Below are 288,358 nucleotides of genomic sequence, written 5' to 3'. Positions count from 1 at the left end.
GTGATTTTACATCACTAACCATGTAGTAATGCATTTTAAGGTTCGTGTCACTCTGTGTTAAACAACAGTATATATTTCTTAGCAGCATTTCTTCCCCCACGCATATCAAATACATAGCAGGTATTTATTGCTTGCCTACACAACAATTTACATCTTAACCAACTTTACTACACAAAGTTATACCTAAATATACTAGTTGCGGTAACAAATTTGTTGCAATTTGTACAGGTAATGTAATGGAATCACGTGTCATAAAATACGACCAGTTAAGGCATAAAATTAAGTTTACTACCTCTTACGCGTGAGTCCAAGAACGGTGGATCCCATTTTAGAACGGGGGACTATGACCAAGATTTCTCGAAGTTTTTCCTTTGTGAAGTCAAAGGCAAACTTAACAGCAACGGACAGTGATGTACGTATAGGGGCGCTATCAAAAGTATGGGCAGTTGCATGGGAGGGGAGAATCATAACCAGTTACCAGTTTGGGTATTGTTGCTAGCAAGGGCGGCGGAAGCACTTTTAATCTGAAGGGGGGGGGGGCTCCGACATCAAAGGGCACTTTGCAGAAACTCGATTGGACTGATGCAGCCTTATATTTAGTACCCTTTATAACTCTTATTGTATTATCTTATTTGCGTATACACATCACTCCATCAACGCCTCCCCCCACCCCTTCAAGGGAAATATTCATATATACTAGCACTGCAATATCCAATGTGCAAATTGGGAAACAAGGATTATGTTAATATCTTAACAAATTTGTCCCATTCGAAATAGCTTTGAGTTTGACCCACAGAAATTCATTAAAAGTCAGGGGCGTAGCCAGGATTTGCAAAGTTATATGCACGACTATCTGAGCGGAGCGCCACCATCGGTTGGCGCGGAGCGTACAAGAAAATTTTTGGTTTTACAAACCCCTCAGATGGCCGGAAACGCCCTTCTCGAGTGTTCATTCTGGTTCCCTGGCCTCTTGCTAACTTGAGACACCTCAATTTTTATGTAGAAAAAGGTCACATTTTTAACCTGAGGAAAAGTGGGGGGCACGTGCCCCCTGTGCCCCCCCCCGGTTCCGCCGCCCTTGGTTGCTAGACTAAGTTTACTTTTGTTGATGCTTCGTTAGGCCACTTCAGATGGTATACTTCAACATTTTATCTTTAAATTGTGACTGCTTCACCCCTAAACTTCGCCTTTGTTCATATAATTTCAGCTTTTTTCACGGAAGTCTAAGTTGTAATACCCAACATTTCTGTTTTTCATCTCAAAATGACGATCTCATTGAATTTTTTTACCTCTTGTTTGATTTCTTACCAAAGTTATATCCAAAATTTCGACTATTTTACATCAAACTTCTATATTCTCAAACTTTTGACTGTTTATTTTTCTGCAAATTTAAACGACTTTACCTCAAACTTTCAAAAATTTTCTCAAAATTACGTCCCTTAATCTCAAAACGTCGACTTTAAAGAACGACAATTGGTTATTTCAAAATATGTTCTATCTCCGCCAATATTATGATTACATATTTCGATTCATCCCAACTATACCTCGACGGCTTGTGTAACAAGCAAATAAGTAAGGTTTAAAGTTACGTACACTAAGGCAGGTATTAAGTATGACAGTGTAGGCATGTCCGGTAACGAAAAGTATACATAGAAATTTTGACAAAATGATATTTTATCAAGTATGCATTTGTAACATAATGAGATCATTCGACGATAATTTTTACTTTAATTATTTATTTTTATTTATTTAATTATTTTTAATTAAGTCCGGTTTTAAAACGGGCATTTATTTTACGGCAGTACCGATGTGTAATGAAGCTATGCTCGTTGTGAAAGTATAAGCCTGATCAAGTATTGACTGGTTAAAATTGTTTTTAGTTTCTGAAGATTATTTTTGCTCCATAATATTTTTACAAAACGTCTTTTAGCAGGGCCAAGAGGATGGAGGGGGGGGGGACTAACGCCCGTCAGAACAGCCCACCAGTCAACTGCCATCCCTGGAGTCTTTTGAGATCACATCAATTTGTGGAAAGGAAAAACGAGAGAGCGGCAGAAGTGTAGTGATTTATACACTAAAAACCCATATCTCGTCCAACCCAAATATTATGGATCACATAATTGAATAGAAGAAAGTGGCATACACATTTCAAATTGTAAACACATGTACAAATCCTTACATTTAAGTCTGACGTACAATCTTTTCTTTGATATTTTTACCAATTTTACCACAACATCTACAGAATAATTCCCTGTTTGTAGAATAATTGGAAAAATTAATCTGATGAAAGTTACATGCATGATTTCCACTTATAATGAGATAATAAATCTACCCTTTCACTTACCATTTCTTCATTTGCCCTCTCTACCTGCAATACAAGTGTAGGACATGAAGTTCAATATTATCACCCAAATACACAGATCATGCAAACCTAACACGGAGAGAAAACGTGCATGCAATTTTTTCTCCTGAAAATGGAAATGAACTTATTTCTGTGTATTTATTTACTAACACAGTTCGTATATTGTGCAGTATATGCTCGCCAACGGCAATCACACAAAAGTTTAATACAGAACTTAAACGTTATGTCTTTATATTGCTGTTCTCTCTTAAAAGCCGTGATGCAACCGCCCTCCCCTTTTCCAGATGTAAAACATGATTGGGCCAAACTTGAAAAATGTGAGAGTCGTTGTATGGAATCTAGTGTTGTTGACTTCTACTGTTCACATTCTTGTTTGCACTGGGTTGAAAGATATTTTATTAAGTAATGTTTACTTACGATCTTTTCATATTCTTCATATTTCAGAGGACGTGGTCCAATACTCTGTGTGAATAAACAAATAACTTATGATGAGTTAATATTATTTAGCTTTATATGTATGCAAGAAGACCTTCGTAAGAACATGAAGGGTGTTGTTAAGGTGAAAACCAATGGATTTGACCATGTTATTTTTCTTCTACTATGTAAAAGTGTGTTTAAAAATGAAATCTTCATATAACATAATGTTACCAGGACATACCTCCCACCGTTCATTTTCGTAACTCATTCTCAGTACTGCAGATATAACACCAGTGTGCCACTCGACTGAAAGAGACCGTAAAAAGAGTTTCTTTAGTCTGTATCTATGAAAACTTGAACATGTAAAACATTTAGTAAAAGACCGTTTTGTCTATACTGCATTCGGACATGTATCATTTATTTACTTTTTGAGGATGACAATTGATGAACTTAGTAATTATCGATTAAAGAGATGAATTGTGCCATCTGTATTTGTAGCACAAGTAATATTCTGTATATTGAAGTATATTAAAATTTACTGGCGTCCTGTTCACAACTCATATTTGTTAAACCTCCCTTTCACATGGGACTGTGCATGTCGTCAACTGTAGGTGTACTGCCTATATGCTAACAATAGGAAGAGAAGAAGCCAATGGAAGATGCATTGTTCTTTGGAGAACATAGTTTTTAAATTTGTTAATGATCTGATATCCATCCGAGTTGCACCCAGGTTTACATAACAATCCAAGCTTATTTTAAAAGCCTTGAAATAAACAAAAGTTTAACCCATAACTAGAACCTGAAAACATATATGACGAAAATATCAACTGAACAAAAATGAAAGCAATTTGCTTGGTTGCGGCCCTTTAGGATTAAACAATGGACTGGGACTGTGTTTTTTCAGTCATGAGGTCAATAGAAATGTTAATATAATCTGTTCAACTGATTGTTAAGCTCAACTGACTCGCTCCTCTACCAGTCGTTAAGTTAGTGGCTTTTAGGAATTTAGATAAAGTCGTGAACAAATCTCCATTTTCTCAAACCTGTTGAACACAGGATATTGATAAACGCATTAGTCGTTGTTCTTAATCGTGTAGTTCCAATCATTTACACAACTACATTTCACCTCATCGACAGTTTCTTGTAAAGATCAATTTATTTGTAAAGATTAATTTGTTAAACTGCATTCTTACCGCGTGGCTTCTTTTTTAACGTGCTCAACTTGTTCTCAAAGTCATACGGCAGCAGAATGAGTTCAATCCTGTGAGAAGTAATTGTAGTAATTCGTCAGTTTGTTGTAATTAGATACACTAAAAGGGTCCATTAATCTTATTATTAGGTCCCCAAAGAAGTTTTTCAAGTATTCTTGTTTTTAATATCATTTTTTGTTTCCATTTCACATCTGATTCAGCCTGCTCAAACCAAGGAGCACACCACCGTATTTCTTTGGTAGATAAATCAATCAATTCGCTAAATATATATATTATGTGTAAGTAAGCACGATATGGTGCGACATGTTGCTGAAACGTCTTCACATATAGATATACTCTAACAGGAATCATTTCAATAAGTTGGTAAATTAAATAAATGTAATTCTTTCGCAGACAATCTGAATAATAGTCGACTGATCATTATAGCTATGCTTACTTGATCTTGGTTGGTTTACGTCCGTGACAGGCATATTTCAGGATATTTATCCATTCGGTAATGTCCAATTGCTGCCATGTCTTGTTTACAATTTCCAAGTTTTTTAAATTGTTAAGCGGAGGTAAAACTGCTCCAGAGCTTAGATTAACAGCTTCACCGTTATCTTCAACTGACTTGAAGCTGTCTTGCAGTTTAATCCATTCAATGTCAACCTATTCAAGAAATTAACTACATAATAACTTTGAGAATAATGAATGAGGAACCTCAAAAAATTATCAGCATTAGTTATCTGGATGGGTTACAAAGTAATTCAAGGATTGACCAACAGGAATATTCTTTACAATTTCTATAGCAATCTAAGGTGTGTCTTATCGTGTAAAATAAATCCTAACATGAAACCAGAAAATTGCAATATGACAGTTGTCTCAAATTAGCTAAGTAAGTGATATTGATATTAGTGTAGCTGGTGTTCTTGGCTCGATGGTTCTATTTAATTACGTAATGCCTGTAGGTTTAGTTTTGGATAAGTAAGCCCCAAACATGTTGTGGATTGGGAAGTAATAGGTTTATTGGCCAATGGAGATGAACGGTAACCAAAGAAAAATGGCCCACCTCTGTGCCACAAAAAAAGTTTTCTTTCATTTAACACATTTGTTTGACATGTAATTCACATCTTAACCGCCTTAAACTTTAGCATTTGAATGTTACAAATTATATTCACAAGTATGCAACAAATTTACATATTTCATGATAGTTATTCAACATCACGTTTGCGTTTACGAAGCCCATTATTTTACCCAATGTATCGAAACATCAGGAATTAAGACGACATGTTGAAACGGTTTAATATATTGGACAATCACTTGTTAGATGTACACATTAACCTATTCGATAGTGTAGCTAATGTTTTTTTTGAAATTATAACAAGATAAAATGAAATAATGAATGCAACTATAAGTATCGGTCACATTTATTCTCAATGCCTCATATTTTCAGATCCTGCCATCACCTATCATGGTTTGACAAAAGCACATCAAGCTTAGCCACATCATTTCTATATTGCTTTTTCACACTTTATCGAAAGTAAGGTAAGTCTTTGAAAAAAAAAATTCACCTGTTTATCAGATGCTTCCTTCAACCTCTCCACTATCCCATCATGTGTATCTCGAGTATCGTCTTTCCAAATTATAACTTTCTTACACCACTCTTTAAAATGAAAAAATAACCAGAATGCAAAAATGAATAATGGTTTCTATGATGTAACATTCAGCTATTTTCTGCATGGATCTGACGTAATGTATAGTGAGGGTGTACAACATACTTGATATTAGTAATACAGTGAAAAGCAGTGCGATGTGACAAACAATACATTCACAATGACACATGCTGTCCTGAAATGACCATTGACCTAAACAACAAGCTTCTTGCACTTAATGTGATAGATACATCAACATACTAAATATAACATCTTTCTTTGTTGAAATATTTTGTAAAACGTGAGTTCACAATCTGACCCTGGTGAACTCAAACGACCATTGACCTCCACCCACAACATGAAGGCTTCTTGTACTCAATGTGGTACAATTACATACCAAATATGCGATCTATCCAAGCTTCCCTTACGATATTATGTTTAGGAAGATGTGTTAGTGTGGAAAGACAGGTAAGAGGGTAGTGAAGTAAATGTTTGGCATTTGCTGACTTCAAATGACCTTTGACCTCCACCAAAAAATATAATAGGCTCCTTAAATTTACTATGGTACATCTAAAAACCAAATATGAGATCTGTCCTTTCTTGCAATATCATTTTTACAAGGTTGTCACGATTTGACCTGTTGTCCCCAAATGACCTTTGACCTACACCAAAAACCTTAGGCTTTTTGTACTCAATGTGGTACGTCTGCACACTAAATATGAATTGGTCCGACCTTCTCTTCTTGAGATATTGTGTTTACAAGGTTTTGACAATTTGACCCCTAGCGACCCTAAATGACCTTTGACCTCCAAAGAAAACAATAGGCTTCCTGTACTGAATGTGGTACTTCTACACATTAAATATGAGGTTTGCCCAATCTTCCTTTCATGAGCTATGGCGTTAACAAGGTTTTCACAATTTGACCCTTAGTAACCCTAATCAACTTTGACCTCCACAGAAAACAATAAGCTTCTTGTGCTCCATGTGGTACGTTTACACACCAAATATGAGGTCTGCCCAAGCTTCCCTTCTTGAGATATTGTGTTTACAAGGTTTCCACATTTTGACCCCTGGTTACCCCAAATGACACAGAAAACAATAGGCTTCTTGTACTCAATGTGGCGCATCTACAACATGAAGTTGGTCCAACTTCCCTTCTTGAGATATCCTGTTTACAAGCTGGGCGTCACAAACGCATACATAGGCATACATACACACATACGCCATCATGAATGCAAAGGTTACGATATTTATCGAAACCAAAAATCGATTTATGAGTAGCAACATTATACTTGTTACTATTTCATTCTGGGTCACTTTAAGTTAAACTTATATGCAGGTGCATTACAGGAAAAGTTGTTAATCCAAACTGAGAAAGCATCGCTTCTTACATCAAAATTAAATACACAGTTATTGAAAGTTGTAAATAATCCATGAATTAATCAACTAAATATAGATAGCTTACACACCTTTTAATTTTTCTTCTGTCACCTTTTCCCCCGGATTGAGTAGTTGCTGTTGTGATATTTTCCATACTTGTCTGGAATTACGCTCTACTGTAGATAAGATATAAACTGTATTACTTATCTGAGTAATGCAAGCTGTAGTTCTGACAGCGAAAATAAAAGTATTAATAATTAAGACACAAGTTTCAAACGGCATACGTTAGGTAAGATAATATATAGTTATGTACATAACTTGACGCCTGAGATCTGTGGGATGTGAGTCATTCGTTTTCACAGAAACTGCATTGAAACTTGAACTCTGATCTAAAGAAATGACCTGCACCACTCTTTATGTGAAGGTAATGATGCATACATATACAAAGTTATCATCTCATTGTTATAGTGCTGATGATAGGAACACACCCAAAGCATGACTTGTTCTTAGTCCGTGAGACTTAAAATACTCTGTAAAAGAATCTGCTCTGTTAATTGCCTAGTTTTATGTCAGCATGTTCATGTATAGTAACGTTTAAATAGCACAATCAATTTAATCTTATCAATATACCTAATATTTCTAATCTCTCTATAACTAACCTATCAAATCTGTCCAATTTATCGGATCTATTTCATATATTTAATCTATTCGATCTATTTCATCTTTCTGATCTATTTCATCTATTTTATCTAGTTCATCTACTTCACCTATTGCATCTGTTTAATCTATTTCATATATTTCATATATTAATCATTCATTTCACCTGTTTTATCCGTTTAATTTTACGTTTAATCATCCGTTTAATCTATTGCATCTGTTCATCTATATATGCTATCTTTACTTCTTAATGTTTTTTGGCTATTTCATCGATTTATGCTATTTCATATTTAAATCGTTCATATTGATAACATATACCTCGTTGACTAAAGTCTGATTTTGGGCTGTGTGTCTTAACGAATAAGTTATGCAGTCATTTTTTTCTGGTCAGTAGCTTAAAAAAAATATATCTATGCTATTCCATCTATTTATGTTATTTTATATATTAATGCTATTTAATGTGTTGATCTTACATGCTGATAACGTATCTCGTTGACTAAAGTCTTGACTAAAGTATGATTTTGGATTGTGTGTCTTAACGAATAAGTTATGCAGCCATTTTTTTCTGGTCAATAGTTTAAAAAATTGTATATGCTATTTCATCTATTTATCTCGTGATAGAACATGAATCACAGGAAAACATTTCCAGAATTCTATACCAGGAAAGGTTAAGAGGTCATAAAGAACATCTGGGAGAGGCTAAGTCAAATGAATATGGGGGATGTAATATGTGAGAGATGCCCTATTATTGCTTTGGAAGACCCTCATCCCACCCCTCAAGCTAGTGTACGGGGATGTAATTTGCATGGTCTTCCCTATTATTGCAATGGAATACCTTCCTCATTAAAGTTTACGTGGGGAGGGGGTGTAATCTGCATGGGATGCCCTATTATTGCAATGGGAGGGCCCCATCCCACCCTCAAGCTAGTGTACGGGGATGTAATTTGCATGGTCTGCCCTATTATTGCAATGGAATACCCTCATCCCACACCTCATGCTACTGTACGCGTTTGCAATCTGACCCCCTCGTTATAGTGGGGAGGGGGTGTAATCTGCATGGGATGCCCTATTATTGCAATGGGAGGCCCAATCCCACCCTCAAGCTAGTGTACGGGGATGTAATTTGCATGGTCTGCCCTATTATTGCAATGGAAGACCCCCACCCCACCCCTCATGCTACAAGTCGGAGTTTACACAATGTCTTACCAATGATGGGAACATGGAATAGCCGTTAGTGGGGCAAGGAAAGGCTAAACGAGTTATTCAGGTATCACATATTTCAATGGCTTCGAAGTATTTAAGTATAAATTGATTAAGCAGAGATACCTGATCGGGAAAACTGATTTCACAGTCTAGAGTTATCTAAGTAAGCCTCGACAACAGTCTGATTGCAAAAGAAACCATAACCGAAAATCAATCAGTCAATTAAACAGGAGTTTATTAGATACTTCAGAGTAAGCTTGATATTTACTGATTAATCAGTCAATTACCTTTACGTCGATAGAAGAAGACTCCGATGAAAATCAAAAACAAGAACACAAAGAACACAACAACACCAATCCTACCAGTTCGTCCTTCCTCCTCTGAAATGCCAAGAGAAATGGTCAAACATGAACATCAACAATTCCAAATACAAGTTGACATCATCTGCAGATAACATATCAACACAGCTATGTTTAATAGGTTCATGGTAGCCCAAACATGCATGTGAATGATATATAGGGGTATATCAAATCGGTATCCAAAACTATACACCGTATAAAAGAAAAGTACATATTAGTTATTTTTGTAGTACTATGTCACTTCACCAGCAACCCTTGTCCTTCAGTTCCAATTAAAACAAGAAAAGCATTCTTTAAGTTCAGGTTTTCTAAGTAAACTGGCACACCACAAACAATTTAACCTGCAAATAAATAGTAATTGGGAAGTTCTCGTACTTTAACTTAGTTCTTACCTTGAAGAGTTACATCAGTTGATGCAAATTTCGTTGTAACACCGTCAGTGCTATAAACACACGTGTACGTGCCAAGGGTAGGTTTTCCAGCCGTGTTAATGACAAGAGAGCTATTTTGCAATGTGAACCCATCAGGGATCATAACTTCACTCATACTTTTAGTTCCAAATGCTATGATTTCTTCCGTCTGACCCACTTTTTTCCATACAAAGAATGACACATCTTCCCCGCAGTTCATAACCACTCTTTCATTAGGAGTTACAAGTAGAGGTTGGCTAAATGCTTCCAGTGTCCCGCTTTCAACCAGTATCGTAATTTCAGTGTTACCTACCTCACACACATTGCTCCTCGCTGCACAGACGAATACACGTAATGAGAGAGAGGTTTGTAACGAAATATTCACAACAGTATAGTAAGATTGTAATTCATTGACACTGGTTGTTACAGCTTTCGACTGAGCAGAGATCTGTCCATCCCCAGTGTTAGTTCTTAACGTCCATGACAAATCATCTAATACTTCACCTACTCGTAAAACATTACAACTTAAACTTGAAGCAGCGTTTAATTCTAAAAAGCATAATGATTTCTGGTAACATCCAGTAGCATCAATGGTTGGGTACGGTTCAGGTGGTTTGTCTGCAAAAGAAAGACGTATGAAAAGAAAGACGTATTTAAATCATATTGTCCAGCAAGAAAGTATTAGGCATGTTTATTTGGTCTTTTATTAATTGTGTTGGGTTTACTAACAATTAAAGGGCGCAGGGAAGTCGGTATTCTTTGTTAAATATTTCAATAGGAAATGTCAGATTTAGCTTGTTACTCACAAAGATATTATAGTTAGATGATTAACTGAAAACACTATGTTACTGACTGTAATTACCAAATGACATCCAGTTGTCAGGTGGACACTGCATGTTATTTATATTTATTCATAGCTTTATTATAGGGTCTTAATGTGATGCAGTGTAGTTAGACCGATAAGATATATATACTCACAATGAAAGTGGCTTCAGTGCTAATGGTATTTCAGTAATGTAACTTTTTACACTGTTGAACCTTTGCAACTCTATTATAGTAGGCTAATAATCACATGAGAATATTTGATCTTGTGTATGGTTCTCACTTGATCTTGTGTATGGAGTCTCACTTTTCTCTTTTTTTTTCATCGTTTGTATTATAAACATATGAGTGAGTGAGTAAATGAATAAATGGATAGATTGATGAATGAACAAACCCCCGATTGACTTCTTTTATTGTCAGCTAAAAGAAGGCAATGTCTGAAACATGATAACGAGATATGATAGGAGAATGTGATGATCATCGAGGAATCCTTTAACAAGCTTTTATTCGTGATAAACGCGAACGATTTCTGAGAAGATATCTCTAAATAGTAGGCGTAAAATTGGTCATTGGCTCGTTTGTTCTCTTATTGGAGGATGACTTGAGGTTGAATATTTACATGAGCTAGAGAAATGTACAGAAAAGGGTTCGGAGATCTAACGAACAGGCGCATATAAGAAACTTATGGGAGGGATTTACATGAGTTATGCTTATGACGTGTTTCGTCGGGCTCTATCAAGCGCCAGTCGAAATGTTGAACCTCTTATTGTTTCTTTTTCTGTGGATTCCACGTTGCATTGTGCTCTACCGCTTCGCTCCAAACTCTGAACTCGGTCCAGTGTTTCAAAAGATATGCATGTTGTTATCAAAGAAATCGACTTACCGTAGACAACTAGACGGACATATTCAACGATTGGATCATCTTCTGTATTCGCCAATGTCAATACACCGAAATAAGTATTATGTTGGGTGGAAACTTTGTTGATTACAAGAGATCCATCAGGTTGAACACCGTATTCTCCGGACTCGTATCCGGGTCCAGATACAATACCTTCTCTTTGGGAAATTAGTTGTCGATATTCGCTAGTCAAATTGGACGAGTTGTACCAAAATGTTCCATATAAACCACCAGGAAAGTTGCAGGATATCATACCTTTCTTTCCCAATTGCAGATATTGCGGAGTTTGGCACTTATCTGACGAGACAACCGTGCCTGTTATTGAAGAAAAAAGACGTTTACCTTGTTTCATATCAAATGAAAGTTGTAGTATATTTATCCCCTTAGATCGTGTTCCATTTTCCAGTCCAAAATGTATAAATTGATAAGTCTAAGGAACATAGAATCATCATATGAAATTGTAATGAATTTTGCCTTGCATTCAACTACAATTTAAAAATACCATTCAATTGACATCCTAACCCGAACAGAATAGCATCCTCCATATTGCATTTCCATCAGTTTGCCAGACACATTCACCACATTTACAAAGGTCACCACCCCAACCCTTTCCTGACAATTCGTCCCTCCCAATGCTGGGCATATGCATGTGATGTGATTGAGTAAGTACTTCCCCAGACATAGGAAGTCTTAATACCGGAATGCAGGTCTTTCATTTCACTTCTTGTATCGTCATGTAAACATGTAACCCTTCTTTCTCCCTTACATATATAACCCACCGCAGTCCCCCAGTCTCTTTTTTTCATCGTTTGCATTATAAACATATGAGTGAGTGAGTAGATGAATAAATGGATGCATTGATGAATGAACAAACCCCCGATTGACTTCTTTTATTGTCAGCTAAAGGGAGACAATGTCTGAAACATGATAACGGGATAAGATAGGAGAATGTGATGATCATCGAGGAATCCTTTACCAAGCTTTTATTCGTGATAAACGCGAACGATTTCTGAGAAGAAATCTCCAAACAGTAGGCGTAAAATTGGTCATTGGCTCGATTGTTTTCTTATTGGAGGATGACTTGAGGTTGAATATTTACATGAGCTAGACAAATGTACAGAAAAGGGTTCGGAGATCTAACGAACAGGCGCGTATCTAAAACTTATGGGAGGGATTTATCTGAGTTATGCTTATGACGTGTTTCGTCGGGCTCTATCAAGCGCCAGTCGAAATGTTGAACCTCTTATTGTTTCTTTTTCTGTGGATTCCACGTTTGCATTGTGCTCTACCTCTTCGCTCCAAACTCTGAACTCGGTCCAGTGTTTCGACAGATATGCATGTTGTTATCAAAGAAATCGACTTACCGTAGACAACTACACGGACATATTCAACAATTGGATCATCTTCTGTAGTCGCCAATGTCGATACACCGAAATAAGTATTATGTTGGTTGGAAACTTTGTTGATTACAAGAGATCCATCAGGTTGAACACCGTATTCTCCGGACTCGTATCCTGGTCCAGATACAATACCTTCTCTTTGGGAAATTAGTTGTCGATCTTCGCTAGTCAAATTGGACGAGTTGTACCAAAATGTTCCATATAAACCACCAGGAAAGTTGCAGGATATCATACCTTTTTTTCCCAATTGCAGATATTGCGGAGTTTGACACTTATCTGACGAGACAACCGTGCCTGTTATTGAAGAAAAAAGACGTTTACCTTGTTTCATATCAAATGAAAGTTGTAGTATATTTTTCCCTCAGACCAAGTTCCATTCTCCAGTCCAAAATGTATAAATTGATAAGTCTAAGGAACATAGAACCATCATATGAAATTGTAATGAATTTTGCCTTGCATTCAACTACAATTTAAAAATACCATTCAATTGACATCCTACCCCAAACAGAATAGCATCCTCCACATTGCTTTTCCATCAGTTTGCCAGACACATTCACCCCATTTACAAAGGTCACCACCCCAACCCTTTCCTGACAATTCGTCCCTCCCAATGCTGGGCATATGCATGTGATGTGATTGAGTAAGTACTTCCCCCGACATAGGAAGTCTTAATACCGGAATGCAGGTATTTCATTTCACTTCTTGTATCGTCATTTGAATATGTTACCCTTCCTTCTCCCTTACATATATAACCCACCGCAGCCCCCCCCCCCTACTCTCCGAGATAAATCCGGTACCCGGTACTGGATCTTACCACTTAAAATGCACCAAAGGATAGCAGGGATCACAAAAAGGTTTGTTGTAGACATCTAAGAAAGAAATAAAAAAGACATTTAATTGTACTCCTGACATAAATTGAACGTGGGACATCATCAAAGAATGGAAATCAGGCCTGGTATTCAGAATGGCCCTTCATAGACCTGTGGGCACGGATTGCTTTGGAATAATATAAGATGATTTCCAATCTATAATCTACGGATGAGATGAGATTACTGTTAGTTTTTATGGCAAAAATTAATGATAAAACAAACCCATTTATGTTATACTTGCAATGTAACGCTACATAGACGTACACCTTAAAAGGATATACTAAAGGACATGCAGATGTATAGAACAGAGACACGCAGAAGACTAAGAAATGATGGTTAGGTTGGGGATCCTTCGACTTTTCGTGTAGGGGAGTGTAACCTTATAGTCCATAAGTTAGGTCTAAAGGCAATGCTGTGCTTTATAATACTTTACTCGTATGCTGTAGAAAGATATGCTACTCTGGTTTACATGTTTAGTGTAACGTTCGTCAGCATATATTTTAGAGGGCAAACCTTCACATTAAGATATGCACATTGCACATTGCATACCATAGAACTAGAAGTAGGACGAATGAAGTACTGAAGCCACTTATCCAACTGGTGGCGCTTTGCTGGTACGTCAAGAAAGTACGGGCGCGCAATCTAAATACTACGCATTTAGGTGCCAAAATCGTCAAAAATATGCCAGTGGACTGCAGTTTCACATGTAATTCTTACGAAGCGATATAAGAAGCAATTAAATGAATACAATTACAGATACTGATGTATTGTTATATACTGGATATAGTTATCCTAGGCCCCTAAACCGACTGCGGTTGCCCTTTCAGTTGCGATATGACTAAAGCCTAATAAAAAACTTATCACCAATTAATTTTGCTTAAAACTGTATCCTTAACGATAGATCCACATCCCAGAATAACATTGGATGAAGGTTTTGATGTACTGAGCTTATAACTAACAATTCAGTTATAGGAAAATAAGCTTAGACTAACTTAAGCCTTTGCACGTAGCTTTGACCTTGGTCTAAATTAGGGAACCTAGGTCATAATTTCGGCCTAGAACTTTTTAGTCTATTAACATATCTAGAATTGTTCAAATCTTCAAAGTCATCTTCCATTTGCAACATCTTCCCAACACTGCAATTTGACAAAAGGACATAAGCAGTATACGACTAGCCAGTAAGCTGAGTTTTGAGATAGACCAAATTCTGAACTCTATAGTCTATTTGCAAGCGACACTCTCAAGCCACTACTTGTACTCACATCTCATCCTTATGACTGTGACTGACTGTAGACATGCATCAAACTTTTTGCACCCTCAATATGAAGTTGTTTTTTTTTTATTATGGAGGCATAATTGCAGAGGCATGAGAAACTTGCTACAGAATGTCTTGTGTTTAAGGTGGTAGGGACTTGCCCTACCTGGAAGCATGTTGTGGGTTACTTCATTATTAACAAACTCTCAGCTCAAGCTCAAGCCCAGTTGATTAACCAATGTATTGGAATTCTAACTGAATATAGAAGGAGCGTCTATTGTCTCACATTTGAAGGCCGTTACACCAATCAATCAACAGCAAAGATTCTTGGAGCTAAACTTTCATTCCCTGATCGGCAGTCAAGCTTTCCTCATCCTACCCTCCCAAAATAAAATGTGTCAATAATGTTTGATGCATGTCACATGCTTAAATTGATGAGAAATTCATTTGCAGATATGAAAATCATTCAGTTTACAATAGAGTATGGGGAAGATAAGAAAGTTGTGTGGCAATTCATTGAAAAACTAGTTGAGGTACAGGAAAAGGACACAATGTTCTTAGCAAACAAAGTTACTGCAAAGTTCATTTAATGGAGAAATCTCAAATTTAATGTAAGCTTGGCTGCACAGACATTGAGTTCCTCTGTTTCGGATGCCATTGACTTTCTGCGAGAAGATATGAAGATCCTATCATTTGATGGTAGTCAAGGGACTAATGAATTCATTCGAAACATTGAAAACTATTTGATAAACTCAACTCCAGGGTACCATCAGAAAAATGTGTAAAGGCCCCTTTGAGGAAACATTCTATGGCAGAATGGACTGACTGGTTCATTAGCTGCTGCAAAGTTCTTTAAAGTCTCAAATATGTTAGTGGATGCCCTCTTCATTCCACAAGAATGAAAACAACAGTGGTTGGATTCATCATAACTATTATGTCAACTCAAAGTATCAACAAGACTTTGATAACCAGGTCGACAAACCAGCTTCATTATATTTAACGCACAGTTTTCACAACATCACAATAAACTTAGGCAACGTGGTGGATGGAACAATAATCCAAAAACACGACAACTTTCTTGGTCATTGAGAAGTGTTATGATAAAACATTGATTTCAAAAAGTTCTTCTAGAAAACAGTTTCATGTTTGATAGCCTTCAAGAATTCATTTTTCAACGGAAGACTAGAAGGAGACGAGCACCACTGGTGAGAAATGGCACCACATTACCAAGACTACCAGGTAACATAACATTACTGAGTCTTCAGTTCATGAACTATCCAACTGATATTCAAGAAAACTGCCTCTACCATATTGCTGGTTATGTCTCTCGAAGAATGAGACAAGATATTGAATGCATGGACTGTGCAAAATCAATATTTGAATCCATCTCCGAGGGTGCTAAATACCAAAGGTATTCACTGATTCTAAGACGCAAGGACAGAGGAGGATTAAAAGTGCCATCATCGAACGTTGCCAAAGTTTTCCAAATTTGCTAATTAGTTGTTCAGGTACAGTACCAACATACATAGCATTTCTTCATCAAAGTGAAGTCATTTCGAACATGACTTGCATCTATAATAATTTTACAAGGTATGAAGCCTATATCATTTTATATATTTTCTTTAAGTCAGTCATGATTGCAAATTCTCTTGTTCAATCATCTTCTAGTTGAAGAGGTGAAAATTTAGTATTCACATTCAGATTTTAGTTTCACCATTCAAGGGTAAACTCATGTAGAGATACAAAAAAATGCTATGAGGCCCTAATGAGGCCCTCTTACAAAATTTACAATAGAAGAAAACAGAAATTACAAACATATAAACGTATATAGAACATAGTAAAAATAATAATAAAACACAAAATAAAATGATAAAAAACTTTGAAATAGAAGTAAAGCGAGTAGAAAAAAACATATCAAGGTCTGTTAAATACAACATTACAAAGCATTAGAAATGTTTTATTTAGGCTCCCTCCTGAACAGCATAACAGGTAGCCTATTAACATTCCACAACTATGATAGAATATCAAATAAACCATGAAACATGCAAATTGCCATAAGGAATGAAATTCATGTCTTGAAAATATCTCAAACATATAGAAATTTTCTTCCTGGTATACACCACTGCACTAAGAACTGGGCAAATGACAAAGTAATCTTATTGACACGTAAGCACCTAATGTAATACCCATATCACACTGGCCAAGTTTTTTACATTTTACATTAGCCCTAATGTTAGTCTATATGAATACAAAAATGCATACAGTATTAGTACTGTACTACTAAAAAGCTATGCTGTAAGATTTTTAGGCTTATACCTAAAATGTCAATGGTATTGCTGCATTATTGGCTAGGCCTTACGTTACTACATAGTAACTTCGATTGTCGCCCCACTTGCTTGAGTCATTAGAGGCGAAAAAACGTTCAAAGTTGTTTCTTAATGCAGGAGTATAGTTCTTACCACTTTGGTAGCCATAACATGTCTCTGTTGTAAAAATTACACCGACTCTTTCGAGAAAAAAAAAACGGATAAAGTCAAATTTAATATTAGAGTCGAATGCACAATGTATGTATGAAGACGTACAAATGATATGGCTTTATGCCGTACAACGCAAACGTCATTCACTCTTTTCAAGGCTTGACTGCTTTAACGCAACAAATTCTACTTGGTATCATGAGCCTCGTTACTGCAGCTATATATATATATAATAGCCTCTTCATTGTCCAAGCAATGTGAATAGGCTATGACTAATTGTTATGGAATTCATGATAATACAAGCATAGCTACTGTACACCTTGCCGCATGCTGAGTCATATAAAGTAAAATACACATTCTTGTAAACTAGGCTATGTCTCTTCGTGTTCTAGGCCTAGATAGAATCGGCATTACAAACTTCAACGAAGCGTTGGCATTATTCTATCAGAATGCCAAAACAAAAAAGGTTAATAACGTCAAATCCCAAAAATCAACACAACGATACGCGTTGCACAGATCATTCGTATGACACGCAGAAATGACAAAGGAAGTATGCGTTACAGGTGGCATACTCCTATTAGCGTATATATCAAAGTGCCAATAAGGAGCAGAAGAACAATTTTTTGGCTATGTTATCAATCAGGATCTGCTTTTTTGTGGCTTGGATGTTAAAGATCATGAATGGAAGCACATGTGGTTCAAACATTAAGAAAATAAAGGCACTTTTTGACCATTTTAGCCCTCACAGAAGCAGCGTACAAAAAATGTTTACGACTGGGCAAAGAAGTTTGTTTACAGGAAACTTCATGGCTCTCGTAGCAAAGAATCTGCATGACCATGATACGGAAAATTGATGGTACCATCAAAGGCCAACTTGTCAGCTAACCAGTGATAGGTAGCGCTCAGTTTGTTAGACCTTTTTTCAAGACTTAAAGACCACATCACTTAGTGTTTCCGTACAGGCAGTTTCGAATGTGAATTGTATAGTGTAAGACTTTCCTCACCAATAACATGAAGGAATATAGACGTTTGAGATTTCGTTGAGTTTTCTGTCCCCCCGGAGGCCTCAAGATATAGCAAGAATCTTTCATTAAAATTCTTCCAGTTCTCTGACACGTACCGGTGAACTGTAGTCCTGTTGGTGGCGATAATCATAGTGCCATGTATTACTAATCTGAATTTACACTGTTCATGTAAACCACATGTCAATACGATGGTTACCTATTCTAACGTTGTCCTCGTATGCTCGTTATACTATACTGTAGTTGACTGTAGCAGGTGTGTCATGTCGGCCTAGTCTACCTGATCACTATACCACATAACGTTAGGTATCGCCGAGTAACACTGAACAGTATGTGTATTGTACACTTGCGAAATGTGCAAAGTCGCACCTCCGCTACCTATAAATATTTCTTGAATTCGTCCAAATATATACATAATTGCCCCCAAAAAATGTTACAATGTAAGAATTAATAGATAACCTTGACAAAATTATTCAACCCCCCCCTCCCGCCAAATAAAAATTAAGAATAAAATAATCATTGGCCTTAAAAAAAAAGTATAGCTTACTAATGTTTGACATGCTGTTTCTAAGTTTTTACAATGTTTGAAGTTAAAGTCTCAATATGTGTTTGCTGATGAATTTCGGAAATTAAACTTCCGAGGCAGTTCAGTGTTTCTTATTCTAAATGCACCTCGGACAGGTGGGTTTAATTGAGAAAAGCTTTCGCAATCAAAACAAGAAATATATGCTCTGATATATATATTTATATATATATATATATATATACATATATATATATATATATATATATATATATATATATATATATATATATATATATATATATATATATATATATATATATATATATATATAAATATATATATATATATAGAAGCGGCACGATAAATAAAGCTGTTACTAACACACGAAACCCTTTGGTAACAAATTCCTGTACTTGCACTCTTGAAATAAGTATTGGCTGCTAGAAAATTAAGACAAACTTCACATTTGTTCCAATACCCTTGTAGTTGTACCAGCCTAAACCTGGTTAAATGTACTAAAGTTATTCTTATGAGTAGGTTTTGGATGCTCCTTTAAACATTTAAGTCTTCTGTAAACCGTAGAGATGGAATTCTGGAGGTAGGTGAGTGAAGGGAGAGGAAGGGGTTGTTCTGTTTTTTTGTTGTTCTCCTTTCTGATTGTAAAGTTCTGTATTTTTTCAGGGGGAGTCACTACCCGACAAGCCCTATAAGTTTTCTTAGTACGTTTCCTTTCAGAATTTTTGTTTCTTATCTCCTTCTATGTTATATGTTAACTTATGTTGTGATAGAACAAAAATATATGAAAAGAAAATGTAAGCTTGTTTTCAACATATTCAACCATCGTTGTTTACCATCTTTTTTACGAAATAAAGAATATTTACAATCATACAAAAGATAAGAGAGATCCATCTATCCATGTTTAGACCATTGTGATATTGTCTTTACACGAATTTCAAACTTTGACCTCTGTTAACCTGCAAGACATTTGACCCTTACCAGTGATCTACATAACATATCTGACGTCCCCACTTCTTGTGTTCCAGTTCTTGTACAACCTGTACTCACTATAGGGAATCAGCATCATAGGCCTACCGAGTATGATATTTAATCAAGCTCTTTCTCTTTTTCTCTTACATGCCATCATAATCGCAAAGATTCCTTTCGCTTCCGGTGTAGAATCAAATTAGAGATCCGGTTGGATTAGTGATTTTCTGCCGTGTTTCGTTTGAAAACGTTACGCAATTTACAGCATTGAACACCGTAGCGTAAATGTTTGCCTTTTATTATTCGAATGCTCAGCAAGGTTCTTGCACAAATGCAAACCTGCCTATCAAATACAAATCTTGCATTTTGCAGTTTTATGTAAATGTCTCTAAAGGGCTTCAGTTTTACCGATATTAATATCGACAAATAACCTTTGATCTCTACCAATTTCAAAATAATTCTTGTGCTCACGAGGGAGAATTTAAATACCAGAGTATGATGTTTTGAATAATCATATCATAACTTCAAAAATTCAGACTTTAATAACTGTTGACCTCAAGTGAGATATGACTTCTATATACTTTACTGAGATTTACATATCAAAATAAATCAACTGTGAATATGACTTACAGTGTAAAGAAGGCTTTTGATTTGACCTACGTCGACCTCGAATAAACTCTGACCTCCACTAATTTTAACAGAACTCTTGTACTGACCAATGGAGTACTTACACACCAGATATGAACTTAAAGCAGCGTGTACCTTTTGATCGAGTTATTTTGTTAATAAAATTTACAGACTTTGATTTGTTGCCTTCAAATGGCCTTTGACGAATAACATTTTCGATTAGGTCGTTTTACTCAAGAAGCTCTATTGACATACCAAGTATGTAACTCAAGCAAAACGTATTGTTTACTTATCGTATTTTCAATACATTCAGACTCTGACCTATGTCGACCTCAAATGAAAATTCATTTCCAACAATTCAATTGTACTCATCAATATATGACTTACATAGAATGATGAACGTCAAGCAAGACGTACATTTTTACACTGGGTGTTTACACTTTGGACGTCAAATGACCTTTGCCTTCAAAAGGAATATGCTTCGCTTAGACGTTTACTCAAATATCAACGCAAAAAATGCGTTAAGCTTTCGATGCTTTAATAAGCTACATCTTTGGAAAATGTTATATATGGAACCTTCCTTCTAAAGATAACATATTTACAATACCTCTGATTCCTACTCGAAATTAATGACAAACCAGAAGCTAGTTGGCTTTGTTATCGTGTTTACAAGGTTTTCAGACTTTGTCTTTAATGTTGTTGGCATATGACCTTGGGCCTTGGACCTCAACCAATATCAATATGGTTTTTATACTGAAAAAGTTGGATCTACATACCAAGAGTGATGTTCAACAAACATGTATCTGTTGAGTTATAGTGTTGACAAAGGTTTCGACTTTGACCCTGTGATCTCAAATGAATATTGAACGTTTACTGATCAATTTGGATCTACATGCCAAGTATGAAGTTCAACAAAGATTTATGTTTAAAATATCGTGTTTACAAAGTTTACAGACATTGACCACTTTAACTCATTACGTTAGATCTACATTCTAAGTGTGAAGTTCAACCACGATTGACCTTTTGAGTTATCGTGCTAACAAAGTCATCAGACTTTGACTTCTGTTGACCTAAACTGACCATTGAACTTGCACTCATCAAGTTGGATCTGCATACCAAGTGTGAAGTGCAGCAAAGACGTATCTCTTGAGATACCGTGTTTACAAAAGTTTTCAGACTTTGACATCTTATGACATCATATAACCATTCACCTTCACGGAAATGAATAGGGTTTGTAATTTTAATGAGACAGGTACACATGCCAAGTATGGATTAAATCCACCATGAACGTTTAGAGTTACCAAATTTCCAATCAGATTTCACCCGACTCCGTTACCATCGCATATATTCCATTCACCTTCTGAAGATATTGTTTTTACGAAGTTCTGCTTTTAATTTTGTAAGATGTTGGATAAAGCTTCCTTTCCCTTCAGAAAATAACAGACACCTTCTACTCAATATGATACATCCACATGCTAAGTATGAGATCTGTTGAAGATTACCTGATATTGTGTTTATTATGAATATACATTTTGACCTCCAGTGACCTCAAATGACCTTTAAAATTCTCAAAAACAATAGCCTCTTTGTACTCAATATGGGGTAATAAATTAATTGAAGATTCCTTGCGTGTTTACGTGCAAAGCTGCATTCGTCCTGATATTTCTTAGTCCTATCTGTTAAAACGAGAGATGATTCAGCTGCATCATGTGGACTTCGTCCTCCTGCCTTTCAAATTTCAAACTTTCACATCGGATGGAGATTGTTCATAATCCGAGTCTTCCAAAAGCTATGCTCTAATAAAATGAAATTTTCAAATATGTGAATAAATACGACCATAGTAAATGCATGCTACACGCATTAACAATTGTATCATCTCTCAGTGATTAGCATTTACTCTAAACACTATACATTAGCTTAGTGAATGTGCACAAAGAACGACATGTGTAGTGCAGTTTACTGATCGTAAATAAATGACGACAATTGTACTGTATAGCTTACTGATTGTTCACAGACGACAATTGTATTGTAGCCAACTGATTGTACACACATAGCGACATTAGTACTGTATAGCTTACTGACTGTACACAGACGACAATTGAATTGTAGCTAAATGATTGTACGCACATAATGAGATTAGTACTGTTTAGCTTACTGATTGTACACAGACGACAATTGTATTGTAGCTAACTGATTGTACACAAATAACGACATTAGTACTGTCTAGCTTACTGATTGTACACAGACGACAATTGTATTGTAGCTAACTGATTGTACACACATAACGACATTAGTACTGTATAGCTTACTGATTGTACACAGACGACAATTGTATTGTAGCTAACTGATTGTACACAAATAACGGCAAGTACTATATAGCTTACTGATTGTACATAGACGACAATTGTATTGTAGCTAGATGATTGTACACAAATAACGACATTAGTACTGTTTAGCTTACTGATTGTACATAGACGACAATTGTATTGTAGCTACCTGATTCAACACAACAGACGCCATTAGTACTGTATAGCTTACTGATTGTACATAGACGACAATTGTATTGTAGCTAATTGTTTGTGAACAGATGACGACAGTTGTATTGAGGTATACTTGTAGTTGTTAGAAATTTTTTACAACACATAATATATGATGTTGTGACCTCTGAATCTATATAGAACATGGTTTATCAGTTCGGATAAGGTACATAATTGAACCGCAGTTTAAAGACTTACTTTTCTGTTTGGTCGGTCTGAAAAGCAACAAATGGGTAAGAATATTATCACAGACAACATTAAAATATGGAATATGATCAACATGAACAAAGAAAATTAGCTTGCTTTATGTAGCAAAACACAACATTATAAACATTGAAACCGTGCGTTACAAGCTGATTTGAGTTATTCTATAATTCACATTGCATTTAAAGTCAACACATGCAATGAATTATAAAATGATCTAACTTAAATGTCTTTCAGCTTAGCAATGTTGTAATCGCATGAGTTTAGGATCGGTGTTCTACCATGTTATCATATAAATTTCACCATGGTAACCACACTACCTTGTTGTGAACATATCTACCATTTAAAGTCATAACCGCAGTGGCAGCATCAAAGGGACGGGGAGGGCATGAGGGTTGGGGAGGGCAATGAGGGCATCCCCAATCATGTTTGCACCCAGGCCTCAGTCGGCTCCCCTCCCGTCTACGTTTCTAGTTAATACAAATCAGTTGTTAAAGTCATAATTTGTAACCACCCCCACCCCCACCCTCCCACACACACTATTTGTTTGTACTTCGACTTTCTGGAAATTAGGATTGATACAGCATTTATTTATATCTACATATAATTTGTGAATCCCTCCAACATTAAGAATACTTTCTGCCAATTTTCTCAACACAATTTATTCTACAGATTGAAAGAGAATTCACTCATTGATCAGACTGTCTAGACATATCAGAGGATTTATATCACTATTTGCAATGAGCAACGTCGTTCCTCTCTAACTCTAAAACCTATATGTGGTTCAACTCCTTGATCAGGAAATGCGGATGTGTTATTTCTGAGACAAAGGATTCCTAACACATCTTATAAAGTCTACACCAATCGAGAATCCCAAATAATATTACAGGTGTGTAGGCAATGCTTCATAGTGTATATATTCTAGCACTTAATATTTCCAATTGCTTTTCTTTCTATAAAGTTACCTCTGACTCCTGTGATTTTAATCACTAACCATGTAGTAATGCATTTTAAGGTTCGTGTCACTCTGTGTTAAACAACAGTATATATTTCTTAGGAGCAATTATTTCCTACGCATAGCAAATACATAGCAGGTATGTATTGCTTGCTTACACAGCAATTTACATCTTAACCAACTTTACTACACAAAGTTATACCTAAAAATACTAGTTGCGGTAAAAAATTAATTTGTTGCAATTTGTACAGGTAATGGAATGGAATCACGTGTCATAGAATACAACCAGTTAAGGCATCAAATTAAGTTTACTACCTCTTACGCGTGAGTCCAAAAACGGTGGATCCCATTTTAGAACGGGGACTATGACCGAGATTTCTCGAAGTTTTTCCTTTGTGAAGTCAAAGGCAAACTTAACAGCAACGGACAGTGAGGTAAGTATAGGGGCGCTATCAAAAGAACGGGCAGTTGGATGGGAGGGGAGAATCATAACCAGTTGCCAGTTTGGGTATCGTTGCTAGACTAAGTTTACTTTTGTTGATGCTTCGTTAGGCCACTTCAGATGGTATACTTCAACATTTTATCTTTTAAATTGTGACTTCTTCACCCCCTAAACTTCGCTTTTGTTCATATCATTTCAGCATTTTTTCTCGGAAGTCTAAGTTGTAATACCCAACATTTCTGTTTTTTCATCTCCAAATGACGATCTCATCGACTTTTTTTTTACCCCCTGTTTGATTTCTTACCAAAGAATAAGAAATTATGTCTCTAGTTATATTTAAAAATTTCGACTATTTTATATCAAACTTCTATATTCTAAAACTGTTGACTGTTTTTTTCCTGCAAATTTAAACGACTATACCTGAAACTTTCAAACATTTCCTCAAAAGTACGTCCTATAATTTTCAAAACGTCGACTTTATTGTACGACATTTGGTTATTTCAAAATATCTACTCTCTCCTCCAACATTATGACTTATGGGGTATGTGTAACAAGCAAATAATCGCTTGACTATGGGTAAGGTTTTAAATTTAACGTACAGTAGTCTGGCGTTAAGTATGACAGGGTGGTACTAAGTGTAGTAGTGTAGCCGTGTAATTTTGACGAAATAATATATTTTGGAGTATGCGTGTGTAACAAAACAGATCATTCGAAGATTATTTTTAATTCCAAGTACGGTTTTAAAATGGGTATTTATTTGAAGACAGTACCGATGTTTGATGCAGCTATGCTCCTTGTGTAAATATAAGCCTGATCAAATATTGACTGGTTAAAGCCAATTTTTTCTGAAGGTTTTTTGCTCGATTATTATTTTGCGAAACCGTATTTTAGCAGTGCCAAAAGGGGGGGGGGGGGAGGGGGCTGACGCCCCGCCAGCCCACCATGCAACTGCTATCCCTATGGTCATTAAGGTAAATATTTGTCCTAACCTATTGTGGTGGAAAGGAAAAACGAGAGGGCGGCAAGAGTGTATTGATTTTACACTAAAAAACCATATCTCGTCCCACCAAAATATTATGGATCACATTATTGAATAGCAGAAAGTGGTATACACATTTCCAATTGTATAAACATATACAAATCCTTACATTTAACTCTGACGTTCAATCTTTTGGTTGATAATTAAGCAAATTTACCACAAAATCTATTGAATCATTACCTTTTCGTAAAGAAACTGATGGAAGATATAATGGAATAATAAATCTACCGTTTTACTTACCATGTCTTTATTTGCCCTCTCTTTCTGTAATACAAGTGTAAGACATGAACTTCAATATTATCACCCACATACACAGATCATGCAAAACTAACACGGGAGAGCAAACGAGAATTAAATGTTTTCTCTTGAAATTGGAAGTGAACTTATTCTTGTGTATTTATCTACTTTATTACAGTTCGTTTCTTGTGAAGTAGCTAATTTTACAGTATCTTTTGCCAACGGCAATCACACAAACGTTTAATACAGAAAAGTAAACTTAATGTCTTTATAAGGGTACTCTATACTTTGGGGTTTTAAGTGGCGTACTAGTAGTAATTCAATCTGCAAGAGGTAATAACTCATTCATATTAAATCTCCAACCACCATTTTAACTTTGATTGGACAGAAGATGTCTATAAGTTAGGAGTTAGGAAACCATGGCTTTAAGGAGAGTTATTACAGCATGATAAATAAACCACTTACCTCAAACCTCTTTAAATGAAAATTAAGATGTGAAACAACAGTTTAATATTGTCATATATATATATATATATATATATATATATATATATATATATATATATATATATATATTTATATATATATATACATATAAATATACATATATATATTAATATATATAAATATATATATAAATATATATATATATTTGTATATATATATATATATATATAAATGAAAATCGAAATGAGTTGGAAAATCAAGAACAGTGAACAAACTTCCAGCCTCCACCGGGATTCTAACCCGGGCCTCCCGTTCTGTAGGCGGACACCCTAACCATTAGGCTATAGACGCTGATTGTATGTCCAGAGGTTTGAAACCGGTAAGGAAGGTCGTAATTCCACTGTAGGCGTTTGTCACCTGTATCGAACAATACTAGTTCTGTTTTTGGTGACATATTTTGCCTTACTCTAGAGATCAAACATGATGCTAACCAACTCGAAATCAATTGTGATTCCTATCGAATCCCGGTGGAGGCTGGAAGTTTTTTCACTGTTCTTGATTTTCCAACTCATTACGATTACAATTACGATTTTGCATATGAATATTCAGTGTAATTCACTGATCTTCTTGTTCTTGGCACAAGGTAATTCTAACACTTCATTGTTGTTACTTTGGTTGACTTTGTTCTAAAGGTAAGATATCAATATACAGTTTATCAAAATCTACACACATTTGAAGCCGTCTCATTGATAAAAACGAAAGAATGGGCTATTAAATCTACTTCTTAACAATTTCTGTTACATCCAGGTCACTGCTTTTCTGTCTATCATATCTTCTGAAAAGCCGTGGCGCAACTGCCCTCCTCAGAGGTAACACGTAATTGCGTCTCTCCTGAAAAACGTGAGAGTCGTTGGATGGATAGATTGTTGTTGACTTCAACTGTTCTTATTCTTTATTTAACGGGCATATATATTTTACTAAGTTATGTTTACTTACAAGCTCTTTATATTGATAATATTTCAAAGGACCGTTTGCAGTACTCTGTGTGAAAAAAAACAAATAACAATGTGATTAGTACACATCACTTCCATTGGTATTTATGCAAGAAGACCTTAGCAGCAACTTGAAGGTTGTTACTAAGACGAACCCAAATGAATTTGACCATGTTAGTTTTCTTCTACTGCGTAAAAGAGTCTCTTTAGAAAGTAGTATATTTAAAATGATATCTTCAAATAACATTTTGTTACCAAGACATACCTCCCACTGTTCAGTATCGTAATTCAAACGCAGTACTCCTGCAGGTGCATAACCAGTTTGCCACTCGACTGAAAGAGACCGTAAAAGGAGTTTTTCATAGTATCTATGGAAACTTGAATGTGTCAAACATTTAGTACAAGCCCGTTTTGTCAGCTACATCCGGACATATAACATTTATTTAAGTTTTGAAGACTTTAATTGATAAACCTAGTAATTCCCGACTCTACAGATAAATTGTGCCATCTGTATTTGTGGCACAAGTAATAGTCTTCTTGACATTCCTTTATTACTCCCTCACTAGTTATACTGGCGTCCTGTTCACAACTCATATTTGCTAAAAACACCCTTCCACATGGGACTGTGCATGTCGTCAACTCTCGGTGTTCTGCCTAATGCTAACAATAGGAAGAAAAGAGGCCGATGGCAAATGCATTGATTATTGGAGAACGTAATTTGAAAATCTGTTAATGATCTGATATCTATCCGAGTTGCTATTCTATAGAATTTTTAACTCGGTTTTCCCACTCGGCCTTCTCCAAGCACAAACAACTTTCTTCGGATATGTGGACCGTTCGTATTCCCTTTCGTGAGATATCGCACATGTACGTATGTCCCACCATGACTGCAAAGGTGAACACTCACTACCTCCCTTCCGCCCTCCCCTTTCAGGAAAAAAAGTGATTAATGCACCCATGATTAGATGACAATCCAACCTTATCTACATAGTACTACTGGAGCTTAAAACAAATATAATTTTCTTCAAACCATAAATAGATGCTGAAACATTATACGACGAAAATATCAATTGAACAAACATGAAAGCAATGTACCTAATTGAGACCCCTTATGGATTATACACTGGTCTGGTACTGTGTTTGTACAGTCCAGAGGTCAATTACAATGTAAATATACTCTTATCAACTGAGTGTTTACCTCAAATACCCCCACCCGCCTCGCCCAAAAAAATAAGTAAATAAATAGATAAATAAATAAAAAGAAAGAAAGAAGAATAACAAAAAATATAGAATTCTTGTATTCATTACGTTATATCAGCTACCACCTATAAATTTCATCCAAACTGTACTTTTTAACGCATTGTGTTTAAAAAGATTTTAAAGCTTTGGCCTTCGTTTACTTCATTTCACTTTTGAAGCAAAGAATTTTTCTTCTGTTTACTAAATTGGATCAATATCCCAAGTATGACATTAAACCATCATGTTCTTTTAGACTTGAAGTGTTTATACAAAGCGTGTCGCACATGCCCACAACATACCAAAATGCACGTACAATTACCATCGCATTAATCTATTTGGCTTCGATAAGAAATGCGCTATGCTACTGGCATTATGCCCGACGAAAGCAAATATGAGCCCAGTAGGTAAAAATGTAGCTTTAGGGTTTTAGATAAAGACGTGAAGAAATCTCCTTTTTGCGTGTTTTACTAATTTTTCTCAAACCAGTTGAACACAGGATAATCATAAACGCATAAGTCATTTGCTCTTAATCGTGCAGATGCAATCAGTTACACAACTTCATTTCACCTCATCAACAATTACATGTAAAGATCAATATATTTGTAACAGTAATTTGTTAAACTGCATTCTTACCACGCGGCTTCTGTTGTACCGTGCTCAACTTGTTCTCAAATTTAGAGGGCAGCAGAATTCTTTCAATCCTTTGAGAAAAAAATTGTATTACTTCGTCAATGTTTTGCTATTAGATAAACTGAAAGGTGTGCAATATTATACTTTTATTGTTAAGTCCACAAATGCGGGTTCGAGTATTTTTATCATTTTGGTTTCATTTCATATCTGATGCAGCCTGCTCAAACGAAGGAGCATACCACCGAATTTCTTTGGTAGATAAATCAATCAATTATCTAAATGAGGTATATTTTGTACGTGTTATTGTGTGTGAGTAAGCACGAGACGGTTCGACATGCTGCTAAAATGTCTTCACATATAGTTGTTACAGTAATTATTCCAACAAATAGGTAAATTGAATAAATGTAACTCTTTCTCAGACATTATGAACAGTAGTCGACTGTTCAAAGTAACAACGCATACTTGATATCGGTCGGTGAACTGCTGTGACAAGCATATTGCAGGATACTTATCAATTTGGTTAAGTCCCATTGTTGCCATTTTTCGTTTTCAAAGCTCAATCCTTTCAAAGTGTTAAGCGGAGGTAAAACTGCCCCAGAGCTTAGATTAACAGCTCCACCGTTTTCTTCAACTGAAGTAAAGCTTTCTCGCAGTATAATCCTTTGAATGTCAACCTATTCAAGAAATTAACTACATAATATAAGTTTGAGCAAACATGAATGAGGAACCTCGAATCGTTATCAACATTGTTTATATCATTGACTAACTAAGATAGATCACAAAGTAATTCAAAGATTGGCCAACAAAAATGCAGTTTATACTTGCTTTAGCAATCTAAGTATGGTGTTTCTTTACATATCGTGTAACAAAAGAAACCTTATATGAAAATTGAAACATGACAGTTGTCTCAAATTAGCTCAGGTATTGTTTATTTATAATATTGATATGACGATGCCTGGAGCTTTTGGCTCCATGATTCTTTTTAATGAATTTATGCCTGCAGGTTTAATTTAAGATAGGTAAGCCCCACACATGATGTGAATCGGTAAGAAAAAGGCTAATTGACAATGGAGATGACCAACAATCAAAGGAACATTGCTCACCTCTGTACCAACAAAAACTTTTTTTCATTTAATATATATCAACTTTACACATAGTTATGTAATATTCATATCTTAATCGCCGTAACTTGAAGCATTTAAAGTTTAAAAATTATTCTTCACAAAAACACAACAAATTGACATATTTCATGATAGTTATTACAACATCACGTGTATGATTACGAAGTCCATTATTTTACCTAATTATTAATCAGTTAAATCGTATATATATTACAACGTGCTAATCCACTTTGCAGTTTTCTTCGATAGAGTTTGAAAATTACTAAAATCAAGTGGACACTATATTCAGGCAATTTTGTTTTAACATTTCACATATCATTGCTTCAACAGAAACAAGTATTAAGAGAAGTAAACAAGAGTTTTAACTCACTGAAAGTAAAAAATACGTGAAGTCGCTTTTTGAAATATCGAAACATCATGAATTAAGACATGACTGAACGGTTAACATATTAGGCAAGCACTTGTTAGATGTATATATGAACTTAGTGGATATTGTGGCTAATGTTTTAGTTTGAAAGTTTAAACAAAATAGAATGAAATAATAAAGATAACTATTTACGGATCGGTCACCTATATTCTCAATGTATAATATTTTCAGATCCTTCCACCACTTGTCATGGTTTGACAAAAGAACATCAAGCTTAGTTGCATTATTTTTGTATTTCCTCTTCACACTGAATCGAAATTAAAGTAATAATAGAAATCCTTATAAAAAGTTTTTCACCTGTCTTTCAAACGCTTCCTTCAACCTCATTACTATCCCATCGTGTACATCTCGAGTTTGGTCTTTCAAAATTATAACTTGCTTACAGAAGGCTTTCAATGAAAGAACAAGGTCGATTTATGAGTAACAGTCTTACAATCTTATTTAATTTGATTCTGCGTCAATAACTTAAACTTAAATGCAAGTGCAGTACAAGAAACTTTATAATACAAATTGTGAACGAATAGCTTCTTACATCAAAATGAAATGCACAGTGATTGAAATTGTAAATATCCATGAATTAATCAACTAAATATAGATAGCTTAGATACCTTTTAATTCTTCTTCTGTCACCTTTATAGTCGGTTCGAGTAGATGCTGTTGTTTCTGTTGTGTTGCTTTTGTTGTTCTCTGTCGATCTTTGGAATTATTCTCTGTTGCTGATAAGATATAAACTGTATTACTCATCTAAGTATTGCAAGCTGTAGTTCTAACAGCGAAAATATAAATATTAATAATTAAAGACACACGCTTCAAACGGCATATCAGGCAGTCTAAATACGTTAGGTAAGATCGTATATAGTTATATAGCCTACATAACTTGACGCCTGAGATCTGTGGCATGTGAGTCACTCGTTTTCACGGGAACTGCATTGACAACTTGAACTAAAGAAATGACCCGCACCACTCTTTATGTGAATGTAATGATGCATACATGTACAAAGTGATCATCTCATTGTCATAGTGCTGATAATAGGAATACAGTCAAAGCGTGACTGTGGCTAAATGGGCGTGTCTAAAAAATGTTTAGAAGGAAAAGAAATGTAGTTGCCTATCTTATGTCAGGATGATCATGTATATATACATTCAAATACCACTTTAATCTTGTTAATGTTTTAATCTGCTTCATCTATTTAATCTGTTTAATCTATTGTATCTACTTTATAAATTTCATCTATTTGATCTATTTAATCTGTTTAAGCTGATTAATCTGTTGACCGTGTTTCATCTATTTCACCTGTTTCATATGTTTAATCTGCTTAGTCTGTTTAATCTATTTAATTCAGTTCATCTATTTCCTCTATTTCATGTATTTTATCTATTTCATCTGTTTCATCTGATTGATCGGTTTAATCTATATCATATATTTCATCTGTTTAATCTGTTAAATCTGTTTAATCTGTTTGATTTGTTGAAGCTGATAAATCTGTTTTACCTGTTTCATCTATTTCCTCTATTTCACATGTTTCTTTTTTATATCTGTTTAATCTGCCTACTTTTTAAAAAATCTATTTCACATATTTTCTCTATTTCATCTATTTTTCTGTTTAATGTGTTTAATCTGTTTCATCTATTTCATTTGTTCATATGTTTAATTTGTTTAATCTGATGAATCTGAATGATCTGTTTTCATCTCAATAACGTACGTCGTTGGCTAAAGTCTGACATTGAACGGTGTGTTTCAAAGAATAAGTTATGATGACATGTTGGCTAGTCAATAGCTTTAACAAATCCATGATAGGTACCAAAGTCTAAATACATACTATTATCAAGTTATATTCATCCAATGATTTCAATCTCATCAAAGTTTCTTAGCCTATCCATGTTTTCTCCCTAGACTATAATTCCGGAAGTGAAATCACCCGATTGTAACAAAAATAATGCCCTGGTTATTTACATTAGTGTATTGCTATAACTGCTATATTGCCATATATTGTTATGAAGTGCGGAAAGTGACGAACACGTTAAATCAGCATAAATAGGTTAGAGTGCTCACATTTTGATCAGAACAATATGAAACTAATTTGAAATTTGTAGTTCTTGTAACAGTTTGTTTTCACCAAAATCTCTAATAACATTCTGGACCCGTTTGGCTTACATCATTATATTTACGTGGTTTTAGTCTGAAAGTGGTTATCATCATCAAGGCAACACCGCAAACTGCTCTAATTTGTAGTGAAACAATGAAATATAGTACTGAGTTCCAAATACCATTAATTGAAACACTACGTGCACTAGGCTTTAACATGAAAGAACAATGTCGATTCATGAGTAACAGTCTTACAATCGTATTAAATTTCATTATGGGTCAATAAATTAAATTTATATGCAAGTGCAGTACAGGAAGCTTACTAATCCAAACTGAGAACGCATTGCTTCTTACGTCAAAATTAAATGCACAGTTATTGAAAGTTGTAAATAATCCATGCAGTAATCAAGTCAATATAGATATCTTAAATACCTTTTAATTCTTCTTCTGTCACCTTTTTCGTTGGTTTGGGTAGTTGCTGTTGTTGCTGCTGTTGCTGTTGTGTTGATGCTGTTGTACTCTGTCGATCTTTGGAATTATTCTCTGTTGCTGATAAGATATAAACTGCATTACTCATCTGAGTATTGTAAGCTGTAGTTCTAACAGCGAAAATAAAAGTATTAATAATTAAAGACGCAAGCTTCAACGGACATTCTGGATACGTTAGGTAAGATAATATATAGTTATATACATAACTTGACACCTGAGATCTGTGAAATATGAGTCACACGTTTTCATGGGAACTGCATGGACAACTTGAATTCTGATCTAAAGAAATGACCTGCATCACTCTTTATGTGAAGCTTATGATGCATAAATATACTAAGTGATCATCTCATTGTCATAGTGCTGATAATACGAATACAGCCAAAGCGTAACTTTTTCTCAATCAGTGGGATTTTACATACTTTTAGAAGTAAACGGATCTGATCTTTAATTACCTATTTTATGTCAGGATGACCATGTATGTTAACGTTCAAATAACACTTTTATCTATTTAATCCATTTACGTACATTGTTGACAAAAGTCTGAATTTGAACGGTGTGTTTCAACAAATAAGTTATGCTGACATTTTCTTCTGGATATTATAATCAAGTTACATTCATCTAATGATTCGGTTTCGTAGCATATCCTTACTTTCTCACATACTACTTGCGGAAAGCCAAGTCACTTGATTTTAACAAGAATAGTGTCCTGGTAATTTACATCAGTATATTGCTGTAACTCAGATATTGCCATATATTGTTCATAAGTGTGGGGAGTGACAAACATTTTAATCAGCATAAAAAGGTTAGAGTGGTCACATATTGATGAGAAATATGTAGTTCTTGTAACAGTTTGCTTTCACCATGACCCTAAACGTATTCTGGGTCCGTTTGGCTTACATCATTACATTTATGTGGTTTTAGTCTGATTGTGGTAATTTTCACCAAGGCTACTCCAAAAACTGCTCTATTTTGTAGTGATACAATGAAATTTAGTAACAGATACAGTTAATTGAGAAACGAGAAAATAAAAGCACCAGAAAGTAAGGGGCAACCAGGTTTGTAGCTAGGATTCCACACACATGGTGGAACAGGAATCACAGGAAAGCATTTCAAGAATTTTATACCAGGAAGGGTTGAGAAGTCGTAAAGAGCATCTGGGTGAGGCTCAACCAAAAGTGACCGGGCATGTAATCTGCAGGTTATGCCCTATAATTGCAATGGAATACCCTCATCCCACACTCATGCTAGTGTACGGGATGTAATCTGTATGGGATGCCCTATTATTGCAATGGAAGACCACCGTCTCACACCTCATGCTACAAGTTGGAGTTAGCACAATGTCATATCAATAATGGGAACATGGAAAATCCATTGGTGGGGCAAGGAAAGACTGAACCAGATATCCAGGTGTCACAGATTGCAATGGCTTCGAAGTTTTTTCAGTATAAATAAAGTAAACAGAGATTCCTGATAGGGAATACTGATTTCACCGTCTAGAGTTTTCTAAGAAAGCCTCGACAACAGTTTGATTCCAAAAAGAAATTTGAACCGAGTCAATTAAACAGAAATCAATTAAATACTTCAGAGTTAGATTGATATTTGTGATAAATCAATAAATTACCTTTACATCGGTAGAGGACGACTCCGATGATAATCAAATGAATCACAAAAATCACTACAACAACGATCCAACCAGTTTGTTGTTCCTCCTCTGAAATGCCAAGAGAAATAGTCAAAATATGAACATCAACAACTCCAGATACAAGTTGACATCATCTCCATATAAAAAATCAACACAGCTATCTTAAATTGGTTCATGATAGGGTCAAACATGCATGTGAATGATATACAACGGTATGTCAAATCGGTATCAAGAACTATACACCGCATACCGCGTACGGTATGCGGTTGCAACGCTTCTCCTTCAATTCCAAATCAAAACAACAAATGCATTCGATTAGTTTAGGTTTACTACGCCAATTGGCATACCACATACAATTTAACCTGCACATAAAATACTTATGGGGAAGTTCTTGCATTTTAACGTAGTTCTTACCCTGAAAAGTTACATCAGTTGATGTACATTTCGTTGCGACACCGTCAGTGCTATAAACACACGTGTACGTGCCCAAGGTAGGGTTTTCAACCGTGTTTATGACCAGAGAACTATTTTGTAATGTGAATCCATCAGGGATCATAACTTCACTTATGTTTCCAAATGCAATAATTTCTTCCGTTTGTCCCTTTTTTTTCCATACAAAGGATGACACATCTTTCCCGCAGTTCATAACCACTCTTTCATTAGGTGTTACAATCAGAGGTTCGCTAGATGCTTCCAGTATTCCGCTTTCAACCAGTATCGTAGATTCAGTGTTACCTACCTCATACACATTGCTTCTCGCTGCGCAGACGAATACACTTAATGAGAGAGAGGTTTGTAACGAAATATTCAAAACACTATGGTAAGATTTTAATTCATCGACACCAGTTCTTACAGATTCGACTGAGAAGAGATCTGTTCATCCCCACTTTTAGTTCTTAACTTCCATGACAAATCATCTAATACTTCACCTACTCGTGAAACACTACAACTTAACCTTGAAGCAGCCTTTAATTCTAAAAAGCATGATTTCTGGTCACATCCAGCAGCATCAATGGTTGGGTACGGTTCATGTGGTTTGTCTGCAAATTGTAAAAAGAAAGACGGATTAAAAACAATATTAGCCAACCAGAATACATTGGGCATATTTTAATGGTTTTATATTAAATTAGTTGGATTCGCCAACAATAAAGATCTCAGAGAAGCAATTATTCACTCATAGCTATGACGTGTTTCACCGAGCTATATCAAGCCGAAGTTAAAAAGTTGGACCACTTATATTGCTTTTTCTGTGGATTCTACCTTGCATTTCGCTCTACCTCTTTACGTCAAAATATGAACTCCTTGTGTTCGGTCCAGTGATTCGATGGATAATGCAGATATGGTTTGTGTTGATGTAAGACGTTATCTTTTCATATCCATCATTACTATCACATCATATACAATCTTATGTTGTTCAACTGTGTTTATTTGCCTTTCATTCGAAAGCATGATATGCATATTTATTTTATTCAAGAAAATTATAGCACGAAGCGAAACCCATCTAAGGCGGCAGACTATAACCTGGAGGTTGGAATCCCACTATCACCCTCTTCACTAAGTTCACTTGCTTTCTTATTGTCACCTTTTGGCCAAGGTTACTGTCCAATCATTCCCTGGTTAATATCGATATTGGTGGAAAGTCGACAAAGAGAGGTCAGGATCAAAATAAAAGCTTACTTCTGATGTATTTGTTACAGAAAACTTAAACACTACTCTTAAATATGGGAACTATGAATTATGGAATAATGATTCCACCTGCTCAAGAATCACTTATAGATCATTGCTTACTCGTAGTTACTCGCCATGCTACTACCATTGCAAATGCGAATCAACTGTTTTACTGAAATCAATTTTCGACACATTAGTAGCAGTTTCTGTGTCGTTTCATTAAAAACATTCTGCTTTTTGTTCTTTATGCGGAAGATTTGATGACACATCAGAAACATGTTTTGGTGGATTGATAATAACTTCAAATGTTCTTGTAAGGTGTTACAAGAAAATCGCTGAAGATCGACCAGCTGCTAAGCTAATGAATTTTTGCAAAAACTCAGACATATGCACGCTATAACTCAGAGAAAGACTCATATAAAGTATGAGGAGTCAGGACGTTCCTTTTATTATTGCACAATGCTATTTGAAGGTTGATTTGAATACTGTTATGTTTTATTTGCTTGCTCTTAATGAAGGACTATAAATAATATATTGTCTTCTCCTTTATTATATTTTGTAAATACAACCACCAACAATAAACTCATGCAAAAGAAATAATGAATAACTTTATCAAAGAAAACGACTTACCATAGACAACTACATGAACATATTCAACGATTGGATCATCATCTGTAGTTGCCAATGTCGATACTGCGAAAACATGATTATGTTGGGTGGAAACTTTCTTGATCATAAGAGATCCATCATAGTGAACCCCGTATTCTCCGGAATCATGTCCGGTACCATATATCATGCCTTCTCTGAGGCATATAAATGATCGCTCATGGCTAAACAAATAGCTGGAGTTGTACCAACATGCACCATAGAAACCACCAGGATAGTTGCAGGATATCACTCCTTTCTTTCCCAATTGCAAATATTGCGGTGACTGACACTTATCCAACGCGACAATCGTGCCTGTAATTGAAGAGGAAAGACGTAAACCTTGAACCTGTTTTCAAATCACATAAAAGTTGCAGGGTATCCATTTCCCTCTCAAGCTGTGTTCCATTCTCCAGTTCAAAATGTATTAATGGGTGAGTCTAAGGAACATACAGCCTCATATGAAGTCGCAATAAATGGTGACTTGCATTCACTACAGTTTGAAAAGGACTCCATTCAATTGACCTCCTGCCCCAATCAGAATAGGAATCCATCAGAACTTTCACCACATTTTCGAATGTCAGCACTCCTCCACCCCAATCCCCGAAGCCCCCCCCCCCCCCTTCGTCCCCTACATTACAAATTGGTATTGCGCGTGTGCAAGTGATGCGATTGAGTAAGTATTACTCCAAACATAAGAAGTCATATTACCTCAGTGCAGGTCTTTCATACCGCTTCTTATATCTTCATATGAACATGTTACCCTTCCCCTGCTCTAACATCTATAAACAACCACAGTCCCCACCTCTTCTCCCCTCTCCAAGATAAAGCCGGTATTGGATCTTACCACTCAATATGGACCAAACGATAGCAGGGAAAAGGTTTGTGAGAGACATCTGAAAAAGGAACCAAATTGACACTTAATTGAGCTGACATAAATTGAATATACATAGGATGATTTCCAATCTATGACCTACGGTGGCTGATAAAGCCACCGTCGCTTAATATAGGTCAGCCATTACTAACAGTTACTCACGAGCAAGGTAGCATGAAAACCTGTTTTCAATAGAGTTTGAAGTTCATATCCTGTATATCACTGACATTCACTGTAATCACTTGTTTTCATAACAGTTTTCTTTGGTGCTGTTTTTTCACTAACTTGCAGTTAAGTTACAAGGAATTATAATAAAATCAAATAAGCTGTTGGGCCATCACTCATCAGTGAGGTTATATCCGGTACTTTATGGTCAAAGAAAGTGTGAGATGTGGATGGCCACTTCTAGACGTGGTTAGCCAAAGAATGGGTATAAAAGCAGGATTGTAAAGTAATTAGCATATATCATTTGTATCAAAGTGAAATCAATAGTTCTGACATATTGAACAGGAGGGTCATTTCATGTCAAATGAACAGATTGTTGGAGAAGTTTGTAATTGAATCTTTTCCTAAAATAACATCCTCCTTGCATGATTAGAGCAAATAAGGAGAAATAAGAAAAATTTCAGTTACATTGCTTCAAAACTGTTTGTACAATACATTCAGGAGGTATTGTCAATGACCGTGAAACATGCTATGAACTTAAACTATAATAGTATGGCCTCAAAAAGCCTGTGCAATGGCGAACTAGCAGGAGAAACAGTACTGTGAAAATGACAAACTTTGATTGAGTTTTGAGTGATTTCCCTTTAAATAATTACATGCTTGGCAAAAAAAACTTCCTGATTTGTTTGAAGTTGGTCGAGCAACATTAGTGATTTGACATGGAATGACAGAGAAATAAAACAAGCTTATTTAGTGAATTGATGCTCATTGATGCCCTTACTTAACTAGGTGTAACAATTAACGTGTTTCTTTAACCTAAGCCAGCGCTACCATTCCATGGTAAGGGTCACCATTTACAATGAAACTTGCCATTCACCAAACTTCCTATGTTTCTCTTACTTTGGTTTCTTTGCAAATGGGCTAACCATTCAAAGATTTCACAATAACATTTAGCTCAGTGACATAATGTTCACTCAATGTTGTGGATTCACGGTATAGGCTAATCCAGTAAGACCCTGTTGCAATAGTAACAGTTACAGTATAGTAGTACATTCAGTTGATTCTGTACATACTTTAGGATTAGTCAAGTTCATATATTAATTTAAACTTCCGGAAAGAGCCCTGTGAACCAATTGTATGCTACATAACTTAATGCTTCTCTGGTTTAAATGTATAATGTAACGTTCGTCGTTTATATTTTAGATGGAACCTTTCAGAATGAGATATGTAGGCTTACATCACCTAGTGCTACACATACATTCGGGAAATTCCACATGGTCTCTTTAGCACTGCCTCGTGACTGCAGCTATATTTATACAGTTTGGCTGTCGTTCAGTTTGATCCGATATGCAAAATCTACTGTAAAAAAACACTGTTGAAAATCAAAATTTCAGCATTGGCTATTTATTTGAATGCGAAAAGTCTTTGGTACCAAACCAAAACTTGAACTAGCCTCTTCATTTAACAAAGCAAAGTACAGGAAGTAGTAGCTAGAAGCAATGTGACTAGGCTATGAGGAATTGCATATGAAATTAATGCTAATGCAAGCAGCTACTGTACACCTGGCACATTCTTAGTCATATAAATGAAATTAACATACCATATCAAAACTGCACAAGGATTACCAAATTACAACATACCGTAGTGCACAACGGGCCTTTTATCGTGAAAAGGAACCTTCACGCAGTTAATCTATAGTCGTGTACACAAGCTTACTTTGACTTTGAAACAAACGTGCTACAGAATACACCCATGCTGTCTTGTGACACTAACATACAAATTATTACCAAAAAACAATGAAATAAAAACTGCGTGTTTAACTTATGGATGTAAAACAAATGACACTTAATAGTAACGTCAATTCCATACCTGAAATAAAAATATTATGGTGTACACTACGTTTCTTTCTGTACTAGGCCTAGGTCTACTCGCCTTCACAAACAACCACAAAGCCTCAGTATCACTGATCTACACTAACTGGATAGGCTGCGCGTACGGTGATTGTATAGCGAGCCGTGAAGTCACCGGAAGTTGTTCAGCGGCCATGTTGGGATATTCAAAACATCACCGCGCATATGACAACGACACGTCCATATATTACTATATGTATGTACTAGGCCTAGGGCATTACTTACATGTAAGTCACTGCGGGAACCAACCTGTAAATAGCTGAGGAATATGAAGATTTTAACTAAAATTGTGGAGAACTGCTAAATAAATTGCTGTTGCAGCAAAGATATAACTGTTCATATGAAATATAAAAAGTTGTCTGTCTGCATTTACTTGAAAAAAAAAACTGAATACATGTACAAAAATAATGACCTGTAGATGGGTTCTAGGACAAAATGCCCCAAGCCAAAAGGGTAGATAGATAGATAGATAGATATTTATTCAGCCAATCATATAAAAATACAATGGAAATTGGTTGATAACAAGAGCTCAAAACATTAAAAATTGTAAACAACAAATGGGACGTATAATATTGCACAAAGATATGAAAACGTTCCTATAAAATATTAAGATGAACAAAATATAAAATGTACCTACAAAATATAAAAGAGTACAAATATATATAAATGCCCTCAAATCCAATATAAAGTCTACAAAGTTTAAAATTGTTTAACGGTTTTGGTGCGTATTGAATATCTTCACAGCAGAAGGATAAAAACTGTCAGTAAATCTTTTAGAACCCTTAAAAGTACGCATTCTTTTGCCTGAAGGCAGGAACTTGAAATAATCAGTTGCTGGGTGGTAATCATCAATCAATATATTTTCAACACGTTTTAACGTTCGCTCCTGGTAGAGTGAGTGAAGGGACGGTAGGCCTGTGCCAATGAGGCGCTCCGCGTTTTTTATGACAGATTCTAGTTTCCTTAGATCATGCTTACTTACGGGACTAAACCAGACTAAAATGTTTAAAGTTAAAATACTTTCAATAATAGCACGATAAAAGTTAATTAAAATATTCTGACTGACACCATACGATTTTAGAGCTCGCAAAAAGAATAGTCTCTGTCGTCCCTTTTTCAGTATCTCATCAGTATTTGTGTTCCATGATAAGTTGTCCATAATAAACGTGCCTAGCAACTTAAATGTATTTACTTGTTCCACAACAGATCCATTAATAATGATAGGGTCCTTTGTATTTTTGTTTCGTCTAAAGTCCACAATTAATTCCTTAGTTTTGTTTACATTCAGAATCAGGTTGTTATCGGTGCACCATTTCGCCAAGAGATCCACTTCGTCACGGTAGCCACTCTCATCTTCGTTGATAATCAAACCAGTCACTGTAGTGTCGTCTGCAAATTTGATGATTCGTGAGTTCTGATCGGCGGCTCTGCAATCGTTCGTTAACAGAGAGTACAATAGCGGTGATAAAACACAACCCTGAGGAGTACCAGTGTTTAAAACAATAGATGCTGAATGAATGTTGCCTACTCTTACAGTTTGTCTGCGACATAAAAGGAAATCTAAAATCCAATCACAAATAGACGCAGGGAAGTTGAGGTGTTCTAATAATTTAAAATGTAACCGCGAAGGAATAATAGTATTAAAGGCAGAACTGTAATCGATAAAAAGTACTCGGGCGTAGGAACATTTCTTTTCCAAATGGGCAAAGATTTCATGTAACCATACGGAAATAGCATCTTCAACTGATCTGTTTGCGCGATATGCAAATTGGGATGGATCGAAATCAGCAGGTAAAAGAGTTTTAAGATAAGCTAAAATAAAGCCTTCGAACGTTTTCATTGGTACAGATGTTAGTGCAACTGGGCGATAGTCATTTAAACATGATATGTTTCCCTTCTTTGGAACTGGAACTATTATTGCGTCTTTGAATGACCTAGGAACTTCACATGAGCATAGTGACCAATTAAAAATGTCCGTATAAACGTCAGCGAGTTGCTCGGCACACATCTTTAGCAGCTTGGGGGTGATACCGTCAGGTCCAGCAGCTTTACGTTCATTTAGCCGCTTAAATTTATATTTTACCGAATTTACGTCGATATTGAATGGCGCAGTGGCATGTCCGTTGTTCACTGGGATCGGCTGGTTACTATTCCCTCTGTCGAACCGTGCGTAAAACTCGTTGAGCTTATCCGGCAATGCTGCATCATCAGTGTTTACTGACCTCTTTACCCCTTTATATTGAGTAATTGCCTCGATGTTGGCCCATACCTCTCTCGAGTTAGCGGTCTGAAACTTTTGCTCAATGCGATCCTTCTGGGCTCTCTTAGCGTTCTTAATGGCTTTCCGGAGGTCAGACTTAGCTCGGTGGTAAAGATCCGGATCGGTGGTTTTGGTCCGATACGCTTCATCCTTGGCCTTAATTTTGGCTTTGATCACCTTGTCACACCACGGCTTGTTGTTTGGGTATTGCGTAACAGTCTTAGTTGGTATGCAGACGTCATGGCAGAAGTTAATGTAAGCAGTCACAGTATCAGTGAATGAATGCAGGTCGTTATCCTCTTTAAACAGATTCCAATCCGTGTCAGCAAAACAGTCTTGCAACTCTTCAGTTGTCTCTTGAGACCATACTTTAATAGTCCTTTTCACAGGCTTTTGTTGTTTAAACCTTTGTTTGTAAACAGGGATAAGAAGTATCGTGGAATGATCAGAGTTTCCAATACTAGCTCGCGAGATGGATTTGTACACATTTTTCACTTTACAATAGCAGTGATCTAGGGTCTTATTTTCACGAGTAGGACAAGTCACATATTGCTTGAATTCGGGCATTGAGCTCCTAAGATTAGCTCGATTAAAATCCCCTGCAACAATAGACAAGGTATTAGGATCGGAATTCTCACAATTAGAAATAATCTCACGTAGGCTTTCCACTGCTAAATTTGTGTCTGCACGGGGATGTATGTAAACTGCTGTCAAAGTCACTGATGAAAAATCCCGTGGAAGATAGAACGGCCTACACTTAATCATAATATGTTCCATGTCCTGGGTGGTTCCTTGGGAAATTACCCTTACATCGGTACACCACTTCTTGTTGATAAGGAAACAAACTCCACCGCCCTGAGACTTCCCCGTAATCTGACGATCACGATCATGCCGATAGATCGTAAACCCAGGTGGTTGTAGTATACAATCAGGATGATCTGAAGTCAGCCATGTTTCAGTTAGGCAAAACACATTGCAATCGCTATAGTCACGAAAATTTGCAATTCTAGAAAATAACTCACCGGTTTTGTTGTAAAGACTCTGAACATTAGCCAGAATAAGACTGGGCACTGGGGCATTATATTGTCTACGACGTAGTTTAACTAGTTTACCTCCTCTCCTACCCCGCTTACGCTTAGGCTTAGGCTCATTCCATTTGGCTTCGTTGAACCAATCCACAGAAAATCGACTCTCATTGAGTTGTAAACTACCGAAATCTGAATTGATCTCTTGTCGTATTCGTAACAACTCCTCTTTAGTATATTGCACAAATGTAGACGACACAGATGATGAAAAGACATAAAACAACAAGAAAAACACAAGAGCTCGAGTAATCGTGTCGCTATCAGTCAGCGCCATCTTATACATATATACAGGGGGTACTGGTCAGGGAGCCATTGAGAGTACCAGTGGGGGTACCACTGAGAGTACCAGTGGGGGTACCGGTGGAGGTACCTGTGGGGTACCGGTGGGGGTAACTGTCAGGCTAACTATTAGGGTACCGGTTGGGGTATGGTCGGGGTTCTGGTCGGGGTACTGGTCCGGGAACCACTGAGAGTACCACTGAGAGTACCAGTGGGGGTACCGGTGGGGGAACTGGTGGAGGTACCGGATGACGGTACCAGATGACTGTACCGGATGAAGGTAGCGGGGACCGGGGATGCCGGGGGACCAGGGGGACCGGGGGACCGGGATGACGCATTTTTGTAAAGAATTGATTTTTTATAGCATGGGGGGATTTTGTCCTGGGGGGATTTTGGCTTGGGGGGATTTTGTCCAGGGGGATTTTGGCTCGGGGGGATTTTAACTGGGGGGTTTGTCCTGTCACCCTGTAGATGATTGTGTTAATTCCATATCCCCAAAATGGACACTAAAGTTTCCTGAAAGGAATTCCACATCTGCCAGTGGACACTGCCTTAAGACCCCGTCCTCATGCACAAACCCTATGCGACAAGTTTTTCCTGAGAACACATGGAATTTTTCCCTCTTAGTTTTTTTATTTATCATGGAACTCGCATTTTTAGTTTCTAGATTGAAATTAACTCAATTTTTGTAACCTTGCGAGCCACCTAAAAATTTAATATTTGCCCTCCCCGATACTAGATACCGATAGCCTACATGTAGTTTGTTGCATGGATGGTGAAGCCTCGTCCAGTTATGAAATTCTTTCCCCCAATTTGAAGTGAATTTAGAAGAAATGCTTAACATTTTTCTTGAAATTAAAAGGCCCTAACCATGGAGGAAGGGATGCCCCTCACGTTCCTAGTCCGACGTATCCCATAGACTTTGTATTGCATTGCGGTTGCAGCGTCTGTCTCTGTACATACGACCCATTTCATATCTTTTCCTGCAAGGAAAATAGGCATATTTACCATTTTAGTCTGGCATAACACATATTTCTCAGGGGTTCAAATGTTCAACTTCACTTCCTTGAACAATAAGGATTGTTTCTGCGACATTCACTTCCCTTCCTTGGCCTCTCTTCGCATCACCTTCTCGACCACCGACCGACATAGCAACGTACAGTATGCACTGTATGTGCGCGCGGTGATATTTTGAATATCCCAACATGGCCGCTGAGTCACTTCCGGCTGCTTCACACACGGAGCCGCGCGGCCTATCCAGTTAGTGTAGATCAGTGGTCAGTATACTACCTGAAAAAATACAGCTATATGACACCAGAGTATCGGGCTGAAGTTGGCGAACAATAACAGCGACCAATAGCAGCGAACGTTAAGCATTACCAGCGACCATTACCAGCGAACAATAAGAGCGAACACTAAGGAAAAATGATACTACGGAAAAGTTTAATGACCATTCCAATGTTACATGAGGGGAAAAAATGTTTTAAAACAAAACTAATTGACACACTTATTTAACAGCAACATGGGTGTGTAATCAGACAATATAAAGTTTCAAAATCTGTAACTCAGTATCATTGGGGTCCCCAAAGTAGCTGACGTCACCCTCTATCACCCCATCAAAACCACCTTGAGAGAAGATGTCAGAGAGGGTGTTAATAACGCCAAAACTCGACGCAAAGTCTTATCTACCGTTTATATATGGTTTTTCAACCAGACTTTTGGCTAACAAATCAAATCTGTAACTCAGTATCATTGGGGTCCCCAAAGTAGCTGACGTCACCCTCTATCACCCCATCAAAACCACCTTGAGAGAAGATGTCAGAGAGGGTGTTAATAACGCCAAAACTCGACGCAAAGTCTTATCTACCGTTTATATATGGTTTTTCAACCAGACTTTTGGCTAACAAATCAAATCTGTAACTCAGTATCATTGGGGTCCCCAAAGTAGCTGACGTCACCAGCTATCACCCCATACCAACAAACCTCGGGGGACGGTATCATTTACGCTGTTATTAACACCCAAATTCGACGCAGAGTCTCATCTACAATTTAAATACGGTTTTTCAACACGAATTTTTGCTAACAAATCAAATCTGTAACTCAGTATCATTGGGGTCTCCAAAGTAGCTGACGTCACCCTCTATCACCCCATACCAACAAACCTCGTTGGACGGTATCATTGAGGGTGTTATTAACACCCAAACTCGACGCAAAGTCTCATCTACAATTTAAATACGGTTTTTCAAGACGACTTTTGGCTAACAAATCATATCTGTAACTCGGTATCATTGAGGTCCCCAACGTAGCTGACGTCACCCTCTATCACCCCATACCAACAAACCTCGGGGGACGGTATCATTGACGGTGTTATTAACACCCAAAGTCGACGCAAAGTCTCATGTACAGTTTAAGTACGGTTTTTCAACACGATTTTTGGCTAACAAATCAAATCTGTAACTCAGTATCATTGAGGAGCAAAAACGTAGCTGACTTCACCAGCTATCACCCCACACCAACAAACCTTGGGGGACTGTATCATTTACGGTGTTATTAACACCCAAATTCGACGCAAAGTCTCATGTATAGTTTAAATACGGTTTTTCAACACGATTTTTGGCTAACAAATCAAATCTGTAACTCAGTATCATTGGGGTCTCCAAAGTAGCTGACGTCACCAGCTCTCACCCCATACCAACAAACCTTAGGGGTCTGTATCATTGAGGGTGTTATTAACACCCAAATTCGACGCAAAGTCTCATGTATAGTTTAAATACGGTTTTTCAACACGATTTTTGGCTAACAAATCAAATCTGTAACTCAGTATCATTGGGGTCCCCAAAGTAGCTGACGTCACCCTCTATCACACAATACCAACAAACCTCGGGGGACGGTATCGTTTACGGTGTTATTAACACCCAAATTCGACGCAAAGTCTCATCTACAATTTAAATACGGTTTTTCAACACGATTTTTGGCTAACAAATCAAATCTGTAACTCAGTATCATTGGGGAGCAAAAACGTAGCTGACGTCACCAGCTATCACCCCATACCAACAAACCTTAGAGGTCTGTATCATTTACGGTGTTATTAACACCCAAACTCGCTGCAAAGTCTCATGTATAGTTTAAATACGGTTTTTCAACACGATTTTTGGCTAACAAATCAAATCTGTAACTCAGTATCATTGGGGTCCCCAAAGTAGCTGACGTCACCCTCTATCACACCATACCAACAAACCTCGGGGGACGGTATCATTTACGGTGTTATTAACACCCAAATTCGACGCAAAGTCTCATCTACAATTTAAATACGGTTTTTCAACACGATTTTTGGCTAACAAATCAAATCTGTAACTCAGTATCATTGGAGTCCCCAAAGTAGCTGACGTCACCTTCTATCATTCCATACCAACAAACCTCGGGGGACGGTATCATTGAGGGTGTTATTAACACCCAAACTCGACGCAAAGTCTCATCTACAATTTAAATACGGTTTTTCAACACGATTTTTGGCTAACAAATCAAATCTGTAACTCAGTATCATTGGGGTCCCCAAAGAAGCTGACGTCACACGCTATCACCCCATACCAGCAAACCTCGGGGGACGGTATCATTGAGGGTGTTATTAACACCCAAACTCGACGCAAAGTCTTATCTACCGTCTATATACGGTTTTTCAAATGTTTAAATATTTTTCAATACTGCCAAAACTCCCGAATAATAAACACAGTTGGTTAACGGTATATTACGGATTAAACCGATAGTGACTGAAACAAAAAAAAACTTGAGGTTCCATCGGTTGCTGATTACACAGACTTGTGTAGGTACGTTTTGTTGACCTTGATTCAGGTCACTCTAAATGATACACCAATAGTTAAAATTCGAAAGAGCTATTTTCAATTTTCATTCCAGTGAAGTTAGTGCATGTGTACACATCAATGAAAGATGACCAAACTTGATCATATAGTGTCCTTGAGTAGTGGGTCATATGGGTGTTTAGTAAGTTTATGCCAAAGGTTATACAGAGGTCATCTGGGGTCATTGTGTGAACACACTCAGTCAAAATGATTCTCCTATATGGGTGATCACCATGCTGGGTCATAGTGTTCACTTAATATGGAGACATAATTATGGTGTGTTCAAAATATGGATGTCAAAGATCATCTACTTATCTTTTGGAGTTAGTTGTATGTAACTACCAAAGGTTCTTCTCGTGCAGTTTGCATTGGATTATGAAGAATGTTGGTCATAGTGTTACTTGAACAGTAGTCTATATAGGGGTAAGAATTTGATGCCAACGGTCATCCGGGCCCAAATTTGCTATTTTGTGTAAAACACTGTGCTTTTCATCAGCAATAAAAGTTTTTTTTAAAGAAATATGACTAAATTTTTCAATAAACTTTCAATTTTTTATAGTTCAAGAAGGTAATCCATTAATTTCATTACTTGTCGTTTGTTGCATGTCTGTTAAAGAATTAGGTTCTTACCAGCTTACTGCTGAATGCCAGAAGATCTATGAAGATTCATGTGGAGTTTGCCTTCGTTTGTTTGTTGTTTGTTGTGTACGTGTATGTGTAAGATAACTAAAAAAGTCAATGCAACTTAAAACTTCATGAAATGTACGTATAACTTAGAAAAGATATCAACCCAGCTGCTTTTCATGTATAGTTTTGGCCGTTATGCGTTTGACTGGTACACAATCAAATCATCATCTTAACATTGTTGAAAATATGAAAATATCTCAACTACTTATACAGTAAGTAAACCTTGATTGAAAGCCATACTTGATATATACATTCCCTTAGTATATGCAAGAAACATATTGTATATGTATTGGCAATGTAAAATGCCAGATATCGAGTCAATATATTAGGTCAATTTATGTATTTCGAATCATGAGCCGTTTATTCTTTTTAATTCACTTTAACCAGTCATTTATAAAATAAGTTTTTTTCGGCACATTTTGAACAAGGAGGTCAGATACGTTATATCCTGTGATGGAATTGACGCTTAAAAGCAAACCTATTTGAGAGAAATAACCAAACACAGGGGCGGATGCAGTATTTGTGAGGGGGGGGGGGTCTGACTGGTCCAGCCGCGCCTGAACGTAAGACTATCTAAGCGGAGCGCCACCATCGTTGGCGCGGAGCGTACCAGAAAATTTTTGGCTTTACAATTCCCCAGATGGCCGGAAACGGCACTTCCCGAGTATTCTAAGCTGCATGTACCTAGCCTGAAAATATGGATCTCATGTCAACATAATATATCTGTCATATTCAAGTCGAATCAGTCATGACTGTTAAATATGCACATTAAAAAATGCATGTACTGTATAACAAGCGACGATCTGTTGATGGCGCTATGCAGCTTTTGAAATTACTGTCTCATGAAGAATTCGTTGGCGCATCCTATGGAGCCTACCGCTCTGCCACCTCACCGCCCCAAAAAAATTCGAACAACACCTCACTTTTGAAACTTTTCGGTCTGAAAATTGATATTTTTAGGCATTTTTGGCACGTGTAGCACGCGTGCATACTATAGTTCATTTGACGGAAAAGACACACCTGGCTGACATGTAAGGATAAACGCTTTTCTGACGTCCTACATGTTTAAGATTGGCGTTTAATTTAATTATTTTTTCTCTCCCTTTTTCTCTCTCTTTTTTCTCTCATTTTTCCTCTTTTTTTGGGCCAAGAGCAGGGGGGCGGACCCCCTGGACCTCCCCCTCTGGATCCGCGCCTGCAAACACCATGAATTTCATCATCGTGTTTGCAACTCGGTGGTCCAACGTCTTAAAACAATTTACATGCTTATATGCAATTAGGTTGATTGAAGACAATTTGAGAAAAATGCCATGATAACATTTATCGCTAACAAATTTAAATGATATGTTTTGTCTAAACCAAATTTACAAGGTCATTAGACTACCCATCACATGTTATCTCAAATTGGTTGTATGAATCCCATTTTAGGAAAAATCGGGCCTGAACTTTCACAATTTACTTATACTGTCGACATAATTTTGTTGTCTGTCAAATAAATCCATCTTTAGTTCACGGCGATTAATTCCTTTGGTATTTAAAAGGAATACAACATCGCTAAGCCTTCTATTCTCCATTGCGGTTGCATATCGATAAACTTCTACAAACATACTGAATTAAGTTTGGAGACATGAACTATATTTTGTCTAACTCTTGTAATACGATGTAATTTGACTGTACACTGACACTACAATCTATTCCGAATTGGTCCGGATATACATGAGATCGGGGAATTTTCTTATTTCATGTCAACGATACTATATGAGTACGGTCATTTTATGTTTACTTATGTATCTTTGTATATAATATTCCGCATTCCGTAAAAAAATCATAGCTTTCCTCATAGCTCCATTTTAATTTACGGCTTTCTCGATTAATTTCTCTTCTTTCTTTAATGTGAGACACATTCTCTCTACACTGAGAATATAAATCGGATAGCTTGCGTCGAGTTTAGGTGTTAATAACACCCTCAATGATACCGTCCCCCGAGGTTTGTTGGTATGGGGTGATAGCTGGTCACGTCAGCTACTTTTTTGCTCCCCAATGATACTGAGTTACAGATTTGATTTGTTAGCCAAAAATCGTGTTGTAAAACCGTATGTAAAATGTAGATAAGACTTTGCGTCGAGTTTGGGTGTTAATAACACCCTCAATGACACCGTCCCCCGAGGTTTGTTGGTATGGGGTAATAGAGGGTGACGTCAGCTACGTGTTTGCTCCCCAATGATACTGAGTTACAGATTTGACTTGTTAGCCAAAAATCGTCTTGAAAGACCGTATATAAACTGTAGATGATACTTTGCGTCGAGTTTGGGTGTTAATAACACCCTCAATGATACCGTCCCCCGAGGTTTGTTGGTATGGGGTGATAGCTGGTGACGTCAGCTTCTTTGGGGACCCCAATGATACTGAGTTACAGATTTGATTTGGTAGCCAAAAATCGTGTTGTAAAACCGTATGTAAACTGTAGATGAGACTTTGCGTCGAGTTTTGGTGTTAATAACACCCTCAATGACACCGTCCCCTGAGGTTTGTTGGTATGGGGTGATAGAGGGTGACGTCAGCTACATTTTTGCTCCCCAATGATACTGAGTTACAGATTTGATTTGTTAGCCAAAAATCGTGTTGTAAAACCGTATGTAAACTGTAGATAAGACTTTGCGTCGAGTTTGGGTGTTAATAACACCCTCAATGACACCGTCCCCCGAGGTTTGTTGGTATGGGGTAATAGAGGGTGACGTCAGCTACGTGTTTGCTCCCCAATGATACTGAGTTACAGATTTGACTTGTTAGCCAAAAATCGTCTTGAAAGACCGTATATAAACTGTAGATGAGACTTTGCGTCGAGTTTTGGTGTTAATAACACCCTCAATGATACCGTCCCCCAAGGTTTGTTGGTATGGGGTGATAGCTGGTGACGTCAGCTACGTGTTTGCTCCCCAATGATACTGAGTTACAGATTTGATTTGGTAGCCAAAAATCGTGTTGTAAAACCGTATGTAAACTGTAGATGAGACTTTGCGTCGAGTTTTGGTGTTAATAACACCCTCAATGACACCGTCCCCCGAGGTTTGTTGGTATGGGGTGATAGAGGGTGACGTCAGCTACGTTGTTGCTCCCCAATGATACTGAGTTACAGATTTGATTTGTTATCCAAAAATCGTGTTGAAAAACCGTATAAAAACTGTAGATGAGACTTTGCGTCGAGTTTGGGTGTTAATAACACCGTAAATGATACCGTCCCCCAAGGTTTGTTGGTATGGGGTGATAGCTGGTGACGTCAGCTACGTGTTTGCTCCCCAATGATACTGAGTTACAGATTTGATTTGGTAGCCAAAAATCGTGTTGTAAAACCGTATGTAAACTGTAGATGAGACTTTGCGTCGAGTTTTGGTGTTAAAAACACCCTCAATGACACCGTCCCCCGAGGTTTGTTGGTATGGGGTGATAGAGGGTGACGTCAGCTACGTTGTTGCTCCCCAATGATACTGAGTTACAGATTTGATTTGTTATCCAAAAATCGTGTTGAAAAACCGTATAAAAACTGTAGATGAGACTTTGCGTCGAGTTTGGGTGTTAATAACACCGTAAATGATACCGTCCCCCGAGGTTTGTTGGTATGGGGTGATAGAGGGTGACGTCAGCTACGTGTTTGCTCCCCAATGATACTGAGTTACAGATTTGATTTGTTAGCCAGATGTGGTTTTGAATAACAGTATATATATGCTACGTTTGACTTCAGTTGCCGAGATAATTGTTAATAACCCCCTGCCCGACATCGTCCCTCACGGTTATTGGCATACTTTGGTAGAGTGTAATGTCAGCTTTAACGTTCACCCCACCCTTCTGCATGTTCCCATTAAGCTTTGTTTCCAAATATGTTATCTTTTACCCTAAACTTACGCTTTTCGCTGATATTCGGGGCAGGTCTGATATTTTAAGAGCTATAATTTTGCTTTACCATGATAATGTGTTAGGCCATACCCTGACTTTGGGGATATTTTATACCCCCTTCCATAATTACGAGTTTGTCGGGTTTGAATCACTTATAATAAATTATTTAATGCATGGAACGTCCAAAAGCCTGTCTTTCCCTCCTAATTGCAATCGATTGAAAGCATTCGATCATTCAATTTGCTTTAAACACATCATTTTTGCCACATGGCCCATTACGAAGGCCACTACACAACTCCGTAGTATCATTTGCACTTTCTAGCATTTTTCTGTCGCCCTTATTGGTCGCTCATATTGTTCGCTGGAAAATATTATTGTTCGCTACTATTGGTCGCTCTTATTGTTCGCCAACTTCAGCCAGATCACTAGAGTCAAGTGAGCCGCACATTCAGCCGTACATTCGTGATTTAACCGTTAATAAACCCAATTGAAGTTAGCAAGCACGTTCAGCACCAACTTGCTGAACGTTAATGTTAACTGTACCTGCCATAGCGTGAATTTACGGAACTGTTTAATGAACATAATTGTCTAAACGGTTAGGTTAATTCCTTACCGTTGAATCCCACGTTGAGAAAGACGATGTAAGCAGCTTATCATTGTGACTTCAAAGGTTGTCTATGTGTCACAAGGGAGTTGTTATGGAACTCCCTGCTTTACAAAGCCAATTAATATTACATCAGCGTTAATTTGTATTAACAAATGATACATTTGAGTTAACTATATACAAAGGCCGGTCAAGGAGGTTCTGGGGAAATTATTTACCAATTTTAATTACTCAAAATCCAGTCACGTTTTGCAATAGGAACATATGCATTGTTGGGAAGGTATTGAAGTGAGGTTTCTTAAAAAGTTTATAGTCCATTTGAAATTATTTGGATGAAATCTTGATAGCTCGATGAGTTCAAGACGTATTATTTTTTTTTCGGTAAAGTATAATTTTATGTTTAATTTAATGTATAATTTAATGTGTAATTTAATGTACATAATTTGATGTATAATTTGTTTGACATTCTGTTAAATTTTCATTCGTGAATAATTAGAATATATTACAGGCTACCAAACATCTCGAGTGATAAGTGCTGATGTGCATCCACATCATCTCTGACACCTCAATTGTTGTAACTGGAACAAGGGTCTCATGAAAGGCTAATTTATATGGGCATAATTTAATACTTGTACAAACAAATACACACAAATGAGAAACTAATTGCTTTGACTTCATAATTCACAAATCAATTCGTTCCCCTCCCATCAATCATAACCACTGCCCGGTTGTCAACCTCCCTCCTAATACCCTTTTCTCATCAACTGAATCTCTCCCCATAGCAACATCAATATTCAATGATAAATCATATGCTTATTGTAAATAGATTTTTTACTAATAGTCACAATACGACAGTGAAGTAGGAACATTTTCAACCAAACTTACCCTTCTGTAGTACTCTGTACAATGCACCCATTCACGACCCAGCATATACACAGTAAATATAATCACCTGTCCCTCCATCAAAGCTGCGACGTGTCCTGGCCATACTTAAAGCCCCCTCACCCCACTCACTCTCCTTCTACTCCTGAAATGGTAAGCCTTGCAGTATACAATGATATATAGCTTTCAGATCATATTCGACCCTTTAATGTTTGGCGATATCTCAAATTTATTAAAAATGAATTTTAGATATCAGAAAAAATTAAACATATCAAGTATTGAAAACATTTCTGAGAGATCTTAAATTAATTCAGACATAACGTAGGGCTCCCGTTAGTTTGCTGACCCATTAGTTTCCTCCCCTTAAAACATTAATTTCCTCCTCCTCGAAATCATAGGGAAGAAAAGTAACGCTTGTAGGGGAGGAAACTTACGTTTCTCATGAGGCAAAAGAGAGAAGGCTAATTGGCTACGGTTTTTTGAAAGAGTTAAATTTAGGTAGTGAAGCAACTGTAGTAAATGTAATTTATGATTTTAATCAAAGAGATTTTAGTGAAAAAAATATTTCATATTTCACGGGACTCAGAAGCTGTGTGGGAAGAGATATTTGCAGTACTTGACGAAACTGTGTACTAAAACGACTAAGTGAGGAAAGAAATCGCTTTTAGGGGATAAACCAAGGAAGGCATATAGGCTAGGCTATTTCGAAAGAGTAAAATCTGGTAGGTGTGGAAAGCATTGTTGAAGTCATTGGGAAGTTTTCTTTTATACCAGTGTCGGCAGGCCTCCATGTTATTGTATTTTTGCTCTGTAATTAGAACATGGCATAGATAGGAAGGATTTGGTGGGAAGGCTGTCAATAGATGTTTTAGTATATTCAAGATGGGTGAGTTTAATAAAAGTTTCTTTTCTCTTGAACAATGGTACAAGAATACAGTTTAGGATTCTTGTAGACAAGACTTTAAAAGGTGAGTTTCCTTTTTAACTTGCTTTCTTTTACTTGTTTAAGACTTAGGGAGAAAAACATGGAACGCATTAACAAGGGAACGTACCTTTTACATACTTCATGTACAGTAACGCTCGTCACCAGTTCAGTCTGTTTCATGTTTTTTGTGTGAAAATGTTAGTTTTTTTGTTAGATATATAACATGGTTGAGCGCACTTGGGAACTACAACCAAGGCCCTGCCCATGCCCTCTTTTCCCCGTGGGGACAGGCGAGGAGTTAGTTCCTGAAAAATGCCAAATCTGTCCAGCTGATTATGGCTATCTATTGTTGTTTTGTGTCCATGGTTCTTAACAGTAGCGAACATGACTTGAGGAGTCTCGCAGTCGTTTGGTCTCCTGTCTCAAACTCTTCCCAGAACTGCTGCACTCGAGACTGCAGTGTCCTGTGTGCCCGTTTTTTTTTTTGGACCCTCCTCAGTGTTCCTTCCGACCTCAGCAACACTTGTACATTGTAACAAAGGTTTCAGCCTCTATGTGTAGAGTTGTAACAATATCATAGAACGGTACTTCCTTTCCAGCGATTTGGTTCAGGTAGCGACGCCATCCTAGAAAACAATGTGTAAATATAATTTCATGTGTAAATAAAAACAAACGAGGAACTTCAATCATGACCAGTAATACAAGTGATATAGTATTTAATACAAACAAGGATTGTTGAGATATACCTTCAATATCGTGTGAATGGCTCTCTTAATACACACGTCCAGGTGGATTCCATTTAGTAAGACCACTCCTTTATTTGCTCCCCTTTGAGAATATCGAACTGAGGCCAAACTTGTTGTAGTGGTAGCATAGGTAATGCAATCATCAGTTTTCCAATATACGTTTGCACAGCTTCTGACGATGAATAAGCTTTCCTCAATCTCAAATCTTGTACCGCGATATAGAAAAATATATAATATATTACGACGGATGTATAGATTAATTTTCATTATGTATAAATAAAATGCATTCTACTTTTTCTCTTGACTTGCCAAAACATATAAAAACAATTCACCGTTCCCCATACCACTTGACGCCAGTGAAACAGACAGCCTTCGATGGTGCCATCTGGAAAGACGGATTCAACTGCTCTCATACTTCGCAGCATCACAGGTCAAGACGAAACGGTTAACTCTGGGGTTAGAAGGAAGGGCTTCTTTTATACTACCCTGAGAACAGCCCAATGGTCGTCCTATCTCTTCCTCCTTCACACCATAACAAATGCCAACGGCACCGGTTTTGCATAACTTGCGCTTCCATAAAACAGTGTGTACGGAGAACATTTGTGAATACGGCTTTCTGCAAACTTTGAATGTGCAATTTGCTACCCTGTAGAAAAATATAGGGATGAACCGGTTAATGTTTTCTGCCTCTGTCCAAACTAAGATTTAAATTTCATTCAAATGAAAGAATGGTACCTGGTGAAATAACTATGATAGTGATGATTTCATAACTTAGCAACATTTTGCCAAAGAGGGAATATGCATCTGTTCTGGCGTGGCAAACACCCTTCCTCGAACAATTGCCTTATCCCTTCACAGCATGACGATCGCAATCATTTTATTTTTGTTGAGCAAGTTTCTGTCTTTCTTTTACTCTTTTTTATTTCAAATGATTGCAAGATCTATTACTTCTACTTTAGTTGCTTAACACGGCCATGGTCGTTACTTATTTAGACTACTGACAAAGTTCAAACAGACTTAGTGTATAAAGTAAAAGTGAAGTTGTCATGCGCCGATCGTGAGAGATTTACTGGAATGCGTCGGTATATATACAGGAGCGATGGAATCTGTATGGAAACATTGAAAGCCATTAATTATCAAAGAACCCGATTAAATATTTCCTTTGGCTTCAAGTATTGCTCCCATTGTCTGTAAGAATTACTTCAGTACAAAGGACATGGCACAAAAAAATTCTAGTAGCAACAAGACGATTATTTCTTTCGTTCTGTTACTCTTTATAGTTCCAAATGATTGCAAGATGTAATCATGCTACTTTATTTGCTTAACACGAGAAAGGAGAATGGTTGTTGCTCATTTATTCTTACTGACTAGTTAAACATACTTACTGTAGGAAGTTAGTCAAGTTAGTTAGTTAGTTAGTCAAGTTGTCATACGCCGATCTTGAAAGATAAACTGGAATGCGTCGGTGAAGAAGCGAGGAAATCTGTATGGAAAACGTTAGAAGACAACGTTTTGCACATTTACCAAGCCATAAACTATCAAAGAACCCCGTGAAATACTTCTTTTGGTAACTAGCAAACGGAAGTCTGAAAAGGCTTTTATAAGCAATTATAAGTGGCAAGTATAAGTGGCAATTATAAGCAACATTAGCAGATCATTGATCTGAAATATGTGATAATATTTTGGTTACAAGTCTATGTGATCATATTTTGGTTAACAAATCTATGCTTTGCAGAATATTTTTACTTTCATCGATAACACATCATATATACCCACGGGTTGGAAAGATGACACTCACCCCCAAAACTGGTGGATGGTATAGTTGGATGTCTGCCAAACTCGTACGTAGAAAAGCATGATAAGTCCCAATGAATTCATATAGGTCCGGAAACATGTGCAAAGCGCCGCTAAGCTCGTCGTTAAGGATAATAAATGTTTTCCATACTGAAAGCGACAGTGTTTTAATCTCGTCATTGGTATAATATCCCTCACATTAACAATTTGGCACCAAGTCTGAATTTTTACAGTTCAGTGTTTCTTGGCAGTAAATAGTATCTCGCGGAACATGTATACATGAAACTTTAAAACCGCTTCATATCGTAATTGTGAAGTGTTTCGTAGATTGAATTCCGTTCTGCTTGAATGTCAGTGTTACTTTGCATTTCCTTCTCCAACAACAAAGTTCTGGCGTAAAGAAGGATATACAGACCACAGTCGTTTGGGGTTGGTTGGAGTGGCAATTTAAAAGAAGAAGTTGTTTCAACCGACCATCTCGTACAACGCCATGAATGTCCTTCCAACGCTGACCTCTCGTCAAGGAAACGAATGAAGCACTTCATTTCTCCACCAAGATGGCGCTTCCAAGGGGGTCGAGATAATAAAGTGTTTGCGTAATTGCATTTGCAGCTAGTAGTACCCAGTGTACGCCGTTGCGATTAACGGGAAGGAGAATCCATCTACTTCCGATGAGTTTTTGTGCTCTGTACCATTTTCTAGCGATTTGGGAAATTGAAATTCGTGAACTCATTTGGAATGAATTGCAAAGGAACACGTTGAAATTCGTCACCTGTGTTTGCAGCAAATCTATATAGTCATTGACTACGTTGTCATCTAACCAAGAATTACGCAATAGTGTCAACGAAAGGTTCATGTTGCAAGGTCAGTCACATACAATCAAAACAACGATACGAGTCGTGTCACAGAGATCATTCATATGGAACGCCGAAATGACACCGGATGTGATAAAACCATAACACAGGATCCTTCTTGCTATAACCTTAAACAGGTCGTGCTACTACTCGTAAGTGGCGATGTTAGTCTAATAAGGTGGCTCTACTACTATTCTGAACAGGTGACGCTACTACCACTTCAGGCGGCGATGTTACTGTAAATTAGTGGCGCTACTACCCTTAACGAAAAGTGCTACATTTCCAAGTTGGAACCAAACCAGGTCATAAATTACACTAGACTTGGTTGCGAAAATAAATGCGAACAAATAGTAAAGTCATATCCATACATTAGGTAATCCCATTCTTTTGTACACTGGGCTTCGTCTCTTTGTGTACTAGGTCTAGATAGTATCGCCTTCACTTATTACAACCAGCATTGCGAATGTAACAACGTAAGGTTCATGGTGCTTAGGTCACAGAAAATCAACAAAACAAACTCATTCGTATGGAACGCCGAAATAAGAAAGGATTTGCTACTACCCTAAACAGGATGTGGTACAACCAAGGAGGTACTACAAGGAACCTCCTTGCTGCAACATTTAACAGGTCGTGCTACTACTCGTAAGTGACGTTGCTACTCTTAAAAGGTGGCTCTACTCTCATTCTAAACAGGCGACGCTACTACAACTTCAGGCGGCGCTACTACTACCCTAAATGGAATGTGTTACTATTCCAAGTTGGAGTCCCTACTACCTCAAATAGGAGTCGCTTATACCCTGTAACTACGACCTGCTTCCAAAATAAGCCTCTTCGAATGATAATTCCATAAAAGCTTCGTTATTACTTTTGGGGATATGGTCTCCCACCGGTTATCCGAATTTAATTAATAAAAAAATACAAATTTTGCCGCACTGATATGTCACTGATGGGTAAATATCTTTGCTAAATGTTTGTCAAGCTTTGGCAAAAGTAAGTACATTGATCATTAATCTGCCTTACGGGGATTAGTGTATATGGTTTGATTTCGTAGCAACGGGTATGTTGGTTAGGTGACCTTCTGCTGAGGTCACTAAATTAGCAATTTTTCTTATCAAGATCTACTCTAGAGAAATGCCATATGGGGTAGTTGTGACAATCTGCATTCGTGGAAATATTCGATAAAATGAAGTGGTAATATATGAGTATGGTTTGTGTAATGTAGCATAAGTTTATATCCCCTATACCTTCCTCTCTGTCTTGTAACTATGTACTTCCTGCTCCCCAGTTTATTCACCCCTCGCCCACATCAAAGCCGTACGCCCCACGTTGGGCGCCATGTTATGTTAGGGCTCAGTTAGTTCAAGGCTCAATTATTAAATAGGTAGAACAGCAGATAACGAGAAACTCCAGACATAGATATAATTGTAGAATATAAACTGTTTTTCTTCCCCCAACCCTCACCCTTACAAATACAGTATCATTAAGTCATAACTTCCTGAGAAGGGGCGAGAAACTCTCTGTGACATGTGGAATATTTACTTGTTGTTACTAAGGCACATAGAAGAGAGCTATGACTAACCACATCTGTATACACATGAGGTGCAATAGGTTGCCATATGTAGTTAAGCATGATGATTTCACAGAATTAAGACAAAGGACGACTATAACGTGCGTAACGGGTGAATAAACTCGGGAACAGGAAGTAACCTAAGTAGTTACTCTTAAGACAAAGAGCCAAGAAGTGTAAGCTCTCTTGCTCCTATAGTTTACATTAGTTTTTATTTGGTTACAAATTACATGCAGCTTTTATGAAGCGTTAATCATTTTCTTCTTTGTTAACCCCCCCCCCCCTAGCTAATGATGGTAAGCAGAATTTTACCCTGTTTTGTTTACTAGGGCCAGCTAGATTGATATGAGCCGCACATGTGTTTTGGTGTTTAGCGCCCTCATATTTTGCTTCCCGATAACATCAATTGTGGAGGTTGACGGTGTAGCCAAGTCTCGTAAATAATATACCATAGTTAACTGTATCGGTGTGTAAGGTCGGCCTAGTCTACCTGATCAATATACAACAAATCGTTAGGCTTCGCCGAGTAACACTGAACAGTATGTGTATTGTACAAGTGCGAAACGTGCACAATCGCAGCTCCGCAACCCTTAAATTTTCTCTTGAATTCGTCCAAATATATACATAATTGCAAAGTAAAAATCAACAAAAAAGGAGAAATAGATAACTTCCCCAAACATATAACAACCCCACTCCCCTCAATAAAATGATTAAAACAACAGATATTTCACTTAAAATAATTGACATGCTGTTTCTATTTTTTTTACAATGTGAATGCTTTACTAAAGAATATTGAAGTTCATATGGAACAAGACACTATCATAGATGTAGGCCTATAAACATGTATTGCAGCAATTTGAGAAGTCTGTCACAGTACAGTGTTGCCTACTTACAAGTAGTCTGGTTTTTCTCGATAATATTATATTGTTTTCATTTTGTAAAGGACTCTCCATTTTGTAACTCTCAGATGCCTTCGGTAATGTATGATGACTCACATGTGCATACTTTAAGTTTGTCATGAAATACAATTTATCACTTCATAACCTCAACAACGATACATACAATTACCACAAACATTTAATCTCATCGTCATTTGCAAAAAGGCCTCTGTCGTATTGCATCTCAATCCTCTTAATTAGCGGTTAGGCCTATATAGCAAACAGCAAGAGCAGACTGTCATATCAGTCTCAACAATTTTTTATCACCGTTACTTGAGTTGAATTCTACTTCCTATTTATCAATAGGATATAACCTAGGCCTAGGTACTAGTGATGCTATATAAAATACGATATGATACTAATATGAAATCCTGGCTACGCGCTCGATTTTCTCTATAACATATAAAGTTAATATGTTTAGTGGGACTATCCCTTCGACAACTTAGCGGATGGAACTCAGGAATAAACTGTGTTGGGTAAAGAAACATCTATAACGGTACTGTTACCATGGCTTCGAGAGTTAGGAAATGTGTCATATTTGCAAAAGTACCTAAAATGACCAAACTGGTTGAGGGCGAAGCTTGCCCCCCCCCTCCCCACATTCGAACTCTTTGCTCCCGCTCCCCACTCAGCCCCCAGATGAAAAAGTGTGGTTACGCTAGTGCCAAAAAGTTAGCAGCAACACATACTGTACAAACGTACAGACAGTAAAAGTGACTATGAAGGTGTTATTTATAAATGCACTTATTTGTCAAGTGACGAAATACCATTGGAAAGATTGTGGTTAGACGTTTTTCATGTATGTTAGTCAAAAGAGGTTAACAAATACAACAGAGATTAGTAGTGCCAATGCGATCTAGCCAACATATCCATACACAGGCATGGAATTATAGGGCTAATACTAACATTGAGGATTTACTTACCTAGTGTTTGTGGCCTTTGAGGTGTGTTCCTCGGCAGTTCGTTACGTCTGCTAGATGAGGAGATTCCTGTCAAACTAGGAAGTCTTAATTAGTCTGTAGCGTTCTCATCATTCCTCTGCTCAGGCTAACCAATCGCAGTCATCAAGTTATAGTATAAAATTTATGTAGAAATTATTTTTAAATACATATATTTTACGTAGTATTCCTTGATCTTTGGAGGGTTTCTTATCAAGTCCAATTTGAAATGGAGAACACTCTGTCAAAAGTTACAAAACAGTGACAAAGCCTAAAATAGAATTTATACATAGGCGCTTTAATCATTAGCAACGAGTCCCGCGATGATTTGGGGGTAGTTTAAGGCCGTTATGAAAAATTCAATTGGTTTCCCTTTTTTCAATGCAATGTACATGCGACACGTTTTTTCAAGCTCGAATAATATTTTCTTGATTTATTAGCACTATAAATACATACATATTTACACACACACATATATATATATATATATATATATATATATATATATATATATATATATATAAATACATACATACATATAGTGGAAAGTGGAACACAGCTACATAATGAATAACGACAAGGTTCAACACTTTTTCTGAAAACAAAGAATGAAACTTTAATGGAGTCGAAAATATGAGGCGCAATAATTATTAAAGATTAAATTAGTCTCAATGTTGTGTTTGAACACAATTTATTAAATTGTTAAAAAGTTAAACGACTTTTAATAAATTATGTTTGAAGTGTAATAGCCTACTAGTTCACATCAAGCTGTATCATGAATACAATTTAATTTGTGGGGTTTCTAAAACTTTAAAAGGTATGGACTAAGATTATGCGTACTACATATTCCATTTAAAATAAGCGGCACGATAAACAAAACTGTTACTATCACACGAAACCCTTTGGTAACAAATTCCTGTACTTGCACTCTTGAAATAAGTATTGGCTGCTAGAAATATTAAGACAAACATCACATTTGATTCATTACACTTGTACCAGCCTAAATCGTCCTGATTAAATGTACTAAAGTTATTCTTATAAGTAGGTCGTAGATGTTCCTTTAAATATTTAAGCCTTCTGTAAATCGTAGAGATGGAATTCTGGAGGTATTTAGCCTCTAAAATGGGGAGCTATGCAATAGTTGGATGTTCTTGCGGATAATCTTATTCCAGTGATATATATTACTAGAAGGGGTTATTTATGTTGAATTTGTAATTTCTTGCCAGGTGTTTTCTATTTTTTAAATGTGCCATTTGAACTGATATGAACACCGAATCATAACCTCTACTGAAGAAATACGTTTTGTATTTTGTTAGACGGTTATTGATTAATTATGTTATCGGCAATTATTGCTTGCACTTATTATAACTGGGGTGGGAGGGGGGGGGGCTGGTGAGTGAAGGTAAAGGAAGGTGAGGAAGGGGTGGTTCCATTGTTTCTTGGGTCTCTTTTCTAAATGTAAAGTTTTGTATTTTGTCAGGGAGTGTCACTACCTGACAAGCGCTATAGGTTGTTTTAGTACACTTCCTTTCACAAGTTTTGTTTTCTATCTCTTTCTATTTTATATGTCATACTTATCATGCGATAGAACAAAAATTATTGAAAAAAAGAAGGAAAATGTAAGCTTGTTTTTAATTCAGCCATCGTTGTTTATCATCTTCTGTAGGATACGAAAATAAAGAATATAAACAATTATACAAAAGAATAGAATGATCCATCAATCCATCTGTAGACTATGGTGATATTTGTCTTTACAAGGATTTCAAACTTTGACCTCTTTTAGCCTCAAATGACATTTGACCCTTACTTAGGGTAATCTATATTACATATCTAACATTCCTACTCATTGTGTTCCAGTTTTGCCGCATCTTGTACTCACTATAGGGAATCAACATCCTAAGCCTACCGAGTATGATATTTAATCAAGCTCTTTCTCCCTCACATGCTATCATAATCGCAAATATTACTTTTGCTTCCGGTGAAGAATCAAATCAGAGAGCCGGTTGGATTAGTGCTTTCCTGCCGTGTTTCGTTTGAGAACTTTATGCAATTACAGCAGTGCACACCGTATCGTAAATGTTTGCCATTATTGATTTCGAATGATCAGCAAGGTTCTTGCACTAATGCAAACCTGCCTATCAAATACAAATCTTGCATTTTGCAGTTTTATATAAATGTCTCAAAAGGGCTTCAGTTTTACCGATATTAATATCAACAAATAACCTTTGATCTTTACCAATTTCAAAATAATTCTTGTGCTCACGATTACCATCGCATATATTCCATTCACCATCTGAAGATATTGTTTTTACGAAGTTCTGCTCTTAATTTTGTAAGATGTTGGATAAAGCTTCCTTTCCCTTCAGAAAATAACAGACACCTTCTACTCAATATGATACATCCACATGCTAAGTATAAGATCTGTTGAAGATTACCTGATATTGTGTTTATTATGAATATACATTTTGACCTCCAGTGACCCCAAATGACCTTTAAAATTCTCAAAAACCTCTTTGTACTCAATATGGGGTATTAAATTTATTGAAGATTCCTTGCGTGTTTACGAGCAAAGCTACATTCTTCTTGATATTTCTTAGTCCTATCTGTTAAAACGAGAGATGATTCAGCTGAATCATGTGGACTTCGTCCTCCTGCCTTTCAATTTTCAAACTTTCACATCGGATGGAAATTTTTCATAGTCCGAGTCTTCCAAAAGCTTTGCTCTAATAAAATGAAATATACAAATATGTGAATAAATACGACATAGTAAATGCATGCTTCAACACGCATTAAAACATTGTATCATAGCTCAGTGATTAGCAATTACTCTAAACAATATACATAGGCTAAGTGAGTGTGCACAAAGAACGACATGTGAAGTACAGTTCACTGATCGTAAATAAACGACGACAATTGTACTGTATAGCTTACTGACTGTACACAGACGAAAATTGTATTGCAGCTAACTGATTGTACACACATAACGACATTAGTACTGTATAGCTTACTGATTGTACACAGACGACAATTGTATTGTAGCTAACTGAGTGTACACACATAACGTCATTAGTACCGTATAGCTTACTGATTGCGCACATACGAAAATTGTATTGTAGCTAAATGATTGTACACAAATGACACCATTAGTACCGTATAGCTTACTGATTGTACACAGACGACAATTGTATTGTAGCTAACTGATTGTACACAAATGACGCCATTAGTACCGTATAGCTTACTGATTGTACACAGACGACAATTCGTCCCCGTTTTGGCGTAGTGACGAATATGCACTTTTGGCGAAATTTAGTTAAATATTGTTGTTACCTTTTTCGAGGGTGAAGAATCGATTGAGCCGGGTAGGAAGTTCAAAAAATGTCTAGTTTCTTATTTATTTCTGACTGGTTTTTGACGAATGTCCATCTAAGGCGCATTCTCGTTTTCACATACTGACGAATACTACATTCGTCATTATGACCACTCAGTAACACAATTTGTCAAAGTTTCTGCGTTTTTGCATAACGACGAATATTACCCCTTGGGACAAGTCGTACATAAAACCATGTCATACTGATTTTAGAACCAACATACATCCATTTGAAAGCACCCCGGACTATGGGAAGGTAATATCTTTATTATTTCCACCTCATCTATTAATTAATTAATGCAGTATCTCCTACACGATAGCCTCAATCGTGAAAACGGATTGACCTGTGGGTCAACAATAGTAAACCTAAATAGCAGCCTAGTGTTATGATTGCAATACATTCGATGCTTATACCTGTTGCGTGAGTAGCTATAGACTACAGTAACGCTATTTCTGTACTGAATCAGTGTAACAACAGTGTCGGTACATTTAATTAGAGTTATGTAAATGAGGAAACCCATGGTGTAAGTCAGGACCATGATGACCATGGATGTAACTTGTATACAAATTATGAAAAACCACTCAAATTGTAATTGTGACCGCCAAGACTACAATACTTAGACCAAGGTTAATTAATTTAAGCCAGTCTTAGTGTCAGCCTAACAATACCTTAGGATTAAATAGAAGGAATCCAAACCATCGTATACGAACTTATAACGGAGATCCTTGTGATGAACTTATCCCGAACATATCTAAGACCTTTATCTTGCACGGTACGGGAGTAAATTGGCATGGAGCTACCTTTTTGCCAATGTTTGATGTCATAGTGAGACTTGGGATGGAGTGGGGAGGGGGGGGGGGTGTTATACATTAATTCTCTTGGTTTTCTGTCACAGTCTCAATGTAAATGTTAACAGTCCAATACACAAATAGCAGTATTATGACAAGTTAAAACATCAAAACACCTGCTCATTTCCACTTTAGACTTCCTCCAGTCTTCAGTTTCATATAGCTATTGGCAGCTTTGCTCTTCATAAAAATTAGTCTAGCTTAATTTATAACTACCTTTATCTGGCTAAGTAATACCTAGTGACATAGATATAGGTCACACACTTTTACATGAAACTTTGGAAGGTAGTAGCATAGTTTTTCTACTAAGTATAGAAACTATGCTACAAAGGACGGGGAGGTCGGGTTGTGGGGGGGGGGTGGTGGCGTTAGACAGAATTAGTAGAAAATCTGTATAGCACCCTTTAGAATGAGAGAATCTTGGATGTTTTCTTCCACAGGCTGAGAAGTCCAGGGTCATAAGGGGAAGTTATATCAGACTTTTTGAAAAAAAAACAAGTCAAAACATGGACACAGAAACCAAATGAACTTCGCCAAACTGATACACCCTCAGCCCTGGTTTCCATACATTGGGATTGTTAACCCTTAAGGTTCTCTACATAAGAAAGACGAAGGCACTTGCTGTTCCAGAACGGATGTTATAAGCCAATCGAAGAACCCATGTCCTGCAGACATCAGACATTTTATTAATCCATGATTCTGTGTCTCAGTTAGATTGTAAGGAAACAACTATAAAAAGGGTCTTTTCTTGACTATTCAAGTGCGTTTTATATGTTTTGCCAAATCAATTGATTGATCTTTCACGATTAATGAAAGAAACATGGCTTATTCATTGGCTGGCACAATTTCCTCAAGATGTTGGATAAAGGGTTATCGGGAATGTCGGAAATAAGGGTTGATGTGCCTGGGGGGGCACTATCTGCTATATTATTTACTATGTATACTATTGAAATTAGGTCAAACTCACACATTTCTGGTACAAAATATGCCCATGATACTGCTTTATCATGCAAAATACCAAAAGCTCCATTGAAACTGACCAATCAAATTATCAGTGTTCTGTAAATGACATAGTCCAACATGTGTCCGCAACAATTTATTGCTTAACCTCCAAATATCAAAGGAAATGTGTTTTGAAAATTAAAAAAGACATAAAACATGAAGGTCTCATTCTATCAGGTCGCTAGAACCTCCAAAAAGGCTACGTACTTGGAATATACATCTATGGCAGTTTGACCTTTTCTTGCCATGTATCAAAGGTATTAAGCATATTATATAGTATCCAGTGTGGCTTACGCTGTGCCTTTCTTTAATGAAAATGCAAAGGACAATGTTTTCAATACTACCTGTGATATATTCAGTGCCTGTCTGGTACCATTTTATATTGCAAAAAAACAAAGAAAGAATATTGAAGCTATATTTATAATATACCAGATAAATTATCACACTAATACCATACCAACGATGCAGGACTTGTGATACATCATTTAAGGCACGGCACCTGCCAATATAATTGTTACTGAGCTTTATAAGGATCCACACCGTTATACCAAAGAGTATCTGTCCCATCATGCCATGGAAATTGACTTCCGAAACAATTTCATAAACAATGTTGTTAAGACCTAGGTTTTGCCCAAAGCTGGAACAGATCCGGTCGATGTGGGGAATGGGGTCGGGATAACGATTACATAACACCATTGAGCCTCATTCGGATATGTTAATTAATTTCGTAATGCATAATTTGAACCTAGATAAGTCATTATACGTATTCCTGTATAGTTCTTTTCAATGATACAGTACTGAAGTTCTTTTTAAGATGTTAGAGGATGGTTGAAATAAGTATAGCCCTAACTGAATTTCACAACGACATTAAATTAACACGAACAACATGATATCTAAATTAAATCCATGTTATTCAACTTCATTTATTTGTCAGCATCAGGCACTCCTTGCACTCTCTAACCTCTCCCCTCACCCTATCCAACCCCCTCCATGCCACCCAAGTAAAACATACTAAGACACATATGTTGATATATCTTGGTAACCTATGCAAATCCCTTGTATATTTTATAGATTGTAGAAAATCTTGGGGGTTCTTCTTAAGATAAATAAGACCAATGTACTACCCCTTTCAGCAGCCGGCTCTCCATGCCCTCCCTACCCCACTATCCCCCTTTCCGACGCAACATACTAAAAAACTTATATCCGCGCATTACCCATACAAATTCCTTGTATATTTTATACATTGTAACAAAACGTGGGCGTTCTTTTAATAATTAATACGACCCATATACCACCCTTTCAGCAGCCGGCTCTCCTTGACCTGTCTACCCCTCCCCTCACCCTATCCGACCCCATCCATGTCACCCAAGAGAAACATACTAAAATACGTATGTTGATACCTGCGTATAAACATTCCGTGTTTATGTAATACATTGTAGTAAACCTTGGGCGTTCTTTTTAATATAAATAAGACCAAAGTACCACCCCTTTGATTATTTTCTTCTATCTTAGGTTATTCCACCATACCCCCTCCCCCACCTCTCCCCACGTCACAGTGCAAATTAACGGTGTACCCTATGGCTACAACACACTATAGTGATGAATATGAGTATGTGACAGGACGAAACTTTAAAAACAAAATTTAGTTCTAGCATAGTGACGAATGTGTGACGAATGTGTGACGAATGTGTGACGAATGTGTGACGAATGTGTGACGAATGTCATACATTAACTGAAAAATGACATGACATAACGACGAATATGTTTGCAATAAAATTATTACTTTGTAAGAAAGTTTCCGATCAGCAATTAATATGAGAACTCAAAGTTCTATTTGTTATATTAAATACATTGACAACTTTTATTACAAAAGATCCCTTATTAATTACGATATACTAAAGTCAAAATGTTGAAATCTTTAGAGCGCGTTTACTCAAAACTCACTTTTTGCACATTCGTCACTACGCCAAAACGGGGACGAATTGTATTGTAGCTAACTGATTGTACACAAATGACGCCATTAGTACCATAAAGCTTACTGATTGTACACAGACGACAATTGTATTGTAGCTAAATGATTGTACACTCATAACCACATTAGTACTGTTTAGCTCACTGATTGCACACAGACGACAATTGTATTGTAGCTAAATGATTGTACACAAATAACGACATTAGTACTGTATAGCTTACTGATTGTACACATACGACAATTGTACTGTAGCTTATTGTTTGTGAACAGATGACGACAGTTGTATTGAGGTATACTTGTAATTGTTAGAAATTGTTTACAACACATAATAAATGATGTTGTGACCTCTGAATCTAGAGCACGGTTCATTAGTTCAGATAAGGTACATAATTGAACCTCAGTTTAAAGACTTACCCTTCCGTTTGGTCGGTCTGAAAGCAACAAATGGGTAAGAATATTATTACAAACAACATTAAAATATGGAATATGATCAACATGAATAAAGACACTTAGCTTGGTTCATGTAGCAAAACACAACATTATAAACATTGAAACCGTGTGTAACGATCTGATTTGAGTTATTCTATAATTCACACTGCATTTAAAGTCAACACATACAATGAATTATAAAATTATCTTACTTAACTTTCAACTTAACAATGTTGTAATCGAATGAGTTTAGGATCGGTGTTCTACCATGTTATCATATAAAATTCACCGTGGTAACCACACTACCTTGTTGTGAACATATCTACCATTTAAAGTCATAACCGCGGTGGCGGCATCAAGGGGGGGCATGGGGGTTGGGGAGGGCAATGAGGGCATTCCCAATCATGTTTGCACCCAGGCCTCAGTCGGCTCCCATCTCGTCTACGTGTATAGTCAATACAAATCAGTTGTTAAAGTCATAATTTGTAACCACCCCCACCCCCACATAGCAAATACATAGCAGGTATTTATTGCTTGCCTACACAGCAATTTACATCTTAACCAACTTTACCAAGTCAAAGGCAAACGTAAGAGCAACGGACAGTGAGGTACGTATAGGGGCGCTATCAAAAGGACGGGCAGTTGGAGGGGAGAATCATAATCAGTTGCCAGTTTGGGTATCGTTGCTAGACTAAGTTTACTTTTGTTGATGCTTCGTTAGGCCACTTCAGATGGTATACTTCAACATTTTATCTTTTAAATTGTGACTGCTTTACCCCCTAAATTTCGCTTTTGTTCATATCATTTCAGCTTTTTTCTCGGGAGTTCAGTTGTAATACCCAACATTTCTGTTTTTCTCAAAATGACGATCTCATCGACTTTTTTTACCTCCTGTTTGATTTCTTACCAAAGAATAAGAAATTATGTCTCAAGTTATATTTAAAAATTTCGACTATTTTATATCAAACTTCTATATTCTAAAACTTTTGACTGTTTTTTTCCCTGTAAATTTAAACGACTTTACCTGAAACTATCAAACATTTCCTCAAAAGTACGTCCTATAATTTTCAAACCGTCGACTTTATAGTACGACGTTTGGTTATTTCAAAATATCTACTATCTCCTCCAACATTATGACTTATGGGGTATGTGTAACAAGCAAATAATCGCTTGACTATGGTTAAGGTTTTAAAAAAAAAATTCTCGGAAGTCTATTAGTTAAGGTTTTAAATTTAACGTACAATAAGGCTGGCATTAAGTATGACAGGGTGGTACTAAGTGTAGTAGTGTAGCCGTGTAATTTTGAAAAAAATAATATATTTTGGAGTACGCGTGTGTAACAAAACAGATCATTCGAAGATTATTTTTCATTTCCAAGTACGGTTTTAAAACGGGTATTTATTTTAAGACAATACCGATGCAGCTATGCTTCTTGAGTAAATATAAGCCTGATCAAATATTGATTGGTTTAAGCCAATTTTTTCTGAAGATTTTTGCTCGATTATTATTTTTTCGAACCGTATTTTAGCAGTGCCGAAAGGGGGGGGGGGGAGGAGGACTACATCCCGCCAGCCCACCATGCAACTGCTATCCCTATGGTCATTAAGGTAAATATTTGTCCTAACCTATTGTGGTGGAAAGGAAAAACGAGAGGGCGGCAAGAGTGTTTTGATTTTACACTAAAAACCCATATCTCGTCCCACCAAAATATTATGGATCACATTATTGAATAGCAGAAAGTGGTATACACATTTCCAATTGTATAAACATATCCAAATCTTTACATTTAACTCTTACGTTCAATCTTTTGTTTGATAATAAGCAAGTTTACCACAACATATATTGAATCATTGCCTTATCCTTATATAAAATGATGGAAGATATAATGGAATAATAAATCTACCTTTTTCCTTTTTACTTACCACTTCTTTATTTGCCCTCTCTTTCTGTAATACAAGTGTAAGGCATGAAGTTCAATATTATAACCCAAATACACACATCGTGCAAACCTAGCACGGAGAGAAAACGTGAATGATTTTTTTTCTCCCGAAATTGGAAATGAACTTACTTTTTACATCTCGTATTTTGTGAATAAGCTAATTGTACAGTATCTGTTAGTCAACGGCAATCACACAAAAGTTTAATACAGAACGTAACGTTATGTCTTCATATTGCTGTTCTGTATAATATATCTTCTGAAAAGCTGTGATGCAACCGCCCTCACCTTTCCCAGAGGTAAAACAAGATTTGACCAATCCTGAAAAATGTGAGATTTGTTGAATGTAATATGTTGTTGTTGACTTCTACTGTTCACATTCTTTTTTGCACTGGGTTGAAAGATATTCGATTAAGTAATGTTTACTTACGATCTTTTCATATTCATCATATTTCAGTGGACGTGATCCAGTACTCTGTGTGAATAAACAAATAACTTATGATTAGTCCATATTATTTAGCTTGATATGTATGCAAGAAGACCTTCGTAAGAACTTGAATTTGACCATGTTATTTTTCTTCCACTATGTAAAAGTGTGTTTAAAATTGATATCTTCATATAACATAATGTTACCAGGACATACCTCCCACCGTTCATTTTCGTAAATCATTCTCAGTACTGCAGATATAACACCAGTTTGCCACTCAACTGAAAGAGACCGTAAAAAGAGTTTCTTTAGTCTGGTATCTATGAAAACTTGAACATGTAAAACATTTAGTAAAAGATCGTTTTGTCTATACTGCATTCGGACTCCTTTATTACCCCCTAAATTTACTGGCGTCCTGTTCACAACTCATATTTGTTAAAACTCCCTTTCACATGGGACTGTGCATGTCGTCAACTGTAGGTGTACTGCCTATATGCTAACAACAGGAAGAGAAGAAGCCAATAGAAGATGCATTGATCTTGGGAGAACTTATCTTAAAAGTACTACTAGAGCTTGAATTTTTTTTTTTAACGCATAACTAACACCTGAAAAATTGTATGACGAAAATATCAACTGAACAAATATGATAGCAATTTGCTTGGTTGCGACATATAGGATTAAACAATGGACTGGGACACTATTTGTCCAGTTATGAGGTCAATAGAAATGTTAATACAATCTGTTAAACTGATTGTTAATCTCAAATGACTCGCTCCTCTACCAGTCGTTAAATAAGTAGCTTTTAGGATTTTCGATAAAGTCGTGAACAAATCTCCATTTTTCTCGAACCTGTTGAACACACGATAGCGATAATCGCATTAGTCTTTGTACTTAATCGTGTAGTTCCAATCATTAACACCATAGTATTTCACCTCATCAACAGTTATTTGTAAAGATAAATTTATTTGTAAAGATTAATTTGTTAAACTGCATTCTTACCACGTGGCTTCTTTTGTAACGTGCTCAACTTGTTCTCAAAGTTAAAGGGCAGCAGAATTCTTTCAATCCTGTGAGAAGTAATGGTAGTAGTTCGTCAGTTTGTTGTAATTAGATACACTAAAAAGGTCCATTAATCTTATTATAAGCCCCCCAAAGAGGTTTTTCAAGTATTCTTGTTTTTAATATCATTTTTGTTTCCATTTCACACATTCAGCCTGCTCAAATGGAGGAGCACACCACTGTAATTTCTTTGGTAGATAAATCAATCAATTCGCTAAATATATATATTATGTGTAAGTCAGCACGATATGGTGCGACATGTTGCTGAAACGTCTTCACATATAAATATACTCTAACAGGAATCATTTCAATAAGTTGGTAAATTAAATAAATGTAATTCTTTCTCAGACCATCTGAATAATAGTCGACTGTTCAATATAACATGCTTACTTGATCTTGGTTGGTTTATGTCCGTGACAGGCATATTTCAGGATATTTATCCATTCGGTTAAGTCCAATTGCTGCCATTTCTTGTTTACAATGTCCAATGTTTTCAAAGTGTTAAGCGGAGGTAAAACTGCTCCAGAGCTAAGATTGATAGCGTCACCTTGTTCTTGAACTGACGTAAAGCTGTCTTGCAGTATAATCCATTCAATGTCAACCTATTCAAGAAATTAACTACATAATAACTTTGAGAATCATGAATGAGGAACCTCAAAAAAACTATCAGCATTAGTTATCAGAATGGTTTACAAAGTAATTCAAGGACTGACCAACAGGAATATAGTTTACAATTGCTATAGCAATCTAAGGTGTATCTTATCGTGTAAAATGAATCCTAACATGAAAATTAAAAATTGCAACAAGACAGTTGTCTTAAATTAGATGTTTTTTATGTTTATGATATTGATATTACAATCCTGGTGTTCTTGGCTCCATGGTTCTCTTTAATTAAGTAATGCCTGTACGTTTAGTTCTAGATAAGTATGCCCCAAACAACTTGTGGATCGGAAAGTAACAGGCTAAATGGCAATGGAGATGAACGGCAACCAAAGGAAAATGGCTCACCTCTGTGCCACAAAAAAAGTTTCTTTTATTTAACACATTTGTTCTATATACATCTTATTCACATCTTAACCGCTTTAAACTTTAGCATTTGAATGTTACAAATTATTATTCACAAATATGCAAAAAATTTACATATTTCATGAGTTATTCAACATCACGTGTGCGTTTACGAAGTCCATCATTTTACCCAATGTATCGAAACATCATGAATTAAGACGACATGTTAAAACGGTTAACATATTGGACAATCACTTGTTAGGTGTACATATGAACTTAGTGTATAGTGTGGCTAATGTTTTATTTTGAAATCATAACAAGATAAAATGAAATAATGAATGTAACTCTCTACGTATCGGTCACCTTTATTTTCAAAGCCTCTTATTTTCAGACCCTTCCATCACACCTATCATGGTTTGAAAAAAAGAACATCAAGCATAGACACATCATTTCTATATTGCTTTTTCAAACTGAATCGAAAGTAAGGTAATTACTCAGTAATTCTTTTATAATGTTTTTCACCTGTTCATTGGATGTTTTCTTCAACCTCTCCACTATACCATCATGTGTATCTTGAGTTTCGTCTTTCGAAATTAGAACTTTCTTACACCACTCTTTAAAATGAAAGAATAACCAGAATGCGAAAATGCGTAGTGGTTTCGATGATGTTACATTCAGCTATTTTCTGCATGAATCTGATGTAATGACGTATAGTGAGGGTGTACAACATACTTGATATTAGTAATACAGTGAAAAGCAGTGTGGTGTGACAAACAATACATTCACAATGACACAGGCTGTCCTGAAATGACCATTGAGCTAAACAACAAGCTTCTTGTAGTGAATGTAATAGATACATCAACATACTAAATATGACATCAGTCCTTGTTGAAATATTGTATAAAATGTGGGTTCACAATATGACCCTGGTGAACTCAAACGACCATTGACCTCCGCCCACAACATGAAGGCTTCTTGTACTCAATGTGGTACAATTACATACCAAATATGCGATCTGTCCAAGCTTCCCTACGATATTATGTTTAGGAAGATGTGTTAGTGTGGAAAGAGAGGTAAGAGGGTAGTGAAGTAAATGTTTGGCATTTGCTGACTTCAAATGACCTCCACCAATAGCCATAAAAGGCTCCTTAAATTTACTATGGTACATCTACAAACCAAATATGAAATCTGTCCTTTCTTGCAATATCATGTTTACAAGGTTGTCACGATTTGACCTGTTGTCCCCAAATGACCTTTGATCTACACCAAAAACTTTAGGCTTTTCGAACTCAATGTGGTACGTCTGCACACCAAATATGAATTGGTCCGACCTTCTCTTCTTGAGATATCGTGTTTACAAGTTTTTGACAATTTGACCCCTAGCGACCCTAAATGACCTTTGACCTCCACAGAAAACAATAGGCTTCCTGTACTGAATGTGGTACTTCTACATATTAAATATGAGGTCTGCCCAAGCTTCCTTTCTTGAGCTAGTGTGTTTACAATGTATTCACAATTTGACCTCGGTGACCCGAAATGACCTTTGACGTCCACATAAAACGAAAGGCTTCTTGTGCTCAATGTGGTACTTCTACACATTGAATATGAGGTTTGCCCAATCTTTCTTTCATGAGCTATGGTGTTAACAATGTTTTTACAATTTGACCCCTAGTGACCCTAATCAACTTTGACCTCCACAGAAAACAATAGGCTTCTTGTGCTCCATGTGGTACGTTTACACACCAAATATGAGGTCTGCCCAAGCTTCCCTTCTTGAGATATTGTGTTTACAAGGTTTCCCCGTTTTGACCCCTGGTTACCCCAAATGACCTTGACCTGCACAGAAAACAATAGGCTTCTTGTACTCAATGTGGTACATCTACACACCAAACATGAAGTTGGTCCAACTTTCCCTTCGTGAGATATCATGTTTACAAGCTGGGCGTCGCAAACGCATACATACGCACGCCATCATGACTGCAAAGGTTACGATATTTATCGAAACCAAAAATCGATTTATGAGTAGCAACATAATGCTCGTATTCTATGTCATTCTGGGTAACTTTAAATTAAACTTATATGCAGGTGCAGTACAGAAAACCTTGTGAATCCAAACTGAGAAAGCATCGCTATTTTACATCAAAATTAAATACACAGTTATTGAAAGTTTTAAATAATCTATGAATTAATCAACTAAATATAGATAGCTTAGATACCTTTTAATTCTTCTTCTGTCACCTTTTCCCTAGGATTGAGTTTTTGCTTGTGTGTTATACTCAGTAGTCGTCTGCAATAATGCTCTAGTGCAGATAAGATATAAACTGTATTACTCATCTGAGTAATGCAAGCTGTAGTTCTAACAGCGAAAATAAAAGTATTAATACTAAAGGACACAAGCTTCAAACGTCATACGTTAGGTAAGATAATATATAGTTATGTACATAACTTGACGCCTGAGATTTGTGGGATGTGAGTCACTCGTTTTCACGGAAACTGCATTGACAACTTGAACTCTGATCTAAAGAAATGACGTGTACCACTCTATATGTGAATCTAGTGATGCATAAATATACAAAGTGATCATCTCATTGTTATAGTGCTGATGATAGGAACACACCCAAAGCACGACTTGTTCTCAGTCGGTGAGACTTAAAATACTCTGTAAACGAATCTGCTCTGTTAATTGCCTAGTTTTATGTCAGCATGTTCATGTATAGTAACGTTTAAATAGCACAATCAATTTAATCTTTTCAATATACCTAATATTTCTAATCTCTCTATATTTTTATAATTTCTCTAATCAAACTAACCTATCAAATCTATCCAATCTATCCAATTTATCGGATCTATTTCATATATTTAATCTATTCGATCTATTTCATCTTTCTGATCTATTTCATCTATTTTATCTAGTTCATCTTTTTCACCTATTGCATTTTTTCTCCTATTGCATCTTTTTCACCTATTGCATCTTTTTCATCTATTTAATATCTATTTCATTCATTTCATCTGTTTATCCGTTTAATTTTCCGTTTAATCATCCGTTTAATCTATTTCATCTGTTCATCTATATATGCTATATATATTATTTCATCTTTTTGGCTATTTCATCTATTTATGCTATTTCACCAATTTAGGCTATTTCATATTTAAATCGTTCATGTTGATATCGTATACCTCGTTGACTAAACTCTGATTTTGGACTGTGTGTCTTAACGAATAAGTTATGCATGCATTTTTCTAGTCAACAGCTTAAAAAAAAATGATGCTATTACATCTAATTATCACGTGATAAACATGAATCGCAGGAAAACATTTCCAGAATTCTATACCAGGAAGGATTAAGAGGTCATAAAGAACATCTGGGAGGGTATTAATCAAACGTATATGGGGGATGTAATATGTGAGAGATGCCCTATTATTGCTTTGGAAGACCCTCATCCCACCCCTCAAGCTAGTGTACGGGGGGGGGGGATACAATCTGCAGGGGATGCCCTAGCAATGGAAGACCTTCCTCATTATAGTTTACGGGGGGAGGGGGTGTAATCTGCATGGGATGCCCTTTTATTGCAATGGAAGGCCCCCATCCCACCCCTCAAGCTACAAGTCGGAGTTAACACAATGCCGTATCAATGATGGGAACATGGAATAGCTGTTAGAGGGGCAAGGAAAGGCTGAACCAGATATACAGGAATCACATATTGCAATGGCTTCGAAGTATGTAAATATAAATTAATTAAGCAGAGATACCTGATCGGGGAAAACTGATTTCACAGTCTAGAGTTATCTAAGTAAGCCTCGACAACAGTCTGATTGCAAAAGAAATCATAACCGAAAATCAATCAGTCAATTAAACAGGAGTCTATTAGATACTTCAGAGTAAGCTTGATATTTACTGATTAATCAGTCAATTACCTTTACGTCGATAGAAGACTCCGATGAAATTCAATAACAAGAACACAAAGAGCACAAAGAACACAACAACACCAATCCTACCAGTTCGTCCTTCCTCCTCTGAAATGCCAAGAGAAATGGTCAAACATGAACATCAACAATTCCAAATACAAGTTGACATCATCTCCAGATAACATATCAACACAGCTATGTTTAATAGGTTCATGGTAGCCCAAACATGCATGTGAATGATTTATAGGGGTATATCAAATCGGTATCATGAACTAAAGTTTATAGTTTAAGGTTTACAGTCTTACAGTCTTGTATGAGGCTAATGCCTCCTCACACGACTTTACAACTATACACCGTATAAAAGTTAAAGTACATATTAGTTATTTTTTTAACACTATAACACTTTCTCAGCAACACTTCTCCTTCAATTCCAAATCAAAACAAGAAAAACATTCTATAAGTTCAGGTTTACTAAGTGAACTGGCACACCACTTATAATTTAACCTGCAAATAAATAGTAATTGGGAAGGTTTGCACTTTACCTTAGATCTTACCTTGAAAAGTTACATCAGTTGATGTAAATTTTGTTGTAACACCGTCAGTGCTGTAAACACACGTGTACGTGCCCAAGGTAGGATTTTTAACCGTGTTTATGACCAGAGAGCTACTTTGCAATGTGAATCCATCAGGCATCATAACTTCACTCCTAATTTTAGTTCCAAATGCAATAATTTCTTCCGTTTGACCCACTTTTTTCCATACAAAGAATAACACATCTTCCCCGCAGTTCATAACCACTCTTTCATTAAGAGTTACAAGCAGAGGTTCGCTAGATGCTTCCAGTGTCCCGCTTTCAACCAGTATCGTAGATTCATTGTTACCTACTTCAGACACATTGCTTCTCGCTGCGCAGACGAATAAACGTAATGAGAGAGAGGTTGGTAACGAAATATCTACAACAGTATAGTAAGATTGTAATTCATTGACACTGGTTGTTACAGCTTTCGACTGAGAAGAGATCTGTCCATCCCCAGTGTAAGTTCTTAACTTCCATGACAAATCATCTAATACTTCACCTACTCGTAAAACATTACAACTTAAACTTGAAGCAGCGTTTAGTTCTAAAAAGCATAATGATTTCTGGTAACATCCAGTAGCATCAATGGTTGGGTACGGTTCAGGTGGTTTATCTGCAAATTGTGAAAAGAAAGACGTATTACAATAATAGTGTCCAGCCAAAAAGTATTAGGCATGTTTATATGGTCTACTATTAATTGTGTTGGGTTTACTAACAATTAAAGGGCGCAAGGAAGTCGGTACTCTTTGTTAAATATTTCAATAGGAAATGTAAGCTTTAGCTTGTTCCTCACAAAGATATTATAGTTAGATGATTAACTGAAAACAGTATGTTAACGACTGTAATTACCAAATGACATCCAGTTGTCAGGTGGACACTGCATGTTATTTATATTTATTCGTAGCTTCATTATAGGGTCTTAATGTGATGCAGTGTAGTTAGACGGTTAGATATATATTCTCACTATGAAAGTGGCTTCAGTGCTAATGGTATTTCAGTAATGTAACTTTTTACACTGTTGAACCATTGCAACTCTATTAAAGTAAGCTACTAATCACATGAGAATATTTGATCTTGTGTATGGTTTTTATGCGGACAGAGTCTCACTTTTCTCTTTTTTTCATCGTTTGTTTAATAACATATGAGTGAGTGAGTAGATGAATAAAGGGATGGATTGATGAATGAAAAAAAAACACCGATGACTTCTTTTATTGTCAGCTAAAGGGAGACATGTCTGAAACATGATAACGAGATATGATAGGAGAATGTGATGATCATCGAGGAATCCTTTACCAAGCTTTTATTCGTTATAAACGCAAACGATTTCTGAGAAGAAATCTCCAAATAGTAGGCGTAAAATTGGTCATTGGCTGGATTGTTCTCTTATCGGAGGATGACTTGAGGTTGAATATTTACATGAGCTAGAGAAGTTAACAGAAAAGGGTTCGGAGATCAAACGAACAGGCGTGTATCTAAAACTTATGCGAGGGATTTACCTGAGTTATGCTTATGACATGTTTCGTTGGGCTCTATCAAGCGCCAGTCGAAATGCTGAACCTGTTATTGTTTTTTTTTTTCTGTGGATTCCACGTTGCATTGTGCTCTATCTCTTCGCTCCAAACTCTGAACTCGGTTCAGTGTTTCGACAGATATGCATGTTGCTGTCAAAGAAAACGACTTACCGTAGACAACTACACGGACATATTCAACGATTGGATCATCTTCTGTAGTCGCCAATGTTGATACAACGAAATAAGTATTATGTTTGGTGGAAACTTTGTTGATAACAAGAGATCCATCAGGTTGAACACTGTATTCTCCGGACTCGTATCCGGGTTCAAATACAAAACTTTCTCTGTTGGAAATTAGTTGTCGATCTTCGCTAGTCAAATTGGACGAGTTGTACCAAACTGTTCCATATAAACCACCAGGAAAGTTGCATGATATTATACCTTTCTTTCCCAATTGCAGATATTGCGGAGTCTGGCACTTACAGTATCTGATGAGACAACCGTGTCTGTAATTGAAGAAAAAAAGACATTTACCTTGTTCCATGTCAAATGAAAGTTGTAGTATATTTTTCCCTCAGACCAAGTTCCATTCTCCAGTCCAAAATGTATAAATTGTTAAGTCTAAGGAACATAGAACCATCATATTAAATTGTAATGAATTTTGCCTTGCATTCAACTACAGTTAAAACAATACCATGCAATTGACATCCTTACCCAAACAGAATAGCATCTCCACATTGCATTTCCATCAGTTTGCCAGACACATTCACCACATTTACAAAGGTCACCACCCCCAACCCTTACCTGACAATTAGTCCCTCCCAATGCTGGGCATATGCATGTGATTTACCAAGCTTTTATTCGTTATAAACGCAAACGATTTCTGAGAAGAAATCTCCAAATAGTAGGGGTAAAATTGGTCATTGGCTGGATTGTTCTCTTATCAGAGGATGACTTGAGGTTGAATATTTGCATGAGCTAGAGAGATGTACAGAAAAGGGTTCGGAGATCTAACGAACAGGCGCGTATCTAAAACTTATGGAAGGAATCTACCTGAGTTATGCTTATGACGTGTTTCGTCGGGCTCTATCAAGCGCCAGTCGAAATGTTGAACCTCTTATTTTTTTTTTCTGTGTATTCAACGTTGCATTGTGCTCTACCTCTTCGTTCCAAACTCTGAACTCGGTTCAGTGTTTCGACAGATATGCATGTTGTTATCAAAGAAACGACTTACCGTAGACAACTACACGGACATATTCAACGATTGGATCATCTTCTGTAGTCGCCAATGTTGATACAACGAAATAAGTATTATGTTTGGTGGAAACTTTGTTGATAACAAGAGATCCATCAGGTTGAACACTGTATTCTCCGGACTCGTATCCGGGTTCAAATACAAAACTTTCTCTGTTGGAAATTAGTTGTCGATCTTCGCTAGTCAAATTGGACGAGTTGTACCAAACTGTTCCATATAAACCACCAGGAAAGTTGCATGATATTAAACCTTTCTTTCCCAATTGCAGATATTGCGGAGTCTGGCACTTATCTGATGAGACAACCGTATCTGTAATTGAAGAAAAAAAGACATTTACCTTGTTCCATGTCAAATGAAAGTTGTAGTATATTTTTCCCTCAGACCAAGTTCCATTCTCCAGTCCAAAATGTATAAATTGTTAAGTCTAAGGAACATAGAACCATCATATGAAATTGTAATGAATTTTGCCTTGCATTCAACTACAGTTAAAACAACATCCTTACCCAAACAGAATAGCATCTCCACATTGCATTTCCATCAGTTTGCCAGACACATTCACCACATTTACAAAGGTCACCACCCCCAACCCTTACCTGACAATTAGTCCCTCCCAATGCTGGGCATATGCATGTGATTTACCAAGCTTTTATTCGTTATAAACGCAAACGATTTCTGAGAAGAAATCTCCAAATAGTAGGGGTAAAATTGGTCATTGGCTGGATTGTTCTCTTATCGGAGGATGACTTGAGGTTGAATATTTACATGAGCTAGAGAGATGTACAGAAAAGGGTTCGGAGATCTAACGAACAGGCGCGTATCTAAAACTTATGGAAGGAATCTACCTGAGTTATGCTGATGACGTGTTTCGTCGGGCTCTATCAAGCGCCAGTCGAAATGTTGAACCGCTTATTTTTTTTTCTGTGTATTCAACGTTGCATTGTGCTCTACCTCTTCGTTCCAAACTCTGAACTCGGTTCAGTGTTTCGACAGATATGCATGTTGTTATCAAAGAAAACGACTTACCGTAGACAACTACACGGACATATTCAACGATTGGATCATCTTCTGTAGTCGCCAATGTCGATACACTGAAAGAAGTATTATGTTTGGTGGAAACTTTGTTGATTATAAGAGATCCATCAGGTTGAACACGGTATTCTCCGGACTCGTATCCGGGTCCAAATACAAAACTTTCTATGTTGGAAATTAATTGTCGATCTTCACTAGTCAAATTGGACGAGTTGTACCAAACTGTTCCATATAAATCACCAGGAAAGTTGCATGATATTATACCTTTCTTTCCCAATTGCAGATATTGCGGAGTCTGGCACTTATCTGATGAGACAACCGTGCCTGTAATTGAAGAAAAAAGACGTTTATCTTGTTTCATATCAAATGAAAGTTGTAGTATATTTTTCCCTTAGACCGAGTTCCATTCTCCAGTCCAAAATGTATAAATTGTTAAGTCTAAGGGACATAGAACCATCATATGAAATTGTAATGAATTTTGCCTTGCATTCAACTACAATTTAAAAATACCATTCCATTGGCATCCTTACCCAAACAGAATAGCATCCTCCACATTGCATTTCCATCAGTTTGCCAGACACATTCACCCCATTTACAAAGGTCACCACCCCTAACCCATACCTTACAATTCTTCCCTCCCAATGCTGGGCGTATGCATGTGATGTGATTGAGTAAGTACTTCACCAGACATATAGGAAGTCTTAATACCGGAAGGCAGGTCTTTCATTTTACTTCTTGTATCTTTATGTAAACCTGTAACCCTTCCTTCTCCCTTACATATACTGTATAACCCACCGCAGTCCCCGGTCTCTTTTTTCATCGTTTGCATTATAAACATATGAGTGAGTGAGTAGATGAATAAATGGATAGATTGATGAATGAACAAATCCCCGATTGACTTCTTTTATTGTCAGCTAAACTAGGAAGGCAATGTCTGAAACATGATAACGAGATATGATAGGAGAATGTGATGATCATCAAGGAATCCTTTACCAAGCTTTTATTCGTGATAAACGCGAACGATTTCTGAGAAGAAATCTCCAAACAATAGGCGTAAAATTGGTCATTGGCTCGATTGTTCTCTTATTGGAGGATAACTTGAGGTTGAAAATATTTACATGAGCTAGAGAAATGTACAGAAAAGGGTTCGGAGATCTAACGAACAGGCGCGTATCTAAAACTTATGGAAGGAATCTACCTGAGTTATGCTTATGACGTGTTTCGTCGGGCTCTATCAAGTGCCAGTCGAAATGTTGAACCTCTTATTTTTTTTTTTCTGTGGATTCCACGTTGCATTGTGCTCTATCTCTTCGCTCCAATGTTTCGACAGATATGCATGTTGTTATCAAAGAAATCGACTTACCGTAGACAACTACTGTACACGGACATATTCAATGATTGGATCTTCTTCTGTAGTCGCCAATGTCAATACACCGAAAGAAGTATTATGTTTGGTGGAAACTTTGTTGATAACAAGAGATCCATCAGGTTGAACACTGTATTCTCCGGACTCGTATCCGGGTCCAAATACAATACCTTCTCTGTGGCAAATTAATTGTCGATCTTCGCTAGTCAAATTGGACGAGTTGTACCAACATGTTCCATATGAACCACCAGGAAAGTTGCAGGATATCCTACCTTTCTTTCCCAATTGCAGATATTGCGGAGTCTGGCACTTATCTGATGAGACAACCGTGCCTGTAATTTAAGAAAAAAGACGTTTATCTTGTTTCTTATCAAATGAAAGTTGTAGTATATTTTTCCCTTAGACCGAGTTCCATTCTCCAGTCCAAAATGTATTTAAATTGTTAATTCTAAGGAACATAGAACCATCATATGAAATTGTAATGAATTTTGCCTTGCATTCAACTACAATTTTAAAAATACCATTCCATTGGCATCCTTACCCAAACAGAATAGCATCCTCCACATTGCATTTTCATCAGTTTGCCAGACACATTCACCACATTTACAAAGGTCACCACCCCCAACCCTTACCTGACAATTCCATCCTCCCAATGCTGGGCGTATGCATGTGATGTGATTGAGTTAGTACTTCTCCAGACAGAGGAAGTCTTAATACTGGAGTGCAGGTATTTTATTTCACTTCTTGTATCTTTATGATAACATGTAATCTTCCTTCTCCCATACATATATAACCCACCGCAGTCCCCCCCCCCCCCAGTCTCCAAGATAAATCCGGTACCCGGTACTGGATCTTACCACTTAAAATGCACCAAAGGATAGCAGGGATCACAAAAAGGTTTGTTGTAGACATCTGAGAAAGAAAAAAACCAGAATGAAAACATTTCATGGTTCCTTGCTGCTGTTCATTAGTTCCATTCATAGGGAAATTTCTAACAAAGCCCTAATACAACAACAGTAATTTATGCTCACAAACTTTTGTTGCCAAAGTAATGCTAAGCCCTGATATCAATTGCAACATACATCAGTGTGTGAAGACTATCTACTATTATCATCATACCAAGTTTGACGAAATTCCGACTAGTAATAGTAGCCAAGTAATTGCAATTTGGAGTATTTCACGTTTGACCCCATGACCTCATTAATATTCATGAAATGAGCACCAACATCAACAGGGATAATCTACTTACTATGGGCCACCCACTCACCAAGTATGGTAATGATTGGTCATTCCCTTGTTGAGTTATTGTGCATACAAACTTTTCATAACGAAATAATGCTACCCCCCCCCCCCCCCCTTATAAACATGCATGATATCAATTGCAACACACATCAGTGTGTGGAGACTATCGACCAATATCATCATACCAAGTTTGACGAAATTCCAATAAATAGTAGCTAAGTTATTGCAACTTGGGAGTTTTTCACGTTTGACCTGTGACCTCATTAATGGGTCATTCCGTGTCAAATCACGGATGGCTGTTGCTGCACCCTTTCCAAAAATTCCCAAATTTATTGTATGATTGGACCACCATAAAATAAGCATATTCTGAAAATTTCAGTTGCATTGCTTTACAATTGGCCGATTTATCACACTTTGAAATTCCGCAATTTGTCGCCACCATGACATTTTGGCATTTTCTTGACTTTTGAGGTCTCATTTCTCAGTAATTGAACATTCTACTACCTTTCTATTACAGATGCCTAAAGAGTCTAACCCATAGAACAGGGAAATAAAAAATTAGGCTACAAAAATATTGTCTTGTGGAGTTAGGTCAACTTAAAAGTGTCAAAATATTTGATTTTTGTACTTTTCACTAAAAAATGTGCTATTTTTAGTGATGAATTGTTCCTAAACCATTGCTTCAGGGTATTTGATTCTTTCAGAGGTTATTATGTCTACTACGAATATTACAAAATAATGATTACAATGCTTTCCTAGAATATTTTTGCAAGTTGTGCAACTCTAAAGTTGCTATTTCATGCTGCGATTCAGCATGAGGTAGGGGTTTTGATGCCAATTTTTTACCAAAGTAACCATGTTAGAGGTGTCAGGGTTTATACTTTATTAATAAGTATAAAGTTCTTACACATTAACAAATTTCAGGGTTCTAGCTGTTCTCAATATTAATTTATGAAGTTGTTAAGTTGCTCCGATGTACAAAAGAGGTCGTTTTTGATGGCCAATAACTCAAAACGCGTCAAATTAAAAAAAATTGATAATTTTTTCTGGAAGAGATACAGTACCACCCTGTTTGTACAAAAAAATTCAGGAGGGTGTTTTGCCTTATTTTGAAATGAAAAATCCTCAAAGTTTGGGATTTTTACAAAAAACGTTTTTGCCTGTACAGTACATACACTCTACTGAGTGTATATGTACGGAGTGCCATGAGTGCCAGAAGACTATGTTTAAACTAACACTAATATACACACTGCACATATACAATTGGTTGAATTAGAAGACTTTACTATAAAATTAATTCCAACCAGTACATAGATGTATGTACAGTACAAAACTGTACTGGGTGTACATGTACAGTGTGTTAGTGTTGTTTTAACAAAGTCTTCTGGCACTCATGGCACTCCGTACATATACACTCAGTACAGTGTATGTACTATGCACACTGTATATACATATGTGTGTACTGGTTGAAATTCATTTTATAAGTCTTCTAATTAAATGAATTCAACCAGGAGCAGACAAGTACATTGCAAATAGTATTTTGTTATATGAAATTAAAAACTGCACAGCATTGAACTGAATGACCTTGAAGTACAGTACAATACCCAGGCTCAAAACTCATGGAACATCAAAACAGGCAAAAACGTTTTTTTGTAAAAATCCCAAACTTTGAGGATTTTTCATTTCAAAATAAGGCAAAACACCCTCCTGAAATTTTTTGTACAAACAGGGTGGTACTGTATCTCTTCCAGAAAAAATTATCAATTTTTTTTTAATTTGACGCGTTTTGAGTTATTGGCCGTCAAAAACGACCTCTTTTGTACATCGGAGCAACTTAACAACTTCATAAATTAATATTGAGAACAGCTAGAACCCTGAAATTTGTTAATGTGTAAGAACTTTATACTTATTAATAAAGTATAAACCCTGACACCTCTAACATGGTTACTTTGGTAAAAAATTGGCATCAAAACCCCTACCTCATGCTGAATCGCAGCATGAAATAGCAACTTTAGAGTTGCACAACTTGCAAAAATATTCTAGGAAAGCATTGTAATCATTATTTTGTAATGTTTGTACTAGACATAATAACCTCTGAAAGAATCAAGTACCCTGAAGCAATGGTTTAGGAGCAATTCATCACTCAAAATAGCACATTTTTTAGTGAAAAGTACAAAAATTAAATATTTTGACACTTTTAAGTTGACCTAACTCCACAAGACAATATTTTTGTAGCCTAATTTTTTATTTTCCTGTTCTATGGGTTAGACTCTATAGGCATCTGTAATAGAAAGGTAGTAGAATGTTTAATTGCTGAGAAATGAGACCTCAAAAGTCAAGAAAATGCCAAAATGCCATGGAGGTGATAAATTGCGGAATTTCAAAGTGTGATAAATCGGCCAATTATAAAGCAATGCAACTGAAATTTTCAGAATATGCTTATGTCATGGTGGTCCAATCATACAAAAAATTTGGGAATTTTTGGAGAGGGTGCAGCAACAGCCATCCGTGATTTGACACGGAATGGCCCAACAAGCTTTTAGTCCTTACTAAGTCAACAGATATGCACTGATGCCCATCTTACTTACTAGGTATAGCAACGTGTCTCTTTAACGTAAACCCGCGCTATTGTTTGGTAGGAGACACCATTTACAATGAAACTTGTCATTTTCCAAACTTCCTATGTTGATCATACTTTGGTTCCTTCACAAATGGGCTAACCATTCCAAGATTTCACAATAAATTTAACTCAGTTATATAATGTTCCCTCAATGTTATCCATTTAAACGGCGTTTGCAATAGTTATTTATAGTGCAATAGTTGGAGTACATCCAGTTAATTCTATATATACTTAATAGGCATAGGCTAGTTCATGAACTTTGAGGAAGAGTTTGTGAAGCGATCGTATGCTGAATGTAAGCTGATTGTATGCTGTAAAACGATATGCTACTCGGGTTTGCATGCATAGTGTAACGTTCGTCACCGTACTTTTTAGAGGTACTGTAACCTTTCACAATAAGATATGTACATGACATAGTGCTACACATACATTCGAGCAATTTCACATATTCCGCTTGGTAGCGTTAGCACTTCCTTCTTACTACAGTTAAATATATACTGTTTTAGGGTTGCTGTTCAACTCGATCTGACATTAACAATTTTTAGAGACCGAGTGGGAAAACTCAAAGATTAAAAAAGACACCTACACACTCTGGAGTTTTGTGCAACTCTGCTTTATATTCTAAAACACTATTTACAAGAACCTGATGACCAGTCTGACCCTGGCTGGTCATCAGTGTTTCAACCAATCAAAATGATAATACAAAACAGTATCCAATCAAGACATAGTATTTCTTTAAATGCAGGAAGGTCCACCCCAGAAACAACTATAAAGAAAACAGTACCTAAAACGGTACTAATTTAGAATCCGTACCATCCGATATCCGACAGGCTAAAAGAGGGCGCTCTTTTTGATGGGGTGAGCGTTTTAAAATGGGGCTTGGATATTTTTGGGGGACTAAAAGAGTTTGGCGGTTTTCATGAACATAGTAAACTCGCTTCAGCGCTTATGTCCCTTCATTGTACCCATTTCACATCCCCCATACCTTCAACCGTAGTTCTCTCTATTCTTTCTGTCTTCCTCAATCGTTTTCTCGGATGAGACCTACATATCTATGAAGAGAAGAGAGGAGAAAACATAATTAATAACATGAGTAACACATAGCAGTAATCGAACCCAGGATGTTAGTATGCGAATTAATAATAGCGCATACTCCTAACCGATCAGGCTGTGAGCCGGATGAAGATTTGGCGTTTGGAAGAAAAATAGTAACCTTAACTTTTCCTTTATTACCATATTTGAATATTCATTACCATATAACAAAAGCAAAATAATGAATATGCAAGCTGTTTAAAGACACACCTTAGTGTTAAATGTGTAGCTAAGTTCCTAACTAATAAAATGGGTTAAGTTCCATGCCCTCTTGGAATCCAAGTTATAGTCGTTCAATAGCAAATACTGTACAACCAAGCCAATGAGATATGACAGACTCCACGAAGGAGAAGCTGACGACTTTAGCTTGGTAAATGTCCAAGGGAGTGTTTATGAAAGGCTACATTTAATAACAATTTGTCTTCACTACGTTCTTATTATCTTAATTCCAGCGAGATAATGTCACCCTAGATAGTTATTTCTGTTAATCCATAGCCAGCTTACTATTTCTCTCCCACATTCATGTCAACACTCCGTATCTCCACCTCCCGTTCTTCTATCTCCTAACACTATTCCCTACTTCATACCCCTAATTCCAAGCCCTATTTCCTAACCCTATTTCCTAACCCCTAACCCTATTCCCTACTTCCTAACCCTATTTCCTAACCCTATTTCCTAACCATATTTCCTAACCCTCTTCACGTATCTCTCGTCACGTACATCGATGGATTTAACTATTCCCTATTTCCCTATTTCCTAACCCTATACCGCTTTAACTCATTCAAGTGAATCATTCACGCGACGCACCTATTCACCGACTGTTATTCTATTGAACCAAGCCGGTGCGAGCACACACGTTCAGCCGGATTATACAGTTGTTCTTCGGCCGATTCGAAGTAAGCTTGCACATTCAGATGGTACAGATTCTAAAGTCAGGCCCCTAAAACACTTACATAAGACTTTTTAGGTATTTACTAACAGGTAAGTAACAATGACACTATATACTAAAAATAGAATATATATGCAAGGTATGTGTCTACTGGTAAGTACTGCACATGTCACTAATTAATTACTATGACATGAATGTACTGGTATGCAACACACTTCAAAGGGTTGAATGGTGGAAACTAGAGAGAAATGGACTTAATCTCTACAAATTTACTATAAAGCAAAACACTGTTGAACATCAAATTTCAGTACGGTCATTCATTTGAGTGCAAAAAAAAGCTAGAATCAATATTACTAAAGGCCCAGTCACATCTCACCGGATTGCACGAACGGACAAGAGTACGCGCGAAAAACAGTCATCCGGTTATTTCCGTTGGTAAAAGTTGTCGCGCATGCATCTGGGGGTTGCAACGTACCGGACGTTCAACGGTGAAAACGGATTACAAACGTACGAGGGACGGACAGCAACGGACGAACAACGGATGAACAACGGAATAACAACGAACGAACTAACGAACACCAACGGATAGTAACGAATTTACAACGGACAATTAACGGATAAAGAACATACAAAACGTAGGAGTACCGGAAAAGTAACGGACATACCGGACTAGCAACGGAGAAGAAACGGTCTAAAACCTGGGCCTCCGGAGTGCCTCAAAATCAGGGGGCATCCTCATGAAGTTGATGAAAGATTTTGGTCTTCCATTCGCAACTCCTGCATTAGTTGGCCATAAAGACTAAACTGCCGTCTTCTCTGTGAACCTAGCAAGGCCCTAGACCAGCATTTAAGCCGAGCACGTCTCTTAATTCCTTCTCTTCTTGACTTATTCATTGGTCTTGATGTTGGCTTCAATGATAAGCATCTGTGTTTATAAAGCTGACAGTGTGTTCTGAAGCTTGAATCTTTCTGAAGGGTCCATGATGTAGGTGTTGACGGTAGAGGTTATAGGAGCAGAATGAGGCGTGGGACGCTTGGAGTGGACAAGGTGGAGGTACGCTGCATCTCCGTTCTATGTCCGTCTGTTATACTTTCCTGGCCTGAGTTCTTCCGTTTCTTCCGTGTAACGTCCGTTACCTATCCGTTCATTGTCAGTTCTATTCCTTTGCACTTCCGTTATTTCTACGTTAGCGTCCGTCGAATATACGGTATTGGTATTGTACTTCTACGTTTCATCCGTTCTTTGTCCGTTAATGATCCGGTGAGCAATAGCAATAACCAGAGACGAACGGAGATATACAGTATGCCAAACGCATACAGAACGAACAAAACGCATGAGAAACTGATTAAACGGAAGCTTAACGGATTAGTAACGAATAAATAACGGAGACATTTTTCGGTGGATGTCCGTTCCAAGTTTTATGCATGTTCAAAATCGACACCGGACAAACCGGACTCTCCCGGTAATGAAACGTAGACGGACGGAGAAGAACAGCATACTAAACGGACACTAACGTACATCAACGGAGTGCCATTTTTTGTCTTCGTTCCCTCTCCGTTATTGCAATCCGGTGAGATGTGACTGGGCTTTAAGCTATGAGGAATTACATATGAAATTCACGATAATACAACCATAGCTACTGTTCATATTGCCAATTTATGAGCCATATAAATGAAATAAACATACCATATCAAAGCTGCACAAGGATTACCAAATTACACGTAGCACACAACAGACCTTTACTCCAGTCGTAGATCGGTTAGACTAGCGAGTACACAAGCTTACTGTACTATGACTTCGTTACAACCTAATGCAGCATACGCCTAGGCTATGTAAAAACGAAACTTAGAGCTAGCCTACTGACACTAACCTACAACTTACCATCTATTTCCAAAAGCGACAGCGTTTAACACAAGGTTGCCAAATGTGAATCCATAGTAACTTCAATTCCGTACTTTAAAAAATCCAATTCTGTTGTAAGCTAGGCTACGTCTCTTTGTGTACTGGGTCTAGACAGTATCGCCCTCACAAACTAGAACCAGCATTACCGGATAGAAATCACGAGATAGTTATGGACTAGGTACCGTACAAAGTCTAAACAATGATACAGTACGCGTTGCACAGATCATTCGTATGGAACGCCGAAATATCACAGGATCTGAAGCTACCCAAAACAAGATGTGCTATACAACCAAGGAGATTCTGCCAGGAACCTCCTTGCTACAACCCTTAACAGATCGTGCTACTACTCCTGACTGAAGATGATTCTGTAAAAAGGTGGCTCTGCTACTATTTTCAACAGACGACGCTACTTCAACTTCAGGCGGCGATGCTACTATAACTTTGCGGCGTTACTACTACTACCCTAACCGGAAGGTGCTACTATTCCAAATTGGAGTCACTACTACCCAAAACAAGAGTTGCTAATAAGCTGTAACTACGAAATGATTCCAAAACAAGTTTCTTTGAACTATAATCATTAAACGCTTCGTTATTCCTTTTTGGGATATATGCGCTTACCGTTTAGCTGAATTAAATTTAAAATGTTGCCGCCCTAATATGTCACTTGATGGGTAAATATCTTTGTTAAAAGTTATGTCAAGCTTTGGCAAAATTTAGAACATTGATCATTAATCTACCTTACGGTCATTGGTGTATCTATGTTATGTATTTGTGCTATGCAACAGGTAAACTGTTTACTTGAACATCTGGGTCAAGTCTGAACCCGATGTCTGTGCGACTGAACTTAAACAGCAGAGTCCATTCTTTGAGATATCGTCAATAAAGAATGCTTCTTTGTCATGGGTGCTGATATCCACTAAGTTGTCATTTGTTTTCTTTGATTACAACACGTTGCATAATGGTACATCTTGTCGCAATTGTTGCACTGGTTTACCATATGCTGGACATTTATCGTAGTTGTGGTGTCCTCCAAAGTTACCACACAGCTTTTAGGAGCCTTTGAGTAAGAGAGTTCAGAGTTTGCATTGCGCAATGGAGGTCAAGAGGTCAAATAAGAATACTCTCGTTGCGACGAGAGTTATAGCCTATGCTCGCGTACCCACGTTAACTTAACGAGCACTTACAGTAAACATTAGAAATCGCATAATTTACGTCTAAATTTACACTGTTTTTTTCGCTTTGGGATGGATATTCCTACAAGTTTGGAAGAGTTTAAACTTTGGAAAGTTGACAGACTGAAGGAATTTTTAAAGAAACGAAAGTTGAAGATGAATGGCCGGAAAGAAGAGTTGGTTGCTTTAGCGTATGCTGCCGTTCAGATGAACATTGCTGAAGTTAATAAAGCAGATGCGCGAAATGAAAAGGCAGATGACTACGCATCGGTACTTCAGGTTGAAGGAAAGACCATGCCCGATCCTCTTTCGGATTTACCACTTGCATGGGAAGGCGAAATTGAAATGAAAAAATTGCCGCCTTGCATGTACATTGATATTGCGCATTATTTTACCAGTATTGATAAAATTGAACTGAAGCAAAGACTGATGACGGACTATAAAGATGGTAAAGTCTTCAGCTATTTAGAGTCTGGGTGGCTCAGGGAAATATTTTACAATGCCATTTCTGCCGAGTCAAGGTTGTGCTTTCTAAAGGCAGAGTGTACACCATCGCAGCGTATTAATAATATTCCTTGGAATAACCCCTGGAAATCCCCCACCCACTATTATTTTTTATAATGTTCTTCTCCAAATAAAATAAATATTTTTATTTATTCTTTTCGAACAAATTGAACCCACCCTATAAGAGGACAAACAAAAACGAATGACAGCGAATGACCGAATGACAATTGACTTTGTACAGGGTTAATTATCATTCGCAAATGACAGCGAATGACAACGAATAACAACGAAGGACGGTGGTGAGTGGATATAAGAGGGATAAGAGAGAAGAGGTCCCACCTTTATGATCAGTCTGGGAAAAGAACCTCCGCCAGGGAGGCGACCGTCCCCTTGCCCTGGGGGGGGGGGTAATAAAAACAATAATGTTTATACAGCAACAATTTTTTTTTTCAATTCCCCTAAGTTCACGGGGTAAAATCCCACAGGACAAGTCAAACATCTTGCTCAAGAATTTACCGAAAACACCGGTCACAGTCGCAAAATGTCAACTCAAATTTTTGCGATTTAAACCCCAATTTTCCGATTTTTTTGCGTGGCTTTAATATACCCGCAAAGTCTGAACTGTGATATCCAGTTGAAGCAAATGTCTGTGCTGTCATTTACTTTCATTCGTTTTAGTCAACGCAATTTTTTAGTGTGTACAACATATTGTCATTCGTTATGTGTAACGCAATTGTCATTCGTTTCAGTAACATCCCCCTATAAGTAGTAGGAATATGCCAAGAATAAGACTAAGCTTATTTTAAATCACGCATAAAAATGAAGAGAACTAATATTTCTTAACATGAAAAACCATGTAGTTGCAACTACAATATACCAATGCCTCTACTATGCAGTGTTCGTTGATGGACGTAAAAGCAACGAGTATGAGGATAGGTTATGTAGGCCTATTTAGATCTACAGTTCTGTCAGTGTCACTGTTAGTATTTTAGACTCGAGTTGCTTACGAAACGATATTCTCTAAAAAACAGTTCAGGCTCATAATGACAAACAAAAGGGCAAAATAGTTTGTTCCATGCTATATTTTAAATTCATTTCCGAAAATTATCAGTTAGAACTTCCGCGAAGCATTAAGACACCCGCAACCACGTAAGGTCGCGTAACCCATACGAAGGATACAGTCACATATACTCCTTTTTCCCGTTCGTAGGCCTATATCAGACTAACTATTTCACGTGCGATACGGACCTGTGTTCCATTATATTCAATATTATTATGAAGTAGTTTCAGTCAATTTATACACGTTTTTAAGTCGTAAACACACCGAAATATGCACTAGAAATAAATTCCGAATGTCGCAGTAACCCATTCTTAGTGCGATTATCGTTATGAAAAGCTGTCATTGTTTACGTTTTCCGAGGATTCAATTCTCAGTTGACCTGACCCCAAGTGAGAATCGGGCATGCGCACTCGTAACTCTGAACTCGCTTGTTTGAGCTTGTGTGCCATTTATTAGCTCAGGATGTTTTGTTTACTAGGACCAGCTATATTGAAATGAGCCGCCCATGTGTTTTGGTGCTTAGCGCCCCATTTTTGTTTCCTTTACTAAAGAATATTGAAGTTCATATGGAACAAGCCACCATCATAGACGTAGGCATATAAAAGTATTGCAGCAATTTGAGCAGTCTGTTGCAGTACATTGTTGTTTACTTACAAGTAGTCTGTTTTTTCTTCGATTATATTATATTGTTTTAATTTTTAAAGGAATCTCCATTTTTTGTAACTCCCAGATGCCTTCGGTAATGTATGATGACTCACACGTTCATACTTTAAGTTTGTCATGAAATACAATTTATCCCTTCATAACCTCAACAAGGATACATATTTTTACCACAAACATTTATTCACTACGTCATTTGCAACAAGGCCTCTGTCGTGTTGCATTTCAATCTTCTTAAATAGCGGTTATAGGAATATATGTGCAAACAGCAAGAGCAGACTTTCATCTCAGTCACAACAACATTGTTATCACCGTTACTTGAGTTGAAGTTTACTTTCCTATCTATCAATAGGATATAGCATATGCGCAGGTACTATTGTTGCTATAATACAATACGATGATGTAACGACACGTCAAAGCTCCTTGTTTGTCGTTAGCGTTAACAAGTATTTTCTCCAATCAAATGTTTTAACTTGGGTTGATTCTTTACATTATATTAGACGCTTTACGGGAATTGTTTGTTAGATAAAATCTTATAAGGGGTGTCACTTGCTTGAGTTATGAACAACGTTAAGGGGGAACTCTCTCATGTTGCCCGATTTTGGAGGTCACTGAGTAGGACGTCTAGGTCACGTTTTCCAGGGACCAAAAATGTTAGGTCTGGGTAAATCTTAACCAGCACGCATGTCGTATTTTATCGTGTTTTATAGGTTGGTGGTTGTAGACTGGGCGTGGTTTATGTTTCTAATAGAGTTAAGTGTAGGTTCACACATTGTAGGCATAGGAAGTTGTTTCTGTTTAAAAGCAACTGCTGGCTCGTACCAGAGGGTTGGTTCCCTGCCCGGACTAGGACGGGGAGAAAGATCCTGACCATGAGTTAGGAGACGAACGAGTCATCTATTGGCGCAAACAGCGGTGGACCATCGCAGGAGGTCGGATCGGACGACGAGTAAAATAACCTAGAAGACCAGGTTCTACATTCCTTCGGTTCAACTCCGCCGCCGTTCACCATCCCGCCAACTTCGCCGCCGTTCACCATCCCGCCATCTGCGCCGCCGTTCACCATTCCGCCAACTGCGCCGCCGTTCACCATCCCGCCATCTGCGCCGCCATTCACCATCCCGCCATCTGCGCCGCCGTTCACCATTCAGTCAACTGCGCCGCCGTTCACCATTCCGCCAACTGCGCCGCCGTTCCCCATAGCCCAATCTTCAGCGCCGACGTCTATCGTTCTGCCCTCCGCGCCGAGACAAGCAATTAGTAATGTACTGTGTTGTATTTAACTTCATCGACTTCTGAGCACGTGTTTAAACCTGGTTTCATATTTAATAATTGCCTCTGTAATGCACGACCACTGTGCACCATCTTGACATGTATATAGATCGTAAATAAACGGGTAAACTTTAATATCTCATGTCGACAGCCTCATTCCTGTGTTCCCGCATTCCCACTCTTCCTTGCGCACACCACCGAGGACGGCGCGTTACATTGGTGGCAGCGGTGGGATTCCAGTGTGTTCGTTTTGGTTAGAGCGAAGTAAGATGTCGGACACCAACCCGTTTGCAGATGATTTGACGAATGAGCAGCGTGCATGGTCGCTCCCCGATATTCACCGATCTGAGGTGGCTGAGTTCGACCCGTTACTGGGAGAGGGACCAGTGACTCATGCAGAAGAGGGAAGCCGTGACCGAACTAGATATAGACGGCACGACGAGATGACGAGTCGAAATTTACTGACTGAAGAGCCCACCACCGCACAAGTGAGAAGAGAGGCGCAAGACACGATACAGCAATCCGTCGGACAACCCTCCACGCGTCAACCAGATAGGTCCAGTATCCAAGCTCCAGAGGACTTAACTGCCCAAGAGCGAGAGTGGAGAAGCCCCCGGACCATGTGGATGAATGATGGTAGGCCGAGGGGAGATCCCATCCATCGACCGAATTGGGGAACTCATTTGACCGCCCTTTCACAGAAGGACAAGACAAAGAGCAGAAATGACGAAAGATTGCATTGGTTAAAATCGATCAAGTGTTGGAACTGTGGAGAAACAGGCCACTTCCGAAGGAATTGCCCTATGCATAAGAAATACGAGAGCCGACCGGATGGCGTAAAGAAGACGGAAAACAAGCAGAAGTCGGATTCGTAGGGCGGAGTCCGACTTTTCCGCTAGGTGAGCCCGCAATACTACTTTTTAGGAGTAGAGTGCGGTCCGTTGGTACCCGTGGTTTGTACTCGAAGGGGCAGCTGGAAGGGGTCGATGTGACTTTCTTTATCGACACCGGGTCTGAGTTCACTGTTATGCAAACGAAGTTCTTTGAGCGACTGTGCGCGAAGAGGGATAAGGTCCTTGCCGACGTTGCAGAGAATTTGGCGGTAGCGGACGGTAGACCACTGCACAGTATGGGACGTGGTAGATTCCTGATTAAAGTGGGGCAACTAGAAGCGATGCATGATATTTGGGTGGCAGATATAGACGCTGATGCACTTCTTGGGTGCGACTTCAAACAGAGATTCGATTGCACGATAGCCACTGGAAAGGAGGATATGACCATTGGTGGACTACAACAGAGTACCGTTGAGGAAAAGCTTGATAGGTGCAGAGTTGTGTCAGCAAGGACGGTGGTTGTTCCTGCCTCGAGCGAAGGGATGGCGACGGCCCGAGTCCCAGGCTGGAAAATGCAAGGAGAATCTGCTATTGTGGAGTGCAGCGAGAAGTTTCTCGAGAAGCACCCCGAGATGATCGCTAGGGCCATTGTGGACCCCAATAGGGAGACCATACCTTTAAGACTAATGAATCCGACGAGCAGACCCCTACCACTTTACGAAGGCACTACTGTGGGTGAATGTCTTTCTGCAGAAGAAAAAGGCATTGAAAAAAAACAGTTGCCCGTCGTAAGACCAGGGAGAGAAGCGTTGTAGAATGCAAGGAGAAATATGCAACTCTGGACGAACATTTGCATAAGCTAGCAGAGCAGAGCTCTGCCTACCTTGGTGACGCGGAAGCGATATTGCTGATAAAACTTCTGGCCGATAATGCAGACGTCTTTGCTCGATGTAAAAGGGACCTTGGCGCACTGACTTGGTCCAACATGCAATCGACACCGGAACTTCTAGGCCAATTCGACAGGCCCCGCGTCGCCTCCCGATACACCGCAAGGAAGAGGCCGAGAAAGAGGTAGAAAGAATGCTAGACCAGGGCATCATTGAACCTTCATCAAGCCCATGGGCATCGCCAGTTGTACTGGTCCGGAAGAAGCAGATTGTTTATTCCATAGAAGAACTCAAATAGTTGATTGTTTAGCTGTACCACACATCTCGGCTCTGGAGAAAAACAGCTAAAACTAGATAGACTGTCCCTTTAAGTTACGCACCAGCCAGAAATGTAAACATCCCCGTAAAAGATTGGAAAAAGTCCGCAGCGTTGGAGGTCATCGTTGGCTGTGAAGGCTGTAGATATAGACGTAAATGTTTACAAATACTTTGTTTGTGACGAAAAACGAAAGGTTGGCCAGAAAATCTCTATTTTCAATTGATATCTGTCAGCAAGTCACCAGACCACCACCGAGGTACCACGACTAGCGCTAGCAAAGACTGAACTAAATCTGGAACAAAGACTTCTTATGTCAAGCCCAGATGGAGTTTGGACTACCGGAATCCCCCCTCTTCGTTAGCTACCTGCCTTGAATAAATAACTGTTTTGGGGATCTACAGTTAGTGAATTATCTTGTTCCGCGATGATTTAGGAGTAGTTGAAGGCCGTTTTGAAAATTCACTTGGTTTCATTTTCCAATGCAATGTGAATGCGACATATTTCCTCAAGTTCGAACATTATTTCCGTGATTCGTTAGTCATGGTTGTACACAAATATAAGGAAAATTGATATGCATAATATTTGCACCAAGCTCTTAACACAATCATACCATGTAATGGCTTGCTAGACTGACAAAAGTTAATAAATAAGCATATCATACTGCTGACAATCAAAATGAAATTAGGATACTTAGTTCCTGAGAGATAAATCCTTGATTGGATTAATAGTCGAGATGTCATGTCGAGATGTCATATCAGTACTGCGCTAACAGTCGTTTAATTTCATTGCATGAATTTTTAAATAACGAACGCTACTTACCTGCAGCAAGGCATGCTGTGTCTTGGCCAGCTATTGTCAGATCAAGTAATCACAATTGAACGATGCCTATTAATGAGAATCAGCCAAAGTTGAATTCTAATACAATATACGGTAGTACTCTATCTAGAACTAGGCCATGGGCCGTGGCTCTGAATTCCTTCCAGAAAATGATTCTTGTTACGTCCGGAGTGGTATTACATGAAATATAGTCTGAGTTATAGATAATATGTCCTTAATAAAGAATCAAGTTGTTCTTTTGCTCAAAAGTGGCACATTAATATGTAATTCACAGATAAAATGTCAAATTTTCCAACATAAAGAAAAACATAAGAAAAACAGCGCCCTCACTTGATCAAAAATACTTAGTCTGTCTCCAGATAGAAACAGTTTACCCCCCAAAAATTCACATTTTGATGTGGAAACCTTTATAATTGTAAAGATTATGTATGGCACAACATTTCTAAAAGTTTGTATAGGCATATATGGCTATTGGAATAATTTTTTTCAACTGTACTTGGTGTTTATTTGTGGTAGGGATAGGCCAGTTTGTTCATTGTTAAATTGTTGAAATACACTATTTCTAGGCAATTAATGATCCAGTAATAACAAATGAGACCAAGGAGTAGGCCAGCATGTATACATAACATGATTGAGGAGGGGGTCATTCTTGGTGAATAAATAAGCACACTATTTCATATTCATTATAATCAAACTGGACATTCCGATAGACTTTTTTAACAAACAAAGTATGTCTAAACAGCCCTAAAAAAGTGACAAACTCAGATATGTTCTTCTTTTATTTATCAACTGCAAATCTTTTCAACATGTTTAGAACACCAAAGTTCACAACAGACTTCTACATGTACAATGTTTTGTTACAAGCAGCGCTTCACCTAACTACCTTAACAAAAAAACTTTAAATCTCATTTGTAATATGCATTAAAACTGTTTGTTGATCATAACATTGCACATGAAACTTCTGTAGATAGTATCAGTAAGTTTTACTCTTATGAATACCCATGGTGAATGGGTGGCACTTACTCGTCAACAACAAGTTAAACGACTGTACACACAGGACCCATCCACAAAATCGAGCCTCGTTTTGTTTGTTTTGTTTTTTTTTGGCGGGTGGAGGGGGGGGGGGTGTTTGAGTGATCGCATAATCAATATTCAATAGGGTGTGGTGCACTGACTATGTCTTTGATTATTGTATGTTAAATTCCATTATGAAATGGTGTTCTGGAGACTGGTGTTAGCCACGATTAAACTAACATGAAATAAAACAACAATTTGTGTGGAAATTTGCATCAAATTGAATAAACAATAACGTGAGATATTACTTCATCGGACCATTTCGAATCACATTATAGTCCTACACCTTTTCCAACTGATACTGAAAGTTACAACAGAGTACAATTTGATTTTTTTTTTTTCAAACTAAATGCATAGCCCCAACTCTTGACACTACTGAATTTGTTTTCTTCATGTTTGTCCTACAGATCCCTCTATTTCCTTACACATTATTTGAACATGTAACTAATGATGCACTATATTTAGTTCACATATTCCTGCATGTATTTACACATCTAACAATCACAATTTTTGAGTTCACATTTTAAAAATGCTAGATTTTGAAATATTACTCCAAAGTCCAATTGATGTCTGATGTCATGCTGTGTCCACATGTACCTCTTGGACAGCAATTCTAAGCTGTCTAGCTGTAAAGTACATGTCACTCGATGAAATGCCTTGACTTCTACACAAACCTTTTTGTTCATGCTGCAAATCAGATTCACTACCACTTGAAGTGTCTAACTCGTTACTTGACTTTGTATCATCTTGTAGATTAACCAGGTTTACTGCTAGATCCTGAGCTTCTACAGTTCTGGAAATTACAACTTCACTTTCATAGCGTCGCGTTGGTCGCAAAAAATGAAGTTGTGGATAGGAGCCGTGGAGACGCTTTTTTAAGTTGTAGGATCTGTAACTTGGGGCCCCAATCCCTTGAACTTCTTATACCATATTGATGAACTGGGCTGTGAGTTTTGTCATCCTGATCGCACCCTGTTGTTTAAGAATCTGTTCATCAATGACATTGTGGCAAAACTTTGCATAAGACTCTGCATATAGAATATCTGTTGTTTCTTTTGGCCACTTCCGAGTGAGAAATCTGGTTGCATTACGAAAACAACTCGGATGGTATCTTGCCTCGGAATCAACAAGGTCTCTGCCACGCATTTGCAAAAGAAGGGATTCGTTACATGTCAGCTCAGCAGCCTTTCTGAGTTTCCCAGCATCTATTGTCCCGTAACGAGTCAGGGGCTCTCTTCGTCTCTTACAGGTCACCTTGTCCCTTATCCAGTGATCAGTGTGACAAATGATGCACGACACTGGAAGTATGTGTGGTCTGCCTGAAGAAGATGGTCCAGCTACGTTTGATCTTAGTGTTCGCTTCTTACAGTCAGGCTCAACATCGTCGTTGCCATCATCAGTGGAATCATCTGTAACATTCAAACAAGAGAAAGATACATATTAAATACAACTTTAAAAAAGTTTAAAAAATTTGCTCTGAATTCATTAACCTACACCATTTTACAACTTGAATTGACAAACCTAGCTCAGTTTATCTAAACTTGTTATAATGAATAACTTTTCTTTACAAATGAAAATTTGGGCATAGATTTGGGGCCCTTGTCTTATTTTATCAAATCATTGATATCAACCTCCACCCATATAAAAAATCAACCAAGTATTTGTACAAATGTAAAATTGGGCGTGGGTTTGGGGCCCTTGTCTCATTTTATCAAATCATTGAGCAATTATGAAATATCGACCTCCACCCATATAAAAAAATCAACCAAGTATTTGTACAAATGAAAAATTGGGCGTGGGTTTGGGGCCCTCGTCTTATTTTATAAACCTCACAGAGCAATAATGAAATATTGATCTCCAGTCCACCCATATAAAAAAAAAATCAACTAAGCGCAAATGGAAAATTGGGCGTGGGTTTGGGGCCCTCGTCTCATTTTATAAAATCATAGAGCAACTACTGAAGAAAGTCTAAAAGTTAAATATCAAACTCCCCCCCCCCCCCATGACAGGTACTTCTATTTGTTGAACACATGCCAAATTTAACTTAACACACACTAAATAGAGATTTTAATTGTAAATGTAAATGTATCCCTGTTGTTTGTACATATCTAACCCTAACCCAAATAAATTCACGATTACATCAGGTTGATGCATTTTGCACAACAAAATGACAGCAGGACTAGGTTACAATACAATAACAAACCGTCAAGAACGAATGTAAAAACTTAAATAAAAGCACAACCACATTCCACAAAATGTCAGATTGACATTTCTAATTTCAGTTGGAAAATGGGTTCATACTCATAATATTATTTAAATGTTTGCTTACCATCTTTGGGCGGATTTTTAGCAAGCCTTTCTTCAGTCTTGTTGAGTTTATTCATCTGTGAATCTCTGGTATTGTAGCAATCACGATGATAGCCAATGCACGACTCACCATGCTCATGATCTTGAAAATCAGCTAAAGATTTTGAGCTCTCTATACAGTATTTTGAAGTGACATATCTAGCTAATGCACCATAAATACCTGGTAAAACAATCCACCTTAAAACACAAACCTTGAATTTGGCAAAAGAGCTGTCAGAAAAGGATGAAATATTCGTTTTTGTCTTTGCACACACATGCATACAACATTTGAGTGTGGGAGCAGCCATGTTTGTGCAGTTAGTGTAACCATGGTGTAACCAGACCACAGATCAACAGCTGTGATTGGTCAATTAAGGTTTGACCTGGAAATACTGACCAATTAGATAAGCTCTTTTAAGAGCAATGGATAATTTCTTTTGTTAGTTTTTCTTAAATTCTGACTGTTTGTGCCAGTAGAACCAAAAAGAACAAGTCAATCTTGATTCAGTACATATTTATACTAACTATTTCAGAGAAATTAACTTTCCCCACTGACCATGTGAACAAAAGTGCTTCTCAATTTGCCATGGCCCATGGCCTAAACGCAAAAGAACGAGGAAACTAATTTATGAAGAGCTGAACTTTATCACTAGACTAGATAGAAAATGAAATTGAAATATAAACAGTGACTAAGATTAACGATAAATAGATGTACAATAATTTAAAGTATTATATTAGTGAGTATTTATAAATATTTTATATATCTATATATGACTTTTGTTGAAGTGTTCAGTAATTATCCATTGTCCCACAAGTGTCATGTTCTTATAGCATATAAACAGTTCTGTTTTTGTTTCTATTCATCTTCCTTCCTTGGTTTTCAGTTAGCTCTTTCATTTCTATGGGGGTCATTTCTCTGTTTTTTATGTTCTGTAGTTACGCTTTCTTTTCCTCAATTCCAAAAACAAAACACTGTCAGCTAACAAATATCTAAGCTGATTTATATTGAAACGAACATGTTTACACAGCTTAGACACATGCATGACAAGGAATGAAAGTTTTATGTTTATCTTATTGCAAACTGTATTGTCTGAAGATGGTTTCAACATATCAGCTATGTCATGACACATTGCAATTGGGAAATAGTATCAAATTGCTACAACAAAAGTTTATATTCTTATTTTTGCATATGTAATTGATTATCTTGGTTATGATGAAATCTTTTTGTAATATCTGATTCTCTCTGTATATCTGCTTGTTGTAGTTTTCATTGGGCTGTTCAATCTCCTGATACTCGGGAATGTCGTTAGGTGCTGTCACATGATCTCTAAAATAACCATGTGTTACGTCTTTGTGATATTCAGTTGTCATCATTTCAGCTGATGGACTCAATGATTGCGGTTCATGGTTGATCGTGGAAACGTCTGTACTCGAGCATCGTGAAGTATTTCTGCGAAGTAATAATAATATCATTATTAATATCACGTCTGAAAAAGCTAGAAAAGATTATTTTACAGGCCACCTCGGTAATGGTGCAACGCCGTTCTTCGTTCTGTGTGAGATAGTTTAGTTTAGTAGAAAAAAAGGATCAGGAGGGACACTGAAGTCTTCATATAAAATAAAACAAACACTCAGACCCGATTACAATGCTTCAAGTGCTTGTCCAAATCATTCTTAATCCCATTCACACCACTCATTCACAACCCTAATAGAAAAAAGTTAGTGACAAAAATTTGTGACATAAAATTTTGACGTGAGTTCCAGTTGGTGGTAGATGTAATGTAGATTGTGAGTCTGTGGTGCTTATCCCCTCCTTGTTTGGTTTGTATAGTACATTGTGTACATTGAATGCCTCTACATCTTCACCATTCACAACCCACGTTAGGCTAGAAGGAGGTCTTGAACTTATAGCAATACATCTAACCTTTAGAGCGTTGCTTCGATCCTGTACTCATGCTGCATTTACACTAGACCACGATTCCCACGATCGCCACGATTTTTCAAAAAGCGTGGAGCTCCACGATATATTAATGTTTTTTTTCTTTTTTCCACGCTTTCAGACCCTTTCAAACGTTTTGTTACGACTTATAACGCTTTGCTAGGAAACCAGTGCCTTCCGGTCAAGGCCTGCGACGATTTTCATTACGTTCCCTCAAGTTATCTTACGATCACCACGATAAGCTCTCGCGTTCTGCCATGTTCTGCTATGTTCTGTTGAGGTCCCTCAGGTTCATCAAGTTCTGTAAAGATCTCCTAAGATTTATGTACACGATTTGACTAAAATTACCACGCTTGAATCCCGATTGGGGTATAAAGAGGAGGCCGGGGCCACTCTCTCATTCGTTCCAGAGAAACAATGAGGAAGCATGCTTCCAAGAGATGAAGAAGATATTGAATTGGCAATTCTGGTTTATGCTTATATTGTCGCTAAAAAAAGAAGGCAGCGGCAAGAAGAAGAGGCAGAACGGAGCAGGGTGGAAAAGAGTGGAAGGCTGAGGAGGCCAAGGAGAAGACCTAGAAGGTGTTGGGTGAGACGGTGGTTAAGTCAGGCGCGGCGGAACGGAAAAATTATTGGGGGGGCTAATGTGTGGAGACTATCTAAGCGGAGCGCCACCAGCGGCTGGCGCGGAGCGTACAAGAAAATTTTGGGTTTTTTCAAACCCCCAGATGGCCGGAAACGGCACTTCCCGAGTGCTCTATGCTGCGAATACCTAGCCCTAAAATATGGGTCTCAAGCCTGAAATTTCTCAGAGTGCACGTAAAAGTCTGTAAAAACATTGTAATTTGTATATTCGATGGTGTTTTAAGAGAGTAGCTATTACTCGTAGTGTACTCGCAAAGACGTTTTTGAGTGTAGTAAGGGCAGTGGCGGAGCTAGGGGTATTGGTCGGGGGGGGCAAGAATGGTCTGTAGGGGCGCTTTGGACACTATCTAAGCGGAGCGTCACCACAGGTTGGCACGGAGCGTACAGAAATTTTTTGAGTAAAGATACTCCCTAGATTGCAGGAAATGACCCTTTCCGGGCCATGCTAATTTGCAGATAAACGGAGAATAAATAGGTGTCGTCGCCATTTTGTCGGAAAATTACACCAACAGAATATGACAAATGTCAATAGGTATATGAGTGCGCAATAAAATGGTCAAAAATCGCGAATAAGTAAAAAGTAGTGAAAAGCTGAAAAGGGCGCCTGCAGTCCATTTGAGTCCGTCAGGGGGGGGGGGCATCCGCCCCTGACTGTATATATGGACGCTCCGCCACTAAGGAAGGGGATGTTGGAGAACTGGCTGAAATGAGGCAAGTCATTGGCCTAAGACGAAGTTGTGTTACGCTTACCGGTACTCACCCTCACTGCTTCCACTTTTCACGGGGCGTGAAGACGCGGTTGGGGTGACAATGTGGTCTATAGCCAGGGGACGGGCCGAGGGTCCCCCAGCAATTACTAAAATGATTACACCTATATATTATACGTGTGCATCGGACAGATCGACAAGTATGCATTGAAAAATGGGCAGATGCACGTTTCGGAGCCTTGGTAAATATTCGGGGGGCTTATCATGCATTTGCCCCCTCAACTTTTTCACTGGGGGCTGAGCCCCCCAAGCCCCCCCCCCCCGGTTCCGCCGCCACTGGGTTAAGTGCAGAAAGAAGGAACCAGTTGGGGCACCATTCTCAACTTCTTAACACAACCTGGGTCCTAAAACACAAGACAAATAAAAGAAACTAGGCTATAGCTGGTCTCAAAGGTCAGATGTTTTCGTGTGAAGCGCTCAAATGGCAATGAATCTTGGAGAGCGTGGGGGCCCTTTCATATGCAAAATCGGAATCGTGCGGGGACCTAACCTAACGTGTCAGATCGTGGGAGCCAAACGCGGCGACCGCAGCAGATCGTAACAGAGCGTGAATAAATTACTCACGCTTCTCAAAGCATCTTGACGAATCGTAGTAGAGCGTGTTTCTCACGAAGTGGATCGTAGTGAAACTTGAGGAAATCGTGTTTCAAAATCCAGCAAGATCCCCTGCGATAGTGCACCAAGGTCTGTTTCGCTCTGTTATGCTCAGTTCAGCTGTACTACGATTCCCACGTTCTTTCACCCGCTTTCACGGTTTGGTCTCAGATCGGGACAATCGTGGGAAACTTTTTGATTGTCAAAAATGTTGTCACGTTCATGACGATCTGAACGATTCAACGAAGTTCCCTCAAGACCACCACGATTCTGTCACACGACCTCCCACGCTCCTCACGATTCTCTCAAATTGTGGGAATCGTGGAGAACGTGGCCTAGTGTAAATGCTGCATAAGTAATCATATAAACGTGTCGGTTTGCCGTCCGTGCGTTGATCAAATGACAATATAAGCTCTGGAATCACTGGAGAAAGATAATAATGTAAGATATTTTAAGACTGCAATAATATTTGTTTCAACTATTATAAATAGTCGGACATCATGTTAAATACATCTGTTCAGGAACTTTCATTTGCCCTGCCCTCAAAAGATTATATTAACACTAAGTTACTTAGCCCTTCGCGAGGGAGGGGAGGGGTAGCGAGAACTTTGAAAGAGATATGTTAGTGATCTATAAATTAAATAGGAACATTTACGCGCACTCAATCAATAAATCAGGTAATAAGTACTTACTTATGACAAAATATGAACACAACATACAACACACAGTAATGAATAATTACACAATTACAGGTCCCCGGTTCGATTCGCTCCAAGATTAATGTATGACGTCTAGTTACAGAGTTGTTGACTCTCGACATTCATAATCATGGACGTTAAACATGAATTTAAGAGACTGACTTTGGTCAGCTTGTGGCTTTAATAGGCCAATAAGGCTTCTTCGCGAGTTCCTGCTTGCATGAGGATCTAAAATACATACATACATACATACATACATACAAGATAATTCTAACATGAAAGCAAGACTGAAGTGTGGTCTATTATTTGTATTTCTTGTTTATACAGCTCTATAATTCTCAATAAATTGTAAGATAACCACAAATACTGTGATAAGTGGCCGCAATTTTATTGATACATTTGCTCTCCAATTGCAGCTTCGTTCTAATGTCATGTAATTGTAGGGTACATGCTTTAAAATCGTCACGCCATGAGTTACATTATTTGGATCTATTTGAAATAGATCTCTTAAGAAATCTTACTTCACACCATGGTTTATGTTTATTTTGAATTATTGCAACACAGATAATATAGCCTAATACTACAAAAACAATTATATATATATATATATATATATATATATATATGTATATATATACATATATATATATATATATATATATATATATATATATATATATATATATATAAATATATATATAAATATATATATAAATATATATATATATATATATATATATATATATATATATATATATATATATATATATATATATATATATATATATATATAGAGTTGGTTGGTAGGCGTCTATCTTGGCGCAGAGTGCTCTATGTCCGGTGGACAGAGCGGAATATATGTTCGTCAGACAACAAGTTGTCTGACGATCGCTCTAACGCGTGAAACCCCGAGTTACAACTACTAGTGTTCCCCTAGTCTCAACTAGTATCAATATATATATATATATATATATATATATATATATATATAGTAGAAAAATAGTAAAGTTTGCTAGTGCTAATGATAAAGAAAACTAACACGACGTTTCGGGTATAAACCCTTTAACAAAGTGAGCAAAAAGACTACTAAAACTGTAAACAGCGAACGAAGAAAGATAAAATGGTCCAATGCACACACATGAAAGAAGCGAAAAGTAGCAGGGTAAAAGGACTTACAACAAATCGAATTTAGAGTTTAAACCATAAGGGGATAAAGTGCCAAGTCGGAAAATTAGTCTATTTTCGGATTTAAGACGATCGATATCAGTGCCTCTGGAAGACAGAGCACACGTAACAGAAAAGTCATTGATCTTACAGGGGGAGGGGGAATTGAAGTGAGAGGCGACAGGGTAACCAGGAAACTTGGATTTGATGGAGCGTAAGTGTTCGGTAATACGATCTGCCAGTCTACGCTTGGTTTCACCTATGTAAAGTAAATTACAACGTTTACATATGATAACATAAATTACATTAGTGGAAATACAAGAAAAGTGATGTTTAATTATAAAAGAGTTTTTACGATCTGCCAGTCTTCAAGCGACTGACTTTTCAGTTACGTGTGCTCTGTCCCCCAGAGGCACTGATATCGATCGCCTTAAATCCGAAAATAGACTAATTTTCCGACTTGGCACCTTATCCCCTTATGGTTTAAACTCTAAATTCGATTTGTTGTAAGTCCTTTTACCCTGCTACTTTTCGCTTCTTTCATGTGTGTGCATTAGACCATTTTATCTTTCTGCGTTCGCTGTTTACAGTTTTAGTAGTCTTTTTGCTCACTTTGTTAAAGGATTTATACCCGAAACGTCGTGTTTCTTTTCTTTATCATTAGCACTAGCAAACTTTACTATTTTTCTACTAGAATTCTCAGTGCTACGCAGAACATTGCCTATATATATATATATATATATATATATATATATATATATATATATATATATATATATATATATATATATATATATATATATATATATATATATATATATATATATATATATATATATATATATATATATATATATATATATATATATATATATATATTTGTAATTGTTCAAAGTATCTCCCGAGATCCCGCTTTAGGAATCACAAATGATTTCGAGTTGGTCAGCATCATGTTTGATCTCTAGGGTAAGGCAAAATATGTCACCAAAAACAGAACTAGTATTGTTCGATACATGTGACAAACGCCTACAGTGGAATTACGACCTTCCTTACCGGTTTCGAACCTCTGGACATACAATCAGCGTCCATAGCCTAGTGGTTAGGGTGTCCGCGTACAGAGTGGAAGGCCCGTGGTTCGAATCCCGGTGGAGGCTGAAAGTTTTTTCACTCTTCTTGATTTTCCAACTCATTACTCATTTTCATATATATATATATATATATATATATATATATATATATATATATATATTTAAAACATGGCAGTACAAATATTGTTACATTACTTACCTACTGTTGTCACTTGGTAGCTCACAACATGGATATTGTTACGATAGCATTTATACAATCCTTGGTGATTGAATGTAACGTCTGATATTGATAATGAGTAGTCATTCGATAAGCTGACACCCGCTAAAGAATCAAAACTTATTTCATTTGCAAAGATGACTCGATCGTCAATAAACCATTTGTTTCCTCTTGTCGCAGATCCATTACATTTCAAGATCACCGAATCTCTTTCAACAAGTCTGACAACTATTGGGTCTTTAGATCCACGTGAACCAGAAACGAAGAAAATCAATAAGAATGTGAACCAAATACTCTCCATATTGAATCACAAGCAGCTTCTGTTCTCTCTTTCAGTAAACCATCAACGATCGTTAGTGCTTTGCTAATCCTTTAGGATCGACAAAATAAGATGATGCTAAACTTTAAGATCCTTCACAGATCTAATAAATTAAGGATTATAAATTCTAATATTGCAGGCGCTCTGTGATGGCTTTGGGATATTCAGTTGTTTGAGCCGATGGACCCGGTGATTGCATTCCATTGATGATCGTGGAAATGTCTGTGCTCGAGCATCGTGAATTATTCCTGCCAATTAACAAAAATAGAATGATTCGTTTCACGTCTGAAAAGGCAAGTGAACGTGATTTCAGAGGTAACCTGGTCATGGTGCCAACGTCGTTCTTTGTTCTGCAATACACTATAATACACACCATATATACTCTATGGTTACTTAGTTATAACAACAAATCACTATAACACACAGTTAGTTATAATTACAATCCATAAGAACATACATCATATACACTTGAAGGCTAATTAGGTATAACTGAAACGCACTTAAACATACATCATATACACTTGATAGTTACTTAGTTATAACTACAATACAATTGAGCACACATCATATACACTTGAAGATTAAGGTAGTTATAGCTGCAATACACTATACCGCATACTATATACACTAGATGGTTACTTAGTTATAACTACAATAAACTATGACACACACCATATACACTAAGTAGTTCATAAGATATAACTACAACACACTAGAGCACACATCACATACACTTCAAGGTTAATTGAGTTATAGCTACAATACACTATACCGCACATTTTCCCTAGATTAATTAGTTATATAACTAAAATACACCATGGCACACAGCATATACACTTAGAAGTTCATTAGATATAACTATAATATACTAACACACGCTGTATATACACTTGGTGTTTAATTAGTTATAACTGCAATACACTTCACACTAGGAAAATCTGGCTACGTTGTACAATGTACTTCTTCCTCAAGTCAAGTAAGCACAGCGTCTAGTGAGTTATTATCCTGCCGGGTAATTATGTGACACTCTACTGTTCTAATGCTTTCTTCCTTGTTACTTTCACTTTTGCTTAAACATGGTGAATTGAGGGAAAGTAATTTATATAAACCTGGACTTGTTATTCAGTTGCGTTTTCTGAAGAGCTAGCACGGCCGTATCAACAACAAATAAAATTGTGTGATTTGTCCTTTACATGAATCCCTTAAAAGCAGAGTAGGTCAAACAAGTTTCGATTAGTACAACAGAAAACAAACGTTGGAAACTACATTTCAAGAGTTCGTTTCCTTATAACGCACGCTGCAAAGTTTACAATACATATTAACATCCCAATCCTAAAACAGGTGGAGAAATGGAAAATGTTAGGTGCGTCGAACATCACACTTAAAATTTGTATTTTTGTATAAGTATGGGCATATTTTCATGATTCGAAATGCGCACTTCTGTTACAATCATCATGAACATTGCTTATCTAACGTTTCGAATAGATGTTTCATTAATGTCTTCCTGATATTCATGGGTGTCACTATATGTAATGTCATTTCTTAGCTAAAAAACCGTTGAGTGATATTCAGTTGTAACAATTTGTGATTCACACTACATGAAGAGAAGTTTACTTCTGTTAGGTTTATTATACAATATACCTTTTGTAAGAAAATATGTTTGCAAAGTCCACGGCGCAAATGATCAATGTCAATTAATACTGCAAAAATTAGCAGTAGACCAACAACAACAACGTTATATAGGCGTAATCCTCTAATTATAATGTTACGTGCTATAGCAATACAATACATTAATGTACTGTAGACTATAGGTAGTACGAAGAGATTTTACTTATATAAACTTTCGCACTGAACTTACCGATCATGCATTAGTTTTTTTTTATAAAAACAAAATTAAAAATAACCCTACTTGCCTAACATGGGTGGCGCAGGAATCACAAACATGAAAAAGCACTAATTCAGTACGGGGTTGCGTCACATGACTTCCGGAGACCGGGAACTCAGCTCAGAGAACAAAAAGCCAGGTGCACGATTAGAGATGTCACATTACTCTGCCTAGCAAAGAAATGGTGATGTCTCTGCAAATGAATGAAGCATTGCTTAGTTAATGTTGGACAATTTATACAACGTAATGAATGGTTTAAGAACTATGCTACTTAAATTAAGTATAATACTGTCTCGTTTTACCATGGCAACGTCAAACTGAGGCGGATTTTCACCGCTTATCGAGATTCGTTTTCTCGGGTCGTTGGTATTTGCGAGTCGGAATTGAAAAGTAGGTATAAACACAACATTGGTTAGAGACATATTTACGTACTTATAGACCTAGTGAAAGCTTTAACGCCCCCAGAATTGATATTGTTAAGTCTTTAATGTAATGTTCTCTTCAACGATATGACCTCCTCACCCCACTTCACCCAGACTTTTTTAAAAACCTGGAACCGACCATCTTTACAAAAGGAAGACAATATATTGGTATTTGTTTATCGTTTTAATTAAACGATAAATCGAAATTTTGCTTTTCTTTATAATGTTTAGTCACATACTATATATGCCAAGAGTATGTTGATTGTGGATCAGTGCGAGACTTCCTGCTGATGAATTACCAGTCGGACTACGTGGCGAACAACGCTCCCTCGTCCCAAAGGACAGAGAAGTATGCAAAAATCAAGACAAAACGATTGATCCTAGCATCTTTGGTTAGTGATACTGGATAGGAAATGGTTGAGCGATATTTTAAGAGTGAAAGTATACCCTTTATCATAACATGAAGAGAGTCAAATTTTCATTTGTTCTTATATTTTCAAAATGAAACTTCTGTGTTAAAAAAGATACATGGGAAAAAAACAAGCAATAATGATATTTCAAAGCGTGAACTGAAAGTAACAGTCACTTAACTTCGGCTAATCGTGGCATTTGTGGTACGTCTCTTATAAAAAGTGAAACTATTGCTTACATTAAACAACTAATTTCAACGTCCGATGTAACAGACACGAGAATTGTTTGCATGCATGAGCTCTTACTTTCCTAAACTGATTTAGAAAGTAGCCTCATTTCAATGTACGGAATGAAAAGTTGATTTTGTAACTGATACACAGTGTCGTGCATATCAAAGGTGTGGAGAGGAAATGGATTCAAATGACAACATTCGCTCGACTGATTTAGATAGCGGCCAAATCTATTTAGTACTGCCAATGGGAGAATTAAGAATTTGATTAAAAAAAGGGGTTTGTCACTGAAACCGACAGCCATGTATAAGATCTGGGGTTATGCACAGAAAAAACGAACTTTATAGGTAACAGCATTTTATATCCACACGAGCATTTTCTCCACTTTAATTTAAATGTTACTTGTATTCCTACTATTATGGATAACTTTGATAATGACAGGTTCAAAACTATTTTTGTAATATTTTCTCAGACATATTTGCTTGGCTTGTTCCGAATTGATTATTTACACGGGTGTGAAGAACTATAGGAAGTGAAATTTATTTTGGACGACAGTTTCTATTGCCTTATTTATGGCTGTGCGCATATTAAAAAGTTTCAGTCTTTCAATTATCTGTTTTTCATAGCCTAAGACTTGGTGTACATTCTTCTTGAAATGAAACTTACCGATACGGCCCTTTCTAAACCGTTTGCAACGAGAAAGAAGTCACTTCCATTTCTGCTTTTCAGTGATTCTATGTATGTTACACATTGTGGTCTGAGGTTACTCAGATTTGCATACAGAATGGTTCATTTCATGGATATCTCCCATCCTATTATTCATTCTCTATGTCAAATGTTATATTTGCAAAGGGAATTAAAACTATTCGGACGTTATTTTTTTCTTTTTTTATTAAGTCCACATTTCCAGTAAGAATTTGAATATTATAATTGCAAGTAAATGGTATGACGAAACGACTACATCATTTTATTACTTCATTCTACCTTTATTTGGTCACCATGACAAGTACTCATTGCCTTTAAGGCATAAACGTGAATATAAAATTTAATGTATATAAGTTAACTGGCAGTAGGATAAGACGTGAATATCTGTTGAAAATTACATGACCATTTAAATGTTGAGTATTATATTTGCAAGAAGAATGGTATGACGAAAATACTAGATTATTTAATGTAACATATACTTTAAACCAAAAAAAAATAAAGAATAGTCAATAATTCAATATGAATAAGTATGAGAAACTATAGTTCATTAATTGTAAAAGCATAAAACAGATAGTAATAATTACCCAATACTAAACGATAAAAAATAGAACCCTAAACGTAATAATAAACAATCTTGAACAAAGTGCTAAGAATTAAGTAAATAGTTCCAAATGTAGTATGCATATTATAAATTGAAACACAGACAATTCGTATGAGGTGTTATACATACACTCCGTTACTTTCGCGTAGATTCACATTGGTCCTCAAACCAAGTTTTTATTTTAAACTTTGACCTTTTGGTGACCCAAAATAACATTTTACCTCCTCAGAAAATAATAGGCACCTTCTTCTCTATAATACATCCATATGCAAAGTATGAGATCTGTTGGAGATTCCCCTCTTGAGATATTGTGTTTATTATGATTACACATTTTGAGCTCCAGTGACCTCAAATGACCTTTAACATTCTCAAAATCAATAGCATTTTTTTGTATTCAATATGGGGTATTAATTTTATCGAAGATTCTCTGTGTGTATACGAGCAAAGTTGCATTGTTCCTGATATTTCTTAGTCTTTCTTCTGTCTGTTAAAACGAGAGATGATTCAGTTGCATCATACGGACGTCGTCCACCTGCCTTTCAAATTTCAAACTTTCACGTCTTCCAAAAGCTTTGCTCTAAATATTTGAGATATAAAAATATATGTTAATAAATCAAGCAGAATAGGTGCATGTTTCCATACTCATTAAATCATTGTATATTATCTCAGTGATTATTAATAACTCTACATATTGTACATTAGCTTAGTGAGTGTGCGTAAAGGACGGCATGTGTCGTGCAGTGTACTTATTGTACACAAATGACGACATTTGTACTGTAGCTTACCGATTGTACACAAAGTAAGACATATGTACTGTAGCTTAGAGATTGTACACAAATGATGACATTAGTACTGTAGCTTACAGAATGTACACAAATGATGACAAGGATACAGTAGCTTAGAGATTGTACACAAAGTAAGACGTTATAATACTGTAGCTTATTTATTGTGCAGAAATGGCGACAATAGTACTGTAGCTTAGAGATTGTGCAGAAATGACGACATTAGTACTGTAGCTTATTGACTGTGCACAAATGATGACATTAGTACTTTAGCTAAGTGGTTGTACACAAAAGACAACATTGTACTGTATAGCTTACTGATTGTACAAAAATGACGACATTAGTACACATATGACGGCATTATTACTGTAGCTTATTGATTGTACACAAATGATGACATTAGTACTGTAGTAGTTTTTGCAACACATGATATATTATTTCGTTACCTACGAATCTAGAACACGGTTTATCAGTTCAGATATGGAATCGCAGTATTAAGACTTACCCTTCCGTTTGGTCGGTCTGAAATCAACAAATGAGTAAGAATATTATAACATACAACATTAAAATATAAAATATGATCAACAAGAAGAAAAGACAGTAACCATGTTTTATGTAGCAAACACAAGGTTAAACAAATTGAAACTGTGAATAGTGATCTGATTCCAGTTATTATATTATTCAGTTGTTTACATCATTCACTTTGCATTCAAAGTACACCTATACAATGAATTCCAAAATCATTTAGCTTAAAGATCTTTCATTTTAACATTGTTTCGATTTCATGACTTCATAAACTACGTGCTACCATGTTATCACATGTTATTCACCATGGCAACCACACTATCTTGTTGTGAACACAGTTAAGTCATGACCGTTGTGGCGGAACCAAGGTGCGGGGAGGGCAATGAGGGTATTCCCCAATCATGTTATACCCTTGGTCCCCCAGTCGGCTCCTCCTCCCTTCCCGTGTACGTTTACATTTTATTAATGTCCATAGTTAGAGTGCCTTGTGGCAACAAGTTAATTTGTTTTGCAATTTGTACAGGTGATGTTTAAGGAATCATGTGACACATAGCCAATAACCAGTTAAAAGGCATAACATATTTACTTCCTCTTACACGGCAGTCCAAGAACGGGGGATCTCATTTCACAATGACTAAGATTTATCGAACTTTGTCCTCTCTGACGTCTAAGGCAAACTCAACAGCAACGGGCAGCGAGGTACACAAGGAGCTATCAATAGGATGGTAACCGGTGGCCACTTTGGCTATCTTTACTAGACGAATTTTACTTTTTTATGCTTCGTTGGGCCAGTGCAGATGGTAAACTTTTTATCTCGAAATTTTGACCGCTTCACCCACTTAACCTAGCTTTTGTTTATATAAATTCCACTTTCGTTTTTAAGTTGTAATACCTAAATTTAGTTTCTTATCTCAAAATTTCGATCGTTTCGACCTTTTTTTACCTCTTCGCTTGATTTCGTCCCATAGAATAAAAAATGATGTTATTTAACAATTTCAACTTTTCCTCTTTTTTTTTTATATATTTCTATATTCTCTAACCTTCGACTACTATACCTCAAACTTTCAACCATTTCCTCAAACTGACGTAATTTAATCTCAAAACATCGACTTCAGTTGTTTTTAGTTTATGAAGAGTATTTTTGCTCTATGTTTTGGTTTGTCAAATACAGGTTTTAGTACAGGCCAAAAAGTTGATGATACACTAAAAACCCATATTTTGTACCATCCAAATCATATGGGTCACATAATTGTATAAACACATACAAATCCTGACATTTTACTCGTAAGTACAATGTTTTCTTTAATATTTTACCAAATTTACCACAATATCTATATAATCCTTTCCTGCTCCTAGAATAATTTGATAATTTAATCTGATGAAAAGTACAGGCATAATTTCTACTTATAATGGGATACTAAATTTACCAGTTTACTTACCACTTCTTCATTTGCCTTCTCTTTCTGTAATACAAGTGTAAGACATGAAGTTCAGTATTATCACTCACATAAACAAAACATCCATAACCAACACGGAAAGAAAACGTGAATGAAAAAATATTTCTCCTGAAATTGAAAATGACCTTATTCTGTGTATTTATTTACTTTATTACATTTTGTTTCTTGAGAAGAAGCTAATTGCATAGTCTCTGTTTACCAACGACAACCACATGAAAGTTTAAAACAGAACTTAAACGTTATGTGTTTATAAGGGTACTCTATACTTTGGGTTTGTAAGTGGCGTACTACTAATAATTAATTCTGCAAGAGGTAATAAATCATTCATAATAAACCTCTAACCGCCATTTTAGCTTTGATTGTAGAGAAGATGCTATAAGCTAGGAATCATGGTAATGCGGAGAGTTATTACAGCATGGCAATAAAACATACCTCAAACTTCGTACACTGAAAAACAAGATGTGAAACAGCCGACAGTTTAATATTGTCACTAAGTTAAATATACAAATTTAACATAATATGATACACCAATTACTGCTTAATTGCACAATGGTTATACAATTAATATAATGGGAATTAATCGCTCTTTGTTTTAAAATGCAAACATTGTCCAGTTTCTAAAATATCCATTCCTCTGTTCATTTCTAACTTAGTCTACAGTTAGCATAATTTGTAGGCAAGCATACCAGCTACTATAACGTACATACAGCGACCGGAAGTGGAAATGTAAACGAAATGTAACGTTTGCACAAACAATGAATCCTTTATTCGTTCCTTCTACGCCTGATACATCTCCTCATCTACAAAGCAACATGATCTGTCTATATAGATCAGTGGCGGAGATTTCTTGTCAGAAGTGGGGGGGTTGCAGGCCATTGATGAAATAAAAAGTCATAACTGCTGGCTCACTATCTAAGTGGAGCGCCACCATAAGTTGGCGCAAAGTGCACAATTTTTGGCAAATATTGCCTCCCAGATTGCAGTAAATGGCGATGCCCAGGCCTTGAAAAGCTGCATTTAAGTTCCCAGGGGCGTATGCAGGATTTTCTAACGGGGGGGGGGGGCGTATTACTATATAAGCGGAGCGCCACCATTGGTTGGCGCGCAGCGTATAAGCAAATTTCTGGTTTTGGTACCCCCAGATCACCGGAAATGGCACTTCTCGGGCTTGAAACTGACCAACCATATGTACACTTTTGCCTGAGAACCAAGTTTTTTCCAAATACTTTTTTTCTCATCTATAACCTTTTTGAAGATTGTCACCAGACTCACATCATGTTCGACTTCATCACATATCCTGTGGATCATTGCTTTTGTAGGTGATTCTTCATCGCGGCCCACAATATCCGTCAGCCCCACTGTTCAGAATTTGAAAATTCACAATTCTCGTGAATAAATTCACTTCAAAACATACCCATAATGTTGCACAAACATCATCTATGGACAACCGATATAGAAAAACCTCCTTCAAACCCTAACAGAGGGTAAAATTGCACGAGTATGATGAAGTATGATGAAGTATGATGAAGAATGTTGGTTAGGGAATTTTCGAAAATTCAGACGGCTACTAAAAAGTTTCGTTGAAGGAAATAAAAATATACCAGATATTTCCGAAACCGAACACTACACACATCGACAGTTTTGAGCATGGGCGCAGATCAGTCTTGGATAATGGTGGGGACGCGTGTCTGTTCCATGACACTATCTAAGCGGAGCGCGACCATGGGTTCGCGCGTAGCGTACGATTTTTTTGGGCAAATATACCTCCCAGATCGCCGGAAATAACACTTCCCAGACCTAATGATGCTCCTAAACCTCCTTAAGTTTTAGATCCCATGGCTTAGAAATTTAGTTTGGAGAAATACATGGGCGTCTGCAGAAAGAAAATCAGGGGACAAATAATCCAAGTAGACTTTTGTATATACGATGGGTCTGGGGTCCTCTTCCAGAAAGCAAATATAGACTGCCGCAAATGCGATTTCCGTCCTATATTTAACAACTGTGGATTAAATACAATAAAATGAGAACTGCTGCATGTCATTTGCACAATGCTGGATCAAACTGCGCCAAAGTTCAATACAGGGGAACTTGAAATGCAGCTATTGGTCAAGACAAATTGGTGGGGACACGGTATATCATGTCCCCACTACTGAAAAAGTTGGTGGGGACGCGTCCCGCTGTCCTCACCAGGATCTGCGCCCATGGTTTGGAGGCTGTTTATCGTGGAACGCCATTTTCATGCTCACTGATATGATGTGATATCTGCTGTTTGCTTTACAAATTCGAATAATTTTGTCACTGTTCCTCTTTCTCTTCCCGTTTTCTTGCCGTATTTTCTACTCCATCCTTTTCTCCTTTTCTCTCTTTCTTCTTTTTCTTTTCCTTCCTTCACCTCGTTGAAGTTGGCAAGTGTATACAGTTCCAACGCGATTCAACAGCAACAAAACGTTATTTTGTGTATGTCTGTTGTGGGGTGAAGTTAGCGCTATGAGCTACAAGTTCCAATGCGCAAGGCGGGGGAAAGGGGCTAGAAATAATGTGTGGGTCAATTCTAACTCGGTTTTCGGTCGTTAATTGTTGATGTAGCCTACCAGGTAAAAGGTTGAAATGACTTTAACAATTTCAAATTTAATAATTTGATTTATTATGCCATTTGGAGCACATAACATAGGCTATAACAGAACATTACTGGCAAAAACTAGGGGGGGTTGATTGTGTGGGCCAACCCCCCCCTCTTCAAAAAGTGGGGGGGTTAAAAAAAACCAACCCCCCTGTTTCTCCGCCACTGATATAGATGAATATTAATTGTAATACACTGATCTTCTTGGCACAATGTAATCCTAACACTAAACTCATGATTACTTTAGTAGACTTTGCCTAATTATAAGATATTTATATAAAACAGTAAAATAAAATCTACACACATTTTAAGCAGTTTCATTTATAAATACGAAAGAATAGGCAATTAATTCTACTTCTTAATATTATACTGATACATCCAGGTCATTTCTGTTCTGTCTAATATATCTTCTGAAAAGCCGTGGCGCAACCACCTCCTCCTCCCCCTCCCCAGAAGTAAAACGTAATTGCGCCACTCCTGAAAAATATGAGAGTCGTTGAACGGAACCAAGTGTTGTTGGCTTCTACTGTTCACATTCTTGTTTGCACTGTATTGAAGTATATTTTACTAAGTTATGTTTACTTACAAGCATGTTATATACAGACTCGTTCAGAGGGCCGTGACAAATACTCTGTGTGAATAAACAAATAACAAAGTGATTAGTAAACATTTCTTCCCTTGATGTGTATGCAAGAAGACCTTAGCAAGAACATGACTTTGACTATGTTAGTTCTGGTACTATGTAAAAATTATATTTAAAAATAAGTCTAATTTAAATGAAATGTTCATATAACACATGTTACCAGGACATACCTGCCACTGATTAGTATCGTAATTCAAATGCAGTACTCCTGCAGATGCATCACCAGTTACCCACTGGACTGAAAGAGACCGTAAAAAGAGTTGTCTTTAGTCTGGTATCTATGGAAACTTGAACGTGTAAACAATTTAGTACAATCCCGGTTTGTCAGCTACATCCGGACATATAACATTTATTTAACTTTTGAAGACTGTAATAGATAAACCTAGTAATTCCCGACTCTACATATGAATTGTGCCATCTGTATTTGTACCCGTTATACTGGTGTCCTGTTCACAACTCATATTTGCTAAAAACACCCTTTCACATGGAACTGTGTATGTCGTCAACTCTCGGTGTACTGCCTAATGTTAACAATAGGAAGAAAAAGGCCAATGGAAAATGCATTGCTCTTTGGAGAACGCAGTTTTTGAAAATCTGTTAATGATCTGATATCCATCCGAGTTGTTATTATCAATATTTTTTAACTAGGTTTTCCCACCTTCTAAAAGCACAACCAAATATCTTCGGATATGTTGACCATTCATATTGCCCCTGACGAGATATCGCACATGTAAGCATGTCCCATCATGGATGCAACGGTGAAAACTTGCTACCTCCGGAAACAGTGTTTAATGCACCCAGGATTATATGAAAATCCAACCCTATATATAAAGTACTACTGGAAAATGAAATAAACATAACTTTCACACCATAACTAGATGCTGAAAAAGTATACGACGAAAATATCGATTGAACTAAAATGGAAACAATTTAATTGATCTAAACCTCTTATGGATTAAACACTGGACTTGTACTGTGTACAGTCCAGAGGTAAATTGAAATATAATAGACTCTTTTCAACTGATGATAACCAACAATTGTATGACATTAAACCATGATGTTCTTTTAGAATTGAAGTGTTTAGCCAAAGCGTCACACACATACCCGCATGGGCCGCATCCTACAAATATACCTAACTTCACGCGCAATTACCATCGCATTAATCTATTTGGCTTCGGTAAGAAATTCGCTCTGTTACTGACATTACGCATAACGAGTCCAGTCGTTAAATTAGTAGCTTTAGTGTTTAGATACAGTCATGAACAAATTTCCATTTTGTGTCGTGTTTCACTATTATTTCGAACCAGTTGTACAACGGATAATCATAATCGCATAAGTCATGGTTCGTAATCGAGTAGAAGCATTCATTTGCATTAAATCATTACACGTCATAAAGAGTTACTTGTAAAGATTAATTTATTTGTAAAAATTCATTTATTAAACTGCATTATTACCAAATGGCTTCTGCTGCAACGTGCTCAACTTGTTCTCAAATTCAAACGGCAGCAGAATCCTTTCAATCCTATGAGAAGAAATTGTAGTAATTCGTCAGTTTGTTATCATCATATACACTAAAAGGTGTTAATTACCGTTATTATGAAGTCCCCAAATGCGGGTGCAAGTTTGTTTATCTTTTTTTTTTTTCATTCACATCTGATGCCTGCGCAAACGAAGGAGCAAACCACCGAATTTCTTTGGTAGATAAATCAATAAATTATCTAACAGAGGTATATTCTGTACGTGATATTATGTGTCAGTAAGCACGAGATGGTTCGACATGTTGCTAAAACGTCTTCACATATAGTTATACTCTAACAGTAATTATTCCAACAAATAGGTAAATTGAATAACTGTAATTCTTTCTCAGACAATATGAATAATAGTCGACTGTACAATATAACAACGCTTACTCGATTTCGGTCGGTGGACTTCTGTGACAAGCATATTGCAGGATACTTATCAATTTGATTAAGTCCCATTGTTGCCATTTTTCGTTTTCAAAGCTCAATCTTTTCAAAGTGTTAAGCGGAGGTAAAACTGCTCCAGAGCTTAGATTAATAGCTCCACCGTTATCTTCAACTGACGTGAAGCTGTCTCGCAGTATAATCCTTTGAATGCCAACCTATTCAAGAAGTAAACTACATAATAAGTTGAAGCAAACATGATGAGGAACCTCAAAACATTATCAACATCATCTAGATCATCGACTAACTGTGATTGATCACAATGTTTTTCAAAGATTGGCTAACAGGAATAAAGTTTACAATTGATATATCAATATTAGGTGTGTCTGACATATCGTGTAAAATAAATCATAACAAAATCGAAAATTGAAAATGGAAAATTGAAACATGACAGTTGTCACAAATTAGCTTAGTTAATTTATATTTATAATATTGATATGACGATACTTTTTTTTTGTTGCTCCATGATTCTTTGTAATTAAGTAATGACTGTAGTTTTAAGTTGAGATAGGTAAGTCCTTAACATGATGTGGAAAGCAAACTGCTAATTGGCAATGGAGATGGACAGCGCCAAAGGAAAATGGTTCTCTGCATCAACAAAAAACGTTTTCTTTCATTTAATACATAGTAAATGTAAACATATTTATGTAATATTAATATCTTAATCGCCGTTACTTGAAGCATTAAAAGTTTACAAATTATTCTTCACAAATACGCAAAAAAATTACATATTTCATTATAATTATTCAACATCACGTGTGTGATTACGAAGTCCATTATTTTACCTAATTATTAATCAGTTAAATTGTATCTATTACAAAAGTATAAATCTTCTTTGCAGTTTTCGTCTGTAGAGTTTGAACATTTCTAAAATGAAGTGGACACTAGATGCAGGCAATTTTGTTTAACATTTCAAATATCATTTGCTTCAACAGAAACAAGTTTTTAGAAGTCGCTGTTTGAAATATTGATCAATGTATCGAAACATCATTAAATAAGACATGAATGAACGGTTAACATATTGGGCAAGCACTTGTTAAATGCATATATGAACCCAGTGGATATTGTGGCGAATGTTCTATTTTGAAAGTTTAAACAAAATAGAATGATATAACAAAGATAAATATATACGGATCGGTCACCTATATTCTCAATGTATAATATTTTCAGATCCTTCCACCACCTGTTATGGTTTGACAAAATAACATCAAACTTAGGTACATCACTTATGTATTTCTTATACACACTGAATCGAAAGTAAAGTAATATTAGTAATTCTTGTAAAAAGTTTTTCACCTGTCTTTCAGATGCTTCCTTCAACCTCTTTACTATCCCATCGTGCGTATCTCGAGTTTGGTCTTTCGAAATTATAACTTTCTTACAGAAGGCTTTAAAATGAAAGAACAAGGTCGATTCATTAGTAGCAGCTTAACAGTTGTATTCTATTTCGTTATGGGTCACTATAACTTAAATTTATAGGCAAGTGCAAACTTGATAATACAAACTGAGAACTAATCGCTTCTTGCATCAAAATGAAGTACACAGTAATTGAAAGCAGCTGTAAATATCCATTAATTAATGAATTTAATATAGATAGCTTCGATACCTTTTAATTCTTCTTCTGTCACCTTTGTCGTAGGTACGAGTAGTTGCTGTTGTTGTCGCTGTTGCTGCTGTTGTCGTTGTGTTGCTGCTGTTGTACTCTGTCGATCTTTGGAATTATTCTCTGTTGTGGATAAGATATAAACTGTATTTCTCATCTGAGTATTGTAAGCTGTAGTTCTAACAGCGAAAATAAAAGTATTAATAATTAAAGACACAAGCTTCAACGGACCTTCTGAATACGTTAGGTAAGATAATGTATAGTTATATACATAACTTGACGCCTGAGATCTGTGAAATATGAGTCACACGTTTTCATGGGAACTGCATGGACAACTTGAATTCTGATCTAAAGAAATGACCTGCATCACTATTTATGTGAAGCTTATGATGCATAAATATACAAAGTGATCATCTCATTGTCATAGTGCTGATAATAAGAATACAGCCAAAGCGTGACTTTTTCTCAATCAGTGGGACTTTACATACTTTTAGAAGTAAACGGATCTGATCTTTAATTACCTATTTTATGTCAGGATGACCATGTATGTTAACGTTCAAATAACACTTTTAACTATTTAATCCATTTACGTACATTGTTTCAACGAATAAGTTATGCTGACATTTCTGCTGGATATTATAATCAAGTTACATTCATCTAATGATTCAGTTTCTTAGCATATCCTTACTTTCTCACAGAATACTTGCGGAAAGGCAAGTCACTTGATTGTAACAAGAATAGTGCCCTGGTAATTTACATCAGTATATTGCTTAAACTGATATATTGCCATATATTGTTATTAAGTGTGGAGAGTGACAAACATTTTAATCAGCATAAAAAGGTTAGAGTATCCACATTTTGATTTGAAATCTGTAGTTCTTGTAACAGTTTGCTTTCACCAAGACCTCTAAACGTATTCTGGGTCCGTTTGGCTTACATCATTACATTTACGTGGTTTCAGTCTGATTGTGGTAATTGTCGCCAAGGCTGCTCCAAAAACTGCTCTAATTTGTAGTGAAACAATGAAGTGTAGTGCTGCGTTACAGATACAGTTAATTGAAACACGACAAAAAAATGCACTAGATAGTAAGGGGCTAACCAGGTTTGTGGCTAGGATTCCACACACACATGGTGGCACAGGAATCACAGGAAAGCATTTCAAGAATTCTATACCAAGAAGGGTTGAGAAGTCGTAAAGAGCATCTGGGTGAGGCTCAACCAAAAGTGACCGGGGATGTAATCTGCATGGGATGCCCTATTATTGGAATGGAAGACCCCGATCCCACCCCTCAGGCTAAAAGGCGGAGTTAACACAACGTCATATCAATAATGGGAACATGGAATAGCTGTTAGTGGGGCAAGGAAAGGCTGAACCAGATATCCAGGTGTCACAGATTGCAATGGCTTCGAAGTATTTTCAGTATAAATAAAGTAAACAGAGATACCTGATCGGGAATACTGATTTCACCGTCTAGAGTTTTCTAAGTTAGCCTCGACAACAGTCTTATTCCAAAAAGAAACCTGAACCAAATCAATTAAACAGAAGTCTATTAGATACTTTAGAGTAATATTTATATTTACGGATTAATCAGTCAATTACCTTTACATCGGTAGAGGACGACTCCGATGATAATCAATACCACTAAGAACACAAATATCACAACAACAACAATCCAACCAGTTTGTCGTTCCTCCTCTGAAATGCCAAGAGAAATAGTCAAAATATGAACATCAACAACTCCAGATACAAGTTGACATCATCTCCATATAACAAATCAACACAGCTATCTTAAATTGGTTCATAATAGTGTCAAACATGCATGTGAATGATATACAACGGTATGTCAAATCGGTATCAAGAACTATACACCGCATACAAAGTAAAAGTACATTACTTACACGTTGATTTTATTAAACTCTGTCCCTTTATTTGCAACGCTTCTCCTTCAATTCCAAATCAAAACAACAAGTGCATTCGATCAGTTTAGGTTTACTACGTTTACTGGCATACCACATAAAATTTAACCTGCACATAAAATAGTTATGGGGAAGTTCTTGCATTTTAATGTAGTTCTTACCCTGAAAAGTTACATCAGTTGATGTAAATTTCGTTGTTACACCGTCAGTGCTATAAACACACGTGTACGTGCCCAAGGTAGGATTTCCAACCGCGTTATGACCAGAGAGCTATTTTGCAATGTGAATCCATCAGAGATCATAACTTCACTCATACTTTTAGTTCCAAATGCAATAATGTCTTCCGTTTGACCCACTTTTTTCCATACAAAGAATGACACATCTTCCCCGCAGTTCATAACCACTCTTTCATTACGAGTTACAATCAGAGGTTCGCTAGATGCTTCCAGTGTCCCGCTTTCAACCAGTATCGTAGATTCCGTGTAACCTACCTCAGACACATCGCTTCTCGCTGCGCAGACGAATACACGTAATGAGAGAGAGGTTTGTAACGAAATATCTACAACAGTATGGTAAGATTGTAATTCATTGACACTGGTTGTTACAGATTTCGACTGAGAAGAGATCTGTTCATCGCCACTGCTAGTTCTCAACTTCCATGACAAATCATCTAATACTTCACCTACTCGTAAAACATTACAACTTAAACTGGAAGCAGCGTTTAATTCTGAAAAGCATAATGATTTCTGGTCACATCCAGTAGCATCAATGGTTGGGTACGGTTCCTGTGGTTTGTCTGCAAATTGTGGAAAGAAAGACATATTAAGTAATATTGTCCAACCAGAAAACATTAGGCCTATATATATATATATATATATATATTGATAATTTTTATAAATTTAGTTGGGTTCACAAACAACTAAAGGTCTCAAGGAAGTCGGTCTTCTTTGTTAAAGATCTTTTCTACTCAATGCAGTTCACACTAAGCTGCTAATTTATTGTTCATCTTGGAGATCATACTTTGCGAATAATTTATATTTCAATAGGAAATTGACACTGTAGCTTGCCCCTTACAAATAAATTCTATTTAGATTATTTACTGAGGCATATATATTGAAAACTGTAATTACCAAATGACATCCAGTCGTCACGCAGACACCGCTTGATATTCAAACATATTAATTGCTTCATTTTAGGGTATTAATTAGCTGCAGTGTGGCTCGACCGTTAGATATATATACTCACAATGCAGCTGGCTTCAGCACAAGTGCTATTTCAATAATGTAACTTTTTACACTGTTGAACCATTGTAACTCTATTAGTAGGCTACTTTTCACGTGAGACTACTTTATCATGTGCATGGTTGTACACCGACAGTTTCTCACTTGTTTGAACTGTTTCAGCGTTTGTATGATAACATTAAACAACATGGATAACGTATGAATATGACTGAGTGAGTAGATGATCAAATGTATGGATGAATGGATTGATGAATGACAGCTTGTTAAAGTTCACGTTAAAAGAGAAACAACGTATGAACCATGGGATAATGTAATATGAAAAGAGAATTTGAAGATCATCGAGGAATAATTGGGCAAACTAAAGTCATATAGTTTACATCATGCTTTTCTTCTCAACAAGCACGAACGATTTCAGAGAAGAAATCATCTCCTAACAGTAGGCATAAAATCAGTCATTATCTCGTCTGTTCTCTTAATGGAGGATGACCTGACAATGAATAATTTGCAGGAGCAAGAGAAATGTTCAGTAAAATTTCGGAGTATTGGTCAGGGTCTTTGGAAATTCAAACTTATTTCCGATGCGTTCATTGCTGAAAAATTAAACAATTCTTTTAAATGGGAAAATACTGAACTACTGAATTATGACTCCTCCTGCTCAAGAAACATTTATAGATCACTGCTTAATCGTGGTTACACGCCATGCTACTTCAATCAACTGTTTTAGATAAATGAATTTTCGACACGTTAGTAGCAAATTTGTTTTATCGTCTCAATAAAAGGATACTGCTTTCTATTCTTTCTGTGGAAGATTTGAGGAGACATAAAAACATGCTTTGACGGATTGAGAATCACTTCTAATTTCTTGTAAGGTGTCAAAACTACTACTTTTGCCAGATTTCTTTCAACATTTAACAACATCTTGGTTATTAGGTTATTGTCTTATGCGGCAATATCCTTATTTATAACTTCCTTATTTTAAACAGGAAACAATTTTTTCTTTGTAAGAAAATCACTGAAGAGCGACCACCTGTCAATGGCTATATAAGCAAAGTATAAGGTTTATGTTAAAAAGTAGAAAGCTAGACTCCGAGAAAGGCTCATATAAAGTATGAGGAATTAAGACGTTCTTTTTATTATTGTAAAATGTTATATGGAGGATAAACTGAATATATCTGTATTTGCAAGATTTCTTCTTTATGAAAGCCTAAAGATAATGTATTGTCTTCTCCGTTGTGATATTTGTAAATACAACCACCACAATAAACTTATGCAAATGAACTATGAATGTCGTTATCAAAGAAATCGACTTACCATAGACAACTACACGAACATCTTCAAAGATAGGATCTTCATCTATAGTGGCCAACGTCGTTACTCTGAAAACATGATTATGTTTGATGGAAACTTTGGTGATTGTAAGAGATCCATTGGGGTGAACTAGGTATTCTCTGGACTCATATCCGGGCCCAGATATTCTACCTTCTGTGAGGGATATAAATGGTCGATCGTCGCTAGTCACACTGGTTGAATTAAACCAACCTACTCCATATAAATCACCAGGATAGTAACAGGATATCGTACCTTTCTTTCCTAATTGCAGATATTGCGGAGACTGGCACTCATCTGATGAAAAAACCGTGCCTGTAAATGAAGAAAAAAGACGTTAACCTTGTTTCATATCAAATGAAAGTTGTAGTATATCCATATCCACCGAGTTCAAAATGTATAAATTGGTACATGTCAAAGTAACATAGAACCACCATATGAAATCATAATTAAATTTGACTTGCATTCAACTACTGTTTACAAGTACCATTCAATTGACACCCTAACCCAACCACACTGCTCATCCAGAGTAGCATTCTTCATATTGCATTCCCATCAGTATTCAAGAGCCTTTCACCACATTTGCGAATGTCACCACCCCCCATACCTTTCCAATCGTCCCTTCCAATATTGCGTATTCATGTGATGTGATCGAGTAAGTACTAATCCAGACATAGCAAGTCCTAATACCGAAGTACACGTCTTTCATTTCACTTCTTGTATCTACATGTAACCCTTCCCTCTCACTTACTCTATAAACCAACGCAGTCCCACCCCCACTCTCCAAGATAAATTCGGTACTGAATCTTACCACTTAATATGCACCAAAGGATAGCAGAGATCACAAAAAGGTTTGTGGTAGACATCTGAAAATGGAAGAAAACTGACACTTAATTGAACTCCTGACATAAATTGATCGTGGGACATCACGAAAGAATGGAAATCAGGCCTGGTATTCAGAATGGTTCTCTCCATAGACCTGTAGGCACGGATTGCTGTGGAATAAATATAGGAACGGTTTCTAATCTATGACATACGGGTTAGATTACTGTCTGATTTATGACTAAAAATTAATGATAAACAAAAACCATTTATGTTATACTTGCAATGTGACGCTACATATGGACATAAACCTTAAAAGGATATACTGAAGGACATGCATATGGGTAGAACAGGGACACGCAGAAGACTCAGAGGTGATGGTGGGGTTGGGGATCCTTCGACTTTTGGGGTAGGGGAGTGTAACCTTATAGTCCATAAGTTAGGTCTAAAGGCAATGCTTTAAAATACTTTATAATACTTTACTTGTATGCTGTAGAAAGATATGCTACTCTGGTTTACATGTATAGTGTAACGTTCGTCAGCATATATTTTAGAGGGCAACCCTTCACATTAAGATATGCACATGGCATATTGCATATCGTAGAAATAGAAGTGGGACGAATGACGCTATGCGACATGGACTGAAGCCACTTATCCAACTGGTGGAGCTTTGCTTTACGTCAAGAAAGTACGGGCGCGTAATCCAAACACTACGTCTTTGACGTAACTGAAGTGATGAAGTTGACATTAATCACTCAAAATTGTGATATCGTGGGCCGCATTTAGGTGCCAAAATCGTCAAAAGTATGCCAGTGAACTGCAGTTTCACTGGTAATTCTTACGAAGCGATATATGAAGCAATTAAATGAATACAATAACAGCTACTGTGTAGTATAGTTAGCCTAGTCCCCTAAACCGGTTACGGCTGCCCTTTCAGTGCGATATGACTAAAGCCTAATAACAAAACTTCTCACCACCTCATTTTACTTAAAACTGTATCCTTAACGATAGATCCACATCCCAGAATAACATTGGATGACGGTTTAGATGTATTGAGCTTATCACTAACAATTCAGTAATAGGAAAATAAGCTTAGCCTAACTTAAGCCTTTGTACGTAGCTTTGCCTTTGGTCTAAATTAGGAAACCTAGGTCATAATTTCAGCCTAGAACTTTTTAGTCTATTAATGTATCTAGAATTGTTCCCAATATTAAAAGACCTCTTCCATTTGTAACATGTTCCCAACGCTACAATGTGACAATAGGCCATAAGCAGTAAGCTGTGTTTTGAGGTAGGCCAAATCCTACTCAGCCTAGCCAAATATGTTCTGAACTCTATTGTCTATTTGCAAACGACACACTCAAGCTACTACTCCTGCTAACATATCATCCTTTGATGGCTGTGACCGACTGTAGACATTCATCAAACTTTTTGCACCCTCAATATGAAGGTTGTTTTTTATTTTATTATTTTATTTTATTATGGAGGCATAATTGCAGAGGCATGAGAAACTTGCTACAGAATGTCTTGTGTTTAAGTTTGTAGGGACTTGCCCTAGCTGGAAGCATGTTGTGGGTTACTTCATTATTAACAAACTCTCAGCTCAAGCTCAAGCCGAGTTGATTAACCAATGTATTGGAATTCTAACTGAACATAAAAGGAGCGTCCAGTGTCTCACATTTGAAGGCTGCTACACCAATCAATCCACAGCAAAGATTCTTGGAGCTAACCTTTCATTCCCTGATTGGCAGTCAATCTTTCCTCATCCTACCCTCCCAAATGAAAATGTGTACATAATGTTAATGCATTTCACATGCTTAAATTGATGAGAAATTCATTTGCAGGTATGAAAATCATTCAGTTTACAAATGAGCAAGGGGAAAATAAGAAAGTTGTGTGGCAATTCATTGAAGAATTAGTTCAGATAGAGGAAAAGGACACAATTTTCTTAGCAAACAAAATTACTGCAAAGTACATGTAATGTAGAAAACTCAAATTGAATGTAAGCTTGCACAGACATTGAGTTCCTCAGTTGCGGATGCAATTGACTTTCTGCGAGAAGATATGACGATCGCAACATTTGATGGTAGTCAAGGGACCATTGAATTCATTCGAATAATTGATATACTATTTGATAAACTCAACTCCAGGGTACAATCAGAAAAATGTGTAAAGGCCCCTTTGAGGAAACATTCTATGGCAGAATGGACTGAGTGGTTCAGTGGCTGCTGTAAAGTTCTTGAAAGTCTCAAATATGTTAGTGGATGCCCTCTTTCTTCCACAAGAAAGAAAACAACAGTGGTTGGATTCATCATAACTAATATGTCAACTCAAAGTTTCAGCAAGACGTTGCTAACCAAGTCTACAAACCAGCTTCATAATAGCTTAACGCACAAGTTTTCACAAGAGCACTTAGATTTTTTCAATAAAGTTAGGCACGTGGTGGATGGAGCAATAATCCAACAACACGACGATTTTCTTGGTCATTGAGAAGTGTTTTGATAAAAACATTGATTTCAACAAGTTCTTCTAGAAAACAGTTTCATGTTTGATAGCCTTCAAGAATTCATTTTTCAACGGGAGACCAAAAGGAGACGAGCACCACCGGTGAGAAATGGCACCACTTTACCAAGACTAACAGGTAACAGAACATTACTGGGTGTTCAGTTCATGAACTATCCAACTGATATTCAAGAAAACTGCCTCTACTATATTGCTGGTTATGTCTCTCGAAGAATGAGACAAGATATTAAATGCATGGACTGTGCAAACTCAATATTTAAATCCATTTCTTAGGGTGCAAAAGACCATCCCTATTCTGCTGTGAATGTTCAAAGGTATTCACTGATTCTAAGACGCAAGGACAGAGGAGGATTAAAAGTGCCATCATCTAGCGTTGCCAAAGTTTTCCAAATTCGCTAATTAGTTGTTCAGGTACAGTACCAACATATATAACATTCCTTCATCATATTTAGTCATTTCTAATATGACTTGCATCTATAATATTTTACAAGGTATGAAGCCTATATCATTTTATGTATATTCTTTAAGCCAGTCATGATTGCAAATTCTCTTCTTCAATCAGCGCCTAGTTGAAGCGGTGAAAATTTATTATACACATTCAGATTTTAGTTTCACCATTCAAAGGCAAACTCATCTAGCGATACAAAAAATGCTATGAGGCCCTAATGAGGCCCTCTAACATAATTAACAATTTAAGAAAACAGAAATTAAAACATATAAACGTTTAAATAATATAGTAAAAATAATAATAAAACACAAAATAAAATGATCAAAAACTTTGAAATAGAAGTAAAGCGAGTAGAAAAAAAAATCAAGGTCTGTCAAATACAACATTACAAAGCATTAGAAATGTTTTATTTAGACTCCCTCCTGAACAGCATAACAGGTAGCCTATTGACATTCCACAACTATGATAGAATATCAAATAAACCATGAAGCATGCAAATTGCCATAAGGAATGAAATTCATGTCTTGAAAATATCTCAAACATATGGAAATTTTCTTCCTGGTATGCACCACTGCACTATCTTGGCTCTCTGATCAGTCGTCAGGCTCTTCCAGAGCCCATGCAGATTGCAAATCGCACACGACAGAGGAACAGACATTCTATGGAGATACGACTAGAGCCTGGCAGATTCGCCCAAAAAAGCTTTGGCGCACGATCCTTTGCCTATTTTGCACCTGATCTATGGAATGCACTCCCCAATGACATCAGGGCAGCTCCATCATTAAATGCTTTTAAGGCAAACCTTAAAACTCACCTTTTTCGAAAGTATTATTCTTTTTAAACCTCCAGTCATATTGATTGTGTTACCATCTTGCCATGTTTTGATTGTTTTATATTGAAATTTATTTTCTATTTTTGTTTTGATAGTCTTATTGTTGCTATTTCTTCGGCTGTAATAGTTTAGTATTTTAGTTTTATTGTATGCTGTCATATTTTATTGCTTTTGTCTTTAATTTCTGATTTGTTTTTTTGTTTTTTATTAATTATTGTTTGTTATTTATTTCTGTAATTCTTAGGATGCAATATTTTTAGATTGTATTATTTTTAAGCTGTAATACTTTTTAAGTTTTTTTTTATTTATTTTTTTTAAATTTTTTATGCGTTTCTGTGAAGCTGCTTTGAGATCATTCTTTTGATGTAAAGCGCTATATAAGAATAAATTATTATTATTATTACTAAGAACTGGGCAAATGACAAAGTAATCTTATTAACACGTAAGCACCTAATGTAATACCCATACCACACTGGCCAAATTTTAAATTACATTAGCCCTAATGTTAGTCTATATGAATACAAAAATGCCTACAGTATTAGTACTGTACTACTAAAAAGCTATGCTGTAAGATTTTTAGGCTTATACCTAAAATGTCAATGTTATTGCTGCATTAGTGGCTAGGCCTTACGTTACTACATTGTAACTTCGATTTGTCGCCCCACTTACTTGAGTCATTAGAGGCGAAAAAACGTTCAAAGTTGTTTCTTAATGCAGGAGTATAGTTCTTACCACTCTGGTAGCCATAACATGTCTCTGTTGTAGAAATTACACCGACTCTTTCGAGAAAAAAAAACGGATAAAGTCAAATTTAATATTAGAGTCGAATGCACAATGTATGTATGAAGACGTACAAATGATATGGCTTTATGCCGTACAACGCAAACGTCATTCACTCTTTTCAAGGCTTCACTGCTTAACACATTTGGGAAATTCCACTTGGTATTATGAGCACTGCCTCGTTACTGCAGCTATATATATATACATATAATTAGCCTCTTCATTGTCCAAGCAATTTGAATAGGCTATGACTTATTGTTATGGAATTCATGATAATACAAGCGTAGCTACTGTACTCCTTGCCGCATGCTGAGTCATATAAAGTAAATAAACATTCTATTGTAAAGTAGGCGATGTCTTTTTATGTTCTAAGCCTATATAGAATCGCCATTACAAACTACAACGAAGCGTTAGCATTATTCTATCAGAATGTCAAAACTAAAAAGGTTAATAAATCTCCAAATCAACACAACGATACGCGTTGCATAGATACTTCGTATGGAACGCAGAAATGACAAAGGAAGTACGCGTTGCAGGTGGCATACTACTATTAGCGTATATATAAATCCGCCCTGTTGTTCTCCTTTAGGAAAAGTGCCACTAAGAAGCAGAAGAACAGTTGTTTTGCTATGTTATCAATCAGGATCTGCTTTTTTGTGTGGCTTGGATGTTAAGAGCATGAATGGAAGCACATGTGGTTCAAACATCAAGAAAATTTATGCAATTTGCATGCAATTTAGCCCTGACAGGAGCAGCGTACAAAAAGTGTTTACGACTGAGCAAAGAGGTTTGTTTACAAGTGAAGGAAACGTCATGGCTCTCGTAGCAAACAATCTGCATGGTCATGATACGGAAAATTGATGGTACCATGAAAGGCCAACTTGTCAGCTATCCAGTGATAGGTAGCGCTCAGCTTGTTAGACCTTTTTTCAAGACTTAGAGACCACATCACTTAGTGTTTCCGTACCGGCAGTTTCGAATGTGAAGGTATTGTTTAGTGTAAGACTTTCCTCACCAATAACATGAAGGAATATAGACGTTTGAGATCTCGTTGAGTTTTCTGTCCCCCCGGAGGCCTCAAGATATAGCAAGAATCTTTCATTAAAATTCTTCCAGTTCTCTGACACGTACCGGTGAACTGTAGTCCTGGTGGTGGCGATAATCATAGTGCCATGTATTACTAATCTGAATTTACACTGTTCATGTATAACACAGGTCAATACGATGGTTACCTATTCTAACGTTGTCTTCGTATGCTCGTTATACTATACTGTAGTTGACTGTATCGGTTGTGCAAGGTTGGCCTAGTCCACCTGATCACTATACCACATAACGTTAGGTATCGCCGAGTAACACTGAACAGTATGTGTATTGTACACTTGCGAAATGTGCAAAGTCGCACCTCCGCTACCTATAAATATTTCTTGAATTCGTCCAAATATATACATAATTGCCCCAAAAAATGTTACAATGTAAGAAGAAATAGATAACCTTGACAAAAATATTCAACCCCCCCCCTCCCGCCAAATAAAAATTAAGAATAAAATAATCATTGGCTTTAAAAGTTATTCTTATGAGTAGGTTCTAGATGTTCCTTTAAATATTTAAGTCTTCTGTAAACCGTAGAGAGATGGAATTCTGGAGGTAGGTGAGTGAAGGGAGAGGAAGGGGTTGTTCTGATTTTTTTGTTCTCCTTTCTGATTGTAAAGTTCTGTATTTTTTTAAGGGGGAGTCACTACCCGACAAGCCATGTAAATTTTTTAGTACGCTTCCTTTCAGAATTTTTGTTCTTATCTCCTTCTATGTTATATGTTAACTTATGTTGTGATAGAACAAAACTATATGAAAAAAAGAAAAGAAAATGTAAGCTTGTTTTTAACACATTCAGCCATCGTTGTTTACCATCTTTTTTACGAAATAAAGAATATTTACAATCATACAAAAGATAAGAGAGATCCATCTATCCATGTTAAGATCATTGTGATATTGTCTTTACAAGGATTTCAAACTTTGACCTATTTTAACTTGAAAGACATTTGACCCTTACCAGTGATCTACATAATATATCTGACGTCCCCACTTCTTGTGTTCCAGTTCTTGTACAACCTGTACTCACTATAGGGAATCAACAACCTAGGCGTACCGAGTATGATATTTAATCAAGCTCTTTCTCTTTCTCTCTTACATGCCATCATAATCGCAAAGATTCCTTCGTTTCCGGTGTAGAATCAAATCACAGAGCCGGTCGGATTAGTAATTTTCTGCCGTGTTTCGTTTGACAACGTTATGCAATTTACAGCATTGCACACCGTATCGTAACATGTTTGCCATTATTGAATTCGAATGATCAGCAAGGTTCTTGCACTAATGCAAACCTGCCTATTAAGTACAAATCTTTAATTTGACAGTTTTTTATACATGTCTCAATAGGGTTATTACTATAAGGCTAAACAAGTTGGATCCACATACCAAGAGTGCAGTTCAAAAGAGATGTATTTTATAAGTTATCGTGTTGACAAAGGTTTCGACTTCGACCTCTGTTGATCTTAAATGACCATTGAACGTGTACTCATCAAGTTGGATCTACATACCGAGTATGATTGTATAATAATAAGTAATATTTATATAGCGCATAATCAGCAAAGCTGCTCAAAGCGCGTTACAAGCGTAAAACCTAAAAACAAATAGTAACAAAAACCTAAAAATTAAATACATATAACCAATAAGGCACAAAATGTAAAAGCCTAAAGCAACAATATACAAAACACTCGTACTAAACGATAATAATGAAAGTCCTAAACACATATAGTCCAAAACAAATTCAGAAATATGTAAATAATAAAATAGTTTTTAACAAAGAATACACAAAAGATTGAAGAATAGTCAGTAATTAAATATAAATAAGTATGAGAAACTATAGTACATTAAAAAAAAATATTGCAAAAGCATAATACAGATAGTAATAAACACCCAATACTAAACGATAAAAAATAGAACCCTAAACGTAGTAATAAAAAATCTTAAACAAAATGCTAAGAATTAAGTAAATAGTTCCAAACGTAGTTTGCATATTGTAAATTGAAACACAGACAATTCGTATGAGGTGTTATACACACACTCCGTCACCTTCGCGTAGATTCACATAGGTCCTTAAACCAGGTTTTTATTTCAAACTTTGACCTTTGGTGACCCAAAATAACATTTTACCTCCTCAGAAAATGATAGGCACCTTCTACTTAATGTGATACATCCACATGCAAAGTATGAGATCTGTTAGAGATTCCCCTCTTGAGATATTGTGTTTATTATGATTACACATTTTGAGCTCCAGTGACCCCAAATGACCTTCAACATTCTCAAAACCAATAGCCTCTTTGTACTATATGGTGTATTAAATTTATTGAAGATTTCTTTCGTTTTTACGAGCATAGCTGCATTCTTCCTGATATTTCTTAGTCCTATCTGTTAAAACGATTTATGATTCAGCTGCATCATGTGGACTTCGTCCTCCTGCCTTTCAAATTTCAAGCTTTCACATCGGATGGAGATTGTTCATAATCCGAGTCTTCCAAAAGCTTTGCTCTAATAAAATGAAATTTTCAAATATGTGAATAAATACGACCATAGTAAATGCATGCTATATTGCTATAACACGCATTAAAACATTGTATCATCTCTCAATGATTAGCAATTACTCTAAACACTATACATTAGCTTAGTGAATGTGCACAAAGAACGACATTTGTGGTGCAGTTTCCTGATCGTAAATAAATGACGACAATGTACTGTATAGCTTACTGATTGTACACAGACGACAATTGTATTGTAGCTAACTGATTGTACACACATAACGTCATTAGTACTGTATAGCTTACTGATTGTACACAGACGACAATTGTATTGTAGCTAACTGATTGTACACACATAACGTCATTAGTACTGTTTAGCTTACTGATTGTACACAGACGACAATTGTATTGTAGCTAAGTGATTGTACACAAATAACGACATTAGTACTGTATAGCTTACTGACTGTACACAGACGACAATTGTATTGTAGCTAACTGATTGTACACACATAACGACATTGGAATGTAAAGCTTACTGATTGTACACAGACGACAATTGTATTGTAGCTACCTGATTCAACACAACAGACGCCATTAGTACTGTATAGCTTACTGATTGTACACAGACGACAATTGTATTGTAGCTAACTGATTGTACACACATAACGACATTAGTACTGTATAGCTTACTGACTGTACACAGACGACAATTGTATTGTAGCTCACTGATTGTACACAAATAACGACATTAGTACTGTATAGCTTACTGATTGTACACAGACGACAATTGTATTTTAGCTAACTGATTGTACACACATAACGTCATTAGTACTGTTTAGCTTACTGATTGTACACAGACGACAATTGTATTGTAGCTAACTGATTGTACACAAATAACGACATTAGTACTGTATAGCTTACTGACTGTACACAGACGACAATTGTATTGTAGCTAATTGTTTGTGAACAGATGACGACAGTTGTATTGAGGTATACTTGTAGTTGTTAGAAATTGTTAACAACACATAATATATGATGTTGTGACCTCTGAATCTATATAGAACATGGTTTATCAGTTCGGATAAGGTACATAATTGAACCGCAGTTTAAAGACTTACCCTTCCGTTTGGTCGGTCTGAAAGCAACAAATGGGTAAGAATATTATTACAAACAACATTAAATATGGAATATCATCAACATGAACAAAGACACTTAGCTCGGTCCATGTAGCAAAACACAACATTATAAACATTGAAACCGTGCGTAACGATCTGATTTGAGTTATTCTATAATTCACATTGCATTTAAAGTCAACACATACAATGAATTATAAAATGATCTAACTTTAATGTCTTTCAGCTTAACAATGTTGTAATCGCGTGAGTTTAGGATCGGTGTTCTACCATGTTATCATATAAAATTCACCATGGTAACCACACTACCTTGTTGTGAACACATCTACCATTTAAAGTCATAACCGCGGTGGCGGCATCAAGGGGGCGGGGATGGCATGAGGGTTGGGGAGGGCAATGAAGGCATCCCCAATCATGTTTGCACCCAGGCCTCAGTCGGCTCCCCTCCCGTCTACGTTTATAGTTAATACAAATCAGTTGTTAAGGTCATAATTTGTAACCACCCCCACCCCACCCTCCCACACACACTATTTGTTTGTACTACGACTTTCTGGAAATTAGGATTGATACAGCATTTATTTATATGTACATATAATTTGTGAATCCCTCCAACATTAAGAATAATTTCTGCCAATATTTCCAACACAATTTATTCTACAGATTGAAAGAGAATTCACTCATTGATCAGACTGTCTAGACATATCAGAGGATTTATATCACTCTTTTCAATGAGCAACGTCGTTCCTCTCTAACTCTAAAACCTGTATGTGGTTCAACTCCTTGATCAGGAAATGCGGATGTGTTATTTCTGAGACAAAGGTTTCCTAACACATCTTATATAGTCTACACCAATCGAGAATCCTAATTAATATTACAGTTGTGTAGGCAATGCTTCATAGTGTATATATTCTAGTACTTAATTCTTCCAATTGCCTTTCTTTCTATAAAGTTACCTCTGACTCCTGTGATCTTACATCACTAACCATGTAGTAATGCATTTTAAGGTTCGTGTCACTCTGTGTTAAACACCAGTATATATTCCTTAGCAGCAAGTTTTTCCTACGCATAGCAAATACATAGCAGGTATTAATTGCTTGTCTACATAGCAATTTACATCTTAAGCAACTTTACTACACAAAGTTATACCTAAAAATACTGGTTGCGGTAACAAATTAAGTTGTTGCAATTTGTACAGGTAATGTAATGGAATCACGTGTCATAGAATACAACCAGTTAAGGCATAAAATTAAGTTTACTACCTCTTACGCGTGAGTCCAAGAAGGGTGGATCCCATTTTAGAACGGGGCACTATGACCGAGATTTCTCGATGTTTTGCCTTTGTGAAGTCAAAGGCAAACTTAACAGCAACGGACAGTGAGGTACGTATAGGGGCGCTATGAAAAGGACGGGCAGTTGGATGGGAGGGGAGAATCATAACCAGTTGCCAGTTTGGGTATCGTTGCTACACTAAGTTTACTTTTGTTGATGCTTCGTTAGGCCACTTCAGATGGTATACTTCAATATTTTATCTTAAAATTGTGACTGCTTCACCCCCTTAACTTCGCTTTTGTTTATATCATTTCAGCTTTTTTCTCGGAAGTCTAAGTTGTAATACCCAACATTTCTGTCTTTCGTCTCAAAATGACGATCTCATCGAATTTTTTTATTTCTCACCAAAGTTATATTTCAAAATTTCGACAATTTTATATCAAACTTCTATATTCTCAAACTTCTGACTGTTTTTTTTTCTGCAAATTTAAACGACTTTACTTCAAACTTTCAAACATTTCCTCAAAATTACGTCCTTGAATCTTAAAACGTCGACTTTAAAGTATGACATTTGATTATATTTAATATCATCTATCTCCTCCAATATTATGATTACATATTTCGACTCATTCCAACTAACTTCGACGGCTGGTGTAACAAGCAAATAATCACACGACGATTTGGTAGGGTTTTAAGTTAACGTACAGGCTGGTATTAAGTATGACAGGGTGGAAACTAAGTATGGTAGTGTAGGCATGTCCGGTAACGAAAGGTATTCATAGAAATTTTGAATAAATGATCTATTATCAAGTATGCATTTGTAACAAAAAGAGATCATTCGACGATAATTTTTAATGATTTAATTATTTTTAATTAAGCCGGTTTTAAAACAGGCATTTATTTTACGGCAGTACCGATGTGTGATGAAGCTATGCTCGTTGTGAAAATATAAACCTGATCAAGTATTGACTGGTTAAAGCCAAATTGTTTTTAGTTTCTGAAGATTATTTTTGCTCGATAATATTTTTGCAAAACCGTCTTTTAGCAGGGCTAAGAGGGGGGGGGGGGGCTAACGCCCGCCAGACCAGCCCACCAGTCAACTGCCATCCCTGGAGTCTTTTGAGATCACATCAATTTGTGGAAAGGAAAAACGAGAGAGCGGCAGAAGTGTAGTGATTTATACACTAAAAACCCATATCTCGTCCAACCCAATTATGGATCACATAATTGAATAGAAGAAAGTGGCACACACATTTCCTTACATTTAGTCTGACGTACAATCTTTTCTTTGATGTTTTTACCAAGTTTACCACAACATCTATAGAATCATGCCTGTTTGTAGAATCATGTGATAAATTAATCTGATGAAAGTTACATGCATGATTTCCACTTATAATAGGATAATAAATCTACCTTTTTACTTACCATTTCTTCATTTGCCTTCTCTACCTGTAATACAAGTGGAAGACATGAAGTTCAATATTATCACCCAAATACACAGATCATGCAAACCTAGCACAAAGAGAAAACGTGCATGATTTTTTTCTCCTGAAATTTGAAATGAACTTACTTCTGTGTATTTATTTACTTTTTACAGTTCGTATCTTGTGAAGAAGCTAATTGTACAGTATCTGTTAGCCAACGGCAATCACACGAACGTTTAATACAGAACTTAAACGTTATGTCTTTATATAGCTGTTCTGTCTAATATATCTTCTGAAAAGCCGTGATGCAACCGCCCTCCCCTTTTCCAGATGTAAAACATGATTGGGCAAAACTTGTAAAATGTGAGAGTCGTTGAATGGAATCTAGTGTTGTTGACTTCTACTGTTCACATTCTTGTTTGCACTGGGTTGAAAGATATTATTAAGTAATGTTTACTTACGATCTTTTCATATTCATCATATTTCAGACGACGTGGTCCAAAACTCTGTGTGAATAAACAAATAACTCATGATTAGTCCATATTATTTAGCTTGATCTGTATGCAAGAACACCTTCGTAAGAACATGAAGGGTGTTGTTAAGGTGAAACCCAATGTAATTTGACCATATTATTTTCTTGTACTATGTAAAAGTGTGTTTAAAAATGATATCTTCATATAACATAATGTTACCAGGACATACCTCCCACTGTTCATTTTCGTAACTCATTGTCAGTACTGCGGATATAACACCAGTTTGCCACTCGACTGAAAGAGACCGTAAAAGAGTTTCTTTAGTCTGTATCTAAGAAAACTTGAACATGTCAAACATTTAGTAAAAGATCGTTTTGTCTATACTGTATTCGGACTCCTTTAGTACCCCCTAAATTTACTGGCGTCCTGTTCACAACTCATATTTGTTAAAACTCCCTTTCACATGGGACTGTGCATGTCGTCAACTGTAGGTGTACTGCCTATATGCTAACAATAGGAAGAGAACAAGCCAAGGAAGATGCATTGATCTTTGGAGAACCTAGTTTTTAAATTTGTTAATAATTTGATATCTATCCGAGTTGCACCCAGGTTTACATAACAATCCAAGCTTATTTTAAAAGTACTACTAGAGCTTGAAATAAACAAAAATTTAACCCATAACTAGGTGCTGAAAAATATATGACGAAAATATCTACTGAACAAAAATGAAAGCAATTTGCTTGGTTGCGACCCTTTAGGATTAAACAATGGTCTGGGACTGTGTTTTTTTCAGTCATGAGGTCAATAGAAATGTTAATATAATCTGTTAAACTGATTGTTAATCTCAACTGACTCGCTCCTCTACCAGTCGTTAAATAAGTGGCTTTTAGGAATTTAGATAAAGTCGTGAACAAATCTCCATTTTTCTCGAAGCTGTTGAACACAGGATATTGATAAACGCATTAGTCGTTGTTCTTAATCGTGTAGTACCAATCATTTACACAACTATATTTCACCTCATCGACAGTTACTTGTAAAGATCAATTTATTTGTAAAGATTAATTTCCTAAACTGCATTCTTACCGCGTGGCTTCTTGTGCTCAACTTGTTCTCAAAGTCATACGGCAGCAGAATGAGTTCAATCCTGTGAGAAGTAATGGTAGTAGTTCGTCAGTGTGTTGTAATTAGATACACTAAAAGGGTCCATTAATCTTATTATTAGGTCCCCACAGAAGTTTTTCAAGTATTCTTGTCTTTAATATCATTTTTTGTTTCCATTTCACATCTGATTCAGCCTGCTCAAACGAAGGAGCACACCACCGTATTTCTTTGGTAGATAAATCAATCAATTCGCTAAATATATATCTTATGTGTAAGTAAGCACGATATGGTGCGACATGTTGCTGAAACGTCTTCACATATAGATATACTCTAGCAGGAATTATTTCAATAAGTTGGTAAATTAAATAAATGTAATTCTTTCTCAGACATCCTGAATAATAGTCGACAGTTCATTATAACTATGCTTACTTTATCTTGGTTGGTTTACGTCCGTGACAGGCATATTTCAGGATATTTATCCATTCGGTAATGTCCAATTGCTGCCATTTCTTGTTTACAATTTCCAAGTTTTTCAAAGTGTTAAGCGGAGGTAAAACTGCTCCAGAGCTTAGATTAATAGCTTCACCGTTATCTTCAACTGACTTGAAGCTGTCTTGCAGTTTAATCCATTCAATGTCAACCTATTCAAGAAATTAACTACATAATGACTTTGAGAATCATGAATGAGGAACTTCAAAAAATTATCAGCATTAGTTATCACGATGGATTACAAAGTAATTCAAGGATTGACCAACAGGAACATAGTTTACATTTGCTATATAAATCTAAGGTGTGTCTTATCGTGTAAAATAAATCCTAACATGAAATCTGAGAATTGCAACATGACAGTTGTCTCAAATTAGCTAAGTTAATTTATATTTATGATATTGATATTAAGATGCCTGGTGTTCTTGGCTCGATGGTTCTATTTAATTAAGTAATGCCTGTAGGTTTAGTTTTAGATAAGTAAGCCCCAAACATGTTGTGGATCGGGAAGTAACAGGTTTATTGGCAATGGAGATGAACGGTAACCAAAGGAAAATGGCTCACCTCTGTGCCACAAGAAAAGTTTTCTTTTATTTAACACATTTGTTTTACATCTTATTCACATCTTAACCGACTTAAACTTTAGCATTTGAATGTTACAAATTATTATTCACAAATATGCAACAAATTGACATATTTCATGATAGTTATTCAACATCACGTGTGCGTTTACGAAGTCCATTATTTTACCCAATGTATCGAAACATCATGAATTAAGACGCATGTTAAAACGGTTAACATATTGGACAATCACTTGTTAGGTGTACACATGAACCTAGTGTATAGTGTGGCTAATGTTTTATTTTGAAATCATAACAAGATAAAATGAAATAATGAATGTAACTCTCTACGTATCGGTCACCTTTATTCTCAATGCCTCGTATTTCAGATCCTTCCATCACCTATCATGGTTTGAAAAAAGAACATCAAGCCTAGACACATCATTTCTATATTGCTTTTTCACACTGAATCGAAAGTAAGGTAATTAATCAGTAATTCTTTTAAAATGTTGTTTACCTGTTCATCGGATGCTTCCTTCAACCTCTCCACTATCCCATCATGTGTATCTCGAGTTTCGTCTTTTGAAATTAGAACTTTCTTACACCACTCTTTAAAATGAAAGAATAACCAGAATGCGAAAATGCGTAGTGGTTTCGATGATGTTACATTCAGCTATTTTCTGCATGAATCTGATGTAATGACGTATAGTGAGGATGTACAACATACTTGATATTAGTAATACAGTGAAAAGTAGTGTGATGTGACAAACAATACATTCACAATGACACAGGCTGTACTGAAATGACCATTGACCTAAACAGCAATCTTCTTGTACTGAATGTAATAGATACATCAACATACTAAATATGACATCAGTCCTTGTTGAAATATTGTGTAAAATGTGGGTTCACAATCTGACCCTGGTGAACTCAAACGACCATTGACCTCCGCCCACAACATGAAGGCTTATTGTACTCAATGTGGTACGATTACCAAATATGCGATCTGTCCAAGCTTCCCTTACGATATTATGTTTAGGAAGATTTGTTAGTGTGGAAAGACAGGTAAGAGGGTAGTGAAGTCAATGTTTGGCATTTGCTGACTTCAAATGACCTTTGACCTCCACCAATAGCCATAATAGGCTCCTTAAATTTACTATGGTACATCTACAAACCAAGTATGAGATCTGTCCTTTCTTGCAATATCATGTTACAAGGTTGTCACGATTTGACCTGTTGTCCCCAAATGACCTTTGACCTACACCAAAAACAATAGGCTTCACGTACTCAATGTGGTACATCTACAAATCAAACATGAAGTTGGTCCAGCTTCCCGTCTTGAGATATCCTGTTTACAAGCTGGGCATCACAAATGCATACATACGCATAAATACACACATACGCCATCATGAATGCAAAGGTTACGATATTTATCGAAACCAAAAATCGATTAATGAGTAGCAACATTATACTCGTATTCTATTTCATTCTGGGTAACTTTAAATTAAACTTATATGCAGGTGCAGTACAGAAAAACTTGTGAATCCATACTGAGAAAGCATCGCTTCTTACATCAAAATTAAATACACAGTAATTGAAAGTTGTAAATAATCTATGAATTAATCAACTCAATATAGATAGCTTAGATACCTGTTAATTCTTCTTTTGTCACCTTTATCGTAGAATTGAGTAGTTCCTGTTGTGTTTTATCCAGTAGTTGTCTGGAACTACGCTCTACTGCAGATAAGATATAAACTGTATTACTTATCTGAGTAATGCAAGCTGTAGTTCTAACAGCGAAAATAAAAGTATTAATACTTAAAGACACAAGCTTCAAACGGCATACGTTAGGTAAGATAATATATAGTTATGTACATAACTTGACGCCTAAGATCTGTGGGATGTGAGTCATTCGTTTTCACGGAAACTGCATTGACAACTTGAACTCTGATCTAAAGAAATGACGTGTACCACTCTTTATGTGAATGTAATGATGCATAAATATACAAAGTGATAATATCATTGTTATAGTGCTGATGATAGGAATACAGCCAAAGCATGACTTGTTCTCAGTCGGTGAGACTTAAAATACTTGGTAAACGGATCTGCTCTGTTAACTGCATAGTTTTATGTCAGCATGTTCATGTATAGTAAAGTTTAAATAGCACAATTTATTTAATCTATTCAATATATCTAATATTTCTAATTTCTCTATATTTGTCTAATTTCTCTTATCTAAGTAACTTATCAAATCTATCCGATCTATCCAATTTATCTGATCTATTTCATCTATCTGATCTATTTCATCTATTTTATATAGTGCATCTATTTAATCTGTGTAAAAGGAAGTTTGCCTGACGTTTCGATCCTAGCAGGATCTTCTTCAAAGGCTAAATGAAAAGTTACAGTAACAGAAGGGACAAAAAAAAAACGCACAGAATACAGACAGGTTAAAGAACATGGTGAACATCTATTTAATCTGTTTAATTTGTTTAATCTATTTAATCTGTTTCATATATTTCATCTATTAATTCTATTTATTTTATTTTATCAATTTAACCTGTTTAATATGTTTAATCTAATTAATCAATTCATATGTTTAAATTTGTTTAGTCTGTTTAATCTGTTTCATCTTATTCCATCTATATCAACTTAATAACGTACATCGTTGGCTAAAGTCTGACATTGGACGGTGTGTTTCAAAGAATACGTTATGATGACATGTTGGCTGGTCAATAGCTTTAACAAATCCATGATAGGTACCAAATATCTAATTACATACTGTTATCAAGTTATGTTCATCCAATGATTTCAATCTTATTAAAGTTTCTTAGCCTATTCATATTTTCTCCCTATACAATAATTCCGGAAGTGAAAAATCACCCGATTGTAACAAGAATAATGCCCTGGTAATTTACATTAGTGAATTGCTATAACTGCTATATTGCCATATAGTGTTATGAAGTGTGGATAGTGACGAACACGTTTAATCAGCATAAATAGGTTAGAGTATTCACATTTTGATCAGAACAATATCAAACTAATTTGAAATCTATTTGTTCTTGTAACAGTTTGCTTTCGCCAAGATCTCTAATAACATTATTGATCCGTTTGGCTTACATCATTATATTTATGTGGTTTTAGTCTGATTGTGGTTATCATCACCAAGGCAACACCGCAAACTGCTTTAAGTTTTAGTGAAACAATGAACTACAGTGCTTCGTCAAAAATACAGTTAATTGAAACACGACAAAAAAAGCACTAGAAAAGCAGGAGTTAACCAGGTTGTAGATAAGATTCCTCACACATAGTAGAACAGGAATCACAAGAGAGCATGTCAAGAATTCTATGCCAGGAATGGTTGAGAAGTAATAAAGGGCATCTGGATGAGGCTTAACAAAAATTGTACGGTGATGTAATCTGCATGGGGTGCCCTATTATTGCAATGGAAGACCCCCATCCCACACCTCATGCTACAAGTTGGAGCTAACACAATGTCATATCAATACTGGGAACAGGGAACATCCATTGGTGGGGCAAGGAAAGGCTGAACCAGATATCTAGGTGTCACAGATTATAATGGCTTCGAAGTATTTTAAGTATAAATCCATTAAGCAGAGGTTCATAATAGGGGAAAATGATTTCACCATCTAGAGTTATCTAAGTCAGCGTCGACAACACTATGAAGAAACCTGAACAGAATCAATTAAACAGAAGTCTATTAGATACTTCAGATTAAGATTGATATTTGTGATATATCAATAAATTACCTTTAAGTCGTCGGCGGAACACGATCAGAAGTACGACGATGCAACTCATCAGCACAAATAACACAACAACAACAATCCAACCAGTTCGTTGTTCCTCCTCTGAAATGCCAAGAGAACATGAACATCAACACTTCCCGATACATATTGACATCATCTCCAGATAAAAAATCAACACAGCTATATTAAATAGGTTGATAGTAGCCCAAACATGCATGAAAATGATATACAACGGCATGTCAAATAGGTATCAAGAACTTTACACCGCATACAAATAGCTGATAGTTTTTAAAATATTTCACTATATTAGCAACGCTTCTTTTTTCAATTCCAAATCAGAAAAACAAAATCATTCGATCATTTTAGGTTTACTAACTGTCACACCAAATATTATGTAACCTGCACATAAACATATATATTGGGAAGTTCTTGCATTTAATTAAGTTCTTACCCTGAAAAATTACATCCTGAAAAGTTACATCAGTTGTTGTAAATTTGGTTGCAACACCGTCAGTGCTATAAACACACGTGTACGTGCCCAGGGTAGGATTTCCAGCCGTGTTTATGACAAGAGAGCTATTTTGCAATGTGAATCCCTCAGAGGTCATAACAACACTCATACTTTTAGTTCCAAATGCAATAATTTCTTCCGTGTGACCCACTTGTTTCCATACAAAGAATGACACATCTTCCCCGCAGTTCATAACCACTCTTTCATTAGGAGTTACAACCAGAGGTTCGCTAGATGCTTCCAGTGTCCCGCTTTCAACCAGTATCGTAGATTCAGTGTTACCTACCTCAGACACATCACTTCTCGCTGCGCAGACGAATAAACGTAATGAGAGAGAGGTTTGTAACGAAATATTTACAACAGTATAGTAAGATTGTAACTCATTGACACTGGTTGTTACAGCTTTCGACTGAGAAGAGATCTGTTCATCCCCAGTGTTAGTTCTTAACTTCCATGACAAATCATCTAATACTTCACCTACTCGTAAAACATTACAACTTAAACTGGAAGCAGCGTTTAATTTTAAAAAGCATAAAGATTTCTGGTCACATCCAGTAGCATCAATGATTGGGTACGGTTCCTGTGGTTTGTCTGAAAATTGTGAAAAGAAAGACATTTTAAGTAATATTGTCCAGCAAGAAAACATTAGGCCTACATATATATGGATACTTTTTATAAATTTAGTTGGGTTCGCAAACAACTAAAGGTCGCAGGGAAGTCGGTTTTCTTTGATAAAGATCTTTCCTACTCAATGCAGTTTACACTAAGCTGCTAATTTATTGTTATTCTTGGAGACCATACTTTGCGAATAATTTATATTTCAATAAGAAATTGAAGATGTAACTTGTCCCTTACAAATAAATTCTATTTAGATTATTTACTGAAGATAATATATTAGCAACAGTAATTACCAAATGGCATCCAGTCGTCACGTAGACACCGCATGATATTCAAACATATTCATAGCTTCAGTTTAGGGTATTAATGTGCTGCAGTGTGGTTCGACCGTTAGATATATATACTCACAATGCAGCTGGTTTCAGCGCTCGTGCTATTTCAATAATGTAACTTTTTGCACTGTTGAACCATTGTAACTCTATTAGTAAGCTACTAATCACATGAGACTATTTTATCATGTGCATGGTTGTACACCGACAGTTTCTCACTTGTTCGCACTGTTCCAGCGTTTGCATGATGACATTAAACAACATCTATATATGAAGTATGAATATGACTGAGTGAGTAGATGATTAAATGTATGGATGAATGGATTGATGAATCAATGTACACACCACCGTTTGTCAGCTTGTAAACCTTCACTTTAAAAGAGAAACAATGTATAGAACAGGATAATGACATATGAAAGGAGAATGTGAAGATCATCGAGGAATAATTACACCATGCTTTTCTTCTCAACAATCACGAACGATTTCAGAGAAGAAATAATCTTCAAATAGTAGGAGTAAAATCAGTCATTATCTCGTTTGTTCTCTCATTGGAGGATGACTTGACGTTGAATGATTTGCAGGAGCAAGAAAATGTTCAGTAAAATGTCGGATTATTGGTCAGGGTCTTTGGAAATTCAAGCTTATTTCCAATGCGTTCATTACTGAAAAACTTAACAGTTCTCTTAAATGGGAAAATACTGAACAATTAGATAATGACTCCGCCTGCTCAAGAAATATTTATAGATCACTGCTTTCTCGTGGTTACTCATGCTACTTCAATCAACTGTTTTAGATAAATGAAATTTCGACACGCTCGTAGCAATGTTTTATCGTCTCAATAAAGGATACTGCTTTTCATTCTTTCTGTGGAAAATTTGAGGAGACATAAGAACATGCTCTGACGGGTTGAGAAATCACTTCTAATTTCTTGTAAGGTGTCAAAACTATTATTTTTGCCAGATTTGTTTCAATATTTAATAAGATCTTTGTTATTGGGTTATTGTCTTATGCAGCAATATCCTTATTTATAACTACCTTATTTTCAAGAGGAAACATTTTTTTCTTCGTAAGAAAATCGCTGAAGAGCGACCACCTGTTAATGGCTATATGCGCAAAGTAGAAAGTTTTTGTTAAAAAGTAGAAAGCAATATATGACTCCAAGAAAGGCTCATATAAAGTATCAGGAATTAAGACGTTCCTTTTATTATTGTAAAATGTTATATCAAGGATAATTTGAATATTTCTGTGTTTGCAAGTTTTCCTCTCTATGAAAGCCTAAAGATAATGTATTGTCTGCTTCTTTGTTATATTTGTAAATACACCCACCACAATAAATTGATGCAATTGAACTAATGAATGTTTTAATCAAAACAATCGACTTACCATAGACAACTACATGAACATCTTCAAAGATAGGATCTTCATCTATAGTGCCAATGTCGTTACTCTGAAAACATGATTATGTTTGGTGGAAACGTTGGTGATTATAAGAGATCCATTGGGGTGAACTAGGTATTCTCTGGACTTATACCCAGGCCCAGATATTCTACCTTCTGTGAGGGATATAAATGGTCGATCAGTGCTAATCACATTGGTTGAATTAAACCAAACTGCTCCATATAAATCACCAGGATAGTTGCAGGATATTATACCTTTCTTTCCCAATTGCAGATATTGCGGAGTCTGGCACTTATCTGATGAGACAACCGTGCCTGTAATTGAAAAAAAAGACGTTTACCTTGTTTCATATCAAGTGAAAGTTGTAGTATATTTTTCCCTCAGACCAAGTTCCATTCTCCAGTCCAAAATGTATAAATTGTTAAGTCTAAGGAACATAGAACCATCATATGAAATTGTAATGAATTTTGCCTTGCATTCAACTACAATTTAAAAATACCATTCAATTGACATCCTACCCCAAACAGAATAGCATCCTCCACATTGCATTTCCATCAGTTTGCCAGACACATTCACCACATTTACAAAGGTCACCAACCCCAACCCTTACCTGACAATTCATCCCTCCCAATGCTGGGCGTATGCATGTGATGTGATTGAGTAAGTACTTCTCCAGACATAGGAAGTCTTAATACCGAAATGCAGGTCTTTCATTTCACTTCTTGTATCGTTATGTGAATATGTAACCCTTCCTTCTCAATTACATATATAACCCACCGCTGCCCCCCCCCCCCCACTCTCCGAGATAAATCCGGTACCCGGTACTGGATCTTACCACTTAAAATGCACCGAAGGATAGCAGGGATCACAAAAAGGTTTGTTGTAGACATCTGAAGAAGAAAAAAAAAGACATTTAATTGAACTCCTGACGTAAATTGAACGTGGGACATCACTAAAGAATGGAAATCAGGCCTGGTATTCAGAATGGCTCTCCATAGACCTGTGGGCACGGATTGCTGTGGAATAGTATAAGATGATTTCCAATCTATAATCTACGGATGAGATTACTGTGGGTTTTTATGACAAAAATTAATGATAAAACAAACCCATTTATTTTATACTTGCTATGTAACGCTACAGAGACATACACCTTAATAGGACATATTGATGGACATGCAGATGTGGAGAACAGAGACAGGCATTAGACTCAGAGATGATGGCGGAGAAGGGGGGATCCTTCGATTGTTGGGCTAGGGGATTGAACCCTTAACTCCATACGTTAGGTCTAAAGGCAATGTAGTGCTTTACAATACTTTTGACTTTTTTCTTGGAGTGTCTTGTTCCCGGAGGAGGGGTCTATTAAAAAAATTTCCCGCCTAAACATTTCCCCCCGATGGACTATGGGGTTTGGGTGCTACGCTCTCCCACCCCCACCCACCTTCCAGTCTTGTCACACACCAACGATAGTGCCACCGTCGCTTCCCACTTATAGGTCGACCATTTGTATAGTAAGTCACGAGCAAGGTAGCAAGAGAACCTTTCCTTCGATAGAATTTGAAACTTCATATCCTCCATATCACTGTAATCACTTGTTTTCGTATGTTTTTCTTTGGTGCTGTTTTTCACTAACCTCCAGTTAATTTACATGGAAATACAATAAAATCAAATAAGCAGTTGAGCCATCACTCATCAGTTAGGTTATATCCAGAAATTAATGCTCATAGAAAATGTGAGTTGCGGATTGCCACTTCTCGACGTAGATCGCCAAAGAAAAGGGTTTAAAAGCAGGATTGTAAAGTAATTAGTATATATCATATTTATCAAGGTTAAATCAATTGTTCTGACATATTGAACAGAACCATCATTGCATGCCAAATGAACAGATTGTTAAAGAAGTTAATAGTTGACCCCCTCTCCTAAAATAACATCATCCTTTTTTTTATTAAAGCACCGTGAAATTAGAATAAAAAAATAAGTTGTAATGCTTGCAAATTGTCCATTTGAAATTTTGCACAAAAATATGTTGCTGGCCAAGTGGCATTTTCTTATATTTCCTAAGCAATTGAATATCCCATTATAGGAACCGGTAGAACCTATTCCATACAAACAGTAATGCAATCTGTATGTTGTTTTAACATTGTATTGTGGAGTTCAACTTAAAAACGCCAATATATCCATTTTTTTGCATTCTTTCTTAAAAAAAAGTGCCATTGTAGATGTAAAGGGTTCTCCTATAGAATTGCTTCAGGATACTTGAGTGTTTTTAAAGGTCATTGTGACTGATTCAGTCAATATAAACACACGCTCACAATGATTTCTTGTGTTAACTGTTATATTATTAAGTCGTGTAATTCCGAAGATGGTCTATTATGCTGCGATTCAGTACGTTGAAGGGTTGTAGTAGCCAAATAATCACAAAGATAGCCATGTGAGAGCTGTGAATTTCACTTACCGGTACTTTACTCGGAAGTATAGAGTTCTTACTATAAACTAAATTTCGGGATTCTAGCTTTTTCGATGGAACATTTATAAGATTTTAAAATTGCTACGACGTGCAAAATATGTCGTTTTTAACAACCTTATAGTTAAAATGGGTCAGGTTGTAAAAAGCCGATTTTGTATTGTAGTAGAGATCTGGTGTTTGGACAATACATTCAGGAGGTATTGACAATGACCGTGAAATGTGATATGACCTTGAACAGCAATAACAGGACTCAAAAAGCCTATATAACGTCAAAAACATTACAGTGGAAATCTCAAACTCTGAGTTTTGATTGATTTGAGTGATTTACCATTATATAACTACAAACTAGGCAAAATAAACTCCAAACACGTTTGGTGAGGGTCGAGCAACAGCCATCAGTGATTTGACACGGAATGACAGAGAAATAAAACAAGCTACTTGTCCATACTAAGTCAACGGATATTCATTGATGCCCATCTTACTTAACTAGGTATAGCAACGTGTCTCTTTAGCCTAAACCCGCGCTATCATTGTATGGTAGGAGACACCATTTACAATGAAACTTGTCATTTACCAAACTTCCTATGTTGATCTCACTTTGGTTCCTTCACAAATGGGCTAACCATTGCAAGATTTCACATTAAATTCAACTCAGTTATATAATGTTCCCTCAATGTTATCCATTTAAACGGCATTTGCAATAGTTATTTATAGTGCAATAGTTGGAGTACATCCAGTTGATTCTATTATATATATATACTTTATAGGTTCATATATTAATTTGAACTTTGAGGAAGAGTTTGTGAAGCGATCGTATGCTGAATGTACGCTGATTGTATGATGTTGCTGTTGCATTGATGCTGTTGTACTCTCTATTGCGGATAAGATATAAACTGTATTACTCCTCTGAGTACTGTAAGCTGTAGTTCTAACAGCGAAAATAAAGTATTAATTATTAAAGACACAAACTTCAATGGGCATACCATACAGTGTGAATGCGTTAGATAAGAAATTATATAGTTACATGTAGTTATATACATAACTTGACTTGACGCCTGAGATCTGTGAGATATGAGTCACACGTTTTCCTGAGAACTACATGGACAACTTGAACTATGATCTAAAGAAATGACCTGCACCACTCTTTTTGTGAAGGTAATGATGCATAAATATACAAAGTGATCATCTCATTGTCATAGTGCTGATAATACGAATACAGCCAAAGTGTGACTTGTTCTCAGTCAGTGGGACTTAACATACCTTTAAAAGGCAACGGATCTGATCTTTAATTACCTATTTTATGTCAGGATGACCATGTATGTTAAAGTTCAAATAACACTTTAATCTATTTAATCCATTCAATCCATTTACGTACATCGTTGACAAAAGTCTGAATTTGAACGGTGTGTTTGAACGAATAAGTTATGCTGACTTTTTTGCTGGATATTATCATCAAGTTACATTCATCTAATGATTCAGTTTCTCAGCATATCCTTACTTTCTCCCCAGACTACTTGCGGAAAGGGAAGTCATCTGATTGTAACAAGAATATTTATCCACATTTTGATGAGAAATCTGTAGTTCTTGTAACAGTTTGCTTTCACCAAGACCTCTAAACATATTCTGGGTCCGTTGGGCTTACATCAGTACATTTATGTGGTTTTAGTCTGATTGTGGTTATTGTCACCAAGGCTACACCGCAAACTGCTCTTATTTGTAGTGAAACAAGGAAATAATGTATTGCGTTCCAAATACAATTAATTGAAACACGACGTGCACTAGAAAGTAGGTGCTAACCAGGTTTGTAGCTAGGATTACACGCACATAGTAGAGCAGGAATCACAGGAGAGCATTTCAAGAATTCTATACCAGGAAGGGTTGAGAGGTCATAAAGAGCATCTCGGAGAGGCTTAATCAAAAGTGTACGGGGGATGTCATATGTAAGAGATTCCCAATTATTGCTCTGGAAGACCCCACCCACCCCTCATGCTACAATTGGAGTTAACACAATGTTATATCAACAATGGGAACATGGAACAGTCATTGGTGGGGCAAGGAAAGGCTGAACCAGATCTCCAGGTGTCACAGATTGCAATGGCTTCGAAGTATTTCAAGTATAAATCCTTTAGCAGAGACTCATAATAGGAGAAAATGATTTCACCCTCTAGAGTTATCTAAGTCAGCGTCGACAACAGTCTTATAGAAAAAAGAAACCTGTACAGAATCAATTAAACAGAAGTAAATTAGATACTTCGGAGTAAGATTGACATTTGTGATTAATCAATAATTTACCTTTAAGTCGGCGGCGGCTGCTTCTGCGGCGGATGCGGCTGCGGATGCTGCTGCGGCGGCTGCTGCTGAGGCTGCGGTAGACCACAATCAGAAGTACGCCGATGCAACTCATCATCACAAATAACACAACAACAGCAACAACAACAACAACAACAACAACCCAACCAGTTCGTCGTTCCTCCTCTGAAATGCCAAGAGAAATAGTCAAAACATGGACATCAACAATTCCAGATACAAGTTGACATCATCTCCCGATAACAAATCAATACAGCTATAATAAATAGGTTCATAGTAGCCCAAACATGCATGTGAATGATATACAACGGTATGTCAAATAGGTATCAAGAACTTTAAACCGCATACAAAGTAAAATTACATGCGTAGCTGATAGTTTTTAAAATACGTCACTATATTAGCAACGCTTCTTTTTTCAATTCCAAATCAAAACAACAAAAGCATTCGATCACTTTAGGTTTACTAACTGTAACACCACTGTGACATATAATGTCACCTGCACATAAAGATATTTATTGGGAAGTTCTTGCATTTTACTAACTTCTTACCCTGAAAAATTACATCCTGAAAAGTTACATCAGTTGATGTAAATTTCGTTGCAACACCGTCAGTGCTATAAACACACGTGTACGTGCCCAAGGTAGGATTTCCAACCGTGTTTATGATGAGAGAGCTATCTTGCAATGTGAATCCATCAGGGGTCATAACTTCACTCATACTTTTAGTTCCAAATGCAATAATTTCTTCCGTTTGACCCACTTTTTTCCATACAAAGAATGACACATCTTCCCCGCAGTTCATAACCACTCTTTCATTAGGAGTTACATGCAGAGGTTCGCTAGATGCTTCCAGTGTCCCGCTTTCAACCAGTATCGTAGATTCATTGTTACCTACCTCAGACACATTGCTTCTCGCTACGCAGACGAATAAACGTAATGAGAGAGAGGTTTGTAACGAAATATCTACAACAGAATGGTAAGATTGTAATTCATTGACACTGGTTGTTACATCTTTCGACTGAGAAGAGATCTGTCCATCCCCAGTGTTAGTTCTTAACTTCCACGACAAATCATCTAATACTTCACCTACTCGTAAAACATTACAACTTAAACTGGAGGCAGCGTTTAATTCTAAAAAGCATAATGATTTTTGGTCACATCCAGTAGCATCAATGGTTGGGTACGGTTCACGTGGTTTGTCTGCAAATTGTGGAAAGAAAGACATATTAAGTAATATTGTCCAACCAGAAAACATTAGGCCTATATATATATGGATACTTTTTATAAATTTAGTTGGGTTCACAAACAACTAAAAGTCGCAAAGAAGTCGGTCTTCTTTGTTAAAGATCTTTCCTACTCAATGCAGTTCACACTAAGCTGCTAATTTATTGTTCATCTTGGAGATCATACTTTGCGAATAATTTATATTTCAATAAGAAATTGACACTGTAGCTTGTCCCTTACAAATAAATTCTATTTAGATTATTTACTGAGGCATATATATTAGCAACTGTAATTACCAAATGACATCCAGTCGTCACGTAGACACCGCATGATATTCAAACATATTAATAGCTTCATTTTAGGGCATTAATGTGCTGCAGTGTGGTTCGACCGTTAGCTATATTCTCACAATGCAGCTGGCTTCAGCGCAAGTGCTATTTCAATAATGTAACTTTTTACACTGTTGAACCATTGTAACTCTATTAGTAGGCTACTAATCACGTGAGACTACTTTATCATGTGCATGGTTGTACACCGACAGTTTCTCACTTGTTTGAACTGTTTCAGCGTTTGTATGATAACATTAAACAATATCGATAACGTATGAATATGACTGAGTGAGTAGATGATCAAATGTATGGATGAATGGATTGATGAATGACAGCTTGTTAAAGTTCACGTTAAAAGAGAAACAACGTATGAACCATGGGATAATGTAATATGAAAAGAGAATGTGAAGATCATCGAGGAATAATTGGCCAAACTAAAGTCATATAGTTTACATCATGCTTTTCTTCTCAACAAGCACGAACGATTTCAGAGAAGAAATTATCTCCTAACAGTAGGCATAAAATCAGTCATTATCTCGTTTGTTCTCTTAATGGAGGATGACCTGACGATGAATGATTTGCAGGAGCAAGAGAAATGTTCAGCACAATTTCGGAGTATTGGTCAGGGTCTTTGAAAATTTAAGCTTATTTCCAATGCGTTCTCTTAAATGGGAAAATACCGAACTATTGAATTATGATTCCTCCTGCTCAAGAAATATTTATAGATCACTGCTTACTCGTAGTTAGTCGCCATGCTACTTCAATCAACTGTTTTAGTTAGATGAATTTTCGACACGTTAGTAGCAATGTTTTATCGTTCAGTAAAAGGATACTGCTTCTTTGTTTTTACCGTGGAAGATTTGAGGAGACATAAGAACATGCTTTGACGGATTGAGGAATTTCTTCTATTTTTGAAGATGTTCGTGTAGTTGTCTATGGTAAGTCGATTTCTTTGATAACTACATTCATAGTTCATTTGCATCAGTTTATTGTGGTGGTTGTATTTACAAATATCACAAAGGAGAGGACAATACAATATCTATAGGATTTCGTAAAGAGGAAATCTTGCAAATACAGATATATTCAAATAATCCTTCATATAATATTTTACAATAATAAAAGGAACGTCTTAATTCCTCATACTTTATATGAGCCTTTCTCGGAGTCATATATTGCTTTCTACTTTTTAACACAAACCTTATACTTTGCACATATAGCCATTTAAACAGGTGGTCGCGCTTCAGCGGTTTTCCTACAAAGAAAAATTGTTTCCTGTTGAAAATAAGGAAGTTATAAATATGGATATTGCTGCATAAGACAATAACTTAATAACCAAAATCTTGTTAAATGTTGAAACAAATCTGGCAAATATAGTAGTTTTTACACCTTACAAGAAATTAGGATCTTCATCTATAGTGGCCAATGTCGTTACTCTGAAAACATGATTATGTTTGGTGGAAACTTTGGTGATTATAAGAGATCCATTGGGGTGAACTAGGTATTCCCCGGACTCATATCCGGGCCCAGATATAATACCTTCTGTGAGGGATATAAATGGTCGATCATCGCTAGTCACACTGGTTGAATTAAACCAACCTGCTCCATATAAATCACCAGGATAGTTGCAGGATGTCGTACCTTTCTTTCCTAATTGCAGATATTGCGGAGACTGGCACTCATCTGATGAAACAACTGTGCCTGTAATTGAAGAGAAAAGACATTAACCTTGATTCATATCAGCTGAAAGTGTATCCATTTCCCCTCAAACCAATTTCCATTCTCACGTTCAAAATGTATAAATTTGTAAGTCTAAGTAACATAGAACAATCATATAAATTTTGACTTGCATTCAACTACAACTTAAAGATACCATTCCATTGACACCCTACCCCAAACAGAATAGCCGCCTTCATATTGCATTTCCATCAGTTTGACAGACACTTTCACCACGTTTGCAAAGGTCACCCCCCCATCCCCATACCTGATCCTTTGTCCCTTTCAATATTGGGCATTTGCATGTGATGCGATTGAGTTAGTACTACTCCAGACATAGGAAGTCTTAATACCGAAGTGCAGGTCTTTCATTCACTTCTTGTATCTTTATGTAAACGTGTAACCCTTCCCTCACCATTACATATATAACCCCCCCCCCCCCTCTCTCCAAGATAAATCCGGTACTGGATCTTACCACTTAATATGCACCAAAGGATAGCAGGGATCAAAAAAAGGTTTGTGGTAGACATCTGTAAAAGGAAAAAAACTGACACTTAATTGAACTCCTGACATAAATTGATCGTGGGACATCACGAAATAATGGAAATCAGGCCTGGTATTCAGAATGGCTCTCTCCATAGACCTGTGGACACGGATTACTGTAGAATAAATATAGGATGGTTTCTAATCTATGGCCTACGGGTTAGATTACTGTTTGATTTATGACTAAAATTAATGATAAACCAAACCCATTTATGTTAGACTTGCAATGTAACGCTACATAGACGTACACCTTAAAAGGATATACTAAAGGACATGCAGATGTGCAGAACAGAGACACGCAGAAGACTCAGAGATGATGGTGGGGTTGGGGATCCTTCGACATTTGGGGTAGGGGAGCGAACCCTAAGAGTCCATAAGTTAGGTCTAAAGGCAATGATGTGCTTTATAATACTTTACTTGTATCCTGTAGAAAGATATGCTACTCTGGTTTACATGTATAGTGTAACGTTTGTCAGCATATATTTTAGAGGGCAACCCTTCACATTCAGATATGCATATGGCATATTGCATACCATAGAAATAGAGGTAGGACGAATGAAGGACTGAAGCCACTTATCCAACTGGTGGCGCTTTGCTTGTACGTCAAGAAAGTACGGGCGCGTAATCCAAACACTACGTCTTTGACGTAACTGAAGTGATGAAGTTGATATAAATCACTCGAAATGGTGATATCGTAGGCCGCATTTAGGTGCCAAAATCGTCAAAAATATGCCAGTGGACTGCAGTTTCACATGTAATTCTTACGAAGCGATATAAGAAGCCAATAAATGAATACAATTACAGCTACTGATGTATTGTTATATACTGGATCCATGATATAGTTATCCTAGGCCCATAAACCGACTACGGCTGCCCTTTCAGTTGCGACATGACTAAAGTCTAATAAGAAACTTATCACCTTTTCATTTTACTTAAAACTGTATCCTTAACGATAGATCCACATCCCAGAATAACATTGGATGACGGTTTTGATGTACTGAGCTTATAACTAACAATTCAGTTATAGGAAAATAAGCTTAGACTAACTTAAGCCTTTGTACGTAGCTTTGCCCTTGGTCTAAATTAGGGAACCTAGGTCATAATTTCAGCCTATAATTTTTTAGTCTATTAACATATCTAGAATTGTTCAAATATTCAAAGACATCTTCAATTTGTAAAATCTTCCCAACACTGCAATTTGACAAAAGGACATAAGCAGTATACGCCTAGCCAGTAAGCTGAGTTTTGAGATAGGCCAAATCCTACTCAACCTAGCCAGGTATGTTCTGAACTCTATTGTCTATTTGCAAACGACACACTCAAGCTACTACTCCTGCTAACATATCATCCTTTGATGGCTGTGACCGACTGTAGACATTCATGAAACTTTTTGCACCCTCAATATGAAGGTTATTTCAATTATGGATGCATAATTGCAGAGGCATGAGGAACTTACAACATAATGTATTGTGTTTAATGTTGTAGGGGCTTGCCGACCTGGAAGCATGTTGAGGGTTACTTCATTATTAACAAACTTTAAGCTCAAACCCAACCCAGTTGATTAACCAATGAATTGGAATTCTAACTGACCATGGAATGAGAGTCGATGGTGTCAAATTTGATGGCTGCTACGTCAATCAATCCGCAGCAAAGATTATTGGAGCTTTACTTTCATTCCCTGATTGGCAGTCAAACTTTCCTCGTCCTACCCTCCCAAATGAAAATGTGTAAATAATGTTTGATGCATGTCAAATGCTTAAACTGATGAGAAATTCATTTGCAGATATGAAAATCATCCAGCTTACAAATGAGCATGGGGAAGATAAGAAAGTTGTGTGGCAATTCATTGAAGAACTAGTTCAGATACAGGAAAAGGATACAATGTTATTAGCAAACAAAGTTACTGCAAAGTACAATTAATGGAGAAATCTCAAATTGAATGTAAGCTTGCACAGACACCGAGTTCCTCTGTTGCGAATGCCATTGACTTTCTGCCAGAAGATATGAAAATCCCATCATATGATGGTAGTCAAGGGACTATTGAATTCCTTCGAATCATTGATACACTATTCGATAAACTCAACTCCAGGGTACCATCAGAAAAATGTGTAAAGGTCCCTTTGAGGAAACATTCCATGGCAGAATGGACTGACTGGTTTAGTAGCTGCTGTAAAGTTCTTGAAAGTCTCAAATATGTTAGTGGATGCCCTCTTCATTCCACAAGAAAGAAAACAACAGTGGTTGGATTCATCATAACTATTATGTCAACTCAAAGTATCAACAAGACTTTGCTAACCAGGTCGACAAACCAGCTTCAATATATTTTAACGCACAAGTTTTCACAATATTACAATAAAGTTAGGCAACGTGGTGGATGGAACAATAATCCAAAAACACGACAACTTTCTTGGTCATTGAGAAGTGTTTTGATTGATTTCAACAAGTTCTTCTGGAAAACAGTTTCATGATGTTTGATAGCCTTCAAGAATCCATTAGCCTCTAATATATTGCTGGTTATGTCTCTCGAAGAATGACACAAGATACTGAATGCATGGACTGTGAAAAATCTTTATTTGAATCCAAATCTGAGAGTGCCAAAGACCATCCATATTCTGCTGTGAATGTTCAAAGGTATTCACTGATTCTTAGACGCAAGGACTGAGGGGGATTAAAAGTGCCATCATCGAGCGTTTTCCAATTCGCTGATTAGTTGTTCAGGTACAGTATCAGCATACATACAAAAATGCTATGAGGCCTTAATGAGGCCCTCTAACATAATTTACAATTTAAGAAAACAGAAATTAAAACATATCAACGTTGAAAGAACATAGTAAAAATAAGAATAAAACACAAAATAAATGAAAAAAAAACTTGAAATAGATGTAACGCGAGTAGAAAAAACATATCCAGGTCTGTTAAAAAAACACCATTATAAAGCATTATAAACGTTTTAGTTAGGCTCCGTCCTGAACAGCATAACAGGTAGCCTATTAACATTCCACAACTATAATAGAATATCAAATAAACCATGAAGCATGCAAATTGCAATAAGGAATGAAATTCAAGTCTTGAAAATTTCTCAAACGAATGGAAATTTTCTTCCTGTTATACTCCACTGCACTAAGAACTGGGCAAATGGCAAAGTAATCTTATTGACAAGGAAGCACCTAATGTAATATCCATACGACACTGGCCAAGTTTTAAATGACATTAGCCCTAATGTTAGTCTATCTGAATACTAACAATGCCTACAGTATTAGTACTATACTACTAAAAAGCTATGCTGTGAGATTTTGGTAATAGGCCTAGACCCACAAGGTCAATGGTATTGCTGCATTAGGGGCTAGGCCTTAAGTTACTACATTTTAACTTCGATTTGTCGCCCCACTTGCTCGAGTCATTAGAGGCGAAAACACGTTTTGAAAGTTGGTTCTTAATGCAGGGGTATAGTTCTTACCACTCTGGTCGCCATAACATGTCTCTGTTGTAAAAATTACACCGACTCTTTCGATAAAACGTATAAAGTCAAATGCACTATTAGAGTCGAATGCACTATGTATGTATGAATACATACAAATGATATGGCGTTTTGTCGTACAACACAAAACGCCATTCACTCTTTTCAAGGGCTTCACTGCTTAAACACATTCGGGAAATTCCACTTGGTATTATGAGCACTGCCTCGTTACTGCAGCTATATATATATACATATAATTAGCCTCTTCATTGTCCAAGCAATGTGAATAGGCTATGACTAATTGTTATGGAATTCATGATAATACAAGCATAGCTACTGTACACCTTGTCGCATGCTGAGTCATATAAAGTAAATACACATTCTTGTAAACTAGGCTATGTCTCTTCGTGTTCTAGGCCTAGATAGAATCGGCATTACAAACTTCAACGAAGCGTTAGCATTATTCTATCAGAATGCCAAAACAAAAAGGTTAATAAAATCCCAAAAATCCACACAACGATACGCGTTGCACAGATCATTCGTATGGAACGCAGAAATGACAAAAGAAGTATGCGTTGCAGGTGGCATACTCCTATTAGCGTATATATCAAAGTGCCAATAAGGAGCAGAAGAACAAGTTTTTGGCTATGTTATCAATCAGGATCTGCTTTTTTGTGGCTTGGATGTTAAACAGCATGAATGGAAGCACATGTGGTTCAAACATTAAGAAAATTTAGGCAATATTTGACCACTTTAGCCCTCACAGGAGCAGCGTACAAAAATTGTTTACGACTGAGTAAAGAGATTTGTTTACAAGTGAAGAAAACGTCATGGCTCTCGTAGCAAACAATCTGCATGGTCATGATACGGAAAATTGATGGTACATGAAAGGCCAACTTGTCAGCTATCCAGTGATAGGTAGCGCTCAGCTAGTTAGAACTTTTATCTAGACTTACCGACTACATCACTTTGTGATTTAGTGTGTAAGTCAATGGGGTTTTAATGGGCATATGGTACCTGCAGAGATCATTCGTATGGAACGCTGAAATGACAAAGGAAGTACGCGTTGCAGGTATCACACCAGTTTGAATTTAAAATCTGGAGAATTGAAGGTGATTCAAGGTATTATAGAAAAGCTTGCGTGAAACAAGAAGATTCCGCAGGGACCCCTGGCTGATTGGAAGGGGAGCACTATGATAAACTTTGAGATCTTCTAGCTCAAAACCTAAACGGTCATGGTGACAAACGTTGAATGTTTGTGATAGCCCAAGCCATAAGCTATAATATGGTGGGTAAGAGATGTCAGTTGAAAATCTTTATCTATGCTTCATCGGCCATGGGGAGTGACGAGAGTGTAAGTCAATGAGAGCAGTTAATTGTGGTGCGGTACATGCATGGACCATTCGTATGGAACGCCAAAATGGCAATGAATTACGGGTTGAAGAGATCATTTGTATGGAACGCCGAAATGAAAAAAAAAAAACGTATGCGTCGCAAAGATCATTGGTATGGAACGCCGAAACGATAGAATATGTGCTACTACCCAAAACAGGACGTGCTACAGTCAAGGAGGTACTACAAGGAACATCCTTGCTACAACCCTAAGCAGGGCGTGCTACTAAAACTCATAAGTGACGATGTTACTGTAAGATTTCTTTGAGATTTCGTCAATAAAGAATTTCTTCTTCATCCTGGGTGCCGTTATTCACTGCGTTGACATTTCTTTTAGTTGATCCGCAGCACCTTGCGTGCATCTGGCAATTGTTGCACTGTTTACCGTATGCTGGACATTAACCGTAGTTGTGACGGCATCCACAGTTACCACACGCCTTTAGGAGTCTTTTGAGTTTGAGCTAGTGTGCCATTTATTAGCTCTGTTTGGTTTACTAGGACCAGCTGGGTTGAGATGAGCCGTGCCCATCTGATTTGGTGTTTAGTCCCCCGTAATTTGTATTTGTCCGATACAATCAATTGTGGACTGTGACGGTGTAGCCAAATCTTTGACCTGGCTCTTGCTTGCCTCTAAAAGTCTGAATAGCCCTTTCCAATCTTAGATCTGCTTCACAGAGCAGCCTTTCTCTCAGAGAACATATGCAAAGAAAATGTTCCAGCCTTTTTCTTCAATAGCTTTCCAATTTGGTCAAAACAGATTTTAGATCTGTTTCCGTACCGGCAGTTTCTAATGTGAAGGTATTGTGTAGTGTAAGACTTTCCTCGCCAATAACATGTAGGAATATAGACGTTTGGGTTTTCGTTGAGTTTTCTGTACCCCCGGAGGCGTCAAGATGTAGCAAGAATCTTTGATTAACATTCTTCTAGTTCTCTGACACGTTCCCGGTGAACTGTGGTCTTTGTGGTGGCGTTAATCCTGTGCCATATATATTACTCATATGAATTTACACTGTTCATGTATACCACAGGTCAATACGATGGTTACCTATACTAACGTTGTCCTCGTATGCTCGTTATACTATACTGCAGTTAACTGTAGCGGGTGTGTCATGTCGGCCTAGTCTACCTGATCACTACATCACATAACGTTAGGTAACGCCGAGTAACACTAAACAGTATGTGTATTGTACACTTGCGAAATGTGCAAAGTCGCACCTCCGCTACCTTCAATTTTTTCTTGAATTCGTCCAAATATATACATAATTGCCCCAAAAAATGTTACCATGTAAGAAGAAATAGATAACCTTGACAAAAATATTCAACCCCCCCCCCCGCCAAATAAAAAATAAGAATAAAATAAAATAAAATGATCATTGTCTTTAGAAAAAAATATAGCTTACTAATGGTTGTCATGCTGTTTCTAAGTTTTTACAATGTTTGAACTTAAAGTCTCAATATGTGTTTGCTGATGAAATTCGGAAAACAAACTTCCGAGGCAGATTCTGTGTTTCTTATTCTGAATGCACCCTGAACAGGTGGGATTAACGGAGAAAAGCTGTCGCAATCAAAACAAGAAATATATGCTCTGTTGCCCTTATGGCTCCAACGATTTACCGTAAAATCACTGCGACCGTCCATATCAGCATGTTCATTACACAAATGAATCCTATATACTCGTATCGTCCACTTTGTTGACCCAAGTCTACGGAGGAAACGTCTGAAAACACCTGTTTATTCATTGCAATGGAAAGGAAATGATACCAATTCGCAAGCTACATCGGTAAGACCAAGAGAAAGATACTTTTCAAGAGAAATGACCTAACACAGGCTAGCCACGAACGTGAAAGTAGTCAAAAGCCTAACGGTCGTAAACAAAACAGAACGATTTGATTGCCGCATGATCTGTTGGGCGGGGCTTGCACATTTTGATTGAAGTTTGTAGAAGCTACGGACTTGTTAATAACTCTGGCGAATTTAATTCAACTCAAAATGTTTAACGACAGATAACTCAATAAAACTAATGAATATTGATATGAAAATTGCAAAGAACGGTGTTATTTTCAGTGAGCTTTTAGTGCAGTAAGCTGGAAAGGACGAAAATTTTGCTAACACGTACTGAGACTTTTAGTTAAAATACAACTAAAAATCAATGCGTTCAGAACCACTTCTAGCATTTCACAATCGCTTATAAAAGTATGATGACGTATCGCTATACTAGATCAACCTAAAATTTATAATGTTGACCGTGGATCATACATGTCCTATATTTCAAATATTAAATCTAATGGTGCAATAGTGCTGGGATTAAATCCTCTCCCTGTGAACTTTAATTTTCAGTCATGTACTGTCTCTGAAATTTCTCATAATTATAGGAAATGCTGCAGCTCCTTCCCTTAACATAACACATCCATTATTAACGGTCGTTCGTTTCGATCAATATAATTTATACATAGGCGCTTCAATCTTCAATAACCAGTTCCGCGATGATTTGGGAGTAGTTAAAGGCCTTTTTGAAATATTCAATTGGTTTCATTTTTTTCAATGCAATGTACATGCGACACGTTCCTTCAAGCTCGCATAATATTCCCGTGATGTATTTGTAATGTTTGAACACACACACACACACACATATATATATATATATATGTTTGTGGCTGCACCCTATGGGAAGTCCCCCGGGGGACACGTGGTTGTGGTGCACGGTGGTGCTCAGGACAGATTGATTGAATTGTGCACACTTTGGTGTGTAGGTGTGACAAGTTACCAATGACCGGGGTTAAGTTGTAAAGTCGTATGAGAGGGCCTTGGCCCTGAACAAGACTGTAAACCTAAAATTATAAAATTATAAATATATATATATATATATATATATATATATAAGGTATATATATATAAGGTATATATATATATAAGGTATATATATATATACATATATACATACATATACATACATATATATATACATACATATATATGTAAAGAGTAGTGGTCCATACTGATAATATAAAAGATAAACAAGCGAATATCTTTAACAACGACATACTGCTATATTTCGGAGTGGTCACCACTCCATCGTCAGGCAACTGTACAAGATCAATTAAATACAAGGGCTAATATACATCCAAAAACAACAAAAGTGATAAACATGAGTGAATTTTTAAAATAGGAATAATTAGAACAACCAGCAATAAAAAGAATAGCTCCAACCCGTAGCTCGCTACGGTTCTATTTAAGTCAGTATTTAGGTCTTTTATTAGGGGACTCTCTTTAATCTTCCTCCTGAACCACTGTGATTCATTACCAATAGCGGCACAATGGTCAACAAAAGTAGGCAGATTATGTTTGTGCGCAGTACAATGAAGGTTAATAGCGCCTTTCTGACCACCAAAAGATCTCATCAGATGTTCTTTAAATCTATCCTTAAGCCGTCTATTGGTTTCTCCGACATAAAAGGAACCACAGTCTGGGCAATTTATCCTATATACAACATTGTTGGCATAATCTAACTTATAAGTATCCTTGAAGTTGAACAAAGCAGAAATTTTCTTTTGCAGAACAATTAATTTGATATGGATATTGTCATCACAAAACCCTTTAATGTAACTATCTAAAGTCTTAGCGAGTTTATCACTGCTGGGGCCACAGTATGGTAATTTAACATAAACTGTATTTTCTTTGGTCTCCCCATTATCAAATTTAATCACAGGACCCATGCCCAGTTGTTTTCTCAATTTCGAAGTATAATTCTCCATTTCATGCAACAACTTCCTAGGGTAACCATTTAAAGTCAAAATGCGTCTAATAAATTGCAGTTCATGAACGAACAAGGAATCCGACGAGCACAGTCTACGTGCTGGTTGTTCTAATTATTCCTAGTTTAAAAATTCACTCATGTTTATCACTATTGTTGTTTTTGGATGTATATTAGCCCTTGTATTTAATTGATCTTGTATAGTTGCCTGACGATGGAGTGGTGACCTCTCCGAAATATAGCAGTATGTCGTTGTTAAAGATATTCGCTTGTTTATCTTTTATATTATATATATATATATATATGTACATATATATATATACATATATATATAAGGTATATATATATATATATACATATATACATACATATAGTGGAAAGTGGAACGCAGCTACATAATGAATGATGACAAGATGCAACACTTTATTTGCAACAAATGGATGAAACTTTAATGGCGTCGAAATCATGAGGCGCAATTATGTTTGAAATGTAATGCTAGTTCACATGTAGCTGCATCATGCATAAAATTGAATTTGTGGGGTGTTTAAAACTTTAAAAGGTATGGACTAAGATTATACGTCCTACATATTTCAATTAAAACAAACGGCACGATAAATAAAACTGTTACTATGACACGAAACCCATTGGTAAAAAATTCCTGTACTGGCACTCTTGAAATAAGTATTGGCTGCTAGAAAATTAAGACAAACATCACATTAGATCAATTACACTTGTACCAGCCTAAATCGTCCTGATTAAATGTACTAAAGTTATTCTTATAAGTAGGTTGTAGATGTTCCTTTAAATATTTAAGCCTTCTGTAAACCGTAGAGATGGAATTCTGGAGGTATTTAGCCTCCAAAATGGGGAGCTATGCAACAGTTGGATGTTCTTGCGGATAATCTTATTCAAGTTGGGGAGTGCCATGTTATAACTTACTAGAAGGGGTTATTTATGTTGAATTTGTAATTTCTTGCCAGGTGTTTTCTATTTTTTTAATTGTGCCATTTGAACTCCGAATCATAACCTCTACTGACAAAATACGTTTTGTATTCTGTTAGACGGTTATTGATTAATTATGTTATCGGCAATTATTGCTTGCACTTATTTTAACTGGGGTGGGAGGGGGGGGGGGGGTTGGTGAGTGAAGGGAGAGGAAGGGGTGGTTCTGTTTGTTTTTTGGTTCTTTTTTCTAATTGTAAAGTTCTGTATTTTGTTCAGTGATAGTCACTACCCGACAAGCCCTATAGGTTTTTTTAGTACACTTCCTTTCAGAATTTTTGTTTCTTATCTCATTCTATGTTATATGTTGTGATAGAACCAAAATATATGCAAAAAGAAAAGAAAATGTAAGCTTGTTTTTAACACATTCAGCCATCGTTGTTGACCATCTTTTTTTACGAAATAAATAATATTTACAATCATACAAAAGATAAGAGAGATCCATTTATCCATGTTAAGATCATTGTGATATTGTCTTTACAAGGATTTCAAACTTTGATCTCTTGAAAGACATTTGACCCTCACCAGTGATCTACATAATAAATCTGACGTCCCCACTTCTTGTGTTCCAGTTCTTGTACAACCTGTACTCACTATAGGGAATCAGCATCATAGGCCTACCGAGTATGATATTTAATCAAGCTCTTTCTCTTTCTCTCTTACATGCCATCATAATCGAAAAGATTCCTTTTGCTTCCGGTGAAGAATCAAATCAGAAGCCGGTTGGATTAGTGATTTTCTGCCGTGTTTCGTTTGAGAACGTTATGCAATTTACAGCATTGAACACCGTATCGTAAATGTTTGCCATTTTTTTTTTCGAATGCTCAGCAAGGTTCTTGCACAAATGCAAACCTGCCTATCAAATACAAATCTTGCATTTTGCAGTTTTATGTAAATGTCTCAAAAGGGCTTCAGTTTTACCGATATTAATATCGACAAATAACCTTTGATCTCTACCAATTTCAAAATTATTCTTGTGCTCACGAGGGAGAATTTAAATACCAGAGTATGATGTTTTGAATTATCATATCATGACTTCAAAAATTCAGACTTTAATAACTGTTGACCTCAAGTGAGATATGACTTCTATATACTTTACTGAGATTTACATATCAAAATAAATGAACTGTGCATATGACTTACAGTGTAAACAAGGCTTTGGATTTGACCTACGTCGACCTCGAATAAACTCTGACCTCCACTAATTTTAACAGAACTCTTGTACTGACCAATGGGGTACTAACACACCAGATATGAACTTAAAGCAGCGTGTACCTTTTGATCGAGTTATTTTGTTAATAAAATTTACAGACTTTGATCTTGTTGCCTTAAAATGGCCTTTGACGACTAACATTTTCGATAGGGACGTTTTACTCACGAAGCTTTATTTACATACCAAGTATGAAATTCAAGCAAAACGTGTTGTTTACTTATCGTATTTACAATACATTCAGACTCTGACCTATGTCGACCTCAAATGAAAATTTACCCCACCAATTCAATTGTACTCATCAATGTATGACTTACAGACAAGGATGAGCTTCAAGCAAGACGTAAATTTTTACACAAGGTCTTTACACTATGAGCTCTTTGGACGTCAAATGACCTTTGCCTTCACAGAGGATATGCTTCGTTTAGACGTTTACTTAAACAAGAATGCACAAATTCGTTGAGCTTTCGATGATTTAATAAGCTGTAAGACTGTTATACCTGGAAGCTTCCTTCTAAAGATATCATATTTAAAAAACCTCTGATTTCTATTCGAAATTAATGACAAACCAGAAGCTAGTTGGCTTTGTTATCGTGTTCACAAAATTTTCAAACTTTGTCTTTAATGTTGTTGGCATATGACCTTGGACCTTGGACCTCAACCAATATCAATATGGTTTTTATACTGAACAAGTTGGATCTACATACCAAGAGTGATGTTCAACAAAGATGTATCTGTTGAGTTATCGTGTTGACAAAGGTTTCGACTTTGACCCTGTGGATCTCAAATGAATATTGAACGTTTACTCATCAATTTGGATCTACATACCAAGTATGAAGTTCAACAAAGATTTATATTTAAAATATCGTGTTTACAAAGTTTACAGACTTTGACCCCTATTGATCGCAAATGCCCATTGGACGTTAACTCATCAAGTTGGATCTACATACGTATTATCAAGTTCAACAAAGATTTACGTTGAAATTGTCGTGTTTACAAAGTTTACAGACTTTGACCACTTTAACTCATTACGTTAGATCTACATTCCAAGTGTGAAGTTCAACCATGATTGACCTTTTGAGTTATCGTGCTAACAAAGTCATCAGACTTTGACTTCTGTTGACCTAAACTGACCATTGAACTTGCACTCATCAAGTTGGATCTACATACCAAGTGTGAAGTGCAGCAAAGACGTATCTCTTGAGATACCGTGTTTACAAACGTTTTCAGACTTTGACATCTTATGACATCATATAACCATTGACCTTCACGGAAATGAATAGGGTTTGTAATTTTAATGAGACAGGTACACATGCCAAGTATGGATTAAATCCACCATGAACGTTTACAGTTACCAAGTTTCCAATCAGATTTCACCCGACTCCGTTACCATCGCATATATTCCCTTCACCTTCTGAAGATATTGTTTTTACGAAGTTCTGCTCTTTATTTTGTAAGATGTTGGATAAAGCTTCCTTTCCCTTCATAAAATAACAGACACCTTCTACTCAATATGATACATCCACATGCTAAGTATGAGATCTGTTGAAGATTACCTGATATTGTGTTTATTATGAATATACATTTTGACCTCCAGTGACCTCAAATGACCTTTAAAATTCTCATAAACAATAGCCTCTTTGTACTCAATATGGGGTATTAAATTTATTGAAGATTTCTTGCGTGTTTACGAGCAAAGCTACATTCTTCTTGATATTTCTTAGTCCTATCTGTGAAAACGAGAGATGATTCAGCTGCATCATACGGACGTCGTCAACCTGCCTTTCAAATTTCAAATTTTTACATCGGATGGCGATTGTTTATGATTTGAGTCTTCCAAAAGCTTTGCTCTAATAAAATGAAATATACAAATATGTGAATAAATACGACCATAGTAAATGCATGCTTCAACACGCATTAAAACATTGTATCATAGCTCAGTGATTAGCAATTACTCTAAACACTATACATTAGCTTAGTGAGTGTGCACAAAGAACGACATGTGTAGTGCAGTTTCCTGATCGTAAATAAATGACGACAATTGTACTGTACAGCTTACTGATTGTTCACAGACAACAATTGTATTGTAGCTAACTGATTGTACACAAATAACGACATAAGTACTGTATAGCTTACTGACTGTACACAGACGACAATTGAATTGTAGCTAAATGATTGTACACACATAATGACATTAGTACTGTTTAGCTTACTGATTGTACACAGACGACAATTTTATTGTAGCTAACTGATTGTACACACATAACGACATTAGTACTGTATAGCTTACTGACTGTACACAGACGACAATTGTATTGTAGCTAACTGATTGTACACACATAACGACATTAGTACTGTATAGCTTACTGATTGTACACAGACGACAATTGTATTGTAGCTAACTGATGGTACACAAATAACGACATTAGTACTGTTTAGCTTACTGATTGTACACAGACGACAATTATATTGTAGCTAACTGTTTGTACACATGTAAGGGATGTTACTCCCTTTGGGTTGACTGGAGGTTTAATCACTAGTGTCTCATCAGTAGGAAGACAGATGAACACTTCAAAAATGACAAAGAAACAGTGTGTAGCTGGCTAAGTATATATACTATAGAGAGAATTGTATTGAAACAATAGATATAACAGTGAGACTCATATATGTAACTGAAGAGTCCAATATATGAAATACGAATATGAATATTGGAAAAAGTTATTCTTACTTGGGTAGGAGAGTATTGAAATGCGGGGTCCAGTCTAATGAAAAATAAAGGAATGATTTAACTTACAGTTTGTTTGCTCACCGGTGGCCACTTTGCACTCACACACACATACACACACAAACAAATCCTTAGACAATATAAAGGCACAGAATGTAATATGAATTAAAGTCCATTGGGTCGACCAAAGGGAAATAGATTATTCTGCAGGCCGTCAGGAAAATAGAGTTGAATCCAGGCGAGATACTGTAGAGTTGAATCCAGGCGAGATACTGTATAGTTGAATCCAGGGGAGATACTGTAGAGTTGAATCCAGGCGAGATAGAATAGAATCCAGGAAAATGGAATAGAATCCAGGCACGGTATATTAAACAAAGTTCCAAAGGGACATCAATGGCGGGCCGTAAATAAAAGCAAAGTAAAGTTAGTGTTCTCCAGAAAGAATGGTTAAAGATCCTTCCACGAGATGGCGATGGAAAGTGAATAGTATACAGTACCGTTCACATTAAATCGGCCGTGGCATCGTGTATCGTGACAAAATATGAGGAGACTCGAGGAGTCTATCGTGATATCGTTTCCATTACGCCTATAGCAAGTACCTAACGTGATATCGTGCGTCGCATCGTGGTCGTAATATCGTGATAATGTGTGCATCATTTCACTGGCACTGTATACTATCGTGATGTTATCGTTATAGCGTGAATCACGTTGCAGAACGATCGATCGTTCCATCGTGATTTGAAAGAATTGGGGTAGGCTTCTTCCCGCAGTAGATGAAATCATCAATTAAACGCAATGTGCAATAGATTTATTGCAAATTCTGATCAAAAAGTTTGGTGCGTCACCAAAATTAAGTGTCAATCGACATACAAGTTTCATAATCGCAAAACTAGTACGATACGCCTAATGAACACACTGTAGGCCTACTCATCCAAACTCCTTCATACAAACCCCTTCTTTAAAAATAATAGCGGTCGCAAAATATTTTCAGTTCGAACAAAACATTCGTTCTGAACTTCTTGTATGCAAGAATATCAGCCTAGGCTTTAATTGTACTAGCAAATCGTCCCAAATGTTACGATAGGGTTAATATGCATTTGTAACGCTGAATATAGCCCTACAGTAGCTTTTTCACCGTCCGGGATGCATAGGGTGGCATACTTTAGTATGTTTGAACATTGTTTTCACGATCGAATTTTGCAAGATTTTCGAGAAAATTGTTTGCTTGAAGAATGTTTTTCCGCACCATAAGATATGCTCAAATAAGCAGTTTCTTTTGCATAGCATCAGTAATCGATATGATCCTGATGGCAACCCGTATTGACGCGCACATTAATAATTATACAAAATTGGTCATAACTTCTGTTAGAAGCATTTTTTTATTTAAATGTCATAAAGTCATTTAATTGCTTTTGGCCGGACAGTTTTGTATGGTAGCAACCTTACTTTCTGAAAATACTAGACGGTCAAGTTGATCACGAACCTCGTAGAATTTTCAAACCAGTCCAGACATGTTTAGTTTCACCAAATCCTTCATACCATGCAACAAAAGTATATTTTTTGAATATTTATGTGGTAATACTTGAATTTTTCATTTTGTTCAAACATGTGTTTAAGCATCATGTAACGTAGTTAAATACACATTCGCTCAAAATGCAATGATTAGGGGTAGACCCAGTATATTTTATGGGTTCCGGCGTGTCTACGTTCCGACAATTGTTTTTTACTCTGAAGTTCTTTTGACCAATATTTTTGACCAATATGTTTTCGGAGTTCGGACCAAATTTTTTTAAGACCCATAATTTTTTGGACCAAAATATTTTGATGACACAAATTGTTTTTACTCTAAAATTTTTTATGACCAATTTTTTTTCGGACAAGCACTATTTGGGTCATAAAAAACTCTGGGCCCTTTTATTTTTTGTTTCGTAAATAAAAATTGGCGCGTCCGAAAAAAATTAGTCCCCCCAAACAAATCAGGTCAGAAAAATTGTGGGTCCAAAAAAGTTGATTCCACAAAAAAAAATTGGGTCCATATAAAATTGAGTCCCCCCAAAAAAAAAAAATTAGGCCGGAAAAAATTTGGGTAAAAAAAAAATGAGTCCCCCAAAAAAAATCGGGTCCGAAAAAATTTAGTCCCCCCTAATAAATAGTTAGTGAGACAAAATTTGGGTCTAACAAAATTGATTCCACAAAGAAAATTTGGGTCCAAAAAAATTGAGTCCCCCCCCCCAAAAAAATAACTTAAGCCAGACAAAATTTGGGTAAAAAAAAATGAGTCCCCAAAAAAATTGGGTCCGAAAAAAATTGAATCCCCCAAAAAATTAGTCAGACAGAATTTGGGTCTAACAAAATTGAGCCCCCCCCCCAGAAAAAAATTGGGTTCAAAAAATTAGAGTCCAAAAAAATTGTCGGAACTTAAAGAGACGTCGGAACATAGAGACGTCGGAACATAGGGTATGTCACCCTTCTTAATACATTGAGAAAATACTAGTCACAAATATTTTCTGAAGAAAAACCGTACGATATATTTCACAAATATTATGCTTAGATAAGTGCTTCCTCACAATCAACGAGCCGCCCCGAAATTCACTCCGCTTACGTAAAACTTCTATATATATATACAGTACTGATTTCGCTTAACTCCCGTTAAAATTCGTTAAAAGGAAAATAACCGAATTTCCACGTTTTGTCATCGAAATTCCCCGATTTTTATCGAAATTCCCCGAATTTTAACGATTGGTTATTTCAGTCATTTCCTTCGTGGAATTTTCAACGATACGTTGAAATTCTTTTTTAAACGAAAGAGAAGGTCAATGTGTGGTTACGCGAAACGTCGGAAAACGAGCAACTTCGTTTATTAGTATTGATTAGACTTTGGAAACAGTCGTTTGAAGGCAGGAATATTCTCAAGAGCATTCCTGTACTTGCATGAGTAGTGACACTCAAAGAAACATGTAGTGAAACTGACGGGGGACGTTTTCTAACTGTGAACCCCAAACACAGTGACATAAGTCTTAACTTCGCCAGGACGTAAGAGAGAATGCAGTCAAAGCTATGTACCACGAGGCACCCTTCCAGATAAATTAGAGTGCTGTTTAACCATTTAAATAACAATGAATGGACATATAAACTTGGTTTACTTGCAGATTACGAAAAATAGTTATTTTTTAGAGATGTAAATTTGGTTTTTTATTAGAGTTGGAGTATGAAACTTTGTTTCTGAGCGAAAACATGTAACTTGAAGCAAAATAAAGATGCCCCGCCCATTCTGCGAGGACGCTTCCATTTTTCAAAAAGGCGTTTTCTCTTTTTATTTTTTCTATTTTGTTTACTTTTAAACATGAAAATTATTTTAAAATATGTAAAGAACTTAGTAATGTACTGCAAACTATCTATAAAAACAGAAAAACGATGTTTTAGGCATGAATAATGTGTTTAATATAACTAAAGTAGTAGGCCAATAGTCATGAGCTCATGATGATAGTGTCGTCAATTCGTTTTCTCAGTTTATATTTGCGACATATCACCCGTGTACATCGATCAATGGCATGGTGAAAACCCCGTGTGAAAATATGTTGACCCCAAAAGACGCAAATGGCCGTTCTAGAAAGTACCGTCATAACATTAACAACCCAAGGCCAGTTTGCTCTCTCAGGTCCGCACGTGTACAGCCATTTTTTCACACATGATATGATGCTGTGCATGCATTGCGGGCGCGATTGCGGCAAACACAAAAGAAAATGAATGAAAATGAAAAACTTACGATATTTTTTCACAAATATTGATGCTTAGATAAGTGCTTCCTCACAATCAACGAGCCGCCCTAAAATTCGCTCCGCTTACGGAAAAACTTCTATATATATAACAAATGGAAAAACCCGAGTTTTTACACACATAATTCCCACTGACATTGGTCACAGAACATAAGTAGGTCATTGACATTCGAACTTGGCAACTTGCCCAAGTTCATCGCACCATGGGAACGACACAACACATTGAACATGATGTTATATTCTCCCGCCATCTGGACGCCGAGTGTAATATGCAAATTATGAATGGTACTGCGCAGCGTGGTTAAATCTTAACCTATTGCGACACAAATTTTGGGAAGCTGTTGTTTGAAGTAACTTTTGTATCAAATGTAAGGTACTGTATCATGTATGTGACACAAGAGAAAGAAAATGAAATCGGAGGCTGCTCGAACCAGTTTCAGCTTGATTTTTACAACCCATCGCACAACACGTGCGTGCGTAATTTGTTTTCTTAACATGACTTTTAATGAGTAAGTAGGAAAGGTGTTTAAGTTTGCTAATTTATGCGAGTTTTTGTTTAAAATCTTGTGATTGATAGACAAATATATTGTTTTTTTTTTCTTCAAAAGTTAACGACGTTGCCGAAGGCCGAGTTATATAAATTCAGTGATCTGAACTTCTGAAGACCACGAATACTGATCATGTGTGTTAGGCAATTATTATTACACGAAAGGTTTGCAATATTATTGGGCCTAATTAGTAATTAACATACATTGATCGTTGTCTTGCTGCCTGAATTGCTACCTGCTGGAAAAGAAAACCTTAATTATTGTACTCATAACGTCCTATTTTCATTAAAAGTCCAGTAACGGTGCGTCGAAAAAGCCGCGATCGGGAAACGGCGTTTAAACGTTTAACCGACCGGCAGGCGATACGGTGAAACGGTTAGCGAAATATCTGTTAGGTCACACCCTTATTTAAACACACACAACAAAACGCCCTTATTCAATGAAAATATACTGAAAACCATATCGCAAAAATACAAAATCGCTTATAACTCGAAAACGGAAGGAGACATCGACTTTTGTCGGCTGTAAAGGGATTTCCTAAACCGAATTTTGATGCGCTCTATCCACCTGTGTCATTTACGAGCTTCTCTGACGTAAGCTGCAGTACGTAATTTCTCTGTACCAGTTCCGCGAAATTTATTTACGCAGTAAACATCCTTCATTATGTTTTCTTTCACAACGAATATTCAAAGTTGTGCTCCACACGCTTCACAGATATTGTTTTATGTCGTTCATTTTCAATTCTACTTTAAAATTACATTTTCGAACGATGCATTGCATGCCTTATCAAGCATTCCTTATTAGTAAAACTAAGGAAGGATATTCAAATATATATTATTTTCATTTGACATGATTTTATGAGTTGTTCCACTTGAAAAACGATGGTAAAACCGAAAAACAAAACTTCTCATGTGACGCATACCGGGAGACTCATAAAAACTTCCCCTACTCATTAAAATAAACTTATACATGCCGTCAGGGCAGTTGAAAGCCGTCAGGCCAGTTGAAAGCCCTCCCCAGTAATGTTTGATCAGCTCTTCCCAATATACAATACTCAAATAAGCAATGAAAATATATTCATTTTCCACAGAAATCTACCCAACGTGGGCCCCAAGTCACTGCTTTATTTTCTTAGTAGTCATGGAAACAATTGTTTGCAACTCTCTTGCTGGCCAGGTGTTTTCAAGTTTTATTAATAGCACGACTTTTGATTGGTTCATTCAAGATAAACTTTCTATCCCTGCTGGATTGTTCTACTTATATATATATGAATGAATATTTGGTTTTCAATTAACTAAGTAACAGATAACATCCATTCCATTACGAACAGTAGGGGTAAAATAATGTTTGCTTCTAGAGGCAGCCAGCCAGTGCTAAACCCCCCACGAAGATAAATACTATGCTAATTAACATAAGGTAGGCGTGAATTTGACAAAGCCAAGTTTATGATTGGACTAAGCCTTTCAAAAAAGTTTGGCGGTGGGGATATCCAGGGTAGGGAATGCACATGTAAGCAGCATACTACAGGTGGCCCAGACCCAGGCTGCGACCTTACCAGGGCAGTCCATCTGCTTTCGCGGGCAACTTACAGTAACGGGTTAGGGGGAAAATAACAGTTTGTTTTTTTTGTTTTTTTTGCGTGCATTGATGTCGGGGAGATTTTTTGGACGGAATGCGCTCTCAGAAAAGTTTGAAAGTGAGTGCGGTTCTGTAGTAAACGGTACTGTAGTACGTCAAGTAACAGGAATTTATTGGGAATAAAGATCTCTTTAATATCCAGCTACGACTGTTTCATTGTTGATATTTTTTTCTTGTTTTTTCTGACACTGCGTTCCTTGGTGAGTTAACTTAAACTTATCCTAGTTTAATACTAGCTTAAAGGCCCGGTCACACAACAGCGATATTTTATCGGAATACGGTCCGATTTTTCCGAGTTTAGGCCGAAGAGTGAGGTTTGTGGTAGCGAATGTAATGAATGCAGTGGAATATTCGAATACCTACTTCAAATCTGAGGGGTTCTAGAACTGACTACATTCTGAAGTGACGTCACATCGAAAAACGATAAAAATCGGAAGAGAAATCGGATAGCTATCCGATAAAAGGAAACGGAGTCAATATCAAAAGTTAGGAGAGGGCTATTCCACATCGGAATGGCTCAACAGATAGCAAATCAGGTCCTTTATCACTGTGGCTAGAAGACCCGAACAAAAAACAGGCTGTTTCGATTCCTCCGGGAAAATCGGGTAGTATTCCGATAAAAAATCGGTATAGTGTGACCGGGCCTTTAGAGTCATAGAATGTGCTTGTTACGATCGACCAAGACTAGTTTTTATTATCCTAGCCAAATCATTTTTCAAACACCTAGTACAGAACTTACTCCGTCTTATATACAATCACACTTTTGCAACGTTTGTAATATTCCTCGGCAACTTCTGGTAGAGTCTGAAAACGGCTGTAGTTACACTAAGGATTCTACGCAAGTCACAACCTTGATATGTCTAGAATTACCTTTGCGGTTTTTGATCGCGATAACTTTCGTGGAAATTTCGTTGAAACTTCGTTGACAACCGTGCCCGCAGTAGTCTAAATCTTGTCAATGAAATTAACCGATTTTCAACTTTTTTTATCGATTTTTAACTTTTGTTATCGATCGTTGATTTTTTTTCAACGGGAGTTAAGCGAAATCAGTACTGTATATATAACACATGGAAAAAACACAAGTTTTTATAACATTATTCCCATTGACATTGTTTACGGAACATAAGTAGGTCAACGACATTCGAACTTGGCAACTTGCCCAAGTTCATTGCACCGTGGGAACGACACAACAAATTGTACATGATTGTACATTTTCCCGCCATCTGGACGCCCGAGTGTAACTTTTGATGTAATATGCAAATTATTAATGGTACTGTGCGGTTAAAACTTAACCTATTGTGACACATACAAATTTTGGGAAGTTGTTGTAGATGTTACTTTTGTATCAAATGTTAAGTACTGTATGGTACTATAATTTATAAAAAACGCTTTTCCTCAGGTGGTAGGGAAAAGGGGTATTTCGGTGAACTCGATCTCTTTGTATAGTATTTGGATACTTAAAATGACCATGTACTGTACATGCAGTTTCAATTCTATTTAGTAAGCTGTTCTTCGCATTTTTATCCTTTGTGGATCTTTATTGGAATAAATTCGAAATGTATTTTTGACGCCAGTATTTAACGGTAAGCATTTTTTAAATTGTTGACTGAGCTTCAAAATCCATTTTCTAAAAAGTCGGTTTTCATGAAGGTTTTATCAAATAATATCTAGGGTAGGAAAATATTAATTAACCACATTAAAGAAAGTTTTTCTATTATCCAAATAAAATACATGTTTCTCGTACTGAGATCTGAAAAAAAAAACAGGCTGACGTTTTTCTTCTTTTCATGCGCTAATACTAGTTTGGAATATGTGGCAACCTTAACAAAATAATTTTTAAGGTTAGTTAGATTTCTTGAATCCGAATAGAGACTCGGGAATCAGGAAAAGGGAGGCCCCTTGCGCGGACGATGAAGATGTTTTGTTTTTAACCGGCCCTGCTTCAAAGTTGTTGGGGTGGAATTTTTTTCCCTTTTCATTCTGTTCGAACCAACGATAAATTATATAAAAAATTAACACAAGAAAGGCTTAGTAGTACTTTAATATTCTTCAAAATGTTGCCAACTATTCAAAGTAACGTGGAACATAAAATCTACAACTAACACTACTAGTAACAGAAAAGTCGCTATCCGTACGTAACGTTACTGTTGTTAAATAAAAAGTTAAACGTGTAAAGTTGTGAGCTGACATCAAAAAGTTTCCAAGGCGGAACTCCTGTAAAGATCGATTTTCGCACAGTAGAGTAGGAACTTCATGATACACCATATTACGACTTAACGAAATAGCGTGAATAATAAAAACCCAAAGCCCAAACGAAGTTACGAATTGTGTTGCGCTCAGCTTGAAATCACGATCTCACGATATAACGTGTTAGCGTGAATGTAGCAGTCATGTTTGCTATCGTGAAGGCTTGGTATCACGATATAGCGTGTGATCGTGGTATATCGTTATATCGTGGTAGCGTGTACAAAAAATTTACAGTAGTCAGGTTTCACGATAGAAAACGATAGAAAAAGATAAGGGCATCACGATACACGATGCCACGGCCGATTTAATGTGAACGGTACTGTAGTTCCTGTAATAGCCGAGAGCTAGGCTTCTGGGAGACTCCAATGGTGACCAGTATCAGGAAACGTCGAGATTAGCAATTAATTTGTATTTTACAGTTACAGTAGGCTTCTTGAGTGTATATAATTGAAATTCATTCAGCAGGAACAGATTCAGATATATGATATAAAAACTTTAACTTCGTATCTAATTCTCCTACAATACTAAATCCTATGTCCTCATGGTTTGGGGGGTTAAGGTGCTCTGAAGCCACATGGCACACCCAGCATTTTCTTTGTCTAACTAAAGGGAGGGGCCAAATTGGAGTAAGGATACAGTACCCAATCAGTAAAGTAACTTTCTCTAAACCATCCTTAAAAGATCTCCTGATTGGAGTTGCTACCAGAAAAACTCTGACCACAGCAATGCTGGTGCCAACTTTTCTAAGAACAAGGGAGTCCTGTAGTAAAGAGGCAACCCACATGCTAATGGACACTAAATTTATGTACAAAAACTGCAGAAGAGACAATGAACTTCTGTTCTGATGGAATATTTTAAGTAAAAGGATAAAATGTGAAGCCAGCAGCTTACTGACTATAAACAGGAAATGGAGCCTGTTTACACACACATAACGACATTAGTACTGTATAGCTTACTTATTGTACACAGACGACAATTGTATTGTAGCTAACTGATTGAACACACATAACTACATTAGTACTGTATAGCTTACTGATTGTACACAGACGACAATTATATTGTAGCTAACTGATTGTACACAAATAACGACATTAGTACTGTATAGCTTACTGATTGTACACAGACGACAATTTTATTGTAGCTAACTGTTTGTACACACATAACGACATTAGTACTGTATAGCTTACTTATTGTACACAGACGACAATTGTATTGTAGCTAACTGATTGTACACACATAACGACATTAGTACTGTATAGCTTACTGATTGTACACAGACGACAATTGTATTGTAGCTAACTGATGGTACACAAATAACGACATTAGTACTGTTTAGCTTACTGATTGTACACAGACGACAATTATATTGTAGCTAACTGTTTGTACACACATAACGACATTAGTACTGTATAGCTTACTTATTGTACACAGACGACAATTGTATTGTAGCTAACTGATGGTACACAAATAACGACATTAGTACTGTTTAGCTTACTGATTGTACACAGACGACAATTATATTGTAGCTAACTGTTTGTACACACATAACGACATTAGTACTGTATAGCTTACTGATTGTACACAGACGACAATTGTATTGTAGCTAACTGATGGTACACAAATAACGACATTAGTACTGTTTAGCTTACTGATTGTACACAGACGACAATTATATTGTAGCTAACTGTTTGTACACACATAACGACATTAGTACTGTATAGCTTACTTATTGTACACAGACGACAATTGTATTGTAGCTAACTGATTGTACACACATAACGACATTAGTACTGTTTAGCTTACTGACTGTACACAGACGACAATTGTATTGTAGCTAACTGATTGTACACACATAACGACATTAGTACTGTATAGCTTACTGACTGTACACAGACGACAATTGTATTGTAGCTAACTGATTGTACACAAATAACGACATTAGTACTGTATAGCTTACTAATTGTACACAGACGACAATTGTACTGTTGCTAACTGATTGTACACACATAACGACATTAGTACTGTATAGCTTACTGACTGTACACAGACGACAATTGTATTGTAGCTAACTGTTTGTACACACATAACGACATTAGTACTGTATAGCTTACTTATTGTACACAGACGACAATTGTACTGTTGCTAACTGATTGTACACACATAACGACATTAGTACTGTATAGCTTACTGACTGTACACAGACGACAATTGTATTGTAGCTAACTGATTGTACACACATAACGACATTAGTACTGTATAGCTTACTGACTGTACACAGACGACAATTGTATTGTAGCTAACTGATTGTACACAAATAACGACATTAGTACTGTATAGCTTACTGATTGTACATAGATGACAATTGTATTGTAGCTAACTGATTGTACACAAATAACGACATTAGTACTGTATAGCTTACTAATTGTACACAGACGACAATTGTATTGTAGCTAATTGTTTGTGGACAGATGACGACAGTTGTATTGAGGTATACTTTTAGTTGTTAGAAATTGTTTACAACACATAATATATGATGTTGTGACCTCTGAATCTATATAGAACACGGTTTATCAGTTCGGATAAAGTACATAATTGAATCGCAGTTTAAAGACTTACACTTCTGTTTGGTCGGTCTGAAAAGCAACAAATGGGTAAGAATATTATCACATACAACATTAAAATATGGAATATGATCAACATGAACAAAGAAAGTTAGCTTGCTTTATGTAGCAAAACACAACATTATAAACATTGAAACCGTGCGTTACAATCTGATTTGAGTTATTCTATAATTCACATTGCCTTTAAAGTCAACACATACAATGAATTATAAAATGATCTAACTTAAATGTCTTTCAGCTTAACAATGTTGTAATCGCATGAGTTTAGGATTGGTGTTCTACCATGTTATCATATAAAATTCACCATGGTAACCACACTACCTTGTTGTGAATATATCTACCATTTAAAGTCATAACCGCAGTGGCAGCATCAAGGGGACGGGGAGGGCATGAGGGTTGGGGAGGGCAATGAGGGCATCCCCAATCATGTTTGCACCCAGGCCTCAGTCGGCTCCCCTCCCGTCTACGTTTCTAGTTAATACAAATCAGTTGTTAAAGTCATTATTTGTAACCACCCCCACCCCACCCTCCCACACACACTATTTGTTTGTACTTCGACTTTCCGGAAATTAGGATTGATACAGCATTTGTTTATATGTACATATAATTTGTGAATCCCTCCAACATTAAGAAAACTTTCTGCCAATTTTCTCAACACAATTTATTCTACAGATTGAAAGAGAATTCACTCATTGATCAGACTGTCTAGACATATCAGAGGATTTATATCACTATTTGCAATGAGCAACGTCGTTCCTCTCTAACCCTAAAACCTATTTGTAATTCAACTCCTTGATCAGGAAATGCGTATGTGTTATTTCTGAGACAAAGGATTCCTAACGCATCTTATAAAGTCTACACCAATCGAGAATTCCAAATAATATTACAGGTGTGTAGGCAATGCTTCATAGTGTATATATTCTAGCACTTAATTCTTCCAATTGCTTTTCTTTCTATAAAGTTACCTCTGACTCCTGTGATTTTACATCACTAACCATGTAGTAATGCATTTTAAGGTTTGTGTCACTCTGTGTTTAACAACAGTATATATTTCTTAGGAGCAATTTTTTCCTATGCATAGCAAATACATAGCAGGTATTTATTGCTTGCCTACACAGCAATTTACATCTTAACCAACTTTACTACACACAGTTATACCTAAAAATACTAGTTGCAGTAAAAATATAATTTGTTGCAATTTGTACAGGTAATGTAATGGAATCACGTGTCATAGAATACAACCAGTTAAGGCATCAAATTAAGTATACTACCTCTTACGCGTGAGTCCAAGAACGGTGGATCCCATTTTAGAACAGGGGACTATGACCAAGATTTCTCGAAGTTTTTCCTTTGTGAAGTCAAAGGCAAACTTAACAGCAACGGACAGTGATGTACGTATAGGGGCGCTATCAAAAGTACGGGCAGTTGCATGGGAGGGGAGAATCATAACCAGTTACCAGTTTGGGTATTGTTGCTAGCAAGGGCGGCGGAAGCACTTTTAATCTGGGGGGGGGCACCGACATCAAAGGGCACTTTGCAGAAACTCGATTGGACTGATGCAGCCTTATATTTAGTACCCTTTATAACTCTTATTGTATTATCTTATTTGCGTATACACATCACTCCATCAACGCCTCCCCCCCTTCAAGGGAAATATTCATATATACTAGCACTGCAATATCCAATGTGCAAATTGGGAAACAAGGATTATGTTAATATCTTAACAAATTTGTCCCATTCGAAATAGCTTTGAGTTTGACCCACAGAAATTCATTAAAAGTCAGGGGCGTAGCAAGGATTTGCAAAGTTATATGCACGACTATCTGAGCAGAGCGCCACCATTGGTTGGCGCGGAGCGTACAAGAAAATTTTTGGTTTTACAAACCCCTCAGATGGCCGGAAACGGCCCTTCCCGAGTGTTCATTCTGGTTCCCTGGCCTCTTGCTAACTTGAGACACCTCAATTTTTATGTAGAAAAAGGTCACATTTTTAACCTGAGGAAAAGTGGGGGGGGCACGTGCCCCCCCGGTTCTGCCGCCCTTGGTTGCTAGACTAAGTTTACTTTTGTTGATGCTTCGTTAGGCCACTTCAGATGGTATACTTCAACATTTTATCTTTAAATTGTGACTGCTTCACCCCTAAACTTCGCCTTTGTTCATATAATTTCAGCTTTTTTCTCGGAAGTCTAAGTTGTAATACCCAACATTTCTGTTTTTCATCTCAAAATGACGATCTCATCGAATTTTTTTACCTCTTGTTTGATTTCTTACCAAAGTTATATTCCAAAATTTCGACTATTTTACATGAAACTTCTATATTCTCAAACTTTTGACTGTTTATTTTTCTGCAAATTTAAACGACTTTACCTCAAACTTTCAAAAATTTTCTCAAAATTACGTCCCTTAATCTCAAAACGTCGACTTTAAAGAACGACAATTGGTTATTTCAAAATATGTTCTATCTCCGCCAATATTATGATTACATATTTAGACTCATCCCAACTATACCTCGACGGCTTGTGTAACAAGCAAATAAGTAAGGTTTAAAGTTACGTACCCTAAGGCAGGTATTAAGTATGACAGTGTAGGCATGTCCGGTAACGAAAAGTATACATAGAAATTTTGAGAAAATGATATTTTATCAAGTATGCATTTGTAACATAATGAGATCATTCGACGATAATTTTTACTTTAATTATTTATTTTTATTTATTTAATTATTTTTAATTAAGTCCGGTTTTAAAACGGGCATTTATTTTACGGCAGTACCGATGTGTAATGAAGCTATGCTCGTTGTGAAAATATAAGCCTGATCAAGTATTGACTGGTTAAAATTGTTTTTAGTTTCTGAAGATTATTTTTGCTCCATAATATTTTTACAAAACCGTCTTTTAGCAGGACCAAGAGGAGGGGGGGGGGGGACTAACGCCCGTCAGACCAGCCCACCAGTCAACTGCCATCCCTGGAGTCTTTTGAGATCACATCAATTTGTGGAAAGGAAAAACGAGAGAGCGGCAGAAGTGTAGTGATTTATACACTAAAAACCCATATCTCGTCCAACCCAAATATTATGGATCACATAATTGAATAGAAGAAAGTGGCATACACATTTCAAATTGTAAACACATGTACAAATCCTTACACTTAAGTCTGACGTACAATCTTTTCTTTGATATTTTTACCAATTTTACCACAACATCTACAGAATAATTCCCTGTTTGTAGAATAATTGGAAAAATTAATCTGATGAAAGTTACATGCATGATTTCCACTTATAATGAGATAATAAATCTACCCTTTCACTTACCATTTCTTCATTTGCCCTCTCTACCTGCAATACAAGTGTAGGACATGAAGTTCAATATTATCACCCAAATACACAGATCATGCAAACCTAACACGGAGAGAAAAGGTGCATGCAATTTTTTTCTCCTGAAAATGGAAATGAACTTATTTCTGTGTATTTATTTACTAACACAGTTCGTATATTGTGCAGTATATGCTCACCAACGGCAATCACACAAAAGTTTAATACAGAACTTAAACGTTATGTTCTATCTTAAAAGCCGTGATGCAACCGCCCTCCCCTTTTCCAGATGTAAAACATGATTGGGCCAAACTTGAAAAATGTGAGAGTCGTTGTATGGAATCTAGTGTTGTTGACTTTTACTGTTCACATTCTTGTTTGCACTGGGTTGAAAGATATTTTATTAAGTAATGTTTACTTACGATCTTTTCATATTCTTCATATTTCAGAGGACGTGGTCCAATACTCTGTGTGAATAAACAAATAACTTATGATGAGTTAATATTATGTAGCTTTATATGTATGCAAGAAGACCTTGGTAAGAACATGAAGGGTGTTGTTAAGGTTAAAACCAATGGATTTGACCATGTTATTTTTCTTCTACTATGTAAAAGTGTGTTTAAAATTGATATCTTCATATAACATAATGTTACCAGGACATACCTCCCACTGTTCATTTTCGTAACTCATTCTCAGTACTGCAGATATAACACAAGTTTGCCACTCGACTGAAAGAGACCGTAAAAAGAATTTTCTTTAGTCTGTATCTATGAAAACTTGAACATGTAAAACATTTAGTAAAAGACCGTTTTGTCTATACTGCATTCGGACATGTATCATTTATTTACTTTTTGAGGATGATAATTGATGAACTTAGTAATTATCGATTAAAGAGATGAATTGTGCCATCTGTATTTGTAGCACAAGTAATATTCTGTATATTAAAGTATATTAAAATTTACTGGCGTCCTGTTCACAACTCAAATTTGTTAGAACCCCCTTTCACATGGGACTGTGCATGTCGTCAACTCTCGGTGTACTGCCTATATGCTAACAATAGGAAGAGAAGAAGCCAATGGAAGATGCATTGTTCTTTGGAGAACATAGTTTTTAAATTTGTTAATGATCTGATATCCATCCGAGTTGCACCCAGGTTTACATAACAATCCAAGCTTATTTTAAAAGCCTTGAAATAAACAAAAGTTTAACCCATAACTAGAACCTGAAAACATATATGACGAAAATATCAACTGAACAAAAATGAAAGCAATTTGCTTGGTTGCGACCCTTTAGGATTAAACAATGGACTGGGACTGTGTTTTTTCAGTCATGAGGTCAATAGAAATGTTAATATAATCTGTTCAACTGATTGTTAAGCTCAACTGACTCGCTCATCTACCAGTCGTTAAGTAAGTGGCTTTTACGAATTTAGATAAAGTCGTGAACAAATCTCCATTTTTCTCAAACCTGTTGAACACAGGATATTGATAAACGCATTAGTCGTTGTTCTTAATCGTGTAGTTCCAATCATTTACACAACTACATTTCACCTCATCCACAGTTTCTTGTAAAGATCAATTTATTTGTAAAGATTAATTTGTTAAACTGCATTCTTACCGCATGGCTTCTTTTTTAACGTGCTCAACTTGTTCTCAAAGTCATACGGCAGCAGAATGAGTTCAATCCTGTGAGAAGTAATTGTAGAAATTCGTCAGTTTGTTGTAATTAGATACACTAAAAGGGTCCATTAATCTTATTATTATTAGGTCCCCAAAGAAGTTTTTCAAGTATTCTTGTTTTTAATATCATTTTTTGTTTCCATTTCACATCTGATTCAGCCTGCTCAAACGAAGGAGCACACCACCGTATTTCTTTGGTAGATAAATCAATCAATTCGCTAAATATATATATTATGTGTAAGTAAGCACGATATGGTGCGACATGTTGCTGAAACGTCTTCACATGTAGATATACTCTAACAGGAATCATTTCAATAAGTTGGTAAATTAAATGTAATTCTTACTCGGACATTCTGAATAATAGCCGACTGATCATTATAACTATGCTTACATGATCTTGGTTGGTTTACGTCCGTGACATGCATATTTCAGGATATTTATCCATTCGGTAATGTCCAATTGCTGCCATTTCTTGTTTACAATTTCCAAGTTTTTCAAATTGTTAAGCGGAGGTAAAACTGCTCCAGAGATTAGATTAACAGCTTCTCCGTTATCTTCAACTGACTTGAAGCTGTCTTGCAGTTTAATCCATTCAATGTCAACCTATTCAAGAAATTAACTACATAATAACTTTGAGAATCATGCATGAGGAACCTCAAAAAATTATCAGCATTAGTTATCTGGATGGGTTACAAAGTAATTCAAGGATTGACCAACAGGAATATAGTTTACAATTTCTATAGCAATCTAAGGTGTGTCTTATCGTGTAAAATAAATCCTAACATGAAACCTGAAAATTGCAATATGACAGTTGTCTCAAATTAGCTAAGTAAGTGATATTGATATTAGTGTAGCTGGTGTTCTTGGCTCGATGGTTCTATTTAATTACGTAATGCCTGTAGGTTTAGTTTTGGATAAGTAAGCCCCAAACATGTTGTGGATCGGGAAGTAATAGGTTTATTGGCCAATGGAGATGAACGGTAACCAAAGAAAAATGGCCCACCTCTGTGCCACAAAAAAAGTTTTCTTTCATTTAACACAGTTGTTTGACATGTTATTCACATCTTAACCGCCTTAAACTTTAGCATTTGAATGTTACAAATTATATTCACAAATATGCAACAAATTTACATATTTCATGATAGTTATTCAACATCACGTTTGCGTTTACGAAGTCCATTATTTTACCCAATGTATCGAAACATCAGGAATTAAGACGACATGTTGAAACGGTTTAATATATTGGACAATCACTTGTTAGATGTACACATTAACCTATTCGATAGTGTAGCTAATGTTTTTTTTTGAAATTATAACAAGATAAAATGAAATAATGAATGCAACTATAAGTATCGGTCACATTTATTCTCAATGCCTCATATTTTCAGATCCTGCCATCACCTATCATGGTTTGACAAAAGCACATCAAGCTTAGCCACATCATTTCTATATTGCTTTTTCACACTTTATCGAAAGTAAGGTAAGTCTTTGAAAAAAAAAAAATTCACCTGTTTATCAGATGCTTCCTTCAACCTCTCCACTATCCCATCATGTGTATCTCGAGTATCGTCTTTCCAAATTATAACTTTCTTACACCACTCTTTAAAATGAAAAAATAACCAGAATGCAAAAATGAATAATGGTTTCGATGATGTAACATTCAGCTATTTTCTGCATGGATCTGACGTAATGTATAGTGAGGGTGTACAACATACTTGATATTAGTAATACAGTGAAAAGCAGTGCGATGTGACAAACAATACATTCACAATGACACATGCTGTCCTGAAATGACCATTGACCTAAACAACAAGCTTCTTGCACTTAATGTGATAGATACATCAACATACTAAATATAACATCTTTCTTTGTTGAAATATTTTGTAAAACGTGAGTTCACAATCTGACCCTGGTGAACTCAAACGACCATTGACCTCCACCCACAACATGAAGGCTTCTTGTACAATTGTGGTACAATTACATATCAAATATGCGATCTGTCCAAGCTTCCCTTACGATATTATGTTTAGGAAGATGTGTTAGTGTGGAAAGACAGGTAAGAGGGTCGTGAAGTAAATGTTTGGCATTTGCTGACTTCAAATGACCTTTGACCTCCACCAAAAAATATAATAGGCTCCTTAAATTTACTATGGTACATCTAAAAACCAAATATGAGATCTGTCCTTTCTTGCAATATCATTTTTACAAGGTTGTCACGATTTGACCTGTTGTCCCCAAATGACCTTTGACCTACACCAAAAACCTTAGGCTTTTTGTACTCAATGTGGTACGTCTGCACACTAAATATGAATTGGTCCAACCTTCTCTTCTTGAGATATTGTGTTTACAAGGTTTTGACAATTTGACCCCTAGCGACCCTAAATGACCTTTGACCTCCAAAGAAAACAATAGGCTTCCTGTACTGAATGTGGTACTTCTACACATTAAATATGAGGTTTGCCCAATCTTCCTTTCATGAGCTATGGCGTTAACAAGGTTTTCACAATTTGACCCTTAGTAACCCTAATCAACTTTGACCTCCACAGAAAACAATAAGCTTCTTGTGCTCCATGTGGTACGTTTACACACCAAATATGAGGTCTGCCCAAGCTTCTCTTCTTGAGATATTGTGTTTACAAGGTTTCCACATTTTGACCCCTGGTTACCCCAAATGACACAGAAAACAATAGGCTTCTTGTACTCAATGTGGTGCATCTACAACATGAAGTTGGTCCAACTTCCCTTCTTGAGATATCCTGTTTACAAGCTGGGCCTCACAAACGCATACATAGGCATACATACACACATACGCCATCATGAATGCAAAGGTTACGATATTTATCGAAACCAAAAATCGATTTATGAGTAGCAACATTATACTTGTTACTATTTCATTCTGGGTCACTTTAAGTTAAACTTATATGCAGGTGCATTACAGGAAAAGTTGTTAATCCAAACTGAGAAAGCATCGCTTCTTACATCAAAATTAAATACACAGTTATTGAAAGTTGTAAATAATCCATGAATTAATCAACTAAATATAGATAGCTTACACACCTTTTAATTTTTCTTCTGTCACCTTTTCCCCCGGATTGAGTAGTTGCTGTTGTGATATTTTCCATACTTGTCTGGAATTACGCTCTACTGTAGATAAGATATAAACTGTATTACTTATCTGAGTAATGCAAGCTGTAGTTCTGACAGCGAAAATAAAAGTATTAATAATTAAGACACAAGTTTCAAACGGCATACGTTAGGTAAGATAATATATAGTTATGTACATAACTTGACGCCTGAGATCTGTGGGATGTGAGTCATTCGTTTTCACAGAAACTGCATTGACAACTTGAACTCTGATCTAAAGAAATGACCTGCACCACTCTTTATGTGAAGGTAATGATGCATAAATATACAAAGTGATCATCTCATTGTTATAGTGCTGATGATAGGAACACACCCAAAGCACGACTTGTTCTCAGTCGGTGAGACTTAAAATACTCTGTAAACGAATCTGCTCTGTTAATTGCCTAGTTTTATGTCAGCATGTTCATGTATAGTAACGTTTAAATAGCACAATCAATTTAATCTTTTCAATATACCTAATATTTCTAATCTCTCTATATTTTTATAATTTCTCTAATCAAACTAACCTATCAAATCTATCCAATCTATCCAATTTATCGGATCTATTTCATATATTTAATCTATTCGATCTATTTCATCTTTCTGATCTATTTCATCTATTTTATCTAGTTCATCTTTTTCACCTATTGCATTTTTTCTCCTATTGCATCTTTTTCACCTATTGCATCTTTTTCATCTATTTCATCTATTTAATATCTATTTCATTCATTTCATCTGTTTATCTGTTTAATTTTCCGTTTAATCATCCGTTTAATCTATTGCTTCTGTTCATCTATGCTATATATACTATTTCATCTTTTTGGCTATTTCATCTATTTATGCTATTTCATCGATTTATGCTATTTCATATTTAAATCGTTCATGTTGATAACGTATACTTTGTTGACTAAAGTCTGATTTTGGACCGTGTGTCTTAACGAAGAAGTTATGCAGCCATTTTTTCTGGTCAATAGCATAAAATAATCTATGCTTTTCCATCTATTTATCTTATTTTATATATTAATGTTATTTAATGTAATAATCTTACATGTTGATAACGTACCTCGTTGACTAAAGTATTGACTAAAGTATGATTTTGGACTGTGTGTCTTAACGAATAAGTTATGCAGCCATTTTTGTTCTGGTCAATAGCTTAAAAAATCTATATGCTATTTCATATTTATCACGTGAAAGAACATGTCTCACAGGAAAACATTTCCCGGATTCTATACCAGGAAGGGTTAAGAGGTCATAAAGAACATCTGGGAGAGGCTTAATCAAACGTATATGGGGGATGTAATATGTGAGAGATGCCCTATTATTGCTTTGGAAGGCCCTCATCCCACCCCTCAAGCTAGTGTACGAGTGGTGCAATCTGCAGGGGATACCCTAGCAATGAAAGGTCTTCCGCATTATAGTTTATGGGGGGAGGGGGGTGTAATCTGCATGGGATCCCCTATTATTGCAATGGAAGACCCTCATCCCACCCCTCATGCTACTGTACGCGGTTGCAATCTGACTCCCTTGTTATGGTGTACTGGGGTGTATTCTACAGGGGATGCCCTACTATTGAAATGGAAGACCCTCCTCATGATAGTGTACTGTACCTGGGATGTTATCTGCAGGGAATGCCCTATTATTGTAATGGAAGACCCCCACCCCTACCCTCATTCTACAAGTCGGAGTTAACACAATGTCTTATCAATGATGGGAACATGGAATAGCCGTTAGTGGGGAAAGGAAAGGCTGAATCGGATATTTAGGAATCACTTATTTGCAATGGCTTCGAAGTATTTAAATATAAATTAAGCAGAGATACCTGATCGGGAAAACATTTCACAGTCTAGAGTTATCTAAGTAAGCCTCGACAACAGCCTGAGTGCAAAAGAAACCAGAACCGAAAATCAATCAGTCAATTAAGCAGGAGTCTATTAGATACTTCAGAGTAAGATTGATATTTACTGATTAATCAGTAAATTACCTTTACATCGATAGAGGACGACTCCGATGAAAATCAATAACACCAAGAGCACAAAGAACACAACAACACCAATCCAACCAGTTCGTCGTTCCTCCTCTGAAATGCCAAGAGAAATGGTCAAAATATGAATAACAACAATTCCAAATACAAGTTGACATCATCTCCAGATAAAATATCAACACTGCTATGTTAAATAGGATCATGGTAGCCCAAACATGCATGTGGATGATATATAGGGGTTTATATCAAATCGGTATCCAAAACTATACACCTTATAAAAGTAAAAGTACATATAAGTTATTATTAATACTAAGTCACTTTATCAGCAACACTTCTCCTTCAATTCCAAATCAAAACAAGAAAAACATTCTATAAGTTCAGGTTTACTAAGTAAACTGGCACACCACATATAATTTAACCTGCAAATAAATAGTAATTGGGAAGGTTCGCACTTTAACTTCGATCTTACCTTGAAGAGTTACATCAGTTGATGTAAATTTCGTTGTTACACCGTCAGTGCTATAAACACACGTGTACGTGCCCAGGGTAGGTTTTCCAGCCGTGTTAATGACAAGACAGCTATTTTGCAATGTGAACCCATCAGGGATCATAACTTCACTCATACTTTTAGTTCCAAAAGCTATGATTTCTTCCGTCTGACCCACTTTTTTCCATACAAAGAATGACACATCTTTCCCGCAGTTCATAACCACTTTTTCATTAGGTGTTACAAGCAGATGTTGGCTAGATGCTTCCAGTGTCCCGCTTTCAACCAGTATCGTAGATTCATTGTTACCTACCTCAGACACATCGCTTCTCGCTGCACAGACGAATACACGTAATGAGAGAGAGGTTTGTAACGAAATATTCACAACAGTATGGTAAGATTGTAATTCATTGACACTGGTCGTTACAGATTTCGACTGAGAAGAGATCTGTCCATCCCCAGTGTAAGTTCTTAACTTCCATGACAAATCATCTAATACTTCACCTACTCGTAAAACATTACAACTTAAACTTGAAGCAGCGTTTAGTTCTAAAAAGCATAATGATTTCTGGTAACATCCAGTAGCATCAATGGTTGGGTACGGTTCAGGTGGTTTATCTGCAAATTGTGAAAAGAAAGACGTATTACAATAATAGTGTCCAGCCAAAAAGTATTAGGCATGTTTATATGGTCTACTATTAATTGTGTTGGGTTTACTAACAATTAAAGGGCGCAAGGAAGTCGGTACTCTTTGTTAAATATTTCAATAGGAAATGTAAGCTTTAGCTTGTTCCTCACAAAGATATTATAGTTAGATGATTAACTGAAAACAGTATGTTAACGACTGTAATTACCAAATGACATCCAGTTGTCAGGTGGACACTGCATGTTATTTATATTTATTCGTAGCTTCATTATAGGGTCTTAATGTGATGCAGTGTAGTTAGACGGTTAGATATATATTCTCACTATGAAAGTGGCTTCAGTGCTAATGGTATTTCAGTAATGTAACTTTTCACACTGTTGAACCATTGCAACTCTATTAAAGTAAGCTACTAATCACATGAGAATATTTGATCTTGTGTATGGTTTTTATGCGGACAGAGTCTCACTTTTCTCTTTTTTTCATCGTTTGTTTAATAACATATGAGTGAGTGAGTAGATGAATAAAGGGATGGATTGATGAATGAAAAAAAAACACCGATGACTTCTTTTATTGTCAGCTAAAGGGAGACATGTCTGAAACATGATAACGAGATATGATAGGAGAATGTGATGATCATCGAGGAATCCTTTACCAAGCTTTTATTCGTTATGAACGCAAACAATTTCTGAGAAGAAATCTCCAAATAGTAGGCGTAAAATTGGTCATTGGCTGGATTGTTCTCTTATCGGAGGATGACTTGAGGTTGAATATTTACATGAGCTAGAGAAGTTTACAGAAAAGGGTTCGGAGATCAAACGAACAGGCGTGTATCTAAAACTTATGCGAGGGATTTACCTGAGTTATGCTTATGACATGTTTCGTTGGGCTCTATCAAGCGCCAGTCGAAATGCTGAACCTGTTATTGTTTTTTTTTTCTGTGGATTCCACGTTGCATTGTGCTCTATCTCTTCGCTCCAAACTCTGAACTCGGTTCAGTGTTTCGACAGATATGCATGTTGCTGTCAAAGAAAACGACTTACCGTAGACAACTACACGGACATATTCAACGATTGGATCATCTTCTGTAGTCGCCAATGTTGATACAACGAAATAAGTATTATGTTTGGTGGAAACTTTGTTGATAACAAGAGATCCATCAGGTTGAACACTGTATTCTCCCGACTCGTATCCGGGTTCAAATACAAAACTTTCTCTGTTGGAAATTAGTTGTCGATCTTCGCTAGTCAAATTGGACGAGTTGTACCAAACTGTTCCATATAAACCACCAGGAAAGTTGCATGATATTATACCTTTCTTTCCCAATTGCAGATATTGCGGAGTCTGGCACTTATCTGATGAGACAACCGTGTCTGTAATTGAAGAAAAAAAGACATTTACCTTGTTCCATGTCAAATGAAAGTTGTAGTATATTTTTCCCTCAGACCAAGTTCCATTCTCCAGTCCAAAATGTATAAATTGTTAAGTCTAAGGAACATAGAACCATCATATTAAATTGTAATGAATTTTGCCTTGCATTCAACTACAGTTAAAACAATACCATGCAATTGACATCCTTACCCAAACAGAATAGCATCTCCACATTGCATTTCCATCAGTTTGCCAGACACATTCACCACATTTACAAAGGTCACCACCCCCAACCCTTACCTGACAATTAGTCCCTCCCAATGCTGGGCATATGCATGTGATTTACCAAGCTTTTATTCGTTATAAACGCAAACGATTTCTGAGAAGAAATCTCCAAATAGTAGGGGTAAAATTGGTCATTGGCTGGATTGTTCTCTTATCAGAGGATGACTTGAGGTTGAATATTTGCATGAGCTAGAGAGATGTACAGAAAAGGGTTCGGAGATCTAACGAACAGGCGCGTATCTAAAACTTATGGAAGGAATCTACCTCAGTTATGCTTATGACGTGTTTCGTCGGGCTCTATCAAGCGCCAGTCGAAATGTTGAACCTCTTATTTTTTTTTTTTCTGTGTATTCAACGTTGCATTGTGCTCTACCTCTTCATTCCAAACTCTGAACTCGGTTCAGTGTTTCGACAGATATGCATGTTGTTATCAAAGAAAACGACTTACCGTAGACAACTACACGGACATATTCAACGATTGGATCATCTTCTGTAGTCGCCAATGTTGATACAACGAAATAAGTATTATGTTTGGTGGAAACTTTGTTGATAACAAGAGATCCATCAGGTTGAACACTGTATTCTCCCGACTCGTATCCGGGTTCAAATACAAAACTTTCTCTGTTGGAAATTAGTTGTCGATCTTCGCTAGTCAAATTGGACGAGTTGTACCAAACTGTTCCATATAAACCACCAGGAAAGTTGCATGATATTAAACCTTTCTTTCCCAATTGCAGATATTGCGGAGTCTGGCACTTATCTGATGAGACAACCGTGTCTGTAATTGAAGAAAAAAAGACATTTACCTTGTTCCATGTCAAATGAAAGTTGTAGTATATTTTTCCCTCAGACCAAGTTCCATTCTCCAGTCCAAAATGTATAAATTGTTAAGTCTAAGGAACATAGAACCATCATATGAAATTGTAATGAATTTTGCCTTGCATTCAACTACAGTTAAAACAACATCCTTACCCAAACAGAATAGCATCTCCACATTGCATTTCCATCAGTTTGCCAGACACATTCACCCCATTTACAAAGGTCACCACCCCTAACCCATACCTGACAATTAGTCCCTCCCAATGCTGGGCATATGCATGTGATTTACCAAGCTTTTATTCGTTATAAACGCAAACGATTTCTGAGAAGAAATCTCCAAATAGTAGGGGTAAAATTGGTCATTGGCTGGATTGTTCTCTTATCGGAGGATGACTTGAGGTTGAATATTTACATGAGCTAGAGAGATGTACAGAAAAGGGTTCGGAGATCTAACGAACAGGCGCGTATCTAAAACTTATGGAAGGAATCTACCTGAGTTATGCTTATGACGTGTTTCGTCGGGCTCTATCAAGCGCCAGTCGAAATGTTGAACCTCTTATTTTTTTTTTTCTGTGTATTCAACGTTGCATTGTGCTCTACCTCTTCGTTCCAAACTCTGAACTCGGTTCAGTGTTTCGACAGATATGCATGTTGTTATCAAAGAAAACGACTTACCGTAGACAACTACACGGACATATTCAACGATTGGATCATCTTCTGTAGTCGCCAATGTCGATACACTGAAAGAAGTATTATGTTTGGTGGAAACTTTGTTGATTATAAGAGATCCATCAGGTTGAACACGGTATTCTCCGGACTCGTATCCGGGTCCAAATACAAAACTTTCTATGTTGGAAATTAATTGTCGATCTTCGCTAGTCAAATTGGACGAGTTGTACCAAACTGTTCCATATAAATCACCAGGAAAGTTGCATGATATTATACCTTTCTTTCCCAATTGCAGATATTGCGGAGTCTGGCACTTATCTGATGAGACAACCGTGCCTGTAATTGAAGAAAAAAGACGTTTATCTTGTTTCATATCAAATGAAAGTTGTAGTATATTTTTCCCTTAGACCGAGTTCCATTCTCCAGTCCAAAATGTATAAATTGTTAAGTCTAAGGGACATAGAACCATCATATGAAATTGTAATAAATTTTGCCTTGCATTCAACTACAATTTAAAAATACCATTCCATTGGCATCCTTACCCAAACAGAATAGCATCCTCCACATTGCATTTCCATCAGTTTGCCAGACACATTCACCCCATTTACAAAGGTCACCACCCCTAACCCATACCTTACAATTCTTCCCTCCCAATGCTGGGCGTATGCATGTGATGTGATTGAGTAAGTACTTCACCAGACATATAGGAAGTCTTAATACCGGAAGGCAGGTCTTTCACTTTACTTCTTGTATCTTTATGTAAACCTGTAACCCTTCCTTCTCCCTTACATATACTGTATAACCCACCGCAGTCCCCGGTCTCTTTTTTCATCGTTTGCATTATAAACATATGAGTGAGTGAGTAGATGAATAAATGGATAGACTGATGAATGAACAAATCCCCGATTGACTTCTTTTATTGTCAGCTAAACTAGGAAGGCAATGTCTGAAACATGATAACGAGATATGATAGGAGAATGTGATGATCATCAAGGAATCCTTTACCAAGCTTTTATTCGTGATAAACGCGAACGATTTCTGAGAAGAAATCTCCAAACAATAGGCGTAAAATTGGTCATTGGCTCGATTGTTCTCTTATTGGAGGATAACTTGAGGTTGAAAATATTTACATGAGCTAGAGAAATGTACAGAAAAGGGTTCGGAGATCTAACGAACAGGCGCGTATCTAAAACTTATGGAAGGAATCTACCTGAGTTATGCTTATGACGTGTTTCGTCGGGCTCTATCAAGCGCCAGTCGAAATGTTGAACCTCTTATTTTTTTTTTTTCTGTGGATTCCACGTTGCATTGTGCTCTACCTCTTCGCTCCAATGTTTCGACAGATATGCATGTTGTTATCAAAGAAATCGACTTACCGTAGACAACTACACGGACATATTCAACGATTGGATCATCTTCTGTAGTTGCCAATGTCAATACACCGAAAGAAGTATTATGTTTGGTGGAAACTTTGTTGATAACAAGAGATCCATCAGGTTGAACACTGTATTCTCCCGACTCGTATCCGGGTCCAAATACAATACCTTCTCTGTGGCAAATTAATTGTCGATCTTCGCTAGTCAAATTGGACGAGTTGTACCAAACTGTTCCATATAAACCACCAGGAAAGTTGCAGGATATCTTACCTTTCTTTCCCAATTGCAGATATTGCGGAGTCTGGCACTTATCTGATGAGACAACCGTGCCTGTAATTGAAGAAAAAAGACGTTTATCTTGTTTCTTATCAAATGAAAGTTGTAGTATATTTTTCTCTTAGACCGAGTTCCATTCTCCAGTCCAAAATGTATTTAAATTGTTAATTCTAAGGAACATAGAACCATCATATGAAATTGTAATGAATTTTGCCTTGCATTCAACTACAATTTTAAAAATACCATTCCATTGGCATCCTTACCCAAACAGAAAAGCATCCTCCACATTGCATTTTCATCAGTTTGCCAGACACATTCACCACATTTACAAAGGTCACCACCCCCAACCCTTACCTGACAATTCCATCCTCCCAATGCTGGGCGTATGCATGTGATGTGATTGAGTTAGTACTTCTCCAGACAGAGGAAGTCTTAATACTGGAGTGCAGGTATTTTATTTCACTTCTTGTATCTTTATGATAACATGTAATCTTCCTTCTCCCATACATATATAACCCACCGCAGTCCCCCCCCCCCCAGTCTCCAAGATGAATCCGGTACCCGGTACTGGATCTTACCACTTAAAATGCACCAAAGGATAGCAGGGATCACAAAAAGGTTTGTTGTAGACATCTGAGAAAGAAAAAAACCAGAATGAAAACATTTCATGGTTCCTTGCTGCTGTTCATTAGTTCTATTCATAGGGAAATTTCTAACAAAGCCCTAATACAACAACAGTAATTTATGCTCACAAACTTTTGTTGCCAAAGTAATGCTAAGCCCTGATATCAATTGCAACACACATCAGTGTGTGAAGACTATCTACTATTATCATCATACCAAGTTTGATGAAATTCTGACTAGTAATAGTAGCCAAGTAATTGCAATTTGGAGTATTTCACGTTTGACCCCATGACCTCATTAATATTCATGAAATGAGCACCAACATCAACAGGGATAATCTACTTACTATGGGCCACCCACTCACCAAGTATGGTAATGATTGGTCATTCCCTTGTTGAGTTATTGTGCATACAAACTTTTCATAACGAAATAATGCTACCCCCCCCCCCCCTTATAAACATGCATGATATCAATTGCAACACACATCAGTGTTTGGAGACTATCTACCAATATCATCATACCAAGTTTGACAAAATTCCAATAAATAGTAGCTAAGTTATTGCAACTTGGGAGTTTTTCACGTTTGACCCGTGACCTCATTAATATTATTTAACTTTGAACTCGTATAACTTCGCACACGAAGGTCACATTGGGGTCAACCTATTGACATTTATGATCGGAAGGCACCTTTGACATCTGAAAATAGCATCGAAACTGTAAAAATCCCCAAACACGAAAAGGTCACCAGAGGTCAAATTGAGGTCGAGGGTCACCCAGCTGCGGGTTGACAAATGGATTACATTGAAGCAACTCCCAACCTTAACGGACAGTTCATTCTCAAGTTATCACAAAAATATTAGTTTTTTATCATTAATTGACCTTTGGTGACCTCGGATCACATGACCGTTAAGTTTGAAAATATTCCCCTATACCATTTGCAACTTGTCCCAAAATATCAACCATGTCACACCTTGGAACTGAGAGTTATTGCATTAAATGTCTGAAAATTAACTTTGACCTCGTATAACTCCGCACACGAAGGTCACACGGGGTCAACCCATTGACATTTATGATCAGAAGGTACCTTTGACATCTGAAAATAGCATCGAAACTGTAAAAATCCCCAAAACATGAAAAGGTCACCAGAGGTCAAATTGAGGTCAAGGGTCACCCAGATGTGGGTCGACAATTGGATTAAATTGAAGCAACTCCCAACCCTAACGGACAATTCGTTCTCAAGTTATCGCAAAAATACTAGTTTTTTATCATTAATTGACCTTTGGTGACCTCGGATCACATGACCGTTAAGGTTTGAAAATATTCCCCTATACCATTTGCAACTTGTCCCAAAATATCAACCGTGTCACACCTTGGAACTGGGAATTATTGCACTAAATGTCTGAAAATTTACTTTGACCTCATAAAACTTCACACACAAAGGTCACCTGGGGTAAACCTATTGACATTTTTGATTGTTGAGACGTGAATATAGCATCAAAACTGTAAGAATTCAAACATTTTTTTCTTTGCCCATTTTCTCACCGAAAATACTAGTTTTTTAACATTAATTGACCTTTGATGACCTCGGATCACATGACCGTTAGGTTTGAAAATATTCCTCTATACCCTTTGCAACTTGTCCCAAAATATCAACCTTGTTACACCTTGGCCCTGGGAGTTATTGCATTAAATGTCTGAAAATTAACTTTGACCTTGTATAACTTTACACACAAAGGTCACCCGGGTGTCAACCCATTGACATTTTTGATCGGAAGGTACCTTTGATATCCAAATCTAGCATCAAAACCAAACATTTTCTTTTTCGCCCGTTTTCTCCCAAACTAAGCACATTTTTTCTAATGTGACCTTTGACCTTTTGACCTTGGTTTCAAATGTAGTTTGATCTGCTGATTCCAAAAATCAACACGATAAGTCTGTACAGCCATCCTAACTCTGACCGAAAACTTTGACCCCATATAAGTTCGCACACAAAGGTCACACGGGGGTCAACCTATCAATATTTATGATCGGAAGGTACCTTTGACATCTGAAAATAGCATCGAAACTGTAAAAATCCCCAAAACATGAAAAGGTCACCAGAGGTCAAATTGAGGTCAAGGGTCACCCAGATGTGGGTCGACAATTGGATTACACTGAAGCAACTCCCAACCCTAACGGACAATTCGTTCTCAAGTTATCGCAAAAATACTAGTTTTTTGACATTAATTGACCTTTGGTGACCTCAGATCACATGACCGTTAAGTTTCAAAATATTGCCCTAACCAGTTCACAACTTGTCCCAAAATATCAACCTTGTCGCACATTGGCACTGGGAGTTATTGTAGTTTTAGTATTTTGGGTTTTTGGACCATAACTGACCTTTGGTGACCTTTGTGGGCACCAAAAACAATAGGGTTCATCTACTCACTATGGACCACCCACCCACCAAGTTTGATCATGATCAGTCAATCCCTTGTTGAGTTATCGTGCATACAAGCTTAAGCGTCACACACACACACACACACGCACACACACACACACACACACGCCAACCTGAATACATAGGTTCCTTTGCTTTCAGCAAGGAACCAAAAACACATTTAATTGAATTCCTGACATAAATTGGAACGTGGGACATCATCAAAGAATGGATATCAGGCCTGGTATTCAGAATGGGCACGGATTGCTGTGGAATAATATAAGATGATTTCCAATCTATAATCTACAGATGAGATTACTTGTTGGTTTTTATTACAAAAAATAATGATAAATCAAACCCATTTACGTTATACTTGCTATGTAACACTACAAAGACATACACCATACAAGGACATATTGATGGACATGCAGATGTGCAGAACAGAGACAGGCATTAGACTCAGAGATGATGGTGGGGAAGGAGGGATCCTTCGATTTTTGGGCTAGGGGATTGAACCCTTAACTACATACGTTAGGTCTTAAGGCAATGTAGTGCTTTACAATACTTTTGACTTATTTTCTTTGAGTGTCTTGTTCCCGGAGGAGGGGTCTATTAAAGACAAACATTTACCCCCAATGGACTTTGTGGTTTGGGTGCTACGCTCTCCCATCCCCGCCCTCCAGTCTTGTCACACACCAACGATAGGACAACCGTTGCTTCCCACTTATGTAGGTCGACCATTTTTATAGTAAGTCACGAGCAAGGTAGCAAGAGAACCTTTTCTTTGATAGAATTTGACACTTCATATCCTCCATATCACTGTAATCACTTGTTTTTGTATGTTTTTCTTTGGTGCTGTTTTTCACTAACCTCCAGTTAATTTACAAGGAAATATAATAAAATCAAATAAGTGAAATCCAGAAATTAATGCTCATAGAAAATGTGAGTGGCGGATTGCCACTTCTCGACGTGGATTGCCAAAGAAAAGGGTTTAAAAGCAGGATTTTAAAGTAATTAGTATATATCATATGTATCAAGGTTAAATCAATTGTTCTGACATATTGAACAGAACGGTCATTTCATGCGAAATGAGCAGATTGATAGAGAAGTTAATAGTTGACCCCTATCCTAAAATAACATCATCCTTGTTTGATTAAAGCACCGTGAAATTAGAAATAAATAATCAGTTGTAATGCTTTAATATTTGTTCTTTTGAAATTTTGCATAAGAAAATGTTGCTGGCCAAGTGGAATTTTCTTAATTTTTCTAAGCAATTGAACCTCCCATTATAAAAACCGGTAGAACTTAATCCATACAAACAGTAATGCAAACTGTATGTTGTTTTAACATTGTATTGTGGAGTTCAACTTAAAAATGCCAATAAATCCAAATTTTTGTATTCTTTTCTTAAAAAAAAGTGCCATTGTTGGTGATAAAGTTCTCCTATGATATTACTTCAGGATACTTGAGTGTTTTTAGAGGTTTTTGTAACTGACCCAGTCAAAATAAACACACGCTCACAAAGATTTCTTGTGACATTACACTATTAAGTTATTTAACTCCGAAGATGGTATATTATGCTGCGATTCAGTACGTTGAATGCTTGTAGTAGCCAAATAATTTCACTTACCGGTACTTTACTTGTATAGAGTATAAAGTTCTTACTATAAACTAAATTTCGGGGTTCTAGCTTTTTCGATGATACATTTATGAGATTCTAAAGTTGCTACGAAGTGCAAAATCTGTCGTCTTTGACAACTGTATAGTTAAAATGGGTCAGGTTGAAAAAAACAAGAGCCCAAGGGCACTGTGGTTCCTTGCTTGGGGTATATGACAATACCCATAATATCAAGCAAGATTGGGCTCAAATAGTCCAAGTAATTGTGGTCCTACATGTACGCATAAAGTAACCAACACTATAGCCAACACTTTTGTAATCACAAAATGTGATCGGATTTTTGATCAAAAGGCACTTTTGAGATCTAAATATGGCGTCGAAAATGTAAGAAGTATAAGGTCACCTACTGTACAAGCGGGTCAACAGATATGATAACATTAGTGACCACAGATGACATGACCTTTAAGTTTGAAAATGTTCCACCACCCCATTCACAACTTGTCCCAAATTATCAACCGTGTCACACCTTGGCATTGGGATTTAATTGCATTAAATGTCTGAAAATTAACTTTGAACTTGTATACATAACTTCACACACAAAGGTCACCCGTAGGTCAACCAATTGACATTTTTGATCGGTGAGACCTAAACAGAGCATCAAAACTGTAAAAATTCAAACATGTTTTCTTTGCCCATTTTCTCCCCCCAAAATACTAGTTTTTTAACATTAGCTGACCTTTGGTGACCTTGGATCACACGACCGCTAAGTTTGAAAATATTCCCCTATACCATTCGCAACTTGTCCAAAAAAAACCAACCTTGTCACACCTTGGCACTGGGAGTTATTGCATGAAATGTCTGAAAATTAACTTTGACCTTCTATAACTTCACACAAAAAGCTCATCCAGGGGTCAACCTATTGACATTTATGATCAGAAGGTACCTTTAACATCTGAAAATAGCATCGAAACTGTAAAAATCCCCAAAACACAAAAGGTCACCAGAGGTCAAATTGAGGTCAAGGGTCACCCAGATGTGGGTGGACAGTTGGATTACGTAGAAGCAACACCCAACCCTAACTGACAATTCGTTCTCAAGTTATCGCAAAAATACTAGTTTTTTATCATTAATTGACCTTTGGTGACCTTGGATCACATGACTGTTAAGTTTGAAAATATTAACCTATACCATTTGCAACTACTCCAAAAATATCAACCGTGTCACACCTTGGAACCGGGAGTTATTGCACTAAATGTCTGAAAATTAACTTTGACCTCGTATAACTTCACACACGAAGGTCACACGGGGGTCAACCCATTGACATTTATGATCAGAAGGTACCTTTAACATCTGAAAATAGCATCGAAAATGTAAAAATCCACAAAACACAAAAAGGTCACCAGAGGTCACCAGAGGTCAAATTAAGGTCAAGGGTCACCCACATGCGGGTCGACAATTGGATTACATTGAAGCAACTCCCAACCCTAACGGACAATTTGTTCTCAAGTTATCGCAAAAATACTAGTTTTTTATCATTAATTGACCTTTAGTGACCTCGGATCACAAGACCGTTCCGTTTGAAAATATTCCCCTATACCATTTGCAACTTGTCCCAAAATATCAAGCGTGTAATACCTTGGCACTGGGAGTTATTACACTAAATGTCTGAAAATTAACTTTGACCTCATATAACTTAACATACAAAGGTCACCTTGGGTCAACTTATTGACATTTTTGATCGGTGAGACCTAAATAGAGCATCAAACTATACAAATTCAAACATTTTTTTCTTTGCCCATTTTCTCCTCCCAAAATACTAGTTTTTTAACATTAATTGACCTTTGCTGACCTCGGATCACATGACCGTTAAGTTTGAAAATATTCCCCTATACCATTTGCAACTTGTCCAAAAATATCAACCACGTCACACCTTGGAACTGGGAGTTATTGCATTAAATGTCTGAAAATTAACTTTGACCTCATATAACTTCGCACACGAAGGTCACACGAATGTCAACCCATTGACATTTTTGATCGGAAGGTACCTTTGGTATCCAAATCTAGCATCAAAACCAAACATTTTCTTTTTTGCTCGTTTCCTCCCAAAATAAGCACATTTTTTCTAATGTGACTTTTGACCTTGGTTTCAGATGTAGTTTAATCTCCTGATTCCAAAAAACAAAACGACAAGTCTGTACAACCATCCTAACTCCGACCGAAAAACTTTGACCCCATATAACTTCGCACATAAAGGTCACACGGGGTCAACCTATTGACATTTATGTTCAGAAGGTACCTTTGACATCTGAAAATAGCATCAAAACTGTAAAAATCCCCCAAAACACGTAAAGGTCACCAAAGGTCAAATTGAGGTCAAGGGTCACCCAGGTGCGGGTCGACAATTGGATTACATTGAAGCAACTCCCAACCCTAACGGACATTTCGTTCTCAAGTTATCGCAAAAATACTAGTTTTTTATCATTCATTGACCTTTGTTGACCTTCGATCACATAACCGTTATGTTTGGAAACGATGCCTTACCCCATTCACAACTACTCCCAAAATATCAACCATGTCGGACCCTGTCAATGGGAGTTATTGCTGTTTTTAATATATTGGTTTTTGGCATCTAACTGACCTTTGGTGACCTTTGCGGGCACCAAAAACAATAGGGATCTTCCTCTTACTATGGGCTATCCACCCAACAAGTTTCATCATGATACATCATTTCCTTATTGAGATATCGTGTACACAAGCCAAGCGTCACATACACATACACACACACACACACATACACACACACGCCAACCTGAATACATAGGTTCCTCTGCTTTAAGCAAGGAACCAACAATTGGCACCAAAACCCCTACCTCATGCTGAATCGCAGCATGAAATAGCAACTTTAGAGTTGCACAACTTGCAAACATATTATAGGAAAGCATTGTCATCATTATTTTGTAATGTTTGTACTAGAGATAATAACCTCTGAAAGAATCAAGTACCCTGAAGCAATGGTTTAGGAGCAATTCATCAATAAAAATAGCACATTTTTTAGTAAAAAGTACAAAAATCGAATATTTTGACACTTTTAAGATGACCTAACTCCACGAGACAATATTTTTGTAGCCTAATTTTTTCTTTTCTTGTTCTATGGGATAGACTCTATAGGCATCTGTAATAGAAAGGTAGTAGAATGTTTAATTGCTGAGAAATGAGACCTCAAAAGTCAAGAAAATGCCAAAATGCCATGGTGGCGATAAATTGCGGAATTTCAAAGAGTGATAAATTGGCCAATTATAAAGCAATGCAACTGAAATTTTCAGAATATGCTTATGTCATGGTGGTCCAATCATACAAAAAATTTGGGAATTTTTGGAGAGGGTGCAGCAACAGCCATCCGTGATTTGACACGGAATGACCCAACAAGCTTTTTGTCCTTACTAAGTCAACAGATATGCACTGATGACCAGTCTGACCCTGGCTGGTCATCAGTGTTTCAACCAATCAAAATGATAATACAAAACCATGGGCCGGATTACGGGGGGCGCAAGAGGGGGCATTTGCCCCCCCCACTTTTTCCCAGACCTTACTTGCTTTTTTTTGTCGTTTTTGCAGACAAATGTGCACAACCCGAATCGAAATTATTCCCCCACAACAGCTCTATCAAAATAGGCCTATTTGATTCGAATCTAAGTCGAATATGTGATTAACATAGTAGCATGAAGCATGCAGAATAACAGGAGCTAGAGCTAGCACATGGTTCGCAGCACAGGTTACGAATCCTGGAGCTAACAAACTAGTGATTCAATTCTGCATGTGATGAATCCGCGGAATGTGCTACAGTGCTAGCGTCAGGAATTGATTTGAGATTGAGATTTGAATTGAGAAACGATTTACGAAAGCCAAATTTGCATATTGGGTATATCAATAATTAAATTCAATATACTGACACATGACATCCCCCCCCCCCCCCGTGTCATTCAACAATATGCAATGGCAATGCCGATGTAATTTCTTTACTGCTCGAAATCCTGGAATGATGCATGCAAATCGAATAATGTAAATTACAAATTGGCACTAACACAGCAACACATTAAATACATTGTTACAGTATACAGCACTCGGCAGTTTCGGTAGGGCCGATAAAATAATGTGTGGCTTCGAGTTCCGTTTTCGGATCTATTCTCGATGATGAATGAAACACGTTTGGTTTTGCATAAAAGTGGGGGGGGGGGGTGAAGGTATGTTCAGCCCCCAATATTTGCCAAGTGCTCCAAGAAGTGGGGACCGCGGGAAGAATTTCGAAGTGGGTGCTGAACATACTGTATTCCTGATCGGTCCAATGCACAATATACTAATAATTTTAGGGGGAAAGAACTGTCTAGATGTGATTTATTGTTACCAGAGGTGTCATATTTGCTGATCTAGGATTTCCTTTTTGCTTAAATTTCGACACTCCTTGCCAACCGATGATGGCGCTCCGCTTAGATAGTGAGGTATAACAAAAGTTGTACATCACCATCTGACCATATGTTATACTATCAATCCTCTTCAAATATTTAAATGATAATTAACTATCTAGATACAATTGCAGACATGAGATCCATATTTCAAGGATGGGTACATGCAGCTTAGAGCACTCGGGAAGTCCCGTTTCCGGCCATCTGGAGGGTTTGAAAAGCCAAAAAATTTCTTGTACGCTCCGCGCCAACCGATGGTGGCGCTCCACTTAGATAGTCTTGATGGCAGGTTTGCCCCCCCACATTCACAACTCAAATCCCGCCCCTGAACAAAACAGTATCCAATCAAGACATAGTATTTCTTTAAATGCAGGAAGGTCCACCCCAGAAACAACTATAAAGAAAACAGTACCTAAAACACTTACATAAGACTTTTTAGGTATTTACTAACAGGTAAGTAACAATGACACTATATACTAGAAATAGAATATGCAAGGTATGTGTCTACTGGTAAGTACTGCACATGTCACTAATTAATTACTATGACATGAATGTACTGGTATGCAACACACTTCAAAGGGTTGAATGGTGGAAACTAGAGAGAAATGGACTTAATCTCTACAAATTTACTATAAAGCAAAACACTGTTGAACATCAAATTTCAGTACGGCCATTCATTTGAGTGCAAATGGTACCAAATCAGGTCATAAATTGTATTAGCATTAGGGCTGTGTCATTCCGGTTAATTCACTAACCGGTTAACCGTTTCTATTAACCGAACGGTTAACGTTTAAACGTAACCCGTGTTGTTGCCTCAAAATAAGAGCCGAAAATCAGAGTTATATAGCTCAGATTATAATTCCGAAAGAGCGCCACCACTTTTGATGCGGAAGTTCATTCTCAAAATAGCGCTGCAAGTATCGTTTTTTCGTAACGAGTATGTCAAGAATTTGGTTGTATTTGCTTAGTTTTGACGATCGTTGCATTGAAAAAGACGAATCGCGCGTTTTCATGAAGTTTTAAACATATTTTTGTTTCTCTTTCAGTTCATCGGTAACTGTTACAGAGATATTTGAAGCAAATATTTCTTCGTTAATTGCGTAGCCCCTACTGTAATAGCGCAGGCATTGTATGGCAGTTATAAGCCTAATATTACTAGGCCTGGCATTGTGTATTGAAGTTCGCGATCATATGTAGTGTTAGACTACAAGGCTTTCACCAGCTAGGCCAAGGTTAGGAAAGTCGGTTGTTAGGAAGCGATTACTACAGAAGTGTACGGTAATAGGGCTAGGCCTACGCAATTACAAGTACAACAATGGGTCACAGATATATTGAATTTGTGCATTGTGGCGGGGTAGGCAGAGGGTAGGGGGGAAGTGTGGAAAACATTGTAAAATTTCCCGCGAACACCCTGTCGATTTTCCGCCGGAGTTCGCGCAGCAAACATTTAGCACGCGTAGCATAATGACGTGGGGTAGTCCCCCGGTGGGGTCATGTGGTGGAACCCCTTGTGGGGGTCCAGGGGTTAACGCCCCGGAAAATTTGGCGCGTCTGGCGATAAAATATTCGCAGCTGTGGATGCAAAATACTGACAACTTTTTTCATTTAAATTGTTACGAAACTGATGAAAATTTTGAAATGACAAGTTAGAGTAGCCATATTTTTTTATAAAATGAAAAGAGATCTATCTGTCTTTCAATCATTAAAAAGTTTAACTTAAAAAAACATGCGATTTTATGGAACAACGTTCGGCAAAGCCCCATTCCTAGACTGCCTAACAATAGCTTGCACTATACTACAACTACGGTAGGCTACATTTTCCAAGGTACCCGGTTGCCAAACAACTGTGAGCTCATCCCCTGTAGATAACACCTGTTGTTAACAATTTTTTGGCATGTTGCCAAGGAACGTTTCATGGTCTAGAATTAATAATGTCAGTCAGTAAAGGTTCGGTTAAGCATGAGAATTATTATCTTAGACGTTAAAGAAAAGTAGGTAAAATATGATCCCCGTAACAGCTAGGTAAGTAAAACAGGCAACTGACTCCTCCGCATGAACAAGACAATCTATTCCACATGAAACATGAAAGTAAACCTTGTAATCACATGTTTAAGGCCATTTGGCATGATGAACTAAATGCTTAATATTGTTTCCATGTTCTTGTAGAAAACGTAAACTTCGCAATATACAATTAGTTGTGTTTTTGTAGTTACGTGAGATCCGTAACCGATGAGGTGGTTAGGCTATTTGCTATGCACTAAACTATGGTAGGATATTATTTTCTGGGTAATTTTGGAAATTCTAGAAAATACTTTTTCGCCGCTTGACACCAGATGTGTTCTTACGTTTTATTCATAATTGGGTGTACTAGAGCCTTGTTTACATGACATTAGTTGCATTTAGCACAATATGCCAGTTTCGCGTGAATTTTTCGAAAGTTTTTTGCTCGATCTTTCGTAAAATTTGAAAGGTGTACCAACTTACTTTTCGTACACAATTGGTTATTTCTCTACTGATTCTCAGAGTTTTTTTTACAGTCAAGTGTATACGTTGTGCATTGAGTATAAACTTATCGCGAATGCAAGAAAACGATGCGGGGATTTCCAGCAGACAAATGTTTTCTTTGTGGGATTACTGAGTCTGTTGAATGGAATCCCGCACCTTAGAGGTAACACTGAACTGAAATTACAACATAGTAAAGAAAACGTTTACTGCTTAAATACAATATAAATTTGAAAGGATTAGATGCAGACTCGGCACGTTGTCGAACGGGGTAACAATAGGCGCTTCACGGGTCGCATACCGCTTGGTAATCCCTTCAATCGTACCGCCAATCTTAAAAATCTTTTGTATGGATGCGTGATAAAGTTTGCAATTGTTACGTGATTTTCGGCAAGCAAATGTTGCAGTCTATTTCGGGAATAAAGTGATGTGAAGACGCGCCGTTGCGACTGCGTAATTGGCATTACAAAAACGGTTAAACTTATACGATGTACGGCGGCCGTTTGGTCGGTTAACCGGTTAACCGTTTAACCGTTACAGCCCTAATTAGCATCTTCACTTTTCAAAGCCAAGTTCAGCAAGTATAGTAGCTAGAACATTATTACTAAGCTATGAGGAATTACATATGAAATTCACGATAATACAACCATAGCTACTGTTCATATTGCCAATTTATGAGCCATATAAATGAAATAAACATACCATATCAAAGCTGCACAAGGATTACCAAATTACACGTAGTAGCATGGTGACTTCGAAGTTCGGACACTTAAGACTTAAAACACCCCAAAACTAAATCTTCTGGTCTAAATCACCAGAAAATATACTTCATATGGTGGGATAATTGTGTTATAGCACGATACACGGCCAAACTTTCTTTCCTGCAAACTGTTTTCACGTTGTTTTCCAAGAAGATTCTTCGTGATTGTGGAACTGGTATTTCTTTGCAAGAGTATTGCGAAGTTCGGACACGCTACCCACAGTGTGGCGCTGGTGATAAAATTGGTGGTGCAGTTGCTCTTTCAGTAATTATAACAGACTTCATAGATCTTCGTCATTTTATTGACAAATATGAAAGTAATTTCTTGCACACGGGTCATTTTGGAGAGAAAATAACTGTAGCTTCGTACTTTTTGGTGAAATTTGGCTCTTCCTGTAGGTTTTCATGGTGAAATCGTGCATTTCTTAGGGTGTCCGAACTTCGCAGTATGCCGAACTTCGCAATACTGACTATACACAACAGACCTTTACTCCAGTCGTAGATCGGTTAGACTAGCGAGTACACAAGCTTACTATGACTTCGTTACAACCTAATGCAGCATACGCCTATGTAAAAACGAAACTTAGAGCTAGCCTACTGACACTAACCTACAACTTACCATCTATTTCCAAAAACGAGTGTTTAACACAAGGTTGCCAAATGTGAACCCATAGTAACTTCAATTCCGTACTTTAAAAAATCCAATTCTGTTGTAAGCTAGGCTACGTCTCTTTGTGTACTGGGTCTAGACAGTATCGCCCTCACAAACTAGAACCAGCATTACCGGATAGAAATCACGAGATAGTTATGACGGTGACGGTGTCACAGCCAGCGTTACCAGCGACAGTTGACGAAAAAACGCTAGATTTGCGAAAATAAAACCCTAGAAAACGCTAAATGGTAGTTTCCCTAACTTTCGTGTTGTTTCGAGTCAATTTAGCACAGATTCGTATGGAACGCCAAAAGCGCATCGCATTCCGTTGCCTCGATCGATTTCGCCTCCTTCTATTTCGTTGCCTCCCTTTATTTCGTTGCCTCCTTCTATTTCGTTGCTTCGTTCTATTTTGCTGCCTCCTTCTATTTTGCTGCCTCCACCTATTTCGTTGCCTCGTTCTACATCGTTGCCTCGTTCGATTTCGTTGCCTCGATTGAATTCGCCTGGTTATGTTAATTAGGTATTGCAGGCATGCATTGGTGGGCGGAGCTTTTTTCTCCTTCGGTCGCGACCGGCCGGCGCGAACGTTACCTGGTCGATCACAGTGCCTAGCACGTACTGAGCAGCTTAGCACCTGTTTGAACGTAGCAGCCACTAACAGCAGCCACTAACAGCAGCCAATAGTGTATACATCAACGTTACACGCCGTTGTCCACTGATTTTTGTACACTGTGACGAGCGCTGGGTACGCTGTGGCGGAAAAGTGGATCCCCAGCACCCCAGCATGCAGCCACTAAGGGCAGCCTAAATTAGCGGACAATAACAAGACTGTTACTTTTTCGTACCTGTTTTAAAGCGATAATAATTAACACTATTCATACTGTAAAATGCCAATAATTGCACCATATGAGAGAGAAGATGTTGCTCTTTCATGTGTTATAATTTTGGAATTAAATGGTGGACGATTTCTGCATCCATATTGAACTGAAACATGTGATCCTACCAAATCTTGTGGAGAAAGGCGTAAATTGCGACAATTTTTATACCATTTTTTTCTCTTTTTTTTTTCAAATGTCTAAACAAGTAATTTATGAGAATATGCAACAGTCAAGAGAGGTACAATGACGTTGTTAAGTTATTCCTCTTACACGTGGTATGAAAGAACAGTCAGTAACACTTTGATTTATTGAAATTCGATGACTACAAACCGTTCGATCCTAACAGGAGTGGGATGCAAATGGGAAAATTAGCTCGAAACGAGCGGTAATGTGTTATGATCCAAACGTATTATTATTTCAAAATCGATTAATTTGAGTTATCGACCTAGTTAGGAGGTTCGGTTAGCATCACATCAAAGAATCACTCTCTTCTTTCACGTGTTATACCTACTATCGGTAACAAAGCCCATTTTTTGACCAAAAGTGGCCTAAAAGTTTTAAAATATTGATTAATTTTTTTATTCTTCAAAATCGATTAAGTTGAGTTATGGAGCCTATTGAGATGTCCGGTTAGCACCACATTAAAGTAGACAGGTTCATCTTTCACGTGGTATATCTCTACTATCGGTAATAAAAATGATTTCGTGACCAAAAGTGGCCTCAAATTTTTAACCCCGATACGGACATCTTTAAACGCGATGTATATACGTAATGTGTAATGATTAGAAAACTGTTTAATTTTTTTCTTCAAAATCGATTAACTTTAGTTATGGAGCCTACATTTTTCTGATCATTACACATTATGTATATACAGCGCGTTTAGAGATGTCCGTATCGGGGTTAAAACTTTAAGGCCACTTTTGGTCAAGAAATCATTTTTGTTACCGATAGTAGATAATAGAACGAGGCAACGAAATCAAAGGAGGCAACGAAATCAAAGGAGGCAACGAATTAGAAGGAGGCGACCAAATAAAAGGAGGCAACGATATCAAACGAGGCAACAAAACCAAAGGAGGCAACGAAATAGAACGAAGAAGCGAAATCGAAGGAAACAACGAAATAGAACGAAGCAACGAAATAGAATGAGACAACGAAATCAAAGGAGGCAACGAAATAGAAGGAGGAAACGAAATCAAAGGAGGCAACGAAATAGAAGGAGGCGAAATCGATCGAGGCAACGAAATGCGATGCGCTTTTGGCGTTCCATAGATTCGTAGGATGAATGGTCACCGATCACAAAATAGATTTTGAATAGTTGATTTGAGTGATAGTCTGACCCAGATAATTTGAAAAAAACATGGAAATTTTTGGTAGGAAATTCCGAAGATTGGGCAAAAATACTCAAAATAAATTTGGATGGGTCTCCAAGTAAGAATTTTGTCTACAAAATCTGAAAAATGGTCTATTTTTGGTAAATTTAACTAGTTTTAGGCAAAAAACGGTAGAATTACCAAAATTAGAAAAAACGTGCGCTAGAAACCCAGAAATGACTAAAAACGCTAGATCTAGTGTAAAAACGCTAACTCTGGTAACACTGGTCACAGCAGAGCCGTATATTTAGAGAGTTCGGCCAACTGGCAATTTGCGACGTCATATGTTTACAATGGACGCCATGATAGTTCCTTAGCAGCATTTTGCGTCCTTTTCTATGATTTTTCTCAACCTCACTGATTCCACTTTGCCATAAAGACATACATAACTAGCTAATCTATTTATATTTTACTTCAAATGGTGGCATAAAAGTCGAAAAAATTGCAACTTTCAACTTTGTTGTTCTCCAAGATATCTTCCGTTGGGAACCCAATAAACCTCGCCCATAATATGAATATTTAAACACTACGAACCTCATTGACAGATACGTAATATAACACCACGCTTGATTTGTGTACAGTCTATATGGCAGTTGTACCAGGGAGTTGCATAACAACTCCCTGGTACAACCAACGCGAAGTCTTGAATCTATTTTTAGCAACGGCTTATAACTAAACCTGCATCTCTGATTGGTTGAATTCAAACTAGTGGGTTTGGCGGAATTGTATGCGATTAATTTTAACTGTGAAATTTGTCGAGGACACTCTTCTCATTTATCGACATAAATCGTTAATTACTCGCTAATTAACGCTCTTGGCAGGGTGAAACTTTGATGGTATCTTAGATTGCTGTTTTATGATTGATACATGTAAAAAAAATCGATGCACATGTAAAAAAAGTGGAAAAAAGCGACCCAACGCAAAATGCTGCTTTAACAGTTGCGCGAATTCGTGCAAATGCAATGCGTCGTACATAACCTATGTACAAGAACTATACAGCTAGATAGTATTGGTAGGCTAGTAGCGTTTATTTATACGGAAGAAATGCATTTATTGTTGCACAACGTTTGAAGAAAATGTCAACGTGATTAAAATCATAACTAATTCACTTTCTTTTAACCGTTCGTCACGAAACGAGAGGTTGTCCTTCATGATGAAAGTCTACGACCAGGTAAGTGAAATTGTAGGGTCCTAGCTTATTTATCCTATCTTTGGCCAGTCTTTTGTACTTGCTGGCATTTATTAGACTATTCTGGTCACTGTTTGGTCTAGTCCACTGAGGATAGCCATCTATGGCATTGTTGGTATTTTGTCTATTGTTTACACTGTAAGTTGAGTTATGTTTGGAAGTTGTTATAGCCAGGTCAATTGGAGAGTACCCAGGTGCACACACTCTGGTGTGATATCACATGTTATACAGGTGTAGATGTTTGTGAGAGATGGAATGACCTAGTGGGAGTGGTCAGTGGTCTTCCACCTACCAATAGGATTGTATTATACTAGGGTGTTGGTTTATGTGAGTGTTAATTTGTTATGTATGTTGGAGATGATGTTACAAGAGGATAATACAAACCAGAGCTCCTCCAGCATCCAAGCTGTCAACTTGTCTTGTGTCATTCTTTGTTGGTTGCATGTGTTTTAGTTTGTTCTGTTACTGCTCGGTCACTACAATGGCGTAGTCGGCAGGGTACTTGCACTGTTAGCTTTGTGGAAGTCCATAGCCACCACCCTTCTTTCAGGTCTGTTTAAACTGGCTGTCCATTACCAGCAGTTACCTATGTTATTAGTAGTGATTTTCAAACTTTTTAGTTTCTGTATATGGACTAGTGTCTATCAGGATAACAAAATGACATCTGCTGCTCAGCAAACCTCATCCACTTGTAAGGAACAATATCCACATCTGAAATTTTTACTGGCTGATTATATAAAGGAGCTCTGCGAGGAAAATGGTTTGGATTTGACTGTTCTAAAGACCAAACAAGAGCGAATTGATGCCTTGCAGATGATGCCAAATTTGGTGGATGTAACTTCAAATTTTCCGAGAAAGTCTCATCAGCCAGTTCAGGAAGCTCACAGCTTGAAGGGATTTCACACGCTCTCGGCGGAAGATGATTTAGAGTGTTATATGTCAACCTTCGAGAGACTCTGCACCAGTCAGTCCATTGTACATACTAGATGGCCGATTTTGTTGGAACCTTTTCTCACGGGTAAGGCTCAGCAAGCTTTTTATGTTCTGTGTGAAGCTCAGAAACAGAATTATACTACAGTTAAGGCAGCTATCCTTGCTGCATATAGACTTACTGAAGATTCTTATGGAGAGAAATTCCGTGTATCTGGTAAAACTTCCACTGAAACCTTCAGACAGTTCGGTAGTCGCCTAAAACTTTATATTAGGCGTTGGTTAAATCCATCTGATAGTTTATTATCCGATAGCGAGTTCTCCCAAATTATGGACAAATTGGTTATTAATCAACTGATACATTCATTGCGAGACCAATCACTTCGAATGAAACTATTAGAGCAAAAATGGTCCTCCTTGGAAGCACTCACAGAGATGTCAGATAATCTTTTGATAGCAAGGGCAACTTCAAGGAATAGACAACAGATGGAGCCAGGGACTGCGGCTAGTATTCCTCCTCGTAGACCATCCCCAATGTACAGTCAGCAGCAAGGAACATTGAATTATCCTCCCAGACAGAGTGATACCCCTAGATTCAATAGACCTACACAAGATAATTCAAATATTCGGTGTTATGTTTGTAATGAATGGGGTCATATCAGTTATTATTGCCCAAAGAGACCTTCACCTGGCCAAAATCTTCAACATGGTGTGAGTCTGGTAAGAGTATCTGATGCCTATCGTAAGGAGGAATTATGCAAAGTTGCGAAGCCTGATCGCCAAGATGAAGAGGTTTTCAGCTCACAGATGTGTAAACTTGATGGTGCCTATTTTGAAGCAACTATCGATTCAAAGAAAATCTTCGCTTACGCAGACAGTGGTGCTGCACGATCACTAGTGAATACTCGGCTCGTTGATGCAGCGACTGTCATTCCCTTGGATCAACCACTCCACTTTGCTCTGTTGGATGATACTCCTCTGATAGTTACATCCAAAGTGTCAACAATGATGTCAATTGCAGGTGAAACCAAACTTGTTGAACTGTATGTAGCTGATATTCCATGCCAGGTACTTTTGGGGAGGGATGTATTTAAGCTATTTGCTCTTGTATTGGACATTAATGGTAATTCGTATTGGTCACAAAATCATAATCCATATATTAAATTTCCAATAGTGTGGGTTGAGAGATACGGAGGGGGGTCGGGGGGATGGTGAAAAAACCAAATATTTTACCTACCGAGTTCCAGAAAGGGATTGATCTAGATATTTCTAATGTGGGGCATGATGATGGGCATGTTGTCTCTGAGAAGTTGGATGGGCATGAGACTGAAGTGGCAAAACTAAAGGAGGAATTTGCTGATGTTTTTGTTGATAGGCCAGGTTTTTGCAATTGGCTCCAGCACAAAATCGAAACAAGGGATGCCAAGCCAGTAAGGAGGGGCCCTTATAGGTTGTCTGAAAAGAAACGGGCCAATCTTAGGGAACAAATAAGGGAAATGTTAGAACAAGATATCATTGTGCCCTCAACTTCTGAATGGTCAAGTCCTGTGGTAATGGTCGAAAAAAAGGATCAATCGTACAGGTTGGCCGTTGATTATCGTGCCCTGAATGCTGTAACAAAGGCATCTAACTATCCCATACCTACCATTGACAGTATATTGCATTCTATGCATGATTCTAAATTTTTTTCTACTCTTGATTTGAAATCAGGATTCTGGCAGGCAGCCATCCATTCAGACGACCAGCACAAAACTGCTTTTGTTTGTGAAGAAGGCGTGTACCAATTTAAGAGGTTGCCTTTTGGTTTACGCAATGCCAGTCAGAATTTTCAGAACCTATTAGATGTAGTCCTTGCACAGGCTCCAAATGATCAATTCAGTCGCCGTTACTTTCCATATATAGTAAGATGGGGTAAAAAAAAAACGTTTCCTTAAAGTTTAACATAAAACTCGTTAGGTAGATGCTTGGGTAGATATTTTAGCATTGTCAGTTGACAATTGGGAATACCTTCCTAAATAGCCATAATAAAAATTTCAATCACAATGTGTAAAGGAGAAATTCCAGAAAAGGGGTGGTTTTTTTTTACCCCGGCTGTTAGTCATTTTTGGGGTAAAAAAAAACCCTGCTGGGGTAAAAAAAGTCCACACTGTTAAAACAACATACTACCAAAAGAAAATGTGCAAAACCACCAGAAATATTTTCAGCACACTTTAGAAAAGCTTTATTTGGGCATTTTCAATAGAGTTCTGCATGAATTAACCTATTGCCAAACGATAAACTCCGGGAAACACACCCCACCTTCCGAGACTAAGCAAGATTCTATCAAGACTGTTTAATACCCCCTAAAACATTATTGACCATGTTTTAAGGGTTTTATTCTATATATTAGTATTACATCCAGCTGTGGGGTTGGGACTTAGGGTAGAGATTAATTCAGGACTCTAAAAATAACAAGATAACCATATATACAGCAGACATATATTGTGTTAGGCTATAACACTAGGCTAACATAGCAATAACTTAGGTTAAGAACAGGCAACAGTTAGTTATAAAAATGTAAATTATTATATTGGTAGAAATTAGAGGAGCATAGATGTACTCCCTGTGTCAATCATATAGCAATTCTAACATTCTGTGGTAAATATAAACCATTTTGGGAGGAAATTAGGACTGGTCTTTTTTTACCCCAAACGGACACTAAACCCTGGGGTAAAAAAAAACCACGTCATTCGAGAAAAATGTCAGATCGTGCGGGTAATTACATTACTGATTCATGTAGGTACACCTCTTGTTATCATAACCAAGAAACAAAAACCTCTATATCAGTTCTAATATTTTTGTGGGATAAAGTTAAAGGACAGTGTTCAGAACTTTAATATTTGCTATTTTTAGATTATGGTAAAAATTGGCGCTAAAAGTATCGGTACGCCGATGGAAAAGAATAGTAACAATCAATAAAGTATGTCAGAATTGACTTGGGCACCATGGTTTTCACATACACCATACAAAAATGTGTTTCTATTTCTCACGACTTGTTGTGGGGGTGGGTTTTTTTTTACCCCAACTATCCTGTGGTTTTTTTTTACCCCATCTTACTATATTGATCATATTGTTTTTCACTCTCCCACAGTAAGAGAGCACTTAGCAGATCTTCATGGGGTTCTCTGGTGCTTAAGAAGGGCTGGTCTAACAGTGAATCCCGAGAAATGTTCAATATTGTATACACGGGTTAGATTCTTGGGATATATCATTGATTATAGAGGAGTGTCACTCAATCCTTCAAAATGTGAGGCAGTTCAAAATTTTCCACCCCCAACGGATAAGAAGTCTCTTGAGAGATTTTTAGGTCTAAGTGGGTGGTGTGCAAAGTTTGTGCCCAACTATGCCACAATCGCTGAACCTTTAAATATGTTACGGCGTAAAGGGGTGCAGTGGAAGTGGTCAGATGAATGTCAGATGGCATGTGAGAAGTTGAAAGATGAGATGGCGAGGGCGGTGTCTTTGACTATCCCAGACTTCAAGGAACCATTTGAAGTGCATACAGATGCCAGTGGAGTGGGTTTGGGGGCTGCCCTTATCCAGAGATCCTCATCGGGTGATCCATATATCATTGCATTTGCCTCCCGTTCATTGAATAAAGCTGAGCGAAATTATTCCACCACTGAATTGGAATGTTTAGCCGTAGTGTGGGCATTTGACAAGTGGCGACCGTATCTGGAATCGGGTAGCTGTACAGTCTTTACTGACCACCAGGCCTTAGTTTGGTTGCTGCGAAGCAAAACATTAAAAGGTAAATATGTGAGATGGGCATTAAGGCTTCAGGAGTTTGACTTTAAGGTTCATTACAGACCAGGTACCCAAAACCTTATTCCTGATGCTCTTTCGAGAGCTGCTATTTGTTCTATCAACTATGACCAAAATGTGTGTTTTCACCCAGACTGTAAAGGTGACCCTTCCGATACGATTTCATGGATTCAATGTGAGGGTTGTGAGGAGTGGTTCCACTGGCGGTGTTTGGGTCTTAGTAAACAGGATGTTGCAGAGATAGATAAGTACTATTGCTCGAATTGCTCCATTACAGTGTCGCCAAGTTCAAATGAAATTGTACAACCTGAATCCGATATAAGTGGTATACTCCCAGATATGAATTGTTTCATTCTGGAACAACAACATGATCCAACACTGTCGAACATTAGAAAGAAAGTTTTAGATAATGGTTCCAACTCGCAAATTAGTGAGAAATATGTCCTTGAAGATGAAATACTAAAGTATGTTGGCACCCAAGGCAAAAAAGTGGTGGTACCTGAGCAGTTCATTAATACAGTTATTACCCATTATCATTGTACCCCAACATGTCCCCATCTTGGAGTAAGGAAAACAATCTCCAAAATTCGAGACCTATTTTGGTGGAAAGGTATGAAAAACTCTGTAGAGAATTTTCTCAAAAGATGCAGAACATGTCAATTGTCAAAACCAATTTATTCCAAACCACAGGGTTACATGGAGTCCACTAAGAGTCAAAGACCATGGGAAATCCTGGCAATGGACCTTCTAGGCCCATTTCCGAAGAGCATAGCAGGAAATCTTTACATCTTAGTTGTTACTGACCACTTTTCTAGATTTTCTTTTTTAATGTCACTCAGAAGGGCAACTGGAAAGGTCTTGACGTCAATTTTGCAACAGTTGTTTTGTACCTGGGGGGCATGTACCACTTTGGTCTCTGATAATGGACCACAGATGGTGTCAAAGTCTGTAGCTGACATTTGGGTATTATGGGGAGTTAGGCGAGTGTTTACAACACCGTATCATCCTCAAGCCAATTGGGTGGAACGGGTCAACAGAAACATCATGTCAATGCTGTGTTCTTTTGTTAAGGGGAGTCATACAGAGTGGGATGAGCATATTGCGGAATTCATGTTTGCCCTAAACTCTTTTACACATGATTCCACAGGGTTCTCCCCAGCGGAACTCTTCTTGAACCGGAAGATTAGGGGTCCTGGGGAATGGATAGACCAAAGGGAACAATTAAAAGTTATTGATAAGGTTGAATCGGAAAGCATGTTCACGGTTGCAAGAGAGAACATGTTGCATAGGACGATGCAGAACAAAGTCAAGTATGATGAAAAAAGAAACAAGGTCAGCATTAGTGTTGATGATATGGTTCTGCTGAGGTCTCATGCATTGTCAAATATGCAGAAAAAGTTTTCAGCAAAGTTAGCTCCTAAGTGGAGAGGTCCTTACAGAGTTGTTGCTAGAACATCACCAGTAACTTTTGTAATTGAGGATAGTAGTGTAAATGAAAAAAGGATTGCTCATGTTGATCAATTGAAGTTAGTTAAATGATATGTTTCTTAAGAGAAGTTTTTCGTAGGGGGGGAGATTGTAGGGTCCTAGCTTATTTATCCTATCTTTGGCCAGTCTTTTGTACTTGCTGGCATTTATTAGACTATTCTGGTCACTGTTTGGTCTAGTCCGCTGAGGATAGCCATCTATGGCATTGTTGGTATTTTGTCTATTGTTTACACTGTAAGTTGAGTTATGTTTGGAAGTTGTTATGGCCAGGTCAATTGGAGAGTACCCAGGTGCACACACTCTGGTGTGATATCACATGTTATACAGGTGTAGATGTTTGTGAGAGATGGAATGACCTAGTGGGAGTGGTCAGTGGTCTTCCACCTACCAATAGGATTGTATTATACTAGGGTGTTGGTTTATGTGAGTGTTAATTTGTTATGTATGTTGGAGATGATGTTACAAGAGGATAATACAAACCAGAGCTCTTCCAGCATCCAAGCTGTCAACTTGTCTTGTGTCATTCTTTGTTGGTTGCATGTGTTTTAGTTTGTTCTGTTACTGCTCGGTCACTACAAAATAACCATGCGAAATAGCATACAGTACTGTAGTAAGTCAATAGGCTAGTATTAATAATAATTAACAGGCAGGGTTAAATGCTCATGGCTCTAGTCTAAGTCTATGTGAGCTGCATCTCTGTAGGGATACAGTTGTACATTACCATTGTTGTTACAGTTGTGTAGGACTCTGGAGCTTCTCATACCCACAGGCACTCGTAACGTTACTGTACTGTATATGGTTACATCTCTATGTTCCGACGTCTCTATGTTCCGACGTCTCTATGTTCCGACGTCTCTATGTTCCGACAAATTGTTTGGACTCTAATTTTTTTTGACCAAAATTTTTTTGGACCCTTCTTTTTTGACCCAATTTTTTTCGGACCCCATTCTTTTTGGACCCAATTTTTTCAGACCCAATTTTTTTCGGGCCCTTTTTTTTCTGGCCCAATTTTTGGTCACCCAAATTTTTTTGTGGACCCAATTTTTTTTGGACCCAATTTTTGTGGACCCAATTTGTGGGGACCCAAATTTTTTTGGGACTTAATTTTTTGGGACCCAATTTTTGGGACCTAATTAGGGGTCAGGGAAAAAATTGGTCAGAAATCATGTTGGTACAAAAGTTGGGTCCCAAAAAAATTTGGGTCCGAAAAATTGTGGTCCAAAATAATTGGGTCCCAAAAAAATGGGGTCCGAAAAAAACTTGCGTCACAAAAGAATGAGGTCAGAAAAAAATTGGGTCCCAAAAATTGTGGTCCAAAAAAATTGGTTCCAAAAAAATGGGGTCCGAAAAAAAATTGGGTCACAAATGGGATCCGAATAAAATCTGGTCAAAAAAAAATAGAGTCCAATCAGTTTGTGGGAACATAGAGACGTCGGAACATAGAGACGTCGGAACATAGAGACGTCGGAACATAGGGACGTCACCCTGTATATAGGTGTATAGTACACAAACACTGGCCTGTATTTATACTGTAGGCCTACACCTAGTTAACTTTATGAGTACCTAGGCCTACTTCATGGAAAGGCAGGGGTTAAGCCAGACATTCCAACTCACAGGCATTCGGCGTGTGACACACACATTTCCAGCCCTTCGCACACTCACACGCTTTGTGCACTTTATCACACGCATTCCACAAACAATCTCCGAAAAACCGTCCTGAAAGATGCTAAGAAGGCTACATACCTCTACAACACAAAGCAACTTTGAGTACTTACACTTACAAGAGTAGTGCGTTCGCCATGGTGGTGGTGGAAAACGCCGGGTGGGAGAGGTGTTGGTACTATAGATTGAGAAGTGTGCTTCAATTTCCGATATAAACGTTCAATTATGTTAGCAAGTGATTACTTTCATCGATTCAAGAAAAGTCTTTGTTGAAAATTTTCATGCCTGTTGAGTTCAATAATATATATCTGATGATGAAATTCTCAATATAAAATTACTCAGAGAAACTGAAAAAGAATGCACCATTTTGCATCTAGGCAGTCAAAAATACGAAAATTTTTCCAAAGGGGAGGGGGAGACACTCTCCTTAGAGCCCTCCCCCTCTGCCGCTGATCACACGCATAAAGTTTCCTCAATGTTGGAAAGTCTGGTTAAGCCTAGGTTTATCACCTCAGGGTTACTATTGATTTTCAGTATCAGTTGTTGGCTGATAAAAATGATAAAGAAAGTAGACAGGTCATTAATTGAAATTTGAAATCATTTTATTCATAAGATACTGTATCACATATGTACAATAATATTGATTTGATCAGGGAATATGAACAATGGTCTACACAAGTTAAATGACACATATTAAAACTGTCAAACAGTAAGGCTATAGTATAACTTTCAAAGTACTTCTCTTACTCTCTGAATATATGAGCTACAGATGGCAGGAGTATTGTCAAAATTGCAGTAGGCTATATACCCAAATGTTGTTTATAAATTGAGTTAGCCTAAATAACTGAATTGTTATTCAATTGCAAAATCTTGAAGACTTAAAATTAGCTTTCAGCACACACAAGCTACACCAAATACATTGTACCAGTTTGCAGCACACAGTGCACACCGTATCATATGTATCCAGTTGGGATATTTTCTCAATTTGACTGCAACAAACCAATTATTTGAGCTTTTTACCAGTCATTCTTTTTCAAGTTGTACAAGACAGGATTGTCATGTCATTGATACAGTATTATTAAACCCCTTAGAATCTGACTGCAATGGATGCTGACTGTGGTGATACAGTATGTGTAGTAATGTATGGTGTGTAATATTTATGATCACTGTAGTAATCAAGTTTGGTCACATTTGTAGGTGGGGTCACTGTTATTCACATACTTTTATGAACAAATTCATGCTAATTTTCAGATCTGCTGGAAAATAATTAAGCAAACCCATTGGAATATAATGACATGAAACTTCTTATGAAGTAAAAAGTTCTTTCCTCTCTAGTTTTTAAAAACCAATCTCAATCAAGGGTGGCGGAAGCACTTTTAATCTGGGGGGGGACACCGACATCAAAGGGCACTTTGCAGAAATTCAATTGGACTGAATGACTGATACAGCCTTATATTTAGTACCCTTTATAACTCTTATTGTATTATCTTATTTACGTATACACATCACTCCATCAACGCCCCCCCCCCCCCGTGCACCCTCAAGGAAAATATGCATACTAGCACTGCAATATCCAATGTGCAAGTTGGGAAACAAGGAACAAGTTTTCTTTTGAGACAAAATGAGGTGAAATCGTGCTAGTTGCTAATGTAGGAATCTTCCGAATTAGAGTTTATTTCTTGATAACATGTTAGCAAATTTTTTCCATTCGAAATTGCTTTGAGTTTGACCCACAGAAATTCATTAAAAGTCAGGGGCGTAGCCAGGATTTGCAAAGTTGTATGCATGGCTATCTGAGAGGAGTGCCACCATTGGTTGGCGCGGAGCGTACAAGAAAATTTTTGGTTTTACAAACCCCTCAGATGGCCGGAAACGGCCCTTCCCAAGTGTTCTTTCTGGTTCCCTGGCCTCTTGCTAACTTGAGACACCTCAATTTTTATGTAGAAAAAGGGCACATTTTTAACCTGAGGAAAAGTGGGGAGGCACGTGCCCCCTGTGCCCCCCCCCCAGTTCCGACGCCCTTGATCTCAATGATTTTGTGTAAAAATCTCCAGAGTTTGGTGACTGCTCTGGATCAGGATGAGAGGTTAGCTTCTTTAGTGTATCTACTTGACAGGGTGATATTATTTCATAGGGTTTTTTATTCTCTCAAGTGAACAGCATACTGGATATAAATATATTTGGGTTTAAGATACTATGACAAACTTATGTCCTCCAAGTCTGATTTATTTACTTGATTTTATCAACATGAATCCTCATTGCCATGCTTTTACTACCTAACTCTCTACCAGACTTTTAACACTGATTTTTTGTCTTCTTTTCAGCCCTTTGCGTTTTACAAAAGATGGGGAGACGGACATCAGGTGTCTGGAATGCAGTTTCCCTTTGATGTTGTAACACTCTGCAAATTGGGAGGCTGCAGTTGAATCGATAGCCAAGGTCAACTGTTTCTAAGAATTACCCATGTTGATGAGGTTATCACTGCTATACTTCCTGAAGGTCATTCAGTGGTCTTGAGGTATTGGAAAGCCCTTTGATTTGGATGAACGAGGTTACCATCGGTGTACTCCTTAAACTTATGAATGTAGCCAAAATGGAAGATGGTGGGGAAGTGGATTGAATGCTGTCCAAACAGCTTGAGCAGTGCTTATCATTTTGCTTCAGTCTAGTTATGCAATAACCACTGAGGTACTATAGGCTGTTTTCTTCATCTGTGGTCATCGGGTCAGGTGTTTGAGATGAATGTTCACCTCAGGAATGTCATCTGATACTGGACAGTCTGGTGTTTCAAAACTAAAATCAGTGAGGAAGTTGTTCTCATCAGTTTGATAGTTTCCAGCGTTTATGATTTGCAGGGCATACTTGAATTCAACTGGCGAAGACATTGTCCGGACACTGCTGAATAGATTCTCCAAGCAATCTTGGGTGAAATGTGATGTCAAGAGGAAATTTTTTTCCCTTGTCATCAGTTCTTCTTGAAGATCCAAAATTGACTCTGTTGACAGAATAATGCCTGTTTGGACTGGCTTCCAAGAACATTTGGTTCAAATTTTGATGGTCTTGAACATCTTTATATTAGATAAGGTTATGGCTTTGATCTGGTCAGGAGCAAGCAAACCTGCATGCTTTTGGTAATAGCTGCCTTCTCTTTCCTCATTTTCCTTAGTTCTCTCTAGACACAATGCAGACGATACCTTAGAGAACCTTCAGATCTTGATGGTTGATTACATAGACTCTTGTTATTTTGCTGATTTGGTGTGACTGATGGTGTTGCATTTTCAGTGTCACGATCTTGAATAGAATGCAAAGTCAATATAAACACATAAGTTACTGCGATTATTCCTTTACTGATCAATATAGAATAGCATATATCTGCAAAACCTTTGAAACAAGTACTTAAATTAACTTACTCAATAAATCATTTTCTTATTATGATATAAAATGTTAGTACACAAAGGAATATGATTATTCCCCAGGACTGGAAATAGGAAAAGATCATTAGACTTGACAATTTGAAAACAAATTAACATAATTTTTTTCTGCTAATATGAAATGATTGCATCTGTAAACTTTTATATGCAGCGTGTTATCACCGATCACTTCTGGGTCTAATCATTTGTTTCAATATGATCATTATCCTTCCTTCCAGTTTCGGTCCCTTTCTTGGTTATTTGTGAGACCAGTTTTGTGCCCGGGACCTTCTGTAAACTTGCAGCTGTATATTAATGTTACAAATTTACAGAAAAGCAAAAGCATTCTTCAGCTGGGTGGCACAAAATATTGTCTCAGTTGCATGAATAGTTATAAGCCTGATTAGTAATGTATTGACAGCATGATGTTATAATTCCACAGATAAATTCAAAATTGGTGTGGAGGAAAACAGGAATGAAATGACAAGTTCAGACGCATGAATCACGATGAAGGGATTTGGAAGAAGAATCAAGAGATTGAGGTTAATGATGAAGTGTTTACTTAATAAGAAGCGAGTGAGAATTAAGCAGATAAACTTAAAACTTGGTGTGGAGGAAAACAGGAATGAAATGACAAAAAAGTACAGATGCATGATCAGGGGATTTGGAAGAAGAATGAATAGATTGAGTGAATGATTGAGTTATTGAGTAAATGATGAAGGGTTGATTTAAGAAGTGAGTACCAAAGCCATGGAGTTGGAACACTGGACTTTCCAGCTCCAAGCTGTAAATCAACTAATCAAGTGGGAAATCTGGAGGTTAAAAAGACCTATATTTATAAAATGTTAATCTTATTCTTTGCAATAATCATGTGTTAAACAATAATTAAGTATGATTGCCCTTTTCCAAGGTCAACTAATATATTCCATCAAAAGTGCAATAAACATGAAATACTTTCCAAGTTTATCATTAACATTTTGTTGCATTTCTTCATTTGGTGGTCAAGAATAGTTGTGGTAAACTAATACATTTTGTAGCACTGGTGGCACAGAACCTCTCTCAAGTACTCTCCTTCGTTTGGGATGAGTCCTATGCTGAAATAGCGTGGGGATGGCATTTTTCCTAAGCTTCCACTTGCCTTCACTTAGACACCTTTCAAATTGGCCATATTCAAAGTCAATAGGGCAGGCTCACAATCACCAAAAATTTATCTTCTAAATGGCCAAAGCAGACCTGCCAACCTTATAAACTTTTGAACCTGGGGATTGCAAATTTGAAACCAAAACGTAGGAAATTACCTGGTCATACAAGTGAGGAAAGTAAGAAATTTTGAAGATACATGCTGATTCCAAACTCTGTATTACAAACTGTCATAATTGAAGACTTAACTTTGAGAATTTGAAAGTGAGCTACAAGAGTTGGCACGCATAAGGAGGCCTAGCCAAGTATTTTTGTCTTTTGTAGGATAAGTTAGTTGGAGATGAACTGGACTTTTCTAGGCTAAACCCCAACGTTACGCCTGTAGGCCAAAGGTTAGGCTTACTGGAGTTTTCGACTAAAACTGTAATGCCTAGCTCATTTAAAACTATGCTGTATAACTGGCCTATCTCAGGCTAAGCATATAGCCCTATATATTGTTATACCCTCTGTAATTAGACTATCTGTGGCCAAGGCTAGTACTTCTTCCATAGCTCAAGTCGTATTATCGAGTCATGCAGCTAATTGTCTGCATAAAGGAAAGTTAAGCCTAACTCAGTCCTGCTGCAGTCAGACTTTAGGTCCAGCCTTAGTTGGCTACTAAATATGGTCTAACTCTAAGTTAGACTGAGTGCTTGCATTCATGGCCTAATTCTAACTAAGCTAGACCAGGCTTTTTAAACTCAGTCTTAGGCCTCGAGCGAGGTATATTTTGCTTGTTCGCTATGATCTAAAATTGAAGAAAACAGGAATTTCTGGCCTTTTATAACCAAAACATGGCGATCTAGTCTTCGATGATAGCCTAGGCTATATGCCTATCCTCGCCTCACACAGCTTGGTACTAATACTATTCACTTTAGACCGCCAGCCTGTCCGACCAACTTTTGTTTCCAAATCTTTCGTCTTTTGACGTTGGTTGGAAAACCCCTCAAAAAAGAACTCAATCTTCACTTCGCTGGCTACATCCCCAGGCCTCACATCAAGACATAGTTGTATATGGGGAGGTTTTTCTGTTTTCTCTAACAAATTAAAATAATTGTTACGCAAGTATTGTACTAGCCTAAGTATGTATTGCATCGTTAGTGTTATTTGCTCATCATCGCAAAAAGTTTTTGATTTGGAACTATCATGGCGTCCTATGAGGGCGTGTCACCTCTCGACCAATCAAAATCGGTCCCCCATTGGCCAAACTCTCTAAATATACGGCTCTGGTTAGCACCAATCAAAATAGATCTTAAAGAAGGTTTGGGGTTTCAGCCAATCGCTGCCAAGCACCCCTAATCAAGATGTCTGCGCCCATAGATGTAAACAAAGTGCAAAGCGTATACGAGAAGAATGGCGACTTCCAGCCCGACTTCAAGCGTGTACAGTCAAGTTGAAGGAGCATCAAAATAGAGAAATGGCGAGCGGTCGATTCGGGCGCTTTAGAAGTGATGGAGAAGTCCGAATTTCGATATAGCCTACCTATAATTAGTAGTAGCCATAGTATTAACTACTGTAGTTCTACTAGTACTAGTAGCATGGTGGTCTCATAATTGACGCACTTATGGATTTGATCAACGATGTCTATCAAGGAAAAAACCAATTCACTCAACTGTATGTGTTTTTCATATGTGTAGTTCCTCAGAAATGTTATGATCTCAAAATATTTAAGGTTCTGTGCTTATGCACCGTACAATTGAGCAGAATTTGAATTTGAAATGTCTGCCGTGTCAAGTTCTTTCATACCCCTAAATTGACACATCCTCGATAATAAGCTAAAGTACTGTAGGCCTTAGTATACATCCATTGACTTTAGATGCTGAATGTTATGCTCTAAGGCTGCTCAGACAGGTCAGGTCCCAGAGAGAGGTTTTATCATACTGAGGTATTGTTGGTTACTTTTAGGGTGTAAGATTTCCAAATGCAAAAAAATGTGCAAAACTGGGGGGAAGGTGTTAAAAGCTTAAAAAATACCACAATTTGGTCAGCAAATAGCTGAAATGGATTCAAACTCATGAAATATGTAATTCTACTTGACTGCAAAAAGTTTAGGTGGCCTGCTGTATCGTTGCTAGTAATAATTGAAGATGCGTCAATTACGGGGGTGCGTCAATTATGAAGCTTTTACTATATTGCTATTACTAGGCGTAACTGTATTTTAGGAATGTAACTGTGTTAGCCTTACTTAGGCCTGCAAACTGTACTGCCAGTGTCATGCACAGCAATTCACTCTAGTATTTTAATAATTATTAGTACCCTAGGGCCTAGGATCAATACTTACTGTAGCTTTGTACTGGTGGATCCAAGGGGGAGGTGTGTCGTGCTTACCCAAAGGCGATTTACAATATGTCTAATGCCCCATTGTTTGTCCTATGTACACTGTATAACAATGTGCAACGTATTGTCTGCAATTTTGAAAAATATAATATTATTACCAAGTACTCACTCCACATGTTCTTCAGCACAATAGGCTATACTGTACGTATTTCATGGACTTTTGTGGATGAAATTGGCAGCCCTCAGTTTGTAATGACTTTGTAAACTGCAGTGATTGAGATCCTTGTTTGGACAGGGTGTTGTGCTATTTTAATAAAATTGTGACAGGTGATCAGCATGAGATCCAAGAGAACTTCATATGTCATTCAAAAGCATTGACTATCCATTCTGGCCTTAATCTTTCAAAAGATGGTTTACTGACAACACACCCTGGCAGTAGATGTCAATGATCATTAACATGCTGATAAAAAAGGATAGTACTGGCAGTAGAAGCACAACCAAAAACATTGTAAAGGAAAGTAAAGCTGCACTCAAAGACACAAAATATTTTGCATGGTTCCATGACTGGTCTATGAAAGTTTCCATCATGATAAATACTGTAACAGCATGTCCATGATGGATGCCTCCTATGGACAAAGACTCTGGAGCGAAATGTTGTTATTCCATATTTAATGGAGTGGCACCTGGTTAATGGAGAGCAAGCACAGTGTATGTAAAATACTGGTGTAAGTCTGAGCAACTGGATATTTGAAAGACTCTCCCATATTGGAATGTAACTTTTAGCTCGAACCAGCTATGCCACTTGATATATTGTGACTCAGCATCTTCACTCTGTCAATCTATCTAGCTGTTATCCATCTGTTATTCATCTTTCTACAGTACCTTTTTGAAGTAACTACTGAATAGGCAGTGTGAAAATTACCCTCATAGCACTGCAACTGTATGACAGCCTTTGGCTTAGCCATCCTTTACCAACTTTCAACCCTGAAGTCTTGTGTTTGAGGCAAGTGGGATTGCTTGACAAAAGATTGAACTATTAAGTTATGTAGACAGCTCAAAATTGGCAAAATACAATTAGCTTCCTACTCATATTAACATGTAATAGATCAAGGTGGTAAGTTTGTTCACCATACATGTTGTCACAACTTCCGTGGGATAATACAAAATGGCACCCTCTAGCGCCCCCTCTGTTGCGACCCCGGGTTTTTCCTTTGGCCTTCAAAGCCGATAAAAATAAAATTTTAGATAGATTCAGGGAAGTAAACTCAAAGGACCAAAAGACTACTGAGATGTTTCTGAAAGTTAACAAAAACGATATATTTACAATGATACGATATCTACTGATTTGTACAGGGATTATTGGTACTAGAAATTTGGAATATTACAGACAGATTTTACAATATTATACGGCCGTTAAATTGTTAAAAGATTACTTAACTTATCTTACGCGGCGCGTGCCGGCTCTCGGTTCCTTTCGTAGCTGTTCTGACCTCCTTGCGTCACCAACAACGATGTCGGGATTAGACTCCCTCGTAGGCTGGTATCCCGTGACTTGGTCAGGAGCAAAACCGTTCCCCGCTGGTCCAATTCGACTCAACGTTTGTATCCCAAGGGTGGCTTCCTCCTGGGTGAACTCCGAAAAACTCTGCCGAAGTCACGCCTGTCCCGGTTAAACGACGCACCAATCTAATAAACAAACAGTCCACCGGTTCCTCCGTCCGTCCCCTCGATTAATCTTTTATCTCAGATGAATTTCTTTTTACAATAGATCGGAAAACTCTGAACTAAAACTCCTCATCACCGAAAATATCTCTTCTTATATAGCCGGGTTTAATCTCCCGAAAATTCTCTTCCAGGAATCCTGACGGAAAAACATCGAGAATCATCCATGTCTCGAAGATACGACAGATAGTGCATCGTTCATTGGTCGACGATATCCGGTCACCTGCTAAAAATTACTTCCCGTATGTTCTGGAAATTTGCACTCGCTAATACCGAATAGCGCCATCATTTCTCGACGCTTCCAGAAAAAACGCACAAGTTGTCAGTCACGACGAGTGACCTACTTATCACCCTGACCAGCATATACTGAATACACGTACAATGAATAAAGTCGTTCGTGACACATGTATCTGTGCTAGCAGCCTAGGATGTCATCATTTACAGTTTGTATTTAGGAATTCTATAAAATTATTTCTTTTTCTTTCACCTTGACACATGATGTGGTCGAGTACTTATTTATGAATCAAGTAGAGCCTTGTTTACAGGAAACCTGCAGCATATCATACAACATGCCAGTTTCAGGGTTTGCAAATCACTCAATCTTTTGGTACACTGTATATGACCAGTTTACAGTGGTGACTTATCAGTAGTATTAAAAAAGCTATACATATTTAGGGTTAAAATTTCACAACTTGAATGTGGTTTTAATGGATTAGCTGTATTACATTTATCTATGGTTGTTTAAGTGCTCTGGAAACTATTTTTGTGATGGATTTTTGTGAAAGTTGGATGCAATTTCCTCTGCAAGGTCACAATTGCAACCACAAGCATTTCTCTGGCACCTAGAAATGTTCATCCTCTCCGTTTAGTCACTGGGCCGGTGTTCGTTCAATCATCTGTTGGCAAAATTTTCAGACATTGTATGAGAAGAAATTCAATAATTTTACCTATGGCAGTGAGCAAAACTTTTGCCAAAAGTGAGCAAAACTTTTGCCAAAAGTGTGCAAAACTGGCAAATACTTCACACAAAATACCTGACATTACACTCATATTTTCATGCATATTGTGTTGAAACTTTTTATCTTTTCATTCTATTTATGTCAAGAGACATGCTGAAGGGCATAAAAAGCCTCATAGAGAAAGTTTCATGAGTGCAGTAGTAGCAGAAAGACATGACAGTAATCACATGGAGACTGATTTGGCTGGACATTCCAACTGAAAATAATAATTTAGTTTAATCAATTTATATGTCTTTCACCAGCCATGATTGCTAATAATGAAGGCATACTGTGCATACCTGAGAAGGCAATGGGTTGGGAGGAGGCATATTTCTTGGTCTTGCAGGTTTATGTGTATGTAGTTGTTTAAAGCTGCAGTATGGTATAATGCAGTTGAACCTCATATTGTGATAAGTTAAATACTGTCCTTGCATGGATACAGTTAGTATTTTACCTTTGCAGACATTCTTAGATGTTTACTCCTTTAGGTACTGTAAAACTTCATAGGATCAAGCAAATGATCCCAATAACTATAAAAAGCAACTCAATGTTATTATTGATCAGAATTCAAGTCAATTGAGAAAGCACTGTATGCAAGCAGAATAACAATTGGAATGGTTGTTCAATGATGATAAATAAAAAAAAAGGGGTGTGGCAAAAAAGGTTTGTAGGTATACAGTATTTGCTCATGTTACTATCATAATTATCATATTTCTGCCACCTAATCATACAGTTAATCAAGAAGAATTTTATATTAGTGACTAATAATTAGTAAACAATGTTAAAATAAATAACAAATCTTACCATTAAAACGCTATAGAAATATGCCCTTTGCAAATCACAGGTGACATATGTTCTGTTCATTAATTGACAGATCTATTTAGTCTAAAAAGGTTCTTTTCACTGTGAAAAGGTATTTGTTGTGGCATGAAATAGTTATCCTTCAGCAGGGTTCATATAATGTTATTTTCTGAACATTGCAGCAAATGAACCCACCCATTGTATGTTAAACATTCTGTGGTTTCAGTCAGTCTTGACAGTCAATTAACATTTCCTTGCTGTCAAGGAAGTATGCAATTACCTCTTTGTTTAATTAACAAGAAATATCATGTTGCATTGTGCCTGGATCAAACACAACAGCAAACTTAAATTTATGTGCATTTTGTGTATGGCATTTTGTAGTTTTGGTTTCTTGCTGAAAGCTTTGTAGTCAGGTCAGTGTGTCTGCGTGTATGTGTATGAGTGTGACACTTAAGTTTGTATGCACGATAACTCAACAAGGGCTATGATTGATCAATGCTATATTGTTGGGTGGGTGGTCCATAATTAGTTGATAAAAATATTGATTTTGGTGCTCATATCATGAATATTAATGAGGTCACAGGGTTAAACCTACAGTAGACAACCATTAGTCACAGTTTCATCAAAGGTGAGTGTGTTATTGATAGGTAGCTTACACATGGCAATATGTGTTAAAATGGATAATGTGTGTATTTATGAGGAGGTGTGGCTTTGTAAGGCAATTGTTGATCTTGCTTCATCATTACATACTTGGAGTGTTCCCTGTTAATCAATGAGCAGCAGCAGGAACCATGAAATGTTTTCATTCTGGTTGACAGTACCTTGCTATGCCAAATGTATCTTGGAAATACCATAGCTGTTTGTGTTTCATATGTAAGTATGTGCTTATTTCTACTTACTATCTAGTTGCTGGGAAAAGCAGCGATTTGTTTTGTTATTCTAGTGATATCATAGCATATTTGTGGTGAATAAATGCAATACTTTAATCTGGTGACATTGCAACAAGAGGACTGTACTTGGTGATTTCAATAAACTCAAGTCGCAATTGATAATGGTATTTTATTGTTTATTTCATTAACTATTATTGACAGATGAATGACAATCCCCATTCTTGACATTTTTATTATTACGGAAGTGACTGAAATCTTGTCATGGTGCTCTCTAGCATAAAATTATTTGATGAACCCAATTGCCTGTGATGCTATAACATCATTTGATGTTGTAACAACTATGTCAAAAAGCTATTGCATTCTTTGGACACGGTCACTAGCACACCATGATGCTGTCACATTGAACATTCAGACAAGATGACAAACAATTCAGTCTGCTACAATCCGAACTCCTGATTGCTAAATGAGTGCTAAATTAGATTAAAGCGATTGATGCCACGGCATGAAACAAGGAAAGTCGAAGACTAGGTGTTATGAAGAAGAAGTTGTACTTTACTTTTTTTGTGAAGGAAAAGAAAACTTACATATTGATCTTTGAAGTGTTAACACTGGGAAGGTGTGTGTGTGTGTGTGGGGGGGGGGGGGGTGGGGGTCCATTGCAACCAGCCTTCACACTTACTCCGTCAGCATGTGTACCGCACATACTGAGCAGAACATTTTGGGGGTGTCTCTCCCCCCCCCCCCCACCATGAATATCTCTCTAGGGAGGCTGATTTATGTATAACATTCACACTTTTCCCCATACCCAAGTGTTTTCGTTGGGAAATCTCGGAAAGTTGCACCTACAACAGTACTCCTAATGCTAAACAACAGCCCGATCATTTAAGTTTGGAAAAGGCAATGGTCAGGCAAAACTCTTCTTCGCACCAACATAATGCAGTATACTACTGGCGTGTGGGGGGGGGGGGGGCTCAATAACCTCTCATAGGTTGGTCTGATAGGATGAAACATCTCAACACGTTAAGGCTTCGAGCTTTGAAAAATGACAGGTTATGTATCTAACATTAATGCAAACAAAGAGGTATACATGGCTCTGAATGTAAGTAGAACATAAATAAACTCTAAATGTAAGCTAACAAGAGCGCCCTCTGTTAATATAAGTGTTCTTTGGCCACATTCGCTTGCCATTTTAACCACGAGACATTATAAATCGGGCAAAGACTATAAACAATAGTGAGTCCCATCTGTGGTAAGTTGTACCAACAACATAAGTTCTAAGTCAACGTGGCCTCCCACTGTGGCGTAGCTAACATTCAATTGTTAGGGGGGGTCAAGATTTTCTTAAGGGGGGAAACCCCGTGATGGGTTGATGGTAGGAATTACCAAGAAATATATGTATTAACGGGCACCTCGTCTGCACAAATACACATCCAATGGTTCAGTGGAACATGACACACTTTCACTTAATTTACCTCTATTGCAGAGACAGTCGTCGTGGTTTCTGCATAATTCCGCACATTATGAAAAGGATACAATGAATAAATTAGCTACTCTAATTCACTAGGCCTACATGCCTATATTTCCACACAAACAAGTTTCACTAGGCCTATTGGGCCTATACGTGCAGTGAAAATTCTCCACAAGTGGCATCATAAGTCGCTGAAAATACACATGGGTTGCTAACTTTAGTTTGTATAGGTTATACAACCGGCCAAATTATTGGCGCTTATTCTGTAGGACGATATTGATCAACGGTCTCCGTATGTGGGTATGATGAAGGCCCAAAATGTTTAATATCTCGGTCTAATTTCCAAGTCCTGACCTTACATGAAGTATGAACATGAGCCCTGAGGTATGAATACCTTTGATTAGAACTCGAAAAAATATAAAAAGGAGGATTTTTGAATATATCACTGGATTTCATTTGGGGGGGGGGGGGGGCGCAAAACTGTAGCACAAAGCAAATTTGAAAGAAAAAAATCTGGCTCCCTGTGGTTACGCCACTGGCCTCCCCCTAGCTGTATAGACTCGGAATGATATCATAATTATCTACCCTTTCATTCTCCTCTCACTCTCTACAACAATGCATTTGATCGTCCTGATCATTGCATCAATGGACCCAGTGAGTCCAATTCTAGGGCAAACAGTATTTTTATCGATTTTTATAACGTTATATTGTGGAGCGGTATTTGGCGCCAATGTAAACTTTGCCCGACTGGCTTGAAATTCTATATTTAAATATTAAAAACAAAGCTCATTTTGTCAATGTCATTTCGATTGCCTCCGACCTCTGGTCACTTTCTTATTATATTTTTTACAATTTTTATGTCTTTTTAACATGCCGCCTTTTATTCAAGTAGAAAAGAAAAGATATGAAACGTAAGAAGTAAGAGAAAGTGTCATGCTGTATATATACGCCACAAATTATTATGCCATGGCATGTTGCATTTCCGACTTAGTTACGTTCACGACTACATCACATCCGCTTGGAATTAAAAGACGGGAAAATCGGGATTTAATTTTCAAAACGTACCTTTGCAATTAGCTTTCAAGGTAATTATAAGTTTCAAGTTGACAGATCTTTCCAGAGCTGTGGGGTTTGCCTTAGAAAGTATTCTTATGAAGCGCCCTCACATGGAGAGCAACTTACACTGAGCTAATACATGGATATCATGTGAAAGCATCGCTTTGCCATAATGTGCATTCGGAGGTTCAGCTTCAATTCCTATAGACCTCTTCATTTAGACACCATAATTAATCAGGCTAACCCTAATGGTAAACCTATATATAGGGTGAGGATTAACGCCATAATTGTTTGGAAAATTCTTTTCGAGGTCGTAAACCTTTCCACTTAATGCCGCACATATAAATTTTAGTTCCAACCAAGATTTTGACTTTCTTAAGACTTTAATATTTTGGACATGCCATTCTCCTTTGATTCTGTGACGTTATCACACTCGTTTGGACGGTGGGGAAGTTTTCCATCGAACTATTAGTTCTGTAAGTTTCTTTCGATTTTTAGCCTCAGTTTGAAAATATGGCCAGTTGAGCACTTTAATAATTTTTAACTTTTAAACCAGAAATGGTATGAGCATCCGTCTCGAATATGTTTGGGAACTAGTGACCCAATAAACCATAAAATTAGAAGATCGGACCCTCCCCCTTCAAAGACCCCCCCCCCACTCTTACGGCATAAGTTGAGAAAACAGGTGTATTGGTCTATAGAGGCTATACAAAACATGTGCATTATTGTGTATGATCATGTGAAGGTATAGAAGCACTCCTTCCTTCCGCAAATTGTTCTCATCTGTTATTGGTATATTTCGAATCAGCCTGCTGAACTTTGGTCCGGTAGTTAGCTATTCAAACATCTTACATACTGCTCATTTATTAGCCCAGGGCCGTCTTAAGAGATCACCGGGCCCTGGGCCCGGCAATGGAGCGGGGCCCCTCAATCAAGTGAGTTCGAAAAAAAGTTGCGTGAAAAATTGACATCCTTGACAATCGCTAAAGAATACACATGCCTGCATTTACCACCCCTCCCCATAGGCGTAGGAGCCTCATTTGATTTGGGGCGGTAAAGAATTGCCCGAAAAATATAACCAAAATTTTTCACGCGCTCCGCGCGCGTTCCACGTGTCAGTGTGCATATCATCACATGCCAATAACATAAAATCATTTTCCTTGTTATTACCCTTCCATATTGGTTAGAATTATTGGGAAGTCGTTACAACAATAATGATAATAATTATATAAGTTTAACCATTGGAAACATATTGCAAATTATTCTTCTTTCAGCAGGTTCCAGTGGCGGAGCTAGGGGTATTGGTCAGGGGGAGAGAATGGTCTGTTGGGGCGCTTTCGACACTATCTAAGCGGAGCGCCACTACAGGTTGGCGCGGAGCGTACAGAAATTTTTTGAGTAAAGATACTCCCTAGATCGCCGGAATTGACCCTTTCCATGCCTTGCTAATTTGCAGATAAACAAAGAATAAATATGTGTCATCGCCATTTGTCAGAAAATTGCACCAACAAAATGTGACAAATGTCAATAGGTATTTGAGAGCGCAATAAAAAAGTCAATAATCGCGAATAAGTAAAAAGTAGTAAAAAGCTGAAAAGGGCGCCAGCAGTCCATTTGAGTCCGTCAGGGGGGGGGGATCCCCCTGACTGTATGGAGGCTCCGCCACTGGTAGGTGTCCGAAAAATTCTCAGCATATTGCCCGAATTTTCACCCAAAAAAATGACAAACATATTGCAAATTATTCTTCTTTCAGTAGATGCCCGAAAAATTTTCAGCATATTGCCGAATTTTCACCAAAAAAAAAATGAAAAACACACTGCAAATTATTCTTCTTCCAGTAGGTGCCCGAAAAATTCTCAGCATATTGCACGAATTTTCACCCAAACAAAAATGCTTGGGGGCTGTAGCCCCCTCTCCTCCTCCTACGCCTATGCCCCTCTCTATGTCGCGCATAAAGCATAAAACTTTAGCTGAATAACATACGTGATATATCTAAAAGCTGAAATACATTATAGAAGAGTAATCTTCCAGTTGCCCTCCATCCCTTCACTAACAATACTGGACTCACCATTTGTAACACCCTTGTGTTGAGTCTTTTAAATTAACTGGGGTAACTAACGGAACTTGCGGCATTCCTTGATCGTAAACTGTTGTATGATTGGCTGAAAGTCAATCTTTTTGAGGTGTTTTGAGGTGTTGTAAGCCTTCGGGCATTGTATATTCCAGGGTGTCCAACTCAGATTCGAATATTTAATGTCAAACTCTCAAGTGTTTCACCAACTCTGGTCACAAGTTGTCAAGTATCGACTTCAATCAGTCATAATGGCCTATTCAATAAGTTTTCCTCCCATATTAAGACATGGGGTTACTACGATTGCGGGGGCCCTGACATCGCGGGGCCCTGGGCCAGGGCCCAGTGGGTCCATGCCTTAAGACGGCCCTGTATTAGCCGTGCTGCTGGGGTATTTTTCTTTATTATTCACTTTTCTTAAAGGATGAGTACATCATTTACAAAAGGGCAATGAGCAGCCTAGTAATGAGCAAATAAGAAACCAGAAAGTCAAAGATTTAGTGATTCCAATTGCCCATAGGAGAAATTTTGTTAGGGCTTTGATTTCAACTTGAGAGATTTGGATATATCATTTTTGTAGGTTATTCACAGTTTGGGCTGTATTGACCTTCACCAAAACAATATGGTTCTTTAATTGATATTGATCATCGACATACCAAGTACCTATCAAAATCTTATTGCTTACTAAAAAGATACTGGCCAGAGAGAACCTACAAGAACTCAGTAACTTAAGCGAAATGCAGCTCCTATACCGGTTTCGTTGCGACACTTTTGTACGGATGCCTGATCCGGACGACGAAATGATATATGCTTGCGCATCATCATCGTAGGGCAGAAACATGTATGTGATGACAGTATGGTCGATGTTGGGTACCGTAGAATGTGTTTTCTGAAAACTACTTCTCTTCACCTCAAAGGAAATTTGACACGCATGAAATTCCACAGCGATTTGTTCTCACCAAAGGCAATCTACGTGCTTTGTTTGTACATTAACGGATTTTCACTTTTAGAGTAATTTCTCACAAGATTTTCAGACTTTCACCTCTGCTGACCCCAAATGATTGTTGACCTGTGTCCAATATAGGCCATGGTACATAGGGCATTTATGTGCTCTGTTTTCAATTTCCGTGCAACTGATCGAGGGAGGGGCTAAATTTATCACAGAATGATGAATTAAGAGTTGCTAATCACAAATTGCATTATCCCCACGCATGGTTGTGGTTAAGCGAGAAGAAAATTCATGGAAAAGGGAGTTACATTACCATACTTAAAACCCATATACCAGTTCCACTACTACTGTTTTACTGAAGTGAGAAAGTACACTAACACTGCAAGTTTCATGGGAGTTCACTCAATTTTTTTTATTTCAGACCTTGAATGAAATCATAAATGAATTATGACTGCTAAAATATGTTAGCTAATTAACCAATTGGTTAATTAGATTAATTAGTTAAAAAACATTGTTAATTATCTAAATGCATTAATTTATTAGCCAGTTAATTAAGGCCACTTTAATCAGTTGAAAGGATTGAGTATATATGGTAGAGAACAAGAAGGAAGGAAATTTCAAATAATCTTCAAAACTTCATCCACATCTTTGTTTGTATTTAGAGAAGTTTGACTGAGTAGGTTGTAACATGGACTTCCTTTAAATAAAGATTGTCTCAATTGCTTTGAAAGAATGCTATACCCTCCCAAACCAAATTTGACTACAACTCAAACTATGAGCAGTTTGTTCATTCAAAAGTGAAATACTTTTTCAAGCCTGATGACTCAAAAGACAGATGCTTATCCACTCTATTCGAGGTGCAAGAAGATGAGAGATACTACCTCCCCTGGATGACACGATACCATTCCTAGTTAAGTCCAAGCATTGCTAAAATAAGACCCCCTCTCATCAATTTTCCTGAAAGAATGCTTACATCCTTCCAAATACAATATTCACTATTAAATACAAAAAAAAAAAAAAAAACTACCACACTTCCGGGTGGGGACTGATACAGCACTCCAAATAAAATACTCAATTTTCCTGAAATATGGCCACATCATCCCAAATACAATTTTTTCTAGTAATTTACAACAACAAAAAACTTCCAATCTCTGATCATTAGCATTTTGTTCATTCGGAAAAATTAAATCCTTTCCCATCCTGATGACTGCCAAGGCTGATTGTTTACCAGACAAAGTGAAATAATACACAAAAAGGAAATTTGCTTGTTCTCTCGTTTATTTCGTTGCTCATCTCTCTATCTCTCTCTTTTTCTCTTTCTCTTTTACTCAGTCTTTACAAGTTGTGTTTTGTCTTATACTCATTTCTCACTCAACCTTTCTCTCTGAAGAACAGTTTACAACTGACAACTGTCTCTAAAAACACACTATTCAGTAACTCAATACAATACATGCTAATTTCACATAACAAAAACAGAATGGTTGGGCAAACAATAGATGGCATTTTGAAAGCATTTGCCTATTTTCATAACATAGCAGGTGCAAAATTGTTAAACTACTTTACTCTCTAGAACATTCTCCCCTTCCATGAGGTACTCTACCTCAAGTATAAAAAACAAAACAAAATTAATACATTTTACTCATACATTAACCATCAAGAATCTTTCTTCATTACTGCAAATCTATGTACAGTAAGATATTTGTGGAGTATTTATATCACATAATATTGAACTTATATATAACACTTTCTGTCTACTTTCGACACAAACACATGGAAACACTTTTAAATTAAACATGTATGCTTATATGGTATGTTCTTATACCAAAATTCACTGATACAAATGCAATAGATCTTGGATTGTGTACAGTCTGAAGGGAATTTATAACCGCTTCTAAGTAAAATTTACTTTACCACAAAAACTTAACTTAATCTAGGATTTCCACACGACAAATCTTTGTAATGTTTCTCAAATAAACAACTCTAATCTAGGTATGCTTATAGCTTTTACAGGAGCCACCTTCGCTTTTGAAGCTACTAGCTGCACTCTGATTCCATTTACCCCCATGGTTGTTAAATAAACCACAGCTGCATATGCATCACTCGAAGCATCACAAAACACATGCAATCTTTGGTCTGCGTTACCCTTTGGGCACAAGCATATTCCAATATCATTTTGGTCTAAATTAACTTAATTTTCCAACCACCTTCTGATTTCAGATTCTAGACCCCCTACATTAGGATCATCCCAATCAAGTCCTTTTTCCCCAATTATTTTGCATTCAAATCTTAGCTACTACTATAATAGGCCCAATAATTCCAAGAGGGTCAAACACTGATGATAGCTTGCTTAAAACAATTTGCTTGGTTAAGGTTTTAACATTACTAACCATTACTGGCTTCTTAAGTTGAAATTTGTCTGCATGCTAAGTCAATCCTAAGGTCTTTGTTGACGGCAACCTCTGTCTAGTTTTATCAACTGACTTAGACCTATGTTCCTTTGGAATCCCTTCTAAAAGCGTCTTTGAGTTTGATATCCATTTCATGGGTTTCATGCCCGCTTGGCCCCGTAGGGCAACCAACTGGGTGTACAATTCTTATATCCTTTTCCACCATTAACAATCTCACACCTCATAAGTCTCACTACCAGTCTTTTCCCTGTGAACTTCTACGGTTTCATTTTGACGGAATGACAGATGAAGCATTCATTCGGAAACATGTGGCGTTCCCTCCACTCTCTTGGACCACTTGTATTGTCGGACCAGAGGGCGCGTTTCCTTGGCGGTTCGTTTTCATCTGCGTCATCATTCAGCTTGTTTACATCCGTTTCTATATAAGTAAAATTAAAAGAAAAAATAGCTGTTAAATAATGTTTTGCAACAAGAAAGGTAAGTTTTAAAATTTTGAGCAAGGATTATTTGCCTCCACAGTTTTTGTTACTTAAGATTCAAAGCATTTTGCCCCCAACTTTCACTCCCTAATCATTAGGATCATTCAATAATCAAAAAGGAAAATAATATTTAGAGTTTAACTTTTATGTTTAAAAAATTGAAAGAAGAATAAATTGCGAATGTTCAGCAACATGCTCTAGCAAAATCTTTGAATTTCTTAAAGGCATTTAAAGTTACCTCGCAATCTTAACACAAGTTGACAAAAAAGGTTACATTTCCAAATTCAAAATGCATATACCCTTGTAAATACTGTTTTTATACTGTTTACCGTATGTGCCGTAACAAAAAAATTAATCTATATATGTCTTCTTCCTATTGAGGGTCCATTCTCATAAGTCATAATGAACTAAGAAGTACATGCATACCATCAGTGTATCAGGACTACGTATATTGCTCATGTTTGAATGATGACAAGAAAATTACAACAAGAAAATTAAATTTTGCTGATAAAATATGCTCTATGTAGGCTATGTGCAGTAGGGTATATGCAGTGTTTTTGATCAAACCTGTAATTTGCTTTGTCAGCCTGGTGTAACCCACAAGTTGAGACATTTGAAAGAAATATGCTGGTCAATGGAGTTGTTTACATCACAGTCAAACTGTTTACTAATAGACCTTATACTGTGTGTGAGCATATCTTTTCTGGATTGAATTCGAAAAGCCAGATTTGAATAAGGGTAAAATTTACATAGGCCTAGTACTAGTAGATATTATGCCTTGCACCAGCAAGATATTTCTATCGCTATATTACCTTTGCAAAGTGGTTATATTGTGTACGTTGAAATTCGCCAAGTTTAGTCAAATTGGCTGAGCTCTACGCCGAACATACATTTCTTTTCCAAGTGGGCAATTTGGAAAAACAGTGGTAGGGCCTAGCCGCCTAGGCCTAACTAAAATTAAGGGGCTGGTTGGGAAAAAATGGATCAATACAGAATCTTACATATTTTTGACTAGTACATACCTGCAGCGCGTTTTTCAGCGAGTTTTGCCTGCCTTTTGACTTTACTTATGTCGCAAAACCGTTTGTAACATTCAATGTGGTATCATCATATGTCTCGATGTAGTAAAACTTCCCCAACACATTATGAAATTGTTAACGTTAGGCCGATCGCGGAATTTCTGGCTATTTCTGCCTCCTTGCAATCAAATTGTGTCCACTCCAAGGCAAATTTCTTAAATCTCTCTTATGAATTACTTGTCAGTTCAATAAATTATGATTTAGAGCAATCTTTAACGTGTATAATACAGTTTTCTCGAAGCGACTTTCGTGTAACACCGCCACTACTGAGCGCGGCCATTTTTGTTTTCGGAACAATTGTTCTGTCAATATTAACAAACGTTGTGATTGGTTGATTCGCCGAAATTTCGTGTATGCCTCAAGAATGTCCCTCGTACGACATTTCTGATTGGTAGAAAATAGCCTCGTACAATAACGCAAAAGGACCCGATTTCTGTTAGATTTTTACCGATTTTTAAGCATATATACCAGCATCGCAAGTGGGGACAACTGAATATCCATTCAGAATAATATTTTCATATTTATCATTCACATATTATCCCCTCCCTCTTTGAGTTGCACGGAATGAAACGAAATCAAGGGATGTACCACGGCCTAATATAATAGGGATCTTCTACACAATATGGGCCATCTACATACTAAGTATGAAATCCTTCCAAGTTACCCCACCTATAAGATATTGTGTTTACAAGCAGTTTAAGAGGTTTTTAGTTTGACCTCTGGTGACCTCAAATGACCTTTGACCTCCACCAAAAACAATAGTAGTCTTTTTCCTAATATGGGTTACCCACATGTAGAGTATGAGTTAAATACAAGCTTCAATTATTGAGATATCGTGTTTACAAGAAAGTGTCACATACACACACACGCACACGCACACAAACCCACACAATCACCATCGCATTGATTTCTTCAGCCTTTGGCAAGGAATCAAAAAGAGGCCTGTTTCTGGATATAAAGCCCCAGAGAATACATCAACTGAAATACGTGACTCAGACTTTTCTAGTTTATTCTTTTTATTTCAAACCAAAAATATAGTATAAATGTAAAAATACACGAGGTACACAAAATATGACTATATAGGTTAAGAGAAAAGATGTGATAAGGAGCTTGAAATAAACTTGATTGAAATGTACTGTAAAAGTCATTACAATCCTAGCTGCCTATACCACTCCACCCCCTCCGAAGACATAATAATAATGATGATAGTAATAATGATGACAACGACGACGATGATGATTTTCTAATAATAATAATAATCATGATAACGATGATGATGACGATAATAATAGTAACAACAACAATAATAATAAGAATGATGATAATGACAATAATAATAATAGTAATCATAGTAACAACAACAACAATAATAATAATAACAATAATAATGATGAGGATGAAAGTAATTATATTAAAAACAACAACAATAATAATAATAACAAACAATAAGAAGGATGAATAATAATAATAATTAAAGGCATTTATACATTAAGTTGCCCATGGATTGGTATACCTGAAACTCTCGACCCGCCCACCCACCCCACCTCACCCCTCCGCTTTTCAGTTATCATGGTTCACTATTTCACTCAACAAATGCTGCAACATGCTTGGACCACATAAACACTGAATGCTCCAAATCACTGTACTTCAGATGTTGTCTGCAACTGTTTCCATCGTCAAGGCATTTCAAGTAACACACTTTGCATTGAATTGGTGCCTTCATGAATAAAATGTAGTAAATAAACAATTAGTTAGGAAGCAAATACAATATATTTCGTAGATTTCAGGAAGTTAAAAAAAATCAACAACTGTTCATAACTTTCTGCAGATCATTTCTCATGTTTTTGCTTTGCCATGACTCCTGCTTCAAGGTGTCCTGGGTATTACAGGGTTTAACACAAAGTCAATGAGATAAACACAATCATTTCACATACTGAGAGGTGCCTTGTACTTACTGCATTGGTTAGGAGAGAAAACCCATAGGTTACCTTCATGTTTAAAGTTAAGTCTCTATTTTTCCATTTCTTCTTTGTTTTAAATGATTTGCTTGTAACCCTATCAAGAATATTGTTTCCCAGAAGACATACTGTGTTTATGCTTCTAATTGGCAACACCTCTCAGTTTTAGTCAGATACCCCCACCCCCTCAACCTCCACCCTAATGTACTACAAAGTTCTGACTGACAGGTGGTGGTTCCCAGTGTCAGCCACTATAGAATAACAATACTTGTCCATACTTTTGGGGGTATTTTGGCACAGAGATTAGTCAAACTTTTGGCTTTAAAGGTAGTCAGTATAGGTCCCAAATTATAGCATGCTTTAACTGCTAGAAGTTTTCAAAAAGTACTTTCCTGGAGGTCTTTACTATACAAACTGTTCTAAGAAATTGTTAAGGAACACACAAGATGACTAAATGTCCCAGTTAGGAAATTTCCTCAAAGTTTGTAATAAAAAAAAGTTTAATAATTTTGACCAAAGGTGACCATATTTGAATATCTAGCATATTTGGGGCCATTATAGCATACCTTTAAGAGGAACCCCACCTGGAATTAGTGATTTACTTGAAACACTCTCAGTGCATATCTACTTTCTTTACCGGGCCTCTGTATTGCATAAACATTTTACTCATTAACTTTTTCCTTGCAAGAATATAAAGAAATTCCAAGAGACCTTTACATAGCCACAGGAACAGTGATACCAATTTATGTGTTCATTATGCTGTCCCCAATTCCCACCCCACTCACTTCCTCACATATTGTCATTTTGTAATATATTATCAAGAGATAATTGCTATTGCAGTTGAAGTCTCCTTTTTACTGGACACTGCCTTGATATACCATTGTATATGAGATCAACCTCACCTTCTAGTTTTACAGACACACTCACTATGCACAACATTAACTATACAGTATGTGGATATGAATCCAATTATTCATAAAGTACCTGCACTTTTTGAGGTAATGTTCCTCCATAGGCTTATGTATACTGTGTCCACCACTTTCCATTTACCAGTTTCAGTATTAAACACTTCTGGGGTGGTACAGTGCCCTAAAATGGACAAAAATTAGACAGATAATATGTGAATCAGTGACTAATGCATGTCCTTAATGGAAAACTGGGGAACACAGAATAGCAAATACTAAGTGGGAGAAATTTGGAGAACATTATACAAGATGAACATTTATCAGGATAACTTTATCTGGGGTGGTGAGTTGCAAAGTTAAGCACAAATGGATTACAAGTGAAAATATGGGTTTATTTCCATGCAGTCATCTAATGGTGCTTATGAACACATTGGCTTGACGAGAGGTGCTCAAAAACATCCATTGTTAGCTCAGCCATGACAACATGCTGTAATATTTGCATAGTTCAACAATTTGCACAACTTCGTAGTTTCTGATGAGAAATGTATGCTTATGTGTGTAATAAAAATTTCTTTTGTTTAAACATATGGGCCTACAGAGCATCCCGGTGGGAAACTGCAGGTCCACTTACTACAGATATTTCCATACACATGGCTAACCAGTTTGCTGAGAGCTGTTCTTCTCTATATATAAATATATATATTAGTTATCTGTTCCAGTAGTTCCAAAGTATGAGATGGCACCATCTAAACATGTTTCCTTTTAACAGTTTTTGTTGTTGTTTAAACTGAAGTTAGCTGCCGAGCTAACAACTCATTTTGAGTCTTTCATTGGAACACCAGTGGATGGTCTATAGTGAAGTCATGATTACAGTACATTAAAATTAGTTACCCCTACCATTCACATTTGCTGTGTAGAGTGATGGGCAATAGAAAGCGAGATTATCACAGAGAAAATTCCTATGTAGACAATGTGAGGAAATTCAACGAGAGCTTTGCCACTGAAAACTCCTGTAATTCCTTTTGTTACAAGTCTCATGATGGTGCCGAATACTTGACCTTCTTTTTGGAAACTGTTTGGCTGTATGATATCTGTTGATGGAATTGAACCACCTGCTGAATGAATTCTGCATCACCAGAACAGATTATATCATGGCCTAACAAGTTCCAAAAAGAAAGAAATCAATTTGGTCTGTTTCTAGCACCTGGAATTTAAAAACTTAAGTCCAATTTTGGAGTTGAATGTCAAATCGTCCCTCAATACAATTGCCACACATAGGGAATGAAACTTTGGAGAACCATCAGCAGGGGGATGAATGTATGAATATGATGAATCAGTCATGGATGTGGAGTAAATCTTCACTATATGGAGAATACATTGCATCCCACACAGCCCACAGATTTTGAGAAGACTTCATCAGGGAAAGAATAATCTTGTTTCAGTTTTCACCATATACCGAGATCTGTGAAAACCGGAGGTGGGGTTGGGCTTCTGTATAGGTCCACTCTATCAATAAATGTTACTGACATCCACTTTGATTATTCAACATTTGAATCTCTTCACTGTGAATTGACATGCAACTCTCTGTCAGTTCGTCTTGTTGTAATTTATCGCCCTTTTAAGACTATCTCTGGACAACATGTCAACTTCACAAATTTTCTTGGAGAATTTGAAAATCTGATCAATGATTATCTGCTTCATCCTTCTGAACTCATACTGACTGGAGATTTTAATATTCATGTTGATGATGAGTCTAATAGTAATGCCCTCAAATTTACTGATCTTCTCACTTCGTATGGGTTTATCCAACATATCACTGGACCTACCCACTGCAATGGTCATTGCCTTGACCTGTTCATCACTCGTGAATGTGCCCAATCTCTTGTTACTGACATTGCTCTTCATCCTGGTTTATCTGATCATTTCGCTATTTTTGCATCCTTGTTCATAAAGAAACCACCAACACCAACTGTATCTGTTTCTTCTCGTCGCTTGAAGAATATTAACATTCTGCAATTTTGTAAGGATGTTGACGTACAACTTTCTGCTTTACCGGACTTTGACACCGACCTTGATAACTATGTTAATGCTTTTGAAGAAACACTTCAAAAAGTTATGGATGTTCATGCACCTAAGAAAACATTTGTTAAGAAGCTGAACTCGACATCACCTTGGTTCAATGATGACATTCGTGCTGCCCGTAAAGTACGCCGCCAGTTGGAACGTAAATGGAGAGACAATGGCAAACTTGAAATACACAGACAGGAATACTGCAAACAACGTGACATTGTTGCTGCTCTTATCAAGCAAGCTAAAATTCAGTATTACTCCAATGAAGTTACAAATTGCTATGGTGACCAAAAGAGGCTATTTGGATTTATTGATAAACTTTTACACAAATCGAATGAACCTGTACTCCCGTCAGCTGTCTCTGATCAATCCTTGGTCGGCCGTTTCTCACAGTTTTTTGTGGAAAAAATTTAGAAGATCAGGAATGCATTTGCCCCTGTTTCAGACCATCAGGAACATTGTATAGTTACCTCAACTAAATTGCTCTCTGTTTTCCACCCTGCCACTGAACATGAGGTCAAGAAGATTATCATGAAATCAGCTCCGAAATCTTGTCAACTTGATCCTGTCCCAACATCTGTTATTAAGCAGTGTATTGATGTATTTGTCCCTTATATCACTAACATTGTCAACACGTCCCTCTCTTCAGGTTGTTTCCCAGAGAGTCAGAAGATTGCATACGTTCGTCCACTCTTGAAAAAGGCTGGTTTGGACAGGGAGATCTTGAAAAATTATCGCCCTGTCTCTAACCTGAAATTCCTTGGAAAAACTATTGAACGTGTTGTTTCATCTAGGATAAATGATCACATTTCTGACAACAATTTATCTGATGTTTTCCAGTCTGCGTACAAACAAAACCATGGTACTGAGACTGCTCTTATTAGGGTCAACAACGATATATTGACTGCATTAGACAATGGAATGATCACTGCCCTTGTTCTTCTCGACTTGAGTGCTGCTTTTGATACTGTCGATCATGACGTGTTAATATCTAGACTCCGGAATCATCTTGGCCTACGAGATACAGCGCTCAACTGGTGTAAGTCTTATCTATCACAGAGGCCACAACATATCTGCATCGGTAATGCCATCTCCGATGCTGTTGTTCTCGACTACTCTGTTCCACAAGGCTCGGTTTTGGGTCCTCAACTCTTCACTATCTATACTTATCCAGTTCGAGATATTATCCTCAAGTATAATCTCCAGTATCATGTTTATGCTGATGATACTCAGATCTACTTCTCATTCAAATCCTGTCAACACGATGCTGACTCATCACTCAGAATTATGGAAAATTGTATACAAGAAATTCGGTGTTGGATGCAGCAAAACTTCTTTAAACTGAATGATGATAAAACTGAATTTGTGCTTTTCGGATCTCGGCAACTACTATCAAAGATCAGTCTCCCTTTTATACGAATTGGGGACTCACAAATTGTTCCTGTTTCTCAAGCTAGAAGTCTAGGAGTGGTCTTTGATTCTTTCATGACGATGAAACCACATATCTCTAAAGTTATCCGTTCATCCTCATTACACATTCGGAACATTGGTAGGATTCGAAAGTACTTAATTCGTGTTGCTGCTGAACAAATCGTTCATTCATTTATCACTTCTCGTCTGGATAATGGAAATGCCTTACTCTTTGGTTTACCACAATCTCAGCTCTCCCGACTTCAACGTCTTCAAAATACTGCAGCTAGAGTTGTAACTTTGTCAAGAAAATCGTCTTATATAACACCTGTACTACGAGATCTACACTGGCTACCTATTTCTTATAGGATTATCTACAAAATTCTACTCATTGTTTTTAAATCACTTAATAACATGGCTCCTATGTATGTTTCAGAATTACTCCAATTGTACTCTCCATCACGGAATCTTCGTTCAAGCAGCACGCTTAACCTCCAGGAACACAGGTCTAAACATTTGTGGGGTGACAGGTCTTTCAGGGTTGCCGCCCCACGCCTTTGGAACACTTTACCATATGAACTGAAGTCATGCACCAGTATTGCAGCTTTCAAGAAACACCTTAAAACTCACCTTATGCGTGAAGCTTTCCAGTAGTTCTATTTGACTTTTTTTTTTTTTTTCCATGTTGCGCCTTGAGCACCCTGTAGGGTGGATATGTGCGCATTATAAATCTCTGTTATTATTATTATTAATCTTGTGCAACCTGTAAAAATGTTTTTTTGCCGACAATGTTATTAAAGGCCAATCACAATTTACAACGAATATCATAACATGTACAGGCGTATTAAAGTTCAATGAGTTTACACAGTTGGAGACCAAATGTGCATTTCAATATCTCAAACAGACCATTGTTTGTCTTCAAATCTACCATAGGCCTATTTCTGAAATATCATGGGGAAATAGGAATAATTAATATCCTCTTGTTTGAACAAAATTAGGACTGGAGAAGAAACATTATACAAAGTGGCTATTCTTATGACGAGTCGAAACAATAATTCCCTTTTACGCATGCGCAGTTGCTTTAACGCAGCTATTTTTTACAACTAGGAGTACTATTTTTACTACTAGGAGTAACAATATTTCCCGGTTAGGGGTTGGGTTAGGGGTAAGGGTTAGGGTTACCGCTACTACATGCGAAGTTGCTTTATTTACTTTATAGCGCATGAATTCGCCAATGTGGTAAGAATAGTTAGTAAATAATTGTTACGACTAGTCGTAAGAATAGCCACGGCCAACATTATAAAGCCTAGACCAACCTGCCTGGAAGATCCACACGAATCTTCAACACGTCCCTCATCATGAATTTCGTTTTCAGATAATTAGGTGCAGATGCTATATGAGCTGTAAACGTTAACATAAACTTAAGTGCTAGGCCTTTGCCTATTTAATTATTATTAGGGCCCAGCCTACTCCAGTCTCACTCTGTGTGTAACTTGAAAGTTGAAGTCATATGGACGACTTGTCAAGTAACGCAATAACATTATTCTGTGCAAATCCGACCACTTTTACTTGGTAGTCCTCAACACAGTCACCGGGCACACATGCATTGCGTTCATATCATAAATATGAACTGAAGGCTTCACTTGTTTGGTTGATAAAGTGACTGTAAATATAGGCCTTGGCTATTACTAACGTAATTCCATGTACACCACTGAAACCGGGGTCGCCATAAGGGCGCAGACATGTTGTTTATCCGGGAAATGCCTGCGATTGGCTGAAACCCTAAATCTTCTCTGAGATCTATTTTGATTGGTGCTAACATTCTGTGACAACGTCGTAGTGTTATGGTACAAAGTCTAAACAATGATACCCGTTGCACAGATCATTCGTATGGAACGCCGAAATATCACAGGGTCTGAAGCTACCCAAAACAGGATGTGCTATACAACCAAGGAGATTCTGCCAGGAACCTCCTTGCTACAACCCTTAACATATCGTGCTACTACTCCTGACTGAAGATGCTTCTGTGAAAAGGTGGCTCTGCTACTATTTTCAACAGACGACGCTACTTCAACTTCAGGCGGCGATGCTACTATAACTTTGCGGCGTTAATACTACTACCCTGACCGGAAGGTGCTACTATTCCAAATTGGAGTCACTACTACCCAAAACAAGAGTTGCTAATAAGCTGTAACTACGAAATGATTCCGAAACAAGTTTCTTTGAACTATAATCATTAAACGCTTCGTTATTCCTTTTTGGGATATATGCGCTTACCGTTTAGCTGAATTAAATTTAAAATGTTGCAGCCCTAATATGTCACTTGATGGGTAAATATCTTTGTTAGAAGTTATGTCAAGCTTTGGCAAAATTTAGAACATTGATCATTAATCTACCTTACGGTCATTGGTGTATCTATGTTATGTATTTGTGCTATGTAACAGGTAAACTGTTTACTTGAACATCTGGGTCAAGTCTGAAACACGATGTCTGTGCGACTGAACTTAAACAGCAGAGTCCATTCTTTGAGATATCGTCAATAAAGAATGCTTCTTTGTCATGGGTGTTGATATCCCCTATAAGTTGTCATTTGTTTTCTTTGATTACAACACGTTGCATAATGGTACATCTTTTCGCAATTGTTGCACTGGTTTACCATATGCTGGACATTTATCGTAGTTGTGGAGTCCTCCAAAGATACCACACAGCTTTTAGGAGCCTTTGAGTTTGAGCTTGTGTGCCATTTATTAGCTCAGGATGTTTTGTTTACTAGGACCAGCTATATTGAAATGAGCCGCACATGTGTTTTGGTGCTTAGCGCCCCATTTTTGTTTCCCGATAACATCAATTGTAGAGGTTGTATCTCTCATTTTCATATATAATGTAGTTTATATGTTACCAAGCAACATATTTTTTTAATTTTCCAAATAGCACACCGGAAAGGGAATTAAAACATCGTTTTTTCGTCTCCGTAATTGATACGAATTTTGGAATTTGTAAACACTGCAACGACCTTGAACAGCCCTCAGGTCAGTGAATGACGTCACTGTGATGATCTTTTCTGTTGTGCACTGTTCAGTACGGAGCTGCGCGTGCATGTCATGTCAGCTCAACTGTTATTTTAGTTTAATTTTCCGGCGTAATGTTCAAGACATAAATAGATAATGAATATCATGGTGTTTCTTGATTACTTCACCACTTGTTTACAAGTTTTTTTTAACGAAATTTGCGCAACGATTTCCCAATATCTGAAGAGGTAACTCGCAAGCTGACCCAAAGTAACGTAAATCACAAGAACACGTTGTTGGCGGATTTTATACAGAGTGCTGTATGAATGTGCTCACTTACCTGTCAAACTGGCACAATACTAATAGTGATGATAGTCTCGAACGTAGATTAGTATAACATCCGAAAGAAAATCACAAGTTCTAAACAGAGTACAATCGCTTGTATGCACTCGGCCTACCGTAAAACATAAACGTTTCTTGTTCCGTACGTCATTAAATCCAACAGAAAGGTTCCATTGAGCTTGAAATACAACCGCATTTAAACTCAATCGAGTGGTAAGTGAGTGTTGGAAAACCTTGTTCAATTTCCCGCGAACACACTGCCGAATTCCCGCCGGTGTTCGCGCATCGGGTGCAGGGGCCGCCTTAGGGCCCTGGTGGGGTCAAGGGGTAGAACCCCTTGCGGGGACCCTGGGGGCGAAAGCCCCCGAAAAAAATTTGGTATTTTGGCGTGTCTGGTGATGAAGAATTCGCAGTTGAGGATGCAAAATACTGACAACTTTTTTAATTTAAATTGTCACAAAACTGATGAAAATTTTAAAATGACAAGTTAGAGTAGCTATATTATGTGATAATATGAAAAGAGATATAATCTGTCTTTCAATCTATTAAAAGTGCAACTTACAGAACTTCCGTTATTATAAAATAAACAACGTTCGGCAAAGCCCTGTTTCTAGACTGCCTAACAATGAATAGCGTGCACTATGCGTACAAGTGTACAACTGCAGTGTTTAACCCTACCCAACTACCACGGTACATGTGCTGCGAATTTTCCCAGGTACCTTGCCAAACAACTGAGCTCATCCCCTGTCTAACACCTGTTTGTTAACATTTTTTGGCACGTTGCCAGGGAACTTTTCATGGCCCACTTTTTTCGTCCCAATCTAAAATTAATTAGGTCAGTCAGTAAAGGGTCGGTAAAGTTATGCGAAATGATATCTTAGACGTTCAAGAAAAGTAGGTTAAAATATCCCCGTAACATTTATATAGGTCAGTAAAACACACTTTAAGCCAACTGACTCCTCCGCATGCACACCCCATGAAACACGAGACACAGTACATACCATACACGCATAGCACGATATCATGGCCATCTTTATGAAAGTTATCCTTGCAATCACATGTTTTAGGCCACTTGGCATGATTAACTCAATGCTAAATATTGTTTCCATGTTCTTGTAGAAAACGTCAACTCCGCAAAATACAATTAGATGTGATTTTGTAGTTACGTGAGATCCGTAACTGCCGAGGTGGTTAGGCTATTTGCTATACACTTAACTATGGTAGAATATTATTTTTTCGGTATTTTTGGAAATTCTAGAAAATACTTTCTCTCCCCCCCCCCCCCCCCGCTTAACACCAGATGTGGTATTACGGTATATTCATAAATGGATGACTAGAGGCTTGTTTACATGACATTAGTTGCATTTAGTACGATATGCCAGTTTTGCGTGAATTTTTCGAAAGTGCTCGATCTTTCGTAAAATTTGGAAGGTGCAGCCTACTAACTTACTTTCCGTACACAATTGGTACACAATTGATTTTCAGTTTTTTTCTCTATACAGTCAAGTGAATAAGTTGTACATTGAGTATAAACTCATCGCGAATGCATAAAAACGATGCGGGGATTTCCAGCAGACAAATGTTTTCTTTGCGGGGGTTACTGAGTCAGTTGAAGGGAATCCCTCACCTTAGTGGGAACACTGAACTGAAGTCAAATTCATACGAAAGAATTACGAATCATACGAAAGAAAGAAATACGAAGAATACGGAAGAAACGTTTGCTAACCAGCTTACAATACAAATATAAACAAATGTGGAATGGCAATATTGTTCAAAAAATTTCCCGCGAGGCTGATTTATTACAGCAACCTTCCCGCGCTGAGCCGTGGGTGTCCGTGTGACACGTATACCCTGAAGCTTGCGAAACAGCCATTGTAAGTGGGTTGGGAACACATCATTACTCGTTGGTATTGTGGCTAAAATTGCGAGCACGCTCTCTGAACATGTTCCTTATGTTTCTGAAACTTTTCATGTGAAATTTTACTCCTTTTATTTACAGATGTACTTTTTTTGTCCTTTGTGTTTTTTTTTAAATTTTTTGTCCCGTTTTTTCCTATTTTTTTTGTCCGATTTTAATTTTCGCCAGCCGTGCTGGATTTCCCGCGAGCATCGCGGATTTCTCGCGAACCTGGTTCGGACGGTTCGTATGGCAAGCCGTTTTAACATTTACCTCTCTATTCTACTTAAGTAGAATGAATTCCACTTAAGTAGAATACAATTAAGCTTAAGTGAAATGAATTGCACTTAAGTAGAATACAATTAAGCTTAAGTAAAATGAATTGCACTTAAGTAGAATTGCATTTTACTTAAGTTTAATTGTATTCCACTTAAGTAAAATTACCACTTTCTATTAAGCTTAAGTAAAATTCAATTTCACTTAAGCTTAATTGTATTCTACTTAAGTAAAATACAATTCTACTTAAGTAGAATACAATTTAGCTTAAGTAAAAGTGTCATTCTTTTTCACTTAAGCTAAATTGTATTCTACTTAAGTAGAATTGTATTTTACTTAAGTAGAATACAATTAAGCTTAAGTGAAATTGAATTTAACTTAAGCTAAATTGTATTCTACTTAAGTAGAATTGTATTCTACTTAAGTAGAATACAATTGCATTTTACTTAAGTAAAATTCAATTCTACTTAAGTAAAATACAATTTAGCTTAAGTGGAATTGAAGGATCGGTCGTCATGCTGCAGTATTACAACATGGCTGGCGCTTCTAGTTCTAGTGTTCTTTCTGGTTTACAATGTGACCAAATTCTCTCAAGTATCACAAACACAGTGCGAAATGTGGTCTTGCAGTTAACGCAAGGGAACAATCGCTTCCAGGACCTAATAAATAGACTTCGGTCATGTCAAGAAAACCTCGACAGCATCAGCGATAGGTTGCATGTAACAAGTACACAAGAGGTGAATGAATCCATTGGTAGCCTAGTAAATCATATTGAACAGATTCAATTGCATGCTACATATAACCGCAGCAACCATGGAGTACCACCTCTGGAAATTCAGCAGAGAGGAGCTATTGTCAACTACGAAGCTGCTCGCATTCGACCAGAAAAAGGTACAGTTCGAGTAAAAGTTAGAAATCGAAGCTACACTAGTCAGAATGCCTGCGTTCTAAGTTCAAGGCCCGTATTAGAAGTATATTAGTGTTCAGCCTTTTTATGTAGGAGCTAGGCCACTTCCTCATTGTATTTACATTTAATGTTAGTTACTATTTCTGTAAATCTGTATGTTGAAGAGAAACAAAATAAATCATTGTGGGTCTCAGAACACAAGTTTCTAAGTGATACCAGCCTCATTTACATGTTATTTAATTTACCAGCCTCTAAAAATGATATTCTGTTCCTTTGTCATCATCTACGATGTATATTGTTCTCATGCATACATATCAACCTTATTGTAGTTGAAACATCTTTTCAGGCTCAACGTCAGCCACGATTGAAATGTCTGGCTCAAATTGTCAGTTCAATTGATGTCATGCTGGCATCATGTGTTAAAGTCATGCTCAATTGTCCGGCTGACAGTTTCTGATTTTCTACAGCCATAACTCATATGCTTAACTTTGAAAAAATCAGGCCCAAAGTGTCAAGTTGGGTCCAGTTTCGGACCAATATAGCCCCATGTCATACAGTAGGGTGTGGCCAACAACATATGACATTTTTTTAGAATTATGTTGCAGATAGTATGTTCTGTATGTACAGTACACTCAGTAGTAGTTAATTAAATGTAAAACCTGCATAAAGGTATAAAGGCATAACTAGCTGTGTGACCATGTATTTCCCAATGTTCAAGACTGTCTGTTTTATGTTTCCAATTTTTAATGTATATTCATCTTAAACTTATTTATTGTATTTAGTTCATAAAGATGTATCTCTCCACATGTTTCTTTCATAGGTTCTAAAGGGGGAAGACCCAAACTTGATGTGACAAAAGAACAGCTTAAAATGTTGCTTAAAGAGGGATATACGTCCAAAGACATGGCATGTCATCTATCTTGTTCTCCATCTTTTGTGTACAAGAAACTAGCTGCATTTGGTTTAAATGTCAGGAAGATGTACAGCACAATGACTGATGAAGAGCTTGACATGAAAGTTTCTAAGCTACATGCTGACTATCCAAACTCTGGTCAACAGGTAACTTTGCTGAGAATGTTGTGCCTATACATTAAGTAATTGGGATGATCAAATGGCTGCTCCACTGCCATACTCATGTATGATAATGATTTGTGCCTGTCATGTGCACCCAGCCTTAAAGTCAGTAAGGTATCATTTTTTTTTCTGGAACAACTCCTGTCATGTTGTATAGATCTTTGTTTTCTTCTTTTCTTATGGGCAATCTGTATTGGCACCAAATATGCCAGATATTCAAAAAATAGTCATCCTTTGGTCAAAATTCTTTAACTGATTTTATTACCACCGTGGAGGAAATTTACTTCGCTGGGACATTCAGTCATCTTGTGTGTTCAATTAGAATGTCTGAGAACAATTTGGAAAGTAAAGACCTCCAGGAACTTTTTGAAAACTTCTATACTGGCAGAGTTTGCGGCCGAAGCCGACTGTAGGCCTACCTTCAAGCAATTTTATAGTTGTGTAAAAGTCACAAGGGGATTGAAACATCATGAAAGGCAAATTTGCATATTACCTGACCAGTGAAAAACTAAATTATAAGGGTATGTGTACCACACAGTTAATAGTGATAAAGGAGTATTGTGCTTAATATACTGTGAACCCCTGTGTAAAATGTCTTTGTTATATACCGTAGCTCTTTATCATTCAACGTTAAGTGGAATATCAATGGCAAAACTGTATGGAATATCTAATTTATATATAATTTTCTCTGAGCAATGTGAGATTCAAATGTGATATTCGTTCACGAATATTATAGTTGGCTTGTAGAGTTAGGGTACAGTTATTTATGGTTGTTAAGTAACGATAACATTTTCATGAGTTATGGATGATTCAAGTACCGCACACAATGAACTGGTTGTTCTGGTCTTTAATTGTTACTTTTGTTCCACATTTCTTAAATAAGCCACACATAATAACTCTACATTCTTTCATTTAACAATTATTAGATGATGAAAGCATATCTAGAAGTAGATGGTTCTGTGGTGCAAAGATCACGTGTCAGAGATTCACTCAGACGTGTGGATCCCCATTCTGCTGCAAAGCGTTGGAGTAAGACAGTTAAGAGAAGGACGTACCATGTTCCAACACCGAACAGCCTGTGGCACATGGATGGACACATGAAACTAGTTAGGTACGTGGTTCAAAAAACATACACAATAGGATATTTCTAAGATTATCCTAATATTGCCAAATTTCAGTTTTGAAGTCATGATTACTCTTTGTCCATTATTTGCCCCTTGCATCAGACTTGATGATGCTGAATTATCAGCACTATTGTTATATTTAAGCGGAATTAAATACCTTGGATCTCAATTAAAGTGCTGATTATAGTGACATAAAATAGCTGGTTACCTAGCCATGAAATACACTATTCTTGTGGACAGTTATGTTTATACCATGAATGAAACTATATTTCAATACTAAACAGTCTTTTGGCTTCATCCCCATTGATAATAATGCAATGCTACGTATGTATAAAGTGCTGTGCTCTTGCTTTTAGCAGTACTGTATATATGTACACATTACAAAAAATTTAAATGTTCACTGCATGCACCCTGTATTGGTTCTAGAACGACAAACAGAGTGAAAACAAGAAATTGAGTTTAAACATGTCAAGCTGAAGTTGTCACATGTGCTTGTCTTGTAAAAGTGAAAAAGTTACATATATTTGTCAACAATAAATTTTCTTTCATCATTTTAATATTTTTTAATACCTTCATCATAAAGAACAGGCTTCTTCCACTCAATGTTGCACACCTACATACCAAATGTGAGGTCTTTCCAATCTCTTGAACATCATGGCCCATGATTTTTGACCTTCACCTAAAACAATAGTCTTCTTCTACTTTAGGTTGTACACCTACATAATAAATGAGATCTGTCCAAGCTTCCCTTCTTTACCACTCAGTGTTTTTACAATGTAGTCACATTTTGACTTGAGACAGGACTTGAGTCCTAAAATAATGAGAGATGATTGAGTGGAATATTGTAACTGTATATAACATGACTAAAGAGACTCTTTTTTTTATTTCTCTTTCTGTAGATGGAAGCTAGTGACTCATGGATGTATTGATGGGTTTTCCCGGTGTATTACATACCTGAAATGTGGAAGTGATAACTATGCACTTACAGTGTTAACATTGTTTGTGGAGGCAACACTCGGATATGGAATACCATCTCGCACTAGGTCAGATCATGGAGGGGAAAATTTCTTTGTTGCCCTATTCATGGAGCTTGTTCAGGGTTCAAACCGTGCCAGTCACATTACCGGTGAATCAAAACATAATCAGAGAATTGAGAGGCTATGGCGAGATGTGTTTTTCCAGGTCATATCCTATTTCTATGAGCTGTTTTACCATATGGAAGATGATGGCCAGCTAAACTCAGATGATCCAGCTGATTTAGAGGCACTACATCAAGTCTATCTCCCTGAAATAAACAGGAGGTTGACTTTTTTCCAGCAAGCATGGAACAGACATTCACTCAGAACTGCTCAGCATTCAACACCAAACCAATTATGGCTTTCAGGTGTACTGAACAACATGAATACCAATTGTAGTGCAGTTGGTAACATCTTTGGCAACAGAGACCTGGCAGCAGATCTAACACAAAGCCTACGACACTATGGCTTGTCTCCAGATTTATTAGGCAGCCATGATGAGCTCCAGGTTGCTGCTCATGGGGGCTTGTCTGTCACACCACCGATGGTAAACATCAGCAGTGAGAGGATTAGGGAGTTAGTTCAACAGTGTACTGCACCAAACTTGAAAGAAAGATACCTTCAATTGAAAGAGTTTTTTCACATGGAGCTAAATCAAATATAGCTTGATCTTGATTGTATTGATGCCTGCTTCTCTTTCTGAGACCAAACAGTTTTAAACCAGAAGTGCAACACACTTAACATAGTCATAAAGTTTTGCACACTGCTAACAAATTATAGTTTCAAATGCACATATGGGCTGTCTTGCTTCTGTTACCATCTCAGTTTCGAGACACTTTTTCAAACATATCAAAAAACAATCAAATAGATAAAGACTGAATCACATTTAAATTGTTTTAAAAAATCGATTTATTGTGTACTGATAATGGATGGAAGGCAGTTCACAATTTCTCTTAGTATCAAAGAAAACTTAGTGTCACAACTCGTTCTTATATTATTCTTATAGTATTTTATCGATGTTGTGTTACATGTTGAGTTAATTCAATGCCAATTATTTTGCCATGGTTTTGTGCATCCTTAGCATTGCATAATCATGTATTGTTAAAGAGTATCATAATTCCGTTGGTATGAGGGATTATAAGTAGAACAGTATAGACACATGCTCTCTCTTCTCTGTCTTGGGCTTGAACCAAAAACCAGTAAAATCGTAAGTTGCTCTTGTTTAATTATGAAATGTTAGTCAGAATTTTCATTCAAAGAAACGGAATCAGTGTATCCACCCATTTCCATATTCATTGAGATAAGAATTAATTGGGTGTTTTGGTACCTTTGTAGATGCCAAAATGAGGCAGGGATGAAACAATATTCAAGCTGAACAAGGAAGAAAGAGAATATTAAACTAAGAACCATAGGAAAGTGAATTAAAAACTGAGTGAAGATGCGACTGAATATAATAACAAACCATATATATTATACACAGACTGAAAATAAAAACTTCAAAAAGAATATATACAGTAGAATGAAGATTCTATGTAACTGACATTAAGTATGTTGTTGTTCATCATTAAATCGTACATTGAAACACATATACGCTCTCTGTCCTTCTTTACTCTGTTGTTGACTGCTCTCTTCAAAGAATCTGTAACATTTACCTATACTGAAAAAATGCATAATTCTCTCCAGTTTTGGATTGCTTTGCAACAGCCAGCAAGATGGTTAAACACTTTTTTCAACCACTGTTTTACTTTCCTTACATACAGTTTTATAGCGCTGGTTCCTTCAGTACTGTGTATACTAACTGAGAAATAAACGAAAATACCAAATAAATTAAGAGGAATGACTTTGGATTGTCTCCATGATAACAGAATAAAAGAAGAATCATATGAAAACAGTTGGCAAGGTGGTTCAAATTACACACAGTTACATAGCACTGGTACTTCGGTACTACGTATACTAAATTACAAGTAAAAGAAAATACCAAATACAGTTCGAGGAATGGCTTTGGATGGTCTCCATGATAACATAGAATAAAAGAAGAATCATATGAAAACAGTTGGCAAGGTGGTTCAAATTACACACAGTTACATAGCACTGGTACTTCAGTACTATGTATACTAAATTACAAGTAAAAGAAAATACCAAATACAGTTCGAGGAATGGCTTGGATGGTCTCCATGATAGCATAGAATAAAAGAAGAATCATATGAAAACAGTTGGCAAGGTGGTTCAAATTACACACAGTTACATAGCACTGGTACTTCAGTACTATGTATACTAAATTACAAGTAAAAGAAAATACCAAATACAGTTCGAGGAATGGCTTTGGATGGTCTCCATGATAACATAGAATAAAAGAAGAATCATATGAAAACAGTTGGCAAGGTGGTTCAAATTACACACAGTTACATAGCACTGGTACTTCAGTACTATGTATACTAAATTACAAGTAAAAGAAAATACCAAATACAGTTCGAGGAATGGCTTGGATGGTCTCCATGATAGCATAGAATAAAAGAAGAATCATATGAAAACAGTTGGCAAGGTGGTTCAAATTACACACAGTTACATAGCACTGGTACTTCAGTACTATGTATACTAAATTACAAGTAAAAGAAAATACCAAATACAGTTCGAGGAATGGCTTTGGATGGTCTCCATGATAGCAAAGAATAAAAGAAGAATCATATGAAAACAGTTGGCAAGGTGGTTCAAATTACACACAGTTACATAGCACTGGTACTTCAGTACTATGTATACTAAATTACAAGTAAAAGAAAATACCAAAAACAGTTCGAGGAATGGCTTTGGATGGTCTCCATGATAACATAGAATAAAAGAAGAATCATATGAAAACAGTTGGCAAGGTGGTTCAAATTACACACAGTTACATAGCACTGGTACTTCAGTACTATGTATACTAAATTACAAGTAAAAGAAAATACCAAATACAGTTCGAGGAATGGCTTTGGATGGTCTCCATGATAGCATAGAATAAAAGAAGAATCATATGAAAACAGTTGGCAAGGTGGTTCAAATTACACACAGTTACATAGCACTGGTACTTCAGTACTATGTATACTAAATTACAAGTAAAAGAAAATACCAAATACAGTTCGAGGAATGGCTTTGGATGGTCTCCATGATAACATAGAATAAAAGAAGAATCATATGAAAACAGTTGGCAAGGTGGTTCAAATTACACACAGTTACATAGCACTGGTACTTCAGTACTATGTATACTAAATTACAAGTAAAAGAAAATACCAAATACAGTTCGAGGAATGGCTTTGGATGGTCTCCAAGATAGCATAGAATAAAAGAAGAATCATATGAAAACAGTTGGCAAGGTGGTTCAAATTACACACAGTTACATAGCACTGGTACTTCAGTACTATGTATACTAAATTACAAGTAAAAGAAAATACCAAATACAGTTCGAGGAATGGCTTTGGATGGTCTCCATGATAGCATAGAATAAAAGAAGAATCATATGAAAACAGTTGGCAAGGTGGTTCAAATTACACACAGTTACATAGCGCTGGTACTTCAGTACTATGTATACTAAATTACAAGTAAAAGGAAATACCAAATACAGTTCGAGGAATGGCTTTGGATGGTCTCCATGATAGCATAGAATAAAAGAAGAATCATATGAAAACAGTTGGCAAGGTGGTTCAAATTACACACAGTTACATAGCACTGGTACTTCAGTACTATGTATACTAAATTACAAGTAAAAGAAAATACCAAATACAGTTCGAGGAATGGCTTTGGATGGTCTCCATGATAACATAGAATAAAAGAAGAATCATATGAAAACAGTTGGCAAGGTGGTTCAAATTACACACAGTTACATAGCACTGGTACTTCAGTACTATGTATACTAAATTACAAGTAAAAGAAAATACCAAATACAGTTCGAGGAATGGCTTTGGATGGTCTCCAAGATATCATAGAATAAAAGAAGAATCATATGAAAACAGTTGGCAAGGTGGTTCAAATTACACACAGTTACATAGCACTGGTACTTCAGTACTATGTATACTAAATTACAAGTAAAAGAAAATACCAAATACAGTTCGAGGAATGGCTTTGGATGGTCTCCATGATAGCATAGAATAAAAGAAGAATCATATGAAAACAGTTGGCAAGGTGGTTCAAATTACACACAGTTACATAGCGCTGGTACTTCAGTACTATGTATACTAAATTACAAGTAAAAGGAAATACCAAATACAGTTCGAGGAATGGCTTTGGATGGTCTCCATGATAGCATAGAATAAAAGAAGAATCATATGAAAACAGTTGGCAAGGTGGTTCAAATTACACACAGTTACATAGCACTGGTACTTCAGTACTATGTATACTAAATTACAAGTAAAAGAAAATACCAAATACAGTTCGAGGAATGGCTTTGGATGGTCTCCATGATAGCATAGAATAAAAGAAGAATCATATGAAAACAGTTGGCAAGGTGGTTCAAATTACACACAGTTACATAGCACTGGTACTTCAGTACTATGTATACTAAATTACAAGTAAAAGAAAATAACAAATACAGTTCGAGGAATGGCTTTGGATGGTCTCCATTTGATCTGTGTTAAACAATAAAGATCATCTACTCACACAGTGCTATCTACATGGGCAAATTTGAAGTTCAACCAAATTTCAGAACTTCAGAGTAAACTCATCTGGAATGAATCAGAATTACTCAAGATTGCCCGCCATTCTCTCTTCAGCTCATTTCTTGAAGTGTAAAATACAGGGCACTGGATGAGGTTGGCACATGTCCTTACTGTTGGGAATCTGGCAGTTGACAAGAACTCAACTTGTATGGGATCTTGTGGCATAACTGATGACCCAGTTGTAAATCTCAAAAAATCGGCCACATCTTCAGCATCAAGGGAAGAAACAAAGTCCTTAAGCCACCAGAGAACAGCTTCTTCTTGAGGGCGAAGATCTCCCTGACTCTGAAGAACATCAGCAACCTTCTTGCCAGTTGGAGATTGCATGACAAATATGAAATCTATCATTTGTAGAGAAAGCTTGCTCCAGAAGGCAGCCATATGGCTAGGAGGCATACCCTTTCTCATTTCCTCCACAAATGGTTTACTTTTGTAGATAAGAGCTGACTCAGCAATTGCAACGAGCTGTTGGTTGATGTTTGACTGACTTGGTGTTTCGTACATCTCATACATTGAGTAAACATCAATCAGCTTGGTCTTGTCTGCTGGAGTTAAAGCATCAAAATTTCTTAATGCCCGTTTCAGAAGAGCTCTTTCGGACACTGTAATGAAATCTAAGAAATCTTTTAGAAGATAGTCTTCAGATGGAGGATCCTCAAACACAACTAATGTCAGAAAGGTCCGTGAAAGCCTTGATGGGACCACATGGGTCAATGCTGCAGTATGGCTGAGAATTGCACCCAGAGTGATATAGTCTCCCTTCATTGCACGATGCTTGTGGAGAGGCACCCGTGGAACCATGGCTCCCTCACCCGCAAAGTACAGTCTCCCAGCTTCTGTCCAAAACATAGAGAACATATCTCTGGTCAGACCTCCAAAGTCTGCTCCTTCCTCACCTTCAAACTTAACGTTCAGCCTTTTTGATGTTATCTCCTTATTTTCTTTGTAAATATTCATGACATCTACCAGTACATGATTTCTCCTGACTGCGACATCTATGGTCTCATCAGAGAGACATTGGTCCAGAGCATTGAAAGCTGCAAAGAGAGTGGAAACATCTGCTGAATAAATAAGTACAAACTAGTGTGTTACAAATGTTTTGTCTTTAACTGTACATAAAATACTCTGGCATTTCCATGTAGCTCTGTGATGCATTTTAAAAGCAAAGGATTTTGAGGTGTTGTGCTGATATGCCAAAAAAATATTGTTATATGTTTTACAACACTATGAAAATAAAAGTGTGCAGGTTGCAGAATTCTCAGACCCTAGGTAAACAACGTTTACACTAGCCCAGGGTTCTGGCCAGCCCATTTTTGTCCAGGCGGTGCCCCCAGTTTAATTTGATTTGCTTTTCCCCAGTGGTTAAATTGACTGCTTAAAAAAGTTCTAAAATCACAGAGCTTCTATGGGCTGTAATTAGTGCAGTTTACCATAAAAGCAGGCTGAAACTTTTTCAATAACATGTTCATAATTTCACTTTTGCTGTCCTTTTTGCTGAATTACCGAGTTGAATGACCCTGATGACCACCAACCTGGGCAGATTCAGTGCCCATCATAAGAGTAAACAACCATAAATATATGTTAACAATTTGTAAATTTAAATACAGACTGAGACTGCTGGAAAATTTCACATGTTGAATTTAACTGTCATTGAAATCTGCTAAAACATAAACAAGTATATACAGTTTTTTACATGCATAGATGAGCCATTTTTAAGCTATTAGTTCAAAAATAGTAACTCTTACTAAGATGCAGAATAGGGCATCACTCACACCATTTGAAACTGGCAGAACACAGTGTTGTTGGGGGGGGGGGGATGTACATGTTTGCTACTTGCACCATATACATGTTTAAGATTCCATGTTTCCAACCCCCCACCACCCCAATACATCTCCCTACTCCCTATCCCTTCTTTTCATTGTGTTACACCGACTTACATACAATATCTGTCATGGATTCCCTTCAGGAGAAATAGTGGTTACAAGGTTCTTAATTTGACCTCTGCTGCCTTATAACCAAAAACAATAGGCTTCTTGTACTCATTTTGGTACACCTACATACCAAATATGAGATCAGTCCAAACATTAATTTCTTGAAATATCCTACATACAAGCTAGACATAACACCATACATATACACAAACACACTTGCACAAACAAACACATGCAATAATGATAGCAAAGGTCAACCATTCAAATGGGCGGGGGAGGGGGGGGGGGAAATGATGGGTATACCAATAACAATATCCTTGACAAAATTCTAGTGCAGTTAAACTATCCAACCCCTTTGTCTATTTATTTATTAAAGTGTTGTCAATATTTTCATTAGCTATACAATGAACTCACCTTCATCAATGTCAGTGTTCATTTGACTATTTAAATTGTCAGAAGAAAGGAATGTCACCTATCAAAGAAACACAGAAAATTCAAACATAAATACAGTTGGGGTAAATTTGCAAAAATTGCACAATCAGGTTGATTGCTACAGGTAGAGGCTAAATCAAGGCAGATCATGCTACAGTAACATCACTCCTATACCCATCAACACAAATAAATTGTTGGCCCCAATAGATTAATTGGCAAACATGACAAATAAAACAAAATATAAAGAAATGAAACTTTACAGGTCTTTAAATAAATGCATCTATGACAGGCTGTGATCATTTTATGTTGGGAAAGACATAATTCTGCACAATTATCATTCAAGGGTCCATGGTATCAAATGAGCTCTAAAGTAAATTGTATCCCCAACTTGTCACCACACATCAGTGGGGTATATTGTTTCTGTATATAGTGTACCAGAGGTTTTAATGATCCAATAAGCTGAATCGTTTTATAAGCGTAGCATTAATTTATTAATTTTTCCCAAGATTTTCTTTTCCTAGTTGCACATCATATGTTTATTCTTATAGAACATCTTCAGGTAATTACACTAGCCACAATACCTGTAAGCTATTAGAGAAGTATACCATCCTGTTATCTGTAAGGACTGCTTCTACTAACCAATCAAACAGCTATTATCACTAGAGTTGATGCGATGAAATGTTTGATATGAAGCAATTAAGTAGGCTAACATCAAAAATAAATTGCAATATCAGCCATACTCACAGATGGAGTACCAGACAACATAACTTCTGGTAATTCATTTTCACTTTCACTTGAAACATGATGAACAGTAGTTGCAGCTGGTACAAAATCAGGAGTTGAATCAGTGGGCTGTGTGAAACCAAAATGCAAAGTAGAAACTGTTACTTGCAGTGATTATCATGATCATCTATTCCATGGTTCATTGATTGATATGCTATTTGTTAAACCAACAAAGATATAATCTTTCTTAAAAGGCACAGGAGTTTGTTCCTCATGACAACAGTAATTAAATTAATTACCCATTGACTGAAGATACATGATTTCTCATGTGTCTATAGACAAATGGATAAGCTTAATAGTAAAGCAACCAGTTACAGTTTGTACACTATGGTTGTGAACAGACTGCAGTACCACAATTTACTCACCTGATAGTATATTTTATGACTTGTTTGCATCAAAATATTTCACTTAAAGTTATTTTATTCACAACCTATGAACAATTGTACTCATTTGGTTAACCAACTTGTTACCGTCTTTAGTGTACATACTGAGATTGAGATGATTGCATGCAGACTGCTGGTCTCTGTCTCAAGACTATTACAAAACTAATTGAGAGTAGGCCTACCTGAAATTCTTCCAACCATGTGACCAACAAAGAGCTGCGATCATTCACCCCATGAGATGAACATGTTCCAACTGCAGAACTAGGGATAGAGGTATTACTCCCTGCTATGTGGACAGTGAAGTTCTCTGTTGCACTGTCAAATGTTCCTACGAAGTTGAAGATAGCCTGCCAATGTAAGAAATATGTTACCAGAAGATGCTAGCCACTTCCTTTTCATGTTCATAATTAAAATACTTTGTAGAAGTAAAGAAAAATAACATTAACCTAGTCAATATATATACCGTTCGAAATGGGTGGTACAGTTAATTAGATATATACCAAATTATGAACCATAACCGGCCCGTGTAAACCTCAGAGTTGCTTGAGCCCAAATTTTCCAGGCCAGTAATTTCATACATGAATCTTAATTCCCAATCTAAATTTCCTTATTACCTGAATGGAACCAGACAGATCAAATCTCCTTCTTTCTCTTCTCCCGTCAGGAAAACATATCTGGAGTAAACTATCAGAAGCCAATTCCTCATCCAAATGACTCCTACGATCTTGAATAGTCTAAAAATGTAAATAACAATGTGAACTTACAAGAAATGAATACAGGAAAGACAGATAGCTTTAGCTACATCATTAATCAATTGAAACTGCACAAATACATGGTTTCAGGTAGGGATGTATCTGATACATGGTCCGGCCAGATTTTATGGTTCTGGATCTCAAATGAAATCAAGTTGAAATCTGACATAAATGTAAGTTCTAGCGATGTCTTTGTAACAATTATTAAAAACACAGTTTACAAAGTATTTTCTGTATAATTTATAAGGTGTCACAAATTGTTAGTGCATACTGCTTATAATTGCATACAGTGCAGTCAAATTGAAAGTCTTTTTGTAGAAGGCTCAACTGCAGTGATGTAAGGGGAAACATTTTTGACAGCCTTAAGTATTCAGAGGTTAACAAAAGTTGCACAGTAAATATCTTTTCTTTGCATATTTTGATCTGTAGTAACCATCTGTAGTAACTATTAGTGTGACTAATTGCTACAATATTAAACCAAAGAAATTAATTTAGTGTATTCTTTATCAGGTCGGATTTCATGTTGGATAACAAACATTGAATGCAGTGCATCCCTGTAATGGTTATCATATAATTCTGACTCTTAAATTAAACATAAAGCAGACCTGTAATCGTCGTCTCTCTGCCTCTGCTACTGCCTCTTGTATTACATCCTGTTAAAATGAAGACGATACACAGTATTAAACTAAAGGCATTAAACATTTCCCACTAAATATTACAATAGAACACAATTTCAAAGTGCAATGAGATTTCCAATGATGTCAATATATCACTTTTTAGTGGCATATTACAAGAATTGTAAGATTTGAGGGTTTCTTTTCAAATCACATTTAAGGTAATTGCATGAACTTGAGATGAATCAAACTAGAATAAAACCAATATGGTTGCCAAGAAAAACACATACAAAGTATGAGGACTCAAGTGTAACTTTTTTGTAATGTTTACCTCAATTGACTGACCTCAAGTGCCCCTCAATTGTCACCAAAACCTATAAATATTTTACACTCAATTAGCATTTACATACTAATAATGATATTTTTCAGTTTCACTTCTTAAGAAAATTGTTTATTAAAGGTGTTCACATTTGACCTCTGCTGACCAAGCACTATCTAGTTTGCACTATTTATGGTTCACCCACATGGTACAAAGTATTTACAACACGGTCCCATCTTGAAATTTACCGCTGATTGCTGTATACCTCACATGACTTTTGACAACCACTAAAATCAAAAGGCCTTTCCACCTTGAAGTTGAGATCATATCCTTTCTCTGTCATGATCATGGATGAACACCAGCTTAATTCCGGTACAAATTCCCTTTTGGACAAGTGTTCAGAGAATAATGATGCAGTGGATGAACTTGTTCCCAATCCTGGGACAGTCATTTAGCATGGTAAGATGCTGGGGTTACACTTTCCTCCCAGACGGACAAGAGGGCAACCCCAGCAGCTGACCACTTTCTCAAACACTGTGATGGGTAATGCATTCGACATCACTAAGTTGTTTCCAAATCAAGTGACGAACAGCAACAAACCCCTTATTCCAATTCATAAACGAGAAATACTACTGTAACAATTTTTGAATATGTTAAGAGAATCTGGCTTTTCCAGAATTTTGAACCAGGAACCCAAGGTATGTGAGGCGGACACTCTAACCACTGAACCAAGCATTTGCCTTAAAGTATCAGATCTCTTGATACGATTCTTCTTTTGATATCGTATTTTTGTGTTAAACACACATGACAGACAGACAGACATACACATTTCATTAAGAAAGCAGAGTGTTATACCCGTTGGGCATCGTTCCGCAGGCTTTCTTCAAAGGCTTGGTTTTGCTCTTCTATCAGCAATATGCGTGCCTGCAAAATGGTTATACACATAAAAAATAGCAAACTTAAAAAGAATTAAATGGTGGAACATTCGGTAACTTTTCCTGGTAGTTCATATTTTCCTCCTTCCTTACTATGTCCAAGTCGTCCTATTTCAGCATTGAAATTCTGTGAAAATCTACTTTTGAAAAGCTACCAGTTTCCTGCCCAAAAATACCATTTGTAAAGAATGGTCAGTTGGTTTCAATATTTTAGGAGGTAGCTGGTTGCAAGCATCAGTACAACATTGTCAGTAAGGAAACATTACAGGGTGGCTTATAATCTTCAAGGGTAACCATTTCTAATTAGTTAATATTATGCCTCTTGAGTTTGTCAATGTTCCTGGAATACATATTAGTTATGAACTTACGTTTTGATCTTCACGTTGGTTTGGTTGTTCATCTTCGTTCTGGGCAACTTGACTAGCAGGTGTCTAAACAAATATCAAATATCCAGTACACAATGTGTCAACTTTCTTTATCACACCAATGTAGCTTCATGTATACTGATTTCATTTATTCACCCTATAACATAATTGAACGCACATGAAATTATCAATTTAATCTTTAATCATGTACAGGTTACATATGATACCACAAGGTAAACATCATAGCTTACCTGTTGATTAAAGTTGGTGATTGTATATTTGGCCTACATATTTTCCCCTTTTTATTATGATTGTACATTTATTTGCACAAAATTGTGTTTTGGTTGGTGATAATCACAATTATCATGGCTTATGGATGTATGCTGTTACAAAACCCACCTAAATATTGCAAAATATGTTCATCAGATGCATTACCTCATCTATCTGATTTGTAGATTCTTCATGCAGTAAGAATAAACAGGAGGACAATGTAATAATATAAAATACGTAAAGGGGAATATCTATTTTATACAGTAAAAAATAACCTACCAAATTGAGAAATGACATCAACAAATAAACACCTACGGTATAGTGCAACAAAAACTGTCAGGCAAAAAAATGCAGAATGCAGAATGGAAAAGAGTTCGAAGAAATACAAGTCACAGAAATTAAAAAAATTAAAAATTGAAGAAATAAAAAAAAGTAGGGCAGAGACAAAAAAAGAAATACAGATATGAACTTTTTATCTCGGTGTGGCCCTGATGTTCTTTAATACAATTAACAATACTAATTTTGAGATAAATGATATACCCAATGAAAAGAGGGCCAATTTATATTGTGTGCTTAATAACAGTTGTATTAATAAACAAAATAATACAGGCGATCAAATTTTACAAGAAACCAAACACAGAAGTTGGTGTTGTCCTGGGGTGGCATAAAAAGTGTGTGATACTGAAGCCCCTTTCAATATTGAGTCACTGTAGATGACTAGTCTATTTTGATAGCCTGCAACTGCCATAATGTAGTTCACAAAACTAATACCCAGTGAGTATGTTCCATAATAGTTATACAAATTTGGCAAGTGCAAGCTACAGCATATGACTTTTTGTAGGAGAATATGCATTTATGCACCATACTATAGGTTTACATGAAAAGCACCCCTAACCGATATATGCACACACATAACACATTTCCATTGCATACATTACATTTTTGTCTTTGGCATGCATGCAACAAATATAATAGTCTACATATATAGTCAACAAATTGCTGATTTCCGTAACAAATTTTATTTACTTACTTCTGGCCTGCCTTGAGTTACTGACTGATTAAGTGGGACATCTTCAGATGGACCAGGGAGTTCTTCCATACCTATCTGCAAAGATTAAAGCAAAAATAAGAGCACATACCCTCCTATTACATGCTCAAGACAAGGTTTCATCATCTAAGACATACTGTGTTTTTTCCAATGTGTAAAATGTGCCATGTTACCCATTGTTCGAGGGTCTCCTCCAACAAAAACAGTTGTGTTCTTTCCCTCGATATAGGTAGCCACAAACCAAATATGACAACTGATAGTTTCCTTTCTACAGATATTGTGTTTCAAAGTTTCGTTCTGAGCTGATAATTAATTAACCCCTGAACTACAACAACTTTCATCAGAACTGTGCAATTCATGATGCTACCCAATATGTATCTTGATGTTCAATGTCTAGAAATACACTAGTTTTGATATCTTTACATTTTGACCTCTACCAAGTGCTAACTCCAAGTGATCTTTGAACTCCATCAGGGTTCATGTATTTACTATGGGGAAGCCACATACAGGTAACAAACATTAGGTTCCTTGAAGTAACCTAACTTGGGATATTGTGTTTACAATCTAAAGCATAGTACAACACACACACATACAATGCCAATCTGACTGTATAGATATTACTAGCCTGCCTAAGGTTAGTAACTAGAAAAGGTCCTAATTGGAGGCACATTGAATATATCACCTGCATGAGGTTAATACTGTTACATCTGCAGCCCACTGTCAGCAGATCTGGAGAGCAATTAAATCAGCTTTTGGTTTCAAACTTGCTCCAAGCCATGAATGGGCTTCTGTATTAAAGACACCCTTATAGTTGACCAAGTTGGTTAGCACAATGAAACCACAGCAAATAGAAGATCTTTGCAAATGCTGATAGAAATTTTACCCAAAAAACTAGTATCATTTCGTAAAAAATGAACACTCAACTAATACAAAATGCAGCACTACAACCTCAGATAAATAATAACCCTTCCAATAGAAGTGATTAGTCATCACATACAAATGGAAATTTTATATTTGTACAGTTCAATCAATCAAATCTTCTCATATAAGTAAACTTGGAATCAGTGAATGGAATTGAGGATAATTTCAGGATGAAATTTAACATTAATTTTGAACAACAATGACCACATACCACAGGTTGACTTCATCTAAAGACAATTTTTCTACAAAATCAATCACATCTTACCCCAAGACTTTTGCTCAAACATGAAAGATATCCTTAGTGTGTATTTCAATGTATGAATGACAGCAGGGATGACACAAGCTCACCACTGTAATCGATTATCATTGCAATTGCAAGTAGAACTACAAAAGAATAGATCCACTATTAGCCACAGCTTGGCACTTGTAATATTTATTATCATAATAAATACATCACTTACTTCTTCATTTATTTGAGGCTGCAATTGAATGGATGGCTGCGGGACTCTTTCACTATTTGACTATATATAGGAGAAACAAAATCTGAAGTGTCCATTATAAAGAACAATATATGTTACACTTAACAAGCAAAACACCACTTGGTTGTCTAATAACATAATATTATAGTTGAATATTGGAAAAAATATGAAGGATAAGAGAAGAAAGACAAATATGAAGAACGATCTTTCGGGTTGATATGTGATCAACTTAAAATACATAACCTAAGTCCAAAGTATGTATTGGCTGATCACATGTGGTATACATTAATTTAAGGCCAACTTGACATTAACAAGCTGCAGACTATACCTGTCAATTGTTATTTACATCAGTTTAGAAGACAGCTGACTGAGGAACCAACACTTTATAAATTTAAAATACAAAAGAAACTAACCCTAATATCTTCATTTGGGATGATGTAAAATTTTCCCTGGCCGACACATGCTTCCACATCAGCTACGCTGTGAATTTCATGGCGTTCAATTTTGGTAATCTGTCGAGATTTGTTGGCAAAAGCATACTCAAAACCCAAAAAACCAAATGGAATATTTGGATAGCTTTGCTGGATGAAAGAATCTAATTGTTGGACAGTCCAGTGCCTTTTCAGCACCGACTTTCTCCGTCCACCATTCAGAGTTGGTCGCTCATGCAGAGGAGAACCTGGTAAAGAAAATATACAATCATTTGGAGTTGGAAGATTATGAAAGGAATCTACAAGATATAATGATTTCTATTAATTAGGTTTCTATTGAACCGTTTAGATAGAAACATTTGTAAAGTAAGGGGAGGGGGACATAGAAAGTGTCCCTTCTAGAATTATAAATTGCCCTGCTACTCCAGTCTATTTTGCAGTGCTAAAAGGAACCCTTTTCTTATAAAGGGACACTTTTTATTTGCAAAAGGGGAAAATCACCCACCCCCCTCCCCTCTATGTTCCCTTGTTGTATTCATCTACATCACATATCAACCTACATAAACACCCATATATACACCATTGTGAATGATATAGATACAATTGTGTTAAAAAACCTTAAAATTTATACCTAGTCCATTCACTTCCAAACGTTCTTGTTCCATACATGTTGGAGTCCGTCTGGAATTTGCCTTCTGTAGAAGATAAAGTTTGGTCTTCCACTCCAGTCTCTTCTTCCTCCCTTTCTTTGAAGATACTCCTTTGTACCAAAGAGAAAACATATACACATTTATTGATACAACTGGAACACAAAAGACCACATTGCAAAGATCATAGCTGCAAGAGTGCTGCACCAATGAATGCTAAGATGGGTAAAGTTCCACATTCTCTTTCATTCAAAGGGATCATATTTATTTGCAAAAACATAAACTTGCTGTCGTTGGTAAGCTGTTGTATCGAAAAGAAAGTTTATACAATAAACCAACCCATTTCTAAGATGTTGTAAGTTTTAATGAGTTAACTATAATGGGCATCATTCCTAACCACAGGTAAAAAGTAATATCACTCCCTTGATCTCTCTGTTGGTTTCTAATACGTGAAAGATCCGTGGATGGATCTATTATATGTAGCTGAATGACAACCTGCTTGCCAATATGACTTTTTGTGAGTTGTTGTTTCACAGTCGTACAGAATACCTTCACTGGATTTTGTTTTTTCTGACTGTTTTTCTTCAAAATTATGGGTAATTCACAAATTTATTCAACTTCCACACACCACACAACTAAAGCAAAAATTAAAAGCTGACAGGAGGGGACATTAAATTTCTTGCCCCCTGAAAACAGTAGGCTACACATCTTAAAATGTTTAATCTAGGTAAACATAGGCATGCATAACTTCATAAATTGTATTCTTTGTTCCCAACTTCCCCCTCCCATGTGATAGGCTCATCATCATATTTTGGTGCCATCACTGGCTACAAGTTTTCTTACCCTGTGAATCACCACCAACACGTTTCCTTCGAAACCTTCTCCTCACACCCTCAACCAACGATTCAGCATCTGGTGCAAAGTCTGAACCAGAGTCATCTGTAGTGTTGTGATAAGAGAGAAAGAAACACTGTCATAGTAATAATTAGGAGAAAGCATGCAGTATTAATTAAATTACACATGTATGAAAAAGAAAGATGAGGCAAATCTAACACCCATGCGATGTCCTTGTTCGCCTGCCTTGATCTTTCCCCTCCCACCCCCCCCCCCTTCCAAAAAATATTGTGTTTGCCTGTCTGCCTCTCATGCCTAGGCATAGTGCCATGGTCCTAATTAGTATTTAGTGTTTCGAAAAACATATAGGCCTAGCCTAGTCCCTTAATATGCCTTTGTGGGCCTAGCCAATTAGGCTATAGGCATGATTCTCAGTAACTTGAAGTGTTAAATAGGCATACTAACGTGTGGACTCGGTTGTTTCGACAACACCAACGTCATCGTCGAGCGGAGAAGTGGTTGGTCTGGGGGCAATGTTTACATGGGTACCATGCCTTGTGGTACTAGTTCCACTGCTTGATGGTATGTCGTGTTGAAGTCGCTCCCTTGCCCTCGAAAGTGCCCTTCCAACTGCATCAGCAACAGTTTGCAACGATTGATTGGCTGGCTGCATTTTCCGAATGTCTAACGTTCAGACTCAATAGCTTTGCTTCATTTGCTTAGGGTAAGTATGGTGTTATGTTCGTACATACACAACGAAAGCTGGATAAGTATGGCAGTGTGGCGCATGGCCGCAAATAGTTACGTAACTAGTACGTCTTGAGCGTGACTCACCTTCGGAGGTGAAATATCTTTGATATGAGTATACAAAGTGAACTTCGCGGCAAGTACAGTGACGCAATGAGTAGCATACTGATTGGCCAATCACATTTCACTTAAGCTTAATTCTATTTCACTTAAGTGAAATAGATTGACCAATCACATTTCACTTAAGCTTAATTCTATTTCACTTAAGTGAAATAGATTGACCAATCACATTTCACTTAAGCTTAATTCTATTTCACTTAAGTAAAATGCAATTTAGCTTAAGTGAAATTGAAAAGCCATTTTGCTTAAGTAGAATAGCATTTTACTTAAGTAGAATTGAATTTTACTTAAGCAGAATTGCATTTTACTTAAGTAGAATTGAATTTTACTTAAGCAGAATTGTATTTTACTTAAGTAGAATTGTATTTTACTTAAGTTAAATACGATGTAGACAAGAACCGTTTAAACTTTAGCTAATATGAATTCCACTTAAGTGGAATACAATTAAGCTTAAGTAAAATGCAATTCTACTTAAGTGCAATTCATTTCACTTAAGCTTAATTGTATTCTACTTAAGTAGAATTAATTCTACTTAAGTAGAATAGAGAGGTAAATGTTAAAACGGCTTGCCATAGGTTCGCAAGGTTTTCCAGCCCTGGAACTTAAATTTATTTACAGGAGACTTAAAGTAGAACGATAGTGACAGAAAAAAATCTCTCATTTTCATATATAATGTAGTTTATATGTTACCAAGCAACATATTTTTTAATTTTTCAAATAGCACACCGGAAAGATATAAAAAAGGGAATTATAACATCGTTTTTTCGTCTCCGTAATTTAGGAATTTGCAAACACTGCAACGACCTTGAACAGCCCTATGTCAGTGAATGACGTCACTGTGATGATCTTTTCTGTTTGTGCACTGTTCAGTACGGAGCTGTGCGTGCATTTCGTGTCAGCATAACTGTTATTTTAGTTAAATTTTCCGGCGTAATGTTCAAGACATAAATAGATAATGAATATCATGGTGTTTCTTGATTTCTTCACCACGTGTTTACAAGTTTTTTTTACGAAATGTGCGGCAATTTCGCAACGATTTTCCAATATCTGAAGAGGTAACTCGCAAGCTGACCCAAAGTAACGTAAATCTCAAGATCACGTTTTTGGCGGATTTTATACAGAGTGATGTATGAATGTGCTCACTTACCAGTCAAACTGGCACAATAACAATAGTGATGATAGTCTCAAACGTAGATTAGTATAACATCCGAAAGAAAATCCAAAGTTCCAAACAAAGTAGATTCGCTTGTATGCGCTAGGCCTACTGTAAAACAAACGTTCCTTGTTCCGTGCGTCATTAAATCCAACAGAAAGGTTTCATCGAGCTTGAAATACAACCGCATTTGAACTCAATCGAGTAGTTAGTCTAGCTCGAACAATTTTCTCACTATATGCAATACCTATTGCGCTTATTCACATGCATGCCTCGTGGTTTGGGCTTCAGGCGGAGTCGTATCTAGCACAACTTCACGTAGGTCCGCAAACGGTACTTTCCCACTGTGCAAACATTAGTGACAGTGTGCGCTATCGTAAGTAATACTTACACGATGTTTTGTTTCGCTCGAGCATGCATGCATGCTCGAGCGAAACAAAACATCGTGTAAGTATTACTTACGATAGCGCACACTGTCACTAGGCGCGGCGGAACGGAAACATTATTGGGGGAGGGGGGGGGGCTAATATGTGGAGACTATCTAAGCGGAGCGCCACCATGGGTTGGCGCGGAGCTTACAATAAAATTTTGGGTTTTTCAACCCCCCCGGTGGCTGGAAAACGGCACTTCCCGAGTGTTTTATGCTGCGAATAACTAGCCCTAAAATATTGGTCTCAAGCCTGCAATTTCTCAGATTGCACGCAAAAGTCTGTAAAAACATTGTAATTTGTATATTCGATGGTGTTTTAAGAGAGTAGCTATTACTCGTAGTGTACTCGCAAAGACGTTCTTTAGTGTAGTATAAGGGGATGTTGGAGAACTGGCTGAAATGAGGCAAGTCATTGGCTTAAGACGAAATTGTGTTGCGCTTACCGGTACTCACACTCACTGCTTCAACTTTTCACGGGGCGTGAAGACACGGTTGGGCTGACTATGTGGTCTATAGCCAGGGGACGGGCCGAGGGTCCCCCCCCCCCCAGCTTTTACTTAAATTATTACACCATATAGTATACGTGTGCATCGGACAGATCGACAAGTATGCATTGAAAAATGGGCAGATGCACGTTTCGGAGCCTTGGTAAATATTTGGGGGCTTATCAAGCATTTGCCCCTCAACTTTTTCATTGGGGGCTGAGCCCCCCCCCCCAAGCCCACCCCCCCCGGTTCCGCCGCCACTGGCATACACACATTTCCTATTCGTATTACATTTAAAGTGGTTTGGAGGGTATGAACACATCTCTGCCCAAAACAAAACTCTGCCTAAGCGACGTCCATGCCCCAATTGAAATTTGCACGTGGATTATCTCCTCACATAGTCATTAGGTTGTTCACGTCTATGGCAAGCCATGTGGGACAAACACCGCATAATATATCCGCGTATTAATTCGAATATATACGCGTATTAATTCAAATATACATGTGTTGTACATGTATAAAGTTTCGCTTTTTGAAGCGATCTAGCGAGCCCGCAAAAACATTTATCGTTGGTATATGTACACAGCAAGAGCGGAAATGTTTTTTCGTGTATATTCTAATTCATCCGTGCATATATTGGATTTAATCCCCATATGTATTTTATTTAATACGTGTATATATTCGAATTAATACGTGTATATATTCGAATTAATACGTGTATATATTCGAATTAATACGCGGATATATTTAAGCCATATGATTGGCTAATAATATATACGCGTATATATTCCAATTAATACGCGTATAAATTCCAATTAATACGCGGATATATTATACAGTGTTTGTCCCACATGGCTTGCCATACACGTCTGACATGTCTTCCAGTTCCAACACTTACTGTTGCATTTATCGGGATATATATAAATAATGCAGCATAAAAGCATCAATCTTTCAAATTTTTTTTACTTTAGTGACCTTGCCACACAATGATGGAAAGACGACGTCTTTTCTTCATAGGCGAATCCGTGTTTTTCTTCGCCAGCTTTGTTGGCACTGCAGTGGTCTTTAACAGCGGTCTGAATTTTCCTGACACATTCAACTTTTTCTGCATCAAATATTTAGGGTCCCAATCATCTTCTGTGAAGTGGGCAGAAAAAACTTTCACATTCTTGCCATGAGAAACTCCTGGTGCGATGAAGTCTTTCCTGGTTCTGGCCTCACAAATCGTATCCAGAGTTTCCGATATCTCTCACTACTTTTTCCGCTTGGAAAATTGAAAAAAAAAACTTAGTGTAGAGTCCACATTCGTTCTATTGCATCCCCCTACAACGCAATTTCTTGGCATTTTGCTAGTGGTTTAGGTTGTTTGTCGAGTCCAATATAGAGTAGGTTGCAACTAAACTTACACACTAAGTGCACACTGCTGAAGTACACTACGCCGAGCCATCACTTTGTTATCATCATAATGACGTCACATGTCACTGTAGATCACGTGATCATCATATTGCTTTTCGCGAAAAGCCCAATTTTTGTTTAAAAAATCAACGAGTTTAGGATTTTTTTTTAAGCCTTTCCCAACATCGGATTGACTTGAATTTTCACATGTGTAATATGGAAACCAACTAGAATACTCTTGAATAAAATCGTATTTTTTCGTCGATGATGAAAAATCACTATCGTTCATCTTTAAACCGTTAGTCTATGCTCTAACAATGTTCTCACTACATGCAATGCCTATTGCGTTTATTCACATGCATGCCTCGTGGGCTTCAGGAGGAATCATATTCTAGCCCAACCTCACGTAGGTCCGCAAACGGTACTTTCACACTGTGCAAATATTAGTAACTGTGCGCTACCGTAAGTAACACATGATGTTTTGTTTGTCGAGTCCAATAGAGAGTAGGTTGCAACTAAACTTACACACTCAGTGCACACAGCTGAAGTAGCCTACACTACGCCGAGCTCACTTTGTTATCATCATAATCACGTCACAGGTCACTGTAGATCACGTGATCATCATATCGCTTTTCGCGAAAAGCCCAATTTTTGGTTTCGATGAAATCGTAACCTATGCATTCATGCAGGCGGAGAGTGTGTGTATGTGTGTATGTATGTATGTATGTATGTATGTATGTATGTATGTATGTATGTATGTGTGTATGCGTGTGTGTGTGTGTGTGACGCCTGGCTTGTAAACACGGTATCTCAAGTAGGGAAGCTTGGACCAATCTAATATTTGGTGTATATGAGTACCACATTGAGTAGATGTGCCCTATTTTTTGTGTTGCCTGTGAAGGTCACCAAAGGTCAGTTAGAGGCCAAAAACCAAAATATTAAAACAAGCAATAACTCCCATTGACAGGATCCGACATGATTGATATTTTGGGACCAGTTGTGAATGGGGTAAGGGATCATTTCAAAACATAACGGTCATGTGATCCAAGGTCAACAAAGGTCAATCAGGGGTCAAAAACTAGTATTTTTGCAATAACTTGAGAACCAAATGTCCGTGAAGGTTGGGAGTTGCGCTATTGTAATCAGGGAGTCGACCCGCATCTAGGTGACCTTTGACCTCAGGTTGACCTCCGGTGACCTTTATCAGTTTTTTGGGTTATTTGAAGTTTCGTGGCCATAATCGGATCTCAAAGGTACCTTCCGATCAAAATGGTCCATAGTTGACCCCTGTGCGACCTTCGTGTGCGAAGTTATCAGAGGTCAATGTTTTTGTTTTTTAATAAGTACAGTTAGAATGGTCGCACAGACTTGTCATGTTGCTTTTTGGAATCAGCGTGTCAAACTACATCTGACTGCTAGGTCAAAAGGTCAAAGGTCAAATCTTAAAAAATATGCTCATTTTAGGAGATACGGGGCAAAACAAAATAGAACAAAGATAAGTTTAAAAAATTGTTGACATATGATAGAGCTTTTTGTGCTGAATATAGCAAACCAACTCCCGCTTCAATCGGACACCCAGTTCTCAAGTTATGAGGGGCCAAAGGTTGGTTTTGATACATTTCTAGCAATAACATTATGTGTGTACCTTGTAGGCCAAACAAATTTTAGGACAGAGTGCACCTCATCAAGAGAAACATTTTTGATAAAAACCATCAGGTCATCCAAGGTCATTCAAGGTTGATTATGTGCAAAAAACTCCCAACTTATGCTAATTTTTGCAACAACTTCTAGTCACAAAGTCTGACATGGCTGGTATATTAGGACAAGTTGTGAATGGAGTAGGGACACATTTTCCAAAATAACCGTGATGTGATCCAAGGTCACCAAAGGTCATTTATGGGTCAAAATGTGTTTTTTACCCTCAATAACTTGTGAAACTACCACTGACAGGGTCCAACATGGTTGATATTTTGGGACTAGTTGTGAATGGGGTAAGGGATCATTTCAAAACATAACGGTAATATGATCCAAGGTCAACAAAGGTCAATTAGGGGTAAAACTTAGTATTTTTGCAATAACGTTAGAACCAAATGTCCCTCAAGGTTGGGATTTTAGGACAGAGTGCACATCATCAAGGGAAATTTTTTGATAAAAACCATTAAGTCATTCAAGGTTGAGTATGTGCAAAAACCTCCCAACTTATGCTAATTTTTGCAACAACTTCTAGTCACGAAGTCTGACATGGCTGGTATATTAGGACAAGTTGTGAATGGAGTAGGGACACATTTTCCAAAATAACCGTGATGTGATCCAAGGTCACCAAAGGTCATTTATGGGTCAAAATGTGTTTTTTACCCTCAATAACTTGTGAAACTACCATTGACGGGTCCGACATGGTTGATATTTTGGGACTAGTTGTGAATGGGGTAAGGGATCATTTCAAAACATAACGGTAATATGGTCCAAGGTCAACAAAGGTCAATTAGGGGTCAAAAACTAGTATTTTTGCAATAACGTTAGAACCAAATGTCCATCAAGGTTGGGATTTTAGGACAGAGTGCACATCATCAAGAGAAACATTTTTGATAAAAACCATTAGGTCATCCAAGGTCATTCAAGGTTGATTATGTGCCAAAAACTCCCAACTTATGCTAATTTTTGCAACAACTTCTAGTCACAAAGTCTGACATGGCTGGTATATTAGGACAAGTTTTGAATGAAGTAGGGACACATTTTCCAAAATAACCGTGATGTGATCCAAGGTCACCAAAGGTCATTTATGGGTCAAAATGTGTTTTTTACCCTCAATAACTTGTGAAACTACCATTGACAGGTCCGACATGGTCGATATTTTGGGACTAGTTGTGAATGGGGTAAGGGATCATTTCAAAACATAACGGTAATATGGTCCAAGGTCAACAAAGGTCAATTAGGGGTCAAACTTAGTATTTTTGCAATAACGTTAGAACCAAATGTCCCTCAAGGTTGGGATTTTAGGACAGAGTGCACATCATCAAGGGAAATTTTTTGATAAAAACCATTAAGTCATTCAAGGTCATTCAAGGTTGAGTATGTGCAAAAACCTCCCAACTTATGCTAATTTTTGCAACAACTTCTAGTCACGAAGTCTGACATGGCTGGTATATTAGGACAAGTTGTGAATGGAGTAGGGACACATTTTCCAAAATAACCGTGATGTGATCCAAGGTCACCAAAGGTCATTTATGGGTCAAAATGTGTTTTTTACCCTCAATAACTTGTGAAACTACCATTGACGGGTCCGACATGGTTGATATTTTGGGACTAGTTGTGAATGGGGTAAGGGATCATTTCAAAACATAACGGTAATATGGTCCAAGGTCAACAAAGGTCAATTAGGGGTCAAAAACTAGTATTTTTGCAATAACGTTAGAACCAAATGTCCATCAAGGTTGGGATTTTAGGACAGAGTGCACATCATCAAGAGAAACATTTTTGATAAAAACCATTAGGTCATCCAAGGTCATTCAAGGTTGATTATGTGCCAAAAACTCCCAACTTATGCTAATTTTTGCAACAACTTCTAGTCACAAAGTCTGACATGGCTGGTATATTAGGACAAGTTTTGAATGAAGTAGGGACACATTTTCCAAAATAACCGTGATGTGATCCAAGGTCACCAAAGGTCATTTATGGGTCAAAATGTGTTTTTTACCCTCAATAACTTGTGAAACTACCATTGACAGGTCCGACATGGTTGATATTTTGGGACTAGTTGTGAATGGGGTAAGGGATCATTTCAAAACATAACGGTAATATGGTCCAAGGTCAACAAAGGTCAATTAGGGGTCAAAAACTAGTATTTTTGCCATAACGTTAGAACCAAATGTCCATCAAGGTTGGGATTTTAGGACAGAGTGCACATCATCAAGAGAAACATTTTTGATAAAAACCATTAGGTCATCCAAGGTCATTCAAGGTTGATTATGTGCCAAAAACTCCCAACTTATGCTAATTTTTGCAACAACTTCTAGTCACGAAGTCTGACATGGCTGGTATATTAGGACAAGTTGTGAATGAAGTAGGGACACATTTTCCAAAATAACCGTGATGTGATCCAAGGTCACCAAAGGTCATTTATGGGTCAAAATGTGTTTTTTCCCGATAACTTGTGAAACTACCACTGACAGGGTTGAGTTACGCTATTGTTATACAATGTTCGAACTGCATTTGGGTGACCTTTGACCTCAGGTTGACCTCCAGTGACCTGTATTTAGCTTCTTTCAAGTTGATTCTTTGAAGTTTCGTGGGCATATTCCAATCTAACTTGTCCATAAGTGGACTCCTCTGCAACCCTAATGTGCAAAGTTATTAAGAGATTTGGTTTGGTTTTGTAATACTTGGTGTGTGGATTCATAACATTGAGTTCAAGAACCCTATTGCTTTTGATGGAGGTGTGTATAACCACGTACAGTAGACTGACCTGTGTTAGCATGTCATAGTGTTATTGTAACAGCTAGTTCTGGTTATACTAACAAGCAGAAGTCTAGTGCATTAAAGTCATCGAAACCTCAATGCATTTTGCATTCTGGTTGTTTAAAAAATCAATGAGTTTAGGAATTTTTTTCAGCCTTTCCTAATATCGGATTGACTTGAATTTTCACCTGTGTAAAACGGAAACCAACTAAAATACGTTCTTTAAAATACTATACCACAGTTAACTGTAGTGGGTGTGTAAGCTCGGCCTGGTCTACCTGATCACTTTACCACATATTATTAGTATGTGTATTGTACACGTGCGAAACGTGCACAATCGCACCTCCGCAACCCTTCAATTTTCTCTTAAATTCGTCCAAATATATTCATAATCGCAAAATAAAAATCAACTTGAAAGAAGAAATAGATAACTCTTGGAATTATATTACAACCCCACTCCCCTCAATAAAATGATTATGCTTTAAAACAACAGATATTTCACTTAAAATAATTGACATGCTGTTTCTATCTTTTTTTTTTACAATGTGAATGCATTACTAAAGAACATTGAAGTTCATATGGAACAAGCCACAATCATAGACGTAGGCATATAAAAGTATTGCAGCAATTTGAACAGTCTGTTGCAGTACATTGTTGTTTACTTACAAGTAGTCTGTTTTTTCTTCGATTATATTATATTGTTTTAATTTTTAAAGGAATCTCCATTTTTTGTAACTCCCAGATGCCTTCGGTAATGTATGATGACTCACACGTACATACTTTAAGTTTGTCATGAAATACAATTTATCACTTCATAACCTCAACAAGGATACATATTTTTACCCCAAACATTTATTCACTACGTCATTTGCAACAAGGCCTCTGTCGTGTTGCATCTCAATCTTCTTAAATAGCGGTTATAGGACTATATGTGCAAACAGCAAGAGCAGACTTTCATCTCAGTCACAACAACATTGTTATCACCGTTACTTGAGTTGAAGTTTACTTTCCTAACTATCAATAGGATATAGCATATGCGCGGGTACTATTGTTGCTATAATACAATACGATGATGTAACGACACGTCAAAGCTCCTTGTTTGTCGTTAGCGTTAACAAGTATTTTCTCCAATCGAATGTTGGGTTGATTCTTTACATTATATTAGACGCTTTACGGGAATTGTTTGTTAGATAAAATCTTATAAGGGGTGTTACTTGCTTGAGTTATGAACATCGTTAAGGGGGAACTCTGTCGTGTTGCCCGATTTTGGAGGTCACTGAGTAGGACGTCTAGGTCAGGTTTTCCAGGGGCCAAAACTGTTAGGTCTGGGTAAATCTTAACCAGCACGCATGTCGTATTTTATCGTGTTTTATTGGTTGGCGGTTGTAGACTGGGCGTGGTTTATGTTTCTAATAGAGTTAAGTGTAGGTTCACACATTGTAGTTATCGGAAGTAGTTTCTGTTTAAAAGCAACTGCGGGCTCGCACTGGCGAATCCAGGGCCTTTGTTTGGGAGGGGCCAAAGTGGAATTAGAGTGATATGGGGGAGGGGTCTAAGGGGAGGGGCAGGCGCGGCGGAACGGAAAAATTATTGGGGGGGGGGGTAATGTGTGGACACTATCTAAGCGGAGCGCCACCATCGGTTGGCGCGGAGCGTACAAGAAAATTCGGGTTTTTTTCAAACCCCCAGATGGCCGGAAACGGCACTTCCCGAGTGTTTTATGCTTCGAATACCTACCCCTAGAATATGGGTCTCAAGCCTGCAATTTCTCAGATTGCACGAAAGTCTGTAAAAACATTGTAATTTGTATATTCGATGGTGTTTTAATAAGAGAGTAGCTATTACTCGAAGTGTACTTGCAAAGACGTTTTTGAATGTAGTAAGGGCAGTGGCGGAGCTAGGGGTATTGGTCGGGGGGGGGGGGGCAAGAATAGTCTGTAGGGGCGCTTTCGACACTATCTAAGCGGAGCGCCACCACAGGTTGGCGCGGAGCGGTCAGAAAATTTTTTAGTAAAGACACTCCCTAGATTGCAGGAAATCACCCTTTCGGGACTTACTAATTTGCAGATAAACGGAGAATAAATAGGTGTCGTCGCCATTTTGTCGGAAAATTACACCAACAGAATATGACAAATGTCAATAGGTATATGAGAGCGCAATAAAATAGTCAATAATCGCGAATAAGTAAAAAAGTAGTGAAAAGCTGAAAAGGGCGCCAGCAGTCCATTTCAGTCCGTCGGGGGGCATCTGCCCCTGACTGTATATATGGACGCTCCGCCACTAAGTAACGGGATGTTGGAGAACTGGCTGAAATGAGGCAAGTCATTGGCCTAAGACGAAGTTGTGTTACGCTTACCGGTACTCACACTAACTACTTCCACTTTTCACGGGGCGTGAAGACGCGGTTGGGGTGACAATGAGGTCTATAGCCAGGGGACGGGCCGAGGGTCCCCCAGCAATTACTAAAATTATTACACCTATATAGTATACGTGTGCATCGGACAGATCGACAAGTATGCATTGAAAAATGGGCAGATGCACGTTTCGGAACCTTGGTAAGTATTGGGGGGAGGGGGGGGGCTTATAATGCATTTGCCCCCTCAACTTCTTCATTGGGGGGTTGAGCCCCCCAAGTCCCCCCGGTTCCACCGCCACTGGGGAGGGGGTGCCCCCCTCCCCGTTGGAAAATTTTCTATTGCTGAATGCCCTCAGATGCAATTTGGTGCGACAAAAGTGTACAATGGTGATGTTAATTTACTTCTAAAAAAAATGTTTCCCAGGTATAATTTTCTAAAATATTTATGAAACAAAGTTGGGATCATCTTTCTCAAGAAATTTTATTTCTCATAGGTTATAAATTTCTTACAACAAGCCTGTAACTGCAAAATGGTGTTAAACTGTAAATCCTCATGCTCATACATTTACATAGCTCCCAACTCTTGAGAAGGCAAATGCTGGTCCATGCCACGAATCGCTGTCCTGGGGAGGGGTATAAGGGGAGGGGGTGTCCCACTCCCCTTTTGACTTTTTTTGGAATCCTGGTGATGCCTACATGTAAAATGGTGGCACTTAGAAAGGCTTTTGTCACCCAATATTTTCTGAGAAATATGCATTTTTCTGTGTGTAACATAAATAAATTGAATAGTAGGTGATAATTCATTCTTTCCCGTGGCATGAAAATGTTCGCTGCTCGCCCCAATGAAAAGAAACATAGGCTAATTTGAGGTTCAAATGATGCTGTAAAGGAGGTTTTATACTCTATTATGCTAAATGCTAAAGATATGATGGTTGCTAATTCAAAATTTGTTGCAAATTTTTTTTATGTATACTAGACAATTACAATGCGGTTTTTTCGGACGCTTGTGCGGGTCAGCGGGTTTGGGTGTCAGAATGCGGGTCTAAATCCCGCGAATTGCGGGTCAGTTGGAAGCTCTGCATTTAATTTTAAACCAGAAAACGAAAAGGTTTAGACTAGTCTACCACTGCTATTCCTCTCGATTTTTTTAATCTCCAAGCATATGACTTAGCGGATGTTCGGAAACACTTTTGGCTCACCTTTGGGGGGGCCATGGCCCCCCTTGGCCCCCCTTGGATCCGCCAGTGCGGGCTCGTACCAGGGGGTTGGTTTCCTGCTCGGACTAGGACGGGGAGAACGATTCTGACCATGAGTTAGGAGACGAACGGGTCATCTATTGGCGCAAACAGCGGTGGGCCAGCGCAGGAGGTCGGATCGGACGACGAGTAAAATAACCTAGAAGACCAGGTTCTACATTCCTTCTGTTCATCTGCGCCGCCGTTCACCATTCCGCCAACTTCGTCGCCGTTCACCATTCCGCCAACTGCGCCGCCGTTCACAATCCCGCCATCAGCGCCGCCGTCCA

At 37.1% G+C, this 288,358-nt stretch overlaps 7 protein-coding genes and 3 long non-coding RNA genes across 17 annotated transcripts in view; 1 reads left to right on the top strand and 9 right to left on the bottom strand.

Annotated features, from left to right (window-relative positions):
- LOC139983233 (uncharacterized) overlaps positions 1 to 91,368 on the bottom strand; it is a 95,154-nt gene extending 3,786 nt beyond the window's left edge. Inside the window, exons 1-15 of one of the 5 annotated variants that reach the window (XM_071996648.1) lie at positions 90,979 to 91,368; positions 88,101 to 88,167; positions 84,111 to 84,165; positions 83,251 to 83,585; positions 82,152 to 82,211; positions 12,715 to 12,984; positions 9,613 to 10,248; positions 9,149 to 9,241; positions 7,091 to 7,177; positions 5,541 to 5,632; positions 4,427 to 4,638; positions 3,973 to 4,040; positions 3,021 to 3,085; positions 2,780 to 2,824; positions 2,345 to 2,368 (exon numbers count right to left, since the gene is read on the bottom strand). In XM_071996648.1, the coding sequence (XP_071852749.1) occupies positions 2,345 to 2,368; positions 2,780 to 2,824; positions 3,021 to 3,085; positions 3,973 to 4,040; positions 4,427 to 4,638; positions 5,541 to 5,632; positions 7,091 to 7,177; positions 9,149 to 9,241; positions 9,613 to 10,248; positions 12,715 to 12,982 (1,590 nt within the window). In that variant the 5' untranslated portion in view covers positions 12,983 to 12,984; positions 82,152 to 82,211; positions 83,251 to 83,585; ... (1 more) ...; positions 88,101 to 88,167; positions 90,979 to 91,368. Of the gene's footprint in view, positions 1 to 2,344; positions 2,369 to 2,779; positions 2,825 to 3,020; positions 3,086 to 3,972; positions 4,041 to 4,426; positions 4,639 to 5,540; positions 5,633 to 7,090; positions 7,178 to 9,148; positions 9,242 to 9,612; positions 10,249 to 12,714; positions 12,985 to 82,151; positions 82,212 to 83,250; positions 83,586 to 84,110; positions 84,166 to 88,100; positions 88,168 to 90,783; positions 90,911 to 90,978 lie in introns of those variants that run through there. The other 4 variants (XM_071996649.1, XM_071996650.1, XM_071996651.1 and 1 more) reach the window with 4 other exon arrangements.
- On the bottom strand, positions 33,288 to 80,813 carry LOC139983730 (uncharacterized). Its single transcript, XM_071997462.1, has 5 exons — positions 80,764 to 80,813; positions 79,775 to 80,109; positions 78,070 to 78,705; positions 34,974 to 35,063; positions 33,288 to 33,454 (listed from the first exon to the last, which is right to left on the bottom strand). Exons 1-5 carry the CDS (start codon positions 80,811 to 80,813, stop codon positions 33,288 to 33,290), a joined length of 1,278 nt encoding a protein of 425 aa, XP_071853563.1.
- LOC139983238 (uncharacterized) lies at positions 35,651 to 40,273 on the bottom strand. The gene is made up of 4 exons (XM_071996658.1): positions 40,216 to 40,273; positions 38,155 to 38,203; positions 37,293 to 37,622; positions 35,651 to 36,034 (listed from the first exon to the last, which is right to left on the bottom strand). Exons 2-4 carry the CDS (start codon positions 38,201 to 38,203, stop codon positions 35,844 to 35,846), a joined length of 570 nt encoding a protein of 189 aa, XP_071852759.1. The 5' UTR covers positions 40,216 to 40,273; the 3' UTR covers positions 35,651 to 35,843.
- A 7,272-nt stretch (positions 91,369 to 98,640) lies between the features above and the next one.
- LOC139983243 (uncharacterized) lies at positions 98,641 to 110,375 on the bottom strand. Of its 2 annotated transcripts, XR_011798568.1 has the most exons (5): positions 110,268 to 110,375; positions 109,058 to 109,642; positions 103,888 to 106,331; positions 101,947 to 103,413; positions 98,641 to 101,026 (listed from the first exon to the last, which is right to left on the bottom strand). It is a non-coding gene; the product is annotated as an uncharacterized lncRNA (long non-coding RNA). The 2 variants fall into 2 exon arrangements; XR_011798567.1 differs by lacking the exon at positions 98,641 to 101,026 and having other exon boundaries at positions 101,045 to 103,413.
- A 9,227-nt stretch (positions 110,376 to 119,602) lies between these two features.
- On the bottom strand, positions 119,603 to 123,049 carry LOC139983242 (uncharacterized). The gene is made up of 5 exons (XR_011798566.1): positions 122,936 to 123,049; positions 121,586 to 121,797; positions 121,130 to 121,197; positions 119,846 to 119,913; positions 119,603 to 119,663 (listed from the first exon to the last, which is right to left on the bottom strand). It is a non-coding gene; the product is annotated as an uncharacterized lncRNA (long non-coding RNA).
- Positions 123,050 to 123,102: 53 nt separating this feature from the next.
- LOC139983237 (uncharacterized) lies at positions 123,103 to 133,314 on the bottom strand. Its single transcript, XM_071996656.1, has 6 exons — positions 133,084 to 133,314; positions 128,538 to 128,592; positions 127,712 to 128,041; positions 125,321 to 125,955; positions 124,843 to 124,938; positions 123,103 to 123,365 (listed from the first exon to the last, which is right to left on the bottom strand). Exons 1-4 carry the CDS (start codon positions 133,096 to 133,098, stop codon positions 125,357 to 125,359), a joined length of 999 nt encoding a protein of 332 aa, XP_071852757.1. The 5' UTR covers positions 133,099 to 133,314; the 3' UTR covers positions 123,103 to 123,365; positions 124,843 to 124,938; positions 125,321 to 125,356.
- Positions 133,315 to 135,000: 1,686 nt separating this feature from the next.
- On the bottom strand, positions 135,001 to 234,607 carry LOC139983225 (uncharacterized). The gene is made up of 18 exons (XM_071996630.1): positions 232,975 to 234,607; positions 232,403 to 232,573; positions 199,309 to 199,363; positions 198,455 to 198,784; positions 197,085 to 197,414; positions 196,039 to 196,368; positions 194,978 to 195,307; positions 193,274 to 193,909; positions 192,805 to 192,900; positions 190,758 to 190,844; positions 189,209 to 189,300; positions 188,092 to 188,303; positions 187,639 to 187,706; positions 141,229 to 141,293; positions 140,988 to 141,032; positions 140,528 to 140,551; positions 137,819 to 137,835; positions 135,001 to 136,713 (listed from the first exon to the last, which is right to left on the bottom strand). The coding sequence occupies exons 3-18, from the start codon at positions 199,361 to 199,363 to the stop codon at positions 136,656 to 136,658; spliced, it is 2,775 nt and encodes a 924-aa protein (XP_071852731.1). The 5' UTR covers positions 232,403 to 232,573; positions 232,975 to 234,607; the 3' UTR covers positions 135,001 to 136,655.
- LOC139983255 (uncharacterized) lies at positions 157,497 to 162,045 on the bottom strand. Its single transcript, XR_011798573.1, has 3 exons — positions 161,806 to 162,045; positions 158,281 to 158,335; positions 157,497 to 157,790 (listed from the first exon to the last, which is right to left on the bottom strand). It is a non-coding gene; the product is annotated as an uncharacterized lncRNA (long non-coding RNA).
- Positions 234,608 to 256,110: 21,503 nt separating the features above from the next.
- LOC139983259 (uncharacterized) lies at positions 256,111 to 264,253 on the top strand. Its single transcript, XM_071996686.1, has 4 exons — positions 256,111 to 256,633; positions 257,470 to 257,708; positions 258,650 to 258,834; positions 259,747 to 264,253. Exons 1-4 carry the CDS (start codon positions 256,258 to 256,260, stop codon positions 260,525 to 260,527), a joined length of 1,581 nt encoding a protein of 526 aa, XP_071852787.1. The 5' UTR covers positions 256,111 to 256,257; the 3' UTR covers positions 260,528 to 264,253.
- Positions 261,297 to 276,911, bottom strand: LOC139983258 (uncharacterized). 3 transcript variants are annotated; one of them, XM_071996683.1, is made up of 14 exons: positions 276,158 to 276,908; positions 275,702 to 275,797; positions 274,843 to 274,971; positions 274,194 to 274,459; positions 273,763 to 273,822; positions 272,363 to 272,437; positions 271,066 to 271,128; positions 270,618 to 270,686; positions 269,435 to 269,482; positions 268,692 to 268,811; positions 268,260 to 268,424; positions 267,656 to 267,763; positions 266,894 to 266,951; positions 261,297 to 265,585 (listed from the first exon to the last, which is right to left on the bottom strand). In XM_071996683.1, exons 1-14 carry the CDS (start codon positions 276,363 to 276,365, stop codon positions 264,540 to 264,542), a joined length of 2,511 nt encoding a protein of 836 aa, XP_071852784.1. In that variant the 5' UTR covers positions 276,366 to 276,908; the 3' UTR covers positions 261,297 to 264,539. The 3 variants fall into 3 exon arrangements, with proteins under 3 accessions (XP_071852784.1, XP_071852785.1, XP_071852786.1); XM_071996684.1 differs by lacking the exon at positions 273,763 to 273,822 and having other exon boundaries at positions 276,158 to 276,911; XM_071996685.1 differs by lacking the exon at positions 268,692 to 268,811 and having other exon boundaries at positions 276,158 to 276,909.
- Positions 276,912 to 288,358: the final 11,447 nt, after the last annotated feature.

This window comes from Apostichopus japonicus, chromosome 16 (assembly GCF_037975245.1).
Source record: "Apostichopus japonicus isolate 1M-3 chromosome 16, ASM3797524v1, whole genome shotgun sequence".
Lineage (NCBI taxonomy): Eukaryota > Metazoa > Echinodermata > Holothuroidea > Aspidochirotida > Stichopodidae > Apostichopus > Apostichopus japonicus.
Note: the sequence above shows the minus strand (reverse complement) of the source record. Positions and strands in the feature narration are given on the sequence as shown.

Coding starts and splice junctions, on each gene's coding strand:
- LOC139983238 (XM_071996658.1), bottom strand. CDS start 38,203: ATGTCTCTCACAAACCTTTTCCCTGCTATCGTTTGGTCCATATTGAGT. Junction 37,623..38,154: donor CGTTTGGTCCATATTGAGTG/GTAAGATCCAAT, acceptor CTTCAATTACAG/GCACGATTGTCGCGTTGGAT. Junction 36,035..37,292: donor TGTTCATGTAGTTGTCTATG/GTAAGTCGTTTT, acceptor TACAATTTGCAG/ACAAACCACATGAACCGTAC.
- LOC139983730 (XM_071997462.1), bottom strand. CDS start 80,813: ATGCATATCTGTCGAAACACTGAACCGAGTTCAGAGTTTGGAACGAAG. Junction 80,110..80,763: donor TCAGAGTTTGGAACGAAGAG/GTAGAGCACAAT, acceptor CTTCAATTACAG/ACACGGTTGTCTCATCAGAT. Junction 35,064..78,069: donor AACTGATGTAACTTTTCAAG/GTAAGATCTAAG, acceptor TTGGCATTTCAG/AGGAGGAACAACAAACTGGT.
- LOC139983237 (XM_071996656.1), bottom strand. Junction 128,042..128,537: donor CCTTTGGTGCATATTAAGTG/GTAAGATTCAGT, acceptor CTTCATTTACAG/GCACGGTTTTTTCATCAGAT. Junction 125,956..127,711: donor TGTTCGTGTAGTTGTCTATG/GTAAGTCGATTT, acceptor CACAATTTGCAG/ACAAACCACAGGAACCGTAC.
- LOC139983225 (XM_071996630.1), bottom strand. CDS start 199,363: ATGTCTACAACAAACCTTTTTGTGATCCCTGCTATCCTTTGGTGCATT. Junction 195,308..196,038: donor TGTCCGTGTAGTTGTCTACG/GTAAGTCGTTTT, acceptor CTTCAATTACAG/ACACGGTTGTCTCATCAGAT. Junction 189,301..190,757: donor GACAGAAGAAAAATTAAAAG/GTGTGTAAGCTA, acceptor TTCATTTTAAAG/AGTGGTGTAAGAAAGTTATA.
- LOC139983259 (XM_071996686.1), top strand. CDS start 256,258: ATGCTGCAGTATTACAACATGGCTGGCGCTTCTAGTTCTAGTGTTCTT. Junction 256,634..257,469: donor TCGCATTCGACCAGAAAAAG/GTACAGTTCGAG, acceptor TTTCTTTCATAG/GTTCTAAAGGGGGAAGACCC. Junction 257,709..258,649: donor ATCCAAACTCTGGTCAACAG/GTAACTTTGCTG, acceptor AACAATTATTAG/ATGATGAAAGCATATCTAGA.
- LOC139983258 (XM_071996683.1), bottom strand. CDS start 276,365: ATGCAGCCAGCCAATCAATCGTTGCAAACTGTTGCTGATGCAGTTGGA. Junction 272,438..273,762: donor AGCCTCAAATAAATGAAGAA/GTAAGTGATGTA, acceptor TAATCTTTGCAG/ATAGGTATGGAAGAACTCCC. Junction 268,812..269,434: donor CAGAGAGACGACGATTACAG/GTCTGCTTTATG, acceptor TTACATTTTTAG/ACTATTCAAGATCGTAGGAG.